This window comes from Doryrhamphus excisus, linkage group LG20 (genome assembly GCF_037039965.1).
Source record: "Doryrhamphus excisus strain RoL-2023G ecotype Guam linkage group LG20, RoL_Dexc_Guam_v1.1, whole genome shotgun sequence".
Classification (NCBI taxonomy): Eukaryota; Metazoa; Chordata; class Actinopteri; order Syngnathiformes; family Syngnathidae; genus Doryrhamphus; species Doryrhamphus excisus.
Genome location: NC_136376.1, coordinates 14,682,725 through 14,903,064, shown reverse-complemented (window position 1 = coordinate 14,903,064; position 220,340 = coordinate 14,682,725). Strand labels below are relative to the sequence as shown.

Sequence of the window (220,340 nt, the reverse complement as noted above, 5' to 3'; positions counted from 1 at the left end):
GTATAAATGTGACTATAGTCGTGTTTTGTCATGTCTACAGGGCTCTAATAATGCTTTGTTCATTTTAATCTGAAAAAAATCATTTGTCACCACCAACTATAGTATGTGGTTTCTTAAGTTTTTATTACTTGCCGTTTTATTATTATTATTATTATATTTATTTATTACTGATTGATTTTCTTTATTCTTGATTTGTTTATTTATTTTTCATCTTATTTTGTGTAGAAAAATAAAAAGTAAAATATTTGAGAACAGTGGAATGTTTTATCAGAGCTTTTATTGTAGTAAATTGGAACCAAAGCGAAGTTTTTAAAAAAAAAAAATTGTTTTTAATAAATGCTTTTTTTTTTTTTTTGGAAAACCTAATGCGGCCCAGTCTCACCCAGACCTGAGCTCCAGTGGCCCCCAAGTAACCCCTGGTCTACGCATTGCGGTGCTTAAAATTCACAATATACGATAAAATAAAATGTAATATTTTTGGAGTGAATAGGGACGTTCTGTGTGATCGGCAAATTCCGATAAATGCTTTTCAACGCTGATCACAAAAGCTTGTTCGATGGCAGCCTTCAGCGACCATCTTGGCTAGCGTCCTCCTCCCACTTTCCTTCACAACGCACGATGACGTGCCAAAACAAAAACAAACATGTCTGCCGTGTGAAACTTCCCTAACCAACACATACCATGAAAAATGTCTTCCACTTTGATTTAACGTAGCATTTGAACAACACCTGATGGAGAATAGTGCGTTTTCGAGGCTCATGGGCTGATCATCATTCAAACGTCAACTAACGCGCTGGACAACACCGCCTGTATGGACGTGATGGAAGGCTAACCAGATAACCCAAAATATAATTGAACCATGATGATGATGACCAGCCTTTCTGATTTTATGCTTCCTTTTATTAAATCATGTAAGAGACAGGAAGTGACATCCAGGGGTCTAATTTGTAGCCCATATTAGGGATCAATGTGCCTGTTGTAATATCATTCAAACCTGCAATAAACGCCTGTTGTTTTGGCAATCAAGTCTGGTGCTTGTGTGTGTCACCGAACATTACAGTAACATTATTGACACCTAGTTACCCGTGTAGAATATTACATATGAGGTTATCAACGTCTGAATGCATCTTATGAATGCATCTTATGAATGCATCTTATGAATGGCTGATACCGTTGCCCCTCGCGTATCGTGCTTCATTGATTCCAGACCCGGCCGCCAGAAGTGGATTCCAGAAATGGGATCAATTTCTATTATAAAAACTGATTATTTTCATAGTTAGAGCATAGAATTTTTACCATTACGCATTAGAGCCCTCTAGACATAAAATAACATCCACATATTCACTTTTACCCTCATATTACCCAATATCATAGATATAAACAGGGAGAGTAAGCCATTTAAGACATAAATACTACTCATGCTCATGTGTGTTTCAAAATGTGTTCCAGACATAGACAGGAAGTGATGTTGGGATTCAGAGTTGAGTTTTAGCTAGGCCACAACAACTATTTTTATTTTTATTTTTATTTTTATTTTTATTTTTATTTTTATTTTTATTTTTATTTTTATTTTTATTTTTATTTTTATTTTTATTTTTATTTTTATTTTTATTTTTATTTCGTATCATACGTAGGTTAACTGATTGGTTGATTTTGAATGACATCTGATAGAAGTTTATGGATGTAGCTTTCAAATGATTCCATCCATATAGTCTTATTTTATTTCCAAGCAATATCACTGTTGATCTGGAATAACATCCGATGGTACGATAGCGGAGGTAAGCGAGGTCAAACACCACGTGTTTTTTAAAACGACTTCCACGTGTTTCCGTCGAACCGTTTTCTTCCTTTAACAACCAATAAGCCGCAAAAGAGACAAATTATGAAAGCAAATTTTACTGCCAACCACTTTTTATTTTTATAACATTTTTTCGATAAATCAGCGTCTTACCACAATAATCCTCAGTCGTAGTGGCAAACTTTTTATAGAAGGAACAATCAGCGCGGCTAAATGGAACCAAACCATCAGGCATCACTCATTGGCTGTCCATGAAGTAGACGTAGTATATTTTATTTGGCACGTCATCTGATACTGAAGCTAATTACACGGTGATAAGTCATGAACTCGTCTCGCTTTGAGAAAACTGCTCCCGTCTGCCGCGTCCAGTAATATGCGCCTAATTAATAGCCAGCATGCAGATGTTGTGCTATATTAGTGAGGAACCAAAATAAGAGAGTCGGGATGGAGATCCATGAGATTTATTGGGTGAGTGACTTTGTCTAATACCATGTTGTGTAATACCAAGTGTGTGTTTTTTATGCCACAAAATGAACTGGCGAGCCTGATTTTGTCCTGTCATGGTGAGCTTTAGTGTTCCTGCACACAGCAGCAGCTTTCTGCTAGGACAAACAATCGTAAATTGAGTTTGGATTCAATTTAGTTCGCCGGGTCATTCGTTTCGTTGTGCTGGAATGTGCTTGTGTTTGTGTGTGTGTGTGTGTGTGTGTGACCTTGCATCCATTTTAACCTGTAAGAATTGCCGTCCTATACTGACATTCAGCCTACTCCCGTTGATGTTTAAAGTGATGCATTTGTGTACATGAGCATTCCTCGTCTTGTGAGGTCATTCCGGGTGCACTCCCTTCATCGATCTCACCAGAGAAGAATGATGTGTTTATCCTTCAGGCCACACCCGCACATCCTAATGTAGTCCGATCCAAAGTCTGATCTCCTGATCTCACTTCATTCAAACGACAAACGTGTTTTCTAAAGAATGGGACTAAAGGATGACAGGAGACAAGATGGTAGTCACGTTACAAGACCCTCTGGGAAAATATTTACAGTACTCACATGTGCTAGAATTTCATCTCATTTCCATGGGAATAGGGAATAAAGGAAGTAGTGTTCCAGGGTCAAAGTGTAGCCGGAATAAAATCATAATCTGCATGCAATGTTTTTAAATAAAATGTTAACATTATAAAAAAATGGCCATACTTACAGTATATTTTAGCATTGACGAATATGTATTATAAGAGTGTACCGATAATATATGCAGACACACTAAAAAGTCTTATAATTTATTTTAGTCTGAGACAAAAAAACAGATGAGTAGCACATGGTGTCCTCCAGTGTGGAGAACAATCACATAATTCAATAGAAGACCTTCATGGAAGACGGATTACTTAAAAGAACCTTTGAGAACCCCCCTAAATACAAAATGTTATGATTATGATGAGTGTAGTGGTTCACATGGCGAGGTATTACTTCACACTGAAAACCAACCAAAAATCAAAAAATCATTTCTGTTGTTCTTGATTGACTTCCCAAAAGAGGCCATTTTTCTTTCAAATCACCTTTAAAGTGGGTAAATAAGCGTGGTCAGCAGGGGCGAGACATTCACGACACAAGATTGGGTCCACGAGATGAGAACATTTTTCTAAACTAAAATGAAAAATATCAACAATCTTCTCATTTAATTTCTGCTATGTTGCACTCTTCTGCATTCTGTGTGTATGCCAGCGGCCCCGCCTCCACCCACAGAGCGAAAGAGACTGACCGAAGGCATCACTCGGTTCAGGTGAACCCCTCTTCTTGCCATCTTGGAGGACAGAGACGACGACGCACATGCATGCACGTGGCAATCTGTGATTAATCGCTGATTAATTCATTATCATCCCAGGCCTCGTGTCCACAAGACTTTTTGTCTGAACGAGAACTTTAGTGATCCGTTAATCTTGTGACACCTAGTGGTCAGGCTGTATTTTATTACACTTTTATAATAGTTTTACTATTATAAAAGTACCCGGAGAAACCTGGAGAAAAGCCACACATGCTAACCACTCGCCTGCTGTGCATCCCGCCCATAAATGAATGACATCGTAATTTTGGTGTGTAAACAAAGCCCTCACCTAAAAACGTGTAGTTTCAGGTCACCCAATGAGCTTGTGGTGGAGAAGCCATCACCAATGAGAGGAGAAACAGCCGCTAATACTGCAGTGTTTTGGAATTGAACACCAATCATGACCTGGATAAAGATGGCGTCCTTCAGTTACTCTAAAAGCGACAGTAACGACTATGCACTTATTTAGTTTTGTTATTGTTTGACTTGTTCCTGCTTCCTCCTTTGCTTCCTCCCCACAATAAGCCACAACGTGAAGGTAGGTTTTTCATTAGCGTTTCACTGAATTCTTCGCTGTCATTTAGATGGAAGAACTCATTTATACTGACCTGGGATTGGCTGGCCACCGGTCCAGGGTGGACCCCACCTGTAACCCAAAGGCAGCTGGGATAGGCTCCAGCACCCCAACAACTCTTGTGAGGATAAGCGGTAGAAAATGGATGGATGGATGGATGGATGATAGATGGATAGATAGATGGATGGATAGATGGATGGATAGATGGATGGATGAATAGATGAATGGATAGATGAATAGATAGATGGATGGATAGATAGATGGAGGGATGGATGGAAGGATGGATGGATAGATGGATGGATAGATGGATGGATGAATAGATGAATGGATAGATGAATAGATAGATGGATGGATAGATAGATGGAGGGATGGATGGAAGGATGGATGGATAGATGGATGAGGGATGGATGGATGATGGATGGATGGATGGATGGATGGATGGATGGATGGATAGATGGATGGATAGATGAATGGATAGATAGATGGATGGATGGATGGATGGAGGGATGGATGGATGGATGGATGGATGGATGGATGGATGGATAGATGGATGGATGGATGGATGGATGGATAGATGAATGGATAGATGAATAGATAGATGGATGGATAGATAGATGGAGGGATGGATGGATGATAGATGGATGGATGGATAGATGAATGGATGGATAGATGGATGGGTGATGGATGGATGGATGGATGGATGGATGGATGGATAGATGGATGGATGGGTGATGGATGGATGGATGGATAGATGAATGGATAGATGGATGGACGGACGGATGGATGGATGGATAGATGAATGGCTAGATGAATAGATAGATGGATGGATAGATAGATAGATGGAGGGATGGATGGATGAATGGATGATAGATGGATGATGGATGATGGATGGATGGATGGATGGATAGATGAATAGATAGATGGATAGATAGATGGAGGGATGGATGGAGGGATGGATGGATGGATGATAGATGGATGATGGATGGATGGATGGGTGATAGATGGATGGATGGATAGATAAATGGATAGATGAATGGATAGATGGATGGATGGACAGACGGATGGACGGATGGACGGATGGATGGACAGACAGATGGATGGATGGACGGATGGATGGATGGACAGATGGATGGATGGACAGATGGATGGATGGACGGATGGATGGATGGATGGATGGATGGACAGATGGATGGATGGATAGATGAATGGATAGATGGACAGATGGATAGATGCATGGATAGATAGATGGATGGAGGGATGGGTGGATGGTTGGATGGATGGATGGATGGATAGATGAATAGATAGATGGATAGATAGATGGATAGATAGATGGATGGAGGGATGGGTGGATGGTTGGATGGATGGACGGATGGATGGACAGATGGATGGATGGATAGATGAATGGATAGATGGATAGATGGATAGATGGATGATAGATAGATGGATGGAGGGATGGGTGGATGGTTGGATGGAGGGATGGATGGATGGATGGATGGATGGATGGATGGTTGGATGGATGGATGGATGGGTGGATGGTTGGATGGATGGATGGATGGATGGATGGATGGATGGGTGGATGGTTTTATGGATGGATGGATGGGTGGATGGTTGGATGGATGGATGGATGGATGGATGGATGGGTGGATGGTTTTATGGATGGATGGATAGATGAATGGTTGGATGGATGGATGGATGGATGGATGGATGGTTGGTTGGTTGGTTGGATGGAGGGATGGATGGATGGATGGACTTCTATTCCAGTCTAGGAATGGAACTTGGACCACCTGGAGATGTTTTTCATCTGTCAATAAACGGTGCTATAAGCGCTACTTCAGCATGTTTTTGGAAGGATGAAGATTGTATTAAACAGACCAACATTCCCTGTTTACTGGTGTTGCCAAGCAACCATGACAGCTGCAGTTGATAGTGGTTAGCGTCAGGCAGCTCTGGCTATTAATAAAAAAGTTTATGATGAGTTCTATCCTTTGGTATTTCACTGAGGGCCTGAAAATCCCTCGTTAAGCTGCTTTGGCGAAGGAAAGATGTCACCCTTCCATAAAATTGACAGCCTTTTAAGCACCTTAAGACACATTTTATTTCTTCTCAACGTTCTGATGGTTGTTCCCCAGAATTAGGGCAGAGATTCTCTTATAATTGAATTGACGGACCACCGAGAAGCCTGAAAATGTGAGTCTTTGGAAAAGCAGCGTTCTTGAACCGGTAGACCCTGATTCAGTGTCACATTCTGGACCTGAAGTCCACTTTCAGGTCATGTGCTTCTTATCACCTACTTGACAAGTTCAGGTTGCGGTGATGCTCCATTTCTTTTTGGCGCCAGATTTTAAATCCCTTGCAAATTAAATCCAATCCAGCAGTGAGGAAAATCTTCAGCTTCCACCGTTCTCATTTCTCCAGTTGACAAATGGTTTACCTTGAATGTTTATAGCCTTCACTGAACCCACGGGAGCCAAATGCAAAACCTGGACTCAATAACAGGCAGGAAATTCTTCACTCAGAACGTTTTGTAGTCTTCAACATTCAATTCCTACCAAGTGAAGTCCTGACCTGCGTAGCGGACTAGTCACTAGTGTGAATGGTTGTTTGTCTATATGTGCCCTGTGATTGGCTGGCCACCAGTCCAGGGTGTACCCCGCCTCTCGCCTGAAGACAGCTGGGATAGGCTCCAGCACCCCCACAACAGTATCACTCGGATACTGTGAACATCCAGCAGCAACACAACATTTTGGCATGACTGCGATTTTGATGAAAAATATACTGAACCAGGGCTGCACAGCGACCGGGTGGTTAGCACACAGGCTTCACAGCTAGGAGACCCGAGTTCGATTCCACCCTTGGCCATCTCTGTGTGGAGTTTGGTTGTGTACTTGTAAAATAGCCCAAGAAGTATGAGTATGTAAAGATTATAAAACACTAACTACATACAGTAGGATGATTTTATGAAGCAGTTGTGCAACAGTAAGGCCGCAGCACCTCCTGTGCCCAGGGACCCAAGGCCAAAGCTCCTCCTCCTCCACCGAATGAGGAGATCTCCACTCTTCCTTTTCTTCCACATAACCCAGCTCATGGTTGAGTGTCTCTGTACCCGGGCCACAAAATAATATATCGGTGTGTTTTTCTCTTTCCAAATTCCCTGTGCCACACTTCTCCGAGTTGGTAAGCGCTTACAAAACGTTATGATGGATGTTGCATGAAGCGGTCCTTGGTACAGTAACTCCACACAGCCCATCAACACACACACACAAGGAAATGAGGGTCTGGAAGTCATTAGGAGATGATTGCATCTCACAAATGAAAATGCAACTGGTGGTGGTGGGGGAGTACAAGACATGGAATGATTGTTCCTCCGTAATCTCTTTATGTACATATAAACTAAACATATTTGTCATTGTAACGGGTGTAACGACTAGTGCTAGTGTACAAGACCTGATTATGTTACTATGGCAACAACAAGCTGCTGTTTGACACATTTGATGCTGCCCTCGTAAATAAAACCAAATTATCTTTACTCAGCCTTCTACCAATTTGCATAAAACAGCATGCAAGCATTTTCAGTCATTATTAAGTTTATTGCTAATTGGTGTGTAAAATGTCTGAAATGTTAGTCATTCAACCAGAATGATCTTTTTTGTATTTCACACTTTAAGTACACAATGAGTACACAATGATCAATAACGTTACTAATAACCGTTTGTAATACTCTACTACTCTATAGTAGGATCCGAAGTCCAGCCTGGGAGCCGGTGCATTCCAAAAATCCATTTGGAATACATTAAACATCAGAACATTACAAAGGATTAGGCACAAGAGGCGCACTCAAAAATACAAATATAAAATGTTACCAGATGTTGAAAGGCTGAATTCTTATCAAATTTGTATCATATTTATATGAAGCGTTGGCGTTTCTATGCTATGGAACCGTTTATCACGCGTGGTTAAGCCTCACAGCTAGGAGACCAGGGTTCAATTCCAACCTGGGCCATCTCTGTGTGGAGTTTGCATGTTCTCCCCGTGCATGCGTGGGTTTTCTCCGGGTACTCCGGTTTCCTCCCACATTCCAAAAACATGCTAGGTTAATTAGCGACTCCAAATTGTCCATAGGTATGAACGTGAGTGTGAATGGTTGTTTGTATATATGTGCCCAGTCCAGGGTGTACCCCGCCTCTCGCCCAAAGACAGCAGTCGCTCTGTCATGTACTTCCTGAATGAAGTTAGCCACTGTAATATTAATACAGTCAAACACCCTAGCTATTGTGCAATCCGATTTTCAAAAGAGGTGTTTGTAAAAATGTAGTTTACGTACTGCATCGCTCATAAACTTTACAGTTTTCACTGTACTGTATCATTCCAAGGAATACCAAAACAAAGCCTTCCGTTGGTGACTCACTGTCCATGTATTTCCCATTGAGTGTGACTGCTAAATAACCCACCATGGGGCCAATGAATGTTGCCAGTGCTGGAAATTAGACAAAGAAAGTGAGAAATGCTACTGAATGAAAGAAGTAAACCAATTACCCACTACTTCAATAATGAGTCTTCAATAAAGGTAAAAATTACATAAAATGTTCTTTTGTGATGTACAATTATTTCATATTGTTTTCTGCATATGAAAGTATTTATTATGTATTTTGTGTTATAATGTAGTAGGTGTCTGGAACTGATTCATGACATTTGCATTATTTCCTATAAGAAAATTTGCCTCACCCATTTGATTTTTTTAAGAAAATATAATATAAAAACTATAACAGTTATTTCCTTTTGTTACAACATTGATTTAAAGTTACAGATTTCAACTAAAGTCAAAAGAGTGCATGTTCCCGTACATAATCTTTGTTTCATTGCTGACCCTAAATCAGGGGTGGGCAAACTACGGCCCGGGGGCCACATCCGGCCCGCCAAGTGTTTGAATACGGCCCGCCCAATCTTTCCAAAGTATTTCATTTAAACTCAACATACAACCTGGCATCATGGCCTGAGCCAACCTTTTGATGGTTTTATCAATTTCCTTTTTTGACATGGTCTGTTGTTTACAAAGTGCTCCTGAAAAAAGGGACACAAGCACATAATAATAATAATAATAATAATTATTATTATTATTAGATTATTATAATTATTAGTAGAACTATTATGATTATTATAATTATTATATTAATGCTAATTATTATATTAATTATATATAATATTATTGTTATATTTGCATATTTTACATAATAATAATATAATAATTATTATTTTAATTTTGTTGTAATTATTATAACATTTTGTTATTTTTAAAATATTTAAATATAAATATAAAATAATAAATAATAATAGCATATTTTGCAGATCGTGAACTATTAGTTGTGGAGCCGATGCGGTTCCCACCCACAAAATGCTGTGTCATCAGGTCAGAGGAGGGAGCACGATAGGCGCATAAATCCTCATCATTGTTTGCAGAAAGAAAACAAACCAGAGCACAGAAGTGTTCAAAAGTGAGGCAAGAGGCAAAACCAAAAGAAGGCTGCGGCATCGAACCGACCCACGTTTGGCACTGTGGAAGCAGTATCATATTTGGACAGGGACGGTACAATATTGTGAAACCTCTTGTGGAATACAACCACACCATCTGTTCTGGTAACATGACAAATTCCCAAGTGTGTGTGCTGTTGGAATAAGTCAACTAGCCTCTCGGGTGGGGTGTGGCCCAAAGTAAAACCCACTCTGAGGAGGATCTACTGACTAACTGGGGGAAAAATAAGAACTAAAGATCTGATATTTGTAGTACTTTTTCAAGAACCAACCATTATGCCAAATCTTATGGGAATATTAGAAAGGAATTACCTCCCAGGTAAACCGTCAGGTGTGCCGTGAGGAATTATCCAATATCACTTTTTATAATTAACATTTATTAATCATCATTTGCAAATATGATGTCAATAGCCATGGACCCAAATATTCCAATTGGATTTGGTTTATTTGCTCAAACGGAAAGAATTGAACAGGGATGTATAAAGTATATAAATATACAGTGTGTACAGTTAAGAAAGGTTCCACCGTGGTGACAGTTTGACGCTGGAACAAATGAATTTAATTGCCATTATGAGCAGAATTGTATCCAGACCCGCCTATTCTCACTTAGTTACCATACAAAACAGTCGTGTTACATTTTGTGAGGTCTGTTTCAGTTTACACAGCAGAAGACATATTTATAGGTCAATTAAATTATGGTTGTTAAGATCGCATATGACCTCAGAGAAGTCACTCGGAGCTTCCGTGACTGAAGTCTTGACAGTGAAGCTCTTTTTCGTCACGTTTACATATGTAACATTTGAGTTCAAACGCACCCCAAGCCCAAAATCCATTTGGGAGATTGTGCAAGAATATTTAATAATGCCAGCCCCTCCCGCCAAATGTGCTTCGTCGGTATTGCTCACTCTTTGGCAAAATCTTCATCCAAAGCCTGTTTGAAGTAAATCCCCACCAAAGAAACCGAATGATTGTATTGGGTCTCTGTCACCTGTTTGCAGTATTTCAAACATCTCAGGTGCCAGACTTGTGCTCCTCAGTCACACCACGGCAATTTTTTATTGTACGTTGTTGGTGAAAAGGCTTAAAAAAAAAACCTTACTGGTGAGGTCACCGCTTGGAGAAGACACACAGAGTCCGCAGTTGTTTATCAAACCTAAGTGACACCACTTCACATCTTTGCAGCGTGTGCACGTGGATCTGTGCTACTTGGTGCTTCACGTTTGCTAAATGATCTTATGGAAACAGATGAAAACCTCGGTCAAGGCATTTTGGAAATGAATAAGCGTTACTTGCTTTAACTGCTCTTTTTGAGGAAAACCTGCGGCTTGGGATGGTCTTTACAATAATTCACGTATCTGTCACTTTTCACGAAAGGATTATTCATAAATATATATTATAGGCTCAACAAAAATAGACACTTTTGTTTTTGCTCCCGATTTTTTATAAGCTGAAGTTAGCTGTGAAATGTTTACATATGCAAAAGCTCTGTTTGCTAATCAGTCTAAATCTGTGTTGGAGAACATTCATAATTCATAATCCATCCACCTCACAGGTGGGCCATATCAAGATGCTGATTAGACAGCATCATTAGGTTAGTCATAATAAAAATCTCAGTATCTCATAATGTCTCGCATAATTTACTTTTACATTATTATTATTTATTCTAAATTGTTTAAATTATTTGTACAAATTACTGTTTATGCTGTACATTGTTCATATTTGATGTCATCTATTTATTCTCCACATTATCATTATTATTATTTATTATTATTATACAGGAGCCAGGCAATGACATTTCGTTGGCAATTTCACTGCTGTGTTATTGTGCAATGACAATAAAGAAAGCCTACCTACCAACCTACCAATCTACCTACCTACCTACCTACCTACCAACCTACCTACCTACCTACCTACCTACCAACCTACCTACCTACCTACCTACCTACCAACCTACCAACCTACCTACCAACCTACCTACCTATCTACCTACCAACCTACCAACCTACCTACCTACCTACCTACCAACCTACCTACCTACCTACCAACCTACCTACCTACCTACCTATCTACCTACCAACCTACCAACCTACCTACCTACCAACCTACCAACCTACCTACCTATCTACCTACCAACCTACCTACCTACCTACCAACCTACCTACCTACCTACCTACCTACCTGAGGTAAAAGTCAAATGGGAGCCCCCGAGGTCACTTTCTATACGCCCCCTTGACCCCCACTCAGCCCCCCCCTTGCACTGAAACATTTACAGTAACACAAGATCATGAGTTATTTATGACAAATGGCTTTCTGTTATTTCATTTTCTACCACTTATCCTCACAAGTGTTGCAGGGGTGCTGGAGCCTATCCCAGCTGTCCTAGCAAGCGGCGGGGTCCACCCTGGACTGGTGGCCAGCCAATCCCAGGGCACATATAGACAAACAACCATTCACACTCACATTCATACTTATGGACAATTTGGAGTGGCTAATTAACCTAGCATGTTTTTGGAATGTGGGAGGAAACCGGAGTACCCGGAGAAAACCCACGCATGCACGGGGAGAACATGCAAACTCCACACAGAGATGGCGGAGAGTGGAATCGAACTCGGGTCTCCTAGCTGTGAGGCCTGTGCGCTAACCATTCGGTCGGCTTTCTGTTATTATTTGTATTATATTGGGGAATAGATGCATATAGGTGACTATAGGGGTGTTATTTCATGCCTAGAGGGCTCTAACAATGTTAAAATGTTAAAAATGCTATGACTGGCTCTAATTTATTTGAGTTCAGCTCAGGTTTTTCCAGTCCTGAACGTGAAGTATTAATCATGCATGAGCAGTGTTCCACATTTCTACATCCACATCACTCCTGCTTTTAAGTCGGGTGGAAAAGTGGAAACATCCATAATATCTATTGTATTGACATTTTTCTGTTTTTGTGTAGTCACATTACATTGCAGACATAGCAGACAGTTGGTATAGGCTCCAGCATACACGCGACCTTAGTAAAGATAAGCAACATAGAAAAAAGATGTATGGACTCCAGTTTTGGAGGTCAGAGTTCAAAACCTGCAGGTGTCCCATGAACAATAATCACTGATGACTCAGCACCGGCTTGGTCCTTCTCCAGCAACCCTCGTGACTGCTTGACTTTGACGTTTTCCTGTGAGTTCAGATCAACATTTGCCTAAATACAAGCCCTATATAGTATGTGTCACACACTTACTGAATGCTTATGCACTTAACACTTATGCACTGAAACTTAACAATAGCACAATTAAATGCTATAACCGGGGTACGTAAGTGAACGAGTTAACAGAGATTACCCGTGAGTGTCGATTTTGTTTTTAAAGTTTTGAACGGCTCGTTCATGACTCGCACGTGTGAAGTGCCCTGTGTGCAGCCAGTGACGCCATGGTATGGTAATTATGTAACTATATCACAGCCCATCTCTAGCTATGTCATAGTAACTACTTTTGATTGACACCCTCCTCCCTCCCGGAGTTCCACTATAAGAGACGGGAGGAGCGTCTGCGTCCTCCAGTCAGTGGATGTAGTCTCCCGCAGTGGGAATCTCCTGCTCCGGTACTGGAGGTGCCGTTTTATCTCATCTCCTTTTTTTGCCGGATTAACAAAACATTTAGGTAAGTTATGCTAACTAATGCCGAATCTTAAATTTGCATTGTATCGCATTGTAATGTTGTATTTATTGTCTAATCGTGTATTTGTGTTCAAAGGCGATATGATACTTAGCTACCTGCTACCTTTATCTTTACTCTTCCTCCACTCACTTGCTCAAGATCAAGGTAGGGTCGACTTCAACATCCAAGATGGCTCATTAGAAACCAGACTTTTTTATTTGTAAGCGTTTATTTTGGCTGTAGATGGCGAGCAGGAGGACGAGAGCTCCTTCGATTTGTTCGAAATAAGTCACATCAGCCGCAGGACGCTGGGGGCCAAACAGTTCCGGGGCCAGAACTCTGACGCCCCCGCGTACCGCTTCATCCGCTTCGACCACCTGCCCCCGGTGAGCGCCCCCATCCTCCACCAAATAGTGCGCCAAATCCAGAACAACGAGGGCTTCGTTTTCGTGGCCAGCATCCGCCAGGACCGCAGCTCTCGGGGGACCCTCCTGGGCTTCGAGGGCTCTGACGGCCGGCGCCAGTTTGAGATCGTGTCCAATGGACGAGCCAACTCCCTGGACTTGGTCTACTGGCTGGAAGGAGCCCAGAACATAGTGTCGTTCGAGGACGTGGACCTGTCCGATTCCCAGTGGAAGAATATCACGCTGCAGGTCCACGCAGAGAATGCCAACTTGTACGTGGGGTGCAACCTGGTGGACAGCGTCATCCTGGACGAGCCTTTCTATGAGCACCTCCGGGCTGAGGGCAGCCGCATGTATGTCGCCAAGGGGGCCATCCGGGAGAACCACTTTAGGGTGAGTCGGTACCCAAATGACACACTGCTGGGTGACGCTGTTCACATTTTGATGTTGAATCGTGGCGAGCATTCCACAGCAACTCATTGTTCCGCATTTAGACGCTAAAATTTAGAGGGGTGGCCAAACTACGGCCCGCGGGCCACATCCGGCCCGCCAAGTGTTTGAATACGGCCCGCCCAATCTTTCCAAAGTATTTCATTTAAACTCAACATACAACCTGGCATCATGGCCTGAGCCAACCTTTTGATGGTTTTATCAATTTCGTTTTTTGACATGGTCTGTTGTTTACAAAGTGCTCCTGAAAAAAGGGACACAAGCACATAATAATAATAATAATTATTATTATTAGATTATTATAATAATTATTAGAACTATTATGATTATTATATTATTATATTAATGCTAATTATTATATTAATTATATATAATATTATTGTTATATTTGCATATTTTACATAATAATAATATAATAATTGTTATTTTAATTTTATTGTAATTATTAGAATATTTTATTATTTTTAAAATATTTAAATATAAATATAAAATACTAAATAAAAATAGCAGATTGCATGACAATTTTACAGATACAATAATACCAGGTGGACTGTTACGTGTAAAATATATAGTCTGCCCCCCCCCCCCCCCGGAAATTTTGTCATATCAATGCGGCCCGCGAGTCAAAAAGTTTGCCCACCCCTGCTCTAAACGACAAGTGGATGTGGAAAAAAAGAGTTAGAAAATGAACGTGTGAAGAGTACGGCTGCAACAACGAAGCATTTGATGAACGTAAAATGTATGAAACATTAATGATATGATATGATTAGATGCCCTTGAGCAAGACACCAATTGTGACTGTGTACTGCAAAGCATGCGATACAAAATAATACCGCATTGTTCCCATAATACATGGAAAATACTGATTTTGGTGCTCAAAGATGCTGTTTTTTCCAATCTGAAACAATCTAGAAAAGTTGATTTTATTAGTACATTTGTACATTGCAGACAGATATATAATCACTATACCACAGGTAGAATGATTATTTTTGTGTCACCAAACAGGGTCTTCTGCAGAACGTGCGTTTCATTTTTGATACCACAATCGACGACATCCTCCTGAGTCGAGACTGTGAGGTTCCCAAGCAAGGTACATTTTGCTGCTTCTTTCAGTAGTTACCCCAAAAGGTTCCCAGCGTGCTGAGTTCAGTCGAAAGCGTGCATGTTTGTATTTGGGTGACCTTGTGAAGCCAAAGGTTAGTCCAACATAATTATATTTGCAGATCTGCAAACATGTGGGTCAGTCTTTCACGTGCAAGTGCAGTGTCTTAAATCATAACCGCACACACTACCCCCCCCGGACTGAACATTTGCTCTCAGCTGACTCACTTTGGATGAATTTAACTCTGTGGTTGAAACAGATTGCAGGTTAGATGCGTATAGCATTACTTCATGCCTAAGAAGAAAAAGGAGCTAGTGGCTGGAGGTCGTGAAAGTGGCACGGCCAGCAAACTACACATTTCTCTTTCCACTGGCACGGGAACTTGAATAAAACCCTGGGAAAGAAAATAGGACAGGGATAGGGAATACCACAGTGCGGAGCGAGCCTCGGATTGCAGCTGCATACACAAACATGCACAGTGAAGTCACGGCGTTGGCTGATTAGGTTGCTTTTCTCAGCTCTCAGGAGAAATAAAAGCTGCTGATCTGCAGCAGGGCTTAAAAATGGACTAAATATGTATTTAATCATAGTTCTAGCAAAGTTACTGGTCATCTGATCTGGAAAGAGTGGGACAAAGTGGATCCATATGAGGTGTGTTTGCCGCTTTTCCATTGCCACAAGCAGGATTACATTCCTACTCAGTGATAAGCGTTTGTCGTACAAATGTCATACATGGAGAATTTTGTTCTGAAAAAGTGTCGCAGGTGTTCTGGGACAAAAAAAGTGTTTCTCTCAGGGAGTGAATGGTGTGTGAATCCCGTCATAGCCGAGTGAGCGCATGTTGTCATGCATACGCAGTGTGAAGCCCTCCTGAGGTTTGAATGATTCCAGCAGACGAAGCAGGAAAGAAAACATAACTTGTAGCTCGAGTGGGCTTATCGTTGGGCAACTTTGGGTGACTTCTTGATTTAGAGTGCTCAGGCCTGCTGTTAATCTTTGCCAAATTTGCATTGCTTGATCCAAAGCAGATTTGTGCTTTGTATGCATGTGTGTCTAACTGCGTTCTCTGTCACGCATTTGTAAAACTCATCATGTCATAACTTCTGTTTTGCGGCTTCAGTGAGAAAAAAAAACAGAAAAACTGGGTGGATGCAAAAGCTTAAAATGTCATGTGGCTCATTGCACCATAAAGACGTAATGTGTGCTTGGCCTTTGTGGTCTTTCTACTTTCTACAAGAGCTACTTGTACTACTACAAAGCTACTTGCATTGACGCCTCATTTCCACCAAGCAAAGCAAATCGGAATGTGAAAAGTTGTAATGGTAGTCAAACTGGACCGTTGTAAACAACCACAATGTATCTAACTGGGCATCCTTCAATTGTTTATGAACTGTATTTCATTGATAGATTAATTGGAAACATTAACAAGTCATTAATGAATTTATTTAGTTACAGTCAAACCTCGGTTTTTGTACACTCCAGTTTTTCGTACAATATTGCACTTAACAAACTTGTCCTATTACTATTTTTTTATTGAGTGTGACTTAAATGACCCGTCATGGGGACAAAAAAACCTATGAGAAACTTGTAAGAAAACTGTTCTTGTAGATTCAACAGAACCTCAAAGTGAACTGAACTTCAGTGACTTTAGAACTTTAGTTACTTTCCAGACAGGTTTATTGCCCCCTGATTTCACCAGAACAACAGAATCCTCTATGTTCCATGTAAATCAATCTGTGTGGTCACTTCAGTCTGTGAAGTCCATATTGGAGATGTCCACTCATATTTACGACAAACACGGTTTTCTCATTACAGCAGGGTAACACCCACATTTCTGCTCACTCCCTGTGTCCCCACCCACTCTTCCTCAGCTGACCCCGCTTTGTCATCCTCTCGTGGAAAGATTGACCGTCTTTAACACTGCTGACGGAGCATCTGTTTTGAGGAACGCAATAAACACCATAATCTTCACATTGTCGCAATCTTGTCTTACTTGGCTTTAGAAGAAATGGAAATCCCTCCATTCCTTGATCAGTCTACTTCTGTTTTCCATCCCTCTGACGTCTCCGCTCCTTCCAGATGATGCCAATATTGTGAGCGAGAGCACCGAGATCGTGGACGTGAGTCCTTCCATCACAACCAACATCATAGGCCAGAAGAGAGACGACGCAGGCGCAGACATGTGTGAACGCTCCTGTGAGGAGCTCAGCACCATGTTCCAGGAGCTCAAAGGCCTCCGAGTCGTTGTCAGTAATCTCATTGACGGCTTGCAAAAAGTGGTGAGTAGGAAAGGACAAACGTATTCAGTCATGGATGAGCTACGGAAGTGTACCCATCCAGTATATTTGCCTTTCAGTAAAGGAAGTTATTTTAGAAGGTAGGAGGTTAAGGGGTCACCGTCGTTGGTTTAAAAGCAAACAGTAAGCCACCGCAGGGTTGTTTATGGTTCCCCAAGATAGCTCAAGCGCCACTGACTGTTGGTATCTGTGGCACTGTGTGTAAGACCGATTTTATGACATGCTACATGTGGATATAGGAAGTGTTCCCCTGGCAGCGTCGGGGTCCAGTCTAATGTCTGGCAGTGTTTAAACAGCCCATGTGTTTCCTCTGGGAGCCTCCCAGCAATAAGAGAGTCTGGGCATGGAGCTTGGAAAAAAATGGCTGAGATGAGAAGGGTCCCTGAGGCGCTTCCAGACCGAGTGGTGTCTTAAGATTGTAGCGCCGCTCAGTGCTGCCTCCCTTTTTCAGCGCACAAAGACACACAAAAGTTTGGCAGCCGCTTATCCAGCAACAGTTGCCAAGAGTGCAAGACTCCAGCCAGAGACGCCCTGTTGTCCAATTGGGTTGGAGGTTAGAACGAGCGTTTCTCACTTTGTTATTTATAGTCATGAGAATCACATTTCCAAGCGACAGTTTTACAAGTATCCACATTTTCACATCAATCATTCTTCCTTCAGTTTGAGCCTTTGTTAACACACAGGATTCGGTCATTGAAAAATGTTTCCCTTTAGGTCAGGGGTGGGCAAACTACGGCCCGGGGGCCATATCCGGCCCGCCAAGTTTTGAATATGGCCGCCTGTTCTTTCCAAAGTATTTAATTTAAACTCAACATACAACCCGGCATCGTGGTTTGAGCCAACTTTTTGATGGTTGAGGTAGCTGCTTTATCAATTTTGTTATTTGATGTGGTCTATTGTTTACAAAATGCTCCTGGAAAAAGGAACACAAGCACAAAAATAAAAATAATAAAAAAATAATAATGTTAATAATAATAATAATATTACTATTATTATATCAATATTGTTGTTAATAATATTAATATAATAGTAGTATTGTTATTATTATTAGCAATAATAATAATAATATAATGATAATAACATTACTATAACTAATAATAACAATAATAATAATACAAATAATAATACATTTAATTTCTAACACATTTTACATCAAATAAATAATTTCAAAGTGCCCATATAGCAGATAGCATGACACTTTTACATGTAAAATATGCGTAAAAGTAGGACTGTTACGTGTAAAATACTATATAGTCTGCCCCCCCCGTCAATTTTGCTAAATCAATGCGGCCCGCGAGTCAAAAAGTTTGCCCACCCCTGCTTTAGGTGGTCAATATTGACATTTTGTTAAATGTGTAAATGTTGGCTTGATTGAATATTAATTTAATGGTTAATGTAGTTGTGTTGTCCACTATGGCGATACCCACATACCTTAACACCATCTCTTTTATATAAAGATGTCAGCCTCGTAATAGTGGCAGAATAGGACTCCGCCTATATGTGCCTATAAATCCTGCTGTCAGATGTCTGACAACACCCTTGCCAGCATCTGATGTCGGACCGCAACAATTGCTTTCACTACAACAGGTCAGGAGAAGTCACCTTGTGTGATACAGCCTCCGAGTCCGACCTTGGCCAGCTATTTTGTGTTGGTACTTGCAATGAAAAAAAAAACCGTAAAGCCAGCTTTTAAGGGCAGTGTGAAAGACACTCATCTATAATTCAAGTTCATGTGTTGTTGTTGGCCAGACGGAGGAGAACACTGTGATGAAGGAGGCCCTTGGAAAGATGAAGAACTCCAAAGAGAAAAGCATGTGCTGGCAGGATGGCCGGCTGTTCGATGACAAGGAAGACTGGGTTGTGGACAGCTGCACCAAATGTACCTGCCAGGTACTCACCAGAATTTAGTATGAACAAAAAGTGTTCTGCTACCATGCTGACTTAAATATAAGGCAAGATTTTTTCCTGAGAAAACAGCCTAAAACATCGGACTCAAGATTTATACCTGTAAACCAGCTGGTGACATCAAGTGACTACTCCTCGAGAGCTTTTCTCCCTGTCACTCACACACACCAGCTCTGACACAGAGAACTACAGAAAAAGTGTTCCAAAGGCTGGCCAAGTAATGAAACAACACCGGAAGAGTAAAAAAAATCATTTTAAATGATGTTTCCAATAACAGCACATGACAAGGATATTCAGTGTTGTCTTATATTCAAGTCAGTATTGTATTCACAGTGCATTCATTTTTGTGCAAAATTGTGAGAACTGTCTCCATTGAGGTTTTTACATACCTACCTAATTTAGCTTTCATTTTCCTCGATGACAGGAATCCAAGGTTGTGTGCCACCAAATTACCTGCCCTCCGGTGGCATGTGCCAGCCCTACGTTCATCGATGGCGAGTGTTGTCCCGTTTGTCTACGTAAGTAGTTTACTAGTCATTGTATGGCCTGAAGGTGTGGATTTTCATCAATGTGAAAAGGTGGCATATTTAAAGGCATACATTGCATGAATGTTCCTGTTTCACATACAGAACAAGCATCAAGTGTCAGTGTGAAGTATTTATTTGATCTGTATTTCAACAATATATGTGAATAAAGTCAAAAGTACATGTATGTTCTATGGAACTTTGCGATCCTGTTTCTAGCAAAAGGAAGCGAGCATGGCTGGTCACCGTGGTCTGAGTGGACAGAGTGCACAGTCACCTGCGGGACAGGAACTCAGCAGAGGGGAAGGTCATGTGATGCCACCAGCAACCCCTGCACAGGACCTTCAATCCAAACGCGCAAGTGCAGCCCAGGCAAATGTGACAGCCGTGGTGAGAAAATTAATCATCTTTAAGAATTTACATTTTTGGAAGAACTCAACCCCCTTCTCACGGACCACAGATGACATCCCCCACAGTGCAACATTCCTCAGTGAGCTTGAATCCAAATGAGTTTGGACTGCATGATCGGCTTGCAGGGTGTGCAGTAGAAGTTACTTCCAAAAAAAACACTAATTCATGTCCAAAAACCCACTGACTCACTTTCGGCTGTCATGCAATATTAATGACTCTTGTCATTTTATGTAAAATATACCAGTTGAGGAATGTTGGCTATATTTTGCGTGGTGAGATGTATTGGTGTTATTGGTCAGGGTTAGCATTACACTGCATCTGAGCCAGTGGCTGGATGAGTCTAACCGCTGGATGATAGCTTACACAGCGTGACGTAAACAGTAGTGCAGTAATCTTGGAGCATCTTTGAAATATTAATATTTACTAGTAGAAAACTTGGTTGCCATTTTTTAAAACTAGCAGATTAGCAGATTATTTACTTGAGGTTTTTTTTCACATGTTTGCTGCTTCAGTTCGCCAGGACGGAGGATGGAGCCTGTGGTCACCGTGGTCATCCTGCTCTGTGACATGCGGAGACGGCCAGATCACCAGGATACGACATTGCAACGCTCCTGTGCCGCAACTTGGAGGCAAAGACTGCGAAGGGAACGGGCGAGAGACTCAGCGCTGCACTGCAGAGCCTTGTCCGAGTGAGTATTGCAGCCAGAGCCGCTGCCTTGTGCCACGTGCTTCCCCAAGGCAACATTCCCCATGTGTTTTGGACTAGGCTCCTACAGGAAATGTTGACCTACATCAGCTCGGTATGTTTTCTTTTGTTGTGTTAAGACCCAGGTGTTTCTGGCTACTACATAAAAGCAGGAGCCTTTCTTTTTCTGAAAGCATCTGTTCACTCAAGCACTTTATTAACATTTTTTCTAAATATATACTATACCAGGGGTGGGCAAACTTTTTGACTCGCGGGCCGCATTGATATGACAAAATTTACGGGGGGGGGGCAGACTATATATTTTACACGTAACAGTCCACCTGGTATTATTGTATCTGTAAAATTGTCATGCAATCTGCTATTATTATTTATTATTTTATATTTATATTTAATTATTTTAAAAATAATAAAATATTATAATAATTACAATAAAATTAAAATAATAATTATTAAATTATTATTATGTAAAATATGCAAATATAACAATAATATTATATATAATTAATATAATAATTAGCATTGATATAATAATTATAATAATCACAATAGTTCTAATAATAATTATAATAATCTAATAATAATAATAATTATTATTATTGTGTCCCTTTTTTCAGGAGCACTTTGTAAACAACAGACCATGTCAAAAAAGGAAATTGATAAAACCATCAAAAGGTTGGCTCAGGCCATGATGCCAGGTTGTATGTTGAGTTTAAATGAAATGCTTTGGAAAGATTGGGCGGGCCGTATTCAAACACTTGGCGGGCCGGATGTGGCCCGCGGGCCGTAGTTTGCCCACCCCTGTACTATACTGATTTACACACATGAACACATCTTTACCTTACATTGAGAAAAGATGTCATTTTGGCTGATTATTTATATGACTGCAGTGTTTTGGAGCCGAAAAATGAAAACATTTGAAAACTGTTTTTTGAACATTTTTTGAATAAGTTGAAAGTTGCCTTTTGTGGAAACAGACATGCAGAAGCGTCATTAATGTTATGTGCACAATCAAAGCTTGACAGGGCTATTCAATAGATAATTAGACATCTACTACGATGCTACTACATGCAGAAAGTTGTATTGTTTACATAGCTCTAGCTCCTATTTTTAAGAGCAGTTGTGCGTATGAACAGTGTTTCTTCACAAAGGCACATTTTGCAAGTTAGTATTAACATGATAGTACTGTGTGAGGAAGCTAGAATAATCCCACTGTGAGAACATGGTTTCCGTGTGCTGCAGAGTTCTGATTTTCTCTTTTTTTCAGTCGATGGTGGTTGGGGACCTTGGTCTCCATGGGCAACCTGCTCGGCATCATGTGGCGGCGGGATCAAAAGTCGGACACGTGAATGCAACAGCCCTCATCCTCAGTATGGCGGCAGGAAGTGCATCGGCGAGGTCAACGACAGTGATAGCTGTAACAAAAAAGACTGCCCTGTTGGTGAGAAATTGATTTTTGTCCACAGACTCGTTCTACATGATTCTGTTTGGGTCCTGTCCCAACCTCAGTTTTAGTCATGAATCCATTGCAAAGGTTCAGACAAAACCAGAATGTTTTCCCAAAGAAATCATGAAAATCCAATTAATCCATCCATCCATTTTTTTAACCACTTATCCTCATTAGGGTCACAGGAGTATTCTGGAGCCTATCCCAGCTGCCTTCAGGCGAGAGGCATGGTACACCCTGCACTGGTGGCCAGCCAATCACAGGGCACATATAGACAAACAACCATTCACACTCACATTCATACCTATGGACAATTTATAGTCACCAATTAACTTAACATCCATGTTTTTGGAATTTGGGAAGAAACCTAACTACTTGGAGAAAACTCAAGCATGCAAGGTGAGATGCCCACACAGAGATGCCTAAGCGGAGATTCCAACCCAGGTCTTCCCGATCTCCTGACTGTGTGGACACCATGCGGCGTAATCCTGTAAACTTTAGTAGCAGTAGCAGTTCTGGAATGTGTCTCCCTAAACTGTTCTTCCTGCAACCTGTGTTAACCGGGAACCTTTACATTACAATCCGATTGGAACAGTACCTTTATAGTTTTATATGGCTTCTTTTCTTTCAGTAGTGTTCAGAATTCGGTACTTTTTCTCACCTTTCTTATCAAAGTTCCGGAACATGCCACTTTTTTTGCAGCCCTTTTAAGTAAGAAAAGCACATAATCCAACACTCATCCCACAATGCACTGTTTGAAAGAGGGAAGGAAATTCAGAAACTGAATTCATATTGTTCTGTGTGCGTTCTACGAACACCTAAATCACCTTCACACACATAATATATATGATTAAAGGATTCCCCTGGCCGGAATCTGTCTATAGTGTCCCAACTCTTAAAGAACCACAATCCATTCTTCACAGAGACTGAGTCAGCAATATTTGTTTTCATCAAAAACCCCAGCGTAGGAAAAACAAGGTTCTGCTGTTTTTGTTATTAAATTAAATGTAATTAAATTACATTTGTACTCTCAATGTTGAAATGTTTTTTCAAGTCTACCATGTGCATCCCTTGCAGATGGCTGTCTGTCTAACCCGTGTTTTGGGGGAGTGGATTGCAACAGTGCTCCAGATGGTTCTTGGGAGTGCGGGCCGTGTCCAGCTGGTTTCCGAGGAAACGGTACCCACTGTGAAGATATTAATGAGGTGAAGGTTTTGTCCTAGAACTTGTGAATACCTACGCATGTCAAAGGCGCATTGATGTCATGATCACTTTTTCATTCCTTCTCCTCCCCCTTCAGTGTGACATGGTATCTGACGTGTGTTTGAACGTGGGCGGGGTGCAGCGCTGCGTCAACACAGATCCAGGGTTCCACTGCCTGCCCTGCCCTAAACGCTACAAGGGTACCCAACCTTTCGGGATGGGCGTGGAAGCTGCCAAGAAGAGCAAACAGGTGAGACAGTCATCTTTATTAGTTCCATTGGACAACAGTTACATTTCTTACAGTCCAAAACAGTCTTTACTGACATGTCGACATCTATGTATTGTAATAGCAGATAACACAATATTAAATATATTGGTACCCATGAGGAAGTAATTGGACCTTTGAAACACTTGAAAGACTACAGCACAATATGCCCCTGTGACTATGTTCCTTTTTTTGCCCCTCTTTTGGCCCTCGCCGATGCCCGACTTTAATTCCATGCCCCAGTTGCACAGTTATTTGATTTGGGAATACAGGAATTGTCTCACCGCTGGCATTGAATGATTCCATTTAAATGTTTTTTGATCAAAGGCCTGCTTTCACTGCCACTTTCTTCTCTTTGAGCTCATGGAGTGGCTTTCAAAGCAAGTTATATTTTGGTCCTCCTGTAATGAGTGGCAGCTGTGAATACCTTATGCAGTAGTGGTGAGCCACTGCGGGATGTGTGATGCATTAAGTGGGATTCTGTCAAATCGACAGCGTCCAGAAGTGCTTTGTCCAAAATGCCTTTCTTATCCGTGTCTATTTTGAAAGGTCTTTTCAGACAGATGACAACAATTGGACCGTACTCTGTCTTTTTTGTCCAGGTGTGTGAGCCAGAGAATCCCTGCAAGGACAAGACCCACAACTGTCACAGATTTGCTGAGTGTATCTACATTAGCCACTTCAGCGACCCCATGTACAAGTGTGAGTGTCGCACCGGTTACGCTGGTGATGGCTACATCTGCGGGGAAGACTCCGATCTCGATGGTTGGCCCAATCACAACCTGGTGTGTGGAGCTAATGCCACCTATCATTGCAAGAAGGTATTTCACTCAACCGCCTTTGCTGTCATCATCTGTGGAAACCAGCCTGTCATCAGAAGTCCTTCATCTGCTTTGACAGGACAACTGCCCCAGTCTGCCCAATTCTGGACAAGAGGACTTTGACAAAGATGGCCAAGGAGACGCATGTGATAAAGATGATGACAATGATGGAATTCTTGATGAGAGGGTGTGGAACATGAAGAACACGTCATTCAGTCCTGCGAGGCCACAGATTTCTCTAACTTAAGCACATTTTTCAGGACAATTGCGCCCTCCTTTACAACCCTCGCCAGTTTGACTTCGATAAGGATGAAGTCGGTGACCGCTGTGATAACTGCCCTTATGAACACAATCCTGCCCAGATTGATACAGACCACAATGGTGAAGGGGATGCCTGTGCTGTAGACATTGATGGAGATGGTAAGTTGTTCAAACCTGACAAATATGCCATGTTGTTGTTGTGCTTTCTATCCGTAATCCACCTTTGCGTCCTTAGAAATACTGAATGAGAATGACAACTGCCCACTGGTGTACAACACCGACCAGAAGGATACAGACATGGATGGAGTCGGCGACCAGTGTGACAACTGTCCACTATTGCACAACCCTCTGCAGGCACTGTCACACACTCGACCTTCAAGCCAGGAAATGCATCCACATTCCTAATCCGTTCTGTTGTCCCTGAACAGATCGACTTGGACAATGACCTGGTGGGAGATCAATGTGACAACAACCAGGACATAGATGAAGACGGACACCAGAACAACCTGGACAACTGCCCATACGTGGCCAATGCCAACCAGGCGGACCACGACAAGGACGGCAAAGGAGACGCTTGTGACTACGATGACGATAATGACGGCATACCCGATGACAGAGACAACTGTAGGCTGACCCCCAATGCAGACCAGCTTGACGTTGACGGTGAGGATCAGTTGTTTGGTGCTTTACCTCGATCGTGGTAGAATTGATGTTCCACAAAGTCAAAGTACGAACACGGCAATTTAAACATCCTCAATCACCAGTAGGAGTCCTACATCGGCTAAGTATCTATTTTTAATTTAATTGTATAGGACATGGCCGCACAGTGCCTTAGTGGTTAGTGTGTTGGCTCCACAGTCTGGAGATTGGGAAGATCTGGGAACCTCCGTTTTGGCATGTTTGCAGTTTGGATGTTCTGTGTGGGTTTTCTCCAGGTATTCCAATTCCCTCACACATGATGCATGTTAGATTAATAGCAGGTAATGATGGTGAGTGTGAATGGTTGTTTGTTTCGCCTCTCGCTCAAAGTCAGCTAGGATAGTCTCCAGCGTACCCCCATCACCCTAGTAAGACAAGCACCATAGAAGTTGGATGGATATTATTGGAGTTGTCGAGTACAAGTATGCATTTTCTGTGCTTATTATTGTACTTAAGATCTCAAGTACTGTATGTTCATGACTCTTTTTCTCATAGTTTAGTGTTGCGGTGTTTAGTGACAATTATGAGGACTATTAACATGATTAGTGGTAGTTCAGAATGGATAATCTGCTTTCAGACGTATTCTAAAATCTGCGGATGTTAGGGTGCATCAAATTTGAATGGGAAATTTGAAATTCATAATATCAATTTGGCTGGACATGAACATAAAAATGTCTTTTGCAAAGTTTTGAGGAAATCCATTGAGATTTAGGGGTGCCACCTCACACATAAACTTTTATAAATTTCGGAAAATGTGCAATTTCTAGTCTAATTGCCAAAAAGTTGACCTGGAAATGTTAGCTAACTGTCATTAGCAAACTGTAGCTAGCTAATGTTAGCTACAGTAGAGGCAATGAGCACTAAACAGTGTCTAAAATAATACATGGACAAGTTTATATCACATTATGTAGGACTACAGTACTACTCTCAATAAATATGAAGCATCAGTAATATGGTCTACTCTATATTACTGTTGTTGATGTTATGCTTGCTCAGCTATTAGCTAACTGTCATTAGCAAACTGTAGCTAGCTAATGTTAGCTACAGTAGAGGCAATGAGCACTAAATGCCCATAAATATGACTACAAATCATTCAGATTACAAAGACAAAACCGCAAATTTGCTAGTAATATGTAATAGGAGTATAAATACCAACATAAATATGAAGCATCAGCAATACTGTCTACTCTATATTACTGTTGTTGATGTTTTACTTGCTCAGCTATTAGCTAACTGTCATTAGCAAACTGTAGCTAGCTAATGTTAGCTACAGTAGAGGCAATGAGCACTAAATACCTATAAATATGACTACAAATCATTCAAATTACAAAGACAAAACCGCAAATTTGCTAGTAATATGTAATAGGAGTATAAATACCAACAAAAACATAAAAAACCTCAAATCTCCATGGCGACCATTGAACTGTTCACCACTTTATTCCACAAAAACAGATGTATGGTGGCACCCCTAAATAATCATTTATTGGAAAAATATTTTGTATGTGTTGTTTCGACATATATTGGAACACTTTTAGTACCCAGACATATCAAAATTCAATAATTGTGTTTTTTGATGCACCCTAGCGGACGTCCACTTGGCAAAATGTTGTTTTCATATTGCTCGTATTCATTGTTACCAATACAAATTGTTAGTATATCAACAAGTGCACCTGCAATGATGGCGTTCTATCACTGTTCTCAGTTGTCTCGATGTCGTACTTGAAATGTGGCAGTGGAAAGACAAACTTCTGGTTGCCGTGGGTGATGTCATGCGGCATGAATTCAGCAAGAAGCCCAGAAGGGCACACGCCAGCTTGTTAAGTTTTTATTTGTTTTAGCTTTCCTCTTGATTAGTTTGCTGTGCCCAAATTGCACAGGGTTACCTGGAGTTGATACAGCTGTGTGTAACTGGAAACAGACCGCCAAAGAGGAAGGCCCTTCATCCAGCTGATGCGTTCACTCGCTTCACAGCTTGTCAGATAGTGTTTATTTGACAGAAGTGTAGCCGCGTGTGCCATAACAAACACGATGACAGAACGCAGTGAGCTACTTCCATGCGGCGGCCTTCATGACTCACTGGCCGTCCTTTCCTCCTTTCCACTGGGAGCTCCAAGCCTGCTGTGTGGCTCAACCGGTCCTTGGATAACATCAGTGAAAGTTATCACGGCATGACAAAAGATGACTGCTTTAGCTTCACTGACTTGGAAAATGTGCTTAATTGTGCTCGCTGGCTACTGCATTAGGTATGAAAAATGTGTTTTTGCAAAGAGAACGGTACTTTGATTCAGAGTATGATGACAGATGATGGGGCCGCGCCGTTTTGGATTCTGGAGAGAGGCTAATTGTTGAGAGGATAAGTGGTGCATCACTTAAATGGCAAAAGAACAGCATATACTGGTTTCTGTAGAACTGTGATTTTCAACAACTGTTGCCATGAGAAATCGTCAGGTGTGCCGTGAGGAACTTTTTTTAATTAACATGTATTAATAATTTTCTGCAAATATTATGTCATTGTCGCGTGTCATTGGTGCAAAGACAGAAATGTAATATTCGTCCGTGTGGCAACACGTAGCCGATTACCTCGTTCCTCTAATAGACTTAGTGATGCACGTGAGAGGTAGCGGTGACATGTTGTAACATTGTTGGTTAAATTAGTATGCAGATCAAAAGGATCGGCTGTGGCGAGTCCGTAATCAGGACAAACTGAAAGAAGCAAATAATGTTGGTTATTGGTGTGCCGCAAAATTTTTCCAACGTAAAAAACGTGCCGTGGCTCAAAAAAGGTTGAAAAACACTGCTCTAGAAAACGTGAAAAAACATTACATTGGTTAATGGTGGCTGCACGTCGGTCGAGTAGGCCACACAGCTAGGAGACCCGCGTTCAATTCCGTTCCATGCATGTTCTCCCCGTGCATGCGTGGGTTTTCTCCGGGTACTCCGGTTTCCTCCCACATTCCAAAAACATGCTAGGTTAATTGGCCACTCCAAATTGTCCATAGGTATGAATGTGAGTGTGAATGGTTGTTTGTCTATATGTGCCCTGTGATTGGCTGGCCACCAGTCCAGGGTGTACCCCGCCTCTTGCCCGAAGACAGCTGGGATAGGCTCCAGCACCCCCCACCATCCTATATAAGCGGTAAAAAACATTATTAGAGACCTTGCGGCATGAAATAACAACCCTATAGTCACTTTTACACACATTTATAGTAAACATAACAGAAAATAATACATATAATGCATAAACAATTAAGACATAAATAATTTTTACATTTTTTTGAATGTTTATGTTCGGTTCCTGCCACATTCCAAAAACATGCTAGGTTAATTGGCCACTCCAAATTGTCCATAGGTATGAATGTGAGTGTGAATGGTTGTTTGTCTATATGTGCCCTGTGATTGGCTGACCACCAGTCGCAGGTGTACCCCACCTCTTGCCCGAAGACTGCTGGGATAAGGATAAGCGGTAGAAAATGAATGAATGAATCTTGAAAATGTGTAATATGGGTGCCCAAACTTTTATATATTATAATACTTTCCTGCACAATTGAAAATTGAAATCAACACCGGTGTCCTTGAGGAATAGAGTCCAAATGTTGAAGTCATCTGTCCGCTTACAATAAAAGTCCAAATGAAATGGCTAACGGAAAATAGGTGTCATCAGTCTACCCAAGGGCAGCTGTGACTACAAACGTAGTTTACCAGCACTGTTGAGTAAATGAATAATAAGTTTCACTGTGAAGCGACTGGCCTGTCAAAAGGCACTATATAAAATCTAAATCTTCTGTTGAGTCCAATGCAACACAGGTGAAACCTTCTTATGTCTTCTCCATACCAGGTGATGGAAGGGGCGATGCCTGCAAGGACGACTTTGACAATGACAACATCCCAGATATCGTTGATGTGTGTCCAGAGAACAACGCCATCAGCGTCACAGACTTCAGGAAATTCCAGATGGTCCACTTGGACCCGAAGGGAACGACTCAAATTGACCCCAACTGGGTGGTGAGGCACCAGGGCAAAGAGCTCGTTCAGACCGCCAACTCTGACCCAGGCATCGCCGTAGGTGAGAACCACCGTGGAAACTCCCTTCCATTGAACGCATGTCCAAGTGGTCTTACGTGGGAACGCTCATTTTTCCTTTTTGCGCACCAGGCTTTGATGAGTTCAGTGCTGTGGACTTCAGCGGCACGATGTATGTGAACACCGATAGGGACGACGACTACGCAGGCTTTGTTTTCGGCTACCAGTCGAGCAGCCGCTTTTATGTGGTGATGTGGAAGCAGATCACACAAACCTACTGGGAGGACAAACCCTCCAAGGCGTTCGGCATTTCTGGCGTGTCGCTCAAAGTAGTCAACTCGACCACCGGCACCGGAGAAAACCTCAGGAATGCTTTGTGGCACACGGGAAACACTCCTGGAGAGGTACGCTACATTTGAAAGCTTTGTTGTTGACTGATTTAATTTTAATGTTATTCATTTCACGTAGGTCCGAACGCTGTGGCATGACCCCAAGAATATTGGCTGGAAAGATTACACCGCTTACAGGTGGCACCTCATTCATAGACCAAAGACTGGTTTCATAAGGTGAGATATTCATCTTGATACAATTGTAAATTAGCATAAATTCATGTTATTAATTTTTCTGGTCATGATGTCGTGCATGAGTGATGACGTACTTCACACGGCAACAAGCTTGCTAGCTCATTAAGTCTGTCATCCCAAATTATTTACCAGTTTTGCCTTAGGATTCTAAATGTGCAATTTGCAAAGAAAGCACAAGTAATGCAAAAGGGGAGTAAGACGTCTTCCTTCGATACTTCTGATCTGTTATGATATGTTATGATCTAATATGTTCATGACCGATGAGCTGAATGTGCCCCGCTTTATAACTTATTAGTCCAGAGTTTCATACTTTGCACTTTACTTTGTTCTCTTTGTTCTCATGTGGATGTTTGTGCCACATAGAAATGTGCAGCTTTCCAAATTGTATGGTTTCCAGCATTACATCATTAGATCCTTTTTTGTGAATTCATTAAGATTCATTATTTAGTCTTATTTGTTGATAGTCGTAGAACATGTTATTTGTTATTGTCATGGTTTTGTCACCGTTCTATAACTTGTATTGCACATTTCTGTATTTGCCTTATTTTGTACTTGTACAGTATTTATGAAATACATCCAGTGGCATCACAGTAAAAGATTCATTCATTCATTTACACCAATGCAAACAACTGCAACAATTTTGTCAATGAATACAGTATCTTTCTCGTAGTCTCATTCAAAACTGAGCATTATTACTTATTACAGGCAGATTTGATGACATTGAACGCCGTTTGTGTCCAATGAGTATACATTGTGCAGATGTGTAGAGTGTAATGTATTTATCGTGTTGTTGGCAGGGTTGTTGTGTATGAAGGTAAACAGATCATGGCCGACTCAGGACCAGTTTATGACAAGACATTTGCAGGCGGAAGGTTAGGATTGTTTGTCTTCTCACAAGAGCTGGTCTTCTTCTCCGACCTCAAGTACGAGTGCAGAGGTTAGTAAGCTCTCTTTTGTTTCCTCAGCACTTGCAAATCAATATGTGGAAAGTGTTGTGTACGTATAGAACACTGATGCGCCACACTTCTGCATCCAAAACCTTAGCTTAGCTCAGGTTCGACACATTCCATCCTCTCCTCTCCACTAACCATGATGCGCTGACCGCCAAGGGTCTGCAATTCTGCCGTAACAGGCTGAGATGTCATTGCACACAAACTTCATCAGGATGTCCCACAGTCCTCATTTAGTTACAATTAGTAGTACTTCTGAAGTAAAGGAGATGTCACAAGATTAGAATTTGGTCATAGATTAGCCGTACTGCTGTAAAAGCTGCAGGGTTCAAAGTTCAAAGCCTTTAATTTGGAATCTTAAAGGTCCCTTAATATGCAAATGTACCTTTTTAATGATGTTACAGTGGGTATTGAAGGGTATATAATCACCAAACGTGACAAAAATCAATCATCTCCCTCACTTGTTAGCTCCACTTTTGAGAGAAAGGAGGGGGGCTTCATTACGAAAAAAAAAACCTCTATTTAGAAGGTTGTAAACCGGTATTTTCTGGTGTCATTGTGAAAATATTCCATTCATATATAAGGAATCCTACTTAGTGGAAATGCACCTCCCACGGTCAGATCTGAAAGCAGTTAACCGTGATACTGCTATGCTGTTGTTAATATTACACAACATTTGTTCAACATTTGCCTAATTTTACGCAAATGTTTGCGTCATTATTGAAACATTCAGGTGTGTTGTGAGATGTTTTTCTTCTTCTTCCATAATTTATTCAGCTATTTTCATGAGCGCTAACTAGACTGTGCAAGTGTGCAGTGTTTGGAAATGTCAGATTCTACTCATGGCGGTATCCTGTGTGTTCGCAATGTGAGCACACAGGCGGTAACCAATCACAGAAGCAAAGGTTGTGATGTGATGTTTGACAAACTCTTTCAACCCTTCAACATGTCTTTTAATACTCAGATGAGCTGGAGTTGCCGACTGGGTTGACAAGGTAACAGTGTGCGTGTTACGTGTTGCTTTCTTGTCCCAAGTAAAAATGTGTGAAAACGAAAAGAGTTTTGGTGCTTATCAGCTTTTTTTGTGTACAATGCACCACCACATGCATTGTGGAAGACCTTGTGTGTTCGCGCGCCGGTGTGTGTGTGTTTGCGTTTGTGTTCCAAGGACTTCCAAATTTCTGTCAAGCATTTAAAAGCGGAAAAGCCTGCAGTCGTCTTGCAATCACTTATGACGAGCGTGGCACACGTGCTACCTCTCGCCCGTTGTTGTGCATCCTGATTACAAACACGCATCTAATAGCCGTTATTTTCTCCATCTTTCCACAGATAACTGAATCAAGATGGCGAGTGGATCACGTCAAAGTAAACAGCGCGTCGGCAATGAATACATTTCAACATAAATGAGACTTTCCATGCTCTTCCATGTCTCCGCGCTGGATAGGAAATGATGACTCTGATTTCCTGTATTCCGGGTGACTTGTATGTATACTTTCCCCTCACTGGAGGCGGGAGTCAGAAGAACTGACATAAGTGGCAAAAAGTATGCGGAATATGTCATTATAACTAATGTACTTATGACTACATTTTTAAAGGACTCATTGTACAACCACTTAAAGTCTGTATGTGCTTTTCGACAATCTGTCTTATTCACGGCTTCTGTACAATATGCGACAGTATCAGTAACCAAAAGATGATTTTACTGTTCTTTAGCATTTCTGCTCATTCTTTTCATCCTGAATGTTTTTAATGGAGGACTTGAATGATTTATTTTATATAGTAAAGGCCAAAGATGTTTATACTTAAAGTCTGTATTATAATTCCTTTTGTAAATTATTTATGCTTGTTTTTTGTTTGCATTTTTTTGCTAGAGTTTGTAAATAATTATTTATTTGTTTACACTGACAAAAGCGCATAACTGAGAATCACAAATGTCCACAAGAGATAATGACAAGTTAAAGGATGTGATAATAGTTTCCAGACAAAGGTTCACATCCGCCCTCCTGCTTATAGAGGAGATCTGAAATGTTCCTTCATTAAATTTGCTTGCGCCATTCCCTTCAATGCAATTGAAACACTTTGAGGCAGTTGACTTTGGCAGCAACATTCTTTTAAAAGGAAGTGTAATAGACTAAGTGTTGTTTTCACGTTCATTCTCTGGAACATAATTATAGAGATATTATCACATTAACAGCTAAAGGTCTGGGGGTTTTATGCGCAGTAATGATGTGCAATGGCCTCATTAACAGTGTGAATATTCACATGGTAACCATTCCTATAAATAGGGGTTTATTTGGGTAGAAATTAGGTTACCTGAGTTGAAATTTCTCATGCACAAAATGTCAATGTAATTTTTTTTGTTGTGTTTCATAAATAAATCACTTGTACACCATTTTGTCTCTCATTTACATGTCTATTTGTCTCTTATTTACATGTTAACTTTAAGATTTAGGATTTAGTACAGATATTTTATACTTTATGATATTTAGTAATTTGTTGATCATGATTACAATCAGAATAAAACACAACAAAAATATTTGACAAAATACATTTTTATTTTTATCAACATACTTGTGAACAAGTATGTCAAGTGATTAAGACTTAATCACAATTTTTTAATTAATTAATTATGAGTCTGAAAATGTCTGAAATATGCCCATTCAGAAAGATAAATGACGGGACAGGATTATATATATATATATTAGTCTGTATTACCAGCTCCAAATGACCTGTATATGTCAAACTAAAAGATACCAGTAAAAAAAGTCAAAAAACTATTTCAACAGTGTTACTATGAGCAATGAGGTGCCGCGTTCAAAGACATCACGCCATTTAAACTACTTGTTTTCAGTATATTTCCCCATCATACTTAAATGTGGCAAATGGTAGATCCCAATAAAGAGTTACGAAGTGTATGATAAGAATATGCACTTCATGGGTTTCTTTATCTTCCTGTTTATTTTACGCACGCGCACACACGAGACGGTTTTGTGATATTTGAAGTGACCCTGAATACATTTCGCGCTCTTGAAATGACAATCAGGAAGTGTGGAATGACAATCAGGAAGTGTGGAATGACAACCAGGAAGTGTGGATCCAATGAGGAACGGACAAATGGCGTGTGTGAGTTGTTGATCCATACAGTATATGATGTTAGAATCGTATCGCTGTTGACGTGTCCATGTCGCAATGAAGTTATAAAAGAGCTAACTCTTCGTGATTGTGTGGGGATACTCTACTGTGCTTCCAGCTGCTGTCATAACAGAGGTGCGGTCATGTGTTAAATGAACTAAATTAATTACCACTATTAACGCTATGTTTGACAGCCCTAAATTATATGCATATTTTATACATGGATGCGTTTCTTTGCATGTTGGCCACACAGGTTTGAATCTCCGGTTGGACGTCTCTGTGTAGGGTTTACATGCCGTACCCACTTTGAAAACTATGTTTTCCTTGATTTTTTGCTGTTGCATTTCCCGAGAGGTTGGACTTGTATGTGCTTCATTTGTTCTGAAGACAATGAACTTGAGTGGAAATATGGGCTAATAACTATAAAAGCAATCTTCACTCGATAAATGTACTGCAAAAAAGGTCAGTAAGGATAATTCATAATGCCGCCTACAGAGAACATACTAACTCCTTATTTCTAAAATCACAAATACTTCAACTTGCTGATATAGTTCATCTTCAAACAGCTAAAATAATGCATAATGCTAAAAATAAGCAATTAGCTAAAAATGTCATCCAATACTTCTCTACAAGAGAGGAGAAATATGATCTCAGGGAAGAAGTACATTTGAAACACTTCTATGCTAGGACTACGTTATGCTAGCCATAGCATTTCAGTATGTGGAATCAAACTATGGAATGGATTGAGTAAGGAAATCAAACAATGCACAACGATGAGCCAATTCAAGAAACAATACAAGCAGTTGATGTTTGCTAAATCCAAGGATGAAGAGTCTTGAACCAGTCATGATGTGCTATATATATCACTATATTGATACTTACTATGATACCCATTATGGCATTGGATGCTCATATCACCCAGTACTTCGGTACGTGGTGCATTATTTAAAAAAACAAAACAAAAAACAAAACAAAAAAAATGTATTTTGGAAAGCAGGAAGTGAACAAATGTAACAGTTAGTGATTGTAAAAGTACCAGATGGAGGGGTAGGATTTAATAAGCTTTGCTTCTTCCTACTCCTTTTGGACATGTGGAATCTGATGCATGTTCAAAAAAACCCTTACCATTACCATTACCATTACCATTACCATTACCATTACCATTACTCTTCTAAGACTTTCTTACTATAACACAACAGAATGGCCACCAGGTTGGTTACAGATTTTTTCTGGTGTGGGTTTTGAGCCATTCCATCAGTCCCAAAGTCAAGTAAACACTCAGTAAAGGGTTAAGATATGGAAGTGAAGCCAGGAAAATAGTGTGCGACTGGGGAAAATGGGGAAGTCCACACTCATAGCTGTGTGGCATGCAGAGAATATTTGGGTTGAGGTTTCTGGAAAGGTCCACGTGGCCAACTGGCTCTGAGTCCTGGCACGGCGCTTCTAGCCGAGTGTTTTAGTCAGCTCTGCCAGAGGATGCCAACGTGTGACCCAGTAAACCAACTTTTTCTTGAAAAACAAAAGTGAATATCCTCTAGCAAAGAGCATTTTATCCGTGTTTGAAACTTTAAAATCAGCAAGTCAGTTATTTCAGAGGTGGAAAAATGACGTTCTGCACCATCTTGTCATTTCTAACAGCGTTGAGACAAATACTGTACATAACATACTGTACCTGAACCCGAATAGGCAACGTTCTAACTCAAACACGAGTTTGATGCCCGGCTTCACTCACGGCTGTGTGAAATACCAGCTGGCCGTTCTAGGTAGCATCACGTAATTTTCCGCTGACAGATTTTCTCAATTCAATGTCAAATTTCCATTATTCCCTCATCACCATTGTACTGCCTGCTCAGGTTGGAATAAAAAAAAAACAATGTAATAAACAAATTCAATAAGTTATATGTAAGATCATACTCTGTGTTTATAATTTTGTAGTTCGCATCTCGCAACCATGTTTTTGTCCCATTCAAAGCTACAACTAGCACTGTTAGCTCGTCTCAACCTACAGTAGCTCACTTTCACTTTATTTGCACTGCACTGTACAATAATTTCACTCTTAATGATTACTAATTCTAAAAATCCCATAATGTATGATAATCTCAGCCCTTTGATGAATGGTTATTACCCAACACAAATGTCCTCCACTGTGCTTGATGTTGTACATTGTCTCACGTGCTTCTTTACAGCCAGTTGATTTAAATGTAATACTGCATTATAAACTACAATGGTGTATGTACAAGAAAAGTAGAGAAATAAAATCTGAGATTTTTAGAATAAACTAATAAACCTATAAGAAACAACTTGTCATATTATGAGAATAAAGTTGTAATTTTACAAAAAATAAAAACAAATTATGATTTTAAAAAAACTTGAGAAAAAGCTCTCGATATTAACACAAAAAGTCATAAATTTACAAGAATAAAGTTATAAATTCACCAGAATAAAGCCATCGACTGATGAGAAAAAACTTGTAATATGACAAGAATAAAGTCTCATATTTATGAGAAAAAAGGTGCAACTTTATGAGAAAAAATTCATAATATTACAAGAAAAAATGTCACATAAGTAATGTTGTGGTAATGTTTTACTGAACACATGGTTCTGAGCAACGTCAAATCGGGTGTGTACTCGGGCTGGGCGATATGGACCAAAACTCATATCCAGATATATTTACAGTAAAGTCTCGTTATATTGATATCGGTTATATCGAAGTACTGCTTATTACAATACTATTTTCATTTCCCGGCAAATTTCTAGTCTTTTATGATATAATTAGTTCCGTTAGTACGATACCCGGTTATTATGATAATCCGGTTACTACGATGCCCTTTTCATCTCTCGCCAGCCAATTTGGTCTGCTTATATTGATACAAAAAGCAGCTTAAATCAATCTTTGCTTGCAACTGCAGTTGGTTCTTCTGTTGCAGGCATGTGTTTGGCCAGCTATGTGGGGCGGGTTGAGCATGACCTGTGAACCAGGAAGTGCGGGAATCGGTGTGTGTGCTGCGCTCTGGTGGTGGAAGTGTGAAAAATAAAGTTGACTGGAAGCAGCCGTTCGCCGTGTTCTTTTTTGGTATTGAAATCCTTAAGCAAAGATTGATTTAAGCTGCTCGACATTGTTCTATACTATAGAACAATGTCGAGTGCATTATTGCCCACTTTTAATGCAGTTCGGCGCAGGATCGGATATATGGACAGTCCGGTTATATCGATATTTTTTCCGACTCCCGACAATATCGATATAACGAGACTTTACTGTAGGTTGAATATCGATATACGATATATATCGTGAGTTTCGACAAAAGCCAATGTCACTGACATAACGGTCCATGGCTACACCTCTGCCATTACTTTGGCGTGCATCTGACTGTCTAGATGGAGATATTTTTTTTGAAAATATCTGGCCTAAAACCATCAGTACTTAACTTTTCAAAAGTAGACCAGTACTCAAGAGAGTGCAAAAGGTGCTGAAAACTTCTTGGCGAAGGTAAAAAGTAAAAAATTAAACGGTTTTATGAATGTATGTATCCTTGCCTAAAACCCATCCATCTTCTTCATCTGCACAGGAACATTGTTTGGATGAAGGAGGCAGCGCTCATTCACAGGAAACGCAGCCTTTTTCCTGTTTCACAGAATCCGAGTGAAATCAGAATTTAGTGTTCCCACTGGCCGCTTCAGCGAGTGAACCACTGCCGCTCTTGAACAAAGTGACTCGCCGCCTGCCAAAGCAAAGAAGTGGATCTGTCATTTGGAATAAAGTAAGTCGTTTATATTACAGCTAGAGTCCCTGTAGTCAGTGGGAAAATATCCACCACTTATGATGCCGGTCTTGGGACTCGAAGGGTAGGTACACAACTAGTTGTTAAAATGAGTCGGCTGCAAGCTGAGCTCCCGCTGCATATGAGCTGAATGAGGGAAAAGTCGACCTTTAAGACATCAGAGATACTGTAAAGTGGTTGGGAATGTTCACTTGGAAGAGAATCAAATAAAGGAGGCAATTCCAACATAATTACACGGTTGAATCTGCTCAAATCCGCAATGTAGGAATGTACTGTACTGTGCACAAAAGTTCCGTTTGTTGTTTTAGCATCACTGATCAAAACCTTTTTATCAAAGGAAAACTTGTGTATGCAGGTCAAGGGTCAATGAGCTCACCAAACAAATTCTGTGTTCTAATAATTAGTGCTAAAGGTATTGCAAATTAGTGCAAATGTATGCACCTGCCTACTTTTGTTTAGGTAATTGTTGTGTGTATTACGTATGTAAATCCTATGATCTTCATTTCACTTCTCAAATATAACTGTTTGTCTGCTATATGATATAACTGGGATAGGCTCCAGCACCCCCCGCCACCCTTGTGACTAAAAGCGGTAGAAATTGAATGAATGAAATTGTTGATCGAAAAACCAATGATTTATAAAGGAAAATCTTGAAAATGGGGCTGCACGGTAGTGGAGTGGGTAGCGCACAGGCCTCACAGCTAGGACACCCGAGTTCAATTCCACTCTCGGCCATCTCTGTGTGGAGTTTGCATGTTCTCCCTGTGCATGCATGGGTTTACTCCGGGTACTCCGGTTTCCTCCCACATTCCAAAAACATGCTAGGTTAATTAGCGACTCCAAATTGTCCATAGGTATGAATGTGAGTGTGAATGGTTGTTTGTCTATATGTGCCCTGTGATTGGCTGGCCACCAGTCCAGGGTGTACCCCAGCCTCTGGGATAGGCTCCAGCATCCCCTGCGACTCTCGTGAGGATAAGCGGTAGAAAATGAATGAGTTCTCCTCCTATTTTTTGTGGAAGTGGTAACTTTTTGGCTTCTTATTTTGTCTTTCCCCACCCTTTGCCATCTCTGTTTGGAGTTTGCATGTTCTCCCCGTGCATGCGTGGGTTTTTTTTCCGGGTACTCCGGTTTCCTCCCACATTCCAAAAACATGCTAGGTTAATTGGCCACTCCAAATTGTCCATAGGTATGAATGTGAGTGTGAATGGTTGTTTGTCTATATGTGCCCTGTGATTGGCTGGCCACCAGTCCAGGGTGTACCCCGCCTCTCGCCCCAAGACAGCTGGGATAGGCTCCAGCACACCCCGCGACCCTCGTGAGGATAAGCGGTAGAAAATGAATGAATGACTCTTGAAAATGATCAGGGTGCCCAAACTTTTTCATACCACTGTTAGTATTATAATACTTTATTGTAATACTTTCCTGCACGATTGAAATTTGGAATCAACAGCGGTGTCCTTGAGGAATAGATCCAAATGTTGAAGTCAACTGTCCGCTTACAATAAAAGTCCAAATGAAATGGCCCCAGCGGAAAATAGGCTGACATTTACATGCACAATTGCTGCACTGCAGCTGATGGCTGCAGCTATTTGTGTGTGTGTGTGTGTGTGTGTGTGTGCTGTCCACTGGCTCACTTTAACACACTCCAGATGTCACACACTTGCACCTGGAGTAGCAGTCACAGGAATGTACTGGTTGCTTATTTGTTGTCACACAATGACAAATGTCTAACAGAAAAAAATAATATTTTGATATATATAAACAAAACAATATGTAGGAATTCCATGTAAAATGATACATTTATTAATAATAAATACATCTTAGTATTCTGCTTATTATAATTTTTAGTGGTGGACCGACTACTTTGTCTATTTTACTAGTGGAAACAATGAATCGCCCTACTACTGCATATCTTTTTAGCTGTAACATCCTCTCATGAAAAAACACATGGCAAGCTTATTAACGTTTTCAGACACCCCCAACTTCCCACCCCTGCTCCCCTTATGTAATTTTTACCATTTGCCCATTAGCGATGTGCTGGAAATTGTTACCTTTTCCCTAACACATCAGCTGTTTCATACTTACCACGTTCCAAATCATCCAAACGATGATGAAACGACGTCCCTGAGAAGCTCGGACACCGACTTCCTGGTGGACCCCGCCATTATTGTCCCGGTAAATGTATACTTTTCTCCCTGTATACTTCCTCTTGTTGTGGCCGTTTGCAGGCATACCTAGTCGATTTTCGCACTCACATGTCGATCAACCATTAGGCGAACAGTTCAACCCAAGACACACTTAGGACCGCCCCCTCATTTGAATAGTTTTTCCTTCTGCATTTCAAGCTGACATTGTCTGCTGCATGAAATAAATACATATGAGAGCAGGGTGCTTTTATTTATTTATTGATATGTAATTCTATTCATATATTTATTTTTGTATTTATTTCTACATTTATTTTTGTATTTATTTTTAATTTTTGAATCTTGTTTTTTATTTTGTATTTATTTTTGCTTTTATTTATTTATTTATGTATATATATTTTTTTGTTTGTTTTTATTTCCATTTATATAATTTTTTTGTATTTAATTTTTTGATTTTTTTTTTAATTTTTGTTTTTATATCCTTTTATTTATTTATTATTTCGGCAGTTTTGGTCCTCCATAGCCTCTCACCCGAAGTCAGCTGGGATAGGCTCCAGCATACCCCCACATCCCTAGTAGGATAAGCAGAAAATGAAAATGAATGCTGAAAGATACTGACTGAGTTGAAATGCCATACCGAAATAAATTACAATTACTAAATTTGTTGACTAAAATGGTTTGCATATCACCGAGCTTGGGGAAGGGAGAATGTATCTGGCCTACAGCGCACGCCCATATAAGGAAGCCCGGCACTCTGTGACATCACAAGCCACCAGTGTTAGAACACCCTCTGAAACCGAACATTCAGAGCCATCTCAAACTTATTTCAGGGCTCACTTCCAAATGCGCAAACCTCATTATCTGAAACTTTGGCGTTGTTTAACACAAGAATACAAACATTCCAACTCCATTTATAGGTCAGAAAAGTGGAAAAAGCACAACAGGTCCTTTAATAAACAAGTACTCTGTGGCACAGGTTCCAAAAAGCAGCAGACAATCTCCCTGCAACTGGTGTGCATTGGATCAGATTGTGACTGCTCTACCATCACATAAATATTACAAAGAAATATCCCATCTGGATACACCCTCCACCCCCAACACACATGCACTTGTTCTCACCCATGTGGGATGACCAACATCAAGTGCAAGCACATGTTGAATCACTTGAATCAGCACATGTCTCCTCTCTGAGCAACTCAAACCCAATCCCAACACATGTCAAAGGAGGAAAGGTTGGAGAGCAGGGCATGCTATTGCATAACCGTGCTGTATTTTCATCCTCTGCACCTAGGTGATGACATTAGCATAAATACACTAAGGTCACACGGGCCGGTGAGACCCATAGAGCATGCAGTGCACTGTAAGTGAGTGTCCAGCTCCAGAAAGCCCACAGTGGGGCTCAGGGTGCTTTTTTCTGATGGACAGGGCTTCAGTGCCAAGTGCCCTGCAGGAGACGCTGCATATGTACATCGGGATCTCATTATAGCCTTAATGCACATATACATTATGTCAAATGAAGTTTAAGCCCCAGGCTATGTTGTCATTCTCTCTGACGTGTACATTTTTCCACTATTTCTAACATGCATTGAGAAAATGTCAGCATATCCTCTTGCTTCTTGTTTCAAATGAGCAAATATCAGAATTGACTTAGTCAGCAACTTTGAATCAAACACGTTTTTCATGTTTCACATCGCACAAACGTATGCAGGTCATTTACACACACTAAATGAACATGTGAATGTGCTGGAATTAATTTCCGTCAAACGTCTTGTACAGTAAAGTCTCGTTATATCGATATCGGTTATAACGAATTACTACTTATTACGATACTATTTTCATTTCCCGGCAAATTTCTAGTCTTTTATGATATAATTAGTTCCGTTAGTACGATACCCGGTTATTATGATAATCCGGTTACTAGGATGCCCTTTTCATCTCCCGCCAGCCAATTTGGTCTGCTTATATCGATACAAAAGCAGCTTAAATCAATCTTTGCTTAAGGATTTCAATACCAAAAAAGAACACGGCGAACGGCTGCTTCCAGTCAACTTTATTTTTCACACTTCCACCACATATGCTGCAGTTGGTTCTTCTGTTGCAGGCATGTGTTTGGCCAGCTATGTGGGGCGGGTTGAGCATGACCTGCGAACCAGGAAGTGCGGGAATCGGTGTGTGCATTATTGCCCACTTTTAATGCAGTTCGGCACAGGATCGGATATATGGATAGTCCGGTTATATCTGTATTTTTTCCGACTCCCGAGAATATCGATATAACGTATTGGAATTCAAGTAATAAACACTGACACTTTATACATTGAAGTAGGGACACAAGCACAATGCAGTGAGATCCAATGCAAGAATTGTGTCTGAATTTCGGAAGGTTCGGAAAGTTTTGAACAGGTGGGTCTGAAGTTGAGAATTGAAAATGTTGACGTATGTGTATAGGGAGACTTCCTGAGTCTAGGGGCTGAGAAGCTGCAAGTCGGCGCATCAAAAATAGTCATTTTAAAGCAAGGGGTGGTAAGCAGGGCAGCGGAAGATGAACGGAGTGAGCTGGATGGAATGTGGGGGAAGTTCAGGTCACGCGAGCATGGGAGCGCAAGGTTATGAATGCTTTGAAGGTGCACCCCGCCTCTCCCCCAAAGTCAGCTGGGATAGGCTCCAGCATACAGATGGACAGAGAGATGTCTACTCACTAGTGTGAGTGTAAAGGTGGCTATAGGGGTGTTATTTTATGTCTAGAAGTTTCTAATGTTAAAGATTGTATATTGAAGGTGGAAAAAAGGATGTCTATGCTCTAGCAATTTCAGAATTCTTTACACACCATGCCCATCCAAGTCCCTCTTCTGATGTTGAGCCAAAATGATACATCTTCCTGGCTCTAAGCTTTTAGCTTTGGGCACGTGCATTGGGATTATTCGGAAAAATGTCTTGCCGCACATTTTTATAAGGCTTAATGCATTCCCCCCACCAAGTGAATAAAAAAGGACGTGTCTTAGCATAAAAGGTTTTCGGCGCACCCTGAAAAGGGTGACAAAAGACAGCCTTAAAACGATAAGTCAGTCATGCTGCTCTCCATCTTCTCTCCAGATGTCTGAGAAGTCACAAGACCGCCTGAAGATCAGCAGCAACCCAAACTACAAAAAAGTGTTTATTTCAACACATGGTACAGTCAGTCAAACCCATGGAGTGCTTTCTTATCCTCACTATCACTATAGGTGTGTATTAATGTAGTATTATTACATTGCCATCATGTATGTGTTGCACACGTATTTTCCTTAGTGACTCAGTAAAGGCTCATTTAATATGTGAAGCATTGAAGATGAAAGTGGCCCACATGTCAGAGAAGTATGTACTGTTGTTCAGCTCCATATTCTCAACATATGCCCTGTAGTAAACCGACAAAGAAGCTTCCACAAATCCCCTTTTTACAGCCTCTCTACTTGATTTAACAGTGTTTAATAGATACCAGCACTGGAATGTCATGCAACAAGAACGCCTCTCAGACTTTTTGAACAAGCTTTTCTCTCGGTGGTCTGCAGCATCACAGAAGGTCAAGTGCACAGGGGCTATGTTGCTGTATTTGTTGCAATTGACTTCCTTGTGGCGACCAGGCAACCTTCTTTCATTCTTCTTTTATTTTCTGTTAAATAATTGTGCACTGTGCAAATAAATGTGCACAGTCAGGTTCCTCACTTCGCATTATTCTTGTTTCCCAGTTTGTTGCTTAGTTGGGCTTTTTTTTACTAAATGTTTGGGCCTCTTTTCAAAGTTATTGGGTCATAAACGACAAGAGCAGTGAAGCAGCATGAGCAAGACCTGTAAAAAGAAAACCAAATGGTCTTAAGTCTGCATTATTAACCCTCTTAGCTTCAAATTAGGGTCTGGATCTAATGCTTGGTTTAACGTCACCAGTGATAAAAGCATACAATGTCATGACTCCATATTCAATGGAGAATTAAATATTTGTATTTTATCCGTCAACGTCGGGAACCCCGCTGAATGCATCTTTGTTGCCATCTAGTGTTGACAGGTGGAAATGTCTGAGGAATGCTAACGAATCAGTGGACTGACATAATAAAACATTCAGAAACAAACAAACTGTGTATAATATATTCCTAGATATCTTTTAATATACCTGCATTATTTCCAACTGTGTCCCACAGTTTGTAGAAATGTACACAGGTCAATTTTGTCATATTTTTGCTTAATTCTATCCGATTAAAAGAAGTATTTCTTGTCAAATACAACGTGGAGTAATGAATCTTTGGTACCGATTTATTCAAAATACAGTATACAGTATTGGCCCAATACTGTAGTCGTGATAATGTAGTTTGTATTATAATTTGGGTCTTGTCTACGATGTCATAATGTTATCTCACGCCCTACCACTAGAGGTCGGTGTCTGCCTATAAATGTATAAGACTAGTCTGTGAAAAATGCTATTTTAACTATTGTATGATAAATCACGTGACGCAAACAAAGCTGTTATAAAAGTGAACTGAAAAACCACGTGAATCATTTGTTAGCGCTATTGAAATCAATGCGCATGCGCTCCATTGCATTCGTCAACATGCCTTTCCTGTTACCTAATAGACGCCACTGCTAAAGACTACAAAATCAAGAGGTTTCTCTTCCTCACAGTCCGGTTACAAAGTTGACATTATTTCTGCAAATATGTTGATATATGTCTAATGAACAACACCACTACACATCTTTAATAGAGTTCTGTCTAAGTACAGTATTATGGCTGATTATGGCTGTGTTTGTTTCTTTGCAGGCAGACGTTTGGAGGAGGAAGCGCGGCTGTCACTGAGTCGTACCCATCTGGCTTTGCAAGCGTGGTTCTGAGATGGGTGTGGTAGAAAAGCAACCTTGGGACTGACAGTCAGAGACCAAGTGTACTCACGCCTACGTCCGACACACAGAATAAAGAGCAGAAGAGCAGGATATTCGGGTACAATGCACATTTAAAACGGATTGTTTGTCCCTACCTCCGCTTTATGAGGCTGAAAGCTGTCTTCTCGTTCACAAAAAGGTCGTTTATTCCCGGTGAGTAACAACAAAGCATTTTACGTTTTCATTTCAGTTCTGCTGTCAAAATTGTACTTTTGTTGTATTTGCGGTCGTGTTCTTTGCTTGAATGCTTTCTGCTATTCTGCTGCATTACTGTTTTTAATGATTACCAGAAGTGGTGTTGACTTAACTTGCATATCAAGTTATTGCAATCAGACCCATTCAGTTCAACACGGGTCAGGCAAAGTTTCAGTGTTTTGTTTTTTGTTTTTTTAGTGTTATGACTTGAGTCAAGCGCAAACATAAAAGTTCATACTGCCTCCAACTGAACACTCCATTGAGAAACTGATCATGAAATAAAAACATCACAAGGGCTGAGGGTGATATGTACAATAGTACCAGTGTTGTGTACTTTATGCATGTGCAAATATTCCAGAACAATGAGCCTGGTGCAGCTGCTGAAAGGCCACTTCTTGATCCACCTGATCATCTGCTACGTGTTCCTGGTCAGCGGCCTCATCGTCAACCTGCTTCAGCTATGCACTTTGCCTCTTTGGCTGGTCAGCAGACAGCTGGCCCGTAAGGTCAACTGCAGGTTGGCCTACTGCATCTCCAGCCGTAAGTACACGCATTAACCGGGGCAATGACGCGTTTGCTATACTTCATGCAGCCTCATAAATGTCACCTTGATCTCTAGAGATGGTGGCTGCGTTGGAGTGGTGGTCTGGGACCGAATGCACGCTTTACACTGACCCAAAGAGTTTCCCTCTGTACGGAAAGGAAAATGCAATTGTGGTTCTCAACCACTGTTTTGAGATTGACTTCCTGTGTGGCTGGACCTTCTGCGAGAGATTTGGTGTTCTTGGGGTAAGCTACCGTCTACTGTCAAGCCTTTTTTTACTGCATGGGGTTCCCTGCTAGATAATAGAGAATCTAAAACACATAGGGGCGCCCCTACTTCGCATCCCACTCAGATATACTGTAATCCCTCGCCACTTTGTATTTCATGCCATCACTCTATCACGGTTTGTCCAAAATATTAATAGTGCTAATTAATATGTTTTGTTTAAATTATATATTTTTAATATTTTATATTGTAAGTGTTGCTGCTGCTGCTGCTGTTGTTGTTGGCAGAACTAGCATAAATATGTGTATCAATGTGCCGAGAAAATACGTTTCTGTAGTGTTTTCAATCATCAAAATACAGCACGATACTGCAACTATTACATGTTATCATCGGTGTACATGTTAATGCATGAGCACAGCACATACTACAGTAAAGTCTTGTTATATCGATATCGGTTATAACGAAGTACTACTTATTACGATACTATTTTCATTTCCCGGCAAATTTCTAGTCTTTTATGATATAATTAGTACGATACCCAGTTATTATGATAATCCGGTTACTACGATGCCCTTTTCATCTCCCGCCAGCCAATTTGGTCTGCTTATATCGATACAAAAGCAGCTTAAATCAATCTTTGCTTAAGGATTTCAATACCAAAAAAGAACACGGCGAACGGCTGCTTCCAGTCAACTTTATTTTTCACACTTCCACCACCAGAGCACAGCACACTGATTCCCGCACTTCCTGGTTCACAGGTCATGCTCAACCCGCCCCACATAGCTGGCCAAACACATGCCTGCAACAGAAGAACCAACTGACATAGCATACACACCTATTCCAACGAAGACACAAGCGTACAAATACATGTATTTAATTGTGTTGTATTCAGATATCTTTTTATCGCTTGCAATAATCACTGTTTTTCATCGTGGCATGTGTTTGGCCAGCTATGTGGGGCGGGTTGAGCATGACCTGTGAACCAGGAAGTGCGAAGTGTGAAAAATAAAGTTGACTGGAAGCAGCCGTTCGCCGTGTTCTTTTTTGGTATTGAAATCCTTAAGCAAAGATTGATTTAAGCTGCTCGACATTGTTCTATACTATAGAACAATGTCGAGTGCATTATTGCCCACTTTTAATGCAGTTTGGCGCAGGATCGGATATATGGATAGTCCGGTTATATCGGTATTTTTTCCGACTCCCAAGAATATCGATATAACGAGACTTTACTGTATATCAAACCATTCAGCGTTGTTAGAGGGTTTTTTTAGGGGGCTTCAGTGATACATATGCTGCTGCATTTTTTTAGAGTTCCAAAGTTCTTGCCAAAAAGGAGTTGGCTTATGTTCCGATTATTGGTTGGATGTGGTATTTCCTGGAGATCGTTTTCTGCAAGAGGAAGTGGGAAGAGGACAGAAAGACGGTGGCCATGAGTCTTCAGAAGTTGAGGGATTACCCTGAAAACTATTGGGTAAGAATGAAGTGTTTATCGCCGAGAACATCTTATGATATAGCTATTGATTGATTCATTTTCTGGTGATAGTTTTTGCTTCACTGTGAAGGAACACGCTTCACACCAAAGAAGCACCAAATCAGCATGCAGGTGGCGGAGAGAAAAGGTTTGCCCAAGCTAAAGTATCATATTTTACCAAGAACCAAAGGCTTCTGGATGACTGTTCAAAACCTCAGAGGAGCTGGTGAGTATCTTTCCCCATCACGCCTCAGCAGTTACAGTGTGTTAGTTCATCTGCAAGTCAGATGAACGCACAGTTGACGCCATTGTGTGTCTTGTTCCACATAGTTGCAGCTGTGTACGACTCCACACTTAATTTCAGAAACAATGAAACACCAACCCTGCTGGGAATACTTCATGGGAAGAAATACCATGCAGACTTATATGTAAGGTACTGCTTTTTACTGTTTACTTCCAACAGTGTTGCCACCATCCTATATGAGATATCCAGTTTAACATCTTCCTACTTGCAGGAGAATTCCACTGGATCTCATCCCAGAAGATGAATCTGAATGTGCTGATTGGCTCCACAAACTCTACCAGGAAAAGGTGAGGAGTTCCTTTAGAAATGTAGTATGTTGTTGTATTTAATAGAAGAATCAGGAGCATCTCCTCGTTAGGGTTTGGCATCAAGTCTCAAGCATGGATGGCAACCGAGACTTGCATTTGTTGAATATTTCACCAGACATAACTCACCCTAGTCTACATTCTTCTGATATATTGTTGTCATTTTCTCCAAAATTACATTACAGAAGTAATTCCACTTTGTCGTAGGTCTAGATGAGCCTTGGAAAGCGGAAGACGGCAGCCTTCTTTGCTCTTTCTTCTGTGATAGTCACATAGTTCAGTCTGCGTGTCTTTTTACAGCGCCACATGTAGGTGTTCCTTGTGTATTACATCGTGTCACCCTGTGATTCCTTCCCATTTGTATACAACTAGTAACTAATCCAGCTCACAGTGGATGCTAATTCTTTTCAACACGTGTGGACTACATCAGTGCTAATACAGTAGCTCAACTTAAATATCCAGCTCACATTAGCCCCACATACTTTTCATAGATAAATATTAGACACATATATAAATATTATACAAAAGTTGTTTGATATTCTGCACCCAGCTGCATCAAACACTCACTAACATATAAACGGCATAGGTGGAATTGTCTTTTCATGAGCTTTACAAAACCGTCAAAGGCAGTAACTTCTGAAACACACTGAAACACTCCAACGCCAACTATAGACTCAGCTTTGCTGCCTTCAAATGTCATGAAGGAGTGGCTCATGTAAGCGTGTATACTGTACACGCATGTCCTGTGCTGTATGTATGTGCAGGACAGTTTTCAAGAGGGCTACATGCAGACAGGGCGGTACCCAGGTCCCACACTGAGCCCTCCACGTCGCCCCTGGTCATTGATCAACTGGATGTTCTGGTCCTGCCTGCTCCTGTACCCACTGGGCCTGTTCCTCCTGCAGCTCGTGTCCTCAGGATCGGTCACAACCATCTTGGTCTCAGTGGCTTTATGCACTGCAGGTTGGTCTCATGCTTAAAAAACATCCTGAGGGATGTGACCCCGCTGTTAAAGGGTTAACGGACCCTCCCTGTGTTTAACCTGCTCTTCTTTTTGTCATAAAGCAGCAGATATGACATCTGGTAATGTAAGTTACATTTCCTTTTTAATAGTCCCTCTCAGTGTTTTCAGCATTCAGACATAAACATGTTTTAGCATTTGCATACAGTACAGTGGAACCAATAAGATTACCCTACAATATCATATCACAATATCATATCACAATATCATATCACAGAAGACCTTCAGGCTTAAGGCATCAAATGATTTGCTTTGCTTTGACTTTTTAAACAACGTATAAGCGGACAAATACACCCAAAAAGTGATGTGGAAATTAATAAATTACTCATATCTAATCATAACTTAATCAATCATGATTAATCACCATTTGCAACACACCAAGTCATAAGCTAAATAAATAAACTACGGAAAGTAAAAATGGAGAACCGTCAATCATACAAGTGCATTTCATACATGAAAATAATAATATCCACTTATTGTATTTCTTTGTCTTTCTGTTAATTTAGACTACACATATACGGATAAGGTTGCACGGTGGACGAGTGGTTGGCACGCAGGCCTCACAGCTAGGAGACCCGAGGTCGATTCCACCCTCGACCGTCTCTGTGTGGAGTTTGCATGTTCTCCCCGTGCATGCGTGGGTTTTCTCCGGGTACTCCGGTTTCCTCCCACATTCCAAAAACATGCTAGGTTAATTGGCCACTCCAAATTGTCCATAGGTATGAATGTGAGTGTGAATGGTTGTTTGTCTATATGTGCCCAGTCCAGGGTGTACCCCGCCTCTCGCCCGTAGACAGCTGGGATAGGCTCCAGCACTCCCTGTGGCCCTCGTGAGGACAAGTGGTAGAAAATGAATGAATGAATATATGGATAACTAAGACAATATTTGTTTTTTTGGATTGTTCATGAATGCATCTCGCGGCCATCTCCTCACAATGGGGAATTGTCATTCTGAGGAGGACTAGAGATGTTTTGGTAGTTGGCGATACATACATATACAAAGTTAAAAGAGCGTCACACGTAGTGGGGACACTACACTATTCTGCCGTCCGCCATCAAAACAGTATGGCATGGTTTGACATGATGCGCATGTTAGAAATTGTAACATAGTGGAAGTATCTCTAGTAGTAGTAGATACTTAGTAGTAAAAAAATTTAACATACAATAAATGTTTTTTTGTTTGTTTGGTTTTTTTTGCAGCTTCAGTAGGAGTTCGTTGGATGATTGGACAGACTGAGATCAACAGATCTTCCAAGTATGGTGAAAGCAAGGTGACCCGTCAAAACAACAACTAAGGCAGCCCCAGCTGCTAGGAGATGCCCCTTTGCACAGCTGTCAGGTCCCAGCTTTGCGGCTGATCTGTTGCTGCTGCTGCAACATGTGGCGACATGTGCAACAGCACAATGCAGGCGCAGTGTGCTCTCCAGAATAAAGTGGATCGAGGTTGGAAGAAGGTTCAATTCTTGGACTCACAGCCAGATGTAAACGCAACACAGAGGGGACATTTAAATGTTGAAAACCATATCTGCTAAAATATTCAAATGTTATTTGACGCAAAATACATTTTATACAACAGCCTATTACTGTTTGCTGTCATTTTTATTGTTGCAGTTTCTTTTTAATCTTGTCCTATGTATCACAACTTTGCATTGAATTCCAGTACTTTCCAGTGCTTTTAGAGAGCTTCCTTGGCTTCTGTATGTGAAACCTACTGTATACCAGAAAGATGATGTAAAAAGTGGGGTAAGTCAAATTTTATTATTTTAAATCCAACTGCAACTTGTTTACTTAATACTTTCAAACGACAACATTCCAAAGAAAGAATTTGAAACATAACTTGCCTTACATAATAGGTAGTGCTGTGTTTACCTGCAATACGATGTCTTATATCTTGTGCAGAAGACCTCATCACCTAAGAACAGTGTTAATTCACTCTAATAAACAAAATTTATTTCATTATCCTGATAAATGATCACAATATAATAACATTTTTCATATTGTACATAGAAAAATGTCATTATTGTATGGGAAAATACATTATTGGGGAAAATACATATATTATAAATGACTATTTTCTTCTTTTGCACAAATTAAGGCCTTTTCTCTACTAGATGTGCTACATAACACCTGGTAATCTCTACGATTGTATAACAATATATCTATTTCAGTTTTAAAACGTAAACACAGCCGATGAATCGTTTACACTGGATGTAGTTGAAATGACACATAGTTGGGATTTCATTGATGTTTTCTGTCTACAATGGCCTCTTTAATTTAATTTGTGGTTGATGGATGGATATTTAGGACTACAAGTTCCTTGCCGACAGTTTTACTGAATTCGAAGTCGACTCTGCATAATTCACAGGCGCCATTTTGGAGCGGGTGTTGACTTTTAGGTCCATTTTTGTCATCTTAAACTGGTCGCCATTGCGGATATTATTGCTTTCTATATCCATTTGGGGACGTCGTGAAGGTCAGATATGAACCTCAGCGATCCAGCGGTAAGAATATTCGGAGTAAATGCCACTTTCATTTAATGACTAATGAGCAGCTAATGCTAGCGCGCTAGCTAGGCCGGCCAATGAATTTCATGACAGAATTGAATATCGAGAAGAGTATTTTTATTACTGTTACGAATTAAAGCTTAGGTTTTATGAGCGAAAATGTAGACAATCATATTCGTATTAATAATTTTTGCTGATGAGTTGATGACAGTTAAAAAAATGTTGCTATGGCAACTTGTTCTTTTATCCTATTGACCGTTACAAAGACATTTTTCATGTTGACCATTACCGACTTTTTTCCCCATGAACCGTTACAACGATATCCCGTCATGTGACTTGTACCGTATGCTGATTCCACCAATCAGAATTGTTTGAAGCAAATATAAAAGCCTTCCAGCAAAGTGAGCTTGATCTTTCGACATTTCGGTACAACATTTGGTGAGTTACTGTAGTCACAGAATTTTGAATATGAGAAGATTTATATATCAAAAGATGTCAAATGCTTGTTTATGTAAAGCAAACCGTGTGACCATTGTGAAATATATCATTTGTTATTATAAATTACTTGACTGCATAGATAAATACATAATCATTAAGCGTGCTTCTTTCCACTAGTACTAGTACTGATGGTAGTACATTGAATTTTGGGCCTTATATACAACTTTGGAGGTTATACTTGTGTTTTATTTCTGGTCCTTGTGTGTTACAGCAATCTCCATCTTTGCACCAGCATGAAACCAATGAAAGAGGCTGCTGGAGAGGAGTTCAAGTGGTCCGAGCTCCTCATGCCACTCCTGGAGCCCATAGAGGGGATTTATGGCGACCTGGACTACCATCAGTGCCATTCACAACCCCCTCCATCCATCGACCCAGACGACCTGCCTCTGTTCACCTCCTTGACAGAAAATGACATAGGTTACCTGGGCAACCATATAACTTATTCACCACCCTCCACATCCATCGACTTGGACGACCTGCCACTGGCCAACGTGTCGTCAGGGAGCCAGGAGAGCGACTGGAGCGACTGCTCCAACCAGGCAGACACTGTGTTGAGCAGATGTCCTCAGGTTGGATATCAGCACTTTTATTATTAAGTCCATCTCAGTCTTCACAGGAACACATACATGTGAACACACAAATGCGACCTAATGTTTTTTGTGTCCCCAGCAGCGCCTTGTACAACAGCCAGACGATACAATGCTGACTCATCAAGAACAGCCAAAGATACTGCTGGACTGTACAACGCTGACTCATACAGAAATACCTGGCTTCACAAACGTCTCCACATCAAAGTAAGTATTTGGAAAAAGCTATTGATTACAAATGCGAACCATAATCATTCATTTAACTTCCAGTTGCTTTTTTAATCTTTACTTAGTTCTTGTTTGTTTCTGCAGAAAAAGGAAACGTGATGTCCAGGAGAACGGAGATAAGGCCTACATTAAAAAGCCACCAAACGCCTTCATGTTGTTCAGGAAGGAGCAGAGGCTGAAGGTGATGGCTCAGTTCAATATCAGTGGCTGTGCTGAGGCCAATAAAGTCCTGGGTCACATGGTGAGTGTTCACACTATATCGGTTACAGCGCCTGGTCTTATGGCGCGATATGAGTTTTTGGTCCATATCACCCAGCACTAAGCTCACGTTGACTAAGCAATTGAGGCACAGCATATTCATATATACATGGATGTGAAAAAGACTGACAGTGTTGTTGAGTGACAAAAATGTGTTCTTATGTGTCCACAGTGGAGGTCGCTCTCTGAGCAGGAGCAGGAAAAGTATTACCGCCTAGCTGATGCAGAAAAGGTTATACACAGCCAGTTGTACCCAAACTGGTCCTGCACAGAAAACTATGTAAGTCCACCATGCTCATGTTCAACAGTGAAGATGATTTTTTCATCTTAAATGACGTTTTCCTCATATATGTATATAAATATGTATATATATGTGCATCTGTGTGTGTTTCAGGGCAGAAAGAGGAAGCAGAGGGCAGGTAAAGAAAATAAACCAATTCACAGTAAAAGTGACTGCACATGTGTGAGTACAAATAAAAGATTTGTCTTTTAAAGCCTGTTGTGTTGTGTTCTCAACCACACCTGCTGTCATTGTACCTGAGAAGGGGCAGGGTGCCACCTAGTGGACATTGTACGAAGTTACATTTGTCAATCAGCTGTACACACGAGGCATTTTCAAATTAGAGTCTGGGACCTCAAGGGGCCTGCTAGCTAAAGGTTGAAGAACACAGTGTTAATTCAGTCTAATAAACACTATTTATTTCATTAGCCCGGTAAATGATCAAAATATAGTAACATTTCTCATATTGTACATACAAAAATGTAATTGTGTGGGAAAATACATATATTATAAATGACTATATTTTCTTCTTTTGCACAAATTAAGGCCTTTTCTCTACTAGATGTGCTACATAACACCTGGTAATCTCTGCGATTGTATAACAATATATCTATTTCAGTTTTAAAACGTAAACACAGCCAATGAATCGTTTACACTGAATGTAGTTGAAATGACACATAGTTGGGATTTCATTGATGTTTTCTGTCTACAATGGCCTCTTTAATTTAATTTGTGGTTGATGGATGGATATTTAGGACTACAAGTTCCTTGCCGACAGTTTTACTGAATTCGAAGTCGACTCTGCATAATTCACAGGCGCCATTTTGGAGCGGGTGTTGACTTTTAGGTCCATTTTTGTCATCTTAAACTGGTCGCCATTGCGGATATTATTGCTTTCTATATCCAGTTGGGGACGTCGTGAAGGTCAGATATGAACCTCAGCGATCCAGCGGTAAGAATATTCGGAGTAAATGCCACTTTCATTTAATGACTAATGAGCAGCTAATGCTAGCGCGCTAGCTAGGCCGGCTCATGAATTTTATGAAAGAATTGAATATCGAGAAGAGTATTTTTATTACTGTCACGAATTAAAGCTTAGGTTTTATGAGCGAAAATGTAGACAATCGAATTCGTATTAATAATTTTCGCTGATGAGTTGATGACGCCTCTAAAAACTGTATCTATGGCAAATTGTTCTTTTATCCTGTTGACCGTTACAAAGACATTTTTCATGTTGACCATTACCGACTTTTTTCCCCATGAACCGTTACAACGATATCCCGTCATGTGACTTGTACCGTATGCTGTACAGAAGGTACAGCAACAGCATTAAGTGTTGTGAGCGAAAATGTAGACAATTATATTCGCATTAATCATTTTCGCCGATGAGTAAAGGTGTGAAAAAAACAAAAACAAAGGGGTTTTCATTACATCTTCCTGTAAATGCTGGTTGAAAGTAGGGCACTTTCGCTGCTCGGTGCTGTTGCACAGTGGCGCCACAGGGGGGCGTTGCGTTTTGGTTGTTGGTTGTTGCTGTGTTGGCGAGACGACCAACTGTTCCTGCTCTTTCATGTGTTTCAGGTCGAGACCATTTGGCAGTGAGCAGTAAAATTATAACTGTGTATTTCAAGTCTAGTTTAGGGAGGTAACATATATATTACTTACCATGAGAAAGTCGGTCGAGTATAAACTGTGTCTGGTAGGAAAAAAATATCCTGGTCAAAAATAAGCAAGGTAGACATCCTGTAGCAGGTTTCATTGGGGGAAATCCAAGTTGACTAAATTGAGCAGATGTCCTCAGGTTGGATATCAGCACTTTTATTATTAAGTCCATCTCAGTCTTCACAGGAACACATACATGCATTTTAAGAGTAATGTGTAAAATGTGCCACAGACACAATGAGAGCTGCGACCTAATGTTTTTTGTGTCCCCAGCAGCGCCTTGTACAACAGCCAGACGATACAATGCTGACTCATCAAGAACAGCCAAAGATACTGCCAGACTGGACAACGCTGACTCATACAGAAATACCTGGCTTCACAAATGTCTCCACATCAAAGTAAGTATTTGGAAAAAGCTATTGATTACAAATGCTAACCTTAACAGGGCTCAACAATAACGATGTACCGGAGCAAGTTAAAACAAACTAATCCTTGCAAATCTTGAAATGGACCAATCAGAATCGTTTATTTAGACCGCGGTCCCGAGTCCACAGTCTGCGTTTTACCCACACCCGTTCTTGTTGGCGATCAACCAATCAGCGATGGTTTGACTAGGAAAACATCTATCATGGCGTCCCTGCCAACATAGTCTAATTCTTCAACAACTTGTGAAGGAAAAGAGCAAAAAGTGATGAAGCAGTGCCTCCTAAACAAGTATTTTATTAGCGGCAGCAAATCAAATGATGGCACAGGTGAGTGAATCACATTGCTGTGACAATTTGAAGTGGTCACAATGAAACACCACCCATTAGATCCAATACCAAGTGCTGAGTTTGCACAAGCTACAAAATCTAGCGCTTCCATTTCTCTGTGTATTTTTCTCACCTTTGCTTCACAAATTATTGTTTGACCATTGAGCATTTTTGTCTGGATTAAAAACACTTTACTAGTACACAAATGTGTCTATTCAATAATGTTTCATTGTGGTGCACAACTTATAAATATCACTGCTTACTACGACTATGACGTGTAAGGTAGTATGGTATGCCATGTTCATATACAGCTACACTATTTTTCAGACATTCCTCCAAATACATTGCGTCAGTACTATTATCTGATGAATTATCAGCATATATTGATTCTAAATATATTAAACACTGATAAATGATAATTAATTTAATATCAGCCTGGGCTTATAAAGGTGACGTATCTTTACAGATCAAGACAAGGAAACCATCTGCCAAGAAAAAGATGAAGCTCCTGTAAAGAAGACAGATGACACTGCATCCAAAACGAAGACAACCGATCTGACCAGTTTAGATGTGGAGGAGACAAAGTTAAAGTCAGTGATGATGTTCAATCCACATATTCAGAGGCTGAGCCATGTGCCAGTACCAGCAAGAGTTCCAGCTCTTCTCAGAAATATGAAAAAAAGAGAAAAAGGAAATTTCAGCAGCATTGGCTAAAGGACTTTCCATGGCTGGATTATTCATCAGAAAGCAACGAAATGTCTTGTACAGTTTGTAAACGCTTCAAGGAAACGGCAGACAAGTCTTCTGTCATGTACGAGGGTTGTTCAACATTTCGTATTGGCACTCTTCTATCACATGCCACAAACAAAGCCCATCTGAAATGTATTGATCGTGACTGGGTGCAGAACCACTGTGATGAGGGGCCAATGGTAGATGCAGTACGTCAATGTCATCTTGAAAGGAAAGAAAAGATTATGAAGCTCTTTAACAATGCTTGCTATGTTGCTCAGAAAGAAAAACCTTTCGTTGAGTATCAACATCTGCTGATCTTCAGAAGAAGAACGGACTGGACATCCCCAAACATTCCACCTCAGATAATGCTTGCCGAAGATTCATACCCTTCATCTTTGAAATCTTTGATTCCTCCTGTCTGGTGCAAGTTTGTTGTACATGCATGTCTCGTCCTAGCACTCCTTGTTATCACCTCGCCTGCTTTTCGACCCTTGCCTGCTTTTTGACCTCTCCTCCTGCCTGCCGCTCTCGGATACCTTTGCCTTATTGGACTGACTTCCTGTGTACCGACCTTCACCCTCGTGTAGTGCCTGCCAACTCTGCCTTTGGGTCCTCCTTCCCACGTCCCGCCTTGACAGAACAATGGGAATGCCCAAGGTATCCTGCAGTCAATTGAAGGGGCTTTTGACAGATATACAACTTGATGGACTGGAAAGACAAGCTGGTGGGCTTTGGGCTTTTCAGATGGAGCTGCTGTGATGATTGGGTGCAGAAATGGTCTTGCAGCTTTGCTGAAGGCAGACATACCTTGGCTCATCCCAATTCCTTGTGTAGTGCGTAGGCTTGAGTTGGCTGTCCTCAGAGCTATAAAAGACAATGAGATGTTCAAGAAGGTCAAGGACGTCCTCATTCATAAACAGTACCACTTCTCCCCAAAACAACTCAGAGAAATCAAGCTTATAGCTGCAGCAATGGATCACAGTATGCCAAAACCCTCCAACTTGGATGGCACAAGGTGGATGCCTCACCATCATAAGGCACTCAAGATCTTGCTGGCAAGTTATAAACCACTGGTAGCCCACTTTGAACATATTGTCCAGGGACGGACAACCACAGCAGATGGCATTGGACGAGCTAACTCAGTATTGCAATTGCTCAGGAACTACAAAGGAGTTTATTTCTGCCACTTTCTGTCAGATGTTCTGGAGGTGCTATCCATTCTAAGCCAACAATATCAGAAGGATGACTTGACGCTGTCCATGGCACTCCAGTGTACAGAAAATGCTCTCCTGTCTTTGATCGCTCTCCAGCATAGACCAGGAGAATATGTGCAAAAGGTTCTGGAATCTGTAAATCAGGATGGAAAGTTTGAAGGAGTACAACTCCAACATTATGATGTCCACAACCACTTTCATGACATCAAGGCGGCTATTATTGACAGTGTGAGAGCACACATCTCCAGTCGCATGGATGACATTGACAACATGCAGAGGTATTAGACCCTGCGGTCTACCCTACCCTAGTCATGGATCGCCAGCAGTTGGCTACTTTTGGAGATCACGAAATTGAGAGTCTGTGTGACCATTTCAATGGCTTGCTACAAAATCTGGGATGTGATGTCAACCAGTTGAGGTACCATGAATGGATTGATCTTAAAAACGATTTGCTCCGGATACAAGCAAGGCATCAGGGGATGAAAGTTGTGTGGAAGGAATTATTTTCTGTGCACAAGGATCGCTTTCTAAACATCTCCATCCTAGTAGAGATCATCCTTGTTCCGCCTCTCTCAACTTCAGTCTGTGAGGGAGGCTTCTCCTTCATGAAGAGAGTCAAGTCTGACTGGAGGGCTTCACTCACCACAGAGATGCTGAGAAGGCTTCTTTTCCTTGCCATTGAGGGACCTTCCTTTCATGCTTTTGATGCCAGCCTATCATTTGACATGTGGTTGACTGGGGGTAAAAGGAGAAGACGATACGTTTATGGGGAAGCAGAATCCTCATCAGACTCTGAGTTTTTTCCAAGTCTTTCTTTTTCTGAATATAATCACCAAGGTGGAATCTTGTCAATGTTCTGGATGCACAACCTAAGATCATGTGATGTTTATTTTACTATTTTACAGAGATTAAAGCTGTTAGTTTGATCTGACTCAGGTTGCAATACTAAAGAACGTTTACCCAATAACTTGTGTTGTCATTTATTATTTAATAAGCACAATGTTTATTCAATCATGAATGTACTTTTATTTATCAAGGCAAAGTGCCTAGAAGTCTCTTGACAATCCAAATTTCCATGCAAAGTCATGATCTATGTAGGAAAACAACCACTAGAAATCATTTAATCATTTAATCTTTGAGTTTCTCATGTGATGCCACAAAAATTAGATGATATCATTATGGCAGTCTTTTCATTTTACATAGGGTACCAAACCATAAGAAACCCTGCATTATACTGTACCGTCATCATAAAACTGGGATCAAGCAATTGAGGCACAGCATATTCATATATACATGGATGTGAAAAAGACTGACAGTGTTGTTGAGTCACAAAAATGTGTTCTTATGTGTCCACAGTGGAGGTCGCTCTCTGAGCAGGAGCAGGAAAAGTATTACCGCCTAGCTGATGCAGAAAAGGTTATACACAGCCAGTTGTACCCAAACTGGTCCTGCACAGAAAACTATGTAAGTCCACCATGCTCATGTTCAACAGTGAAGATGATTTTTTCAGCTTAAATGAAGTTTTCCTCATATATGTATATAAATATGTATATATATATGTGTGTGTGTGTCTGTGTGTTTCAGGGCAGAAAGAGGAAGCAGAGGGCAGGTTTCAACAAAGAAAATACACCAATTCACAGTAAAAGTGACTGCACATGTGTGAGTACAAATAAAAGATTTGTCTTTTAAAGCCTGTTGTGTTGTGTTCTCAACCACACCTGCTGTCATTGTACCTGAGAAGGGGCAGGGTGCCACCTAGTGGACATTGTACGAAGTTACATTTGTCAATCGGCTGTACACACGAGGAATTTTCAAATTAGAGTCTGGGACCTCAAGGGGCCTGCTAGCTAAAGGTTGAAGAACACAGTGTTAATTCAGTCTAATAAACACTATTTATTTCATTAGCCCGGTAAATGATCAAAATATAGTAACATTTCTCATATTGTACATACAAAAATGTAATTGTGTGGGAAAATACATATATTATAAATGACTATATTTTCTTCTTTTGCACAAATTAAGGCCTTTTCTCTACTAGATGTGCTACATAACACCTGGTAATCTCTGCGATTGTATAACAATATATCTATTTCAGTTTTAAAACGTAAACACAGCCAATGAATCGTTTACACTGAATGTAGTTGAAATGACACATAGTTGGGATTTCATTGATGTTTTCTGTCTACAATGGCCTCTTTAATTTAATTTGTGGTTGATGGATGGATATTTAGGACTACAAGTTCCTTGCCGACAGTTTTACTGAATTCGAAGTCGACTCTGCATAATTCACAGGCGCCATTTTGGAGCGGGTGTTGACTTTTAGGTCCATTTTTGTCATCTTAAACTGGTCGCCATTGCGGATATTATTGCTTTCTATATCCATTTGGGGACGTCGTGAAGGTCAGATATGAACCTCAGCGATCCAGCGGTAAGAATATTCGGAGTAAATGCCACTTTCATTTAATGACTAATGAGCAGCTAATGCTAGCGCGCTAGCTAGGCCGGCCAATGAATTTCATGACAGAATTGAATATCGAGAAGAGTATTTTTATTACTGTTACGAATTAAAGCTTAGGTTTTATGAGCGAAAATGTAGACAATCGAATTCGTATTAATACTTTTCGCTGATGAGTTGATGACACCTCTAAAAACTGTATCTATGGCAAATTGTGGCAAAATCTTAATTGTGGTAATAAATCAATTAAAGAAACAAAAAATATGGGAGCCAAAAGAGACTCTTTTTAGTGAATTGAGCCAAAAGAAGCAGCTCCTTTAAAAGGAGCTTGGACCGCCACATTATTTGCCAACATTCTTAATGTAGTCTACTCGACTAATCATTGACGCCATTTGGGAGTATTGACACGTATTACGTTTTAGTCAGCTGTTATTGGTTAGCTTTAGTTAGCTGTTATCGATACTGTGGATAGCCCAGCTTCTAATATCCAGTTACCGATCCCTCAATGAATCTCAGAGATGATCAGGTATGTGTATTTGAATTAAAACGCCATTGTAGTTTGTAAAATATTGCTAACACTAGCAGCAATGTTGGCTCGCCAGTTATGTTGGCTAACTGGCTGTGGGCTGTTACGCCAACTTGCTTTTTATTCATTTATGATAACCTAGAAGTGGGATGCTGATTTTGATGTAGAATTAAACAGTTTCATGGTGGTTTGGTGGCGAAAATAAAGTACCAGAAGTAGTACGAGAGTACGGGATTCTGACGATATGTACAATATATATACAATATATATTGGTGACTTGGTGAGTATTTACATGATTTTTGTTGTTTTGAGTTCTATAAATGTAAGCTTAGCCAGTGGGATGCTGATTGATGTGAATAGGTATATTATATCAAATGTAGGTTAATTGACAACGCCAAATTGTCCATATGAATGAGTGTGAATGGTTGTCTGTATGTGCCCTGCTGGCTGGTCACAGGGTGTACCCCACCTCTGGGCCAAAGTCAGCTGGGATAGGCTCCAGCATACCGCCCCAACCCTAATGAGGATAAGCAGCATATAGAATGGATGGATGTAGTCCTGTTTGTTGCTTATTTGTGTATATTTTCACTGCAAGAGGAATGCCTCCACCTTTTATCTTGCAGTTAGGACTATGACAACGTTCTTCCATCACATGTTCTGGCACACTGACAGGTAAGTGACCGAATCCAAATGAAGCTTGAGCGTAATGAGTAATAATTTAATGAAGATTAAAAGAAATTAATGTTTTAGATCCCAATTTGTAAAACATGGCAACACCCACCCCAGGGGCACCGCGCCTCTCGCATGCGTCATTCATGGATGTAGTCAATTGTGTTGTGAACATTTCCCATGTCTAAAAGAATTGTAATATTTCAGGCCAGTCTTATCAAACACAATGAATATTTGCTTATAGTGTTGTACGTGGATAGGTTCACTAGGTCCAAGACTAGACCGTCACTGAACTGTGGGCCTTGAAATCAGTTCCCGACCTTTGCTTCCATCTAGTGGACTTGTGTTGTAACTACAAAAAGGCTCAGGGTGAACGTTACCAAGACTCTCTGTGTCAGCATGTCTAACACATTAGAAAAAGTCAATTTTTTTTTCTTAAAAAGATTGGTTTATTAATATTTTTTGTACATAGCAAACACGAAGAGCAGCAAAGGACCACATGTTGAGTGTGTTTGTGTGTACAGTAAGTTGTGTGTAGAGCAGCAGAGAGCGGGGGCAGGCCTTCTTCCTCATCTTCATCAGGGCTGCACCGCGGTCACATGAACAACTTGACATTTACTCAGCAAAATCAAAGATAGAAAGAAATACGAATCAAAGAAATCCTTCCTGGTGCTAACACTTGGCAAATGATAAATTAATTTGAATATTTGGATGGTGTTAATTTCATAAAAAGGTCAAAGCGGTAATCCTTCCATTCATTCAGCGAGGGGTTTTTTTTTAGCCTCTTAAAGTTCCACTGAAATGAACTTCTTCCCTCCTCTGCTCAACTAACTGCCCCCTTGGGTAAACAGTTTAAAAGTGCCATAAGGTTTGGTACCACCCCCACTCCCACCCCTTTCATTCCCCACCCATTTCTTAAAAAAAACAGTAATGTTCAATGCCTTTTCACAGGTCTCTTCACCAGTGAGAACAACAAGGTGTCAATAATTAATTTACAATATTGTTTATACAAGCATGAATGCAGATGTTATTCTTACATTATATACACAAAGTCCATAGGTACATAAGAGGGGAACATTCAATGGGTTCCGTTCCTCACTTTAAATGCATGTGCCTTCAGCCAAAGCTTGTACTTCTCCACACTTGAAAGTCCAAAAGTCACAAATGTTGTGTTCACTCCTCATCTGTACACACCTGAAACAGAAAGTATACATATAATACAAAAGAATGCATATTCTATGAATGTTGCATTCATAGCAAAGACTATTTACTTCAATAATAAACCAATACTTGGAATCGTGGCTGTTATTTCCAAAATATGAAACGTCTTTCTGTAACAACTTAAATTTGTTCACTTTAATAATGATTTGGAGTGCCTGAGAAAGGGGTTTGCAACAGGTACCACATTCAATGCCGAGCGCGACATAATCAAGCAAACTACGAATCAACACTTCAGCACTAGGCTGGTTACTACAGTCCTATTATATTGTGTTTGAGTGTGGATGATGACCAGGTAGCACTATATACAGTATGTACATGCAGCAGGCCACCAGTGGATGTAGGGGAAACACTGCACCTTGACAAATGGGTGGTCAAGCAGCATGCTGGCTGTCCAGCGTCGTTTAGGCTCGCTCTCCAGACAGTGGCCCAAGAAGTCCTTGCCCTCTGTGCTCAGCTTCTCTGGGATGGGGGGCTTGTGGCCCATTCCCACTTTGTACATGATCTGGAAGTTGTGCTCATACTCGTGCCAAGGTCTCTGCACAAACGAAAACAGACATTCCAGATTTTTAAGTGGAGGCGCGCGTGCTTGTATGATAAGAAAAGTACTTTGAGATTAACACGAGACATGTTGCGATTCAAGTGTGTGCAAATGGAAACGGAAAAAAGTTTGTTTGTGAGGAGTCCTTACCTTTCCTGTCACCATTTCAATGAGAACGCAGCCTAAACTCCAGATATCTGCTGCTCTTCCATGACCTTCGCCTTTTGCCCTTGTGATGACTTCAGGTGCCATGTAGGCTGATTAGGAATACAAAATGAATATACAGGTTTGAGTGACAATGAAAAGCATGTACAGTCATCCTTTGTTTATTGCAGTGAACTGGTTCCAGATTGAATATTAATATCGGAAATATTTTCCTAGCTAAAGAAAACATGTTTTTGATTATCTAAATACAATTTTAGCATTATTAGAGCCTTGTAGATATGAAATAACACTCTGTGGTCAGTCACCTTTACACTCATATTCTTTGTTTACACCAAAAAGGACAAGAACAAAGAAGCCACTTGCGCATGGACATGGACATGCCATTGCCGACTCCATGTGGAGTGATGGTAATCTAATGTCATCTCTCAATAAGCCGTACTTTTGTCTAATAGTAATACGCCGTAGTCAAAGAGACAAACAAAAAGTCAACAACAAAATACAGTTTTGAAAAACCAAAATAGACACGATAATTGAACCGCATCCATTTGTTATCGTTGTGAAAGCAGGAGTGTTTATCACGGTTAACTGGTTCCAGATTGAATATTAATAAGGGAAATATTTTCCTAGCTAGAATTGGCAAAGAAAACATGTTTTTGACTATCTAAATACAATTTTAGCATTATTAGAGCCTCGTAGATATGAAGTTTACACTCATATTCTTTGTTTCCACCAAAAAGGGCAAGAACAAAGAAGCCACTTCCGCATGGACACGGACATGGACACGGACATGCCATTGCCGACTCCATGCAAAGTGCCGGTAATCTAATGTCACCTCTCACTTAGCATTACCTTTGTCTAATAACAATATGCCATAGTCAAAGAGACAAACAAAAAGTCAACAACAAAATACAGTTTTAAAAAACCCAAAATAGGAAACAGGACAGGATAATTGAACGGCTTTGTTGTAAAAGCCGGAGCTTATTAGTCTGTGCAGCTGTGCCTAATGTCATGGTTGTGAAATAATGACGGTCGTCTTACCGGCTGTCCCCAGAGTGCTGTTGACCTCGCCCGGCATGGTGTGAGTGTTGTTTCTCAACTTGACTGAACAGCCAAAGTCGCCCAGTTTGATGAGGCCGGAAGACGTCAGAAAGATGTTGGCTCCTGATGAGACAGAACTACTGTGAGGAGGTGCAGGATGGAAAAGGTGGCAAAGAGGACACTGACCCTTGATGTCTCTGTGGACAATGCCGTGTTCATGGAGGACGTTGATGGCGGTGGTGATCTGTTTACTGTACAGCCTGATGACGTGCTCCTGCAAGCCCAGTCTGGACACCTCCTCCAGCGTGCCCTCATCACAGTACTCCATGAAAATGTACATCTCCTCCTGAATGGGGGGAGGGGCACCACAGCAGGTTAAGGGATGAAGGGGTGAGGAGAGACTGGTGTGTACGTCCTACCCTGTGGAGCTCCACTCCAAAGTAGCGCACCAGGTTTGGGTGCTTAATGCCTTCAAAGATTTTCAGCTCATCTGCCGTCTCTTTTATGGTTTTGTGGTCGTTTGGCTGAAATCTAATCTGATGACAGAAAGAAAATGTTTTTACATACATTTGTAAAAACAAAACAAACAAAAACGCTTGATCCTGCCCGCCATGTCATTCTATTTTAGAAATTCAGAAACTCATTTAATTGAGGCGATCCACCACTAATTAAGACACAGATCCACATGACACGACCTATCAAGAAGTACTCATGTTTATGTCATAGTTAGAATGCAGCCCTATGAGAAACACTGTATACTGTATAAGGGGCCAATACTATAGAAACTTAGATACTTTATAGGGTACTCAGTGTACAGCTTGTATAGCAGTATAGATTTACTGATTCAACACGTAGCCATTATTGTCTAAAAGGATGTTCCTGCGGCGCTACAGACCTCTTTCATGGCCATCAGCTCTCCAGTGTCCACATTGATGCACGTGTACACTTTCCCGTACTGACCCTCACCTGTTGACAAATACAACATGAACATGATCATTTTAATAATAATTGAAATATTTTTTTTAAAGTCTGTCCTTACCGATTTTGTTACCCCTCTGCCACTTGAAGGTGACTTTCCTGAGGCCGACGTGCATGACGTTGTCATAGGACTTGGGCGTGTGACAGACCTGGCCAATGATGTTGCGTTGCTTCATCACGGCGTAGCGCTTGTCTTCAAATTTGCGGATGGAACGACGGACCGCCTCCAGCGGGCTTTGCCGAGCTCCTGAGTCTGATGCGATGGGTGAGTAACAGAAGGTAGAGATGTAAGTTCTATGGTACCGTGCCGCTTCACAATGACTTCCTACTTCCTGGCCAGCACTCGCATTGCCCTTCTGCACGTTTGTGTGTGTCATCATTTCATAATACAACACCGCCACTCAATATCGAATGGTCCTGCATTTACTTTTAATGATGTTGTAACAGCAGTGTGTATCCCTAGAGCCTCAATTGTTGGCTCCATTTGAATTTTTAATGAAGGAATAACTTCCTTCCTCACGTACAAGATACCCTGTCTGACTCGCCACTCACAGAGGACAGCAGAAAATAAAATTAAATAAAAAATAAGCTTAAAAATAGTATAATATGGGACCTGGTTGGGTGTCCCTACATGTGCTTGTGCAAGAGTAAGTCCACAGACTCAACACCTTCCTCCTTTGCTGGGGTCATGGAACGCTCATACTGGTCAAACCGACCAGACTTTAGGTGTGCCAAACATGGTACGGATTGTCTAGTGTCGAGTGCGTCCTTTGTCACTGCAAAGATGGGATGTGGTCTTCCTGTTCAACTCACCTTTGGATTGGCTGATGAATGTTCTCAGCTCCCAGCTTCGGCGTGTTGTACTATTGGAGTCACCCTTTGGATAAGAAGGTTCTGATAGGCGAGAGAAAGAGAGAAGGGATTTAGGAAAGGCGGAAGATGACCAAGAATAACATCGATCAAAGTAAACCCACCTTCTCGGTCATCTGTGGGGCTGGAATGGCGGCTCAGCGACTTGAAATTTGACAGACGGTCGGCCTCATGGAAACTGGATCCCCTTTAAGGACACAACAACAATGGATATGCGCTCAAATGTGGCATGCTCCTAATAAATGACCACAAAGCACGATCCACACGATACTACAAAATCATTTTTAGTTGCCAGTGTATCTACTGGTTATTGGCCAGTTTGGCGCTTCAAGCATAAAAGCTCCACCAGCCTAAACCATGTGACCTTGCAAAGCGGATGCATTGTTCAGCATGCAGTCAGACGGTTAAAGCTGGAGGGGGACAGCACCAATAAGACAAACATGGAGGTGCAAGAGAGGCATCAAGAGCAACACATTCATGCTCTAAAGCGCTAAAAAAGCAGAAGTCACAGCCCCACTTCTTTTCCAAGTGTTCCATTTTCACACAAAAGCACAATCACTTCCATTGACGCAATGCATGACCTGCTTTTCTCATGTGGACACATTTTGGGCCATTTGTAAAATTAAAAAAATATATTTTTGGAATTTACTACATATGATTAAATGTGCTTTCAGTCTTACACAACAATTAATCTTACATGTTTATTATGAATGGGCATTTCATGGAGCACAGTTCAAAGGTGAATTTAATGATGGCTGTGTTTGTATGTACAGTACAGCCATCGTTGGCTTCATTTCAGGGGAAATAGGGCAAAAAAACTATTGTTTGTAACATAACATATGCTTATTTTCTTTGTGTCAGGTCATTAGCGGTACGGGGGCTACCTGACGTCATTGGGGGCGCTGCCGGGTGCTTTCATGTTGCCATGTTCCCCCTGGCCCTGCGGGATGGGCCGAGGGCCGTTGGGGAATAGCTGATTCCGGAGGTCGCAGGGAAGACTTCGAGAGCTGCGTGGTAAAAACAAACAACCTGAGGAGTTCTGCCTTAGAGAAAAGTGTCCACTTTGGTCGGATGTGTACGCACATGAACGTGTTTGTGTGTGTGTGTGTGTCTATAAATGTGGTTCACTCAAACACATACAGTAGACGCACTGATGTGAGCACACACACTCCTCCAGCACAGCATTTGAGGTCAAGAGAAGCAAAAGCAGCGAAAAAGCAGCCAAGCCTTGCGAGAAAAGACTAGAAACACTTAATTTAATCACCAACCTGAACCCTTCAGCATTGGGGATGAAAAGATTTGGATTAGGTGGGTCACTGTGACAGCGAGGGACTTTAACAGGCCGAGGGCTATTTCTCGGGGCTGGAAAGAAAAAGAAAGGTTTAGAATACCTGAAAAAGGAAATACATCAAACCTTTGGTAAAGGTTATGTAGACGCTAGACGCTACCACAATTGCAGCTAGCAAAAACAAAAATTAAATCTCAATACATTTAAAATTCCAACTCAAAAAAAGACTGATGCTCTTTTATAACTTTAATCTGACCTAAACACAACAGCAGTGCAATTCCAGCACAATATACTGTATGTATGTCCAACTTACACATACAGAGAAAGACAAAGAAAAACCCTAAGTGGATATTCTTGTCAGTATTTCTGTGTGCTGGAAACCCCAGAAAATACATTCAAAACATGTGAATTCAACTTAAATAAATTGTGTCTTTGAACACAACTCCTCATTGCTTGTGTGATTCAAATGTTCTGATGGAGTTACATCAAAAAATGTGTTTTTCAACAGCACTGTGTGTCTGATGTCGGAATGGAAGATGTGCTATTTAGTGATAATTGGGTCTGTTTCACGCCACAGCAAGCCTTAAATGACAGAAATGGAAACAGCTTCTCACCAATGTACAAGCCTGTGACTGGGCTGTGAGGTTTTCCGATCACATGTCCGATGCATTCATTCATCAGTGCTTGTAAATTCTAAAAAAAAAAAAAAAAAGTAAATACAATAAAAAATATATTTCAAGCATAATTAGCTGATGAGCTCCAATACCCTTACCAGGAAGTCATCTTCTGGTAAAGCTGATATGAAGGCAGGTTCAATTGCCTGAAGAAAGTCAAAGCCCTGAGTCGCCCATCTGTGGAAGCAAGTATCATAATTTAGATCAATTTTGATCATACAGATCAAACTTATAAAAAGGTCACAATTGCAATTTCTGTTATTATTGCAGTGTTGCCAAGGTAACATGCCTCACGTTTAGCTTTATATGATATGCATATATAAACATGAAATATTAGAAACCTGAGTCATTATTAGCTATCCATAAAAAAGTAGCTCAGAGTCAGACTAACTGAGGAGAAAAGCAAATTGTAAGTTTATGAGAGTGATTAACAAGTTGGAAGATGTTTAAAGTTCATGGAGATAAGGACACTTGGCCGACTGAATAATTACTGGTCCACTTGTTTGTTTTTTATGAAGCAACACATCTAACTCCTTAAAGGCTTTATATGAGCCCTGTCCCTGTGCAGTAAAACAAGAAAAGGTGTATGGTTTGTGATAAATGACATCAGATGTTGGGAGTACCTCGGCTTGGTGCCTCGGCCACTCTCGCACTTCGTCAGGACGTACGTCATCCACTTGCGAGCAAAGGCAATGTAGCGCTCGCCAATCCTCTGCCTGTACTCCCCTGACATGAGGCGCACCACCTCCTTGTGGTACTGTCCACAACACAAGGCAAAAATACATTGATATCGATTTATGATTGAATGGAAAGAAAATCAACTGCATTTTTACTGTTTATTATAGCCATCATTATTGTGTTATAAATCCTGTTATTACACCCTTCTGGACTTTGACACTTCATCTCTTTACCTCAAAGGCAAAGTTGTATCCCTGGATCATCGCCTCTCTATAGTACTGCTGCAGGGTGGCCGACTCGGACTCCTCTACCTCAGCCTCAAACTCGGATGTGAACATGTACTCCACCCGATCAATGGCCGAGCTGATCTTAATGCAAAGCTGCAGGGCTTCATCCTGCGTTCGGCGACATCAGCAGCAAAGGTACCAGTGTGAGAGCATGCACAAAACAAGTGGAGAGAAGAAACTAGATGTTTGGTTTGCCTTAACTGGTCCAATACATTCAACACACATAATTAGTGGGACCCCAAATTTTGAATATCAAAGGTTTAGCTTCTTTTTACACTTGTATGACAGTTGATGTTAAAACATATTCCTTAGCTTAGCTACTGTACATCCGCAAAGACGTCTGTAATATGACACTCCTGTGGGTAAGCATTATTCTGCTCAGTACTGTGATGGCAACAGAAGGTCCTTCAGAATGAGGTATTTAAATAACAATAAATCCAAGAAAGTATACATTTTCACAGTATTACGAGAAGTGACTATGAAGTGATGCCATTGCACTAAGCAATAAATATAAACAGAGCAGTCACGTGTGTGCGTTTGAAAGGTTGCAAATCATAGACTGTGGTTATGTAAGCACCTTGAGCTCCTCCAGAGCGCCAGCAATAAGAGGTTGGCTGGATGTTTGCTCGCGGCTAAGAGTGAGCACATCCTCCATGGACTGCTGGACAGCCTTCCGCTGAGCCACCAGATGAGCCGACTGCATCACAATCATGAGCATGTTGTCCACCTGGAACCACAGTGAGAGGTATTGAGGAAAGTGGAAGAACGTTGTTTGGAGATGTTTCACTCATGAGTGATGATATACCTTCATGGCCCTAAGAGTGTCCACGGTTTCCATTTGAGGAACCAGTTTGAGCAGCTCTCCGTCCCACTGAGTCCAGTCAGAATCAGCTGTCAAATCGCCGCTGCGGTGCTTGCTCATCAACAGGTAGGCCTCATCCTCAGCCATTTCATCTGGCTCTTTGGAGCAATCTTTACCCGCAGCAGCATTGAGGAGCTGCAGGATGAGCGACCTCTGAGCCAACAGGCCGTAGGGAACAAACACCTGCAGCTCCTCCAAGCCAGGAATGTGAACCTGGGAGTGGAGAGAATCTTGCTTTTACTTCCCGACGCGACAGAGAGATGAGAAGTGTAAAATGTGAAGCGAAACACACCTTCACATAGCTCCTTTTCTTCAGAGCCTCTAGGAGCGACGCCACCCCGTTAGTAATGCTGAAATCTGCAGCAACCTCCAAGTCCTGCAGCAAAAGGAAGCAAGCAGGAAGTCAGAACACACAGATTGTGCACAGTCACTGTTGTGGCAGCTTTATGGCTTTAAAGCAACACTGCGGACTCTCACCTTGCGAAGCATTTTGGCAAAGCCCAGAGCCTTGGATGCACGCTCCCTGGCCTCGTGAAACAGCTCTTTAAGTGACCGACTGGTTTCAATCACTGACCGCCTTGAAGGATCACAAAGAATGAGATAGTTGGAACTAAAACAAGCATAAACATTGACCAGCAACATCAAAACTGCCAGCACAATCAGATGATTTCATTTAAAGACTGCCAGGGACAATGCGTTTATTATTGTTGTAGTTTGCAGTGGCACAGCACTGTAATGCATCATATTGACTGCTGTGCCTTGCACATAAATGAGGTCTTCAAACTATTAGAAACAGCTCTCAGATATAACACAGGACAGTTGTACATCTATCTACCAGTCAGTGTAATTCCCCTTTACCTGATTTCATCTGAAGCGGTGCTGTCGTCGGCACTTTCCCAGAATTCATTACCACTCTTTTGTAGCCCGGCATCAAGGAACTCTCCGGTGGATTTGAGCAGCATCCCAGCAATGTCACTGCAAAAGAAACAAAAAAAAAGACTCTTGAGCACCATATGAATGATTTAAAGACTTTAAATGGGTGCAACCGCAAGCACGCTAACCAGAAAAGCTTCCCAGACTGGGCTTCCCCTCCACGGATGTAGGGGGTGATGTCCTTGGTGAAGTGCCACTCCTCCTCGAGCAGGTTCTTTAGGCTGTGAGAGGCCTGAGGCAGCTGTTGCAACATCTGGATCCAGCTGTGCATGTAGTCAAAGTAAACCTGAAATGCGTACACGCATGCATGAATACATACATACGGCGTTAGAACACCAACAACATTGCTTTCATTCTCAAAGCTCTCGTGTTCATGATGCTAGACTGTGAGTAGTGACTCCTCTTACCACAAGCATCTTGTGCAGATCCTCCTCAAACTCGTCAATGTTGGCGTTGGTCTGCAAGCCCTGAGCATCTGTGACAACGCCGCGCAGCATGAACTGATAGTACTGCTTCATAAGTAGGCCACCTTTGAGAACCTCCTTACACTCACGCACCAACTGCAGGGCGCATATGGAACACAGACACCAAGATGTTAACATGAATGAGATTGCACTGATATAAATAAATGGCAAGACTGCGTTTCTGGTCTACAAATTATGGAAAAAGGAATGTATTTTCAGTCATCCCTGTTTGCTTGCCTGTTTGATACTCAGTAGTGAAGGTTCTCCAGCAGGTCTCTGCTCCAGTCGCAGCTTGAGGCACTCATGGATGACATTAAGGAGAACTCTGCAAAGCACGAGGAACGCCGGTCGGAAAGACGGGAGATCCATGTCAAGCAAATCCTCCCAGGACACTTGGTCTGCCCCGAGTTCTGGGTCGGCCGAACCGCTGCATGAGCCCTGGCGTGACAGCTCTGGCAGGTAGTCGTTATACAGCATCGGGTCTGGGAAATCTGCAAACTGCAAGGAGAAGATAGATACGTTGAAGCTCAGGTAAGTTATTATTACTTCTGCCAAGCTTGAAAACACCAGAATGAGAGTTTTACAAAAGTGATTGGCAGGAAACTTTGTAGAGCGCACATGTGACTAGACCTGTTGAGAATTTATTTGACTTTTCGTGGTTACAGTCTCCTTTAGGCCCATGTAGCTATTAATAGGAATGGAGTGGAACAATTTGGCCTTGTAAGGGAATCAGCAGGAATGTTTGAGCCTTGACGGAGGTCTGTGCTCAATTGATTACTGTTCTAGCATCCTCATTGGGGTTTGTTTGGTTGACACAAAAGCGACAATCATTCATTCATTCATTCATTTTCTACCGCTTTTACAAGGATCGCTGGAGCCTATCCCAGCTGTCTTGGGGCGAGAGGCGGGGTACACCCTGGACTGGTGGACAGCCAATCACAGGGCACATATAGACAAACAACCATTCACACTCACATTCATACCTATGGACAATTTGGAGTGGCCAATTAACCTAGCATGTTTTTGGAATGTGGGCGGAATCCGGAGTACCCGGAGAAAACCCACGCATGCACGGAGAGAACATGCAAACTCCACACAGAGATGGCCGAGGGTGGAATTGAACCCTGGTCTCCTAGCTGTGAGGTCTGCGCGCTAACCACTCGTCCGCCGTGCCGCCCGCGACATAATCAAATACACAAAATACACATAGCTGGCCAAACACATGCCTGCAACAGAAGAACCAACTGCGTTCGAACGCCAACACGAACGCCAGCATGTACATATGAAAAACAGTGATTATTGCAAGCGATAAAAAGATATCTGAATACAACACAATTAAATACATGTATTTGTACGCTTGTGTCTTCGTTGGAATAGGTGTGTATGCTATGTCAGTTGGTTCTTCTGTTGCAGGCATGTGTTTGGCCAGCTATGTGGGGCGGGTTGAGCATGACCTGTGAACCAGGAAGTGCGGGAATCGGTGTGTGTGCTGCGCTCTGGTGGTGGAAGTGTGAAAAATAAAGTTGACTGGAAGCAGCCGTTCGCCGTGTTCTTTTTTGGTATTGAAATCCTTAAGCAAAGATTGATTTAAGCTGCTTTTGTATCGATATAAGCAGACCAAATTGGCTGGCGGGAGATGAAAAGGGCATCGTAGTAACCGGATTATCATAATATCGTACTAACGGAACTAATTATATCATAAAAGACTAGAAACTTGCCGGGAAATGAAAATAGTATCGTAATAAGCAGTACTTCGATATAACCGATATCGATATAACGAGACTTTACTGTATATTACTACTGTATGTGTAACTGCTGTTGTTGTAAAAGTAAAATTCATTTAAAAAAAGAATGAACCATGATTCCAAATATTGAAAAATGTAAGTACTGTCTCACCTCCAGTGCAGGCGTGTGGCAGAGCAGGGCTGCCCTGGACCTCTGTAGAGAGCGGTCCATCAGTTTGTGCAGTCTTAGGATCAGTTTGCGCAGTCCCATCTGTTTCAGTGCTTTATCCACAAAGGGTCTGTAGATGGCTGTGGGGCAGAACAAGCCCCCTCCTCCCTGTGCTTCTGTACTTGCCGACCCTGCAGTGGGGAGAAACTCTTCCTCCGACAACAATCTGGCAAATTTGGGGGTCAGGGTGGGAGACAGCTCTCCCTCTGTTAGGATACATGCCACTGTCTCAGCCTCGTCGTCCTCCTCTGCAACCCTGTCCTCCCCGTCGCTTTCGGCTGTGAAAGTGGCAGTTGAGTTGTTCTCCTCATCCTCCTCGTTCTCGTCTTCCTCGTTGCCTCGGGAACAGCGGGGGGAAGGGATTTCAAAGACGGGCCAGCCGATGCGAGATAGGTCACAGAGTCCCAGGACGGTGGCCATGACGCGCAGCTTTTGGTTGAGGTCCTGAGTGATGTTGAGCCACAAACAGAGCGCCTGCACTCTGCCCTGGAAGTCCCGCGCTGCGTACTTCTCATAGTCCCTTTGCAAGGCCTGCAATGAGGGGTACAGCGCTTCCACATACTCCAGAAGCTCCATGACCTGCTTGACCTGTTCAAAGGCCAAGCGCTGCCTCTGAAGATGCTCTTTGCAGTCGGCGCCTGAACCCAGGGGCTCTGCAGCATTCATCCCAGTGGAGGGGCACGCACTAAAGCCCCAGGGGTCTAGTCCACAGTGGTTGGTTTCGGCTGCAGCCGGCTCACGTTTGTCTTTGCAGTCTAGATTTGGGACAGGCCTAATAGTCTGGCAGTCCACGTGAATGGTTTGGGACACTGAACACTGAGCCTGCCTGAGGCTGTCGTACTTCACCTTGAAATGCAGCACCTCATTGATGAGGTCGGGGATGGCCTGGCGAGCCGTGAAGAGAAAGAAATCCTGGTCGCTGATGGAGCGGCGTGCATGCCAGGCCTGCAGCTCCAGCCAGATGACTTCATTATTGTGGCCCATGAAGGCCATGTTCTCCAGGCCTCGCTGCTCCTTCTCCTTGCGCTTGGAGGACATGGACGTGAGCTTGAGTAGCAGCCGCAGTGTCTCAAAGAACTTAAGACGGTCTGCCGGGCAGTCCGTCCTAGAGGTCTGGCGGTGCGTCCGGGCCATGTGGGGCATGGACACAGGGAGTTTGCAACTGCTGCAGCCCAAGCTCAGGTAGTGCTTCCTGGGGTCCATGTTGAGGGCGCCAAGGGGGCCTGATTTGGACAGCGGGTCCAGCATGAAGGTCTCAAAGGTCTTTTTGTTGTCTCTCTCTGTAGAGCGAAGGGTGGCCCTCTGCTTCTTGTCCTGCTTGTAGCTGTGCTCCTCGGTCTTCTCTGATGGCTGGGGGCTCTCTTTCAGGGCAGATGAGCTGAGGTCCGCTGAAACGCACAGAACTATTGGCTCAGTAAAGCGAGAAAGACCATACAACAAAACACGATTGTTGTTTGTGATGAATATGTCGTTTTTCTCACGCTTGCAGGGAGAACGTCCACCACTCCTTGATTGGCTGCTTTTCTGGTGATGTTTGCCAGACATACGTTTCATCTGACGGGGCGTGTAAGGCGGTGATGTAGCATACAGAGGTTCCTCTTCCTCGCTGGGCGAATCCCAGGATTCCTCCGTCTGAGAGGTCTGCCAGGATTCATTTTCCCGTGGGTTGCCCTGCCTGTTAACATTTATGCTGTCATTTAGAGGCAAAAGATAGTCAAACTATTCACAATAGGCTATTCATGCTGACATTTTTATAATAAGCAGAGTTGCCTGAAGGCCGTAATTAACAACAAAGACGCTTTTTGGCTTTCTTTAAAAAACGTGATTTCCGCAACGTCAAACCAGGAAAACCACAGAAACATGTGCAAGGTCACAAAGTGCTGGAATGTTTGCAGCCATACCGGAGTGCACAGCAAATCTCTTGCAATGCCACATTTGCAAAAAGCCGAGCTGCAATGAATGTGCAGCGCTCCCCACAGCGGGCTGACGATGGACTTGTGGTGTCTCCTATGGAGCCTGACTGGCTGTCTCCTGCTGCACAGCAGCACAGCAGCACAGCAGCCATGTATGTGCATGACCACAGACCTTCAGAGCCTGGGCGAGCATTTCATACAGCGCCTAACTTTTTTTACACTGGTATGACAGTTAAGAATGCCAACTTTTCCAATATTTCCTATTGGGTAAAAATATATCAAATCCTAGCATCTGTGAAGACTGTGTTAGCCCTTCCTTGGTCCACTGTAATGTACTGAGTCGTATATCAAGCACTATCATGCATACGTTAAAGATGCTTGTTTTCATGTAATTAAGGTATAAATACTCAGCTGTCAAATGTTCAGACATAGAGCTAGCATGACAACATACTTGCAGTGAAATTCAGTGCATGTAAAAGCATAGCAATTACGTGAAAGCCTTCTATCTCGGTGAGGGGGAACAAATGGAGAAAGGGAGTGCAGGCGGCACGCCTTGAGACAACAATGTCAAACCTTTGTTACCTGATGCCTTTCTGAGTTTTTTTTTTTTTTTTTAAATAGGATTAGAGAGAAAGGTCGGATCGTGTGACCCCACAGGCTATGACAAAAAGAAAAGGCACGGGAGGGGTGGTATGCAACCTGGTGGCTTTGCATGCTGGTCACCATGTGTCGCTTCATCCATCATCAGAGTGAACGGCATTCACACAAACACAACACGTGCCTGTTTATGTGGACACAGTGGAAAGGGGGTGGGGTTGTATCACTTTCACTGTGCGAGTGTTTAAGAGGGAGGGAGTTCATCTGGAAATCACTTGCTTAAACTGAAAGAGGGAGTGCACATTTCTACGGTCCCATCTGCCCTGCATCACAATCTGCACACGTACCAAATAGGAGCCCCGTGGGAGCTCCTGTGGGACCACCACATGACACAGACACCTGCTGCAAATCCTGCAACCTTTACATCAAATAAACCAAATTGCAAGCACGTCTTCAGCACTGCTGCCCTGATGTGAAGTCTTGCAGAGAAGAACAGTGGCGCCTTTATGAGCACATTGTATGAGAAGCTGTGGAGGGGCTTGTTCTGCAGGAGCAGGAAATGACTGCACGAGAAGCCACAGTAAGCAATCTGTGGAGTCACAATACAAGCATTTAGCACACCCACAGTCCCCATCAGTGCTCCTTGTAAAAGCACAGGAGAACGTGCATGAAGTAAGCAGGTGCATGAGAGATATGATGATTCAACTAGGAAGACTTTTAATTTGCAAAGTGCAAGAGGGTGAGGACAGGAATAGCCTGTGCATGTGAGAGGGGAGGGGGCAGATCACTTTTTTTTTTAAAAAGACACCCAGCATGACTTAATCACTCAGGAATGACAGCAACACCAGTGACGCCATTGCTGCCGCCTTGTTTGCTTGCTCGCCGCCATGCACACAAATTCCTCTTTTGGATACTTTTTTTTTTGTGAGGGGAGCCACTCAGAAGGTCAGAGGCCTGAGTGGCCGACTGTCTGCAAGCTGTCTCTGACTGGCTGCTGCAAGTAAACGATCACTGCAGATGGCGTCTGGCTGCTTTCAATAGCTCATCTGATGGCTCATTGGGCCCCCCCATAAAGGCCAGAGGAATGCTGCATCCCCTGGGCAGAAACACTTTGTGCATAATAAACAGCAGCAAAATCCAGCCTTTTCTGCAAAGCGACTGAAGCATAGATACCAAGGGCTGCCAGATTCAGTTGGAGGGAGGGGTATGGGGGTGACCTTTGACACCCAACCATCCACACTATTGTACCAGGAAGGGGCGCTCTATTGTATAGTACTGACACGTGGCCCGTGAGGCCCAGCACTGAATAGCACACAGCTGTTTAGTGAGCACGCTTGCTCACAATGACCAAACTAAAGGTTTTTTTTTTTTTTTTAGAGAGAGATGGGGGTGGAAGAAAGGAGAAGTTGGCCTGATTTGAAAGAGCACACTTTCTCCTAATTAGGACTGGCACAAGTGACCCTTTGCAGGCTAAGTACAGATTTTAACACCCATCCACACTGTAAAATAGATGCTGACTACTAATATAAGTCCCCACATTATTAAGAAAAGTACAAAATAAAACTAATTACAGTGGAATACAATCCAATTAGTAATGTCAGTTCCTGAGTCACAATGTTGGCATCATGAATAACGCATAAGGCATAGAATTAAGTCACATTACTCACGAAAAAAAGGTTAAAAGCTTCAGAAAAAAGTTACCGTACACAACTCTGAAAGCGACCATCATGATAATTACATTTACAAAAAAAGTCTGAAAAGTTGCACAAAAAAAGCATCAAAAGTCACCGTGCATTATGTGAAGCATCTGAGCATTGTGCTTATTCTTTGGCTTTTTAGCAACACTTGTTCCAAAGAGGGTGCATCACTGGGCTTGGAGGTGACATGAACGAGAAAGCAAGATGTTATGCTAGCAAATGTTGTTATCCAATGAGTGTCAATAGTTTACATTATATACTGTATATCAGGGAGCTTAGCCCCCCCCCCACAAGAGCGCAGTCGGACGCATTCACAGCTTCACTGGCACTTCATGCAGCGCAAATGAAAGGACAGCTGCAGTGCATGCATGCATACAACAACAACGAGGTTGGCTGATATTGGCTACGTTTAATGTTGTTTGAAACAGTTTGACCCTGGAAGAGATGAATTATCTTCACTTTCTAAAAATAGTTTCAAATTTGCACGCACTTACTCGTGCATAAATGTCTATGAAATGCAACGCTTGCATCGAGGAGCGGCTGCACAGATTCAGCAGTTCACATTTTCGTACAGTCGGCTCGCAGAGTTGGGGGGGAAAAAAACAACAAACACAAAGAGAACTCGACCCCACCCTTCTGTGGAATAGCTCCACACAGCCAGGAGTGGACCTCCCAGACTGTCCTATATGCAAATGCATAAAGCATACAAAGCATGCATGACAACACGAGTCTGGATTAAATAGACAACATGATGAGAGTGTAGCAGGAGGTCCCATGATGACATAAACAGTAACTGTGTAACTTCATGTCGTGTCAAAAGAGTCGTGAAACCTTCAAGCTAATAATAAATGTTGTGCATTGAGCAGTACAATACTCATTTGTGATATTACACACCGATTCCAATTATTTAGAAGGAAACAGCAGATGAGAGCGACAGTCTGCACACATTTCTTCCAAGCAGGTGTAAGCAGAACGGATGCAGTTAGGAACCGGAAAGACACTCCACACACTGCCTGCCCTCCCAACAAACGCAGCCTTTTAATGAGCCATAGCCACCAGTGTCTGCGGTGCTGCCGGCGGCTCTCCACCAGCAGCTCTCCACCAGCAGCTCTCCACATCTTGAAATCTCAGGAATGCTAGTAGTGACACGAGACATGTGCAATGGGAGCATTCATTGTGGTAATGACAATATTAGAAATATAAGCTCTGCCTCTGTCAGAAAGAGCCGACCTTTGAGGCCTGTCATGTCTGCCTTCATTGCCATTTCATTCCTGAGCAACGCAGGAAGAATAGTGTGTGCGCGTACTGTTCCTGCACGCTGTGCACCTGAGAGGCCACTTCCATGCATTTTAGGTACCCAAAGACCACACGTATAGTCTTCTTCAAAGACATGAAAACACTGTGAAGTGTGTGGGCATACTGTAGATTTGTGCTCATTATAGCAAGTGTTGCCCTCCACCCACACACTACACAACCATGGGGAGGAGGTGGGTAAATGTTTTCATGTCAACTGCTTGCAACGTCCAGTAACTTACATGCACCATCGTCACATCAAGTTGTCCATTGTCCTTATGCAACTACATTAATAACATTAATAACGCCAGTTGTGCACAATCATTGAGCTATTTTTGTTCACTTCGGACATCAAGTGACTACAACACAATTAAAAGACAAAACGGTTCAACAATTTGCGCATCAACCATGACTTCTTTGCAGAACACAAGAGTGGAAAACAAGCATGGAGAAGACATAACAGCAGATTCCTGACGCTCTGTCGCCTGCAGTCAGGGGCAAACTACGCTGTTTCGATTACATTTAACAATAACATCACTGGTTGTCTACTTATGCGCGTTTTTATGCACGAAAAAGGGCCTTCGGTGGCATTGGGACATTTGTTGCTGCACATATTCATGAGTCAGCTACGTTAGAGACGTAGCACAAAGAAAGGAGTACAATGCATTTTCATGTAAAACTATCAAGTAAACATGCACGTAAGTAATGTAGTACAGGGCTCCAAGATAGGCGCTAAGGCAAGCTAAAGGATTAACAACGCAAAACAGTGGAAGAAATGCTAGCTAAAGCCAAATAAGTTAATGTATTTTTAATGCATGCGCTTGTAATAAAATGTATAAACAACACCTCTTCAGGGCTCCGCTTGTTAAAAAATTAACTACATGTCAGTGTTTGTTAGTAAACTTGTGAACAATAAATAACAAGCTAACATTGGTGGTTAGCTAGCTTGCCTTCTAACATGTTACAGTCGTTCGAAGAATTACCTTCTCAGTCGGGGTGCATTTTGCTTCTTCGTTTTTAAAATCTCCCAGAATATCCTGGAATACGCGCGGTAGAATGTTGCAAAAAGTTTGCAACTCTACTGTTGCAAAAGCAGCGGCTGAACTGCACGCGTCTCACAATTTGACAGGAAGTGACTTTCTACGAGATGCGCTCGCGCCAAGCGCCAGAAGGCAGAGTCAGGCTCGGATCACAATTTGGCAAGCGCCGAGTGCTGATGGTGTAGTCTCTGTTCAACAGATTTCGCATACCTGCTGGGCTTGTAGCGATCCGGGGGCTCCATAGCGAGAAAGCGGCGTCTTATTCTTCGCCGTGCATGGACTAAACCATGTCCGGGCAACAGTGAAAGGACTTTGCACCGTTGGGTTTTTGCACAGAAGACGGATATCAGTCTCTTTGAAGCACTCTCGATCCGCCGGCACAGTGGACTCTCGCTTGTGCATATGCCGTCGCCATCTTTCCAACGTTCATTGACGAGAGGAGTGCCACTGAAGGCTATTGCTGTGCTACGGCAGGCCGGATGGCTCACTCTCGCACACGCATATTAGCAGTGCTCGTTAAATTGTTTTAGAATAAGCTACGCCGCCAAACGTAGGCAATAAAACCTCAAGTAATAAAAGTAATATTACTTTATGTTTACATTAGACCATATTTTTCCCTAAATACTGCCTGGACATAAATTCTTCTCCACGGCTGTTTAAAATATAATACAAAAATAATTAAAATATTAATAAATCATAAAACAATATTTGTTTTCTAGGGATGGGTTTAGTACGGTATTCTGTTTATAATCTCTTTAAGACACTGCGGCGTGCATTAGTCGGTAGCAACCAGCAGAGGCGCTGTTGATCCGGTCTCAACTGGTTTGCTCTGGAGCAGAAAATGATATTCATTAACCTATTTTGAAAAATACTTTTGTATTTTCTACCATCTAAATTAATATACAATATTAAAAACATATCCATTAATATACCTTAATATACCTACTATGTTATCTATCTACAGACCTATTTTATTTTATTGCTTATTCATTTCTTATCACTGAAAACTGCATTTAAGATGGAAAACTTAGTTGGGCATACCCTTATGCTGTGCGTAGGGCATCAATGCATCACTGCTGTGAGGCGTAGAGCACCCAGTCAGCCAGAGGCAGGAGAGAAAAAAATAAAGATGATTAATCTGACACCTTGCTCACTGTTACAATGACTGACGGCAGAATAAGAGAAAAACAGAATTCACCTGTTTAGCCCCTTAGTCCCTGGTAGAGTAAAGGTACTGCTTCTACATTTTAAGGGGTGCTGGTTCAGTCCCCCTCAGAAACTTTTAAAAATGTCTGTTAATTTCTTTTAACAATTTGTTTCCTGTGTATTCATAATAACAAAACATGCACCTAACCAAATTCAGGTTCAAGTCAAATAGCACAAAAATAGCATTCAATTAGTCAATGTGGCCAGAGGCGGCACTTCAAGCAATGCACACAGTTTGTCAAACATCATTTCAATGTTATTTTCTATTTAGATTCAAGAGCAGGCTAATAGATGGCGCTTAAGCAATGGGGAAGGATGTAATGATATTATGCCAAAGAGTATGTCTACGATCCAAAACAAATATATCAAATGAACTGCCTTACATGTCAGTCAAACTTATGTGACAGGTAACAGTTTTTGCAAGTCTTTAGTGAAGATTGGCTTTCAGAAACACAAAGTACCTCAACCGTTGTTTCCTGCTGCTCATTTTGCTCACCTTTCCAGTTTGTGTGTGAATGCCTCCCACCCCATTTCTGCTGAGTGTGGAAAAATACGCCACACATTTTGACCAAACATATGCAGCTTGAAAAAAAAAGGGCTTCTTCACTTCAAAGAGCTGGCTCCCACTGACGTCACTATTAGAATTAGGAACATTTGTTTTGCATCAATTTCATCAAAAATTGCACCCTCAAAATAAATAACTTGTATTTGAACACCTGGAGAGTACCTGGAGAAAACCCATGCACAGATTGGGAGCACAGTACATGCAAAATCAACACTTACTAAGGACTACGCCACCATGTTGGTGGAAACAGATATGAACAGTTATGCTAGGTACAGTTCACATACTTGTGTTAAACCACAACACAAGGTAAACAGGACAACATGCTGTAAAATCACCTGGTTAAACCTACAAGGGTATTATTTGTTAAAGTTAATTAAGAAACAGCTAGTATCTGCATGTACTAGCGTTGAGCTTCCTCCCTTGTTACCTTCACTAGCAGCTCCACCTCATTTGGCGGCATAATACGTCACATAGCAGACTGGCTGTTATTTAAACGAGGCATTACACTTCCGCTATTCTGTATTCCCACAACAATGGACAGATGGACCAGCCTACTCACGGGAGAAAAAAATACCCAACACTTTTTTTTAATGGTTTAGAAATCAAACCACTTACGTTGCTCATTCCTGAGTATGTCACATATGAAATGTGATCAATAATTGTTGCCAACATGGTGCTCTGTATTGGTGGCGCAGAAAAACCTACAGAAAGAGGAATATTAAAAGTATTGTAAAGACTCAAGTGTCAAGTCGATGTATGTGAGTAAGCTACCTCACCTGTTCACCTTCACAGGCCATTAACGCAACAAAAAAGGGGAGGACATGTTGGGAGTTGAACCTAATATTACCTGAAAAGGAGGAAGCAAACTAATGACGTCACGGCTGCATTCACTTGCCTAGTGAAACTTACGGTTGTGTTCTATATAATTATTTTTAAGTTAAATTCGGTTGTTCGATGTGGTTAAATATATATTACATTGCAGTATTTATTCACATTAAACAGGCTCATATGAAAGCTAAACATTAGATTGAAGAGCAACTGCACAAAGCACAGGTTATTTCCGCCCAACTCACAGTTCCACTGGAAACACCGCGGTGTCAGTGAACGCACCTCTTCACCGAAGAAGGTTTCGCAGAGAGGGAAGATATTTGTCATTTTAGCATAGAAAGGCGAAACATCACTTTCTTGAACTTCGATTTGTATTTTTCTAAACGTAGCTAGCCCAACATTTAAAATGCTCCAGTCGCTCTCCGGTAATCCGTGCGTTCGGCTCATCCAGAGGCACAAATCGACGTGGTATTTTGTGTGTCTGGTGGTGGGCTACATCCTTTATCTCATCTTCGGGGCTGTTGTCTTCTCGTCCGTCGAGCTGCCTTACGAGGACGATGTGCGCCAGAACCTGAGGGCCTTGAAAACGCAGTTCCTGCAGAACCACGAATGTCTCTCCGAGGAGAGTCTGGAGGGCTTTCTGAAGAAAGCCCTCGATGCTAGCAATTACGGGGTCTCCATCCTCAACGACACCTCTGCTAACTGGAACTGGGACTTCACATCTGCCCTCTTCTTTGCTAGCACCGTGCTGTCCACCACAGGTCAGACATTTCTTACATATAGATGTATCTTGCTCTCTTATTGGACATACATATATTGGATTATGTCGACATAGACCCAATATAGAGCCCATAATGTGGCACACAAACCTTAATTAACGTTCAATAACTTCCTTGTTTCATTCATGCTCATGTGTAATTAAGTAGTTATTACACAGCACCAAGGCCCTATACCAGGGGTGGGCAAACTACGGCCCGGGGTGCACATCCGGCCCGCCAAGTGTTTGAATACGGCCCGCCCAATCTTTCCAAAGTATTTCATTTAAACTCAACATACAACCTGGCATCATGGCCTGAGCCAACCTTTTGATGGTTTTATCAATTTCCTTTTTTGACATGGTCTGTTGTTTACAAAGTGCTCCTGAAAAAAGGGACACAAGCACATAATAATAATAATTATTATTATTATTGGATTATTAGATTATTATAATTATTATTAGAACTACTGTGATTATTATAATTATTATATTAATTCTAATTATTATATTAATTATATATAATATTATTGTTATATTTGCATATTTTACATAATAATAATATAATACTTATTATTTTAATTTTATTGTAATTATTATAATATTTTATTATTTTTCAAATATTTAAATATAAATATAAAATAATAAGTAATAATAGCAGATTGCATGACAATTTTACAGATACAATAATACCAGGTGGACTGTTACGTGTAAAATATATAGTCTCCCCCCCCCCCCCCCCCCGTAAATTTTGTCATATCAATGCGGCCCGCGAGTCAAAAAGTTTGCCCACCCCTGCCCTATACCGTCGATAAAACTAACATCTTTCATAGTGTGCATACATACATATATACACATATGCATCAGCCAGTGCTTTCATGATACTATCCTACACATAGCAGAATAGGGTACTTGTAATATACTTATACTTATACAAATACAGGCACATCTGATGTTTGCTGTGTTTCTTCCCTGTAAATATTAAGTACATAGTTTTATATTCAAAAATGTATGTATTCATTTGGGCGTCAGTAACAAGTACATACACCTACATTAACAGTCAGTTTAGCGTAAACACACACTGTATGTATGTCGTCACATTACCATACTTCTTTTTCTCTTTGCTCAGTCAAATTTGATCATTTGTTAAAATAAATGTAAACAAATTATGTTTTTTTTCTTGAGGCAATAGACATTTGCAACACCATCCAGTATTATCGAAATAAAACATAAATACATCGAATGATGGCATGCTGCAGGGAGCGTATACCTGAAGGAACTTTAGTCTGACAACATGGCAGCAGTTATCTGTGAAGTTTCAACACACGTGGGTATGTGCACATTGTACACCGTGTGTTCAAGTCCGCAACAGTACTGTGTTAAACATATATTACAAGTACATGTAGATTTCCTGATAATTACCAGTCTTGCGAGTAGAACATGGTATTTTTCACACTCATCTAAGGTTACGGAGTCGATGAATTGAGTAATCGTGTTTGCTTGTTAAAAGAGAAATAATAAATTCACAAGAAAACTAAAACATTCCACTAAGTAATGAAGGACCAATTATTTGAATTATTTAGATAATCAACCGTTTTATTTCTTAAATGGACATTGTGCTTAGTATAAGTTAAGGCGGTCAAACATAACACATTAACCGTGGTAAAGAATGTATTTCATTAATTATGTTAACTTTTTTATGTAATTAAATGGCAAGCCCGGATGGCTACCATCTAAACTCATGCAAGTCGTGCAGTCCATTATTTTACACTGCTCAAATATGGCTCCCTATGACAGTACAATACATAACTGTGTATGTGTGTGAAGATTTTATTGAAGTGTTTTTTTTGTCAACACAGACTAGCTTTATAGTGTAGCATCTTTGGGAGTACATCCTGTTTCTCAGAATGCTTTGCTGTATAGTTTTTGTAAAAAAAAAAAATTAGAGATCACATAGTATAATAGTCTCAGAAAATATTCTGCATTATACGTTGGTAGTGTATTGTCTGTTTTCCTATTGTGGTGCTGTGTGTGTGTGTAGTAGCTTTTGACACTAGTAAGTAAGAACTGTGTGTGACGTGGCAATGCTCTGCGATTAGCTAACATGGTACATCTCACACATGTACATTACACTAGAGTACCATCTAGTGGCTCAAATGTGACATGACACAATGATCACATGACACAATGATCTTTGAATGATAATCCTAATGATCATTTTTTTAAAAGTTGAAATTGTGAAATATTTGATAATTAATTGCACAATTATTGACCAGCAAAATATGTGATGGTGATAGGCTACCATGTTAAAATAAATGCTGATTATTATCTTTATCCATAATATACCTTGTGTAGAAAACACAGGCTACATGGTCGCATCTCGCGTGTTTATAAAATTGCTTGAGATCTTGAAATATGTCCTTCATTTTTCAGGAACTTATGGTATTTTTTGTTAATGGAACTGAAACTCACCCGCACGCTTGGTTAAGATTTCTTTCCCAATCCCAAGGGCGGTGGACATAAGAGCGATTGGACACAAAAAGAGGTTCTTTAGGCAGTTTGTTTACACAACAATTGCTCAGGAGCCTAAAATGGCATCAGTTGTTTCAATGTGATGTCATGTGAAGACTGTATTTATCCATACGTATTACCATATCACGTACAGTATATGCTTGAATATGTTATTTCTTTGTATTCATGATGGGTTTTTGCCTCCAGGTTATGGTCACACAGCACCGCTGTCTGAGGCCGGCAAGGCCTTCTGCATCATCTACTCTGTGATAGGCATCCCCTTCACCCTCCTCTTCCTCACTGCTGTGGTGCAAAGGATCATGGTGTACAGCACACGGAGGCCCATCACATACATCCACACACGTTGGGGCTTGCCTAAACCTCTGGTGGCCATCATCCACGCCTGCTTCCTCGCCATCTTGGCCATTTCGTGCTTTTTCCTCATCCCTGCTGCCATCTTCTCAACTTTGGAGGATAACTGGAACTTCTTGGAGTCTTTCTACTTCTGCTTTATTTCTCTCAGCACCGTCGGATTGGGAGATTATGTGCCGGGAGAGGCGGCCAATCAGAGGTTCAGGCAGTTCTACAAGCTGGGCATTACTGGTGAGTTCCTTGTTGTATTACACTCGCTAGCCACTTCATTTGATACACCAGCATGTAAGCTAACGAGCCACAGCTTTAATAAAGATGCTGTTGTCATTTGACACTTTTAACAATGCATGTTGCTATGGTTGTAGTTTGCAGTGGTGTATAACTACACTGAAAAATACTTTTCTACTGCACTCTGACAATGTGGGTAGTATACAAAACTGAGCTTTTTTATCTTAAAGTGTGTACCTGAACCATATTTAAAGGAATAATCTAGCAATCCAATCCAAATGATACTGTATATGTAGGCATGCAACGTGCACGCACAATGAGGTCAGCCCATTTCTCATAAGCTCAATGACTACTTCCTGTTGCAAACAGGATGTTAGTCATATTTTTGGGTCAGGGGACAAGTTACTCTTTCTTTGAGTTCTAAAACTAGTATCATGGGTCTACAGCTTGTAGGGTACCATACTAACATTTTTATACATGGTGTTCTTTCATCATATTTGATATCTTGTTTATTATTGTCATTCATTTGCAAAAGTTGAAACCAGGCAGCTGGACTCTTCTTCAAAAGGTGAAACGTCTTCACCAAGAAGGGTCCAGTTGCCTCCATTCAACTTTTGTGGATTACCATGAGATGGGAGTGACTGGGAGTGATGGTTTGCACTCTTGCCCGGGTTACGTCTTTCCCTGCCATTATTTCCTGTTTGGTGCTTTTATTTTGTTATGTTTGTTTCCTATCTGGACTGAATATATTACCTTTACCAGGATTGGATGAGTGGATTGGATTCGTTATTAGGTTCGAGTTCAACTGGGGCTTCTGTTCATCACTAGTTAGTTTTTCTTGGACTACCATTTCGATGTACTGCGTTGTATTATATACAGTTTAAACAGATGGGTACTGCAGTAGGGGCGCTAGCGTTCAAAAGTACTGAACTTTAATTGAATTATCTCACAATAATAATTTCAATAATCACATTAGCAGCAAGCTAAAACTCAACTCTGAACCCCCGACGTCACTTCCTGTCCCCCACATGTCTGCAAAACATTTATTGCAACACACAAATACATGTCTTACATGGCTTATTTTCTCTGATTATGTCTCCTATATTGGATAACACGCGTGTAAAGGTGACTTTAGGGGTGTTATTTCATGTGTTTCAGGCTCTAAACCGTAACCGTGTGAAAAAACGTATTTAGAAGGATAAACGAGGGATTGTTGTATAAATATTTTTTGTACAATGTGTTCTCTGAGACTACGGTACTATTATTAACATATTGTAGCATTGCTGGGAACACTTCCTGGTTCCCATCATCGATGTAAATAGCTCTTCAGTTTGTGGTTTAAAGTCATAGTTGTTGGTTATTGTTCTACCCAACCAGCGAGAGTGTCTTATCGGCTTTTATTTATCTGCATTGTTGTGTGATGTTTTAGCTATTCTTGTTGTCACACCATGACTGAAACGATTACGCCGAGCGGTCACCCGGTGGAATTTTACAGGCGTTGTTGTTGAATGCAAGCTTTCTTCTTCTGCTGTTAAAATAAAAGCCTTTCTCTGTTACAAGACCCTTGAAAGGACGGGATAGCACCTTTAATATTCTCCTTGTCTTGCATGTTCCTGTTTTATATTAAGTTTTATGTTGGCCTTAGCTGTACCACTTAGTCATCATCAGTCAATATTCGAATCAATCCGCCATGTCATTGCACCCTGGGGTAATAATGCGCAAAATCATCGCAAAACAAATGTTTCTGTTTAAAAAAAAGTCTAATTGTATTCGGCTAGATATAAGTCATCCATCATTTTGCCAGTGTTTTAATTGCAGTGTCTTTAAATGAATGATATCTTAATGCTGCTGAACAAAAATATTGTTGATACTTACGCAAAAGACTGTTGTGTATCTCAACTGAACTGTTTCCTGCATGTTTGCCATGTGGGTGTGCACCATTTTGTCAGTCAGTGAGTGAGTAGGATGTGAGACGAGTGTTGCCTGGCTGCACAAAAAGTGTATCAGCACCCGTGTATTACTATATGTTGTGTATTTACAGAGTAGGTGCTGTACAAATCCCCATTTGTTTTGATTTAGATTATTTTTTTTATTTATGATATAACAACCTTATGCAAATATGTGTGTGCCTTGAAAAGCAAAATGGAATGGAACCATAATGAAAGTCACGCCTGTATCTGCTCTATTTACTATTTGGCTCTGCAGTCAGGAAGCATGAAAGCTGGTGGGGGGCCAAGACTTTACTGTCGGGCTCTCTTTTTTTTAAACATTTTGACCAGCAAGCAAACACTTTTTGTGGGGAACGTGTCAATTCATCACAACACAAGGAAGCACTGCCCCCGTGTGAAGGAATGCGTGAATAACAGCTTGTTGCTTTCTTTCTGCAGACATATAGTAGTACTATACTAGTTTAATGTGTCCTTTCCTCACCTCTGTGTTTAGTTTACCTGATCCTGGGCTTGATCTTCATGCTGGTGGTCCTGGAGACCTTCTGCGAGCTGCAGCAGCTGAAGCAGCTCAGGAAGATGTTCTACCTGAAAAAGGAGAAGACGCAGGACCGTGTGGCCATCCTGGAGCACGACCAGCTGTCCTTCACCTCTGCGCCCATTAAGCCGCACGGCAACGACAAGGCCCGGATGTTCGTTAGCGTCTCGAGTCTGTCCAATCGCAGCGACGACCTCCTGATTCAGTAGAGACGGCGCAGGTCACAAGTACACATACAAGAAACACGTTTTTGCTGTATTTATGGCTCTATGGAGCAAAGCCTCACTACGAGCTGTCTGTTATTTAAAGCAAAAGTCAGTCTTTTACAATCGCCCTAAAGTGTACCATAGTAGATCTACTGTAGCTTTGTCACCAAATAGCACATACTGTTGTAGCGCTACTTGTGTAAATACTTGACAGTGATGTGGACATTGCTTGAAGGTGTACGACGGAAGGCCAGTTAAAGCGCTTGTCAGGTCTAGTTCAGAACCAGTGGTCTAAAGTTACTTTGTAATGCCATGGATGCATAGCTGACTGTCAGAGGCTTTCTACTGTAAGGCAATTTTATTTGGTTCACATGTTCAAAGAATGGTAGTTTTGAAGATGAATTGAAAGGAAGTCTGTGCCGTTTTTGGAAACGTGAACACATATTTCTTACCCTTTTTCAACGACAGCAAGAAGTTTCAGTAATGTTTTACAGCTTTAACGTCAAAATAGGCACCTCCCATGACGTGCATTGTTAGCTCGCTCATACTAACTAATTTTCTCTTGTTATAATGCACAGAAAAAGGAAATAAATATACGTTCATGTTTCACATAAGGATTGTGGATGATGGCAAAATTCCCCCAAAAGTGCAGTTTTCCTTTAAGATGATTGAACCTACTTTATCTTTCACGAAGGTGTGAAATGTCATGCTTGGCCCTCCATTTCATTCAGGGATTTCTTTTCTTGGCACGTCCACTTAATCGCGTTTTTGGTGCACAAGTGTTGCAATTGCACACTCTTTAATTTATTGCCTCGTGTGAAATAATATGTATAATGTACACACATAAAAAGGGATATGAGGTTGGCCTTTAAGGTTGAAGGGAGTTGAATTTGCACATGTACAGGACCCAGCCCAGAGAAATAACTGTTATGTGGTTGGGAATATTTCAGCTGTGATGAGAAATGAATTGAGCAGAAAGCGGAACTCATTTTATATGTGCTATTTACAGTGGATCCCTGCACATTTGCGATTCATACAAATTAATGGATTTTTTTTTATCTGAAAAAAGGCCGTTTTTCAGCAGAAAACACATTTCATTCACCCTAAGTTGGTAATAATGTACAGCTGTACAGGATATTTGGCATTCACGTCAAGTGGGGATCTACTGTATATTTTTATAATTCATGAATTTGTGAATGTCGACCATATTTTCAATGTTTACACTTTTTTGCTATCAATTTTGGAGGTTAATGTACAAGAAACAATGTATTGGAGAGACTTGAACACCACAAGAAGAGCTAAATACCGTGGAACGTCGGTTTTCGTCATAATCCGTTCGCATGAAAACCAGATTAATTTGGTAACTATACATTAAATTAATCTGTAAAGTTAATTTGGTAACTATACATTAAGTAAGTAAGGAAGAAAACAGATAAAGAGTTGTTTATTGTTTACTGAGAACAAATAAACCACCCACACACTTATATTATTTATTCTAAAAACGATTCTAAACGATTCTAAAAACGATTCTCTCGCTGGAATCTGTCTATAGTGTCCCAACCATTCATTATAGTGAACTACCATTCATTCTTCAAAGAGACTGTGCATGCTTTGTTTTGGCTCGAGATTACTAGCACTGTTTAGCCGTGCGATAACCGACGTCCCGCTGTATACTCCAATTGAAACGTAATTCAGTGCAAAATTTGCTGTTTCTTTTTCACACACACATTTGTGTTTTTAAAATTATAGACTTCCTTTTTTGCATGTTTGTCACACTTAAATGTTTCAGATAATCAAACAAATTTAAATATTAGTCAATGAAAAATGCTGTTTATAAATAAAAAAAATTTTCAAGATGTTTTCTGGCATAATTGAGGCAAGCCTTAGTGTTCTTTTTGTTTCATAGTGGTTTCTGTCTTGGAACTTTGCCATGCAGGCCATTTTTGCCCATTGTCTTTCTTATGGTGGAGTCAGGAACACTGGCCTTAAAGTTCAGTTCTTTGGATGTTGTTGTGGGGTCTTTTGTGACCTCGTGGATGAGTCGCTTCGCTCTCGGGGTCATTTTGGTTGGCCGGCTGCACCTGGGAAGGTTCCCCACTGTTTGTGGATAATGGCTCTCACTGGTGTTTGCTAGAGTCCCAAAGCTTTAGAAATGGCTTTTTTCTTTTCCAGACTGATAGAAGTCAAAGTTTTAATGGGAGGCAATTACTTTTTCACACAGGGCCATGTAGGTTTGGATTCCTTGACAAACATGCAAAAAAGAATCAGAAATCAGGAATTTTTTTTTGTCAAATATTGGGAATCGGGACGAATACTTTTATCATTCCACTCAAATGAGTAACTTTGTATTTTACTATGTCTGACATTACAGTATCTCTTGCTACTTGAAGCCTTTTTGTAATATCTGGAATGTTTAGTTTTGTTTCTGTTTAGCATCATTCTTCTGCTATCTTAGCTTAGCTTTGCAGTGTCATGTGCTTGTCGACAGGTGTTTGCTGAACTAGCAACAATTTTTCCATCACAGGAGTTACTTCATGTATCGAATACATGCACAACATTTCAACATTCGACTGTGAACTGTTTTTAAGATGTCTGCTTGGGAAAAAGGAGCCCTTAAATGTTTTTCACTGTAGGATTCCTCAATGGAGCAGTAGTGCTTGTTTCAAAAAGTTCATCCAGATTTACAAATGGAGACCATAAACTGATTGACAACATAAGTGAGGATGCTATTTGGCGCGTGTGCGCATAAATCTTCAGTTGTCAATGTAAACATAAATGTGTTTATGTTTTATTTTTTTTGACATTTGTGACTGTTAAATAAAGTGTTGTTAATAAAAAACTGACGTGATGATGTAACTGCTATTTTTGTGATTATATAACATGTATGAAACACAAGTCAGTGGTTAAAAGGGGTGTTGCTGAAATTGAAATAAGGTCAAACTCTTGGTAAAAAAGCAACAACCGTGACTAACCGCAAGCTTTTAAGCAGCGCTTCTGAAAGAATATAATTGTTGCTACTTGAACGTGTAATTGTTAGTCATCGCTCCAATGTGCGTTTGTTCTGTGTTCAGCAGCCTTTCATTTAAACGAGCATTAAAAATAATCAATTTCTCTACAAATGAACAATTTATATAAAAAATAATAACAAAGGACCACATGAAGTGCTGTAATGATCATGACCCAAATCGCTCAAATTTGCAAGAAATAAACATTCATGTTTTTATTTAGTGTTTTCTGGCCCCGGGTGACAACACACCTCTCTCGAAAAGAGCCTTTTCTTCAAGAACTTATGTTGTTGTATGAATTACAGGTCTTTGTTGCCGCACAGCAGAAGCTGGAGTCAAATGAATAGAGATGAGCCTCTGGCCAGAGTATTTATTGCACATCATGAGAACACAACGACCCTAGGGTACGCACTAATTGGAAATAACTATGCAGGGTGTCAGCTAGTTTAATGCAGAATAACTGCACCATTCAGACACAGCAGTATGCTGCAAATAGTATCTATTCATTTGCATAATGCAATCAGAAGAAATGAAGAATGGCCTCTTTTTAGTAGTACATCATAACATGCCTGAATGATTAAGGGCATTTGCAAAGCATAAGGCAATTTAATTCATTTGTAAACATTCCTATAAACACTGCACTATCCTCAAAGGACAAACCGGTTGGGCAATAATAAATATCGACTAGAAAATAAAAATAGAAAAAACCCACAAGAATACTGTGTTGTTCTATATGTGCCATACAGTACCTTTGGTCACCATGGTACAGGCTGCAGCTCAACATTCTGCAAAGGATAAACATAATATGAAAGCTGACACAATTAATTGATGGATCCATTATTCATTGATTATCTAATTGCCAACTATATTGGTATTTCATGAATCCTTTTGTTAAATATAAACATCCTCTGGTTTCAGTCCGTCAAATGTGAATATTTATTGATTTCCTGAATCAGTGATGAGACGGAGCTCTGCACACTAATCTGTTAATACAGGAAGTTAATACAGGAAGTTACAACAGGGGCGCCAATCGGCATCCACTTCCGTATTTATGTCCTGAGCGGGTTTGGCCGCCATGATGGTGGGAAGAATGCACACTGCTCAGTCATCCACGAAAACAAACCCATCTATGATGATATTGATATTCACCCCCCCACCCCATCCGCTTCGACTTTGGAAAACAATCACAGACATTATTGCCGCTTTTGTTGCTGAAAAATATATTGACTGCTAAAGCAAACGCAGGAGTGACATCATTGTGACATTGTGGCGGACACTAGGGGGCGGGCCTCTCACCCGGTCGGCAGGCGGGTTGGGGGCGTGGTTTGATCACGAGTTTTTTTGGCGCGCAAATGTTAGCGCTGTATATGACATGTTCCATCTTTGTGATGCTGTGGTTTTGAGACCAAAATCGACTATATTATACACAATTCATACCAATGATTTAAACATATTGAGTGTATTTATAATAAATATTGTCTATTTCTCACAGTAATCTAAATATTACAAACTGCTATGATGCTCCAGTACTTTCACATGCTATTCAATTTTTTGACGATAGATGGCGTTATTTTGCATTATAACTGACGCACTAATTGACAATTAAACAGCAACCGGTAGACTACAGCAAACTACAACTGCAATAAATAATAAATATGGACAGTCTCAATCAAAACTGACCATTTTTAACCATTGCAAAGGGACAATCTTTAATTTAATTGGATCTCAGAGTGGTGGGTGTAATCTTCCTTTTCCTGTCATTGGTTCATGCTCATTTATATAGACCTCATATAGCGCAGACCTCACAGCTAGGAGACAAGGGTTCAATTCCACCCTCGACCATCTCTGTGTGGAGTTTGCGTGTTCTCCCCGTGCATGCGTGTGTTTCCTCCCACATTCCAAAAACATGCTAGGTTAATTGGCCACTCCAAATTGTCCATAGGTATGAATGTGAGTGTGAATGGTTGTTTGTCTATATGTGATTTGTCTATATGCCATAAGATGGCGACCAGTGTACCCCGCCTCTCGCCCGAAGACAGCTGGGATAGGCTCCAGCACCCCGCGACCCTCGTGAGGAAAAAGCGCTAGAAAATGAATGAATGAATAATTTATATACAAGCATCATTCTAGCTGTAAAGCACATGGGGGCAGAACGCGGCGTGGCCCCTGAAGGCTCTCCGTGCTAGGCTGAATTGTCGCTGTGCTTTTAGCCATAAATATTGCTGTTTGATCTCGCCACCTATTTTGTATGCGCATAGAGACCCACTTCTTTAACTGTGAACATTAAAAGAATTCCTGCAACCGGAAGATATTTTAACTCCCAGAAACTCCATGCTGAACCAAAAATGAATGTTACATGATTATGTTATTATTCTACAAGGACTTGTTTCTTAGTGTTGCATGCATCCGGCACTCAGACACAAGAGTCCACTTTGTAAGCTTTTACCGCTCATAAGTCATCTCTTTATACAGCTTTAACGCCTTGAATGCCGTGACTGTGGACGCTTTAGAGGTCACTTAGGACACGCCATGTACCCTATAGGCACTAGCAATGCCTTCTGATGCTCAAGCAACTCTATTTATATCCTGTCACACACACCGAGACTATGGAAACACAAAAGAGGCCCCGAGCACGACCATTGCCACTGCCAACGCTCTCATTTCTATGCTTGAAAAATGATGCTGTAATACAGTTAAAGTAGCCGAGATGCATGTGGATTTATGTAAATACTACGTTATATTCAACGATGTGTTGCTGGTCTTGGGAATTGGACATCCCACACGTTTGGAATGAAAACAGTATGTGGATGCCTCTTTGTAATGTTGTTAATACCAAGCCAGCCTTTGGAAAACTGCTAATTCTGGAAGATCTAGAAAGCTTTCTGTGCGGGCTATTATGTGTAGCTGCTCTATAGGAGTCCACAACTCAATACAAAGGGCCAATAGCAGGTCAAACAGAAAACGGGACTTCCGCAGTCAGAATTGTAAGAAATACAGATGTTGTTGGGATTTTCCGACAGTCCTGAATGCACCTCCCTGTCATCTAGTCTAGTGACAATGACAAAATGTTGTTCTTAGCAGGACTAAATATGTTTTTGGGAGCTGGAAATTCACATATTGTGTTATTGCTGTTGATGTGTTCAGGTCAGAATAAAGTAGAGCGCAAATAGGGCATGCACTTGTGCAAATAGAGCGTCGTTTGCTGTCATATCAGAGAGTTACTGTGGCTTGACATGATGTTCATGCATTAATTACGCTAAAAATGTTAACATGATGTTAGCCGTAGGCCACACAGTCAGGGGATCGGAAAGACCTGGGTTCGATTCTCTGTTTGGCATCTCTGTGTGGAGTTTGCATGTTCTCCCCGTGCATGCTTTCGCACAAAGACAGCTGGGATAGGCTCCAGCATGACCCTAGTGAGGATAAGCGGCATAGAAAATGGATGGATGGATGTTGACATGAGTAATGAAAGAAGTTAGTCACCCTCGTTTCTGTACTATTTGTGACAGCCCATTTTTTCTCCAATATATATATATATATATATATATATATATATATATATATATATATATATATATATAGCATGGTGCAAACTTCAACCTAGCGTACATATTATAGTACGGCTCATATCTTAACTTGATGTTTATACTCTATAAAAGTGACTTAAACACTCTTTGTGTGTTGAACTCCCCTTTGGGGAGGAAGGATATGATAATAGAAAGCACAGACTGTTCGCTGCGTTCAAGCACAGGGGGACAAATGCAGGGCTGTTATGGTTCTGATTGTGCAATTTTGCATAATCTGTGTGTAAAAATGAGGGTAAAGACACACAACCATGTACTAGATAAAGTGCTATATTGGTAGCATTGCAGCATGTAGAGCATGTGGAAAGTGAAAAAAGTGACTGTGCCAAATGGTATAGTTTGTGCAGAGACAAACACAATAGGACACACAATGACAGTGACCCAGTTAATTTCAGTTGAACGTGTAAATGTTAGACAAACTGACAGGACTGGAGGGGGGGGGGGGGGCGTGGATGGTGATTGGCTGCCACAGACATACTGTAGGCGCTTTTCTCTCCCGCTCTCTGCAATGTCGATGCAATGAGAGAACATAATGGCTAAGGCCTCTTCACCTTTCATTTGCAGGCAGGTGAAACAAACAAACACAATTTTTATATTCTTGGTGCTTCCGTTTGGGAAGACATCAGGATGAAGCCCATCTCAGCGTGATGGGCAAACGTTGAAAAGAATGGTAATGGTAATGGTAATGGTAATGGTAATGGTAATGGTTTTATTTCATTTGAACATGCATCAGATTCCAATTGAGTGCATCCCATAATCAGTTCCCAGTTCCACATGTCCAAAAAGAGTAGGAAGAAGCAAAGCTTATTAAATCCTACCCCTCCATCTGGTACTTTTACAATCACTAACTGTTACATTTGTTCACTTCCTGCTTTCCATAATACAGTTTAAGGTTTGTTTTTGGTTTTGTTTTTTTTTAATAATGTATCTCGTACTGAAGTACTGGGTGATATGAGCATCCAATGCCATAATGGGTACCATAGTAAGTGTCAATATAGTGATATATATAGCACATCATGACTGGTTCAAGACTCTTCATCCTTGTATTTAGCAAACATCAACTGCTTGTATTGTTTCTTGAATTGGCTCATCGTTGTGCATTGTTTGATTTCCTTACTCAATCCATTCCATAGTTTGATTCCACATACCGAAATGCTATGGCTAGCATAACGTAGTCCTAGCATAGATGATTTCTGATTGAGAACAAATTTTGCTTTGTTCAATACTGAAATATTTCTGGCCACCTTATGTTGTATATTTGTAATATGAGGTTTCCAGCTCATATTTTCATCTATTGTGATCCCCAGAAATGTATTTTCGGTCACCCTTTCAATGTCCACACCGTCTATTTGTATTTGCTGGTACGTGTCCTTTCTGCTGTTAGCAAACAGCATGAGTTTAGTTTTACTTAGGTTCAATCAATTATCATCAAACCATCATTTTAGTGTGACCATTTCTTCTCTGACCTTTCTAATGATTTACGTCTGTACTCCCTCCAGTACAAAAAGCAGTGGTATCATCCACAAATAATACCACCTTTAAGTCTTTCGATACTTTCGAGAAAGACTTAAAGCTGGTATTATTTGATCAAAGAATGTTCAAAAGTCGTATCCTCTGATAAAAGTGAAGTAGCCTCCAGCTAAATATAATTTGGAAGCTATCTAATGACTCAGGGTTTAAATCCTGACTTGTTCCTATTGTTATGTCATCTTAGCATCAGCCTCAGATCTCCCCTCACCAAGTCTTCACATCCCACAAGCCATCAAAAAGTAATTGCCTATAAATATTCAAGAGAAAGCAATCCCTTGTCTCGAGTAGCAGACAACCTTCAGGAGAATGAAGCCGAGCTGCACATCAACACGAGGGGCCCAAACTGGGAAACAAATTGTGCGGCAGACATTTTGAGGAAGAAATGTGAACTTTTTCTCAGCCTCAACGAGAAACGGGGGAAACATTTGAATATTACAGGCAAATATCACAATTACTGTCTTTACTAAGACAATACTTCTCACTTGACTTCATACTGACAGCAGTTGTTGAACTCCATCACACTGTTTTTGATATTATATAACATAATAAATACATATTCATACATCACTGAGGGTGAGGGGTATTTTGATTGCCGTTTGTTTGCAGGATTATGCAAAACTACATAACCCATCTACATAAAACTTTATGCATGCATGTGCAACAAACAAATCGAGATGCCAGTGTGGATAAAAATGCATTTTTCGGGCCGATATTTATCTGTACCCATAATTATCGGACATCGCTAATTATAATAATTATTTTTATGATAACTATCAAAGGACAGCTGGACAGCAGACAAAGACCTATTATACTCATTTATAGCCCTATGTATTGAGTTGTGGACTCCTGTAGAGCAGCTACACACAATAACACGCACAGACAGCTTTCTAGATCTTCCAGAATCTGCACCTCTTTCTGCAGTGTTTCCATGGACTTCCAGCATTTTGTTTCATTTACTCCCCCTTCAGCTCTCCTCTGGGTATGCTGATATTGGGCCGATATTTATCTGTACCCATAATTATCGGACATCCCTAATTATAATTATTATTTTTATGATAACTATCAAAGGACAGCTGGACAGCAGACAAAGACCTATTATACTCATTTATAGCCCTATGTATTGAGTTGTGGACTCCTGTAGAGCAGCGACACACAATAACCCGCACAGACAGCTTTCTAGATCTTCCAGAATCTGCACCTCTTTCATTTCATCCAACTTCAGCTCTCCTCTGGGTACGCCCACACCACTGTGATTGGTCTATCTGCAGCCCATATAAGGAAGTCCGGATCGCATTGACGTCAGTAGAACTTGGTGTTAGAAAAAACTCTGTAAAACGGAGCGTTCAGAGCCATCCCAAACATCTTCTATCTGACGCTTTGGCTTCGTTTAACACGAGAATATGACATTGTAACAACATTTGTGGAACGACCATTAAAAATGTTAAAATGTTATCTTGTTGTGTTCTTGTGGACCCAATGTCGTGGCAGAGGTATTATTCCACCGTGTGCAGCTGAAGCGTAACCGACTCCTGGACACAAATAGTTCAGTCATCAATGGTAGCGTATGCCTTTTCTCTGGTATTAATAACGACACAACAGAGGAAAGGCGAGCCAAGGCTTTTAATCATATATTTTTAACTGTCAGCTAAACTAAAACGGGAGCGTCTATGAATGGAAATGAGGGCAGTGGAAGGCGGCCGGTAAAGAAAAACAGAAGATGCCAGTCTTTGCTCCCCACGGAGGCTCTTTCCCACATCCACGACACACCATCCCACCCAGCTGTGTGTCAACCTTACCAATAATGGCAGCAGAATAACAAACACAGCCTCAAGAAATCACACAGGCTCTTGGGACTCTTTTTTTTCCTCTACCATTCTTGTGTGACAAAACGCAACAAAACATCCGAGGGATACTCATGTTGTGGCTTAGATGCAAACGTCAAGTCACATGCAATTACAGACATAATGTGCACAATGCATACATCCCTAAAGCACATAGCTGAGGGAAGGGGATATTTTTAGTGGCTCCCACATCCATTACTCTTGCTGCATCCACCAATCAGCCGCAGCTTGTCGCACTGTTTCCATGCCGAGACATTTAAATATTAATAGAGAGGAGCGACATCGTACTTTAAGTTGTACCAAACTGGACACCAGAGGATTAGAGAAATAATGGAAATGACGAGTATTCCGGTTTTTGTTGTAGTTTTGACGACAAGGCACGCATGTGTGACTTTTTGAGGTTACTGAGGAATTGCTAAAGAAGAACGGAAAATATTCATCTTAAAAAAAAAAAAAAGAATTGTTGTTTGTCTATATGTGGCCTGTGATTGGCTGGCAACCAGTCCAAAAAATACATTTACTATACAGTCCACATATTAAGACACATGGAAACTTGTCTGATAATCCTTACAGTGTTGATGCTGTGAGCATTTTTATTGGCCTATGTGACAGCCATGATGGACGATGCCTTGTAATAAGCGTCTACACCAGGGGTGCTCACACTTTTTCAGCATGCGAGCTACTTTTAAAATGACCGAGTCAAAATGATCTACCCACTACAAAAATGCAAAACATCTATTTATTTTCAAATGTATTGAGGATTATTTGTACGTACAATGTATGTTGATGTACCTTACATAACCAAATGAGCCAATATTGCAAAACACACATAATTAACTATTAACATTTTTTGTAATTACCTGAGTTTACTTTGATGACTTGCACTGAATTGAATCAGCCAGGGATGCATAGTCCGGACAGTAGCTGCTGATAGCCAGGTTAGCCAGGTTAGCCAGGTTAGCCAGGTTAGCCAGGTTAGCCAGGTTAGCCAGGTTAGCCAGGTTAGCCAGGCAAACGCACTTCGAAAAAGACATTGTGAAAAAAAAGTCCACCTCCCATTCCGTATGGAAGTTATATGTTTTTGCCTTTTTACTTGGTCCAGCTCCTTCATTCATTTTAGCGACCATAAACTTTAGCGAGGGCTTAAAATCTGACGCAATTCGCCGACTAGCTTAGCACTTTGCATCGTTGTTTACGCATGAGCGGTGACCTAAAGGTCAAAATTCAGTTGTCATCTGATTGGTTGTCCTGTATGTCAATCAAGTAACGGGGATGGATGATAGGCTGACATCGTAAGTTCTGCTGCACTTAGAGACGTTGTTTGATTTGATTGGTCACCCGAAGGGCAACATTCAGTTGTCATCTGAATGGCTGCCTTGTATATCAATCAAGTGACGGCATTGATGCTAGGATGATATTTTTTTAATGTCACGCCGCGATCGACCGGTAGATCGCGATCGACTTAATGAGCACCCCTGGTCTACACAAACATGTGATGTCATCAGCAAAATCTGCATCTGCATGTTGTTATAAATCACAAATGATGCGTCTGTCTGTATCATTTATAACAACACAAAAGTGTTTGGTCGGCCAATAATTCCTTTCTCATATGAAAATATGGATATGGATAGTGGTAATAAACCAAATGATAGATGTGCTCAAGCACACTTGGTTCAATTTTTAATCTTACCTACCATTAAAAATATTTTATATCCGCACAGCACAGTCATATAAAAGTTTACTTTTTATTTGGCAATAAAAGAAACGGGTATGGCTCACTGATATTTGATGAACAACTTCAGTAGGAACACGGGGAAAAAATAATCACATCTTGAAGACATTTATTTCTAGACATTTCCTGGCCGTCACTTTTTTTTTTGCTCTGATGATGAAAACCGTACCGCCAAATCCTCTTTTATGATACTTGATGTGAAAATTGTATTTTAAGGTGAGAGACGCTCAAGGGTGTCATGAAGGGTGGAAACTGAAAAACAGGATTACCCGTCTGACATTAGAATACTCACTTAAACACTTAAACACTTAAACACTAACACAGCCCCATAAGAATTTCATTTAAGAACTATTATCTATCCATTTCTATGGTTTTCTTCATCATAAGCAAAATCACTTAAGTTCTCCCATCAACATCAACAGCTATCAAAGTCAAATATTTTGGCTTAAATGAACTACCGTGAACTACAATACAAATATAAGGCATTCAGAAGACACATTCAAAGATGCTGTGATGATATGTAATATCATAATGTAATGTAATAATAACTTGCTAAATGTACTGCAAAAAGGTCAGTAAGGATAATTCATAATGCCGCCTACAGAGAACATTCTAACTCCTTATTTCTAAAATCACAAATACTTCAACTTGCTGATATAGTTCATCTTCAAACAGCTAAAATAATTTTGGTACGAGGTGCATTATAAAAAAAAAAAAACTTAAACTGTATTTTGGTACAAGGTGCATTATTAAAAAAAACAAAAAACTAACAAAAAAAACCCCTTAAACTGTATTATGGAAAGCAGGAAGTGAACAAATGTAACAGTTAGTGATTGTAAAAGTACCAGATGGAGGGGTAGGATTTAATAAGCTTTGCTTCTTCCTACTCCTTTTGGACATGTGGAAGTGGGAACTGATTATGGGATGCACTCAATTGGAATCTGATGCATGTTCAAATGAAATAAAACCATTACCATTACCATTACCATTACCATTACCATTACCATTACCATTACCATTACCATTACCATTACCATTACCATAATATTCTACACTGGTCACAAGGTGTCAGTGATGATACTGTAATGGTGCGATACACAAGCACCAGACTTGATCACCGGAACAGTAGGTTTTTATCGGGGGGTTGAATAATCTTGCAACAGGCACAATAATCCCTAACATGAGCTACTGTTGTGGTCGTAACATGCCAAAGTAAATGAAACTCTGAACCCCAAATGTCACTTCCTGTCCTCGAGCACCTGAACACGCAACCTGAACAACATCACACACAAGCCCGAGTCTTATCTCTATCTTTATCTTATCTCTATATAGGGTAGTAGGAATAGGACAAGTGACTGTAGGGGTGTTATTTCATGTCTAGAGGGCTCTAATAATAAACATGGATTTGTAAGCAGGTTTTCTATGATGATAGAAATACCACTTATCATGGTTGGGTCTGGAACCAGTTAACCGTAGTAAGTGACCAGTGAACCAGTATTGCCCAACACTTACACATGACACATTATGCGTCTTTTACAGTCATGTCACTGGATGCATTTCACAAATAATTAGCAAAATAAGCCAAATGATGCAATATCCAATGTAAAAACTTCCACATTGATTTGAAATATTTAGTTTTGGTGACTCATTGAAATACATCCTGTCGAACAGTCAACAAAAAGAACATGTTAGCCTCCTGTCAATCAAGTCAGACAGGTTAGACTTAATATATTAAGCAACACATCAGAATGCATTTAAATAATGCTGGCATACATTTGCATTCATGCATAATCAGCATTTACTGCATGCATATTTACAATCCATACTTGGAAATAATCCCAAACCAGGTATGGCATATTCTAGGGAAATTGTGTGGAGCACAGGTGAAAACTTTTTATTTTATTGAAAAAAAAAATTCTAACATTATATAAAATATTTGAATAATAAGCGTGTATATTGAATAAACAAGCACAATCTAAGGAGCCGTAATGCCTTGGCAAGCAGTTCCAAAGTACATAGAGTACATACAGTACATACATGAGGTGTTTTTCTGTTCTCCAACTGCCCACCATCTAAATTGCATTATTTGTCTTCCCCATCTAGCCAGCAGGGGGCGCTGCAGCAGCGCTTCGTGCACCAGCGAGCGCGTCTGCATTCGAGAGTAGGACGAGTGAGTAGTAAAGTGCTCAAGCATATGTTGGCGGGTGTGAAAGCTGCAGGATGACGGGACTTCATTCCGGTCTCCTCCGACTGGCGCGTCCCCGGGCACTGGTCCCCGGGCACTGGTCCCAGTAAGGATGTACGGGGACGGGGAGGGCACCGTGTGGGACCTGGTCGGGCGACCCCACCGGGACTGTATGTGCTACCTTGGACCTCCGACTAACTTGATGCCGATGTAAGCTGAATTATTGATCTTTTTAACGACTTGCGTTAACCTGTTGCACGCAATTGTACTACTACTGTATTGTTAGAATCAAAGTAAATATACAGTGTTGTGTAGTATTTGCCTTTTCATTATGATTATGGAGCAACCCATTGCAACTCTATTATTGATAGTGTTATGTTTTATATAACTAATTCATTTTATTGAAATCAGTCTGGATGTTAATTTTGCTTGGTTTGAATTGTGCCTTGTTATTGTTTTCCCTATGGAGAAACATGCCTGTATTATTTTTAATGTATGTGCAACTAAGCAGTTGGCTGGAAGGCATTTGTTGCATAACAAGCAAAGGGATGAATTTATGAAATATACGAGCTTTCAGCTTCATTGGTGCAATATAATGGTGATGTTTTACACTATTATTATATCTGTTTTATGAAACCTGCAAGAAAAAAGTAATTTGGTTATCAGGAAATGAGATTGATGTGCTTCTGCATGTATACGGGGAACTCAACGACCCCCATTATATGACCATGTAGCCCAGAGCTGCCACTAATATGTGAGCAACATATCACTTATGATTGATTCTTTACTTCTCTAGAAGCTTCTCGGAGCAGCACATCCATAGTAGGTCAATGCAAGCCTGCAACAGCAATCACTCGTACTTAATGTCTATCATGCAATGCTGGGCCGAGGCAGGACCAGTGAAGGGTGATGATTCCTCTACTTTGCATGTGAGGACCCGATGTGTGCAACATGCAAGACTCTCTTGTTGCAGCACACAGCTCTGCTCTCATGTCGTGCAAAATCCACCGTCACCTTCACACCATCTCCACTTTTGTCCTCTTCTTGTCCCAGCGGGATGCGCAAGTCGCCCGAAGTGAGCCCCAGAAGGCTTTCGGACATCAGCCCTCAGCTCAGACAGCTCAAGTACCTCGTGGTGGACGAGGCCATCAAAGAGGACCTCAAGTCTTCCCGCTCAGTTGAGGACATCAACAGCGCATCCATAGAGGAGCGAATACTGCGGATCACCGGCTACTACGGCTACCAACCTTGGAGTGCCAGCTACAAGAGTGAGTCAATAGAGTGCTAAATATTTGATGGCTGATACGTGGTGGATGGAGGTCAGCTTGAGGTTCTTGGGAACTTGTTGAGCAGGAACATAAAGCTGCTGATATTGGTACAGTTGACCTTCGTTATTGGAGAAGTCGGCAGGGAAATTCATTTTCACATTCATTTTTGCTTTCCATTAACTTTAGCTGCTTTGTTCTCGAGAGCAGTGCTCTCTTCCTGCATCACATGACATAGTACCGGCTGCATCATGTGACATAGTACCGGCTGCATCACGTGACATAGTACCTGCTGCTGCATCACGTGACATAGTACCTGCTGTATCACATGACATAGTACCAGCTGTATCACATGACATAGTACCAGCTGCATCACGTGACATAGTACCAGCTGTATCACATGACATAGTACCAGCTGTATCACGTGACATAGTACCGGCTGCATCACGTGACATAGTACCAGCTGTATCACGTGACATAGTACCGGCTGCATCACATGACATAGTACCAGCTGCATCACGTGACATAGTACCAGCTGCATCACGTGACATAGTACCTGCTGCATCACGTGACATAGTACCTGCTGCATCACGTGACATAGTACCGACTGCATCACGTGACATAGTACCTGCTGCATCACGTGACATAGTACCGACTGCATCACGTGACATAGTACCTGCTGCATCACGTGACATAGTACCGGCTGCATCACGTGACATAGTACCGGCTGCATCATGTGACATAGTACCGGCTGCATCACGTGACATAGTACTGGCTGCATCACGTGACATAGTACCGGCTGCATCACGTGACATAGTACCGGCTGCATCACGTGACATAGTACCTGCTGCATCACGTGACATAGTACCGGCTGCATCACGTGACATAGTACCGGCTGCATCACGTGACATAGTACCTGCTGCATCACGTGACATAGTACCGGCTGCATCACGTGACATAGTACCGGCTGCATCACGTGACATAGTACCTGCTGCATCATGTGACATAGTACCGGCTGCATCACGTGACATAGTACCTGCTGCATCACGTGACATAGTACCTGGTGCATCACGTGACATAGTACCTGCTGTATCACATGACATAGTACCAGCTGTATCACATGACATACAGTGAAGAAAATAAGTATTTGAACACCCTGCTATTTTGCTATTTCTCCCACTTAGAAATCATGGAGGGGTCTGAAATTTTCATCGTAGGTGCATGTCCACTGTGAGAGAGATAAACTAAAAAGAAAAATCCAGAAATCACAATGCATGATTTTTTAACAATTTATTTGTGTGATACAGCTGCAAATAAGTATTTGAACACCTGTGTATCATCTAGAATTCTGACCCTGAAAGACCTGTTAGTCTGCCCATTAGAAGTCCACCTGCACTCCATGTATCATCCTGAATCAGATGCACCTGTTTGAGGTCGTTAGCTGCATAAAGACACCTGTCCACCCCATACAATCAGTAAGACTTTAACTTGTAACATGGCGAAGACCAAAGAGCTGTCCAAAGACACCAGAGACAAAATTGTACACCTCCACAAGGCTGGAAAGGGCTACGGAGCAATTACCAAGCAGCTTGGTGAAAAAAGGTCCACTGTTGGAGCTATCATTAGAAAATGGAAGAAGCTAAACATGACGGTCAATCTCAATCGGAGTGGAGCCCCATGCAAGATATCACCTCGTGGGGTCTCAATGATTCTAAGAAAGGTGAGGAATCAGCCCAGAACTACACGACAGGACTTGGTCAATGACCTGAAAAGAGCTGGGACCACCGTTTCCAAGGTTACTGTAGGTAATACACTAAGACGTCATGATGTGAAATCATGCATGGCACGAAAGGTTCCCCTGCTTAAACCAGCACATGTCAAGGCCCGTCTTAAGTTTGCATATGACCATTTGGATGATACAGAGGAGTCATGGGAGAAAGTTTTATGGTCAGATGAGACCAAAATAGAACTTTTTGGTCATAATTCCAATAAGCGTGTTTGGAGGAAGAAGAATGAAGAGTACAATCCGAAGAACACCATCCCTACTGTGAAGCATGGGGGTGGTAGCATCATGCTTTGGGGGTGTTTTTCTGCACATGGGACAGGACGAGTGCACTGCATTAAAGAGAGGATGACTGGGGCCGTGTATTGTGAGATTTTGGGGAACAACCTCCTTCCCTCTGTCAGAGCATTGAAGATGGGTCGTGGCTGGGTCTTCCAACACGACAACGACCCGAAGCACACAGCCAGGAAAACCAAGGAGTGGCTCCGTAAGAAGCATATCAAGGTTCTAGCATGGCCCAGCCAGTCTCCAGACCTGAACCCAATCGAAAATCTTTGGAGGGAGCTCAAACTCCGTGTTTCTCAGCGACAGCCCAGAAACCTGACTGATCTAGAGAAGATCTGTGTGGAGGAGTGGGCCAAGATCCCTCCTGCAGTGTGTGCAAACCTGGTGAAAAACTACAGGAAACGTTTGACCTCTGTAATAGCAAACAAAGGCTACTGTACCAAATATTAACATTCATTTTCTCAGGTGTTCAAATACTTATTTGCAGCTGTATCACACAAATAAATTGTTAAAAAATCATGCATTGTGATTTCTGGATTTTTCTTTTTAGTTTATCTCTCTCACAGTGGACATGCACCTACGATGAAAATTTCAGACCCCTCCATGATTTCTAAGTGGGAGAAATAGCAAAATAGCAGGGTGTTCAAATACTTATTTTCTTCACTGTAGTACCGGCTGTATCACATGACATAGTACCGGCTGCATCACGTGACATAGTACCGGCTGCATCACGTGACATAGTACCTGCTGCATCACGTGACATAGTACCTGCTGCATCATGTGACATAGTACCGGCGGCATCACGTGACATAGTACCTGGTGCATCACGTGACATAGTACCGGCTGCATCACGTGACATAGTACCGGCTGCATCACGTGACATAGTACCTGGTGCATCATGTGACATAGTACCGGCTGCATCACGTGACATAGTACCGGCTGCATCACGTGACATAGTACCTGCTGCATCACGTGACATAGTACCGGCTGCATCACGTGACATAGTACCGGCTGCATCACGTGACATAGTACCGGCTGCATCACGTGACATAGTACCGGCTGCATCACGTGACATAGTACCGGCTGCATCAAGTGACATAGTACCGGCTGCATCACGTGACATAGTACCGGCTGCATCACGTGACATAGTACCGGCAGCATCACGTGACATAGTACCTGCTGCATCAAGTGACATAGTACCGGCTGCATCACGTGACATAGTACCTGCTGCATCACGTGACATAGTACCTGCTGCATCACGTGACATAGTACCTGCTGCATCACGTGACATAGTACCGGCTGTATCACATGACATAGTACCAGCTGTATCACGTGACATAGCACCGGCTGCATCACGTGACATAGTACCAGCTGTATCACGTGACATAGTACCGGCTGCATCACGTGACATAGTACCAGCTGCATCACGTGACATAGTACCTGCTGCATCACGTGACATAGTACCGGCTGCATCACGTGACATAGTACCGGCTGCATCACGTGACATAGTACCTGCTGCATCACGTGACATAGTACCGGCTGCATCACGTGACATAGTACCTGCTGCATCACGTGACATAGTACCGGCTGCATCACGTGACATAGTACCGGCTGCATCACGTGACATAGTACCGGCTGCATCACATGACATAGTACCTGCTGCATCACGTGACATAGTACCTGCTGCATCACGTGACATAGTACCGGCTGCATCACGTGACATAGTACCTGCTGCATCACGTGACATAGTACCGGCTGCATCACGTGACATAGTACCTGGTGCCGCCTATTCCACGGGATGAAGCTGGTAGTTGAAGAATACACAATCTTAATCCAAAATTAGTGACGACTCCAAACATCCAAAGATTGTTTTTTGTCATAAATCCGTTCCAAAAGATCAGAAGAAAACTGTAACGTATGAAGTAACGTATGTTACATTTTATGTAACAACTGGATCCCCAACGCCCATGTGTTTCTTCCTGGTGCTGCACAGACCAGTAGGACACTGATGATGTGAAATACTTAGAAGCTCCTCAAACTCGTCAGTGTGTTCACCAGTTTAACATTTGCAACCGTGCTGGGCTTTGATGATTACTTTGGAAAGCATCAGAGTTGCTTCAGTTGGCCGCAGACGGCAGAGCGAGTGTTTGTTTCACTGACGTGTGTGCAATCAGAATGCTAAAACTCTGCCTAGCAAGCGCTTGGAGCAGATGATTCTTTGAAGAAAAAGGCTCCCGACGCAGCTTTTATCTTCTTCTCACGTGTCACATTTTCTATCTCAGTATCACAAGATATTTGCATCATTTTGGGGGGGCGGAGTTTAGCACTCGATAGCCTCTGATTCTGGCCGGATGAAAGCCATGGATAAAATCCCACCTTGCTGTTGTACATCATGGGGAAGTACTCACAGGTGAAGGCAAGAGTTCTTCTTGTCATCTGAATCGGATTTTTCCGACATTCACTCACATGCTCCTCGGAACAAACAGCGACTTCCTCACAAACTTCCCAAATTATTGTCCTCGTCCTTCTTAGTCTCACTTGCAAAAGGATTTAGTCAAACAAATGTTGTCTCTGGTTAGGCTGCACAATGGGAAGTGGTTAGCACGCAGGCCTCACAGATAGGAGACCAGGGTTCAATTCCACCCTCGGCCATCTCTGTGTGGAGTTTGCATGTTCTCCCCGTGCATGCGTGGGTTTTCTCCGGGTACTCCGGTTTCCTCCCACATTCCAAAAACATGCTAGGTTAATTGGCCACTCCAAATTGTCCATAGGTATGAATGTGAGTGTGAATGGTTGTTTGTCTATATGTGCCCTGGGATTGGCTGGCCACCAGTCCAGGTTGTACCCCGCCTCTCTCCGAAGACAGCTGGGATAGGCTCCAGCATATCCACAGGTTAGCGTGAGGATAAGCGGTGTGTATGTGCATCACTACCATGCAGTAGTTGTTGCTGTAGTAGTACTCGAGTAATGGTAGTAGCAGCAGTAACACAAGCTGCACGCAACACTGGAAAGTCACATACTTTGAGGAACAAAAGCCACATAACTCATACATTAATTAATTAATTAAGGATCCATGCATGGATGCTTCATAATTACAAACTAATTGTGCTTTTTATACAAATGTACTTTTAGTAGAACATGTGTCTTCATTCCTCACTGAGACCAGGTGTGTCTGGGACAAAAACTGCAACAAAATGTGGAAACTAGAGCTAAAAGCTTGGATGTTGTCACTGTTAACAAATAATAACACAAAGCTTTTCTGTCATACTGTAAGTGTTGTTCAAACTTTTTTACATCAAAGTGGCTGTCGCATCATTTGACTTTCCAGTATACAGCCTTCTGTGGGAAAAGCTGGGACACAAAACTACATTTAAACAATCTGATATGCTAAGGGTGTCCAAAGTCAAACCCGGGGGCCATTCGAAGCCCACATTGTTGGAAATTAACCAAAAAAGGTGCAGTGTAACGAGCTGACATGTGATACTAATAATTAATGAAATAACTAGAGATCATAAGAAGTGTTGGAGCCTATCCCAGCTGTCTTAGGGCGAGAGGCGGGGTACACCCTGGACTGGTGGCCAGCCAATTACAGGGCACATATAGACAAACAACCATTCACACTCACACCTATGGACAATTTGGAGTGGCTAATTAACCTAGCATGTTTTTGGAATGTGGGAGGAAACCGGAGTACCCGGAGAAAACCCACACATGCACGGGGAGAACACGCAAACTCCACACAGAGATGGCTGAGGGTGGAATTGAACCCTGGTCTCCTAGCTGTGAGGTCTACGGACTAACCACTCAACTGTTGTGCTGCCTTCATGGTGTAATATTTGTAAATAAATTGTTACGTTTTTGTAAAACAACCATATTTTGGTGTTGTTTATGTTGTGGCATTGATATTTGGCTTTGATAAATCTGTCAAAATCATGAAAAGTGGCCACCACTGAGAAGGATGTCTGGGATTGAATGAGTGAATAATAATACTCTTTGACTCTGATAACAGTTTTCTCTTTAAATAAATATATTTCTATTGTCCAAATGCCGCCATTGCTAGAAAATGTTAGGATGCTCCTGTTTTAAGGCCATACAGTACGACTGCATTTTACCTGTAATAGATAATGAGCATGCAAACACACACTTAGGTATTCACACTGCAGGTGGCCTATTACTCAAGCGTCTCCGTGTCACTGAGAGTTAAGTGACTGGGATGTCACGACGTCACACACACAACATGACCTGAGCATTCCAGATGTGCACATTGTAGTATCACACCTGTCCAAAACCTCAATACTTAAGTATTGTTACCATTGGCTGCACAGTAGGGTGCATCAAAAAACACAATTATTGAATTTTGATATGGCTGGGTACTAAAAGTGTTCCAATATACGTATGTAGAAACAACACATAGAAAATATTTTTCCAATACATGATTATTTAAGGGTGCCACCATACATCTGTTTTTGTGGAATAAAGTGGTGAACAGTTCAATGGTCGCCATGGAGATTTGTTGGTATTTACACTCCTATTACATATTACTAACAAATTTGCGGTTTTGCCTTTGTAATTTGAATGATTTGTAGTCATATTTATAGGTATTTAGTACTCATTGCCTCTACTGTAGCTAACATTAGCTAGCTACAGTTTGCTAATTACAGTTAGCTAATAGCTAAGCAGGCATAACATCAACAACAGTAATATAGACTAGACCATATTACTGATGCTTCATATTTATTGAGAGTAGTACTGTAGTCCTACATAATGTGATATAAACTTGTCCATGTATTATTTTAGGCACTGTTTAGTGCTCATTGCCTCTACTGTAGCTAACATTAGCTAGCTACAGTTTGCTAATGACAGTTAGCTAATAGCTGAGCAAGTAAAACATCAACAACAGTAATATAGAGTAGACAGTATTGCTGATGCTTCATATTTATGTTGGTATTTATACTCCTATTACATATTACTAGCAAATTTGTGGTTTTGTCTTTGTAATTTGAATGATTTGTAGTCATATTTATAGGTATTTAGTGCTCATTGCCTCTACTGTAGCTAACATTAGCTAGCTACAGTTTGCTAATGACAGTTAGCTAATAGCTGAGCAAGCATAACATCAACAACAGTAATATAGAGTAGACCATATTACTGATGCTTCATATTCATTGAGAGTAGTACTGTAGTCCTACATAATGTGATATAAACTTGTCCATGTATTATTTTAGACACTGTTTAGTGCTCATTGCCTCTACTGTAGCTAACATTAGCTAGCTACAGTTTGCTAATGACAGTTAGCTAATAGCTGAGCAAGCATAACATCAACAACAGTAATATAGAGTAGACCATATTACTGATGCTTCATATTTATTGAGAGTAGTACTGTAGTCCTACATAATGTGATATAAACTTGTCCATGTATTATTTTAGACACTGTTTAGTGCTCATTGCCTCTACTGTAGCTAACATTAGCTAGCTACAGTTTGCTAATGACAGTTAGCTAATAGCTAAGCAGGCATAACATCAACAACAGTAATATAGAGTAGACCATATTACTGATGCTTCATATTCATTGAGAGTAGTACTGTAGTCCTACATAATGTGATATAAACTTGTCCATGTATTATTTTAGACACTGTTTAGTGCTCATTGCCTCTACTGTAGCTAACATTAGCAAGCTACAGTTTGCTAATGACAGTTAGCTAATAGCTGAGCAGTCTCAGCTTGGTCTTTGGTCTGGGCCCCCTTTGGTGACCCTATAGAAAATGATGCTGTATACAAGTTCATTGTATTCAACATTTCCAGGTCAACTTTTTGGCAATTGCACATTAGAAATTGCACATTTTCCGAAATTTTCCAAAAGTTTATGTGTGAGGTGGCACCCCTAAATCTCAATGGATTTCCTCAAAACTTTGCAAAAGACATTTCAGGTCTGCGCACTAACCACTAGACCACTGCGCCGCCAATATGAAACATAAATAACACAAAAATGGTTGTTTTACATGAAAATAACAGCATGAAATATTGATAATTTCAACATTTGCAACTGAAGTACACACGTGTATGTCCATACATAAATACATACATGTTAAAGTTGTGTAACCTCCTTTACGCAACACCGGTCCAAATCCTTCCACTTCCTTTGCTGTAAATTGCATGTAAATCATCATGTGACACATAATTAGCATTATGCTGTTAATAATATTAGCAAAACAAATGCTTGTTTGTTGTGAGGAAGGCACTTTTAATTTAGCCTGATAATGGATGCCCTCTGCAACTCCCTCACACCTTCATACACGTCGCTAAGCACGTCAAGACATTGAAAAAAGTGTAGCAGATACCTTATTAACCAGATTTGAAAGAAAATCCACCTGTACTCGTTGCCATGGTTGCGAGATTGCACCAAACAATAACAGTGCTATTTTCCATAAACTTGCACAGTCATAGCTGCTTTATGATGTGTGCATTTTTGCTCTAAAACATTGTTGGTGTGGAAACAATATAACAAACAATATACAGCCCATAATGTTAAGCTGCCCTTACAGGTTTGGTCGCAAAGTTAGTCTTGTTTTTTTTGCCTTGGCTTCTAAGTTGAGCTCAGGTTTTGGTCATGGTGAAACCCAGGTTGCAGGAACACCCTGAAAGAGTCCATGCTGGTTTGTACCTGGCTGTGACAGTCCTGCCAGGGTGGGACTGACTTTGACTGACAATTGGAACTTGTCAGTTTTTCTAAACTCAGCTTGAAGAAACTGGAGAGGAAACACATAATGTACAGTAAATCCCTCACTGACCGTGATAAGTGAATTCTTTATTTATGAATTTAGTATTTTAGTAGTTAGAGCTTCTAAATACGGAGGGTAACATTACAATAATAATAACACCCCATAATCACAGTTACACTTGTATTACACAATATTATGGTCACACTAAAAAGATGGTTTGATGATAATAGATTGTCCTTGAACCTAAATAAAACTAAAATCATGCTGTTTGCTAACAGCAGAAAGGACACGTACCAGCAAATACAAATAGACGGTGTGGACATTGAAAGGGTGAACGAAAATACATTTCTGGGGATCACAATAGATGAAAATATGAGCTGGAAACCTCATATTACAAATATACAACATAAGGTGGCCAGAAATATTTCAGTATTGAACAAAGCAAAATTTGTTCTCAATCAGAAATCACTCCACACTCTTTATTGCTCTCTGGTTCTACAATATCTTACTTATTGTGTGGAAATATGGGCTAATAACTATAAAAGCAATCTTCACTCGCTAAATGTACTGCAAAAAAGGTCAGTAAGGATAATTCATAATGCCGCCTACAGAGAACGTACTAACTCCTTATTTCTAAAATGACAAATACTTCAACTTGATGATATAGTTCATCTTCAAACAGCTAAAATAATGCATAAGGCTAAAAATAAGCAATTAGCTAAAAATGTCATCCAATACTTCTCTACAAGAGAGGAGAAATATGATCTCAGGGAAGAAGTACATTTGAAACACTGCTATGCTAGGACTACGTTATGCTAGCCATAGCATTTCAGTATGTGGAATCAAACTATGGAATGGATTGAGTAAGGAAATCAAGGGGATAGATGCAGAATCTGGAAGATCTAGAAAGGTTTCTGGGCGGGGTATTGTGTGTAGCTGCTCTATAGGAGTCCACGGCTCAATACGAAGCACAAAAATGAGCATAAGTGAATTTGTAATGAATTATTTGTATTGTCTTTGACTGTTTGCTGTGTGTTTGGTCTATGCTGTATTATAATATTACAGTTGGAGGAAAATTTGCACATAAAAGCACCAGCTTGTGAGATAACTACTTTGCTGTTGGACTGTTTATTTCTATATAAAAATACAAAATACAACTTCAGTGATGTATTATTTAGTGTTTTTATAGAGGATATAATTCAGTGGGAGGGAATTTACTTGCTCACTCCAATATGCCACCCTAGCAGCCTTGCCTTGAAACTGATATTTTTCTTTATTTTTCTCAAGCAGCTGCACCTCCCTTGAAGTATTCTGGTGACTCCTCACGCTTTGACAACCGTTGTACTCACGCATTACCTTTCGTACAAGATCCTCCTAACTTGTCGTGAGAACAGATGGGTAAACATTTGTTTCTGTCCCGATGATTTAATGGTGTCAGATGTTCCCTTGTGTTGTAAAAATAAGATTCATATCTTCTCACCTTGTTTCCTTGCTGCCATTCACACTCTGTACTCACAGTGCTGAGTTGTGGAACGGCATCCTGGGAAATGCTGTCAATCAAACGCTGAAACAGAAGGAAAAAGAGGTAATTACGTAGAAATATCGCAGCTGGAAAATATCACAGCTGGATGGGTGTTATATCGATGTCATGGATTTGTAAAGGAAACATGGAGTACAGCGATAGAGTGAGCAAATTAAACAAGCATTTTATGCTTTATTTCCCCGCTGATATGAACCTGTCACGGTGTGCATTCCACTGGAAGACAACGCTCTTCATGCATTGTGCAGAAAAAGTTGTTATGTTGGCGGGTGCTCACTCACATCATCCACATGACCAGTCGCCATGACGCTATGCCTCCATGCCTCCATGCCTCCATGCCTCCATGCTCACACTCCTCTTCTAAACATAGGATACTGTAGAAGTCATTAAAAAAGTACTGCATCAGCATTTTTTCTATATATGCTTCCGTATTTATGCATACATATTTAAACCACAGATTCATGTTTTAGTGCATACTTCTAATGCATAGCATACGGAACATACAGTACCATACCCGGAGGACATGCACATCATTGCATATTTAATATTACACAAAAATAGCAACAGTTTGGGAGATATTGGGTCATTTGCATCCTTTTTTTCCCCAGCTTGGGCATATTTGTGGCTTTGGCCATGATGCTTGGTCCTTACAGGAAACACATGGAGTCATTGGTGGTTATATATATTCTCATATATCCTGATATGTGCAATTAAAATAGTAATATTATTTAAAAAATATTTTTATATTCAATTGTAAGTCTGTTTTTTCCACATTGATAGCTCTAGTTCAAGAATCATGTGACTATTCTTTGAACAATTAAACATTAAATGCTATTTTATTAATAATAACATTGCTGTCCTGCCACAGTGCCTCTGCTGGTTGCAGCTGAGTAGTGCACACTATTTGGTTACTATACTACTAATACTCAGTCACAGTAAATAAATCAAAGATAAATCAACAGTTGTTCCTTGGAATTAACACAATTATTAACAAATAATGCGGGAACATGTTGATATTGTTGTCACTGGTAGTATTTTTATACGTTTGAGACATGGACACCATTTGATCCATCTCTGGTACAGCGGAAGCAGCTTGTGTTGCATAACATCAAATGCATAATGGAGAGCGATGCATAGATCATGACACACCTGCTGGAGCTCACTGCAAATCAGCTTTGTGACTTTGAAGATGGGACCTCAATGGCACGTGCTTCCACGGCTGGGCTTTCAAACGAGTGTCATCCAAAGTGGAGCAGATCGCTGCTGCAAGGGAGGATTCTCAGAAGAGCATTTGGACCATGTTGTTAATGAATGTCACTCAAAGACGGCTGAGCTGAGTTATATTTGATGTTGGTTTCATTGTAGCGGAAACTAAATGGAAACTTGTAATGCTTAGATTTCCGTATAGACGTTTCTTCTAATAGAAATACTTTTTCATGGCAATCTTAGCTATGCAGACCCTATCACCTCCTTCCTTTCATCTGGTGTTAGTTTGAAGATCCCCATCCAGACGTGATGAATCTAGTGTGGCCACACAGAAGAGCAGCATCGGGGCAAAGTGTAAATGAGGTTGTGCCAGCGATTAAGCGGCCGAGCAGGGCACGTTAATACCAGCTTATTGCTTTGCAGGCTTCTCGTGATGATGAGGATGATTTCACACTAGTCCACTGAAGATGGTAAACATTTTCTAAACAACAAGTGCACCTCCTGCAGGGTTCACACTCTTTCCAGCGGTGACTCACGTTGCCAGAGGCAGACGGTAAATAGATGGTGACTAATTCATGTTTGTTTTAGACCTGATACTTTATCCCGTGGGCTAAATCATGACACAAACAAGGTTGTGTTGTGATGTTCATATTCAAGTGGATCTGCCAGTACCCTCAAATTATACTCAATAGACTCTGAAATAAGGTTCTTCAAAGTACATTTCAAGATAACATCTTTCAATTAAACATGGAATGCACTGTTTCTGACCACTTATTTTAGATATTATTTTGCTTTCCCATTAAGGACAGAATCAGGCGCAGACACGGAGGAGAGGAAAGCCTTGGCTGGAGATGTGCAACAACAAGTCAGCTGGATTTGAATGCCTGGAGATTCATTTGGAGAGTGGTTTACTTTTGCCCGAGGGCAGTGAGAAACTGGTGCCGTTTGTATTTGTTTACTAAAATGGCTTCCAAATGAAGAAGCTTTGCTAACTTTTCATTGCGACAAAAACACAAGATCATATCCATGCCTGTGGTTAAAGAAGACATGCCTGTGGTTAAAGAAGACATGCCTGTGGTTAAAGAAGACATGCCTGTGGTTAAAGAACACATGCCTTTGGTTAAAGAAGACATGCCTGTGGTTAAAGAACACATGCCTGTGGTTAAAGAAGACATGCCTGTGGTTAAAGAAGACATGCCTGTGGTTAAAGAACACATGCCTGTGGTTAAAGAACACATGCCTGTGGTTAAAGAAGACATGCCTGTGGTTAAAGAAGACATGCCTGTGGTTAAAGAAGACATGCCTGTGGTTAAAGAACACATGCCTTTGGTTAAAGAAGACATGCCTGTGGTTAAAGAAGACATGCCTGTGGTTAAAGAACACATGCCTTTGGTTAAAGAAGACATGCCTGTGGTTAAAGAACACATGCCTGTGGTTAAAGAAGACATGCCTGTGGTTAAAGAAGACATGCCTGTGGTTAAAGAACACATGCCTGTGGTTAAAGAAGACATGCCTGTGGTTAAAGAAGACATGCCTGTGGTTAAAGAAGACATGCCTGGGGTTAAAGAAGACATGCCTGTGGTTAAAGAAGGCATGCCTGTGGTTAAAGAAGACATGCCTGTGGTTAAAGAAGACATGCCTGTGGTTAAAGAACACATGCCTGTGGTTAAAGAACACATGCCTGTGGTTAAAGAAGACATGCCTGTGGTTAAAGAACACATGCCTGTGGTTAAAGAACACATGCCTGTGGTTAAACAAGACATGCCTGTGATTAAAGAAGACATGCCTGTGGTTAAAGAACACATGCCTGTGGTTAAAGAACACATGCCTGTGGTTAAAGAACACATGCCTGTGGTTAAACAAGACATGCCTGTGATTAAAGAAGACATGCCTGTGGTTAAAGAACACATGCCTGTGGTTAAAGAACACATGCCTGTGGTTAAAGAACACATGCCTGTAGTTAAAGAAGACATGCCTGTGGTTAAAGAACACATGCCTGTGGTTAAAGAAGACATAGTTGGGGATGCTTATTTTTTTTACAACATCCTTATTATTTTATTAAATAATTCTGTAATTGGGCGGCACGGCGGTCGAGTGGTTAGCGCGCAGATCTCACAGCTAGCAGACCAGGGTTCAATTCCACCCACAGCCATCTCTGTGTGGAGTTTGCATGTTCTCCCCGTGCATGCGTGGGTTTTTTCCGGGTACTCCGGTTTCCTCCCACATTCCAAAAACATGCTAGGTTAATTAGCCACTCCAAATTGTCCATAGGTATGAATGTGAGTGTGAATGGTTGTTTGTCTATATGTGCCCTGTGATAGGATTCATTATCGTAGTTGTTAGAGCACATATGACGTATGACTTTACAAATGATCACTTTTACCATTATTAGAGTCCTCTAAACATGAACTAACACCCCTATAGTCACATTTGCACTAATTTGTTTGTTTTTTTCACTTTTTTTTCTTTAAATCTGTTTTTAATATCTAACTTTTTATATCTGACTGCTGTGCCCCGCCCCGCCCACGCTTTTTCCTCATGTTTTAACTGTGTATTAACGAATAAATGTTGTATTTTGGTGTGTCTTCTACTCTGTTTACTTGCTTTTATTCAACTCCATTATTCTGTAAAGTGTCTTTGAGTATTTTGAAAAGCGCTATACAAATAAAATGAATTATTATTATTATTATTTTTCCCTGATTATGGGGTCGCCACAGCGGCTCTTTTTGATCTGCATACAGATTTTTGGCTTGAGCCTTTTACATTCTGGACGCCCTTCCTGCCGAATACCGATGGTGCCAGTGGAAACCATTAAAATAGTTGGTTTTTGTTCTAAACTTGTATTGGTACCTGTATTGTATATTTATGACCTACCTATTGAGTGTTAAGTTGCTGTGTGATGATATTAGCATTCTGCCAAAGAAAGAGCTAGAAGTAAAGGAGATGTCCTGAGATTAGAACACGGCCATAAATTAGCAGCAACGCTGTATAGCCCGCAGGTTTCAAAGTTGAAGAAAAAAGTATTGACTTATATACCGGAAAATACAGTAACCCATCTACTGTACAAAGTTGTAACAAAATCTTTTTTTTAGGAAGTGAAATTTGGAGACTCCAATATGGAGTTGTCACCGACTGTAAATCTTCTGGGAAGATTTTTTATCCATTCATCCAGAAAAAAGTATGTTGTGGTCGTAGGTGACCGAAGTTAGGCCTGGGGGAGGGATTGCCTCAAATTATTTTTACGTAATTTAACGAACTTTGTGGCATGGACGTTAAACAGAATAGTAATTGAAATATTTCAATCAATCATAAGTCTGCCAGTTTCGAGTAGGATTGGTCACAACTTGGCCGAGTCTCACATGTGTTCCACGGATATTTGTTTACATCGTCTCCACAGTATGACCTTCCTGCTTTGGTAAGATTCGTTTGTCAGTCAGTGAGTCAGGATTTTTAATTCTGGTATTCTGGTCAGTTATAAGTTCAGCAAAGTTTTCGAGGCCTGCACGGATAAATCAAATTCCTGGGTGATGCCTTTGGCTCCTGGGTGATGCTTTTCAGCATCACATCCCTTCTTAAGAAGGAGAAAACCGATGCTAGATGCTGAATGCTGGAGGGCACAATAAATCATACATTCAAGGAAGAACGGCATTTTGGACAACCTTGATGAAATGTGTGGTGCTTCTCCTCTTCATTAACCTCAGCCATAGAGTGGAAAATGATTTTTTTGGTCTAATAAATTGACTATTTTTCAGCAACCTGAGCACAGTATGCTTTTGTAACAAGCTGTGCATACACAAAACTTCGCAGATCGCAGTGATTTTTTTAAACATGCAGTGAGTCTCTCTGGAAAGGAAAAAAATGTGAGGGAGTTTTGAGCTGAGTCTGACACAAAGTTATTGGACAGTAAAATTCATTCATTCATTTTCTACCTCTTTTACTTACGAGGGTCGCTGGGGGTGCTGGAGCCTATCCCAGCTCCAGCTCCACATTCATACCTATGGACAATTTGGAGTGGCTAATTAACCTAGCATGTTTTTGGAATGTGGGAGGAAACCGGAGTACCCGGAGAAAAGTCACCAGTTTAGTGAGAAAATGGCTAAGTTTGCAACACCGGGCTGTATAAGAGTGATTGACAGATGGAGAATACAGTACATGACATAGAAATATAATAGAATCTATTCTCCCAGTTAGAATAGATTGTCAAAATGGAAGACTGTAAAGACAGTGAAGGACAGGACCAATACAATGGTTATTGACGATGCTATTGAGCAAACACTGATATGCATTCATTCATTCATTCATTCACTACCGCTTATCCTCACGGAATTGGTTATTTTTAGCCTTATGTATTATTTTAGCTGTTTGAAGATGAACTATATCAGCAAGTTGAAGTATTTGTCATTTTAGAAATAAGGAGTTAGTATGTTCTCTGTAGGCGGCATTATGAATTATCCTTACTGGCCTTTTTTGCAGTACATTTAGCCAGTGAAGATTGCTTTTATAGTTACTATTAGCCCATATTTCCACACAAATATCTCTCTTGTAGAGAAGTATTGGATGACATTTTTTTAGGAAATTGGTTGTTTTTAGCCTTATGCATTATTTTAGCTGTTTGAAGATATAAGTATAAGATAAGTATTTGTGATTTTAAAAGGCTTACATATTTAAGTGTTAAGTGAACTTCCAGTTTGGAATACTCCAGACTACTGTGACAAGGGACAAAGGCAAAGTGACTCTTTTGATGCTAAAGGTTGCTGACTCGTTATTGGCTGGCGACCAGTCAGCTGGGATAGGCTCCAGCTTACCCCCGAGACCCCAGTAATGATAAGCAGCATAGACGATGGATGGATGCATGTTGCTCATCTTTACATGTTCGACGCTAATCTGTTATGGCGAGTTTATGGCGGTTTAAATATTTTATGACCATTGGTTTAGGGAAGTTCTTCTCATTTGGTGGGACGTGCTTCTCTGGGATTGTAAAGGGCGGGGCCATCTTTCACTATCAGGGTTGTTCTGCTTCTGCTAATATTTGATCGCTACTTCCTAGCAGAAGAATGAAGACTCACATTTCATAGCCTCGACTTTTTACTCAACATACAGACATTTCTGGGATGATATGACGGAAAATAATTCAGAATCACTATTTTAGGGTTTTATTTATCTTTGTAAATTAACACATATGTTTTTGTTTTTTTTTTACTAATAAGAATACCTTACATCCAGCTGGGTTTCACTCTAAAGTCTGAATGTGCTCACAGTGCCCCCTGCTGGCAGAAATGACTCATGGCAGGAAACTGTTGTGGGTGAAATGAAAAATGATAAATGTTACAATATTTTATGCTCCTAAGTTTGACTTCAATAACAGTAATAAAAACTTGCTTTAAGGTGCTTTAAGGTGCAGGTGTTACACTGTAGGTGTTATGTAATGATTACTGTATGAGATACAGATCAGACTTTTATGACGAGTGAATACAGTTGAAATACATTTACTTCACTGAAACACTTTTTGTGTACTATAGATGGCAAAAAATGGGGAGGGGGGATGGTGTGAATTTTTTTTCCCATGGGGCCTAGAATTCCTGGTGGCACCCCTGCATGCAAGTGACGTTGACCTTTTAGTCACTTTCAGGCAAGCTGTACTGTGACTGGCCAGCAGAGGGCGCCAGTGGCACATATTGATAAAGAACCAGATGTTTTCCAGGAGTTCTCAGAACATTATCTGACAACTCAGAAGAATGAATGGTGGCATTTTAACCCAAGTATTAGGAGGGTATTAGTCGAGTGCTATTAAATCAACTGTACTTGTTTAGAATTGGTGTTACTGTCCCGTCTATCACTTTTAATCATATCAGTCCAAATCAGTCCAATATGAAGTTTGAAAGGTTACGTTACGAGGAGCAATGGTACAGAAATACACAAAATTCAACACATTTTGATGCTACACAGGTGATGTTATACGGATCCACAGCGTTTCCCCAAAGTGTTCCCTGTGCAAACATAGCCGGCGAGATTGTCAACATCCAATCATGTCTTGAGGTGTTCCTCTATTCCTTTTTCCACACAAGTATTCAAATGTGCCGTCGTTCCTATACATCTAAATGTGGAGTGGATGTTCCTGGAAGATTGTCTGATGGGTGAGCAGTCTCTGCAGCTGACGCCCTGACAATGAACCCCCCCTTCAAAGTCACTTGGGTCTTCATTGTGCGCCTAAATCCACTTCAGCTGCTCAATATAATGGCGTGTGTGGAACAAGTTCTGTCATGCAGTGTTATGTATTAGTATCAACACTCCATGTTTATTTTACTGACGTTTTTTTGCTTTAAAGAAAAAAATCCACCTGTGATTGCTATTCATTCTGATTGGTCACATTAGCTACACTTGCACAATCCAACCAGATTACAATGGGAGTTCGATTCCATCTCTGTGTGGAGTTTGCATGTTCTCCCCGTGCATGCGTGGGTTTTCTCCGGGTACTCCGGTTTCCTCCCACATTCCAAAAACATGCTAGGTTAATTAGCCACTCCAAATTGTCCATAGGTATGAATGTGAGTGTGAATGGTTGTTTGTCTATATGTGCCCTGTGATTGGCTGGCCACCAGTCCAGGGTGAACCCCGCCTCTCGCCCCCGCGACCCTCGTGAGGATAAGCGGTAGGAAATGAATGAATGTATTATAAACAATTGCATTTAGAACGATTTCACATGCGACAACAGTGAAGGCTTTTTCGATTTGATGTCACTTGACTTGACTCGGCTTGAGTAGGCGGTGATGGCCGCATGTGATGTCACGTGTAACGCAACAATCTGGCTTCACAAACGTATCAATGAAAGACACATTGCAAACTACAACCGGAATAATAAACAATAATAAGATTGACAATGAAAATGTGCCCGTTTGAGATCACAGTATCTTTATTAAATCTTTATTAAATCTTTATTGAATCTTTATTGCTCTCTGGTTCTACCATATCTTACTAAATGTGTGGAAATATGGGATAATAACTATAAAAGCAATCTTCACTCGGTAAAATGTACTGCAAAAAAGGCCAGTAAGGATAATTCAGAGAACATACTAACTCCTTATTTCTAAAATCACAACTACTTCAACTTGATGATATAGTTCATCTTCAAACAGCTAAAATAATGCATAAGGCTAAAAATAAGCAATTAGCTAAAAATGTCATCCAATACTTCTCTACAAGAGAGGAGAAATATGATCTCAGGGAAGAAGTACATTTGAAACACTTCTATGCTAGGACTACGTTATGCTAGCCATAGCATTTCAGTATGTGGAATCAAACTATGGAATGGATTGAGTAAGGAAATCAAACAATGCACAACGATGAGCCAATTCAAGAAACAATACAAGCAGTTGATGTTTGCTAAATACAAGGATGAAGAGTCTTGAACCAGTCATGATGTGCTATATATATCACTATATTGACACTTACTATGGTACCCATTATGGCATTGGATGCTCATATCACCTCCTACTTCGGTACAAGGTGCATTATTAAAAAAAAATAAAAAAAACACCTTAAACTGTATTATGGAAAGCAGGAAGTGAACAAATGTAACAGTTAGTGATTGTAAAAGTACCAGATGGAGGGGTAGGATCTAATAAGCTTTGCTTCTTCCTACTCCTTTTGGACATGTGGAACTGGGAACTGATTATGGGATGCACTCAATTGGAATCTGATGCATGTTCAAATGAAATAAAACCATTACCATTACCATTACCATTACCATTACCATAGCCATTACCATTACCATTACCATTACCATTACAGTAGAACGTGCAGATGTAGCTAACAATGTTGCTGCAGAGTCTATGTTGTTGTGAGCAAGTGGAGAAATCAATACTGTGTCATCAATTGGTCACCGTGGGGCTCTGTAATTTAACTAAGATGGTAAGAGAAGTGTTTTTTGGCAACAGTTACTGCACCTCATCACACCCCCCCCCCCCCCCACCCCAGCGGTTCCCGAGTGAGCCTGCTGAAGTCGTGAATCCAATAAACTGCTGTCGGTTGCTGTATCGTGACAGCCGCTTGCCTCTGCAGATGAGCTTTGTAGGATGAATGGGAAGGTTCATTCGGTTTGACCTCTGAGGTTGGTGAAACAAGTCGTTACTGTTTGTAGGAGTCTAGATCAGCCCCCCCACCCAAAGTTATTGCATTGTTTTCATTGAAAGAAGGTGTGGATTTTTTTCCCTTCAGTAAAGCAATCTCTGCTTTCCTGTCTGACATTAATATTAATGACTAGAACATTAATATTCATAGCTGCATTAGAATAAATTGACTTTTTCATTGAGTGAATATATTCTGTCATTTTTCACTAAATTGCAAAAGCTGATTATGCCTAATCCTCCTAACAAGAATCAGATGATGGGTAAAGTAACTTTTCATCATCTAATGAACAGCCTGGTTCACTTGAATGGTTGTTTGGCTCCGCCCTCACAGTGAAGGGACGGGCGTGTGAGCTGGAAGGTGCTTGTTATTGCCGTCCTTCCATAGAGAGTTTTTTTTTTTAACTTTATTGAAATACGCAAAGATGAACTATATCAGCAAGTTGAAGTATTTGTGATTTTAGAAATAAGGAGTTAGTATGTTCTCTGTAGGCGGCATTATGAATTATCCTTACTGGCCTTTTTTTGCAGTACATTTAGCCAGTGAAGATTGCTTTTATAGTTATTAGCCCATATTTTCACACAATAAGTAAGATATGGTAGAACCAGAGAGCAATAAAGAGTGTGGAGTGATTTCTGATTGAGAACAAATTTTGCTTTGTTCAATACTGAAATATTTCTGGCCGCCTGGTCAATGCAATAAATATATTTTTATGCTTTGCTGAACTAAATGAATGAACTTGACTGCCAAGATGGAGGAGTACCTCAGAAACGTAAACGTATAAATATAAGAAAGTGGTTCAGAAAATGTGGTGCAAAGTCATACATGTACAGTCTTGCATGTTCCTCACACTCTCACTTCCATAAAAAAAACATAACAAATATAATAGACAGATTACTGTGAAGTTTACTAATAAAAGTGAGACATCTTCCTACATGAAACTTTCTGTTCCATTAACTTGACACTTAATCAATAAAATCCATTTGAAAACAAACCCCTTTTCTTCCTTCCCCTCCTTTCAGTAAAATATTACGGCATAAAGAACATTTATATTGGTGAAAGGTAAGTAGAGTATACACCAAGTCATCAGAGTCAGGCTAAAAGAATGCGTTGCCTTCAAGTACCATAATAGTTGGTATGGATGACTTGCTGCGAGACACAAGTGATAAAGTGCATGCTTTGTACGAGATGGCACATTTATTAAAAGTGTGTTTTTCATCATATGAATGTGTCACCACGGAGCTCTTGGTGCCGTTGGCGATGAAGAAACCAAGACTTCAGCGGCTTTACAAGAAACAACACCGGAGATCACATCCATGTGCCTTGTTTGTTTGTGTGCAAAATAGAAAATGATGTTTGTGCAAGCACAACACATCACAACAAATTGTGCAAGGACGCGTAGACTACTTTCAGTCCTTCCGTTGGAATTTGTTATTCAATGGTGACCTTCGCCAAGGTGATTTCATACCCGTCTGTTTTTTATTCACAAGGAAGAAAATCACTTGGAAGCACAAATGACTATTAGCATCATGAATTGTGATAATGAATGATGCTGAAAACCATCTTGGTACTTGGTAATCTGGTTACTGAGATCATAGAGGTGTTGGTAATGTTTTGAATAGTATCACGCAGTTCAGTTCTAATTACAAATAATTACAAGTTTTGCTTTGTTCAATATTGAATATTTCAATATACAACAAAGCAAAATGTGTTCTCAATCAGAAATCACTCCACACTCTTTATTGCTCTCTGGTTCTACCATATCTTACTTATTGTGTGGAAATATGGGCTAATAACTATAAAAGCAATCTTCACTGGCTAAATGTACTGCAAAAAAGGCCAGTAAGGATAATTCATAATGGCGCCTACAGAGAACATACTAACTCCTTATTTCTAAAATGACAAATACTTCAACTTGCTGATATAGTTCATCTTCAAACAGCTAAAATAATGCATAAGGCTAAAAATAACCAATTACCTAAAAGAGAAGAGTCTTGAACCAGTCATGATGTGCTATATATATCACTATATTGACACTTACTATGGTACCCATTATGGCATTGGATGCTCATATCACCCAGTACTTCGCTACGAGGTACATTATTGAAAAAAAAAAACAAAAAAAAACCTTAAACTGTATTATGGAAAGCAGGAAGTGAACAAATGTAACAGTTACTGATTGTAAAAGTACCAGATGGAGGGGTAGATTTAATAAGCTTTGCTTCTTCCTACTCCTTTTGGACATGTGGAACTGGGAACTGATTATGGGATGCACTCAATTGGAATCTGATGCATTACCAAATAATAGTGATAGTATCATAGTACCTTTTTAGCATCATATCCACAATTATTGCTGAATTGTTATGCATTAGAGTCTACTTAAATTCCATATTTGATTGCCGTCTTCTGGAACTGAGCAGCTATAATGATGTAAACGTGTTCTGGGTGGGGGGGGGGGGGGGGGCTCAAAGATGTCTGGTAACCCTTCTTCAATACTACACACTCACCTCATACGTTTGTGTGCGAGTGTGTCACCCAGGAGTTTGATCCTCCTCCGTGCTCACACATAAAAGTGTGTGAGTCACAGTCTGGGATCCTTTAACGATCCCATCCATCCCTTTCCATCTCTTTTATTCTGCAGTGGCTCCCAAACACAGATGGCCCCGGCTTTTTCCCCGGGTGGAAGTCGAACACAGACTCATGGGATGTGACCACAAAACGAGGATTTAAAGGCATCAAACGTCCTGCTGCACGTTGCTGTGCTGTTTGCGTTTTCTTTCACGGTGCGTTCAGGCACCTGCTCTTCTTAAAGGAGGAAAGAGGTGGACATGGTTGTTCGGGGACGTCAGCATGGGTCTTTTTAGAGCTCCCTGTCCTAGTTAGACGGGGTTAGGGGATTGGTGCTCGAGTGTGGAGTCGGTGCGGTGAATTATTCAGTGCAGCTTCCTGCAGGCATGCTCACACTCAGCGGCGTTCGCACCCACCCGTGCAGAGCCGCTTTGGACACGCACATGCACGGCTACGTGGACGAAAGTATTTACATAGACCTCATCATCAATCAAGGAACTGTATACGTTTTCTTTAGCGGCATGACGGGGTCCAAGGCCTGACCCTAGAGACCCACACCGGACTTTTTATTTTCAACTTTTGGACTTGTGTCTTGTAGTTGATTGGTTTAATTGTAGTTTTGACATACTACAAGTTATTATTGCTGATATTGTTGCTGACCACACCACATGGTGGCGCCATTGTTAAAACCCAAAGTTTGATCCCAAAAGTTTGATTGACTTGAAATTTCTCAAACCATCAAGCAAAATTGTCTATAGGTATGAATGTTAGTGTGAATGGTTGTTTGTCTATATGTGCCCTGTGATTGGCTGGCCACCAGTCCAGGGTGTACCCCGCCTCTCGCCCCAAGACAGCTGGGATAGGCTCCAGCATACCCACGACCCTCGTGAGGATAAGTGGTAGAAAATGAATGAATGGATGTTTTTCACTACATGTTGTGTAAATATATACGTGTTTTACACTACAACCAGTGAAATGTACGGCCTCTATTAGGTTATGATATTCATGTGAACATGTGGAAAATGTACTGTGTGTACTATAGTCTACTTGCACAGTACTTAGAACCAAATATTTTGCTAACAGGGTGCATGACTGACACCAACTGCAAAGAGGTTTCAGGTTTGATAAATGACAATCTTGGTGCAAAATGATATGGTGCAGAATGAGATTACCAAGTACCAGCTTGGTCTTCCGACTATTCAACCGAGTTACGTTGGACAGTGTTGCCAAATTGACCATTTAGTTACTAGAGTTGGTGAAATTCCCCCTTGAAGACAAAAAAAAAACTACGAAAAATCTAGTGACTTTTTCTGGGGTTCTTAGGAAGTTTTTTTGGTAATTGGGGACTCAAACGTGCAGGAATCAGTCAGCTGAGGTAGAACTCTAAACCTCAAATGTTTCTTATTCTTCTGTTGGACAAAAGAGGAGCTATGTTTATTTATTGTTTATTGCTCCTCTTTATTACTAAAATAAAGTTTACAATTCTTCTTTGTATTGCTATGTTCTCAGTTGCTATTACATCAACTTACCAGAAGACTGCGCTACTCATGATGACGATGATGTCATCTACCGAATTTGACTTCCAGGGCAGCCAATAGCTACTTTTTTTTTTACTGACAATTTGGCAACAAAGATGTTGTAAAGATGTCAGACTTAGTTAGTATTGGCCCATGTTCACAAAATAAAATAAATATTTTTCTCTTGCTGCTGGGAATCAGAATCTCCAACCACTTTTGCCTGATGCTTGCCTCGTTAGCGAAACAAAAAATGCTTTTCCTTACACCTGAACAAACATTTCCTGGTAACCATGGCTCACATTGTGAAGAGAGCTAAGCTGAGCAGAGGAGGGCAGGCCTACAACATATCAGGGCATACCCATATCAGGTAGTCTGGGGTGCATTGATGTCATTCAGACTCATTCAAACTGCTTTCAGGGCTCACTTCCAAATGCACAAAGCTTATTATCTGATACGTTGGCATCGTTTAACACGGGAATACAACCTTCTAACCACATTTTTAGGTCAGAAAAGGGGACACTAGGTCCCCCTTTTAACTGATTACACACTTTTAACTCATGCAGGTCTACCTAATCTTTCTACTTTAGGATGGATTTGCTGGACACATTTCAAGTAAATCTAACTTTTTTTTTAAAATGCGTGTAACATTGTATAACCACGCAAAATATTGACGCAAATATTGCTGACTTAGTGGAACTTTAAGGAAGCGCAACATTTTGACTAAAAATACATAAAAATAACATTGTTATTAGTAGTAATGATGATACTTATGGAGGACCAAAACTGCCAAAATAATAAATAAATAAATAAATAAAAGTGGAAATAAAAACAAAAATGAAAAAAAAATGAAAAAAATTAAATACAAAAAAATAAATATACATGGAAATAAAAACAAAAATAAAAAATATATACATAAATAAATAAATAAATAAATAAAAGCAAAAATAAAAAACAAGATTCAAAAATTTAAAAAAAATTATTTTTGTTTTTATTTCCATTTATATATATATTTTTTTTCATTTTTGTTTTTATTTCCACTTTTATTTATTTATTTATTTATTATTTTGGCAGTTTTGGTCCTCCATAGATACTGTCCAAATGCACGTATAATATAAACTGTGACGCTAACAGTGTCCCCACGGGGGGGCAAACGCACGTGTGAGTGGGTTTGTGGGTGGGAGGGTGTTGCGTCCTGGCTTCTGAAGTGGGGCGAATTGCAGCAAACGGTTGAATGTACGTGAGGAGAGCCCAGCACCGAAGGGGGTGAACGCACACATTTGGGAGAGGGAGGGCAAGGAGGAGGAGGAGGAAGGAGTCATCATCATCATCATCATCATCATCATCATCACATCACAGCAGGAGGTGGGGAAGTTCCACAGCTACATGGACGGTGCAAGGACACCGGCTCCCGGAACGTCAAGGGTCCCGTTAAGAGGTCTGGTGGTGTCTGGGACGCAATCCGCTTCAGGGATGTAGTCTTAGCGGGAACGGAGCTCATCCCATCGGAGCTCGGCGTCATGAAGAAACATTCGGCCAGGGTGGCCCCGCTGTCCGCCTGCAACAGTCCGGTGCTCACCCTCACTAAAGTAGAAGGTAGGCTGCCGTGGGCTGCCGTGGGCTGGCTGGGTGGGTGTGTGTGTGTTTCCACTGCATGGCACCTCCGTCTCTTGGTGCATTTTTCTAACCAAACTTTTACAATTCATGTCGATAAATTCATCACATCCGCCCTCGTAGGAACTCGTAGATGCACAATTCTCATATATCAGCTCAATTTGGATTGACACTGTCAATGTTTGTTATTTGCATTACACTGCCCCCCCCCCTTTAATGTTTAAGTTTGTTTATTGAGCCGCATGAGAGAAACACCCTCCACCCTCTTATTGTGATGCAGTGCAGTTTTAAATCACTTCAAGCTATAATAATAATAACAATTGACAGCAATCAAAATGTTACATAATGCAATCAAGAACAATTCCTGTTCATACACATGCACACAAGGCACACATGCATTTTGGAGGTTGCTCAAGGGCACCACAGCAGTGATATATCCATGCAAAAGCAGGCATATTCATCAATGCCAGGTAGTTCCAGCTCTAGCACCTAATGAATATATTTAGATGTCTTTGGTCCTGATGCGAGCTTGTTATTGCAGCAGGGATTCCCTCCACAGTCTGCAGCCTCCATCCTGGCACTGAAGCCATGAGGACACAAACAAAGGCTAGCGCACCCTGCAAAAGTGTTGATAGCAGAGTTCATTCTCTGCCTGGCAGCTTAGTTTTGCCTGCAGGAGCACACTTGGAACGCTTACATTATGAGGACGACACATGTCCCCCCTTGTGGTGCTGCTTGTTCTTCTGCTGCATCGCCACTAACATCTAACGTGTTCCCACAGCCGCCCTGATGTTTAGTCGCCTTCCCGGCGTCCTACCTATCAGGTTGTAAAAGCTGTGATGTTTTCCGTGTATTTGTCAGCTTCAGCACTCAGGGAACGTCCCGATGTTGTAACATTACTGAGTGCTGCAGTGAAGTCACAGTAGAATAAGCTGCTGATCTGACAGAACATTACAAGCCAGCGCACCTACAATGATCTCATTTGCATCGGCGGGAAGAATAAAATCATATGACTGCAATGATTTGTTTATTGCTGCTATTACATTAGCATTGCATAATCTCAGGTTGTGTTTAGTGTTGAGCAGTAAGCTCGTTAAAGAGACATGCTGAACTTGTGACACTGTTTATGAGTGGAGATTAAATGTAGAAGTCACCAAAAGTCGAGATGTTTACGTTTTCGCCAGGAGTTCCGACAAGCTTTGTCGCCTTGTCTTGAAAGTTTATTGTGTATTTACGTAGCAGTGGTGGGCGGGGCATTTCATACCTGGGCCTTGTCACCTCCTAATACAACCACTACCACTATTTTGAGGTTTGCGCATTTGGAAGTGAGCCCTGAAAGAAGTTTAAGATGGCTCAAAACGCTCAGTTTCAAAAGGCGTGGTAAAACTGCCCCTTTGTGATGTCACAGAGGGGCAGACTACCTTATATGGGCGTAGCTGTAAGCCAGTCTCCTCCTGTTTACCTGCTAGGAATGGCTCGTAAGGAATTCACCAAAAGTTGAGATGTTTACATTTCGCCAGGAGTTCTGACAAGCTTTGCCGCCTTGTCTTGGAAGTTTATTGTGTATTTACGTAGCAGTGGTGGGCGGGGCATTTCATACCTGGGCCTTGTCACCTCCTAATACAACCACTACCACTATTTTGAGGTTTGCGCATTTGGAAGTGAGCCCTGAAAGAAGTTTAAGATGGCTCAAAACGCTCAGTTTCAAAAGGCGTGGTAAAACTGCCCCTTTGTGATGTCACAGAGGGGCAGACTACCTTATATGGGCGTAGCTGTAAGCCAGTCTCCTCCTGTTTACCTACTAGGAATGGCTCGTAAGGAATTCACCAAAAGTCGAAATGTTTACGTTTTGCCAGGAGTTCCGACAAGCTTTGCCGCCTTGTCTTGAAAGTTTATTGTGTATTTACGTAGCAGTGGTGGGCGGGGCATTTCATACCTGGGCCTTGTCACCTCCTAATACAACCACTACCACTATTTTGAGGTTTGCGCATTTGGAAGTGAGCCCTGAAAGAAGTTTAAGATGGCTCAAAACGCTCAGTTTCAAAAGGCGTGGTAAAACTGCCCCTTTGTGATGTCACAAAGGGGCAGACTACCTTATATGGGCGTAGCTGTAAGCCAGTCTCCTCCTGTTTACCTGCTAGCAATGGCTCGTAAGGAATTCACCAAAAGTCGAGATGTTTACATTTTTGCCAGGAGTTCTGACAAGCTTTGCCGCCTTGTCTTGAAAGTTTATTGTGTATTTACGTAGCAGTGGTGGGCGGGGCATTTCATACCTGGGCCTTGTCACCTCCTAATACAACCACTACCACTATTTTGAGGTTTGCGCATTTGGAAGTGAGCCCTGAAAGAAGTTTAAGATGGCTCAAAACGCTCAGTTTCAAAAGGCGTGGTAAAACTGCCCCTCTGTGATGTCACAGAGGGGCAGACTACCTTATATGGGCGTAGCTGTAAGCCAGTCTCCTCCTGTTTACCTGCTAGGAATGGCTCGTAAGGAATTCACCAAAAGTCGAGATGTTTACATTTTCGCCAGGAGTTCTGACAAGCTTTGCCGCCTTGTCTTGGAAGTTTATTGTGTATTTAGCAGTGGTGGGCGGGGCGTTTCATACCTGGGCCTTGTCTCCTCCTAATACAACCACTACCAATATTTTGAGGTTTGCGCATTTGGAAGTGAGCCCTGAAAGAAGTTTAAGATGGCTCAAAACGCTCAGTTTCAAAAGGTGTGGTAAAACTGCCCCTTTGTGATGTCACAAAGGGGCAGACTACCTTATATGGGCGTAGCTGTAAGCCAGTCTCCTCCTGTTTACCTGCTAGCAATGGCTCGTAAGGAATTCACCAAAATTCGAGATGTTTACATTTTCGCCAGGAGTTCTAACAAGCTTTGCCGCCTTGTCTTGAAAGTTTATTGTGTATTTACGTAGCAGTGGTGGGCGGGGCATTTCATACCTGGGCCTTGTCACCTCCTAATACAACCACTACCGCTATTTTGAGGTTTGCGCATTTGGAAGTGAGCCCTGAAAGAAGTTTAAGATGGCTCAAAACGCTCAGTTTCAAAAGGCGTGGTAAAACTGCCCCTCTGTGATGTCACAGAGGGGCAGACTACCTTTTATGGGCGTAGCTGTAAGCCAGCAAAGCTCTCTGCCCTCCTCCAAGTTCTGCTCCTCCTGTTTACCTGCTAGCAATGGCTCATAAGGGAAAGCCACATTTGTTTACAATTCCTAAAGACGTGGTTGGAGTTCCTCATTCCCTGTTTTAATCTGTCCACTGCGTTTCACACTGGACTGTTTTGTGAACATGGGCCAGTATGCAGCTGGACTAGCCGACAAACTTGCCGAAGTCCGACGCCTTTACTTGGTCGTGTGGAAGAGTCAGAAGAGCAAGAAGTAGCTAACGATCAATCAAAGGTACTTACCATTAAGAGACGTCTCTTTTCTTGAGAAACTTTGGACTATCCAGTGTCTACTTCAGGATCGGGTTTAGAATCCGGATGCTGTGTTCTGTGTAAAAGGCACAGGGTAATATTATGAATAACTGCCACGTGGCTGCTATTTCCAAATATAATCTGAAGGCTGATATTGACTTTCCTTTAGAGGATGATTGCTGCAAGGAGCCTCAGGCTGTTCCTTTATGCTCTTTTTGGCCCGCTTACAGAAAGAAAAAACTTGGGAATTCAGTGTTTCTTTGGAACGGATATACGGTAAAATGGAAAGGGTGTTTATTTTTTATCAATGATTTTACGGTAAATTGGTGGGTGCAATTTAAGTGGTCCTAGTGTGTGTAGTGGATGGAGCGGATGCTGCACATAGCTTAGGAATGGCGCTGGTTCCCCATTTGATGCAGCCGCTTTGAAGAGTGAATCACATGGGAAGAACACATGGCTTTTCATAGACTCCGCTTCTTATGTAACAAAGACTTCAAAACCTTTCTTTAAGCACGTCAACTGTTCTTTTTTTTGTAAATCCTGTTTTTTGAAACATGACTAACGGTACATGGAATGCTCCTCACCTGTTGGTCATGAGATGTTGTCACCAGGAGCTACCCACTATGTCTGGACTACATCCCCCGTGTGCTCTGGTGATAAATCCAACCGGGCAAACGCTAGCTATTGATTTCTTTTTCAATGTCTCTCCATTGTGATTGTGTCTCTGGGGAATTCTGGCGTTCCTCTTGTGTCAGTAGGAGTTCACTCAAGGCCCTCCAGAGTCTTGAAAACTCATTTTATGCTTCATAACTGAGCAGAGCGATTGAGAGACCCTTGGGGTATCGGTGCTAATTCACCACATCAAAACTTCCCGTGGGGCTCCATTTGTCTTGACCACATGATTTCTATTAAAGAGTGCTCAAACTGTGGGTCAAACTGATGCTGCACACCACTGAGTCTCGCTCTTACTTTCTTTTTTTTGGAGCCGGAGTCTGTTGTATCTATTGCCGCCATCCTTCCTCTTCTCCTTGATACGAGGTTTCTCTCCGAGGGAAATCAATCTATCTTCCAAGTGTGATGTGTAGCATGAAAATACCATCTGGAACCGTGGGAAGCAAACGTTTGTACAGTCTTAAAGCTGAAAATCCATGGCTTAATCTTTAACTTAAAGTCAGAGAAGATGGAAGCTGCAGGAAGGCTGTTTTTTTTTTTTTTTTTTTTTTACAATCGTAACAATTATTTTGCAGCCAGAGCCGTAACTGTGATAATTACCAAAGAACTACAAAACCAACAGTGATGACATCATAGTCATCAGAATCACAACAGAGCTTGAAAACTGTTTGAAGGACGTAATGGTTGGCTGTGCACATTTTTTTTTAATAATATATCTTCAGATTAGACAACCGTTTGGGTCTAATACAAATGAAACTGATGAAATGTTTTCTTTTGCTTGACGTGGGTTCCTACTTGACGAACTTTGGAGGTGGGCTGCATTTCTTAGAATGTGAAATTGTAATTCAGAACGCGCCTCTGATTCAATGTCTTTTCATGATCAGTGACCTTTGGCTGCAGGGAGGGAGAAAAGGAGGTGGTTGCCTCTCCATTACAAGGTTGACATTCTTTTAAATAGGGATTTGGGATGCTTGCCAGTGTGTTCAAGTGTGGCTCCACCACGTGAAATGGCGTCAATGTCTGCCATCAGTCACCAGCGTCTTACTGCGTCACTGCACTCACCTGCGGCGGGTGAAGAAGCAGCCGGGCTGATCAGCGGAGAAACAAGCGACGAGGACCTGCTTTCATTGTCCTTCAATGTTGAATATCAGTAACGGCCTTCCTCCACCGTCCCGGATCATGATCGTGATCCTGTCAGCCCGTGTGGTGGTATCATCTGGTAGAAGCAGCAAAGTGTGTTTTATGGTGTCCTTGAGCGGGACAAGCTGGCCACGTGAGCTCCTTCTGGTGTGTTTAGGTACCACAGGTCGTCTGTCAGGAATAAAGATTAGAAAGACAGTGAATGCAGCGTGACAAGATCAGAAGGCTCGGCTAGGAATTGGACCGTTTGGACCAAGCGTTTTTAGTGATTGTAGAATCATCCAGGGTGTTATTGACGCAACAGTTTGAGAAGCGCTTTGCTCAAAAGTAGAGGGAGGTGCTAGATTGTTCTCATATTTAGGTGGTCATAAAAGGCTCTACGGCAGGGGTCTCAAACTCAATTTACCTGGGGGCCACTGGAGCTAGGGTCTGGGCTGCATCAGGTTTTCCAAAAAAAAAACGCATTTATTAAAAACAGAAAAATATACAAACTTTTTCAGTGCTTTGGTTCCGATTTTCTACAATAAAAGCTCTGATAAAACATTCCACTGTTCTCAAATATCTTAATTTTTATTTTTCTGCACAAAATAAGATGAAAAATAAATAAACAAATCAAGAAAATCAATCAATCACTAATAAATAAATATAATAATAATAATAATAACTTAAGAAAGCACATATAGTTGGTGGGTAGACAAATTATTTTTTTCAGATTAAAACGAACAAAGCATTATTAGAGCCCTGTAGACATGACAAAACACGACTATAGTCACATTTATACTCTTTTTATTTACAACATATTGCGCAACTGCAGGGTCTTGAGACATGCTAACTCGCAAACTAGAGAGCTAGCGACCTAAACGGTAGCCTTCAAGTTATTTCCTTTCAACTTAAATAGCCAAAAACTTACCACTTCCACACGGATAGGGAGGATAACTATTAACAGTTATTTAACCTTTAACATGAACATTAATTCTGGGTACATGATACCATACAGCATCCACATTAAAGTTTCATATCAAGGCGGGGGCCTCAAACTAGTGTCCTGCGGGCCACATTTGGCCCGCGGGACGCATGTTTGAGACCCCTGCTCTACGGACACATACTGTTACAACATCATTAAAAAGTCAGTTTAGCGTAATAAGGGACCTTTAATAACAGAGTGGAGCCAATAATTCCAAAGACATCCAGGATGTTGCATCCTGCAGACATGTTGAACATTAAAGTCAATGTTGCGCGATAACCAATTGAGGTCATTAAACTAATGTTTTAACGACATTGTGTACGCTATGAAATGAGGTCCAATACAGGAGAAATAACAATGCTGTGTGTTTTTATTGATATTGAGTTATTGATGTAAGAATATGTCTATTATTGTCTGGTGCTTATGATCCATGCTAAATAGAATCCAACAGAAGATTGATTGGTTAGTATACAGTATTTGACACAACGGTACTAATATTACTGCAATACAGAGGAAAATACAGGTGGTCCTAGTTTGGTATTATGACATTTCATACTTACGGACACACACATAAAGGAATTATTAATATGGCACAAAAAGTTACACACACAACTCTTGAGAAAGGACGTCACTTTTGTTCTTTTGAGGTAACTTTGACCTCCGTAACAGAAAAGTGAAATTAGACATCGTAAGACGGCCATCAACATTTTATCAACATGTGATTGATTATCAACATCTGATTATTGAATCTCCGAATAAGCCTGTCTCTCCTTCCTTTGCAACGCCCCAGAGTGTGCAAAACAATGCCAACGTAAGGAGTTGTTTTTATGTCAGTTTTATTTCAGCCTTTTATTCCTGTATTTTATTTGTTTTCTGTGCGGAGTATGAGTTACTTACAGAAGGTGTTTAGGTCCGCACGGACACTAAAACTCAACTCATTTGTAACCCGCGGACTCCCTGTGATGATGGAGACAAGTGCAGGAGTACAGAGGAGAGATGTACCTCAATTTGTCACGTGACTTCCAAGTGGAGGCAGCCAGGTCGGGCTCTGCTGGCACTCGTTGTGGGCTTGCAGCTATCAGCGGGAGAGATCTGCACTGCAGACACTGCAGGGTGGGCTAGAAAGCGGCCAGGGAATGAGAAGCAGGGAAGCGTGAACCAATATGGGGGGGGGGGGGTACACAGGAAAACAGGCTTGTTAATGCAGATAAATCTACATGTTAATCAGACTGCTTCAGTGTCCACATGATGCAGACTAATAACCTTCATAGGAGGCTAAAATATGAACTGGTGGATGTCAGCATTGAGTTTGAGCATCAACCCAACGTGTCGTGTCAGGGTGACAAGGTGAAGATATGGAGCTGTCAGAGTGGATTCAAGGCGCTTCTTAAAAATGCCAAACACTCTCCTCCTGTTTCCTGCGGGGTCACACACTCCTGTTAACAACTTTTCACTTCTGAGTAGGACATTGAACACAACAAAACCCGAATAGTAATATTACAACTACTGTTATAGATTAGGATGCTCAGATATTTTACATATTAATGACATAATAGCAGTATTAGGGCTGCACGGTGCAGGAGTGGTTAGTGCGCGGGCCACACAGAAATCATTGTAAAATTGTTAATGCTAATGATGACAAGAACCCAATTAAGGAGGATTCTTCCAACAATATCAGATAACAATCCTTAGAAAGTTTAAGATGAGTTAATTTGAGAGCTGTGGCCATCAGATAGATAAGGTGGTACGTGCCCAGTACATACATACAACATATGGTAATGGTAATGGTAATGGTTTTATTTTATTTGAACATGCATCAGATTCCAATTGAGTGCATCCCATAATCAGTTCCCAGTTCCACATGTCCAAAAGGAGTAGGAAGAAGCAAAGCTTATTAAATCCTACCCCTCCATCTGGTACTTTTACAATCACTAACTGTTACATTTGTTCACTTCCTGCTTTCCATAATACAGTTTAAGGTTTTTGTTGTTTTTTTTATAATGTACTTGGTACCGAAGTACTTGGTGATATGAGCATCCAATGCCATAATGGGTACCATAGTAAGTGTCAATATAGTGATATACGTATATAGCACATCATGACTGGTTCAAGACTCTTCATCTTTGGATTTAGCAAATTTATTTTATTTATTAATTTATTTTATTAATTTTTAATAATTTTTGGGGTGTTTTTAAAAAAAAATATATTTTTTTTATTTTTTGTCCCGTACCAAAGTACTGGGTGATATGAGCATCCAATGCCATAATGGGTACCATAGTGCGTGTCAATATAGTGATATATATAGCACATCATGACTGGTTCAAGACTCTTCATCCTTGTATTTAGCAAACATCAACTGCTTGTATTGTTTCTTGAATTGGCTCATCGTTGTGCATTGTTTGATTTCCTTACTCAATCCATTCCATAGTTTGATTCCACATACTGAAATGCTATGGCTAGCATAACGTAGTCCTAGCATAGAAGTGTTTCAAATGTACTTCTTCCCTGAGATCATATTTCTCCTCTCTTGTAGAGAAGTATTGGATGACATTTTTAGCTAATTGCTTATTTTTAGCCTTATGCATTATTTTAGCTGTTTGAAGATGAACTATATCAGCAAGTTGAAGTATTTGTCATTTTAGAAATAAGGAGTTAGTATGTTCTCTGTAGGCGGCATTATGAATTATCCTTACTGGCCTTTTTTGCAGTACATTTAGCCAGTGAAGATTGCTTTTATAGTTATTAGCCCATATTTCCACACAATAAGTAAGATATGGTAGAACCAGAGAGCAATAAAGAGTGTGGAGTGATTTCTGATTGGGAACAAATTTTGCTTTGTTCAATACTGAAATATTTCTGGCCACCTTATGTTGTATATTTGTAATATGAGGTTTTCAGCTCATATTTATTTTCGTTCACCCTTTCAATGTCCACACCGTCTATCGACCTGAGCTCGATTGTATTGTACCCGTCCCCATCTTGTCGAAAGGTCAACAATAGTGGGCTGACCTTTGAGTTTTGCTACCTTACATATACAAGTGTCACCCAAAAGGTGCTTTTTATGAATATCATCATTTGTGAACCTTTTTATGCCACCACTGCAGTCATCCGGGTGACCTTGACCGCAGCTTTGGATATGGAAGTGATAAGGTGAAGCACTTTGAGTCCATCAGCAATCTGTCATGGTGGTAATGGCTGCTAATGTCATTAGCTGAGGAGCCTCTCTCTCCCCTTCTTCCACACTAATGGTTTATCCCCGCTAGTCTAGGTTGTTACGCTGACATTAGTCACTGCCAAGCCAAGTGTATAAGTGTAAAATAATTGTGTTCTCTTCATATAATTGAGTCATTGCTTCAAGGTGCTGACACGTGCATACAGTAGAATGCTGCTGTACTGTAAAGAAGAAGTTATGCTTTACTAATATGTGAGGTGTGCATGCTGGGTGATGTAAAAACATGTCTCGGTGCATCCACGGGGGTGGTGTCTGAATTGGAAAGATTCAGCTGTGCAGCAGCGTGGTGGCAGTGTAAAGGGCTACATGATGCACTATGGGGGCCCAGGAAGGACAAAAAACAGCCATGACCTTCAGGGGGAGACAAAGCGCTCTTGCAGCTCAGAATAGAGAAACTTAATTCTCCTCGAATCAGCTTTCATTGCTGCCAAATGCGACCCACGGGGATTATTGTTCTGCATTGTTTCTCCGCCAATAAAAGACAATAGAATCTCATTGCATCAGTTTGATGTTGCTTTTTCACACGACACATAAACAAAGAGCGACTGTTCTGTGTTTTGTGCGGCCGAGGCCGAAGAAGCCAGGGAATTAGCTTGGGAGGTGATAGTGATCAGGGAAGTCAATCTGTGATGTGATGAGACCGTCTAGCAAGGTCAAGGGCAGTGTGACCACCAACACTGAGATGCCTCATTGAACATGAAATCTGTCCCTCATTCGGCTCTTTTGCTAAATGAGCTCTATGCATATTCTAAAAATAAAATGACATACAGTATATTATTAGACATCACATACAGTGGAAGTGCAGATATTGGCAAACCCATCATGAGGTAGCTACCTGAAATTCACTTCACTTCACAGGTGGGCCTTGTCAGGGTTACTGAATGGTATTTCCTACCTTATTATGGGGTTGAAGGACAGACCAAAACTGTGGTGAGACCAGCCATGTTGTTTGGTCTAGAGCAGGGGTCTCAAACACGCGGCCTCACGGGCCAAATGTGGCCCACAGGACACTAGTTTGAGGCCCCCGCCTTGATATGAAAGTTTAATGTTAGTGCAGCCCGCGCAAGTTTGATATGGATGCTGTATGGTATCATGTACCCAGAATTAATGTTCATGTTAAAGGTTAAATAACAGTTAATAGTTATCCTCCCTATCCGTGTGGAAGTGGTAAGTTTTTGGCTATTTAAGTTGAAAGGAAATAACTTGAAGGCTACCGTTTAGGTCGCTAGCTCTCTAGTTTGCGAGTTAGCATGTGTCTCAAGACCCTGCAGTTGCGCAATATGTTGTAAATAAAAAGAGTATAAATGTGACTATAGTCGTGTTTTGTCATGTCTACAGGGCTCTAATAATGCTTTGTTCATTTTAATCTGAAATAAATCATTTGTCACCACCAACTAAGTTTTTATTATTATTATTATTATTATATTTATTTGTTTATTAGTGATTGATTTTCTTTATTCTTGATTTTTTATTTATTTTTCATCTTATTTTGTGTAGAAAAATAAAAAGTAAGATATTTGAGAACAGTGGAATATTTTATCAGAGTTTTTCTTGTAGAAAATCGAAACCAAAGCAAAGTTTATTAATTTGTCTGTTTTTAATAAATGCGTTTTTTTTTGTTTTTTTTGGAAAACCTGATGCGGCCCAGTCTCGCCCAGACTTTAGCTCCAGTGGCCCCCAAGTAAATAGAGTTTGAGACCCCTGGTCTAGAGACAGTACCACTGAGGAAAAGACAGGAAGCAGAACTGGAGGTAGCAGAGATGAGGATGCTGAGGTTCTCATTGGGAGTGACCAGGATGGATAGGATCAGGAAGGAGTACATCAGAGGGACATTATAATAATAATAATAAATGTTATTTGTATAGCACTTTTCAAAATACTCAAAGACACTTTACAGAAGAATGGAGTTGAATAAAGCAAGTAAACAGTAAAAGATACATTAAAATCCAACATTGATTGGTTAATACTCAGTTAAAACATGAGTAAAAGCGGGGAGGGGCGGGGCACAGCAGTCAGGTATAAAAAGTTAGACATTAAAAACAGATTTAAAGAGGTGGCTTTTTAGTTGTTTTTTGAAACTGGGAAGGTCAGGGCAAGCACGGAGTGAATGGGGCAAAGAGTTCCAGAGATGTGAGATATGGGGGGGTCAGATGGTGGAGGGCTTTGTAGGTGATGAGAAGAAGTTTGAAGTGAATGCGTTGGGGGACGGGAAGCCAGTGGAGGTTTTTAAGGACAGGGGTAATGTGTTGACGGGAGCGGGTGGAGGTGAGGAGGCGGGCAGCGGAGTTGTGAATATATTGTAGTTTGTTGAGGCGTAGAGGAAGACCAAAGAGGAGGTTTATGGATGTAGTGAAGGAGGACATGAGGGTAGTTGGTGCGACAGAGACAGAAGACGGTTGGATGGAGGAGGTTGATTTGCTGTGCACGCCTTAAAAGCAGGAATTAGATGTGGTTAAATTATTGTATATTGTTAAAAATAAATAGGGTTTTATTTTATATCAGTATTCCCTGAAGACGCTGACCGAAGCCTTAAATGAACCGGGGTCAAAACCACATCAAGTGACATCATATTGATTACATGGCTTAATTAGCAGAGTCGACGTCCCTCCTGATAAACATCATCACCATCAATGCTGTAGTGAATTAACGCGTCCATAGGGAGCTAAATGGACTTTTTAAGTTAAAATACAGGATGAACTCATATTAATCATTTAGGGACACTTTATGGAGACTTTATGGTAAGAAGTCTTGTTTTGTGTTTTTTTGCAGCGTTTCCAAACAAACAAAGACGCACCTTTCTGTAGGATTGATATCAGACCTGTCCTCTTTCGCCCTCCGTTTGGCTGCAGCCTGTCATACGCCATCAGCGCCATTACGCTCACATGTCGGATCGATTACCTTCAAGGCCAATTAAAGAGTGGGAGAAGTTATTTTTACACAGAAAAGGGCAGCACATTGTGAAATTCAGAAGTGGTGCAGCAGCTTGAGAGAAATAAAGAAAAAAAAGACATCATTGACAAATAATTGACCTGTCATTGGAAATTCCAGGGGAAGACCGGCCAAGGGAGCACGCGGCCCACGCCGGCCAGGATGTGCAGACGGCGGCAGGAGCGGCGGGACCAGAATCAGGTTCCAGCAAGCGGAAGCTGCAGTGCTGCATCCGAATAACGGCGGTGCAGGTGCGGAAGGCCCTGTGGGGAGTCGCCATGGTGATGTGCGTCTGCTCGTCGTGGGCAGGCTCCACCCAGCTGGCCAAGTTGACCTTTACGCACTTTGACGGCCCCTTCACCCTGACTTGGTTCGCCACCACCTGGAACTGCCTCTTCTTCCCTCTCTACTACGTCGGCCATTTATGCAAGAGTCCGGAGAGGCAAACGGCCAGACAGAGATTAAGGTGAGAGCACTAAACACGTACGTATAAGGGTGGAGGACACATGGAGGACACATGGAGGACACATGGAGGACATATATAAAATACAGTATGAAGAATGAACTAAAACAGTAATAAAAAAAAGTTACTGTACTTACTTTTACCCTGTGGTTGTCTTCCACAATGGAAGGGCCTTTGTGGCACAGCGGTCGAGTGGTTAGCGCGCAGACCTCACAGCTAGGAGAAATTGTCCATAGGTATGAATGTGAGTGTGAATGGTTGTTTGTCTATATGTGCCCTGGGATTGGCTGGCGACCAGTCCAGGACAAGACAGTTGGGATAGGCTCCAGCACCCTTCCTCAGTGTACTCTGTCACTGCGCCCACATGACTTCTTCTTTTTTCCATTTTTTACAATATTAAGGATCTATGGATGTGATTTTGTAACCACGAAATGTTAAAAAGGAGAGGAGAAAAACAAGAAGAAATCCCTAATTGCGCATAGTGCCCTAGTGCAGTGTTGGATAAGACAGACAGGAAATGAAGTGCAAAAAAAAATTGAATTGTCATCATAACAGCTTTTCTTTGACACAATTTTGGATTTGGACCCGAGAGAGGGTTTGCAAACTAATCATTTCTGGAGTTTACCCCTGGTTTTACGGCCATTTACAGTATATTACTGTTCAAACTGTCCCTGACTTGACCGACCCCCATAGTCTGACTTTATAATAATTACTAAGACTCACACTTTGTTGTCTCATTGATATTTCAAATTAGATTTCCAACTTGCTGCAAGCTGTTAGAATCTTTGGCGCTAACACAACCATGAGCTGATGCAGCGTATCTGGAGTGTTTGACCTTCAGCCCCCCCCCCCCCCCCATAGAGAAGGTTTTTCTTTTGTCTCCATCTGCTCCGTACTCGTCTTGCTCTGCATGAGGACGCTCTTGCTAACCTCGAATAAGTTAGATTTCTCTTTGGAGGCGAACCCTGTGGTCTGTCTTATTATATTTGCAATTACACAACCGTGTTTTGGACTGAAAACTGGCCTCAATTTGGGCTTACTTACGATGTACCAGCACTTCATTATCAATACCATTATCAGTTTAAGATTCTCTTACTGCAGGGGTCTCAAACACGTGGCCCGCGGGCCAAATGTGGCCCACAGGACACTAGTTTGAGGCCCCCGCCTTGATACGAAAGTTTAATGTTAGTGCGGCCCGCGCAAGTTTGATATGGATGCTGTATGGTATCATGTACCCAGAAAAAATTATTACGTTTGGTTAATGTTCATGTTAAAGGTTAAATAACTGTTAATAGTTATCCTCCCTATCCGTGTGGAAGTGGTAAGTTTTTGGCTATTTAAGTTGAAAGGAAATAACTTGAAGGCTACCGTTTAGGTCGCTAGCTCTCTAGTTTGCGAGTTAGCATGTGTCTCAAGACCCTGCAGTTGCGCAATATGTTGTAAATAAAAAGAGTATAAATGTGACTATAGTCGTGTTTTGTCATGTCTACAGGGCTCTAATAATGCTTTGTTCATTTTAATCTGAAAAAAATAATTTGTCTACCCACCAACTATATGTGCTTTCTTAAGTTTTTATTATTTGCTGTTTTATTATTATTATTATTATATTTATTTATTTATTACTGATTGATTTTCTTTATTTTTTTATTTATTTTTCATTTTATTTTGTGTAGAAAAATAAAAAGTAAGATATTTGAGAACAGTGGAATGTTTTATCAGAGCTTTTCTTGTAGAAAATTGGAACCAAAGCGAAGTTTTTAAATTTTTTTTGTTTTTAATAAATGTGTTTTTTTGTTTTTTTTTTTGAAAATCCTGATGCAGCCCAGTCTCGCCCAGACCCGAGCTCCAGTGGCCCCCAAGTAAATTGAGTTTGAGATCCCTGTCTTACTGGTTTTTAAATGTCTTAACGGCCTTGCTCCTTCTTATTTATCTGATCTGCTTTTACCATATCAACGTCCTCCGGTCCTCCGGTCCTCCGGTCCTCCGGTCCTCCGGTCCTCCGGTCCTCCGGTCCTCCGGTCCTCCGGTCCTCCGGTCCTCCGGTCCTCCGGTCCTCCGGCACTGGCCTTTTAACAATACCAAAACCCAGAACAAAAACCCACGATCAGGCAGCATTTAGCCACTATGGCCCCCATCTGTGGAACAGCCTGCCGGAGAGCCTCAGGACTGCAGAGACTGTTGATATTTAAAAAAAAAAGATTAAAGACACGCCTTTTTAATCAGACTTTTAACTCATATTTTTAAACTTTTCTTAGGTTTTTATCTTTTTAGTCCTATTTTATGCTATTTTAACTCCAGTGTTTCCTCAGGGGGGGTATAAAGCACTTTGTGTTGCATGTCTTTGCAGGAAAAGTGCTATACAAATAAAGTTGATTTATCATCACATTTTTTTGCCTTATAATTCTCTTCATGAGCAACCTGTATGAACGTGTATTCATGTTTGAAGGTCCGTGTGAAGGAAGCACACGCAGGGGCTCATCCCCGAGGACCCTTTAGTTCTTTTATAGTGCTGTCAATCAGGATACAGAAGGGCCTAAGGGGCCAACGACACTAAGCACAAGTGATGGCTCTGATTGACAACTTGTGTGACAAGATGCTTCACCTCACACCTCCTTTCCTTCCTTCCTTCCTTCCTTCCTCCCTTCCTGCTGTTTCCTGACAACACAAACACACCAGAGAACCAGCAGATACATGACTTTGCATTATTACGATGACGTGTGTATTACTCCATCTGTTACTCAGCAAACGTCCTTCCTTGTATTGGAAGAACCCCACAGCACCCTCACAGAAGATTCCAGATATGTTCTTCAATGTTTTCGGCAACTCATTCATAATTTTGTTTGAGTGCATTAATTACTTCATAAATTGCGTTGTCAAGGTCGTATCGGTTTACCGGTTTATTAGTCACATCAACTAAATTTAGAGGATAAAACTGATTTGTTCTCATAGAAGTCGCATCGGTGTACAAGCCCAACATGTCCTGTCATAACGTTGGCACATTGTGGCTTGGTCAAATCCAAGAGGACCTGGCAGCTCTTTATTTGACAGGAGCCAATAATGAGTCACGAAAAACTCACAATGAGCTTGTCAACCCATTGGAAATTGGAAGAGGTCGTCACTCAATCTAGTACGACTCACGGTTTCATCCTACAAACTCTAAACTCATCACACAGCAATTTAACACACAAACATTATACCACAGAAATATAGAAACATGTACAGTATCAATACAAGTTTAATATCAGAAAACCATTAAAAAAATTCCATAATATATTTTGTTTGAGATAAAGCATAGAGGGAAGCTGATGTCATTGCAGCACCCAATTTTTTTTATTTTACATTTTTATAGGGAAATTTTTATATATTTGAATAAACATCTTTTGATTAAGTTACTGTGTCATGAATTTTGAATTTTTATTAGATCGTGTGATAGTTAATGATCTTCTGTGATTTCCTATGCGTTGACCAGCTTGTGGTGAGTGCACTCATGATTGGCTCCTTCCAAAGAGATCCACCACTGTGTAAGCCGCAGTTGAAGAAAAAAGTAGCGTCTTAAAACAGCAAATTAATGGTATATTCAGGTACTAATGCCCACTTTTTTAAATAAAATTTGATTGAATTACAGTGGGGCAGCACGGTCGTTGAGCGGTTAGCGCAGACCGCACAGCGAGGAGACAAGGGTTCAATTCCACCCTTGGACATCTCTGTGTGGCGACTCCAAATTGTCCATAGGTATGAATGTGAGTGTGAATGGTTGTTTGTCTATATGTGCCCTGGGATTGGCTGGCCACCAGTCCAGGGTGTACCCCGCCTCTCACCCCAAGACAGCTGGGATAGGCTCCAGCACCCCCGCAACCCCCGTGAGGAAAAAGCGGTAGAAAATGAATGAATGAATTACAGTGCCACACATCCATATTGTATACCGTTTATCCTCACTCGGGTCGCGGATAGGCTGGAGCCTATCCCAGCAGGATACACCCTGGACTGGTCGCCAGCCAATCACAGGCCATACAACTTTGTGACAGCAATGCAATAATCTTTCTTGGAATTAAATATAATAAAAAACTTCAAAGAAAGTCACTTTTGATGTAATATATTGATTTCAAATCGTTTGTGCTCTTCGCCATGTCTCTGCACAGGGAGTGTTGTCGCTTTTTCGGGGACGACGGGCTGAACCCCAAGGTGTTTTTCACCAAGGTGGCCCCATTCGGCCTGCTGTGGATCCTCACCAACTACTTGTACCTGCAGGCCCTCAGGAAGATCAACACAACGGACGCGTCGGCGCTCTTCTGTTGTAACAAGGCCTTCGTCTTCCTGCTCTCTTGGATTGTACTACGAGACCGCTTCATGGGGGTCAGGGTGAGTTGGGTTACAGGACTACTAACCCTAACAGGAAGACAAGATGACATGTTTGTAAGTCAAGTGACCTCTGAAGCAGCACCCTGACTAAAACGCGGAGGTGTTCCCCCTGGAAGCATGCCCGGTGATGCTCCAGAGTGTGGAGGGGACTGGGGCTTCCGGTAAATAGGACGTGCAAGGTCACGGCTAAAGGTCAAGTGGAGACTCAGACTTGGCTCTGGAGCTCACAATGTGCCAAATTATGGTTAAATATGATGAAAATGGGGTGGCACGGCGGTAAGTGGTTAGCACGCAGACCTCACAGCTAGGAGACCAGGGTTCAATTCCACCCTCGGCCATCTCTGTGTGGAGTTTGCATGTTCTACCTGTGGGTTTCTCCGGGTACTCCGGTTTCCTCCCACATTCTAAAAACATGCTAGGTTAATTAGCCACTCCAAATTGTCCATAGGTATGAATGTGAGTGTGAATGGTTGTTTGTCTATATGTGCCCTGTGATTGGCTGGCGACCAGTCCAGGGTGTACCTCGCCTCTCCCATCAGTTTCCCTTTTCCAGTCCCCTCCTTTCATCTGAATAAACATACCATGAGATGAATATTCATGAGTCCCACATGGCTACGGGCCGAAGACAGCTGGGATAGGCTCCAGCACCCCCGCGACCCTTGTGAGGAAAAAGCGGTAGTAAATGAATGAATGAATATTGAAAATGTGCAACACAAATCAATTGTTGGTGTTATGAACATGACACGATGTTACTATATTTCCATTTGTAAACATCTACTGCCTCATTATTATCACAGTATGCACTACTGATTGCACAAAAGCGACTCTCAAACAAACACCAATACGATTGTAGCATAGGAATATGTAAAAATCAGCGTATATAACGTCAGAATTGATGGAAATACAAGTCAAAATATGACACACAGCGGTGTGGTGTTAGGAGCATAACCGAGCATTAGTGTGTACGTTGGTGCAATACAGAGAACAGTGGAAGGATTTAGCTCCGTGAGGGGATATATTTCCATCTCCCTTCACACACTCACTCAAGCATCCTTTTCCCATCCCGGTCTCCCCCACTTCCCGTTATGTGTGATGAAAGGCCTCCATGAGTAATAATCCGACTTCTCTGCTTCTCCCACTCATATCTGCTTCTTTCTGTCTTTCTTGGCTTGCTTTCTTTCATGGTGGCACCTTGCAGAGATGGGATGTCTGCAGCAATGCAGGGGATGCCGGACCAGTTTGTCATGAGCACACACGGGCAGAGATGTGTACTATGAGCAAAGAGATGCTACATGATGAGGAGATGTTGCCTCAGAAAACCTGCTTAGGTCCATCTAGAACAGGGGTGGGCAAACTACGGCCCGCGGGCCACATCCGGCCCGCCAAGTGTTTGAATACGGCCCGCCCAATCTTTCCAAAGTATTTCATTTAAACTCAACATACAACCTGGCATCATGGCCTGAGCCAACCTTTTGATGGTTTTATCAATTTCCTTTTTTGACATGGTCTGTTGTTTACAAGGTGCTCCTGAAAAAAGGGACACAAGCACATAATAATAATAATAATAATAATTATTATTATTATTAGATTATTATTAGATTATTAGATTATTAGATTATTAGATTATTAGATTATTATAATTATTATAATTATTATTAGAACTATTATGATTATTATAATTATTATATTACTGCTAATTATTATATTAATTATATATAATATTGTTATATTTGCATATTTTACATAATAATAATATAATAATTATTTTAATTTTATTGTAATTATTATAATATTTTATTTAAAAATAAAAAATAATTAAATATAAATATAAAATAATAAATAATAATAGCAGATTGCATGACAATTTTACAGATACAATAATACCAGGTGGACTGTTACATGTAAAATATATAGTCCCCCCCCCCCCCCGGAAATTTTTTCATATCAATGCGGCCCGCCAGTCAAAAGTTTGCCCACCCCTGATCTAGAAGTACAGGTGTCAACATTGGGGCCATTATAGTAGTCACCTGGACACTCCTTTTAGCCGATATAATAGATATTGTACGAGAAAATAAGCCATTGAAGACACACAGAAGACTCATATCATACGCATATATATTCATACTCATATATTTCTGTAAAAGTGTTCTCGTGGCATGGACAGGAAGTGACGTCCGGGGTTCAGAGTTGAGATTTATCTTGGTGTGGGCTACGCATGCAACGTTAGCACGTTTTTAGCACTGTTTTGGTGGTTCAAGTCTGGTGCTTGTGTATCTCGCTGAGCATTACTGGCACCTAGTGACCAGTGCATAATATAAAAATCATTATATATAATATATAAATCATTATATAATACTTTGAATGCATCTTCTCACTGTCGTATATTTGTATTTTAGTTCATTTATCCCCACCCTCGGCCATCTCTGTGTGGAGTTTGCATGTTCTCCCCGTGCATGCGTGGGTTTTCTCCGGGTACTCCGGTTTCCTCCCACATTCCAAAAACATGCTAGGTTAATTGGTGATTCCAAATTGTCCATAGGTATGAATGTGAGTGTGAATGGTTGTTTGTCTATATGTGCCCTGTGATTGGCTGGCCACCAGTCCAGGGTGTACCCTGCCTCTCGCCCCAAGACAGCTGGGATAGGCTCCAGCACCCCCGCGACCCTCGTGAGGAAAAGGCGGTAGAAAATGAATGAATGAATGAATGAATTTATTCATTTTTATGCTTGAAATTACTTAATTTAGGTAAAAGATACATGCTATTTTCTTACATTTTGTGATGAATAAAAGGCTGTATTCAACCACAAAAGAGAATGATTCCTGAAAAAAGTGATTTGAGGGACTACTGTACCTTCTACTACTTCTACACCACTAGGTACATTTGTGCAATACTTTGTTTTTTACATTCAGTATAGTTACTCCTGACTCCATTCACTGCGCAATATCTGATTAACCTCCACATGCAATATTAAGGCTCTAAATACAATATACTAAGTTGGTCATATATCTCATCTCGTTTCATATTATCTGCATACTGTATTTGAATATAACTCTGGAAAAACTGTTGATTTTGTTAATACTTGCGTTGTTTATATTGTTTATTTTTCTATATTGTGTATTTTGTACTGCTTAACTGATTCTGTACTCTTGCTGCTGTGCAATGCAAATTTCCCCACTGAGGGACGAATAAAGGCATATCTTATCTTATCTTACCTGTATAAAGTAGATATATTGTAGGATAGGATTTACAGTCGCGTACGCGGGCTTAGAGTCATGACCCCATCACTCTGTGACCCTCACCGTGTGCTGACACATTCTAAACATAAAATGAAAAACACAAGGTCGTTGACATAATAAGCAAGCGCCCCCCCCCCCCCGTCTTGACTGACAAGCAGGAGCGTTTCGTTAAAGGCGTCTCGCCTGGACGAGGGCGTTGGGTATGCTTTTGTCCAGTACACAGTACACAGCTCATTTGTCTTCCTGACACCCCCCTAATGCACAAGTAAACCATTCAATTGGACCTCTGCCTAGTTGCTGTACTGTATGACTGAGGCCTGTACCAACACACGATTCAGCACACCAGGAAGGATTTATGTGCTTGTACGATAGGTTCTTTGGAGGCAGGGTCTCTTCCTGCTTGCTTATCTGTCTTCTTCTGGAGTATAAACATGATGGCTAGCAATGGAAATCAATGTGAGACAATCAACTACAGGAATACCGGAGGAGCTTCCGTGCTGGCGAGGAACCCCATGCATCAATTAGACCGCAGCAAGACAAAGTGGAGGCCAACTGCAGGAGTTACAAAGTCCCATGTCCCTGAACACAGCATATTAATAGCTTTTCTCTTTCTTTACAGATAGTGGCTGCCATCTTGGCGATAGCAGGCATCGTCATGATGACCTACGCTGATGGCTTCCACAGCCACTCGGTCATTGGCATCACGCTTGTTGTTACCTCAGCTTCCATGTCTGCGCTATACAAGGTTTCTTTCTCGTTTTTTTATTCATGGGGATTGAGATTTCATTAAGAATCTCATTTGTAGGATTCACTCAATGGCCACAAGCTTAGGTGGTGGAATTAATTATCCGCCTTAACAGAAGTAATAATACTAACATAATTCATTTGACAATATGTTTATTATGGTGCATGTAGTGATACTACATTATTGTATACTATATCATACTAAATGGTCTATGAAGCTAAAAAAGGTAATAAGTAACTAAGACGAGGTCGTTCTTTGTGATGCTTCACATGAGATTTGATGGTGTGCATTCATGAGAAAGCCCCCCCCCTCCCCTCTTCCTGCCAGGTGCTCTTCAAGATGGTCCTGGGAAGTGCCAAATTTGGGGAGGCTGCGCTTTTCCTGACCATCGTTGGAGGCGCCAACTTTGTCTTTATGAGCATTGTGCCAGTTATCTTATATTTTACACGAGTGGAGTACGTCGGCTCCATCGGTGACATCCCTTGGGCGTACCTGTGTGGGGTCGCAGGCCTGCTTTTTGGTATACATCAAATATCACTCATCTACAGTGTTTGCTATGTACAGTAATTGTTGCTGATCTAACTGTGTTTCCTCACACAGCTTTCAATATCCTGGTCAACTTTGGCATCGCTATTACGTACCCGACATTAATCTCCCTTGGCATCGTCTTAAGTGTTCCCGTCAATGCCAGTAAGTGTCCCAATTTAATCATTACTGCATATAAACAGTACTGTACAGTAGGAAATACATACACTATAAACGCTTTGTGTGATCAAAAACATTGTACTGCAGTACATACGGTGGTATGAAAAAGTTTGGGCACCCCTGATCATTTTCACGTCATTTTGCTTTATAGAACACTGGTTGTTGGATCAGCAATTTCAGTTAAATACAGTAAAGTCTCGTTATATCGATATTCTCGGGAGTCGGAAAAAATACCGATATAACCGGACTATCCATATATCCGATCCTGCGTCGAACTGCATTAAAAGTGGGCGGATCTTTGATATGGCATGTAATTTTCTCCTTGAGTTCATGGATTGCGTATCTAGCATGCTTTTGTACTACAATACATTTTGTACTACAGTAAATAAAAATAAACGCTGTGGTGATTACCGGTTACCGGGACATAATTCACCCCGGAACATAATTCACCCCGGAACTATCGATAGGGAAGGTGTTGCCACCCGGAGGGGTAGGCGCGAGGGACGGGTGTTTTCCGCTGCGTGTGCTGCACTCTGGTGGTGGAAGTGTGAAAAATAAAGTTGACTGGAAGCAGCCGTTCGCCGTGTTCTTTTTTGGTATTGAAATCCTTAAGCAAAGATTGATTTAAGCTGCTTTTGTATCGATATAAGCAGACCAAATTGGCTGGCGGGAGATGAAAAGGGCATCGTAGTAACCGGATTATCATAATAACCAGGTATCGTACTAACGGAGCTAATTATATCATAAAAGACTAGAAATTTGCCGGGAAATGAAAATAGTATCGTAATAAGTAGTAATTCGTTTTAACCGATATCGATATAACGAGACTTTACTGTATATCATATTTACAAATAAAAGCCACCTCTTTAAATCTGTTTTTAATGTCTAACTTTTTATACCTGACTGCTGTGCCCCGCCCTGCTTTTACTCATCTTTTAACTGTGTATTAACCAATCAATGTTGGATTTTAACATATCTTTTACTCTGTTTACTTGCTTTTATTCAACTCCATTTTCAGTAAAGTGTCTGAGTATTTTGAAAAGCGCTACACAAATAAAATGTATTAGTATTATTATTATTATTATATAGCAGACAAACACAGTGATATTTGTGAAGTGAAATGAAGTTCATAGGATTTACATACGTAATACACACAATAATTACTTAAACATAAGTAGGCAGGTGCATACATTTGGGCACCGTTTTCATTTTATTGATTTGAATACCTTTAATACTAATTATTGAAAATTTGCTAAAATGTGCCAACACACGTTTGGACAAGCCAGCTTCATTTTGGAATAATGTGACGTGGACTGATGAAAGTAAAATGGAGTTATTTGGACATACCAAGGGGCGGTATGCATGGCGGATGAAGAACAAACACTTGCTACCCACAGTAACATTTGGTGGTGGTTCCATCATGCTATGGGGCCATGTGGCCAGTTGAAAGGTGAAGTTCCGTCAGAGCTAAATATTGATGTCATTTTTCTGTTGGGGTGCCCAAATTTATGCACCCCCCTACTTTTGTTGAAATAATTATTACACACTTTCTGATAAACGTAAATTGACTTTTCATCTATCAGTGTTTGTCTGCTATATGATATATTTCACTGAAATGGCTGATCCCAACAACACGTGGAGGATTATTAGAAATCCAGATAATAAACCATAACCTTATTTCCTTGATGCTTTACTTGTTTAATTCCATTGGCTCTTATAGCTATTTGTCTGAAACAAAGACACCATGCTATCCAATCATTATTATTGATCAACTGGCTGGACATGGTTCAGCTCTTAAGCTACCAAATTTAGTTCCTTTATTTCAGCCTGTTGATGCAAAAAAACAAAAAAAACAGTCATAAATTATTACAAAATATTTTGGGGGTTGCAAAATACACCTACTTAAATTTAAAGTTGTCTTAGCAATGTTTTGCAGCAGAACTTGTCATTTATTAATATGTTATTCAAGTGTATGTGTGGGAGTTTTTCTATTCCAAAGAGCTAGTAATATATTAAAAAATATATATTATACATATTATATAATATATATAATATAAAATATTAACAAATATATATATATATATACACATACATATATACAAAATATATTAAATGATATATTATATAAAATATATTTTAAAAATATATACATATAAATACACATAAATACATATATATAATTTTATAATGATTTCCTATAAAATTCTGTCGTTCCCTTGTGTTTTGCTGACTGCTATTTTCTGTATATTACAGCAAGATCCTTTACAGGATTTTGAATGCTAGCTAGTCCAAGATGGTTGAGGTAACTTTGGTTATTGACAGGATGTAATGTGTAGTTATGTGTAGTTGCCTACTGATCGCTTGACGATGACTATGCAAAAGTAAAGAGTCGTAATGACTTGCTCACCTTCCCAGTGGTGGACCTATACACATGTGAGATCCATTTCAACACGGTGCGCCTCATCGCCGTCTCCATCATTTGCCTGGGCTTCCTCATGCTGCTCCTTCCGGAGGACTGGGACCAGTGCATCATCCGGCTCAGCACCAGGCTACGTAAACGCGATGAGCCAACAGAGGGCGGCGTGGAGGGAGGGGCGTCCACAGGGCTGAACTGGAGAGGCCGGGCAAGGACGTCCATGTCCACATTTGTACGCTGACTCCCCAACGAGGACCATGAGATCTTAGATTCAGATGCAGCCTCCTTGGATGTGAACTCTAGTATGAGACCAAGAACGGAGATAGAGTGTCAGCTATCATTGAGTTGGTACATGGATCACTTGGAACTCTTCTTTACCCAAATTATGAGCAGGTATCAAAGTCAAGACAAAGTCCTTCCATCGGTTCACCACATCCTTAAGAACTTGCCTGAAGAAACATTTTGGGGGAAAGCTAAAGTACCATGTAGACTTGTTTAACACAAACCACTGAACAATCCAAAGAAGAAATTACAAATGCTGAATTTCTGCAACTAAACGGGAGCTCTTTAGCGGCGTAAAGATGACAGAAACCTTCCTCCTGCACTCCTGTACATAGCAGCTTGGAGTTCATACCTGCCAACCGTCAGTGTGAGCTCAAGACGCCGCGTTCAAAGCCTTCGTAGGACCACTCTGATTGGCAGCCTTGCGGTCACATGCTCTCCTTGGGTTAAATCGGGGGAGAACCGTATCTCTGGCCTGCTATTTTGTCAGGAGAGCCTGGAAAAAAAATACAATGCATGAGCTTGGATTGTCATGAAATGAGACTACATTTAGAAGCGGTTTTAGTTTGGCAACCATGGATGGCCTGAAATCAATTAGCATATTCTTAAAGGCAAATACACTGAGCCTCCCTTATAACCCATTCATTTGAACTAAAACAATTATGAACCCGATGAAAGCATCAGTACAAACTGAGCATTATTTCAATTAGAGTAGTGATTGCAGTGTTAATTACTCAACTGCAGCGAGTGCCAGGTGCACAGCACTTATTAAATCGAAGGCCGCCGTACTTGTATTGTCATTCCATCGTGCAGTGAAGAATGGCCAGACATTCGAGGCACACGAAACGAGATACCTGAGCCTTGAACGGAGAGCCACCGGTGGAAACTTTGCCTTGTTGTGAATGTATGACCATCACTACGTGCAATCTGCTTTTTACTGTGCCACTACCATTTTTTTGAGCAGGTTTGACACACGGTAGCGTACCTTTCATATGCTTAGCATCAGCCTGCTGGTGAGCCAAAACGGAGAAGCAGATGATGACGACACGTACAGCAGACAAGTACACTGCACTGTTTTCCATTGTCATTCTCGATGACAATAAACAGTAGTTATATTGTATTCCTCTGGAATTATCGCTACACATAAATGTAAACCTTTGTAAGGAATGATGATTTTATACACTGAGATGCAACATATGATTAGAAGAGTTGAAGAAAAGGGGGTATGTGTGTAATAAATGATGGTGGGGTGTTGTAAAGTATATTCACATGTACCTCATAAAAAGATTTCTTTTCAATACACACATTGTCCGGGTTGGCTTTCTTTTTGACAAACATGCTAACATGTTACGGTTGCAACGGTGGCCGCGTGTTAAGATTCTATTGGCCGGTTGTGAGATCACCCAAATCAGTGATAAAAGCCTGCTAATTTATGCTTGAAAATGCTTAATTTAGGCAAAAAGTTAGCATTTGCTTCAATATGCATTGTTTGCCCAGGCCACATTTAACCACAAAACATGATTTATTAATATGCATAACCATGATAGTGAAAGCACTAAGCGGTGTAATGTGTACTGTACACTACATGGGCTGTTGCACCTCCAGGAAGTCAACTCCTCCTTTGTACTTTCCACTTGTCTAATTAAGCTTTCGAAGATTTGAGTGTTTCTGTGGGAACTTTTGTCCATATGACAGATGTCACTCATCCCAACGGTGTTTGATATCGGAAGCATGGGATATTGATGGTGAGATGAGGAAGTAAGATTTAGAAAAGGGGTTTCCTGTTTTTCAAACATCATGTTCCACTGTTACTGTAATCTGACCATAGAGAAAAGTGGCCCTTGGCGCCATTGTCAGAGCAGAGAATGGCAATCTGCCGCCCTCTAGTGGCGTACAGGGGACCTGAAGGCAATCCACCCTCCTGGGGCTGCAGGTCTGCTGCCACATGGGGCAGGATTTGGGGGCATCTTCAGTGGAATGATGCTTAAGGTCAGCACTGATGGTAAAAACTGGAGCACAAAACCGGGAGTTGTCCAAGCTGGAAGCTGTTCCAGGACCAGGGGCGGTAAGGGTGCAGGGTTCGCTGCATTTACAGTCATCGAGCGCCCCCTTCCTGCTCCCCAGGCGGGCCTGTACCTTCTGCCTCAGTCCCTGCAGAGCCGCCTGGAAACGCTTACTGAGCAGAGCGTAGAGAACTGGGTTGAAGTCGGAGTTGAGCAGCACTAGAAAGTAGGAGATGGTTAGAGCAGAGGGGGGCACCAGGGTGGTCTGACCGGTGAGAGCAGTTTCTGTGGCCTGGATTAGAGCAACCGCAATATAGGGGGTCCAGCACAGGAAGAAGGTTATGATGACCAGAAAGAGGCGTGCAACTCCTTGATGGTGTTGATGGGAGTCCTGCAGGGAGGGTTGGGAGGAACTATGGGCCAGGAAGGAGAAGATCCCCTGGTAGGAAGTGGAATGTGAAGACATGACCTCAGACACAAACTGTCCATTGACATGACAGATGAGTGTGGAGGGGCTGTTCTGAGATGGCGTGAATGTGGGGTTTGGATCCCTGCTGCGTTGGACTGAGTCCTCCAGGGTGTGAATCCTCCTGGCATGGCCGCGGGCCACCTTGACGATGTTCACGTAGCAGAAGAGGATAATGGCGGCGGGAAGCAAATAGGACAGGCCGGTCATGGTGGTCGTATAGCTGGGACTGCTGGCCCAGTCCACTGCACAGCTGTACATGGGAGCCACATAGGCCACGGAGCTCCAGCCCAGCAAAGGGGGGCAACAGGTAGCTAGGGCCTGCAGCCAGATCCACAGGACCACGGTGAAGGTCCTCCACAGGGTGCAGCGAGAGCTGTAGCGCAGGCAGTCCATGATGGAGTGGTAGCGGTCCAGAGCGATGGCAGCCAGTGTTAGAGCAGAGGCTGTGCAGTAGACGGAGGAGGTGTAGCCCACAAACAGACACAGGTTCTGTGGAGGGGAAAAACACCCCATCAGGGATCAAATCATAAGCGTGTGAGTCTAAATGTTTTCTTTCTTACAAGACAGTCAGCCCATCCAGGTTTCACGATGGACAACGCCACAAAAGGCATGGCGCCGAGGCCTACGAGTAGATCAGTGATGGCCAGGTTCATGATCAACACTGATGTGACACAATGGAGAGCCTTGGTGGCGGTCACAAGGACAATGACTAGGAGGTTACCTACATAAAACACGTCAGAGAGCCAACAAGTGTCAATACATTGCAGTGTCAACAGCTCAGAGTGACTTTATCCAATCAATTAAATCAAAGTGATATTTCTATATTTAAATGAGGGATTTCCAAAGTTTTGTAGTGTTTCCCCCTCAGCTTATATTCTCTTTATGTTTTTACTGTCAAAACTGCAATCGATTCAATTGGGAATCTTAGACAAAATGACTAGTGAGATTTAAAAAGGATACCCTCGAATATTCTGGGAGGCTGCACCTCACACTTTAAATAAACAAATGGTATTGTCTAGACAATTATGTATTCTCACAGACACGAAATATACTGTCTTTACCAAGATAACACATTGTAAGAGAGCTATTCATTTAGCATTTATTTGTATGACCTTGGTTTCTAAAAATACATTTCAAAATATTACAATCTGAGGCAGTGCAGGTTAAACACGGCTGTTAGTTCCATAACTCTGAATTATGGGCTAATAATGGTTATGATCCCAGCACAAAATATCGCCATATAGTGTTGACAGTACAAGTGATACATTTAATAGATTATATTAAATGACTAGCGAAGGTTAATTTGTATCATGAACTAAACTCGAATAAAAATGACAATTTTTACCTGAAAAGCATTAAAAACACAACTCCAAATGAACGCGAGTAGCATCAGAATGTGTGATGTACCTGTCACCGCGCCCACACACATCACCACCACCAGCACCACCAGCAGCGGTTGTGGAGACAAGCCGACCTCTGAGTCCCCTTCTCGGCTGGAGTTGGCAGCCATTGCCCGTACAGCGGCTGGAGATGACTTGTTGCCCACCAGGATGTCCATGCAACACCATAGGGTGAAAAACACTTCACTCACACGCTGGGCGACATAAAAACCAGTTAATGGGAAATTAAGAAAAATACGACTGAAAGAAGTCCATCTGGCTCCCATGTGAGCTGGGCCGCCAGGTGAACCGCCTCCATGGGGGAGTGGAAGGAAAGATGACGGGCGGGTGGCACCAGCACTTTGATGCCATTCAAACATCTGTCAGTCGAGCCCAATTAGTTAACATGATTCAATACAAATGGTGTTTATTTAAACATTTTCATTGTAAAACCATAACATAAAAAAGTTTACACACACATAAAACTGTTAACTTTTTCTTGGTGTTAACCTGTAAGCTTTTTTGGTTTCAACAGAAAAAAAACAGAAAGTTAATCTTCATATTTTTTTCCCAATTGAGTGGTACTGGCGGACATAGAAATATTAAGTCAACACTTCATGTTTGTGAGCGTGGGGTATTTGTGTTGTTCTTTAAAGTCCCTGTGAAGCTAAAGTAATTGCCTCATTGGAGAAGACAATAAAATTGCAGTAATGCCCCTCCTCTGAAGCCATAGAGATGGACTTTATTTTTCCAGCATGATACTCAGTGGCATCGTTAGATGAAATGAGCACTGCTGATCTCATAAAAGGCACTAGACAAATACTGACCATAAGGCTGCATTCAAATATGAATGTGGCGAGATAGAATCTGTAACTAGAACAGCTAAGAATCAAGGTTTTGCCTTGAATTGACTGGAGGTGCAGGTGAGGCGTTGCCGCGTGTACTCCCAGATCAGCAGAGCGGCGCTCACGTGAACGTTGAGCGAGCGAATGACCCCTTGTTGGGGGATCTCCACGCACACATCCAGCAGCTGGAGCAAGTTGGCAGGGATGCCTTCTCGTTCGTTGCTGTGACAACAAAAATAAAGTCATGTATCATGTACCGTATCCAGATCGGGACTCGTAGTACAACATGATTCCCTTTCATTTAAATTGAACTAACAAAAATCCTTCCCATTAAGCATTACAAAAGTAATGGAGGATATAATCATCATATTGACACTTTCTGGAAATAACCGACCTATGACAGCTATCAAACTCAAACCTAAGACTTGACATCATTCCATTTCATGATATACTGTACAGTCATTTGATTAAAGAACCATAAATAGGACGTGCCAAGTTAATCCATTCTCCAAAGTGCTGACAGTCAGGAACTGCCGACTCACAGCCGCAAGACCATGAGAGTTCCCATCATATGTCAGTGGGGTCTACTATGAGGATTTGCAAATCAAAGGAAACAGCAATATTAGTGGATATAGAATTTTAAATACTGCTCTCGTACACTAAGTACACTAAGTGTGTAATGAGATGATACAGAGAGCACAGAACTGAATTTGATGGCCTCTACGTATCTTGCAAATGGGTGCAAAAATGTCTGCAAATTAGGGAAGGATCTGAACAAAACAGGGCACGTAAATAGAAGTCAAAGCTGCCGAGCCACAAAGGAAATAATTAAAAATGGTCAATTTGAATAATAAAAACATTTGAATGATGATAATAGAAAGTGCATCCTTCAGATTCTCACACTAAATTGTATTCAATAAAGGGTCCCTGCTGCCGTCAACATTTCCTGCTCTCCCATCCCGAGGGAGAGCCAATTACAGCCCGGCATGTCCTGACATGAGCCGGATCACAGAGGTGACGATCCCGCAGGGAGACACAAGCTGAACAGGTGAGATGTGATTTAAAGGCCTAGAGAGCTCACACATTTGATCTGTGTGACACTTTCAATGGGGAATGTGATGGGAAAAAGGTGATGCAACTAATGGACGTTTTCAACGTGCGGGTCAAGGTGGGATATCACAGTCACATCATTAGGGATGCAGACATATGGAGCATATGCTTACTTTGCCTACCTGTGGAACCATGTTGCCAGATGCACTGTATATATTACATTGCCATATGTTTGACAAACTTCCTATACAGCAGTGCTTCTGTACACTACCGCTCAAAAGTTTGGGATCACTTGGAAATATTTTTGGCCAGTCTGAGATATGACTTTTTCTTGGCAATCCTGCCATGAAGTCTGAAGTCCTGAAGTCGCCCTTCACGGTTGATACTGACACTGGTGTTTGATGGGTACTATTTAGTGCAGCTGCCAGGTGACGACCTATGAGGCGTCTTTGTCTTAAACTACACACTCTCAGATATTTGTCTTCTTGCACAGTTGTGCATCGGGACTCCCACTCCTTTTTCTGTCCTTGTTAGACCCAGTTTGTGCTGCTCTCTGAAGGGAGCAGTTAACAGCATGATAAGAGATTTCTTAGATGGCTTTTCTAATAATCTATTATGAGATTGATGCAGAGGACTGACAGTTGTTGATAGAAGGCCTCTATGCAAAAATGTAGATCGTTCTTCAAAAATCACCTGATTAATTGTAATTGTTTTGTGAAATGGAAAAAATTGTTTGTGAAATGCATGAAAATGTTTTTCTTTGGAAAACAAAGAAATTTGCAAGTGATCCCAAACTTTTGAGCGGTAGTGTATTCATTTATCTGTATTGTAAAGACTGAAACCAGGAAAATGCAACAACATGGAGAGCATATTGGAGTCAAATTGCCTGTTGGGTACTATGAATTTGTACATGTTGGCAGAAAATTGTGCTTCACAGAAAGCCTACAGTGTCATACCCCAGAAGTAGCAGTGTCTTCTCGGGGAACTGGTAGTCCTGAAGGCTCTGACTGTTGGCAGTCTGCTCCACTCCAACAATGCAGTAGTCCTGGTTCTTTTTTACCTGCAGGAAGTCTGCCAGTTCCAAAGGCTTGACCTGATGAACAAACATATTCAATTTAGAGATGCATACAACTGAACAAACAGCGGAGGACAACAATGAGTCATTTAAACACACCTCACAGGGACACTGCAGGTGTCCCTAATACTGTCAGGAGTGCCTACAATGTGCCTCACCTCCAGCAGGGGGAGCCATAATTCAGAAGAAACACTAAGGGACTGAAAGTGTTTGTCAGAGATATGGCGGAGGTTATCCAACACCAATGCACTGGCACCAAAGATCTCACATGTCCTGCACAGACCTATAATCAAGCAGACGAGCACATTTCACTGGTTAGATGTGCACTGTATTAATGTGGTTAGCATCAGCTAATGCATCTGTGATGACCTCCTAAGTTGGTGGGCTTGTCAATAAGGGAGGCGACGACCAGCAGGGCGCCATGCTGTTTGCCCACACGAGCAACTCTCTGTTGTGGAACCAAATGGAGATCAGGATTCTGCTCTTGGATGTCCAGCCTCCAGGGGGTGATCTTCTTCTGCACCTCAGCCCAGCGCTCGTCCTTGTCCTCCTCAACTGGGAGATATTTGGAATTTTAAAACAAATATTAAGAAGAGGATGAACTCAGATGGTCTTGTTGTGTGTGGGACCGTACTTTTGTCCTGCTGGATCCAGTCTCCAGGCTGGAGATGGCTTAGATCAGGAGCTGCATTCTTCAAAGGAGGAGTGTGAGAGATGCATGAAAGCTTCTCCAGTTTCCAGGTTGGAATCCACTCATCATCAGCCAGCCCCGACAGACTGGGGAATGTGTGGAATATTGTCTTGGAAAGAAGACACATTCTAGTGATGTTATGTTTATGGCATGCAAGGGTCAAAACGCACGATTTTGCACACACATACCTCAATACTGTAATCCCTTATTGGATGAAAGGTACCAAAGAAGAAGTGCTCTTGAATTCTAGCCCAGTTCTTGTTGGCATTCCTAAAAGTTAGATGTGTTTCAGTTTTAACAATGATGCTTTTGCTGCAAAAGCACCCGTTTTCTCACCCTGTGTTCTTCAAGGCCTCAGTCTGGTGCAGACAGGCTTTGACAACAGTAGACAGCCCCCTTAGGCCATCAGCCGCCTCCTTTCCTCGGACCTCCACCAAGCTCCAAACACGCTTCAAGGCCAGTAGGGCATAGAGGCGCACACTGAAGTTATGGTGGAAACACCACTGCAGAGTGACATCCAGTGCTTTGACCAACTGCACATCCTTGACAAGATAACCATGTTATGAGGAGTGAGAAGTGATTCAAGAACAAAAGTTACAGTTTGAAGATGGTCTTACTGGGTCCTTAAGTTTAGGAATGATGACAGAAAAATGCACCAGGACTGCCAAAAATGTACAGATGCCCGTTTTGGTTCCTCCATGATTCTGCACAAATCACAAAAATTAACACATAAAACAGAATCAGCTAATATTGATACCCAAAATAGGAATTGGACATTAATTTAAATTAATTCCAATTAATCAAATGCTGATCCCAAGTCCATATTTATTCAATAGTTGGGGTATTTTGCATCTTTCATGACTTTAAGCAATTAAAATAGGGAAAAAGGTAGTGAAAAGTGGGCATTATATTCGAGCACTCACCACATCGAAGCAAACCCAAAACCTGTCAATGTGTTGCGGATAATGGAAAAGGATCAGAATCATCATCCACTCAATCAGGTACTTGACCGAAGCCTGGTTACTGGAAAAGCCGGCCTCAAAGACACTGTTCAGTAAAAAGGTAATAAACCCCTGTGTGGTCAAACAAACACATAAGTTGTTATTTCCTGCCTGGTGTCAAACTGTGATAAGTACTAATTGTGCTAAGATGTCAGTGACTTACCTCCTTGAATTTGGGCAGCAGAAGCAGCAGTGTTTGCCATACTCTGTTTTTCACACGATGCTGCAGGGAGTTACTGGAGATACGCGCTGATTTTGACATGTTCTTCTCCTGGAGAGAATGTTTTACAGGGCATACAATATTAGCATGTCAAAGAAGGCAATATTTTTGTCCATTTCTGTATAAATTAGGCTGATTTGGTTGCACTCCGTACAGGCATGGCCAAGACATTTGCCCCTTTGGCCAATATTACAGACTTTATGACAAATGTTTGTGTAAAGTGTGATTTAACTGGTGGAAAAATGTTACATGGATGCCAGAAGAATAACTCATAATAAGACTGTCAAGGTGGTAATAAGTACAGTTGTCTTGCTATACAAGTCATGGTTTAGTGTTTATGACGTTGGTGTGAAGGTGAACCCATCAACCACCACGCCCATTGTAACTAAGTTACCTTTTCAAGGAGAGTGACAACAAGCTGCTCCACCAGCCTTCCATGCAGCTGGTTAGAAGGATCAAGGCGACTGAGGAAAGCAAGTGCATACATGCGAGGGAATTGATCATCTCGGTTGTCACTGGAAGACAAAGGCAGTCATTTAGCAGCGACACAGCAATAGAGACATCTACAGGCAACATTGAAAATTACACTTTGGCCTCAAAGGGACTAATATTTCATAATATTTCAAATACAGAACAAATTCTATAATAATCTTGCCCGTTCTTAGTTACACAATGGTAGAAGCTCACCCGAAGACCACAGCATTGGCAGCACATCCTTCACCAAGTTGTTCTATATATGTCTGGACATCCTGGACAAGCCTTTGGGAGACAGCAAGTTGTTTGTTTCTAATTAATCTTTGATTAATACAACGTAATGTTTAAATATAACTAAAATGAAACGCTGAAAGTCAGTTGCAGTTACCTCTGATCTCTCCTGAACACGGGGCCGTAGACGCAGGCCTCAGCTAGGATGTTGATGTGTCGGAGAACACTGGAGAAGATGTCGTCACCCGGGTCACTGGTGGGCAGCCACGTGTCACAGCAGTGTTGCAATAGCACACCAAAAACACCATTCTTGGACTCAGATAGTTCCATGAGCTCAGTTGAAATCTACACAATAACACCACACCTGCATTATTGAACAAATCTGGTTCAAGTCTTGGGACTTGATGATCACCTGTTTCACGGCTGCTGTCAGTGCAGGGGCCTGATGTTCTGTGAGCAGGAGCAGTCTCTGGTGGAAGGCCACTGAAATGAAGCCTTTGAGGGCAGGCCAGAAGTCATGGGCATTAGTGCTGAGGCCGTGCACCAGCTCCCAGCTCCGACTCAGGGCCTCCACACAAAGGGGCTCCTCCTCCTGCACTAGCTGGGATCATATTTACACACTTTAACACCAAACACCTTCTCACGACAACCATACTCGTATTGCACTTGAGATCTTACTTGTGGCAGCACAGTCTCCATGGAGGCAAGAACTGGCAGCACCAAGTCGCTGGGCAGCAGAGCCAGAGCCTCCACGCTGCAGCTCAGGGCGGCTGCAAAAGTCCCTTTGTCTATGTGAAGTTCAGGCAGAATCCTCACAGTCTTCATCAGGAAGTTAAAGCAAATCCATTTGTCCCGCATAAAGTGGGCCGCTGTGCGTCCCCAGTCTTGCAGAAGCGGAGCTGTCGCACCTTCATCACTGAGGAAGAACACATTTTATCACCATCCATCTTCTTCTCCTTATTTAAGGTTGAGTTGAGGGGGCATAGGCCTAAGCAGAAAAAAACAAAGTTCCCTCTCTCTGGCTACTTGGTCCGGCTCCTCCCTGCGGAGCCTCAGACCAGGTAAGAGACATACCTCTCCAACGTGTATCGGGTCTTCCCTAAGGCCACCTACCAGTCGAAAGTGGCCTGAACACCTCCCCAAGAAGCCACCTCATCTGGCTCTTCAGGGGAGCAGTAGTTCTACTATTAGTTTCTAGATTCTTGGATCCATGCTTTTCAACTTCTCTCAGCCCAGCCACCCGTAGAGGAAACCCATAACGGCTGCTCGTACCCGCAAGTGTAGGAACGTACTGTAAAAGGAACTGGCAAACTGAGAGCTTTTCTTTTCGGTTCATCTCCCTCTTCATCACAACAGAGCAATGCAGAGTCCACATCGCTGCAGACACGGCACCAATCCAGCTGTGGAGCTTGAGTTCCATCCTTCCCTCGCTAATGAACAAGACCCCCGGGTACTTCTACTTGGACTTGACCCAGCGAGAGCTGAAGATCATGGCCCGATGAAACCAGTGGGACCACATCATCTGGAAAAAGCAGAGACCCAAACCTGCAGTCCTCCTTCAACGTCCTGTCTGCACCTGGAATTCTGTTCATAAAAGAAAACGACCACACTGCTCTTCCTGAATCCTGATTCAGTTATACAGCAGACCCTCCTCTCCAGAACCCATAGATAGGGGAGCCCACTATGGAGTGGCCAGGCACTGGATGACGTGGCAATGTAATTGAGGAGGTGCTACTCCTTGGACCGTGGACCTCATCTCGAGTTGAGGTCAGCACACTAGTGCCTCAAACATACTTTATCGCCTGAATACAAAAGGCAATCAACATTTTCAGAACATCCCTGACCTTGAGCTGACTGCTGCGTGAGGTTTCAGTAGGCGTTCACTGAAGCAACCCAAAGGTGACCCACTTTGCCAGGAAGATGGTGATGCCTTCTTGAAATGCTCGTTCAGTTGTTTCACAAAATTCAAGGTGCTGGAGTCCATGTCAGCTGCTCGCCGGTCAATTAGATGACACACCATCGCAAGAGATGCCATGGCAACAGCTTTAACTACCTGGCTTGCCAGGGAGGGAATCTACCAGGAGGAAGAGGACAATAAGGATAAGAGTTGCAAGTTACATCCATACAATAATGTTGCTTCCAACCTGTTGGCTTGGTTCTTGCAGGATGCCGAGACTGTACTTGATGAGTTTAGGGAAGGAACCTTGCTGAAGTTTAGAACTATGGATAGCCTGCTGCTTCAGGACACACAAGTACAGCTCCGCTCGCTCCACATCAAACAACTGCAATACGCAGTAGAATCATTATAAACGTATCCAATACACAAGGATTGTTGACGGGTGATTTTGTCGTTTACCTCCTGCAGCTCCCCACACAGACGCCTCATGATGAACTCCTGGATTGGATCTGAGTGTTGAATAATGAGCCTCTCCAAAGCAGCAGTCACATGATCTACTGCAAAAAGAACAGTGTGAATTATCTGAGGTGAGACTCCAAGCCTCTTATTAGCTTTTAGCTGCAAGTACTCGTTTACCAAACTAAAGACAAGAATCGGACTCATTTTTTGTAATTGTTATTAGTTAATTTAACTAATTTCAGCCGTTTAGCTCAAAGTGTGAAAGTCAATTTCTATAGATTCACTACACACAATAAGATAAGATAAGATAAGATAAGCCTTTATTCGTCCCTCAGTGGGGAAATTTGCATTGCACAGCAGCAAGAGTGCAGAATCAGTTAAGCAGTACAGTACAGTACAATGATTTCAAGAATGTATTTCCTAATATTTTGATAGATACAGTGAATTAAAAAAAAATAATTATATATAATTTGAACATATATAATTTGAAATCTGAAAGTTCAATATTGGAAACTATGTTTAAATCTGTTTTTGATGTCTAACTTTTTATACCTGACTGCTGTGCCCCGCCCCGAATGAATGTTGTATTTTGGTGTATCTTTTGCTGTTTGCTTGCTTTTGTTCAACTCCATTCTTCTGTGAAGTGTCTTTGAGTGTTTTGAAAAGCGCTATACAAATAAAATATATTATTATTATTATTTGTTGGTTATCTAATAAGCAAAAACGTCCTGAACCTTTCATTGGTCACAAATAACATTTGCACAATATTGAGCTTGGAATCCATCTGTATGTAACTGCACTACACAATGCATTTTTTTTTTTTACACAATGTCTAACATTGGCATAAATCCACTATGCATACAAACCGCAGTGTTTTGGAGTTCCTCCAAATTGTAGCAGTTGTAGAACCAGCTGCAAACTCTTGTCAGTCTTCCTCAGTGGTAGGTAAATGTTGGTGCTGAGCCGACTCAGCGTCTCCAGCAGAGGAGACAATAACAGCTGGAGGTTGTCGCCAATATCTACTCCGGGCCGACTCCACTCCATGTCAGCGCACAGCAGAACGGACCTGGACAACTTCTCTGCTTCTTTGGGGTCCGGTAAGCCTTCCGTCTGACCTACAGACTGAGTCAGGTAATTCAAATCCAAAAAAGGAGAGACTTTCAACAGTTAAGATTCCAGGATTACCTGTGCATGCTGGAACTCTCAAAAAGTTGTGTATTCTGCCTTGAACGTAGGCATTAATGGTGTCCTTGCTTGAGACAGGACCGTCTGAATCAATTGGCATCGGCTTGAAGCTGTCCTCGTTGCTTGAGAGCCACATACACACCTGCACCACACAAACAGGGCAGACACTTTGTTGTATAAACTGCGACGTGCACCTCCTGCAAATGGTTGGTCTCATACCTCATTCCAAAGCTCTGACCCTCGACAAAGCGACTCATCTGCCCGGAAATTTGCCAAGAAGGTAAAAACATCATCTAAGGTCACCGCACTCTGAAAGTATGAATTTATATGTCAGCTGTATTATTACATTTAGAATTATCTTATTTTTTGACATTTTTGTCGGTGTAATGTTTTTCTTGGGAAGTAAAACATGCAAATTTGTACACAATTGATTGTCTTACCACATCGATGAGACGCAGGGCACTCTTCAGTAAGAAGCACTGGGCAGCACCTCTCAGGAGGACTTGATGTGTAATCATGGTGGAACGCAGCACATCCCTGTGTTTGAAACCACAATGAGCACACTAACACTAGCATGAAAGTTGGAATCGTTCATAACGTGGTCCTAACCTCAGGGCAGTCAGCCCGTCTATCCCCAGTATTGGGTTTGGTGCAAGTTTGGACAAGGCCTGAGAGATGAAGAAGAGGGGCACTGCACACCAATGCTTGGAGCCCAGCTGCTTTATCATCTGCAGCAACACACGCCCTAAAAAGCACACACGTTAATAAAAGAACATACAACTGAGCCAAATCTTAATTAAGTTCTTGCACCTCTGTCCCCTGCTGGCAGGCTGCTAAAGAAGTTCTTCAAGAAGATTTGGAGTTTAATTGCTAGTTCGGGACATTCACCAACACTCTGTCCAGGTGTCCTGCAAAAAGGTACAATCGTTAATTATAACATAACCCAGTTCTTAAAAATACTCCTTGGTGATTTTTGACCCTCACTTGCAGTACAGCGACATTTCTGACAAGATGTCCATAAAGGGGCAGACGATAAACTGTGAAGCAAATGAAAGTATCTCCCCTTAGAAAAACACACGCACAATAAATGAAGCAAACAAGGTATGCATTGACCTTCACCTGAGAGAAAGCCAGAGCAAAGGCTGGCTGTTGGAGAGCCTGGAGCTCCAACAAGTGACACACCCCAGCTCTCATTAAGGTTTTATTTTCACTGTGAAACATCCGCTGGTACACACAAAGCAGCCAGGAAGGGTGGAAGAGGTCCTGACCTAAAAAAAAACAACAAAAAAACAAGACATAAGGAGAAGAAGCTATTATTATCATCATCAACTCCCAGGCTAGTTTGCACTGAATTACGTATGTAAACACCTTCTTTTGCGCTTGCTTGAACGAGTGCATTTATCCTGTTCAGAACTGGGCGAACAACATGGACCTGCACAGGGACAAGAAACATCCTTTCATCAGCACTGTTACCATGGTGATGACGCTTGAACTGAATGAACAACCAGGGTGGACCTGATTTTCCTCCAAAGTTTCCATCACCAGCACATAATCCTCCCAGAACTCTCTGAGCAGCTTGCTACTTTTGGGGGTCCATTTGAACAAGATCTCCTCACCAGTCTCTTCAATGACATAAAGAAAGTGGATCACACCAATTAGGAACGGCTGCACAATATCGTTTTTCACAAGTCTAAATTCTTCCCAGACTAAGGTAATCAAATTACATTGCTTGTAGAGCAACACAAGGTGGAAATGGAACAAAAAAAATCTGTTCCAGGGTCAAACTGTATCCAAACTTGGGCCAGTTTACCTTGCGATGGAGGACAGTCCACGGCCTGCTCCTGCGATGAAGCCACACACCTTTTGAGCAAGTACAAGGCTCTCTTACGAACCACGTAGTCTCTGTGGATGAGCCCATCCTGAACCACCCACCAAAAGCAGAGATACGGACGAGGGTCCGGCTCGGCGAAACCCAGCAGATGGTCGGACAGGGCGGTCAAACACACCAATGTTCGCTCTGTGACTATAGGTGTGCGCTCCGATGAATGCCAAGCGCACAACTCATTCAGGATCTTCTGGAGGAGGACACCGAGCCCGGCATCACTGCAACAGCCTAGCAGAGCCACCAGGAGGCGGAGGGTGACCCGGGGAAGCAACCCATCCGGAAGAGTCCTCAGGCCAGAGAAGGCACACGACAAGATGCTCGATGTGAGGTGGTCGTCTGCTGTTACAGAAGGGAGAAGGGCAGCTATGACGTCACTGGCAACCTCCACACTGAGTTTGTTTACACCCGGCTTCTCCTCCTCCGACAGCCGGAGCGAAGGCAAGACAGCCTGGGTGGCTCGGACCGCCACAGCCGGGTCACACAAACGGACACAGACAGCCACAAGTCCGCATAGAGCAGCTATACTAGCCCGGCACCGCAAACCCTCGGCTTCTGCTGATATTCTGGAGAGAAGAGGCAGGCAGTGAGTCCAAATAATAGACTCGGTCTTTTCTACAAGACGTTGTCTTTTCGCGGGTGTCAACAAAGTGCATTCTGATTGGAGGAACATTTCCTTCAGACCTTCGAGGAAAGCTGTCAGCGCCTCAACACGCGATGTCTCCGGCCAAATGTCAGCCGGCCAGCAAAGAGACTCAAACAGGAGCTCGTAGTCAGGAGAAGCCGACATTACTGCGTTAATTAAAACTGAATTCATTGTGGAACAGAAACCAGCACGGCTTTAGTCGCAGCTGCGTTCACGCGCTCATGGCTGATTATAAACTTCCGTATACGTCACGATGTCACTTTAAACTATCGCGAGATGAGCGAAGTTTTTGCTTTGCCACTTGACGGTAATAAACATAAGGTTTTCTGACATGTTTACATGTTACCAATTGTATTAATTATTTAAAACGGCATATTTAACCAACTTAATCTGGGAAAATTAGTTTAAAAAAATAAAATTACATACTTAGTCTAATTGGGGCGACAAGTGGTCGAGTGGTTAGCGGAAGACCTCACAGCTAGGAGACCCGGGTTCAATTCCACCCTCGGCCATCTCTGTGTGGAGTTTGCATGTTCTCCCCCGTGCATGTGTGAGTACTCCGGTTTCCTCCTACATTCCAAAAACATGCTAGGTTAATTAGCCGCTCCAAATTAATAATGTGGCCCGCAGGACAATAGTTTGAGGCCCCCGCCTTGATATGAAAGTTTAATGTTAGTGCGGACCGCACAAGTTTGATATGGTTGCTTTATGGTATCATGTACCCAGAAAAAATTCTTACGTTTGATTCATGTTCATGTTAAAGGTTAAATAACTGTTAATAGTTATCCTCCCTATCCGTGTGGAAGTGGTAAGTTGAAAGGAAATAACTTGAAGGCTACCGTTTAGGTCGCTAGCTCTCTAGTTTGCGAGTTAGCATGTCTCAAGACGCTGCAGTTGCGCAATATGTTGTAAATAAAAAGAGTATAAATGTGACTATAGTCGTGTTTTGTCATGTCTACAGGGCTCTAATAATGCTTTGTTCATTTTAATCTGAAAAAAATCATTTGTCTACCCACCAACTATATGTGGTTTCTTAAGTTTTTATTATTTGCAGTTTTATTATTATTATTATTATTATATTTATTTATTACTGATTGATTGATTTTCTTTATTCTTGATTTATTTATTTTTCATCTTATTTTGTGTAGAAAAATAAAAATTTAGATATTTGAGAACAGTGGAATGTTTTATCAGAGCTTTTATTGTAGAAAATCGGAACCAAAGCACTGAAAAAGTTTGTATATTTTTCTGTTTTTAATAAATGCGTTTTTTTTTTTTTTTTGAAAACCTGATGCGGCCCAGCCTTGCCCAGACCCTAGCTCCAGTGGCCCCCAGGTAAATTGAGTTTGAGACCCCTGACTTAGAGGATTAAAATCGACTGTAACGTCTCTGGTAAAATGATCAAAATTGAGAAAAGTACCTATTAGTGCTATACACCTCCTGCAATAGAACATATACATTCAGGGTATAGTTTATAGTATAGTACAGTGTACAAACTAGAGATATATTACACTTTACAAGAAAAACAGTCAGAGTTTCAGTTACTGTTAAAGCAAGAAATGAAATAAAATTATGTGCACATAATGTAGTAAAATTTATTTTGGCTATCTTAAAAAACAGTGCTTGAGATAAAAATGAGTCAACCAGCAGGTTGTTCATACATTGACAGATTTGAGTGTTTAATCGCTAACATTCCTTCCCAGTGAGCTCATGCTGCCTCAAGTTCTTTTGCATACTAATTAGAGTTTACAAAACGGTGAAAATATGTCTGGGAAAAAAAAAATAACTTGACAGAAAGGCTCTTTGTTTGGCAGTTACATAATATAAAAATACTGCAGATTCATTATAAACTTAGCGGTTACAGAAATAGAGCTTTGTAGTGTTGTTATCATGAAAGTGGTTAGAAGAGTTTAAGCATGCAGAAACTTTGGATGAATGCTTCACAAGCTGAAAAGAGATTCCGTTTTCCATACCAATAAGCTACGATTGCTGTGCCGGAATAACAGGAAAAGCATGACTGAGCAAAATGTACAAAAAGAGTGTATAATAACAATTACAAAAAAATACAATGAGGTACTGAGGAGCACAAGCATTGGCACTGTGACTGCTGTACATTCTCAGCCAATCAACACGTTTGAGGTGTTCTTGCAGTGCTGGAGTTGGTAAATTGAATTTCCATGGAATGAATATCCAAAAGCGCATGACATTAAAAGTTATTTTGCCGTCAATATCGACCTCTTAAGAGATTGCAGGCACACAGAACACAACAATCGCGGAGAAGCTGAAACGTTATAAAATAGTGCAAGTTGTATGTACAAAATAGAGAACGGCATCAATAAATAGACATGTTGTTGTATGTGATGTCTGTGACCTCATCCAGACAATTGGAAGCAAAACAAACGTACAGTTGATCACCTTGTCCACACGCCTGTTCATAGAATGAACTCCAGGAACTGCTCATCTGCTAGCAGGTCCAAAGACAAGCAGTTGCTAGACCTGCGACCGTAGAAGGAAGGTTTGGCTTGGCAGTGCAAAAAAGAGTAATAGTCGTGATCCACCGCTGTCTTCGTGTTGGTGCCGGAGAGGCCGAAGGTATAGCTGTGTGAAGAATCAGCAGGTAGCGTGGTGCCCAGGGGCGCCTGAGGTGGGAACAAACGAACATCGTCAAGACTGTGACTGTGCCGGTCCACACAAGAATGTGACTTAGTTTCCACCATCTAAAAAAATGAAATAAAAAAAAATGAAATATGAGAAATACAGTAAAGTCTCGTTATATCGATATCGGTTAAAACTAATTACTACTTATTACGATACTATTTTCATTTCCCGGCAAATTTCTAGTCTTTTATGATATAATTAGCTCCGTTAGTACGATACCCGGTTATTATGATAATCCGGTTACTACGATGCCCTTTTCATCTCCCGCCAGCCAATTTGGTCTGCTTATATCGATACAAAAGCAGCTTAAATCAATCTTTGCTTAAGGATTTCAATACCAAAAAAGAACACGGCGAACGGCTGCTTCCAGTCAACTTTATTTTTCACACTTCCACCACCAGAGTGCAGCACACACAGCGGAAAACACCCGTCCCTCGCGCCTACCCCTCCGGGTGGCAACACCTTCCCTATCGATAGTTCCGGGGTGAATTATGTTCCGGGGTGAATTATGTCCCGGTAACCGGTAATCACTACAGCGTAAGTTTATTTTTATTTACTGTAGTACAAAATGTATTGTAGTACAAAAGCATGCTAGATACGCAATCCATGAACTCAAGGAGAAAATTACATGCCATATCAAAGATCCGCCCACTTTTAATGCAGTTCGTCGCAGGATCGGATATATGAATAGTCCGGTTATATCGGTATTTTTTCCGACTCCCGAGAATATCGATATAACGAGACTTTACTGTATGTGTCAGCAAGTGGCAGAAAATACAAAAACAAACCTGTTTCAGTATACTTGTGCCGTCTTCATCATCATTGTTGTCGGAGGAGCACACTATGCACTCTGGAGAAAATGTTTAACAAAATAAGCAAACGGAAAAGTAAGACACTATAGTACAGTAAAAGAACAGAATGTACCAACATCCTGACTATTCCCACCTGGTGACTGAGGTTCCAAGGAGAGCGTGCAATCCACAGACAAACCCTCAAGAAGATCAGCAAGCTGAAACATTTCATCTGGATCATCCACAAGAGCTTCCCGTCTGACATTGGTCTTCATTTCTAGAAAATCATAACGAGACATATTTCATTTTGGCTTTTTTTTTTTGCAAAAGAGTGAAAGGAATGATTTGAATTTCCAGATTTATTTATACATGTGAACATTCCAGGCAAAATTCAAGAACTCTCAATTTGAATTTTAGCTCCTAACCTTCCTCTTGCCACTCCTCATCCTCCGTGTGAGCCTTGCTGTCCAGGCCGGACGTGGAGGAGCTGACTTGGCTGTCCGCGGAGCTGGAACACTTCTCCGCTCTCCGTTCCGGTTCCTCCTCCATGGAAGTCATCTCTGCGGAGATGCTGTGCTGGCGGGCGTCTGCTTCGATGCCCGAGCTGCTGGTGGAGATGCGGGACAAACCTGGGCTGCTCTCGCTGCCTGGTGGGTCCAAGTCCAGCTCATCGCTGATGTAGGACTCTCTGTAAGACTTTTTCTCTGCAACACAGAAATTGTATATTTCTGGTCAGAACTGATGTGATGTTAAAACTTGATAAACTCATCTTATCCACCTTCGCTCTCTTCCAGCTGGCGGAGGTGTTTGAGGGCAGGCTGGAGGCTGAGGTGGAGGCGATGGCTGTGGCTCAAGTGCAAGAGGAGATGACGAGAGCGGAACGAAGATCCTGTGTAGTAAACAAGTTTCCTGGCTGATGGCAAGCCGTCTGGCTGGATCTCAAATCGCTTTCCCTGAGCGGAAAAAGCCAACGGTTAACAGTCAGTGCCAGTTCCAGATGCTCAAAAGAGACGTCAGAGATGAGCTCATCAATTACCAGGAAAGTCAGTCGTCCCACATTTGACCAGGGGAAGTCATACAGCAGCTGTCGAATGTTGTCCGCCTCCTACCGACACACAACACAAACATTTTACCACACATTATGACTTTAACTGACCGGACATTTTACTCAAGAAAATGATGAGCAGACCCAAAATGGACACCTTCTTAAATAAAGAGCTACAATACAATACAGTACATGTAGCGATGGTTGATTTATGTTTTATTCTTTGAAAAAACACAACAACCATGCATCCCTCCCGGTTGTTGATACTGTAAGATGTTGTAAATGTACTGTAAAAGTTGTTCAGCACAACAGGTTTCACTAATAAACGTTTTTGGAAACATTTACACCATCCTGCAAACAAACACTAAAAAATAACCTCTTTTGCACAGTTTAAAGAATTTCTGACTATATTCTATTTAGGCCTCTTAAATGAGGAGTTTCTTGCGGTATGCCATATTACGTCGGACCCTTAATCAGCCAGACCTCAACCTAATCCCCCACAGATGGTCCGTGATGGGTACATGAAACAAGCGTCTATCTGCTGAGGCCCTGCTGCTGTGGGCAACCCCCCACATTCCTTACACGCCTGGACTTCAGATTCAGAGAAGGAATCCGTGAGTAAACGCAGATTCTCTGTTTTCCATGTGTGACGTAAACGTTGCGGATTACCGACACATTTGTACGTGCACGTACCTGATAAACCTGCATTCCTCTCAAGGTCAGACCAAGTACTGCTGTTCCCCGGTCTTCCTTCTTGTCCTGGACACATGAAGGATGAGATGTCAGAGAATCATCTGACCACAACAGATAAGACTGCCAGTCTGGCTAAGTCGCCATCTTCAGCGGGATTGGGTTCTATCAAATAATCTTAGGGTTTACTTTTGACTCGTGACCTTTTGCAGTCTGTAAAATGTGACAGGTACGTCCTCCAGCCGACAGGATTCCCTGATGAAGAGGAGGATGGCATCACGTGCGGACATGTCCCACAAGTCCTGTTGCACTTTGGGCCCATGGCAGAGGAGATAGTCGCGTCCACGCTTGGCTATTATCTAAAAAAGGACAATCGCAGATTACTTTGTTTTCACGTCGTTCTGGATTTGAGTTGTATTGCTGGACAAATACGACAACAACTAACATTATAATGTACAGTATAATGTAAGTTATTTTCAGGAATATTTATATTGTAGATTTTCACTGAAGGCATCAAGACTGTACTATTATTACCTACCCATGGGGGGAAATACTCCTTGGGTTCGAAGTAAGTGTTATTCTCTTCCCCCTCCTTGGGCAGCTGCTGGCCGCCGAGGTCTGCTTGCATTGCATATCCTGCCAGCTGGAAATACACTTCCTCCTGCTGACGACATTCGGAACGCAGCACCCGCTCGCGGAGATCGGAGTAGTACAGATGGCGTGCCTTGCGTTCACTGGTACACAGTGGAATCAAATCAAAAATGGGAGGGAGGGTTTGCACATGGCATCATGGAGGAGCACAAAGATGGGCCGTGAGGAGCAGGAAAAACGTGACAGAAAGCTTGTCAACATTGATGGTACATACCTAATAAGTCTGCCATTCTCGACATAGTACTGCACTTTGAGGCAGAGCACCAGAGGCAGGGGTCTTTTTTCTAAACCCTGAGGAGAACAGAGGAGGTATTCATTTTATATTTCAACTTGTTGGGGGTTTTTAATGGGAGAAGACCCATTCTAAGCTGTTGTGATATGTACGTAGTATCCTACACTGGTCACTATGTGTCAGTAATGTTACTGTAATGCCGAGACACACAAGCACCAGACTTGATTGCTGAAACGACAGGCTTTTAAATCGATTTTGCTGTGGCTGTGACCCCCCAGCGTTCTTTTTTCTTCCCATTTTGTCAACTGTATTGTTTAATAAAATTGTGAAGGTGACTAGTTAGGTCATGTATAGATGGTTCTAATAATGTTAAAATCATATCTAGAAAGTGACAGACAGGTTTTCTATGCTCTCAATATGAAAATATTTAATTTATAAACAAGGAATCGTACTTTGCGGGAATTCACTTATCACTGCTGGGTCTGGAGCCAATTAACAGCAATAAATGAGGGATTTCTGTATCACTATGTATTATAATAGGCAATCTAGAATTGTTAATGACATTGAATAAGCACTATAAACAAAACTATAAATATATTCGTTAAGCCTTTTGAATTAGGTTGGGAAAAAAAAATTGAGAAAGTAACATGGAAAATTATTGCAACACACAAACTAATCTTTATAGCAATAAATGGCACCACAAAACAAAAATAGTGCTTGCTGTATGTTATCATGCTAACATAAATTTTGCAGACTTGCACCAGCAACTGTAACTCACCTTTCCAGACTCTTGCTTCCATTCTTTGGGTAAATACTTGGCCAGTTTCTCCTCCATGTCTAAAAATATGTGTTCATTGTCTGTGGAGAAGACAGGCAACTAGTGAGCAGGCAAACAAAAAACTGATGCAACCGGGCAGAAAATTCGTCCAACAATGGAATTAATTGGCGTGAGAAACAAAAAAGGAGGGAGGAACCTCTCTGGCTTATGTTAATTAGCATTTATACCCACTTTTACTTGAAAATGCATTCTCTTTCAATAGAAGAGATGGATGCTATGCTGAGAACAAAGCTCTGGTATCAGTCTCAGCCTCGTCCTATGAGTCAGGACATGGGGATTTTCTTTTCCATCAGCCTTATCTCCTTTGTTACGTAGTTGGCCAAGCCGTTTCACAACTTGCTCACGTCAACATCCATCAATTCATGTCTTTTTTGGACCACTGACTCATTCTACCTCCTTTACTGCTCAACTCTTGAGTAAGACTTTAGTCATGAGAAGACCCCCCCGCCCCCCGCCGGCCTCCCACTCCAGCCAGTCCCTCTTTTTCAAGCCCTCAGACTCCCACCCCGCTCATCAAGTCATCCCTCCCCTCCATGAAGGGGAGGAATGTAAGAGTGCATTCCAAGCTTAATGAAGTTAATATTGCAGGAATCCATGCCCAAGTGATGGCTCAACCAACGGGGCTAAAACAAAAGGCTGCCTGTTCCAGAGGTGAGCTACACACGTCTTACAAGGCGTTTTAACGCTTTTGTGCAAAGAAAGAAGAACAAAAGGAAGTACGGCTCAGAGGTCACTGAGGTTAGAAAAGTCATTTAGGGGGGGGGGGGGCTGGAAGAGACTTTTAATGACATTTTATGAGAAAATATTTTACTATAATAAAAGTCTCATCTGTTTGTAAAATCTATACTTTAAGGTTGACACTAAAAAAGCAAATAATTATTCTGCTTGGACAGATTTGGTGAAAAGACGTAGAGTAGAACCTCAATTGCTCAAATTGTCCCAGAATGCAGTAGAATAGCAGAATCAAGAAAAACATAAAGTGTTATAAAAAATACACACCATTAGTAGCAGAACTGTGAAATGTGAAGATACACACCTCCACACCAGCAGCGGTAGGGATGCACTCATTCACTTTCTTTTGTTTCAACCTGATGCCGATACCTGAATTTGGATACCTGCTTATACTATTATTGTACACTTCCAGTACCACAGTACTGGTGGAATTCCAAAATACACTACTGTAGCTTGAAAAATATCCAATATCACTCCAAAAATGCTGTGCCTCACACACACACACTCAAGCCTGACATGTTCACAGCTTCACAGTCAGTCAGACATTATCATCATTGTTGATTTCATATGAGGCTGTAATAAACTCCTCCCTGCAGGGAAGTAGTATGATATTGGTATGACCCGGAATATTAGTGTGATATCTGTGTGGCCGTGAACACATCAGTCGGAATACTTCGCTATGTTCGCTGAACATACTCGCTGTGATACCCGACTTACGCTTGGATTTGCCCCCATCAAGGGCAGCATTATTCTGATCAATATGATAATGACAGTTCAACATATTCCAAAAGAGACTCTCTCATCTTCAAAATCATATTTAACCTTCCTCTTGTGTTAGCTTTCTGGTATCATCTCTTATGTTAACGGGTCGGTTTTGACCCATGTATTAAATCAGCTATAAAATACACTAAAAACAATAAGTTACCATCAAATTTCTCATGTCTTGGTTACCTTCTTAGGCTTCCTCATCCATGAAAATGTTGCTTTTAATACTTTTGGTGTGGGCATTTTTTGTCACTATACCCCTCCATTTCTATTTCCAAAAATGGTCAAATGAACCTCAAAAGAATCATATTAATAAATTGAAGGTTCTTTTGTTACCTGGCTATTACTGAGGGCTATAGAACATATCTCTTAAATCAATTAGTTTTATTTATTTTCTCATTTTAGTATAAATCACTAAAGAAACATCTATGGTGTTGGGGTGAATTTTGACCCATATATATTCATGTCAAGAAAAGGTATAAAAAGTTATTGTTTTCAGCAACAGAACTTTAGTATAAAGTGAAATGAAAAAGCAGAACAGGTCCAGATCTTGGTTCAGTGTACTTCTTTCCATTCTTTCCATGATCCAAATTGTAAATGTGAAATCAGCCAATCAAATGAGTGAATTCCCCTCACATGTCTGGACCTTGTTTTTCTGCTGGTATACTGGAAAAGCGGTCAAAATGAGAATCCCCTGAAGCTTCCATGATGAGAAGAGGAGCTGGTTGTCATTGTGTTGGCTAATTGTACACTCAAAATATTGCTTTATAGTCATATTATTATAACCGGGTCCAAACCCACCCTAACAATACAGTGGTCATAATTTCAACCAGAACATTTTAAAATGTAGTAAAAATTATTTTTGGGGTTTTATTTTGTTGAAATAGAGTAAAAAATTCTTGATGCAAAAAACAAATGTTATGTGATTGTTTTTATGCATTAAAATGTAAAACGGGTCGGCCGACCCTAACACAAGAGGAGGGTTATAAAAAGAGCTTCAGTGATTCTTCATTTTCCAAATAGTTGATCAAAAAAATTCAATGAACACTTCCCATCATTTAAAGAGGACCTATTATGCTCATTTTTCGACCCTTTGTATTGAGTTTTGGTCTTCTATAGAGCAGCTACACACAATAACTCGCATAGAAAACTTTTTAGATTTTGCAGGATCTGCACCTATTCCATCTGTATTTCCTTTCATTTGTGCTTCCTGCCAAAACGGTTTGTCTTAATTTGTTTTAATTTTTAATTTCTGTGATTGGTCACACGGCCAGTGTGCTTTCTAACTATGAACCATATAAGGAAGTTTGCCGTCTGTGACATCACAAAGTGGCAGTTTTACCACGCCTTTTGAAACCGCGTGTTTTTAGTCATCCCAAACTTCTTTCAGGGCTCAATTCCGAATGCGCAAACCTCGTTATCTGAAAGTAGGGCATCGTTTAACACGAGAATACAACATTCTAACTACATTTCTAGGTCAGAAAAGTGGAAAAAGCATAATAGGCCCCCAGCAGTTATCTTATTTTTATGATTATTATAAATTCTGTCACATAGTGTCACACATTCAGCAAGCCTCCTTCTCCACTTTCGTATTAACTACACCTAATGTGTCCTCAAGGTGTGACAGGATTTAATTTATCCTACGCAGGTATCTTAGGTTAACTGATTTTAAACTTTAACGACAATTAAGAATGTTAAATATGCTCTAAATGTAACCAAATTGTGTTCCACTGCAGATTGCTGTACTTGAAAAACGTTCTTTGGTGTCTCTAGTGTCTACATCAGACCATCAAACGGACCAACGTGAAGTGGATTTACCTCTCACAACAGTGAGGCCAAACAAGTGCATCTCTTTGATTCCCAGAAGCTCTGCCACCCGGTTGAAAAGGTCCTGCCCAGTGGCCTTCGGCTGGAGCAAGAACAACAACGGAGAAGAGCGTTTACGACAATACCACCATGGTCGGAATACTATTTTGAGAGGCAGAACATCCTAACTTGGAGGCATTTTCCACTCACCCCGACTGTGATCTCCAGCTGGTGTTTGTTGGGAAGGAGAACACAAATGTTTCTCAGCTGCTTCATGGAGGAGGACATGATGGCACAATGTGTACTTCACACTCTTTTCTTTATTCAAACTTCTTCCACTGCACTTCATCCATATCTCAGCACTGTGAAGAGAAAGACAACATTTGTGTGACATCATCAAAAAGAAAAAAAACAGATTAAAGTGGAATTCTGAACATCTTACGGAGGAAATGTTTGATAGTTCTCCAAGATGTGCTGAGTAACAGTCTTGTGTTTGGTTCATTTCAAGTCCAGTGAGTCAGAGCAAAAATACTTAAATCCTTAATCCACCATCCAACCAGGATTATCTCAACAAAGCTTCAACATCACCGAGCGTATGGAACAGAAGGCCACGGTGCAAAGTTTATTCATGCAAATAATCAGGCAACACAACAAGCATGAAACAAATGACTTTATCCTCCGATAATCCCAATTATAATCCCAACTCATAACATCATATCTGCTCGTACCACAAAATATGTCATACAATTTGGACACTGACCAATTTAAGAGAAGAATATACAGTGGAACATCGGAACATCAGCATAGAAATGGATATTTTTGGGTGGAGTTGGACCTTCTGGGACAGATTGACGCTAATCAAGGTTCCACTGGACACCAAGTTGATTGATTGATCCAGCTGCCCAGATAGTGACTGAACAGCATTACAGAGATTGGGCCGCATCAGGTTTTCCCCAAAAAAAAAAACAAAAAAAACACATTTATTAAAAACAAAAAAATTTTGATGAAAAATAAATAAACAAATCAAGAATATATAAAATGAATCAATCAGTAATAAATAAATAAATATAATAATAATAATAATAATAATAAGGCAAATAATAAAAACTTAAGAAAGCACATATAGTTGGTGGGTAGACAAATGATTTTTTTCAGATTAAAATGAACAAAGCATTATTAGAGCCCTGTAGACATGACAAAACACGACTATAGTCACATTTATACTCTTTTTATTTACAACATATTGCGCAACTGCAGGGTCTTGAGACACATGCTAACTCGCAAACTAGAGAGCTAGCGACCTAAACGGTAGCCTTCAAGTTATTTCCTTTCAACTTAAATAGCCAAAAACTTACCACTTCCACACGGATAGGGAGGATAACTATTAACAGTTATTTAACCTTTAACATGAACATGAATCAAACGTAATAATTTTTTCTGGGTACATGATACCATACAGCATCCATATCAAACTTGCGCGGGCCGCACTAACATTAAACGTTCATATCAAAGCGGGGGCCCGCGTGTTTGAGACCCCTGCTTTAGAGTATGTAAGACTTAACCATAACCAAACAATAACTCTGAATAGTCTCTGAGATTGCTTTTGTTGCTACGGACATGTATGTGTATACCAGACAGTTGTGAGTGACAGCCACTTATTTTATTTGAGATGAACATAAATTCAAGTCAATTTTTATTTTCAACACTGCAAAAAAAATTTTTTTTTGGTACTGTCTGGTGGTGATGGTGTTGCATTTTTTGGTTGCAAATTTTTAAAAAATCTTCCCCGCAGACTAAAAGAAACCAGCATGTTTCCAGGTACACCACGACGACCCCACCAAGCCCCAACTGGTACAAGGCTCATCTGATTAAAGTCTCGGGATGAATTAATCAGTTTAATTACTGCTGTGCACTGACTCTGATCCCTTTAAAGACTGCCCTGGACAATAAATAGGCAAGAAGAAAAAGCACGACTCCTAGCATGTATGAGTTAAAATAACTTTAAGATTCCATCCATCTTCTACCACTTATGAACCAGCCCTCTCCTCCGCCACTTTGTCCAACATGTCCCGGGTCTTCCCAGAGGCCTTCTACTGGAGGCGTCCGGGGGGCATCCTGACCAAACGCCCAGGCCACTTCACCTGGCTCCTCTCATTTCGATGGAGCAGCAGTTTGGAGTTCAGGGTTTCTCTGGGATGACAGTACGTATCACCTTATCTCGAAGGGAGAGCCCAGCCCAGTAAATTGACCGCTTTGCCTTTCGGCTCCGCTCTCGCTTTTCACCACAGCGGACCGATGAAGAGTGTGCATCACTCCAGATGCCGCCCCAATCCACCTGTCAATCTCATGTTCCACTGAACAAGACACTGGGGTACTTAAACTCCACTTGGGGGAGGATCTCATCCCTGACCCGGAGATGGTACTCCACCCTTTTCCGGACAAGGACCATAAACTCGGACTGGGAGGTGCCGATTTGCACAATCTCACCTCCTTCATTCATTTTAAAAATAGTTACTATAAAATGCAACCTGTCACTCATGGGAATTTTTTTTTGGAACACATGAGGTAAGAACATTCATCTTACCAAATTTAATTTATGGACATGTTCAGACAGAGCCTCGCTCCTATCTGGGTGTCAAGGACAAACATCCAAAAACCTGAAATTCCAGTAACTTCTAAATCGGACTGGCTCACGTCAAGTCACACAATCAAATCTCAAGTTCAGTATTCAGTATTCAGTATTGCGTGTGTGACTTGAGTATCGCCGTTTGAGGCTTTTATGCAATCAGTTTGCAATCAACTAGAAATCAGCAGGCGCTAAATATATCCTCAATAAGAAGACAAGAAATATTGAGTCATTTTATCATTTTAACATGGAGGATTAGGACCCTAAGCTCTCATATTGCTTTCAAAAAATTCCACCTCAGGAAATTGCCATTAAGTCCAAGTTGCGTGGGGATACTGAAAAAAAGAAAACCAACGTTGGAATCCCACACCGACCGGTCCAAACCGGACTATGAGATTATTCTCATCTTTCAGTACAGAGCTAGTCTGCATTTCCAGTAAATTTGCAGCCTTCTCGTGCTCCATGTATGCACCATAACATTCTGAAAGAGCTGAAAGGATGAGTTGGCAGCTCCAAACATTCCTAGAGTGGGAAAACACCCACTTTTTCCTCCCTTTGAAGGGATGCAGAAAAGGGTCCTACACGGGGGTGGCTTCTGTGGGCAGAGCAAGTCCAACTATTTGGAACACCCTACGCTCTAAAAAGTCATTCAGAGTATCAGCTGACACCACTTGATTTAATACATAAATGCAATGTAAAAAATGTAATTAATTGATTTAGATAAACTTTCTAAGTTGCTAACTTTATTTTTTAAGTTATGTTCAAATAATAATGTTGGCTATTTAAAATAATTTAGCATGTCATATACACTAAATTTTTATTGTTGGTAAGCTTAAAACAAAATTCAAGTTGCCATGACTTAATAAAATTAGCTTGGTAACATAATATACACACACACACATATATATATACTATGTGTGTATACATATACACATATATAAGATAAGATATGCATTTATTCGTCCCTCAATTGGGAAATTTGCATATATACACACACACTTGTTGTCTACTTAATTACAATAACAATGGACCCAACTTTTTAAGTAGCAGTAACTTAATAATTATAATTATATAATTAATTATAATTAAGTAGACAACAAATTAAACTACTTTGAATAAAATGATTAAGTCAGTTGACTTAACATATTTTTTTCGAGTTACAAACTTAAAACAATTATTCAGTAAGCAGTACTTAAAATAAGCTTTGAGTGAAGAGGAAAAGCTCATTTGTGCAATGCAATATTGTTTGTTGGTTCAATGTAATTTCAAATTAAGTTGTCATAACTAAGAAAGACTAATGGAAACTGTTGCGTTGAATTTTTTTTTTTTTTTTAGGCTACATCTGAAGTTAATCATCAGTTCAGACATGCCAGTTGATAACTTTAGCCCCCCCCCACCCCCACCCCCTGCCAGATTGTTGCTGACCATGATCAAAGATGCCAATCGCCATCTGTATGCTTAATTAATACCCTTCAAAGACTGTTATAATCCCTACTGCTGGGAAAAACAAGCCCGCTGTACTGAGCTTATGTTTGTTACTTTAAACTAAACCTTTGTAGCCAAACATGACATTTTCCAAAAGGCGTACAGTTGACCAAAAAAAAAGGAGTCCTGTGACTCAATAACAATAAATTGAAGCTAAACTAAAGCATGCAAACATTTTCAGCAAATAACATACTTCCGAATATTCTAAAATTCATTTCATATTCACTTTAATGTCACAATTAAGCATACAAAAGCTAATAGAAGGTTGATGAAGTTTGGGCCAACGGTAACATCAAGTTGGTTCTTAGCGCTACAAACTAGAGTGCAACAAGTGCTCCAAACACTACTTTACTCAATAAACTCACCGAATGTCACATGGCGGAAAGAAGTTCAGTCTTCAGTTACAGTTTGCTCCGGTGGTGGCGCAAAAACACATGATTGTTATTATAAGAGCTAAGAGTTGAAGGTACGCCTAAGTAAACCTGCTGTCCCTCCGGCCGTGGCTTGTGGAACCTCTTTGAAAAAACAGCAGAGAACCAGAGGCCGATTGGACTGTACCATTGTGAACTCTTGTAGGGGTGATCAATTTTGTTTGTGGTTGACGCTCAACCTGTTTGTTTTGTTTTTGTTTACAAAATCTTCAATTAATTTTATTTCGCGTAATCTGTAATCGTGTAGGCAAATTAAACGTTTTTAAAAAGTAGTTTGGAGATTAAAGTAAGTTTGCTTTTCTTTCTATACCTCCTGTGTTGGGATACATTGTCTGCGGCTTTACCGACTAACAATTATTCAATATATTTATATAAATATGACTCTTTTCAAAGAGTATATACTGCCACGATAGAATGGAATAGGCGTAGTGGAGTCTCAACAGCAGTGGGCTAAATTTAGATGTTTGTTTAACCAACATATAATTTTCTCATAAGCACTCCAGCTGGTTAAGGAACGCACCGCGCACACTGCCCCCTATAGGAAAATAATAGTCAAAAAAAATCCTCAATACAGTAATGTAAAAATAATTTTATATGATCAATTTTATTGGTCCAATATGATATATAAACATGTTTCATATTGCAAGCAATACTTTCCAGTTGAAAATCACATAAGCACCCAACGTTACCAATCAAATACTTTCCATAAAACACCATAATAAAAACAAAAAACATATGTGCTTTCTGTTGAATGGCGAGCACTGCTTACGCTCCCTGTGACAAAATGTTACACTGCAGCTTTGTTTCACCAACCCCACAGTCGGTAGATGTGCACAATGTTGCATAATGGATTAAAAACAACACACGTTTCAAAGTCTGAGCAACAACAATGCTTTTTCAAATCCAAATCTTTTCTTTTAAAAAGGATGGAAAATAGTCAATATAAAAGCAACCTGTACAAATGACAATTTCCTGTACAAAAAGCTTGTAAAATGTAGTTGTTGGTGCAAATGGATGCAATGTCTTTAAAAACCGGTGGAAAAGGTTTCCAAATGGTGACGTTATGTGCAGACTTGCCATTTTAACATTGTAGCAGCTCTAAATTCATTTCAACACCCAAATTATTTGAATGATTTCAATAAAGTATATAGAAATATACATAAATAACACTGAGAGGATAACAGAAAACTTGGCCGAAACTCCTTCCCCGACAAAGACGAAACAATGGCAGTAGAAAAATAAAAACTAACTCCTTATAAACTGATTCCAATAAAAACAGCAAAATAATCTAAAGTATCTATTTCATTAAAAAGTAAATGGTAGTAGTTAAAAACGAACTAAAAGTGATAGTCCAAGAATGGTAATTGGAGGAAAATTCAGATGTAGTGAGGTATTAACATTCGGCTGTTCACATGGTGTTCTACTGAAAAAACTTCAGGCCTGCAACAAGGAAGAACTTCTCCAGAAAGATCTCCGAATCGAGAACAGCAATGTGGGCGGCGCGACCGATGAGAGAATTGGCTGTGTTGGGAAGCGCATGGATGACATCATATCGCACGAGATTGCAGTCTTTATTCTGAAGGACAGGCAGCAGCAGATTCTCAATCATCTCAGCATACACTGGACCTGGGGACACCGTGAACACAAAACCTTTTGAAGGGCACAGAGGAGAATCACCTACCCATCCAGAAAATGAAAAGGTTGTAAACATCTAATGCATACTTCATACCGATTCTGTTGCCTCCACTACATAATGACACACAATATACATATGAATTAATTTGAAGAGTGAGAAATTACAGTTTAATAGTGTCTCATCTCACCAGTTTGTTTGTCTTTTAATGCAGTTTTGCACATCTCTATTCGAGCTGAATGATAGGGGACGTAGCGATCCTGCAGCGAACCCACCAGGACCACATTCTTGAAAAACTGCAGACCTATAAGAAACAGGTAAGTACAAACGTTGACTATATACAATCACACATACATGCTAGTTATTATGCATGTGTGGCATAAAAAATTACTACAAACCTGATTTCTTGCTGAGTTTGTAGAGAAAGGTCTGTCGAGGATCGGAGTGGTCTCGGCAAGTCAGCTGCAGCAGTGACCCTGACTTTTTCCACTTCTGCATGAACCAAAGGCCTAGAAACAACATGTTTTTAAGCAACATCCTATATAGTACAATTAAGACAATGTCACCCACCTGTATTGACCAGAGCTGAGCTGTTGTAGAGTGTGCCCAGGTGAGGGCCAGAAAGAGAAAGGAAGGTGTGCAATCTGCTCAGATAACATTTAAACCTCGGTCTGGTCAGTACGGAGCGTACAATCAGGTTCCCTAGAGAGTGGCCCACAAAACTGTAAGAAAAGACAAAAGCAAGGTAGAATGTAACTCATACAAGTGTCTGGTTAAAAAAAGTAGATGGTACTTTGGCACTATATCTCAAAAATCCGGTTGGATGACCTTACCTTATCTTTGACAGAGTGAGGTTGTATATCTGGATATACTGGACTATTTCATCCAGGAGTCTGTCTGTCATTGACTCAAAGTCAGCAAATGTATCATTCTGAGGACAAGTACACCGGTAAGCCCGGAATCAAATATCGTGTTGCTATAGGGAACTACTACTCAATAGTGGTAAGTAAGCTGCAGTCACCTGGTTTCTCTCTGACATGAGGAAATCTATACGAGCACCGGGCAGCCCCAGCTCCAGGTAAGTCTTCACCAGTCTCAGGTCTGCACTGTTGCCTTGATCAGGAGAAGGAAAAACAACATGTGGTTTTTAATACTAGCAGAGACTGAAAAAAAAAGCATGCTCTTAAGAATCACCCGCCTTACCGTCCAAACCATGAACACAAACGATGAGATGAATGCCCTCTTCACAACTTTCATCTTCCTCTAAGCTGAAGTAGGGAACACTGGATGCCAGCTCCGGTACTTCGCTGTACAGGAAGCCTGGAAGCTTTAACTGCTTCATTTCTTCCTTCGCCTTGATGAACCTGCGTGATTACATTTTAATACGTGAATGTTTATTTTTAATGTATCTAAAGCCCTGGGTGGTAAATAACAACACAACTCACTCTTTCATCTGTGGTGTAGATGCACATTCGTACCATTGCAGATTACAACAAACAGAGGTAGAGGTATGACGCCTTCCCGTGCTTTGTCCCACACTAGTGGAGGCCAGATGGGAGCATATTGGCACCTTGGATAAATCCTGCCTTTCGTGGATGTGGCCGATGCCAAGATGTTCAAACAGAAGACGTGTCTCTTGTCCAGCTGTGTCGCCAGCACTGATTGGCTCCTCATCGGCGACACCATTCACAAATGCGTAGCCATCTCCTTCCTCATAGTAGCCATTCTCAATCATTTCATGCTCACCTTCATCCTCGTCGTCCTCAACCTGAGTTCCAGTTTGGATCCCCAGTGTGACAGCAGAAGTCTCCACTGGGCTGATCTCTGATACGTCTGTGCTGGAACACGAGCCAAAATAGTTCTCTACCATGCCACGTTTTACCAGATCAGTGCTACTGGTGGCAGAGTTACTTGAGGGACATGTTTGGGGTTCACTACGAGACTCTCTAATGGCTTCAAGACCAGATGCCTCCTCCAGTCTAACCTCCAAATTACCAAGCATTTTGGGGTCTATTTCCAAATCAAATACAGGTTTTACAAGCTGGGAGTCCACTATTGTAGCATCAGTGGCAGTTTTGTTTAGCTTATCCCCAGAAAACACAAGACTCTGCTCCTGGACCACAATACTAGACCTCCTGCAAAAAACATCAGTCCCACCAGATCCTCTAGAAGAACCTTCACCTTCATCATCTGAGGGCAAGGAGTTGATAGAAGTGAGTGATGACTGAACACCCCTGGCAGTACGGGCATCTTCTGGATGAAGACACTCTGCTGCTCCAACAGGTTGCTGCACTGAACTTGACTGAGCTGGCCTGAGAGCAGAACTTACGGGGGTCGACTCGGGCTGTGGGTCAGCAATAGTTGGTTCAGCTACACCAAGATCTGCACAAGTCGGTGGGCCGGAAAAAAGCTGAGGTGCAAAGGAGCTGGACTCACTCTCAATTCCTGAGTCAGAGAGGCGCGAAGAGGCACTCGGAGCTGCTACATCTGGCAGCCGGATACAATCACTCTTTACCTGTACTGACACCAGACAGGACCGCTGGCTATGCTGTGCTGTCTCCCCCGCAGGCTGACTGGAGTAACATGCTGTATGCGTAATGTGTGGATTAGTGCCGTCGGTAGCAACATCAGTCCGAAGCGGTCTAAGATCTGTGACTTTGCCACCTTGGTTAATCGGACTTGGTTTAACCTCGATTTGCTTAGGTCCAGCAAAACACTGCGTGGGATTTTGGTTACTACGCTCAACTTGGTTATCTTTGTTCAGGGGCTGTTGGCACATAGACATAGTCCCAGTGTCTGTCTGAGGACACGCTACTGTAGAAGTTCTATTATCATTCGAGACATACTCAACAACACTCTGCACAAAGTGTGGTGAAGAGGCACCAAGGTCAGAATTAGCATTAGTCCGTAAACAACTAATAGAGTCCACCTGCAAGGCATCTTGGTCCTCCTCTAAGCTCAGAGGAGCCTCCCCTTCCTTATACTTAGTGCTAGGGTCAGTCAAAGGAGCTTTAAGGTTCTTATAACCCACCAAAACCACAGAGTCCTTGGATCCGTGTCTGATTAGCTTCTTGGAATTGTCAATTTTGGAATTCTTCTTCAGTTTGACAGATTTGCCTTTGGATTTTGGTGGTGGATCAAAGCTGTCACACCAAGTCCTATTCAAGGGGGCACATTGCGAATCAGGTGGCAAGGAGCTGGCTGCTGCAGCACAGTCTTTTGAACTGGATTTGTCTGTTTTGCTCAGCACTGAGCCTGTCCGTGTGTTGTGCAGGCCAAGCCAGGGTCCATCACGATCTGGTGAACATACAAAAAGAAATATTTGGCTTAAAACCACTCAGCAAGGCTTATGTCAGTCTATTTAAACATCAATTCTTTTTAATGGACCTTCAGTGATGGAATCTAGGTAACGATCCTCAAAAATGATAGGAAGAGAGCTGACATCACCATCCAGGTCAGCACATTCCACTGGAAGCGGAGGCAAAGATAGAAAGTAACTGGAGCTTTTGATGGCATTAGTCATCTGCTGGTGACTGTGAGCACTGGCATAGAGGGAAAAAAGGAGAAAGGAGGCACTATGACAGGAAGAACAGTACATCCAAAAGTTGGAATTTAGTATTTCAGGTGAGTCACTGTGACATACTGTAACTCCTGATAAGCCAAAGCAGACTGTCTTGGATGCTCAAGACAGAAGAAAGCCTCAGCAAATCGCCTCACCTGAAATAACAAGTATTAAGTCAAGATTAAATTTGATTCTCCAACAACAGACTGCAGTTTAATGAAATAACAATATTATTCCAAAATACATGATACCCGATATGTAGGTATTTACAGGATTTAAGAAAATTTAACTCACTCTTAGTGTGTGGTGTCCCACAGCAAGAATGGCAGCAACTTGCTCCTGTAGGGATACAACCTCCAGAAACTGTCCCCACAGAGCCATGAGCAGAGAGCAGAGTTGGGCCAGATTCATGTTAACTAACTCTGCCAACTCATCAGGGGACTCTGCTTTTTGCTGTAGAATAAAAAAAACACCACCAGAAGGCTCATCCCAGTTTCAAAATAATAGATGGTAATTCATTGTTGCAAATGACCCATATGATTAAAGGAGGATACAGTATACAGTATTCTGCAGTCTCAATGTGATTGTGTTGCAAACATGAGTTTGCTATCATTAGAGAAAAGAAAACGCTTGTATTATTCAGGAGAGCCTACCTTCACTTGCTCACATAACTCGACTAGACGGGCCTCCAAGTCGAGCTTTTCTGAGGAGACACGGAACAGTATTACCCCTGTGATTACTTTTGTAACTTATTTAGTGACTGTGAATGTCTGAGGAAGATACACGAGTGAAGAATGTGGTGTAAGACAATACTGGTGTGGAAAAAGTACAAGACTATTCCTTAGATAAAATGATAAGATCAGAGACAATGTGTTACAAAAGACTGAGGCTAAGGCAAAGACCTGATATTAAATGTGGATAAAAGAGACAGTAGGAAAAAGATGGCAGCAGCTGCATTGAATCAGCACGCTGTGGCGTTGAGAGTGCTTTACTTTCTACAGGAAGGAAACTGGAGTAAAGAGGAAAAAGGAGAGAAGGGTAGGCTGGTTTGAGGTACGGTGAGGGTCAGGACATACCTATGTAGACGTGCCTTTGACTTCGGGGATAGGGTCTTCTTAGTACTCTCTCATAAAGGACTTGCATGCTGGGCTTGGCTAGTAAGATTGCACATATAGGCATGTTTAACCTTTTATTGCTTTGTCCTTTTGGGATGGTTTAGTATCGGTCCACTGGTGCAGATTAGTTTTTGTAAGTCATAGTATTTGTGAGACATAACGGTCAACCGTGCTTGGGAGTTTTCATGATTTTGTGTACTGAGTTCACAGATGCATTTATTATTAGATTATTAATTTGTATATTGTTGCTGGATTTGTGAATATACAGAATTTCCATTCAGGTGAAAGGACATGAGACTATAGGCTCTATTTTCGTGGCACAGCGGAAGGTGGCGGAGCTTGGCGCACCTGGCGACCTGGTCTATTCTCGGCACAGGCAAAGTGCACCCGACGCAATGGTAATTTGGCTGGCGGGCGCACAGAGCACACGTCTCCAAAACCTCACAGGCATGTCATCTTACGTCAGATCAAAGATGCCACGCATAATGGGTGCGCCACGCATAATGGGTGCGCCACGCATAATGGGTGCGCCACGCATAATGGGTGCGCCACGCATAATGGGTGCGCCACGCATAATGGGTGCGCCACGCATAATGGGTGCGCCACGCATAATGGGTGCGCCACGCATAATGGGTGCGCCACGCATAATGGGTGCGCCACGCATAATGGGTGCGCCACGCATAATGGGTGCGCCACGCATAATGGGTGCGCCACGCATAATGGGTGCGCCACGCATAATGGGTGCGCCACGCATAATGGGTGCGCCACGCTGCGCTGTTCATGAAAATTGCAAAGTGCGCTGGCCACACCCCGTTGGCACAGCGTAGTCGCAGCGCAGGGCATGTTGACTGCGCCTGTGCCTGGTCTACGAAAATTGAGCCCTTAACTAAATATCAGTGCTAAAGAAAGACAACACAAAATATAAGCATGTGTGCAAAAACAAAAAACAAAAAACAGCTGAAGCAAGCATCTCTTTGCAAATATTGCATGCATTGCAAATTGATGAGCAATGTGAATGTCTTTTACCTAGTTCCATCCGATGGGAGGAGGGCAGGTCCTTGGTGATGGAGGTGAAGTAGTCAAACAGCCCCTGGTAGGCTAGTAGGAGAGTGGAACAGAGGTTTTGGTGGAGACTGAGCGCATGCTGCACACAGTGGTCAGATACCAGGAACGACCTGCCCTGAGGGATCAGGATGGAAATTTGAAGACAATATAAATAACTGGGCTCAACGTTTCCTTTATTGCACTGAACAAAAAAATAAATGAGCTTTTGAACAAAATAGTTAGGGATGACTACGTACATCTTGTGACACCTGCTTGACATAACTGCTGCCAAAGACAACATTCTCTAGAGGTGGGATGACCGAGTCTTTGCTCTGTGCTGGAGCATTGCGATTAAGCCAGGTGGTTTTCACTGGCCTTGGAAAACTAGGCAACAGAAGAAGAAGTAAAAATCCAACAGCTGTCTTACACATCCTCGAAGGAGTAAAATATTGAAATGAGAGTATTTCTGTGTTGATAGCATGGTTGGCAGTTTCACCTGATAAGTGGTTGATGTAGTGCCACTAGGGAGGCATGAACGGCGACGGAGATGACAGAAAGGTGGAAGTAGTCAAACATGACATTGATGTGCTGGTGGATGCCTTTCTGAAGGCTAAAGTGCAAACGAAGTGAGCGGCTGCTTATGTTCTGTAAAGAGCTTGGGTCATCTGGTCTATACACAGGAAACACAGAAAGCACATATAATAACCAATATGAAATAACACTGTCAAAGGGGGGACAGAAGCCTATCAACACTTACGTGTAATCGCCATCAGTGAAGTACAGATCCAGAAGAAGCTGGAAATCCATGTCACTCAGAGACTCTTCCACCTGAGATTTAAAAAGTATTTAGAGACGTTCAGTGTGTAAATGTGTACAAAGTGTGTAAGGAATGTCCTGTCTATTTGGTCAAATCATCTCACGCAACACTGCATTTATTCATCCATCCATTTTCTATGCCGCTTATGCATATTATTTGTTTTTATTAAATTTGTGAGAAACTCTTTGCTGCCCCCTTTGTCAAATACATTTTCCCCAAATAATTTGGGGAACTACAGCACTACAAAAAAAGAGTTGCGTTGAAAAGTTGAATGTGGCATATATGTATGATACAACACTGCAGGGGTCTAGTGGTAAAAGCTATTGGTAAAAGTTAAAGGTTAATTTCTCCATTACATATGACATGCTTGTGGCATTGTTTTTTTTTTTTTTTAATGTAAAACCGGGAATGTTAAAAATCCTTTTATTGACCTATGAGCACCATAAAAGTTTAAAAAAAAAGGATTACCCTCTAAGCATAATCTCCTTTCCTCCCCCACCCTTTTGCAAAACTAGGTAAAAGTGATGTAAGTGTTAAGTTCCCCATTCATTCCTTATTTGTAATTACTATTTTTGCATCATTTTCTGCATGTAAAAGTGTTATTGTTAGTTGCAACAGTAATTACAAAAAGATTAGCGAATATACTGAACATAAGGATAACGGTTTGAGTGTCACTGTCCCACCATATGGGGCCAGTGTAGTTGTAGTGAAACAAGGTCAGGAGTCTCACTGATTCTGCATTATACCAAGTTTATATTAGTGTATATATTGGTTTATATGTGTATATTAGTGTAGTAATCAGTGTGATAAATGTAATTAAGTCCTTCCCAGAGGTTAGTAGGAATGCAAGTCGGTCCTTAGGCTCAAAATGGTTGAGGACCGCCGCCGCACTACAGCATAGGTCCAACTGACTTTAAATGCAGGATGGCAGCAACCTTGTCCTAAAAATACTGACCTCGTTTCAAAAGGGGAGAAGTGAATTTTGGGTGTTTTTTTTATATACAGTCTATGGGTCAGAGGTAACAACAGATCATGTTTCTATTTGGCCAAACTGCACAACCCACCTTCTTCTCATCCAGCAACATCATGACTTTAAAGACCAGCACATCGTTGACAACAACCTCTTCATTCTTGTACAGAATTTGAAATGTTTTGCTGGAAATGACATCGTCTTGGACCGAAGCAGGGAATGCAAGATCAGAGCCTGGACAAAAACCATGTAAAACATGTAAAAACATTCAGCGGTCGTAGCCAAGATGGGTGCTAATGTACTTGTGTAACACTTCATCTGTTGTGAGTCAACATTGAACCATTACTGTGGATGAGACAGTACAAAAGGCCAAGGACCCAAACATCCAAAATTCCTCCAATTGGACTGATGTATATATCGTAGTATCAGGGATGGTGTTTTGTTGATTTTACATTGTATGGAGGTTAATTTATTATTATGATTATTATTGTTTATTAATAATGGGCGGCACGGCGGTCTAGTGGTTAGCCTCACAGCTAGGAGACCAGGGTTCAATTCCACCCTCGGCCATCTCTGTGTGGAGTTTGCATGTTCTCCCCATGCATGCGTGGGTTTTCTCCGGGTACTCCGGTTTCCTCCCACATTCCAAAAACATGCTAGGTTAATTGGCCACTCCAAATTGTCCATAGGTATGAATGTGAGTGTGAATGGTTGTTTGTCTATATGTGCCCTATGATTGGCTGGCCACCAGTCCAGGGTGTACCTTGCCTCTCGCCCCAAGACAGCTGGGATAGGCTCCAGCACCCCTGCGACCCTTGTGAAGAAAAAGCGGTAGGAAATGAATGAATGAATGTTTTTTTATGTAAAATCCTTTGAGGATCACTAGAGTAGATATATGACTTACTGTATTATTAACTCAGTTTTGTTAATTTAAAAACCAAGATTTTTGTAGGAGGTTTCGGCGACAAGAGAAATACAGTCACCTCGAAAGGGGATGAAGCGTGGGCTGAAAAAAAAAACCTGGAACAAAAACCTGACTGCAGAAGAAACCAAGACCCTGCCTTCTCAAACTTTCTTTATATACTGACTATACAACATTCTCACAATTAAGACTGTAGACAAGCCTGTGTATTCATTCATTCATTAAATTTCTACCGTTTGTCCTGACTAGGGTCGTGGGTATGCTGGAGCCTATCCCAGCTGTCTTTGGGCGAGAGGTGGGTGCAGCCACAAGTCTGTGTATTAAAATATTATTTTCAACAGCCATGAAAATGAATTTACCGCTTGGGTGAAGAAGACTAGCTTCAATTTTGTGCGGGACCCGGGGTGGGATCTTCAGACTGGCACGAATCTGGTAGAACCTGAAAATAGAGACATTTGAAATGCTGGTATGAGATACGAGCCCTGTTATGTTTGTTGTCCAGTCTCCCAAGTACAGGCGCAACCCACACACTTACTTCCAGTGTCTTCATTTGTAAAATGACACTGAACCCATTCCTCAATAAATAATGAACACTTTCTTTTTGCAGTCACTCATGTAGAAAAGCTGAGCACTGAGGTGGAATTTCATTTCACCACGAAAGACAAGGCCCACATGTATAACATCAACAGCTTCAAAATGTTTGCTACATCACGTTCCATCCTTAGGTTTCCGATAAACATATCAGATGCTACCCCCTTTATTGGATCTGTTCTTTGCCACTTCAAATACTATAGAGTCTATACATGATTATGGGGTTTTATTTCATGCCTACAGATAAACAAGGGATTATCATATATGACAAGCTCTCGTGACATTACAGCTTTTCTGAAATACATCTAGTAAAATATATTTGAAGAAGCATTAGCAGATTACCACCTGCTGAACACAAGCCAGAAACAAACACAACAATGCACTGACAATTCAAATGATACACTAACTCACCCTCTTTGGAACAGGTCCACATTGTAAAACTTGTGGAGCTCCACCGAGAACTCCGCTGTGGCCTGAACTTCAGTCATGGTGGTCTCTACAGACTGGGATGCCTTACATCATCTGGGACACATCTGATGGCCTGTTTAAGAAATCAGACGCCACCAGGGCTGATCACAAAAACAGCAAAACTAGTATGATCCAAAAGAATGGAATTTTTGACTAACTCTGTTGCGGTTAATAAAAAAGGCAATTATGTGAGAAAATAGGGGGAGACAGAATAACAAAATAACACATCGAATAATATTCATAGAATAAAATACATAAATAAATACAATTGCATGATTAATTATTAATTTGAGCAAGTATCAAATTAATTAATCCTCCAAAGAAAATTAGCACATTAAGGCCATATGTGGCAAAATTCATTTGAGGCTTTTTGACACACATCCTTGGTGTAAAGCATTAGCTACTATGTGGGTTTTAACATCTGTAGCTTTTAAATGCATAAAGAAAGGTTAACACACCCCAGTTATATTACCAGGTGTTCCTTTTTTAATTTTATTACAAAACTGCAATTATCCGGTGCAAAAACAAGAGACCACATCCAAACAGTCTGATATATAGTACGATGTTATCTTTACAAACAAGCTTTTCAAAATCCTGGTTTGTGTAGTAGGCCGAAAAATGTCAAGTTATCTGACCAGTGTAATAGATACCTGCTTTAAGTATTTCTATATTCAAAAATACCAACGTTATTAAAAGTAGGACAGTTAGCCAAAATAGCACTCGTCGTTAAGTAAACACCGAGTGCAACATTTAGCTTAGTTACAATTGAAGCCAAAACATGAGCGACTAATTTGACTTCTCTTAAATAAAACCTGAACATTAGATATCAAATAATTGAGCTATAATTAACACTTAATTTACACTGTTAATGGAAACGTACAACTGCTATGTTGATAATATTGGCAGCAGTATCATGCTGCTACAAGTGGGGAGTGACTCCTCAAGGTTCCCTAAGGGCCCTAATAAGATGTCAGGTACCGTCATCAAAACAGTTTACACAAACGTCCATAAAGGTGTAACATCAGCCATAATCGATGACCATTGTACCGACAAACTAGCTAGGTTTGTACAAGCTAGCAGGCTAACATCGGCTACGTAGAAGCTAATAACTCACCATTGCGCTGGGAAGCTAACATTAGCTAGCTAACCAATGTTAGCTCCGATTTCAATCCAGATTTCCTCTCTTGTTTCTTTCGCTCCCAGGTCCTGACTGAAAAGTCTTACTAGCTCAACGACTGGTCCACCTTCTGACAAACCACAGAGGAGAGCCACGCATGAATGAAATACTGGCCATTTACACTGGAGAATAGAGATAGCTTTGACTCTATGTGAGTGCGTGTCTATGAGCGACTGTCAGACTCAGTAGCTAAACGTGTACCCGTTGACGAGGTTGGAACTATGCGTTCATTTGTGCGTACACACTAGAGGCGCAGTTACGGCGCACATATTTATCCTTTTCAATGGAGCTTGGACTACTTTTATTGTAGCATATAATAACAATATGTTTATTTATTATTATTATTATTATTATTATTATTATTATTATTATTATTATTATTATTATATAATATTATAAATATGATAATAATTGTTATTATTATAAATATGATAATAATTGTTATTAGTATTATTATTATTATTATTATTATTAATATAAATATAATAATAATAATAATTATTATTATTATAATAAATATAATAATAATTGTTATTATTATTATAATAAATATAATAATAATAATTATTATTATTATTATTATTAATAATATAAATATAAATATAATAATAATAATAATAATAATAATAATAATAATAATAATAATAATAATAATAATAATAATTATAATTATTATTATTATAATTATTATTATTATAACATATTCTTATTATATGCTACAATAAAAGTAGTCAAAGCTCCATTGAAAAGGATAAATATGTGCGCTGTAACTGCGCCTCTAGTGTGTATGCACAAATGAACGCATAGTTCCAACCTCGTCAACGGGTACAAAAATATAATAATAATAATAATAATAATAATAATAATAATAATAATAATAATAATAATAATAATAATAATAATAATAATAATAATAATAATAATAATAATAATAATAATAATTTTCTTTTGTATTAAATAATTTTTGGAGGTAAAATGAAAAAAAATCCCTCAAAGAGAACAAACATGCAATGGCGGGTCTGAGCAGGATAAATAATTTTGGACAGTGGCCTTGTAATGTTACAAATAATCGTAATACAAATAGCATATACAGTACCATATTTTTAAATACCAAATCCCATATGGTCATATGGTCTTTGACACTTCCTTTTGACATTTTCAACTATAAAAGATGTCCATTTAATGCATAACAATTCACTTTAACACAGACTGGGAAAGGCATGGCTTATTTTTAGCTCTCGCGTCACACTTTGCATATATATTCCATAATATTCCATTCCATTTCCTTCCACTTATCCGGGTCCAGGTTGCCGAGGCTGCAGTTTCAGTAGGGAAGTCCAGACAATATAAGATCATAATTATCATAATGCAATAAGCTTACATTTAATACCTACAAATTACTACCTATATTTACACAATATTGCTGTGATCAAAGCTTTGATGTGTTTTTCTGATGATTTTTCTGATGATTAATAACTATGTGATTAAAGACAATGGAGGAGCTCTGCATTTACTCAGTGCAGTGCATGATACACAGTTATGAATGCAGGGCTGCATTTTGGAAGCAAATCGCAATATGTAACTGGAGAAATGAAGTATGATGCAGGAGAAAAACAGTTTGAAGAGCAAACAATATTGACTCACACCTCCAAGTAAAAGTAAAAATCATCATTACTTGAGCACAGATGGTATGGCAAGAGTCAAAAGGTAAAGCAAACTATATTAACCATTGTTAATAAATGTAGTGCCGTAGTGACCTTCCTCCTGTAGCTGCTTATATAAGGCACTTATATCTTTAAGCACACAGTCTCGGTCTGCTATAGCTTATCTATATTTTATGGAACATATCCTGGTGGGCCTCAACACTGACATTGCTCAGTGAGAGAAATCCAGCCCTGTTTTCCGTTAAATTTGACTCCTAGAATAGTGCAATACAATAGTGTACACAGTGTAAGATATTCTTTCTAAACTTGATGAAGAACTTTAACTTGATGTTTGTGATGCTTGAGTTGGTCACCTGTCCAGACACAGTCTCAATTAAGTTCTTGTTTTTTAATGCACAAGATTAGACACATCCAGACAATCCAGAAAATGATATGTAAATGTTACACTTAGGGGGAAAAAGTGGGTTAATAAATTGACAATAAAAGCATAAATACTGCGGATTTCAGAAAACAACAGATGGAATGATACAGCACTCTACAAGAAGCAATGAAGTCTGTAAAATTAAATAATTAATAATAAAAAATCCAAAAATTGTTACAACTATAATGATGAAAATGGTAATATTAATGATGATTATAATAATGATGATAATAATAACAATAATAATGGTAATAATGATAAAGATTATAACAATAATAATAATGATAATAATATTCATTCATTCATTTTCTACCGCTTTTTCCTCACAAGGGTCGCGGGGGGTGCTGGAGCCTATCCCAGCTGTCTTCGAGAGGCGGGCTACACCCTGGACTGGTCGCCAGCCAATCACAGGGCACATATAGACAAACAACCATTCACACTCACATTCATACCTATGGACAATTTGGAGTGGCTAATTAACCTAGCATGTTTTTGGAATGTGGGAGGAAACCGGAGTACCCGGAGAAATGCACGGGGAGAACATGCAAACTCCACACAGACATGCCCAAGGGTGGAATTGAACCCTGCTCTCGTAGCTGTGAGGTCTGCGCGCTAACCACTAGACCACCGTACCGCCCAATAATAATATTACAATGATAATAATAACGGGAAAACAAGACAGTGGCATGAACATGATTATATCTTGCAAAAAGGGGTAGGCATTTATAAGCTTTTGCTTCAGTCTACTCCTTTCGGGCTTGTGATCAGATAGTTGAATACAAATGTAAATAATGGAAAGTTATATTTTGATTGATGTAAGAAATGCACTGTAATGTTTCATATATTTTCCCAAATAAAATAAAATAAAAAAAACTTCCTGCTCACATGTGCACAAAGAGAAAGACATGGAGCGTACGTGTTAAAGAGGACACCACAAACAGGGAGAGATGGCCTGATATTTATTCAAGGCACTTGGTGCAGCTTTACAAACACTGGGCTTTTATTCCCATACACACACACACACACACACTCACACTCACACTGACACACTGTGACTAGTAACAGTCTGTTGCTTTCTTGTATGCCCACCTTGCAGTTGTGATGTTGTCATCTCAAGTCGCCATGAAATCAGCATCAGGCAGGATCGATTCCCTGATGAGTTTTAAATAGCTGCAAATAAAACATGGGGGGGGGGGTATTTGTTTACAAATAAAGCATCATTTCAGTGGGTATCTCACACAAAGGGGGCCTGCAGGGGGCAAGGTTCCACTGTCCTTTTAAATTCAAGGCATGTTCTACAATTTTGCATGGTTCTGCATGCATTTACATGCAAAATGAGCAAACAGGTCAACTTTGAGTAGATCAATTTGAAAGATTCCAAAGAACAATGTGCACAGTTAAGCTTAAATGTTAAAGAACACAAAAAAAAATAAACCGCACACACTCTGCTTTGATAGATACAAATCTAATTAACTAATAGTTAAGTGTAAGGCCTTTCCTTGACATAAGAAGCTTGCCATCCTCCCAAAAACATTAATTTAACCCCTCCTGTACTTCTGCAGGATTTTTACATCATATGCCAATTTCAAATTGCAGAACTGGCAAGGAGAGACGTGGTTAAAAGTGGAAGGGTTATATTGAAGGGTTACATGTTGCTTATCAAATGGGTCCAGCTTTTAACTTCAGAATCAACACCGAGTACTCTAGTACTCTAGTGCTCTAGTACTCGTGTTTCCCGTTTGGTAAACACCGCCATCTAGCGGTTAAAAGCTATACTACAACATTTTACCTTGTCCATGGTGCTGATGGACAGCGATTGGATAACAATAACTGACAAATTGAAACAGTTAGAAAGTGGTATTTTTATATTACGAATAGCAATGATTAAAAGAAAGTAAAACAAGACTGTATGAAGTTGTGTGAAGAAGTATTATTAAAACATATTTTTCAATTTTCAATTTTGAGATTTTCTATGACAGTCTTGATATTGCTTAGTAATGAATCACAAACTACATCAACAAACCAAAATTACACTGGAGATGACAGAGAGGGATGCTAAATATATATTAATTATATTATATAAATATTATATAAATTATATAAATATTTTTATATGATGCCATGGCCCAATAAGAAACGAGCTATGGGCCGGTATGGGCCTCACTTTGGACACCCACTGCTACAAGCCTTCATGAAACTAAGTTGAAAAGACATCTATTGTATTTGATAATTCATATTTTATTTCATTTCATTAATCCATCAAGGCTGCACGGCGGTGGTAAGCGTACAGGCCATGCAGCTAGGAGACCCGAGTTCAATTCCACCCTCGGCCATCTCTGTGTGAATGTTCTCCTTGTGCATGCGTGGGTTTTCTCCGGGGGCTTCCTCCCACATTCCAAAAACATGCTAGGCTAATTGGTGAATCCAAATTGTCCATAGGTATGAATGTGAGTGTGAATGGTTGTTTGTCTATATGTGCCCTGTGATTGGCTGGCCACCAGTCCAGGGTGTAACCCGTGAGGATAAGCGGTAGAAAATGAATGAATGAATAATCCATCACGTTCCATCATTCATTGTAATGTGACCAGAGCAGAGAGAGTAAAGAGTTATTAATAGAATAATAAAAAAATGTTTCTTTAAATTTCTATAAATGAGAGAACCATTGCTTGTTACACACAACCCATATACTGTATGTATAACATTTTTCTTATGAGAATGACGGCCCTTTAAAAGATGAGTTTTTACCGATTTTAAAACGGCACTAAGCCACTCATCCCGAGAGGTCACCTGAATGACCCCTCCCATCAGTTTCCCTTTTCCAGTCCCCTCCTTTCATCTGACCCGCATGAATAAACATGCCATGAGATGAATATTCATGAGTCCCACATGGCTACGGGTCCTTCCAGGGTCTCCAGATAGCCGGGACGGGTTCAGTTGGGTTGCTTTGTCTGGGACTCCTTCCACCCAACAAATCCCAAAGAAAGGACTTTTTAGCTTTTCTGCCCACAGGGGGATCATGGCTCGGGCCCCCGGCTATCGATGGCCTCTCCTGGGGCTGCTTCTGCACTTTGTCCTTCTTTGCTCGGCTCAAGTAAGTCTTTTTTTCTTCTTTTGTTTCTGTGTCGATGGATGCGGTTGAGGTGCGGGGGAGTGCTGTTCTAGTCATTGGTGTTACTGTTCTTCAATTTAAGGGTCTTTGGATTTTTCTGACAAAAAAATATGTTTTGAAGACGTCAAAACTTGAAAAATATTTAGCATTTTTCATAATAACACCATACATTTCTTTTTCACTTTTATTATGCATTTTGCTTGTTGGTTGCTAGAAATACACACATTTGTCAAAATTTAAGCTTACAAAAAATATTAAATTGCTCTATAGGGGTTTGAACAACTTTTTACATTCACAAGTTAATAATTTATCATATAAGTATGGTTAAAAATAATCTTCCAGATAAGTATAAAAGGGGCACCTATTCCCTAAATGCCACATATTGAAAGAAAAAAAAAATGCAAAAATACACAAATGAATGTGCTTTGTTGTGATTATTTAGCGTAGCCAAGGACCTCCAGGACCTGCAGGTGTACCAGGAATTGATGGCATTGCTGTGAGTCCACTAACTTCACATCCGATTGTTGTCAAAATGCTTTCCTATACGTGACTGAATCTTTTATTTTTCATTTTTAGGGGGAAAGGGGATCAGATGGCCCTGACGGTCCAGCTGTAAATATACAATCTGATTTCATTTCACGTCATCTCTCTTTTTTGTTAGCCTTAACTATTTGTGTCATTTACAGGGGCCTGATGGGGAGCCTGGTAAAGCTGGCTCTTCAGGATTACCGGGGATACCTGGAAATGATGTAAGCCGTTATAATAAGTATAGATGCTGACACTTCAAAAATATATGCAGTCATATGTACCTAGAATGTACATGACAAAGGTAATTTGTTTGTTTTAATTACTGTTATCCATTTGAATGCATGTGTCAACACTTTCTAGGGCATATTTAGAAAACAAAAGCGCCTCTGTTGGTGGAATGTAGTTGGTCTCTATTGCTGAGAATCCACAAAGTGGTGTGGAATGATTCCTTGTTTGAAATGAGCCAAAGGAATGTTACTCTCTGCTGTCTGCAGTCTGAAAGCTTTGCCCTCACGCCCCGCTGCTGACCCCTTGCTCCTCCTCTAAGATGCCCCCCCGCCTGCATCTTTAAGTTCAACACACCTTTATTAATGAAATGCCTGAAAGTGAACTGTATTATATAAAGCGGTCAATCCCTTTAATACACAGAGCTCCTCCCACTAGGTGAATGTTAAGATTACATTGGTCTAATGTTGAATATAGGACTATTACCAAAGGGGGAATATCGCCTCATTTAACAAGCACATGACTATTCTAATCCTGCCTGAATCTCCTCTCTGCAGGGTTTGACCGGCCCTATTGGAGTACCCGGGCCTGACGGTCCCCCTGGACAGAAAGTAAGTGACTAATGAGCCTTTACTTCCCCTCACCTCCGAGAGCAACACGGAAACGGTGCCAAGCAGGAGTAGCGGTGCTTAAACTCTTCCTGACAAATGAGACCTAATCCTGCAAGTCCTCCGTATAATCTCTGTGGGGAACCGAAACCCGGCATCGCTCCTCATTAGTCCAAACATTGCTGGGTCAAATGTACCTGGCTGGCCGGCCCGGTCATGTGATCAACTGCGGGAACGGCAACTCATAAGTCTCACAACCATAAGAAGGGCTATGATTAGAGATGATCTTTATGTATCTCTTTGTTTTTAGGGGGAACCTGGAACAATCGGACCCCGTGGAGCTGCTGTGAGTTCAATATTTAACACCATGTTAAATATATGTATATTTATATATAGATATATATATATATAACACCATGTCTACTTTGCTAACACTCATCACACTGTATGTTTTGTCATCAGGGTGTCGGGCCTGATGGACCCCCTGTAAGTACTACTCTACTCTGATGCTTACTTGTGGTTTTTGCATCACAATAACAAAGCTCACCTCAGTTTAAAATGATCTTCAACAACAGGGGCCGCCGGGGCCGGGAGGACTTCCGGGTGAAGTTGGAAAAACAGGGCCACCTGTAAGTACAGTACTAAATAAAGTTAGATATTATAATTATAATTTTAGCTTCAGTTGTATGTAAGTGTAGCAAAGTCTAATACCTTCTCATAGAAATGCTCACATAGCACAACTAAAGTTACATAACACATACATAACTCAAGGAAAAACACTGAGAGAAGATACTAAACAGACATGCTAACAACACAGTTAGAACCAGTCTCTCGTACACAAGCTTAACTTTCACTTCCCAGCTACAAGCTTAACTTGTACTTTCTAGACGTGTACAACAGTTGCTACATGTATAGCATTTTACCTTTTAGGTACCACGAAAAGTTAAGTTGAAGTGACTACGTAGTATAATTGTATTGCAATATAATGTGCCTCATAACGCATTTCTTATTAAACCATATTTACATTTTTAGAGCCCTTCACACAATTTAAGATCATTTAAATTCAACAGATAAAAACATGATATAAAGGAAGTAGTACTTCCCCCGAAGATGATATTTACTGGAATTCCATTTGCCACTTTGTAATATTTTTAATGGAAATAATACTGGCTGTTATTGTTTGCAACCGAATGTTTGAAAAGTAACATAAAAATATAATATTTTATATACTGTGCATAACCTATGCATAATATTAGCATCACTACTACTGCATATTATGAGTGACTTTCTGAACACTCGTGTATGTGTACTTGTTGACCGTAGGGGCCGATGGGTGTGAGAGGACCCCAAGGACCCCGTGGACCGACAGGGCCCAGAGTAAGTCACCTCTGACATTCACATGATTGAGGTGAACTGATGCCATCACTTCTATCAGTCACATCTTCTGCTACAATTCAATCAAAAAAAACTATTTGTCTCCATTGCAGGGGGCAGCCGGGATGCTAGGAAGTGCCGACCTGGTAAATCGGACAAGATTAAGAAAATAAAAGAAAAAGAGACTGTGATTATGTGACATTCTAAATGACTTTTTTGCTGCTGTTTAGTGTCCCAATTCTTGTCCTCCTGGAACATCTGGACATCCTGGTCTTCCTGGCATGAAGGTGAGAAGAAGTGTGGAAAACACACTTTAAATATACTGTAGCAGCTATGTTGTGGTTGTTATGTTGTGTTTTGAGCATATGACGATGGGTTCTGACTAAGGATCGACCGATACATCGGCCGGCCGATATTTGCATTTTTTCCTTGTATCGGTATCAGCCGATACGCGCGTGGGTTCGCGATGTATTTTTCCACCGCATGATTTACAGTCAGGCATCCGCCGGCAGAGGACCCCGCAACACACGTAGTTGCGGTACCCCGCCCCCACTGTTGAATAACATCAAGAGCGCGTTTTCACAAGTAATAGAGTTAGCTTGCTTTTAACTCTTTACTAAGCGTCACGCTGCGGAGGAGCAGTCATCACATCGATGTTAGATAAATTTAAACTACGACAGAAATGTTTTGCACATGGTTGAATAACAGTGTTTACATTTCAATCAATATTTCTTTAAACGTGAGACCTGGAATATTTGTTATCATGGTCATTTTTTCATGTAAATTGAGGGATCAAAAGCAGTATCGGCCATCGGCTGAGGGTGATGGAAAAAAATTGGTATCGGCATCAGCCCCAAAAAAACCATATGGGTCGATCCCTAGTTCTGACAACAGATAATACTTCATCTATTACTAGACGCTGTACACAGTGCTGCCTTTATAGTTGACACATTTTCTTTCATACCTTCTATCAGGGCCACAAAGGGGTCAAAGGTGAAGCAGGGGAACCTGGCAAGCAAGGCCACAAGGTAAGATACATATTTCAATGAAGCTAATGTCACATAGTTCCAGGACATATGCCATGACATTGAAACTCACAATATATGTACCTAAAACCATAATGAGGAAAGTGTTACTCCCCATTTTGAGACAAGTATTACAGTAAAGTCTCGTTATATCGATATTCTCGGGAGTCGGAAAAAATACCGATATAACCGGACTATCCATATATCCGATCCTGCGCCGAACTGCATTAAAAGTGGGCGGATCTTTGATATGGCATGTAATTTTCTCCTTGAGTTCATGGATTGCGTATCTAGCATGCTTTTGTACTACAATACATTTTGTACTACAGTAAATAAAAATAAACTTACGCTGTAGTGATTACCGGTTACCGGGACATAATTCACCCCGGAACATAATTCACCCCGGAACTATCGATAGGGAAGGTGTTGCCACCCGGAGGGGTAGGCGCGAGGGACGGGTGTTTTCCGCTGTGTGTGCTGCACTCTGGTGGTGGAAGTGTGAAAAATAAAGTTGACTGGAAGCAGCCGTTGGCCGTGTTCTTTTTTGGTATTGAAATCCTTAAGCAAAGATTGATTTAAGCTGCTTTTGTATCGATATAAGCAGACCAAATTGGCTGGCGGGATATGAAAAGGGCATCGTAGTAACCGGATTATCATAATAACCGTGTATCTATCGTACTAACGGAGCTAATTATATCATAAAAGACTAGAAATTCGCCGGGAAATGAAAATAGTATCGTAATAAGTAGTAATTCGTTTTAACCGATATCGATATAACGAGACTTTACTGTATTTGCTGTGCTCCATTTCAATACGATGTGAGACAAGTGTGTGTGTAACGCCTCTGAAACCTATAGCGATGCAGCAGGCAGGATTTATTGGAATTGTTGTTGAAGCACCCTCTCCCCCTGTAATGTGTTCATGCACTATATAAATGGAAATGAGGCTGTGAGAAGGATTTACCGTCAACCTCGGAATGATGTTGTCCTTCAATGACTAAGGATCCATTTTAGGGACTTTTGGGGACTCTCTGTTAAAGGTGCTGTCCTTCTTTGGCTCCAAACAACACTTTTTTTTTAATATCTATATTTTTCACAATTCAAAGTGCAAATTTCACTCTGTGGTATGCGCATAAATGTCTGCTTCGTGTGCACATAAAATAAACTTTCAACTTTTCCAATCAGACAATCAGAATCAAATGATTTGACTGTTCTGTGATGTGATCTTTCTTCTCCGTTTCTCTCTCCTCTTTCATGATGTTTGTTGCAAAACTGTTTCATTATCAGGTCTGTGTTTACTCGATGAAATAGCTACTTCTATCCCCCTAATTAAAAGAACAAATTAGGTCTCTAATGACACAAAATTTGCTTTAAACCCTTTAAACACTTTCTACTCATGAATATCGCATATTTGGTGCGGAGTCAGCACATGAATTATTTGTAATTAGCAAAGCGGGGCAACAAATTGGAGTTGAATCGTTTGATTTGAAAGAAAATTGTTCACAGTCTTCGCACAACCGAGAGGCCTAATTAGATGAATTTCCTTGACTGCGACCTTGAACTGTTCTTGGTGTGTCTGCTTCCAGGGGGAGGAAGGAGACCAAGGAGGTCCAGGGGAGGTCGGCTCCCAAGGACCAACGGTTAGTTGGAGTAGTTTTAATTGCCGGGGTGAGTCTGGCGATGCGGAGTTGTGTTCCGATACCCTCTTTTGTTGCTTCAGGGTGGCCAGGGGATCCGTGGAGCCACGGGGATGATGGGCCCTAAGGGAGAGATGGTTGCTATTTATTTTTTTCTTTGTTGATATTTATTATTTTATTATATTTATATAATTAAGTTCTCACCGTTCATGCTGTTGTCTGGCAGGGGGCTCGTGGTCCTGATGGAGATCCAGGTCCTCAGGGTGTTCCCGGGGCAACAGTAAGTTGCATGGACAAAAGTAATCACAAAGTAATCAATCAAGGCTTGGGCAACACAATCATAGGACTAACTTTGCGGGAACAGTTTGGGGGGCGGCCCTTTTGTGTCCCAGCATGACTGTGTCCCGGTGTACAAATTGAGACCACAAAGGCATGCTTGGAAGACCCTGACCTCAAAACCCATCACATACTACATGTCAACATACTGTACTTTACCAGTCAAATGTTTAGGAACACTGAATAAAGCGAGTTGTAATATAACCACTGAGTACTTATCAGTTACCTTCATAAGTATACATGTTACAAGTATACAAGTTTCTGTCAATGATTCCAGGGTGATCAGGGTCAGCGTGGTGTGATGGGTGAGCCCGGACCAAAAGGCGAGCAGGTCAGTTGACACATGATCAATGTTTATTTATGTTCATCAAAAAAGAAATAAACATCAAGATTACTGTATGGTTTTATTTTAACAATCTGACAAAGGTTTTATCGTTCAGGGTGCCCAAGGCTCAAGAGGGATCACAGGTCTTCCAGGTCCCAAGGGAGATGCTGTGAGTACGATTTTGTCAAATGTTTTTTTTTATTATTGTAAGTTGTCTTATTTGACTGTGCTAACCAGGGTTTACCGGGTGTGGACGGCCGTGAGGGAATCCCTGGCATGCCGGGAGCAAAGGTAGCATCATCATTTCTAACGGTGCAACAAAGCTTGAGTTGAAATATCTTCATTATCTTCTAACCCCAGGGAGACATTGGAAAACCTGGACTTGCTGGAGAGGTTGGCCTTCAGGGACATCCTGTAAGTATGAGTCTTCTTGAGCTTTAGAACATGTACGGATACTTGGATACTACTTTTTTTTAATGTCTTATTTTGTGTCTCAGGGTCTGCCTGGCTCTCCTGGACCAAAAGGACAAAGCGGCATAAAGGTTACTTGCGTTTTTTTTTTAATTCAATGTAAGCTGTTATCTTTTGTATTGATTTTAAATTGCTTTTTTGTGTTTTTTTTTTTTCAAATTAGGGTGATGCTGGTCAAACAGGCTTCCCTGGAACGATGGGTTCAGCTGGAAAAATGGTACAGCACACCAGCTTTATATATTTAATACCTAACAACACACATTTTGTTTATAAATAAAAACAAAACAAAAACGGAGCAAGCATTATTATTATTATTTTTGTATCTACAGGGCGAGCGTGGGGAACAAGGTGAGGTTGGACCTGTTGGACCCATCGGTGAACCTGTGAGTATTCACCTTTGTGGAATTTTTAATGGTTTTAATTCAATTAATAAGTCCAATGTCCCTTTTTTGTTGACAGGGAGAAATAGGAGAACAAGGCCTTGTGGGTCCACTCGGCAAGGCGGGTGCCAGGGTAAGTTGTTGGCACCTTATATTATTATTATTATTTTTGTCATAGTAGTACTGTATATACTGTGGTTTGCATTTTATTTCAGGTATGATTGAATTATTCAGTGTTTTTCTAAGGTATAATAGAACGTAACACGGCGAGGCAGGTGGAGAAGCGGCAAAGGTTGTTGTTTCCCAGCAGAGTTAGTATAAAAGACATGGATCGCACCTGAGGTCTATTTTCACAGCGAGGGGAGAGCAGGAGCAGCAGGCTGAAAGACTCGTCTGTTCTCCTGACATTCCTCACTGTGGCTCAGGGATCAAGGATGGAATGGGAGACACAAACTGACAATAGACGGCCGTGCTTGGCGATGCAAAAAGCTCATTTTAAGAACCACGGGAGGGAATATGATATGAAATATACACATTTGGTGTTCAATCAGTGCTCAATTAATGTGTGAAGAATGCTTCACGATATGATGGCCTGTTGTCACTTTATATTATTATTAAGATATGAACTTAGCCAGTTTTGCACCGTGAGCTTAAGAAAAATGCTAAGAAAAATCCTGTTAAAAATGAGCCATTTGCAAAATTGTCTTTTGCTGAGATACATGGAAAGCATGTACCGTTTGAATTTTCATAAATACATCAGTTAATAAATCATGCTATTTTGTGGTTGAATATGATATATTTTCAAAATTTGCATGTTTAAGTAAATTTAATGTATCGTTTGCCTAAACTATCATTATAAAGATAGAAATATAAAGCATTCAATAGACCAGGGGTGGGCAAACTACGGCCCGGGGGCCACATCCGGCCTGCCCATACAACCTGGCATCATGGCCTGAGCCAACCTTTTGATGGTTTTATCAATTTTGTTTTTTGACATGGTCTGTTGTCTACAAAGTGCTCCTGAAAAAAGGGACACAAGTACATAATAATAATAATAATAATTATTATTATTAGATTATTATAATTATTATAATAATGCTAATTATTATATTAATTATATATAATATTATTGTTATATTTGCATAATTTACATAATAATAATATAATTATTATTATTTTAATTTTATTGTAATTATTATAATATTTTATTATTTCTAAAATATTTAAATATAAATATAAAATAATAATAGCAGACAATTTTACAGATACAATAATACCAGGTGGACTGTTACGTGTAAAATATATAGTCTGCCCCCCCTGTAAATGTTGTCATATCAATGCGAGTCAAAAAGTTTGCCCACCCCTGCAATAGACCCATTCGGACGTTGATGATATGTAGTACTCTACACTCATCACTAGGTGTCAGTAATGTAATTTTGGCTGTTCCTCATGTTTTTGCTGTTAAAGATTATGGCTATTATTATATCATATTATATTATATCATATTTTATGATATCATATTTTAACAATCAAACATGTTGTTCTATATAACAAACATACCTTCCAAATATTATTTTGTGGTTTATTGTAGGGACCCAAAGGTGACCCCGGTCTTCCTGGTCTTCCAGGCCCTCCAGGCGTTCCTGGAATTAAAGGAGAGAGGGTAAGAAAATGACCACAGTCCATCTTGGACTTTTTTCCGAGCTTCCCGAGGTTCAAGACGATTGTTTAGAAGATGATTACTCAACAGAGGCTCCCTCCGCTGTAGATAAATGCGCACACACACAGCAAAGATCTGCAGCAAAGCTCATTTGTCTTGTTTATTACAGGGCGAGCGTGGAGAAGGAGGCCCCAAGGGAGAGCAGGTAGGAAGTCTCGACGTATGAGTGAACATGATATTTAACTAAAAAAGTGATTGGACTTATAATTCATGTGCATGATGATTTTTCAGGGTCTGCAAGGTGATGAAGGCAACCCTGGAGAGAAAGGAGACAATGTAAGTTCTTATGCGAGTATACGTAAACACTTCCACTTCCAATGCGTAATATTTCCATGTTTTCATCATCTTCTAGGGCCAACCTGGAGAATCTGGAGCAAAGGGCGAGGTTTGTGTCTTGTTGTCATGATAAGGTACCAACCAAGATGACGCTATGGTCCGGCTCCTTGTTTATTCCAAAGACCGGCAACCCTGGAGAGCCTGGAAGAAGAGGTTCAGAAGGAGGTCGAGGCCAGCCCGGCGTTGAGGGGCCTCCTGGAACACCTGGACCACGAGGCATGCAGGGGAACCGAGGTCCACCTGGGGTCAGAGGAACACAAGGTCCAGCGGTAGGTCCTGATACAACATGAGCGTATGAACCATCACTTCAAGAAAAAGTCGTTTACTTTTTTGACCTTGATGCCGACTGACCTTGACATTGACATTGGTATTATTATATATTGGTATTATACTGGTTTCCAATAGTTGACTTTCATACAGCTGGTGTGAAGACTACCTTTTTACTCCCATAAGCTCCATCTTCATTGCAAGCCCGAACAGAAAAAGGATGGATGAGTAGATAAGTAGCGCTTGGGCCGCAAGAGATCATCCGCTGCAATCTTTCCACACTAAACAGCTCCAGCTTCATTTTTACTGGTTTGCCGACTGTCAGAGTGGAACGTTCTCAGGCAGGGGTTTTCAAAGTCGGACTCCAGGGGAAATGTAGCCCAAGGCGGCATATGGGGGGGGGGGGGGGGGTTCTCCTACTCGGGTTTTTTGAGTACAAAGTGGAACACTTAAAAGTTTAAGATTTCATCAATCTGCTGTATGTTTTCATGCAGTTCCACTTGTAATTATGAAAAATATACATTTAATTGGCAGCTTACTTCTATGAATTCCTTGTTGCTTTCTTATTCTACTATTACTATTAAAAAAAATATTACCATTACTGTATAACAGCCAGGATGGGACGTGTGTACTGCTTTTCTACATCACATTAAATACTCATCATCATACTCTTTGCTTTTGTGCTGGCAATGCAAAATGATAAAAAACACACTTTATTGCAGGGCTGTCCAAAGTGTAGACTGAGGGACATTTAATTAATTAATTAATTAATTAATTAGAAAGCCCATGGCACTTTGTAAAAAATTAAATAAGCAAAAGTTGATGCAAAAATGAGCAACAAGTTGTTATATAAACTGAAAAACTCATACTGTTAACATTAACAAGGACCTATTATGCTCATTTTTGGCCCTAGTGGACTCCTATAGAGCAGCGACACACAATAACCTGCACACAAAGCTTTCTAGATCTTCCAGAATCTGCACCTATTGTAGCTGTATCTCCTTGTCTTTCCAAAACGATTTGTTTTAATTGACCTGTATCCCACTCTCCGCCTCCGCTGTGATTGGTCCCACTCAGCTTGTACAGCTTGTACCCGGGCATGCCCATATACAGTAAGGGAGTCCTCTCATGATGTGAAACTTTGGCATAGTTTAACACAATAATATAACATTCTAACTACATTTATAGGTAAGAAAAGTAAAAAAAAAGCATAATAAGACCCCTTTAAAAATGATACACTGAAATGCAGGTTGTTTTTTCTTAAAAAAAAAACAACCTACAACTGCGACAACTTCCCACTCAGCTTTTACCCGGGCATGCCCATATACAGTAAGTGAGTCCTCTCATGATGTGAAACTTTGGCATAGTTTAACACAATAATACAACATTCTAACTACATTTATAGGTAAGAAAAGTAAAAAAAAAGCATAATAAGACCCCTTTAAAAATGATACACTGAAATGCAGGTTGTTTTTTCTTAAAAAAAAAAAACTATAACTGCGACAACTTCCCACTCAGCTTGTACCCGGGCATGCCCATATACAGTAAGTGAGTCCTCTCATGATGTGAAACTTTGGTATAGTTTAACACAATAATACAACATTCTAACTACATTAGCTACTTTAGCTATTCTAACTACATAAGCTTGTACCCGGGCATGCCCATATACAGTAAGGGAGTCCTCTCATTATGTGAAACTTTGGCATAGTTTAACACAATAATACAACATTCTAACTACATTTATAGGTAAGAAAAGTAAAAAAAAAGCATAATAAGACCCCTTTAAAAATGATACACTGAAATGCAGGTTGTTTTTTCTTAAAAAAAAAACTATAACTGCGACAACTTCCCACTCAGCTTGTACCCGGGCATGCCCATATACAGTAAGGCAGTCCTCTTATTATCTGAAATTTTGGCATAGTTTAACACAAGATTCTAACTACTTTTTTAGGTCGTTATCAGCTTTTTAACTGTATGGTAATGGTAGCAATGAAGTACAAATATGACCAATCATGAAGGACCCCCTTGATCAGTTGCCCTCCTAGCTTCTGATGCTACCGTATGTGTTCCAGGGTAAAGAGCCAAGCGACCAGCACATCAAGCAGGTGTGCATGCGAGTCATGCAAGGTAAGACGTCCCGCCCCCATTCATCTTTCCCTGGCGCCCCGTTTATGACTTTAATCTCACCCACAAAACACACGTAGAGCTGGCTAGCTCCCGCGTGATCTCATTGATCAGGCCGCGTACTCAATACGCTCCGGTTCGCAACGCTGGAACAAAAAGAAGGCCTCATAAGCAAAACATGAAATAAGCTTCATTGTTTGTTTGTTTGATGGATGAAAGATTTCCTGGTTCGCCTCTAAGAAATGTTCTAGCGGAAAGACGCAACCTCTGTTCTCTTTATTCTTTTTTTTTTTTTTTTTTTACTCTTGTGTCTTCAAAACTCATCTCCGAGAGTCATTACTTTTTCATGGCGGAGCTGCTGAAAAATTAATTACACCTCCAGCAGACCTCCACTCCTCTGCTCAGAGCAAAGAGAGTCTGCCAAGGAAGGAAATGTTTAAAAAGAGCAGCCACTGCATGAATTTTCATCAGTTTTAAAAGTGCAAAATATCATGCAGTAAAAAGTCAGTGAAGATTAACGTTGCATCGTTTGCACCATCATGTCTTCTCTCGCTGATTGCTGCTAATTAAACGCATTGTCTCTATTCTAGGCTTCATGAGGTTTTCTTGAAAAAAGGACTTTCATGACCCTTGTTTTTCACATTAGAGTTAGGGTTCACATTAGGGTTCACTTAAGACTTGAACCCACAAGACCATTTCATTGCCTTTCATTGTCTTTTGTGTTCTACCAGAACAACTGGCCCAGTTAGCAGCTAGTTTGAGAAGACCCGAGTCAGGTGTGGTTGGTTTACCTGGCAAACCCGGTCCTCCGGGACCTCCTGGGGCTCCGGGAGACAACGGTTTCCCAGGACAGGCAGGAACAAGAGGACTTCCTGGACTTAAAGGACCACCGGGGCCTATTGGAGTAAAAGGACCCAAAGGTAGACAACTTCCTGCTGAGGTCATAAAACAATGGAATGTGCTATTATTGACTCTAGAGTGGGGGGGCGGGGGGGTAGAGTAAATGTAAATCTTTCAAAAGTATGCATTGTTTGTTTTCAAAGTGTTTTCAGGGCTACTTGGACGATGATGTAAGACAATGCAGTAATCCCTCGTTTATCACTGTTAATAACCGCAATAAGTGAATTTCCACAAAGTAGGATTCAATAGTAACTCATTCAATCCCGGACATTTTTCTAAAGACAACCCCTCCAGTACTGGCCGTTTTTGACGATTTTCATCGATACTTCAAGGCACACAGAACAATGTGTTCAATGGCTATAGAAACATGGAACCCACCAAAACAAAGATTTGATTCCCATCTTTCATTGCAGAAAAAAAGTTAGTTTCTACCTTTTTCCATTCTTAAGTAATCAGCAGGAGAACATAAGTAAGTTTCTGGAAAATATCAGTTCCTAACTAAAAAAATGAGAAAACGGCTTTTTGTGAAATATCCAAACAAATTGTTTTACATCAAAATAACTATTTACAAATATAGAATTATTTACATGGTGTGTGCTTCAGGTGAAATGGGTGACAGAGGCTCCCGGGGGCCCACTGTGCGAGGAGCCAAAGGTCAGCAAGGACCTCCAGGACTTCCTGGTGAGTAAATAGTTGCAAATAAAACACAAATCCTGCACAAATTAACGCTAATAAGAGTTTTGTGCTTGTAGGCGAAGCGGGCAAACCTGGTTACGGTCAGGACGGTCGTGACGGCCAGAGAGGACCTCCCGGACTTCCTGGACAGCCCGGTGTACCTGGGCCTCCTGGTGCAGCCGGTCCTAACGGTTACTGCGACCCATCCTCGTGCAACCTGTCGGCGGGCCAGCAGTCCGTGGACGTGAAGGGACCTGCCAGGAACTAAAAGCCACTCTGGAAGAGACAGAGGGACTGTTGGATCAGAACATTTTTCATCTCAGGGGGCTGTGGTTGGCGGCACCGGCCCTCCATTGACCTCTAGTCTTGTCTTCAGAAGCTCCACCACGAGGAGTCTGCCTCCATTAAAAAAAACACATCATTTTTTGGTATTCTTCTTCGACTTGAGACATGTTCTCATATTCCCAGCAAGATGTTTATCAGATGGAATATTGAAACATTCAACATGTCCAAATAACCCCCCTTCCAAACAATCGGGATTTAGCATATGTGCCTTTTTGGAACTATTTTGTACTTTATGTGATTGTACGTCAAACTGCAACTGGACTCACTTTGGACCATCTTTGCAGTTGGAAATGTTTTAGTGTGTTTTAGTGTAAATCTGTAAAAAATGTTGGACTTGTGGTTAATGATATTTCCTACAAAACAACCTGATGTGGTTTTTGGCCTCATTGTACGGGATGACAGCAGTACAGTTGAGGGAAAAGCTCATTCGTGTAACAAATAAAAAAATACACACAACAATGTGTTTATTTATTCTGCGTGATAATTACAAAAAAACGTGTATAAATGAATAAACCCATACATGACAAGGATGGGATTTTACGGCCCTGTGATTGGCTGGTGACCAGTGCAGGGTGTACCGCCTCTTGCCTGCTTGGCAGCTGGGATAGGCTCCAGCATATAAAATATATGGATGGATGATTTTATGTAACTTTTGCATTTTAATGTTTAACATGAATGAAGTGGATAATTCAATAAAAAGAGGTAATTTTATGAGAACAAAAATATAATATTAAGTCAATAAAGTTGTATTATTATATAATGTTTGTGTCCGTTCATGAAGATTTTTTTTTTTTTTTACAAGAATACATCTGCAAAATGAGAAACAGGTAATAACAAAAAAATTACGGTAATTAATAAAAATAAAACCGGGGTCATAATGTCAACATAGTATGAGTGGTGGTCGCCACAGCAACTCAATCTCCTCCATCCAACCCTGTCTTCTGCATCTGTCCAACTACCCCATGTCCTCCTTCACTACATCCATAAACCTCCTCTTTGGTCTTCCTCTACACCTCCTACCTGGACGCTCTAAACGCAGCATCCTTCTACCAATATATTCACTATCTCTCCTCTGGACATGTCCCAACCATCTCAGTCTGGCCTAAAGGACTTTATCTCCAAGTCCTCTAAACATGCAATGTCACTTTGCCGGATTTGTTTCTGATCCTATCCATCCTGGTCACTCCCGATGAGAACCTCAGCATCCTCATCTCTGCTACCTCCAGTTCTGCTTCCTGTCTTTTCCTCGGTGGCACTGTCAGGAAGCAGAACTAGAGGTAGCAGAGATGAGGAAGCTGAGGTTCTCCTTGGGAGTGACCAGGATGGATAGGATCAGGACAAGTAAGTATAAATAGTAATTAGTCAATAAAGTAATGCCATCCATAAATCCGTAAATTTTCTTATCCTCATGAGAGTCGCGGTCATGCCGGAGTGTGTGTTGGTCTGGGGTTGTTTTGCTACTTCAGGATCCGGAAGACTTGCCGAATGGAACCATAAGTCACTGCTTGACACCAACTCGGGTTCTGCAAAAAGACAACAATCCAAAACCCACCAGCAAGTCCACCTCTGGCTGAAGAAAAACAAATGAGGACTTTGGAGTAGCCTAGTCAAAGTCCGGACCTGAATCCTGTTAAGATGCTGCGGCGTGACCTTAAAAAGGCGGGAAATGCTGGAAAGGCCTCCAATGTGGCTGAATGACAACAATTCTGCAAAGACGAGTGGGACAAAGTTCCTCCACAGCTATGAAAGACTGTAGTAATGTGGTGTCTGAAGGCCAGGCAGACTTGCAGTTGGCCCAGTCTCGGCACATTTATTTAGCTTGGCAGAGAAACTTACGGAAAACACTAAAAATAAAAATAAATAAATTGGTTTTATTTATTATTTATTTATTGTTCGATTCCCAATTTAGCCTGGATTAACACAGCACTATTATCAATGACATAACGCCACAAACAATGAAATCCTGAATACAACAACACAAGTGACAAGTGATGAGTTGGGCGACATGGGAGTCGAGTGGTTAGCGTGCAGACCTTACTGCTAGGAGACCAGAGTTCGATTCCACCCTTGGCCATCTCTGAGTGGAGTTTGCATGTTCTCCCCGTGCATGCATGGGTTTTCTCCGGGTACTCCGGTTTCCTCCCACATTCCAAAAACATGCTAGGTTAATTGGCCACTCCATATTGTCCATAGGTATGAATGTGAGTGTGAATGGTTGTTTGTCTATATGTGCCCTGGGATTGGCTGGCCACCAGTCCAGGGTGTACCCCGCCTCTCGCCCGAAGACAGCTGGGATAGGCTCCAGCACCCCCGCGACCCTCGTGAGGAAAAGCGGTAGAAAATGAATGAATGAATGAATGATTGCAGTTGTTGCTGCAAAGGGCGGCCCAACCAGTTATTAATAATAATAATTAATAATAATAAATTAATAATAAACATTAAATGTAACATTAAAATAAAAGACACCTTATCAAATGCAAGGAACACGACACAATGTCAGAAATAAAGCACTGAATAACATTTATTGCACACAAGTTTAAGGCAGATGTCAACATGGAAACAAGAAAGAACGTCCAGATTTCGATAAAAAAAAAAAAAAAGAGCCAGATTTCCCAAACAGCTAACCACGTAGACGTGTGCGAGGTAGGTACATGAAGACAAAGTGACGCTCAGCACGCCACGAGCATAGAAATGGACTTGCTGTAAGAGCAGCAGGCAAACATTTTTAAAGTGAGGGACCACGCTGAGAAGATGAGCCGTTCCCCACCGTCTCATTACGAGCTTATTTACAAGATGACATATGGTTACAGAATAAGGTTCAGGAAATGAAGTGAGATGATTGACAGTCCAATCATGCAACAAGTGCATCCCCACCACTCCAGCTAAACGCTACAATTGCTGGTGCTGATGCCAACTGTGACATCAAGAGCTGCTTCCAGCCCTCCTTTGTTATCTCACTGCTCAGCTTCATTGAAGTCGCATGAATATTCATTCATCTAAATCCACAACACGCACACACACGCATGCACGCACGCACGCACGCGGAGACGCCATCATCAGGAAGAACAAAATAACCCTAGGAATTTCTGATAACTTTTGCTGCTGCTGTGCTGTTTGAATTGGATCAAAGTCTGCTTTATGGTCTCTGTGGAGAGGCCATTATGTGGAATAGTTTGTTTTTTTTTCATTCAAAGCAGACAACAAGGAGCGCTTACACTCTCAGCCAGCAGGGGGCTCTTTACACTCACAAATGCAGGCTTCAAACTCACATCCTCCCACTTCATCTGATGACCAGTTGGGCTTTAAACGCAAAATGAAAGCACCGTGTGTGTAGGATGTGGCGCTCGGTCACGTGACGCGTGATAAAAGAAGATGAGCGCATCAAACACACGTGAAGGATGAGATCCACTTCGGACGTCACGCCCACAACTCTTTGCAAAATATCAAAACACGGCAGCACACAAAACAAATTTAAAGTGGAAGGAGTCAAACTTTTATGAAACACGTATACTGTATTTCCTTAAATAACACCTCCCTTTAAATTGGGGGCTTGCCCTAAATAATCAGCGGGTGTGTCTACTGCAATAAATAAATGCCACACTTCAAAATGCATCCAAAAATAACAGGTGTTGCCATTAGGGGCTGAATTTAACTTTGCCTGCCATGGCCGTGACGGGCATGCCATGGCCGTGACGGGCATGCCATGGCCGTGACGGGCCTGCCATGGCCGTGACGTGCCTGCCATGGCCGTGACGGGCCTGCCATGGCCTGTGACGGGCATGCCATGGCCGTGACGGGCCTGCCATGGCCGTGACGGGCCTGCCATGGCCTGTGACGGGCATGCCATGGCCGTGACGTGCCTGACATGGCCGTGACGTGCCTGCCATGGCCGTGACGGGCCTGCCATGGCCGTGACGGGCCTGCCATGGCCTGTGACGGGCATGCCATGGCCGTGACGGGCATGGCATGGCCAAGACGGGCCTGACATGGCCGTGACGTGCCTGCCATGGCTGTGAGACGGGCCTGCCATGGCCGTGACGGGCCTGCCATGGCCATGACAGGCCTGCCATGGCCTGTGACGGGCATGCCATGGCCGTGACGGGCCTGCCATGGCTGTGACGGGCATGACATGGCAGAGATCGAGTGAGGAAAAGGTTCTCCTCTCTTTGTGTGTGGAAGTGGTAAGTTTTTGGCTCGTCTACAGGGCTCTAATAATGTTAAAACCCATATTTCGGAAGTCATAAACAGGCTTTCTATGCTCTAAGTATGAAAATATTCTGTTTATTAATATTGAATCCCATTTTGTGGTCACGTCTGGTAAATGAGGGATGACTGCAAACTTTCTGTCCAACCTCTCTAACTACATTTGTCAGCTTTAGAGATGCCATGTCCAAATGTGTCATATTATATACCGTTGCTATCGATTACCATTTATTGGTGGAAGAAATGACCAAAAATATTTGTACATTATACAAGTTTCCCCTCCTTCCCACTCTTAGATTCCTGGTACTTTCTGCAGTTGACAAAATAAATGCCGCTGGCCACTAGGTGAGGAAATGCGGTATAATAGAAAATATTAAAGCATCATCAATCCTATTTGGGCAAAGTTGACTCCAAGACTCGGTGAATACATGAAAACAAAAGTAGAAATGAGCAAATAAATAAATAACCACCAAAGGCTTCCAATCTTAAGACAATGAAATGAAATAAAAAGAACCTGGATGTTACTGTTAAACAAACATGCCAAGTAGATTTAGTGCAGTGTTCCGATTACTTTGGCGCCATTGAGAAACAAAAATATACAGAAAGAGCAGAGGAATCA

General features: G+C 41.2%; 12 protein-coding genes and 2 long non-coding RNA genes across 30 annotated transcripts; 8 read left to right on the top strand and 6 right to left on the bottom strand.

The window, feature by feature from the left end:
- The first annotated feature begins 13,145 nt into the window (after positions 1 to 13,145).
- On the top strand, positions 13,146 to 33,799 carry thbs2a (thrombospondin 2a). 2 transcript variants are annotated; one of them, XM_078799362.1, is made up of 23 exons: positions 13,146 to 13,364; positions 13,458 to 13,526; positions 13,605 to 14,158; positions 15,221 to 15,305; positions 17,397 to 17,596; positions 19,364 to 19,504; positions 19,944 to 20,037; positions 20,263 to 20,433; positions 20,967 to 21,143; positions 22,425 to 22,598; positions 23,682 to 23,809; positions 23,905 to 24,057; positions 24,675 to 24,893; positions 24,973 to 25,080; positions 25,154 to 25,313; positions 25,390 to 25,508; positions 25,583 to 25,817; positions 29,689 to 29,916; positions 30,006 to 30,277; positions 30,342 to 30,439; positions 31,255 to 31,394; positions 32,372 to 32,402; positions 32,737 to 33,799. In XM_078799362.1, exons 2-23 carry the CDS (start codon positions 13,463 to 13,465, stop codon positions 32,738 to 32,740), a joined length of 3,555 nt encoding a protein of 1,184 aa, XP_078655488.1. In that variant the 5' UTR covers positions 13,146 to 13,364; positions 13,458 to 13,462; the 3' UTR covers positions 32,741 to 33,799. The 2 variants fall into 2 exon arrangements, with proteins under 2 accessions (XP_078655488.1, XP_078655489.1); XM_078799363.1 differs by lacking the exon at positions 32,372 to 32,402.
- A 647-nt stretch (positions 33,800 to 34,446) lies between these two features.
- LOC144894471 (uncharacterized) lies at positions 34,447 to 44,632 on the top strand. The gene is made up of 3 exons (XR_013625085.1): positions 34,447 to 34,530; positions 38,106 to 38,297; positions 43,556 to 44,632. It is a non-coding gene; the product is annotated as an uncharacterized LOC144894471 (long non-coding RNA).
- Positions 44,633 to 45,037: 405 nt separating this feature from the next.
- Positions 45,038 to 51,447, top strand: agpat4 (1-acylglycerol-3-phosphate O-acyltransferase 4 (lysophosphatidic acid acyltransferase, delta)). 7 transcript variants are annotated; one of them, XM_078787267.1, is made up of 10 exons: positions 45,038 to 45,517; positions 45,918 to 46,099; positions 46,179 to 46,348; positions 47,638 to 47,799; positions 47,872 to 48,025; positions 48,130 to 48,232; positions 48,315 to 48,390; positions 49,178 to 49,371; positions 49,477 to 49,496; positions 50,630 to 51,447. In XM_078787267.1, exons 2-9 carry the CDS (start codon positions 45,922 to 45,924, stop codon positions 49,493 to 49,495), a joined length of 1,056 nt encoding a protein of 351 aa, XP_078643393.1. In that variant the 5' UTR covers positions 45,038 to 45,517; positions 45,918 to 45,921; the 3' UTR covers position 49,496; positions 50,630 to 51,447. The 7 variants fall into 7 exon arrangements, with proteins under 7 accessions (XP_078643393.1, XP_078643392.1, XP_078643391.1 ...); XM_078787266.1 differs by having other exon boundaries at positions 49,474 to 49,496; XM_078787265.1 differs by having other exon boundaries at positions 45,040 to 45,517; positions 49,173 to 49,371.
- Positions 51,448 to 51,646: 199 nt separating this feature from the next.
- Positions 51,647 to 56,712, top strand: LOC131108291 (uncharacterized). Its single transcript, XM_078787431.1, has 7 exons — positions 51,647 to 53,000; positions 53,101 to 53,225; positions 53,331 to 53,487; positions 53,677 to 53,784; positions 53,899 to 53,923; positions 55,720 to 55,844; positions 56,665 to 56,712. Exons 1-7 carry the CDS (start codon positions 52,665 to 52,667, stop codon positions 56,710 to 56,712), a joined length of 924 nt encoding a protein of 307 aa, XP_078643557.1. The 5' UTR covers positions 51,647 to 52,664.
- On the top strand, positions 54,313 to 59,075 carry LOC144894502 (zinc finger protein 862-like). The gene is made up of 5 exons (XM_078787430.1): positions 54,313 to 54,736; positions 55,720 to 55,844; positions 56,665 to 58,370; positions 58,454 to 58,951; positions 59,050 to 59,075. The coding sequence occupies exons 3-5, from the start codon at positions 57,689 to 57,691 to the stop codon at positions 59,073 to 59,075; spliced, it is 1,206 nt and encodes a 401-aa protein (XP_078643556.1). The 5' UTR covers positions 54,313 to 54,736; positions 55,720 to 55,844; positions 56,665 to 57,688.
- A 3,167-nt stretch (positions 59,076 to 62,242) lies between these two features.
- Positions 62,243 to 80,736, bottom strand: map3k4 (mitogen-activated protein kinase kinase kinase 4). Of its 3 annotated transcripts, none has more exons than XM_058058547.2 (27): positions 80,494 to 80,736; positions 75,225 to 75,418; positions 73,687 to 75,131; positions 72,028 to 72,288; positions 71,734 to 71,886; positions 71,455 to 71,612; positions 71,252 to 71,368; positions 70,871 to 70,970; positions 70,686 to 70,769; positions 70,337 to 70,606; positions 70,109 to 70,258; positions 69,478 to 69,639; positions 69,190 to 69,323; positions 68,665 to 68,743; positions 68,507 to 68,585; positions 67,873 to 67,966; positions 67,489 to 67,611; positions 66,709 to 66,791; positions 66,548 to 66,628; positions 65,796 to 65,987; positions 65,652 to 65,722; positions 65,176 to 65,292; positions 64,943 to 65,102; positions 64,757 to 64,879; positions 63,704 to 63,810; positions 63,371 to 63,550; positions 62,243 to 62,988 (listed from the first exon to the last, which is right to left on the bottom strand). In XM_058058547.2, the coding sequence occupies exons 1-27, from the start codon at positions 80,523 to 80,525 to the stop codon at positions 62,968 to 62,970; spliced, it is 4,770 nt and encodes a 1,589-aa protein (XP_057914530.2). In that variant the 5' UTR covers positions 80,526 to 80,736; the 3' UTR covers positions 62,243 to 62,967. The 3 variants fall into 3 exon arrangements, with proteins under 3 accessions (XP_057914530.2, XP_057914532.2, XP_057914531.2); XM_058058549.2 differs by lacking the exon at positions 80,494 to 80,736 and adding an exon at positions 80,227 to 80,393; XM_058058548.2 differs by lacking the exon at positions 67,489 to 67,611 and having other exon boundaries at positions 80,494 to 80,735.
- Positions 80,737 to 83,124: 2,388 nt separating this feature from the next.
- kcnk1b (potassium channel, subfamily K, member 1b) lies at positions 83,125 to 92,311 on the top strand. The gene is made up of 3 exons (XM_058058295.2): positions 83,125 to 83,643; positions 86,355 to 86,750; positions 89,190 to 92,311. The coding sequence occupies exons 1-3, from the start codon at positions 83,289 to 83,291 to the stop codon at positions 89,438 to 89,440; spliced, it is 1,002 nt and encodes a 333-aa protein (XP_057914278.2). The 5' UTR covers positions 83,125 to 83,288; the 3' UTR covers positions 89,441 to 92,311.
- An 11,059-nt stretch (positions 92,312 to 103,370) lies between these two features.
- slc35f3b (solute carrier family 35 member F3b) lies at positions 103,371 to 155,315 on the top strand. 2 transcript variants are annotated; one of them, XM_058058293.2, is made up of 8 exons: positions 103,371 to 103,524; positions 104,368 to 104,582; positions 142,407 to 142,752; positions 146,889 to 147,108; positions 150,965 to 151,090; positions 151,418 to 151,610; positions 151,691 to 151,780; positions 154,211 to 155,315. In XM_058058293.2, the coding sequence occupies exons 1-8, from the start codon at positions 103,427 to 103,429 to the stop codon at positions 154,450 to 154,452; spliced, it is 1,530 nt and encodes a 509-aa protein (XP_057914276.2). In that variant the 5' UTR covers positions 103,371 to 103,426; the 3' UTR covers positions 154,453 to 155,315. The 2 variants fall into 2 exon arrangements, with proteins under 2 accessions (XP_057914276.2, XP_057914277.2); XM_058058294.2 differs by lacking the exons at positions 103,371 to 103,524; positions 104,368 to 104,582 and adding an exon at positions 129,652 to 129,914.
- Positions 134,774 to 142,236, bottom strand: LOC144894491 (uncharacterized). Its single transcript, XR_013625117.1, has 3 exons — positions 142,153 to 142,236; positions 137,129 to 137,244; positions 134,774 to 135,333 (listed from the first exon to the last, which is right to left on the bottom strand). It is a non-coding gene; the product is annotated as an uncharacterized LOC144894491 (long non-coding RNA).
- Positions 155,316 to 155,330: 15 nt separating the features above from the next.
- Positions 155,331 to 158,724, bottom strand: LOC131108129 (5-hydroxytryptamine receptor 1D). Its single transcript, XM_058058940.2, has 3 exons — positions 158,373 to 158,724; positions 157,526 to 157,686; positions 155,331 to 157,454 (listed from the first exon to the last, which is right to left on the bottom strand). The coding sequence occupies exons 1-3, from the start codon at positions 158,722 to 158,724 to the stop codon at positions 156,282 to 156,284; spliced, it is 1,686 nt and encodes a 561-aa protein (XP_057914923.2). The 3' UTR covers positions 155,331 to 156,281.
- Positions 158,725 to 159,233: 509 nt separating this feature from the next.
- On the bottom strand, positions 159,234 to 170,236 carry tarbp1 (TAR (HIV-1) RNA binding protein 1). Of its 3 annotated transcripts, none has more exons than XM_058058937.2 (29): positions 169,283 to 170,236; positions 168,988 to 169,094; positions 168,841 to 168,904; positions 168,592 to 168,740; positions 168,457 to 168,509; positions 168,283 to 168,380; positions 168,082 to 168,217; positions 167,913 to 168,009; positions 167,692 to 167,781; positions 167,473 to 167,614; positions 167,154 to 167,402; positions 166,288 to 166,385; positions 166,076 to 166,213; positions 165,776 to 166,005; positions 164,610 to 164,847; positions 164,344 to 164,532; positions 164,089 to 164,276; positions 163,914 to 163,985; positions 163,621 to 163,741; positions 163,170 to 163,277; positions 162,929 to 163,078; positions 162,623 to 162,709; positions 162,342 to 162,547; positions 162,194 to 162,275; positions 161,949 to 162,114; positions 161,684 to 161,869; positions 161,473 to 161,597; positions 161,196 to 161,332; positions 159,234 to 159,411 (listed from the first exon to the last, which is right to left on the bottom strand). In XM_058058937.2, exons 1-29 carry the CDS (start codon positions 170,169 to 170,171, stop codon positions 159,234 to 159,236), a joined length of 4,773 nt encoding a protein of 1,590 aa, XP_057914920.2. In that variant the 5' UTR covers positions 170,172 to 170,236. The 3 variants fall into 3 exon arrangements, 2 of the variants coding, with proteins under 2 accessions (XP_057914920.2, XP_057914921.2); XM_058058938.2 differs by having other exon boundaries at positions 166,288 to 166,382; XR_013625116.1 differs by having other exon boundaries at positions 159,264 to 159,411; positions 161,414 to 161,597.
- Positions 170,237 to 170,924: 688 nt separating this feature from the next.
- On the bottom strand, positions 170,925 to 184,820 carry LOC131108163 (FERM domain-containing protein 6). Of its 3 annotated transcripts, none has more exons than XM_058058991.2 (14): positions 184,685 to 184,820; positions 180,419 to 180,570; positions 180,221 to 180,311; positions 176,846 to 176,925; positions 176,050 to 176,126; positions 175,723 to 175,918; positions 175,388 to 175,543; positions 175,188 to 175,253; positions 174,486 to 174,554; positions 174,228 to 174,402; positions 173,875 to 174,153; positions 173,604 to 173,726; positions 173,447 to 173,508; positions 170,925 to 172,717 (listed from the first exon to the last, which is right to left on the bottom strand). In XM_058058991.2, exons 2-14 carry the CDS (start codon positions 180,494 to 180,496, stop codon positions 172,433 to 172,435), a joined length of 1,737 nt encoding a protein of 578 aa, XP_057914974.2. In that variant the 5' UTR covers positions 180,497 to 180,570; positions 184,685 to 184,820; the 3' UTR covers positions 170,925 to 172,432. The 3 variants fall into 3 exon arrangements, with proteins under 3 accessions (XP_057914974.2, XP_057914975.2, XP_057914976.2); XM_058058992.2 differs by having other exon boundaries at positions 180,419 to 180,563; XM_058058993.2 differs by having other exon boundaries at positions 170,927 to 172,639.
- Positions 184,821 to 185,382: 562 nt separating this feature from the next.
- Positions 185,383 to 197,275, bottom strand: fam135a (family with sequence similarity 135 member A). Of its 3 annotated transcripts, XM_058058973.2 has the most exons (21): positions 196,987 to 197,274; positions 195,816 to 195,945; positions 195,173 to 195,252; positions 193,986 to 194,125; positions 192,862 to 192,932; positions 192,601 to 192,774; positions 192,362 to 192,488; positions 192,087 to 192,240; positions 191,022 to 191,099; positions 190,599 to 190,648; positions 190,240 to 190,398; positions 190,027 to 190,100; positions 189,771 to 189,925; positions 187,829 to 189,680; positions 187,587 to 187,747; positions 187,405 to 187,496; positions 187,217 to 187,314; positions 186,954 to 187,105; positions 186,782 to 186,892; positions 186,574 to 186,687; positions 185,383 to 186,376 (listed from the first exon to the last, which is right to left on the bottom strand). In XM_058058973.2, exons 2-21 carry the CDS (start codon positions 195,890 to 195,892, stop codon positions 186,171 to 186,173), a joined length of 4,125 nt encoding a protein of 1,374 aa, XP_057914956.2. In that variant the 5' UTR covers positions 195,893 to 195,945; positions 196,987 to 197,274; the 3' UTR covers positions 185,383 to 186,170. The 3 variants fall into 3 exon arrangements, with proteins under 3 accessions (XP_057914956.2, XP_057914957.2, XP_078655515.1); XM_058058974.2 differs by lacking the exon at positions 191,022 to 191,099; XM_078799389.1 differs by lacking the exons at positions 185,383 to 186,376; positions 186,574 to 186,687; positions 186,782 to 186,892; ... (6 more) ...; positions 190,027 to 190,100; positions 191,022 to 191,099 and having other exon boundaries at positions 190,231 to 190,398; positions 196,987 to 197,275.
- Positions 197,276 to 202,054: 4,779 nt separating this feature from the next.
- Positions 202,055 to 216,225, top strand: col9a1b (collagen, type IX, alpha 1b). Its single transcript, XM_078799379.1, has 32 exons — positions 202,055 to 202,225; positions 202,686 to 202,739; positions 202,820 to 202,855; positions 202,930 to 202,992; positions 203,554 to 203,607; positions 203,915 to 203,950; positions 204,067 to 204,090; positions 204,180 to 204,233; positions 204,928 to 204,981; positions 205,092 to 205,124; positions 205,209 to 205,265; positions 205,953 to 206,006; positions 207,589 to 207,642; positions 207,723 to 207,776; positions 207,866 to 207,919; positions 208,253 to 208,306; positions 208,416 to 208,469; positions 208,538 to 208,591; positions 208,661 to 208,714; positions 208,798 to 208,842; positions 208,935 to 208,988; positions 209,101 to 209,154; positions 209,231 to 209,284; positions 210,743 to 210,814; positions 210,981 to 211,016; positions 211,103 to 211,147; positions 211,224 to 211,256; positions 211,330 to 211,476; positions 213,547 to 213,601; positions 214,330 to 214,518; positions 215,102 to 215,179; positions 215,251 to 216,225. Exons 1-32 carry the CDS (start codon positions 202,151 to 202,153, stop codon positions 215,439 to 215,441), a joined length of 2,025 nt encoding a protein of 674 aa, XP_078655505.1. The 5' UTR covers positions 202,055 to 202,150; the 3' UTR covers positions 215,442 to 216,225.
- The last annotated feature ends 4,115 nt before the right edge of the window (positions 216,226 to 220,340 follow it).

Bases quoted from the DNA above. Each gene is read 5' to 3' on its own strand.
- agpat4 (XM_078787262.1), top strand. From the start codon at position 45,922: ATGAGCCTGGTGCAGCTGCTGAAAGGCCACTTCTTGATCCACCTGATC. The intron at 46,100-46,178 runs GTAAGTACACGC...CTTGATCTCTAG, and splicing joins GGCCTACTGCATCTCCAGCC to AGATGGTGGCTGCGTTGGAG. The intron at 49,372-50,629 runs GTTGGTCTCATG...TTTTTTTTGCAG, and splicing joins AGTGGCTTTATGCACTGCAG to CTTCAGTAGGAGTTCGTTGG.
- LOC131108129 (XM_058058940.2), bottom strand. From the start codon at position 158,724: ATGTTTGAATGGCATCAAAGTGCTGGTGCCACCCGCCCGTCATCTTTC. The intron at 157,687-158,372 runs GTACATCACACA...TGTTTTATGTAG, and splicing joins GTGTGTGGGCGCGGTGACAG to GTAACCTCCTAGTCATTGTC. The intron at 157,455-157,525 runs GTAAGAAAGAAA...TCCCCTCCACAG, and splicing joins CTGGATGGGCTGACTGTCTT to AACCTGTGTCTGTTTGTGGG.
- LOC131108163 (XM_058058991.2), bottom strand. From the start codon at position 180,496: ATGTCCTCCTCCATGAAGCAGCTGAGAAACATTTGTGTTCTCCTTCCC. The intron at 176,926-180,220 runs GTAAATCCACTT...TCTTCTCCACAG, and splicing joins TGGCCTCACTGTTGTGAGAG to ACAATGAACACATATTTTTA. The intron at 172,718-173,446 runs GTTTGTTTTTGT...TCATTTTTTTAG, and splicing joins GCACAAGTATACTGAAACAG to ATGGTGGAAACTAAGTCACA.
- kcnk1b (XM_058058295.2), top strand. From the start codon at position 83,289: ATGCTCCAGTCGCTCTCCGGTAATCCGTGCGTTCGGCTCATCCAGAGG. The intron at 83,644-86,354 runs GTCAGACATTTC...TTTTGCCTCCAG, and splicing joins CACCGTGCTGTCCACCACAG to GTTATGGTCACACAGCACCG. The intron at 86,751-89,189 runs GTGAGTTCCTTG...CTCTGTGTTTAG, and splicing joins CTACAAGCTGGGCATTACTG to TTTACCTGATCCTGGGCTTG.
- fam135a (XM_058058973.2), bottom strand. From the start codon at position 195,892: ATGACTGAAGTTCAGGCCACAGCGGAGTTCTCGGTGGAGCTCCACAAG. The intron at 187,748-187,828 runs GTGAGTTGTGTT...GTAATCACGCAG, and splicing joins TCTACACCACAGATGAAAGA to GTTCATCAAGGCGAAGGAAG. The intron at 187,106-187,216 runs GTAAGGTCATCC...CTTTTCTTACAG, and splicing joins CTCACTCTGTCAAAGATAAG to TTTTGTGGGCCACTCTCTAG.
- thbs2a (XM_078799362.1), top strand. From the start codon at position 13,463: ATGATACTTAGCTACCTGCTACCTTTATCTTTACTCTTCCTCCACTCA. The intron at 22,599-23,681 runs GTGAGAAATTGA...CATCCCTTGCAG, and splicing joins CAAAAAAGACTGCCCTGTTG to ATGGCTGTCTGTCTAACCCG. The intron at 29,917-30,005 runs GTGAGAACCACC...TTTGCGCACCAG, and splicing joins TGACCCAGGCATCGCCGTAG to GCTTTGATGAGTTCAGTGCT.
- LOC144894502 (XM_078787430.1), top strand. From the start codon at position 57,689: ATGATTGGGTGCAGAAATGGTCTTGCAGCTTTGCTGAAGGCAGACATA. The intron at 58,371-58,453 runs GTGTGAGAGCAC...ACCCTACCCTAG, and splicing joins CAAGGCGGCTATTATTGACA to TCATGGATCGCCAGCAGTTG. The intron at 58,952-59,049 runs GTCTTTCTTTTT...ACTATTTTACAG, and splicing joins AGACTCTGAGTTTTTTCCAA to AGATTAAAGCTGTTAGTTTG.
- slc35f3b (XM_058058293.2), top strand. From the start codon at position 103,427: ATGTACGGGGACGGGGAGGGCACCGTGTGGGACCTGGTCGGGCGACCC. The intron at 103,525-104,367 runs GTAAGCTGAATT...TTCTTGTCCCAG, and splicing joins CCGACTAACTTGATGCCGAT to CGGGATGCGCAAGTCGCCCG. The intron at 104,583-142,406 runs GTGAGTCAATAG...TGGAAATTCCAG, and splicing joins TTGGAGTGCCAGCTACAAGA to GGGAAGACCGGCCAAGGGAG.
- LOC131108291 (XM_078787431.1), top strand. From the start codon at position 52,665: ATGAAACCAATGAAAGAGGCTGCTGGAGAGGAGTTCAAGTGGTCCGAG. The intron at 53,488-53,676 runs GTGAGTGTTCAC...ATGTGTCCACAG, and splicing joins ATAAAGTCCTGGGTCACATG to TGGAGGTCGCTCTCTGAGCA. The intron at 53,785-53,898 runs GTAAGTCCACCA...TGTGTGTTTCAG, and splicing joins GGTCCTGCACAGAAAACTAT to GGCAGAAAGAGGAAGCAGAG.
- col9a1b (XM_078799379.1), top strand. From the start codon at position 202,151: ATGGCTCGGGCCCCCGGCTATCGATGGCCTCTCCTGGGGCTGCTTCTG. The intron at 207,920-208,252 runs GTAAGTTGCATG...CAATGATTCCAG, and splicing joins AGGGTGTTCCCGGGGCAACA to GGTGATCAGGGTCAGCGTGG. The intron at 209,155-209,230 runs GTGAGTATTCAC...TTTTGTTGACAG, and splicing joins TTGGACCCATCGGTGAACCT to GGAGAAATAGGAGAACAAGG.
- map3k4 (XM_058058547.2), bottom strand. From the start codon at position 80,525: ATGGAGCCCCCGGATCGCTACAAGCCCAGCAG. The intron at 70,971-71,251 runs GTAAAGGGGAAT...TGATCCTTCAAG, and splicing joins ACCGCTTCAGATGAAATCAG to GCGGTCAGTGATTGAAACCA. The intron at 66,629-66,708 runs GTGGGTTTACTT...CTCGCCTATCAG, and splicing joins CCCCACAGATGACCGAGAAG to AACCTTCTTATCCAAAGGGT.
- tarbp1 (XM_058058937.2), bottom strand. From the start codon at position 170,171: ATGAATTCAGTTTTAATTAACGCAGTAATGTCGGCTTCTCCTGACTAC. The intron at 168,905-168,987 runs GTCCACCCTGGT...GTCCCTGTGCAG, and splicing joins AAACTTTGGAGGAAAATCAG to GTCCATGTTGTTCGCCCAGT. The intron at 163,278-163,620 runs GTAACTTAGTTA...CATTCTCTCCAG, and splicing joins TTGTCACTCTCCTTGAAAAG to GAGAAGAACATGTCAAAATC.